General features: G+C 45.3%; 11 protein-coding genes, 1 non-coding gene and 4 pseudogenes across 22 annotated transcripts in view; 3 read left to right on the forward strand and 13 right to left on the reverse strand.

Annotated features, from left to right (window-relative positions):
* Window positions 1-623: 623 nt before the first annotated feature.
* On the forward strand, window positions 624-20451 carry PAIP2 (poly(A) binding protein interacting protein 2). The gene is made up of 4 exons (XM_053566448.1): window positions 624-770; window positions 11104-11267; window positions 14035-14214; window positions 19424-20451. The coding sequence occupies exons 2-4, from the start codon at window positions 11130-11132 to the stop codon at window positions 19478-19480; spliced, it is 375 nt and encodes a 124-aa protein (XP_053422423.1). The 5' UTR covers window positions 624-770; window positions 11104-11129; the 3' UTR covers window positions 19481-20451.
* SLC23A1 (solute carrier family 23 member 1) lies at window positions 17481-38341 on the reverse strand. The gene is made up of 16 exons (XM_053566422.1): window positions 38094-38341; window positions 35755-35816; window positions 35078-35191; window positions 34509-34666; window positions 33265-33353; window positions 33044-33111; window positions 32721-32902; window positions 32469-32589; window positions 32022-32178; window positions 31584-31731; window positions 30946-31051; window positions 30582-30711; window positions 30328-30471; window positions 28643-28738; window positions 24706-24972; window positions 17481-17925 (listed from the first exon to the last, which is right to left on the reverse strand). The coding sequence occupies exons 1-15, from the start codon at window positions 38173-38175 to the stop codon at window positions 24725-24727; spliced, it is 1905 nt and encodes a 634-aa protein (XP_053422397.1). The 5' UTR covers window positions 38176-38341; the 3' UTR covers window positions 17481-17925; window positions 24706-24724.
* A 3199-nt stretch (window positions 38342-41540) lies between these two features.
* On the reverse strand, window positions 41541-43515 carry MZB1 (marginal zone B and B1 cell specific protein). The gene is made up of 4 exons (XM_053566445.1): window positions 43270-43515; window positions 42387-42511; window positions 41965-42075; window positions 41541-41871 (listed from the first exon to the last, which is right to left on the reverse strand). The coding sequence occupies exons 1-4, from the start codon at window positions 43444-43446 to the stop codon at window positions 41715-41717; spliced, it is 570 nt and encodes a 189-aa protein (XP_053422420.1). The 5' UTR covers window positions 43447-43515; the 3' UTR covers window positions 41541-41714.
* A 966-nt stretch (window positions 43516-44481) lies between these two features.
* PROB1 (proline rich basic protein 1) lies at window positions 44482-49479 on the reverse strand. The gene has a single exon (XM_053566408.1). It carries the CDS (start codon window positions 48964-48966, stop codon window positions 45934-45936), a length of 3033 nt encoding a protein of 1010 aa, XP_053422383.1. The 5' UTR covers window positions 48967-49479; the 3' UTR covers window positions 44482-45933.
* Window positions 49480-50401: 922 nt separating this feature from the next.
* SPATA24 (spermatogenesis associated 24) lies at window positions 50402-59074 on the reverse strand. The gene is made up of 6 exons (XM_053566442.1): window positions 58929-59074; window positions 56166-56231; window positions 55809-55939; window positions 55656-55726; window positions 50722-50824; window positions 50402-50614 (listed from the first exon to the last, which is right to left on the reverse strand). The coding sequence occupies exons 1-6, from the start codon at window positions 59043-59045 to the stop codon at window positions 50485-50487; spliced, it is 618 nt and encodes a 205-aa protein (XP_053422417.1). The 5' UTR covers window positions 59046-59074; the 3' UTR covers window positions 50402-50484.
* Window positions 59075-62495: 3421 nt separating this feature from the next.
* On the reverse strand, window positions 62496-109484 carry DNAJC18 (DnaJ heat shock protein family (Hsp40) member C18). Of its 5 annotated transcripts, XR_008375190.1 has the most exons (10): window positions 109365-109481; window positions 106337-106523; window positions 93060-93205; window positions 84850-85035; window positions 82436-82545; window positions 80103-80212; window positions 76560-76732; window positions 66184-66330; window positions 65377-65459; window positions 62496-64589 (listed from the first exon to the last, which is right to left on the reverse strand). XR_008375190.1 is itself a non-coding variant. In XM_053566435.1 (9 exons), the coding sequence occupies exons 1-8, from the start codon at window positions 109402-109404 to the stop codon at window positions 66206-66208; spliced, it is 1077 nt and encodes a 358-aa protein (XP_053422410.1). In that variant the 5' UTR covers window positions 109405-109481; the 3' UTR covers window positions 62496-65459; window positions 66184-66205. The 5 variants fall into 5 exon arrangements, 3 of the variants coding, with proteins under 3 accessions (XP_053422410.1, XP_053422411.1, XP_053422409.1); XR_008375191.1 differs by lacking the exon at window positions 66184-66330; XM_053566435.1 differs by having other exon boundaries at window positions 62496-65459.
* Window positions 87867-90571, reverse strand: LOC128568673 (UV excision repair protein RAD23 homolog B-like; annotated as a pseudogene). The gene has a single exon (XR_008375188.1). The product of XR_008375188.1 is annotated as a UV excision repair protein RAD23 homolog B-like (transcript).
* Window positions 105314-105448, reverse strand: LOC128569463 (U4 spliceosomal RNA). Its single transcript, XR_008375399.1, has one exon. It is a non-coding gene; the product is annotated as a U4 spliceosomal RNA (small nuclear RNA).
* Window positions 109485-118826: 9342 nt separating the features above from the next.
* On the reverse strand, window positions 118827-128883 carry ECSCR (endothelial cell surface expressed chemotaxis and apoptosis regulator). 2 transcript variants are annotated; one of them, XM_053566440.1, is made up of 10 exons: window positions 128752-128883; window positions 124284-124325; window positions 123940-123990; window positions 123738-123797; window positions 122867-123004; window positions 121640-121753; window positions 121157-121255; window positions 120905-120941; window positions 119344-119440; window positions 118827-119161 (listed from the first exon to the last, which is right to left on the reverse strand). In XM_053566440.1, exons 1-10 carry the CDS (start codon window positions 128810-128812, stop codon window positions 119153-119155), a joined length of 708 nt encoding a protein of 235 aa, XP_053422415.1. In that variant the 5' UTR covers window positions 128813-128883; the 3' UTR covers window positions 118827-119152. The 2 variants fall into 2 exon arrangements, with proteins under 2 accessions (XP_053422415.1, XP_053422416.1); XM_053566441.1 differs by lacking the exon at window positions 123738-123797 and having other exon boundaries at window positions 128752-128868.
* A 10507-nt stretch (window positions 128884-139390) lies between these two features.
* On the forward strand, window positions 139391-142668 carry SMIM33 (small integral membrane protein 33). The gene is made up of 2 exons (XM_053566447.1): window positions 139391-139419; window positions 142241-142668. The coding sequence occupies exons 1-2, from the start codon at window positions 139411-139413 to the stop codon at window positions 142628-142630; spliced, it is 399 nt and encodes a 132-aa protein (XP_053422422.1). The 5' UTR covers window positions 139391-139410; the 3' UTR covers window positions 142631-142668.
* Window positions 142669-149304: 6636 nt separating this feature from the next.
* Window positions 149305-156397, reverse strand: STING1 (stimulator of interferon response cGAMP interactor 1). 4 transcript variants are annotated; one of them, XM_053566433.1, is made up of 8 exons: window positions 156250-156397; window positions 155876-155975; window positions 155170-155231; window positions 154866-155049; window positions 154506-154614; window positions 151769-152007; window positions 150829-151015; window positions 149305-150278 (listed from the first exon to the last, which is right to left on the reverse strand). In XM_053566433.1, the coding sequence occupies exons 1-8, from the start codon at window positions 156288-156290 to the stop codon at window positions 150094-150096; spliced, it is 1107 nt and encodes a 368-aa protein (XP_053422408.1). In that variant the 5' UTR covers window positions 156291-156397; the 3' UTR covers window positions 149305-150093. The 4 variants fall into 4 exon arrangements, with proteins under 4 accessions (XP_053422408.1, XP_053422405.1, XP_053422406.1 ...); XM_053566430.1 differs by having other exon boundaries at window positions 155170-155396; XM_053566431.1 differs by having other exon boundaries at window positions 155170-155396; window positions 156257-156357.
* Window positions 156398-163728: 7331 nt separating this feature from the next.
* On the reverse strand, window positions 163729-164544 carry LOC128568683 (zinc finger CCHC domain-containing protein 10-like). The gene has a single exon (XM_053566446.1). The coding sequence runs from the start codon at window positions 164542-164544 to the stop codon at window positions 164032-164034; it is 513 nt and encodes a 170-aa protein (XP_053422421.1). The 3' UTR covers window positions 163729-164031.
* Window positions 164545-213669: 49125 nt separating this feature from the next.
* Window positions 213670-217766, reverse strand: LOC128568519 (group XIIA secretory phospholipase A2-like; annotated as a pseudogene).
* UBE2D2 (ubiquitin conjugating enzyme E2 D2) overlaps window positions 217378-282427 on the forward strand; it is a 67798-nt gene continuing 2748 nt past the window's right edge. Inside the window, exons 1-6 of one of the 2 annotated variants that reach the window (XM_053566444.1) lie at window positions 217378-218001; window positions 256411-256474; window positions 268959-268990; window positions 269070-269147; window positions 269233-269338; window positions 278790-278883. In XM_053566444.1, the coding sequence (XP_053422419.1) occupies window positions 217978-218001; window positions 256411-256474; window positions 268959-268990; window positions 269070-269147; window positions 269233-269338; window positions 278790-278883 (398 nt within the window). In that variant the 5' untranslated portion in view covers window positions 217378-217977. The other variant, XM_053566443.1, reaches the window with a different exon arrangement.
* Window positions 243315-243467, reverse strand: LOC128569430 (uncharacterized; annotated as a pseudogene).
* Window positions 246979-248277, reverse strand: LOC128568680 (phospholipase DDHD2-like; annotated as a pseudogene).

The following is a 282427-nucleotide window of genomic DNA, read 5'->3' on the forward strand; positions in this document are numbered from 1 at the left end:
ACTCTCACCCAGACTCTAATCTAAACCTCTCAAGAACCACGTATTTGTATTTTTCCTTTGTACGCCAAGATCTATCTTCAAGAAGTGTTCTTTTGCTGCATGTTTCAGAATGCAGGGACTTGGGGATCAGTTAGTATGCCTCCGTGAATGTCTGTTTATTATGATTATGTGTCAGGATCTTGATATGACTTTGTCTCTGTTAGTATGACATCGTGTATCGCTTTTACCGTGTATGTCTGTCTGGGTCTGGGCGTGCGAGTGGTTATGCCCTTAAAATGTTCCTGTTTGATGTCTGTGTGCGTTTGAAGTCTGTAGGAGTCCGTGTCTGTTCACCGTATCAGGGTATTATTCAGTTTCCACCTCCCCCACTCACTGCGTCCAATCATTTTTGACATTTGGGCATGTGCGGGAACAGTGGCGGGTCCTCACTCTTGCCTCTGCGAGAAAACATGACAGAGGTCTCCCCTTACAATCCGCGGCCTGCGGCGCGCAAGTAAGGCCTCTGCGCACGCACACGTGTGCAGCCTAGGGGACGAAGTCTTCAGGGTCTCGCGCGCTCTCTAGTGGCCTCGATGGGAAGCGCTGATAGAACGAGAGGGCGGGGCTGGAGGCGGCGGAAGTGAAGTCACTTCCGGGCTGGGGTGTTTATTTGGACTGGAGAAGGGAGGCGGCGGGCGAAGCGCACGTCGAGCGGGGAAGCGGCGCTGCCTGTGGAGATCCGCGGAGGCAGATAGGATTCGTTAGCTGCCGTCCCCGCTGCCGTGCACTGGGTGAGGGAGCCCCTCGGGCAGAGCGGCGACAGGGGTGCGCCGGCCCCGATGGTCGAGAAAGAGCACCTCGGCCATAGCTGAGGGGCCTCATGGGTTCCTCGGGTTGTTGTCCACCGAGCCTTTTATGGCTTCCCTTATTCGTTGCTTTTTTTCACCAAGTCTGAGGGATGAGTTTGGGCCGACTTCCTCTCTTTCTTCTCTGAGAAATGGCCGTCGCTTTTTTTCTCATTGTCATTATTATTTATGACTTGGATCTCGCAGCCATCTATCCGGGTACTGGTGGCGCGCGCGGGTTGCCGGGATAGCGCTTTCTCACGTTCCCAATTCCCCAAGTCCTTTCTCCCTCCGCCCGTACCCTTTCCCCTGCCCCCAGCTACCGCCTCGGCAACAAAGCTCATTGTTTCTATCCGCTTCACGCCTGCGCGTCGCCACGCGCAGCCCCTGCTTGCTGCGCGTGCGCGCTGCTGCCGAGTCGGGGTTGGGGTTGAGAAAGGGCGGAGGGACTGGCCAGTTGGGGAACCCTCTGTAATCGTCATCGGGCCTGTACCTTTCTGATCTTTTTTCTCCCATTTATTCTTCTTTACTCCGTATTTTTGGATACGTTGTAGGCTATGCTCCGGATAGGAGAGGGTCCTGGGAATCCTCCAGGTTGGCTTTGAATTAGATGAACTTTAAGATCACATCCAATTTTTATGTTCTTTGACTCTGGTTATCTTACCTCTAATAATGTTCTGTGCTTACTCCCCTCTATCTCCATTATATCCCCCCAAACAGTATTAGTAAATAAAACTTGTGGTGAGGTTATGCCCTCGAAATATTTGTTGCAGCAGCCAGCAGTGATATTTTCTAGTGTTTCTTAAAAAGGGCTTTATCTGCTTCCTTTTGTCCTCTTGCTTTCCCTGATTTAGTAGCCCCATCACCTCATTAAAAACCTCAAACTCTAGAAAGGATTTATATGGCTTCCAGTTTGTCTTGGCAGAAGGTCTGACATAGCTGACAGCCTTTGACATTTATTTCAACAGAAAGCAAATTCCCATTTTGCATATGCTGGCTAATCCTGTCTTGTAATGCGATGACATTGTTTTGCACAAATTTCATTAGAGCAGTTGATCAGATGTTGGTTTGCATTTTCATTAAGTAATCCTTGATATTTCATCCATTGTAGGTTATGTTTGCAAATAGGAAAATGTTCTCTGTAAGGATTTTTTTTTTTTTTTTTTTTTTTGTAGAGACGGAGTCTCACTTTACGGCCCTCGGTAGAGTTCCGTGGCCTCACACAGCTCACAGCAACCTCCAACTCCTGGGCTTAAGCGATTCTCTTGCCTCAGCCTCCCGAGTAGCTGGGACTACAGGCGCCCGCCACAACGCCCGGCTATTTTTTGGTTGCAGTTTGGCCGGGGCCTGGTTTGAACCCTCCACCCTCGGTATATGGGGCCGGCCCCTTACCGACTGAGCCACCGGCCCGCCCCTCTGTAAGGATTTTAATGAGACTCCAGTATTTACTATTTTGTGATTCTGTTTCCAGTTTGTGAAAAACAGAATGTTTGGGGCAAATTAGTCTGTTTATACAGCTTGTTAATTGTGAACTTGAACAAAACTACTTCTCACTGGCCGGGCGCGGTGGCTCACGCCTGTAATCATAGTACTCGAGGAGGTGGATGCAGGTGGATTGCCTGAGCTTGCTGGTTGGAGACCAGACCTAGCAAGAGCGAGACTCCCATCTCTAGAAAATAGCCAGGTGTTGTGGTGGGTACCTGTAGTCCCAGCTACTCGGGAGGCAGAGGCAAGAAGATGGCTTAAGCCCAGGAGTTTGAGGTTGCTGTGAGCTGTGTTGCTTCAGCACTCTACTCAGTGTGACAGCTTGAGGCTCTGCCTCAAAAAAGAAAAAAAAAAAAAAGAAATGGAGATCTGCTGTAAAGGTTAAATGGTAAATGATGCATATTATTCCTTACGGGCTTAAATTGAGGTAGGTAATTTCCAGCTCTTTTCGGACAGAGCAAGTTTATAGCAGGCTTTTCTTTGAATGTGCACTCTGTACCTTATTCAGGTATTTTCCTTCATGACGAGAGTGTGTTGCTTCAGTTCTAATGAAAATTTAAAAATTTATTTAATGTCAGCAGCACCTGTAGCTCAGTGGATAGGGCGCCAGCCACATATACTGACGCTGGTGGATTCAAGCCTGGCCTGGGCCTGCTAAACAACAAGGACAACTGCAACCACAAAATAGCCCAGCATTGTGGCGGATGCCTGTAGTCCCAGCTACTTGAGAGGCTGAGGCAAGAGAATTGCTTAACCATGAGAGTTTGAGGTTATTGTGAGCTGTGACGCCACTAACCTCTACCAAGGGCGGCGTAGTGAGACTGTCTCAAAAAAAAAAAAAAAAAAAAAATTATTAAATGTCCACTATTAGCACCACAATTTAGTGGATTTGTGGGAGATTGAAGTGGGTGGAAAACAAGGCCCTTTCCCCCTTGTAATCTAATCTTTTGTGCTTTTACATCTTCTTGTAATTTATAGACTGTGTACTCATTATTATGACAACCTCTGAAACAGGCAGAAGTTTTTATCTTGCCCATCTTGAAATTAAGGAAATAAAAGCTAAGGAGATTGTTTATATTTTATTTAGCAGATATTTATGTTTTTTTTTTTTTTAAGACAGAGTCTCAAGCTGTCGCCCCTGGGTAGAGTGCTGTGACATCACAGCTCACAGCAACCTCCAACTCCTGGGCTTAAGCGGTTCTCTTGCCTCAGCCTCCCAAGTAGCTGGGACCACAGGTGCTCGCCACAACGCCTGGCTATTTTTTGGTTGTAGTTGTCTTTGTTTGGCAGGCCAGGGCTGGATTCGAGCCCTGCCAGCTCTGGTGTATATGGCTGGCACCTTAGCTGTTTGAGCTACAGGCACCGAGCCTATTTAGCAGATATTTATATAGCACTTAGTAATTGCAGGCATTGTTTTAAGTGCTTTTACAAATACTGACAAATTTAATCCTCAGTATCACTAGGTTGTAGGCACTACTATAAAATGAAGGTAACAAATGAGAGACGTGAAATAACTTGCCTGATGTCACGCTAGTAAGAGATGGAATTCAAATCCTAGTACTCTGGAGATTGTGTACTCTTAACCATTATACTGGCTCCAGAGCCATACAACCAAGGTACTTTATTTTTAGGTTATGGCATACTTGGGATGTGAACCTAGTTCTTCTGACTCTGGTCCAAAGTTAAAGTTATCCAAATCGTCGCTTTTGTGATCTGAGCCACCTGTTGCACAACATTAATAATTTGCATTTGATACAGTCTAAGGGTCAGTTCTAATAACTCAATTTTACTTTCTTTTTTTTTTCGAGACAGAGACTCGCTTTGTAGCCTTCAGTAGAGTGCTGTAAAGTCACAGCTCACAGAAACCTCAAACTCTTCAGCTTAAGCGATTCTCTTGCCTCAGCCTCCCAAGTAGCTGGGACTACAGGCACCCACCACAATGTCCGACTATTTTTTTTTTTTTTTTTTATTGTAGTTGTCACTGTTGTTCAGCAGGCCTGGGCTGGATTCAAACCTGCCAGCTCTGGTGTATGTGGCTGGCACCCTAGCCTCTTGAGCTACAGGTGCTGAGCCTCAACATAATTTTTGTTGAAAATTATATTTTTGGCTGGGTGTGGTGGCTCATGCCTATAATCCTAGCACTCTGGGAGGCTGAGGCGGGTGGATTGCTTGAGCTCATGAGTTCTAGACAGTCTGAGCAAGAGACCTCCTCTGTACTAAAAATAGAAAAACTGAAGCAGGAGGATAGCTTGAGGACAGGAGTTCAAGGTTGCTGTGAGCTATGATGACCCCATGCACTCTTCCAGGGTGACAGAGTGAGACTCAGTCTCCCAAAAAAAAAGAAAAAAAGTGGTATTTTCGTTTTAGAGGGAATTATCTAACAAGAAGATGGCATTTTGAACATTATGTAGTGAAAACTCAGGAAATTTGATTTTCCTATCTCCCCAGGATTATTGCTACTTCTCATAATTGTTTATCTTTTTAGTGACTTTTCTGAAATAGTTTTGTGAAGTTTGTATTTTTGTGTGGCCATTGAAGTCTGTCTTCCATTAGCTTGTCTTGCCTCAGCTTGGTGATTAGTGATTTGACAGAGATTTCCTTAAATGCCTTTTTTTTTAATTTCCTTGCTTATTTTTTATTTTTATTTCTTTGCTTTGTTGTTGTTGTTGTTGAGACAGAGTCCCACCCTATGCCCCTGAGCAGAGGGCAGTGGTGTCATAGATCACTGCAACCTCAGACTCAGGCTGTGGGCATCCCACTATCTTGGCCTCCGAAGCCGCTGGGATTACAGGCCCTCGCCGCTGTGTCTGGCTGGGTTTTTCCATTTTTTTTAGGAGTCGGAGCCTCACTCTCACTCAGGCAAGTCTCGAACTTCTGAGCTTAAGCCATTCTCCCTCCTCAGCCTCCCACAGTGCTGGGATTACAGGCATGAGTCACCATGCCCAGCCCTTAAATGCCTTTAAAAAACAAAACTCTCCAGGCTTTGCAGCTATATGTTCAGGCACATATAGTGTTGAATTTCAATACTCTAGCAGCATATAGCTCTGCCTTAATCTTACTTCCTGCATGTGCAGAGCCTGAAAATTGGCCAGAAGTGAAAACTTAGGGCCTTCTCACATCTTTTCTGAACAGGTGTCCAGCCCTGACATGCCCATGGCTTTCTATGACCCTCCATGATATGTGGGAGCTTTTCAAAGCCCTGACTCCCAGGCTTTTTGTTTTATAGCTTGTTTGCCCCAACTGTTACTGCTACTACATTTACCTTTTTTTTTAATTGAGACAAGTCTCACTTTGTAGCATCACAGCCCACAGCAACCTCAAACTCTTGGGCTTAAGCGATTACTTGCCTCAGCCTCCCCGGTAGCTGGGTGTATGTGGCTGGTGCCCTACTCACAGAGCTACAGGGTGCCAAGCCTAGATGTATCTTTTAACTGTTTGTGACAAATGTATACGTGCTGCTGCTCCACCTCCTTGTAGCAAACCATTGAGGTAGTCCAGGGAGCCACCAGACAGGTCCAAACAACCACAGTCTCTTGAGACTGTTTATATTGCTCCCTCCAACCCATATCAGGAATGTAAGCTGTTGCCTTCAAGACTTTCACCAACTTGGAAAGTGAGGTATGGCTCCATAGTAGTTTAAAATACTTGAACGATCTCTTACAGGAATTCAACTTTTTTTTTTTTTTTTTTTTTTTTAAAAAGTCTTAAGCTGTCACCTGGGTAGAGTGCTGTGGCATCTCAGCTCACAGCAACCTCAAACTCTTGGGCTTAAGTGATTCTCTTACCTCAGCCTCCCAAGTAGCTGGGACTACAGGCGCCCGCCACAATGCCCAGCTATATTTATTTAATTATTTATTTATTTTTTAGAGACAGAATCTCACTTTGTCACCCTCAGTAGAGTGCCGTTGCATCACAGCTCACAGCAACCTCCAGCTCTTGGGCTTAGGTGATTCTCTTGCCTTCGTCTCCCAAGTAGCTGGGACTTCAGGCAACCGCCACAATGCCCAGCTATTTTTTGTTGCACTTCGGCAGGGGCTGGGTTTGAACCTGTCACCCTCAGTATATGGGGCCTATGCCCTACTCACTGAGCCATAGGTGCCACCCAATGCCCCCCTATTTTTTAGTTCCAATTGTCATTGTTTTAGCTGGCCCCAGCCAGGTTCGAACCCACAAGCCTCATTGTGGCCAGCACCCTACCAACAGAGCTACAGGTGTCACCTGTTTGTTTTTGAGACAGTCTCACACTTGGTTGCCCTTGGTACAGTGCCATGGCCTCACAGCTCATAGCAACCTCAAATTCTTGGGCTCAAGTGATTTTCTTGCCTCAGCCTCCCATGTAGCTGAGACTACATGTAGGCATTGGCCACAATGCCTGGCTACTTTTAGAGAGGAGGTCTCACACTGGCTCAGGCTGATCTTCAACCTGTGAGCTCAGGCATGAGCTACCATGCCTGGTACACATGTAGTTATTAACCATTCAATTCTATTGAATATCCAGTACTCTGTGCTAAAACTTAATTTGTTGTTATTATTATTATTATTATTATATTTTTTTGAGACAGAGTCTCACTTTTTCGCCCTGTAGAGTGCTGTGGCATCACAGCTCACAGCAATCTCAAACTCTTAGGCTTAAGCAGTTCTCCTGCCTCAGCCTCCCAAGTAGCTGGGACTACAGGCACCTGCCACAACGCCTGGCTATTTTTTGTTGCAGTTGTCACTGTTGTTTAGCAGGCCCGGCCAGGTTCAAACCCATTGGCCTCACTGCATGTGTTCAGCGCTATAACCACTATGCTACAGGTGCTGAGCCTAAAACTTAATTTTTTTTTTTTTTTTTAATGACAAAGCCTCAGTTGCCCAAGCTAGAATGCTGCTGTGGCATCAGCCAAGTTCACAGCAACTTCAAACTCCTGAATTCAAGCGATCCTTCTACCCCAGCCTCCCAGTTACCTGGGATTTTGAGTGCCTGCAACAATGGCCAGCTGATTGTTCTAATTTTTTAGTAGAGATGGGGGGGGTCTCTATCTTTTTCAGGTGGGTCTTGAACTCCTGAGCTCAAAGGATCCTCCTACCTTGGCCTTCCAGAGTGCTAAGATTAGAGGCCTGAGCCAACTCACCTGGCTTTAATTTTTTTTTTTTTTTTTTTTTTGGTATTTTTAACTAACAATATGCGTGGTATGCCTTGTTATTTGTTAATGCTCTGATCGTCTAAATTTGATGGGTACAGTTTGGGATAATAATGAAAGCTATTTTATATTGAGAAGTTTTGAACAAAACTTAACAGATTAAATAAAGTTCCATTCCTTTGTGAGGCAGGATTCATCCTTGCTATTCATAGTGTTTGAGCAAAATCTAAAATGTAACTCATTTAAAGATCAGCACATAAATCTTTGGTAACCAGCATGTAAGAATGAATAATTTGTTTGAGGAACTGATCGGTATTTACCTGAAGCTTGTTATCAAAGTAGTTTTGTTTCATTCAAGTTTAAATAATAAAATATCAAAGATATCCATTGTCTGTTTTTCTGTCTTTTCTACTTTTCTAGTGCCTCAATTTCCTAACCCAAATCTTCTCCACCCCTTCCCCCCTGCTCTTTTGCTTGTGCTGGAGTGCAGTGGCATCATCATAGTTCCCTGCAACCTCAACTCCTGGGCTCAAGCAACACTCCTGTGTCAGCCTCCTGAGTAACTGGGACTATTGGCGTGTACTACCAAGCCTAGCTAATTTTTCTGTTTTTAGTAGAGATGGGGTCTTCCTCTTGCTCAGGCTGGTCTCAGACTCCTAGCCTGGAGCAGTCCTCCCTCTTTTCACCTCCCATAATGCAAACATTTCAGGAGTAATCCACTGCACATGCTTTCTTTTTTTTTTTTGTAGAGACAAGAGTCTCACTTTATGGCCCTCGGTAGAGTGCCATGGCATCATACAGCTCACAGCAACCTCCAACTCCTGGGCTTAAGCGATTCTCTTGCCTCAGCCTCCCAAGTAGCTGGGATTACAGGCGTCCGCCACAATGCCCAGCTATTTTTTGGTTGCAGTTTGGCCCGGGCCGGGTTTGAACCCGCCACCCTTGGTATATGGGGCCGGCGCCCTACCGACTGAGCCACAGGCGCCGCCCTGCACATGCTTTCTTTCTGTTGACTGATGCCCTAACACAGAGGTCCTCAAACTTTTTTTTTTTTTTTTTTTTTTTTTGTGGCTTTTGGCTGGGGCTGGCTTTGATCCCGCCACCTCCGGCATATGGGACCGGTGCCCTACTCCTTGAGCCACAGGCGCCGCCCTCAAACTTTTTAAACAGGGGGCCAGTTCACTGTCCCTCAGACCGTTGGAGGGCCGGACTATAGTTAAAAAAAAACAAAAACTGAACAAATTTGTGCACACTGTACATACCTTATTTTGAAGTAAAAAGGCAAAATGGGAACAAATACAATCACACCGCCTCATGTGGCCTGTGAGCCGTAGTTTGAGGACCCCTGCCCTAACACGTAACTCTTATCTCTGCCTCTCTTTTATCCACATACATACAGGCAACAACTACAGCAAAATTCCCCATTATTCTTTAGGTGAAGTCCTCTTAATTAAAATTTTTATCACCATGGTGATATTATCATTAGTATTCAGGGATGAATCCATAAAACTCATTTAAAGGGCCAGGTAACACATATACAGAGCTGGTCTCTTCCCTAAACTTATCCCAAGTGGAAAAAAATATTTCTAGTAGGAGATTTTTGTTACAGTGTTTCTCTTGATTATGATAACTTTGAAGTAAGCAGACTCTCAACAGGCTGTTCTTTGGCACAAGTCAGTACTGCTTAGGTTTATGTACAGGTAATTTGTTTTATATAACCTATTTTTAGCAATTTCAGATTTTGTGAATTGGTAGGAATATTGTAGAATGTCTGAAATCTAATTGTTCAAATTTATAGCCTACAATATATGTTAGGTTAGATCATGTTGTCAGCTGTTGAGCAATGTAAGAAACCAGATCTACTATATTTGATAATGCTTTTACTCAAAAAGAGATAAAGTGCCTGAAACTCATTGTACAATGTAGGGAAAAATCTAAGCATGAAGAAACTTGACATGAACCCAGAAAAAAAACAAATAGTGGACTCAGAAAGAGAGACCTATACCTTTATACCTTCAGACAGGAACTAAGAAGTTACTATAAGTTTATTGGCACTTTTTTTTTTTTTTTTTTGGTAGAGACAGAGTCTCACTTTATGGCCCTTGTTAGAGTGCCATGGCATCACACAGCTCACAGCAATCTCCAACTCCTGGGCTTAAGTGATTCTCTTGCCTCAGCCTCCCGAGTAGCCGGGACTACAGGTGCCTGCCACAACGCCCAGCCATTTTTTGGTTGCAGTTCAGCCCGGGTCGGGTTTGAATCCGCCACCCTCGGTATATGGGGCCCGCGCCTTACTGACTGAGCCACAGGTGCCGCCCAAGTTTATTGGCACTTTTAACCTCTGGACTTTTTGAAATCAGTTCTTAAAAGTGAAATTTGCTTTTCATCATTTTATTTAATGACTTGAGTCTTCCAGACCAGGCTTGTTTTTGTTTGTTTGTTTTTTTTTTTACATTTTAATTTTTTTCTTTGAGCCAGAGCCTCAAACTTTCGCCCTGGGTAGAGTGCGTGGCATCACAGCTCACAGCAACCTCCAACTCCTGGGCTGAAGCGATTCTCCTGCCTCCGCCTGCCAAGTAGCTGGGACTACAGGCGCCGGCCGCAATGCCCGGCTATTTTTTTTTTTTTTTTTTTTTTTGGTTGTAGCCATCATTGTTGTTTGGCAGGCCCTGGCTGGATTCAAACCCGCCAGCTCAGGTGTATGTGGCTGGTGCCCTAGCCGCTTAAGCCACAGGTGCCAAGCCGAGACTTTGTCTTAACAAAAAAGAAAAAAACCTTGGATGAAGGCTGTCCTCAGCTGTTTCTTTTTTTTAAAATTTCACAAGAATGTGGGAGTATAGACTGTTAGGTCACAGTGTTCACATTTGTTAAGTGGGGTCCGTGTTATAGTAGTGCTCCTCACACAGGAGGTATGCCATATACCCTTAAGTTGTGTCCATTAGGTAAAAATCAGCTATTTCTTTTCTTTTTTTTTTTTTGAGACAGTGTCTCAGTGTATTACCCTTTGTAGAATGCTGTGATGTCACAGCTCACAGCAACTGCAAACTTTTGGATTTAAGTGATTCTCTTGCCTCAGCCTCCCAAGTAGCTGGGACTACTGGCGCCTGCCACAACGCACAGCTTTTTTTTGTTGTTGTTTTTGCAGTTGTCATTGTTTAGCTGGTCCAGGCTGGATTTGCACCCACCAGCCTCAGTGTTATGTGGCCAGCACCCTAACCACTGTGCTGCAGGTGCTGAGCTGAGTCAGCTATTTTTTAAAATCATTTGGGAAAGAAAGTAAACTGGGTGGTGCCTGTGGCTCAGTGAGTAGGGTACTGGCCCCATATACCAAGGGTGGTGGGTTCAAACCCAGCCCTGGCCAGACTGCAACAAAAAAATAGCCGGGCATTATGGCAGGCGCCTGTAGTCCCAGCTACTCGAGAGCCTGAGGCAAGAGAATTGCCTAAACCCAGGAGTTGGAGGTTGCTGTGAGCTGTGATGCCACGGTACTCTACCGAGGGTGATAAAGTGAAACTCTGTCTCTACAAAAAAAAGGTAAACTTTTCCACTTGTTCAATTTCTCATGTATGCTTAAAATGTCATGTGCCTCTAACACCTAACCGTGATGATAAGTAATAAAAGATGCTTACTAAGAACTTAAAGAATGGGTAAATTAATTGTATTCTTTTAAGGTTAAAAACGACAACTGACGCCAACCATGAAAGATCCAAGTCGCAGCAGTACTAGCCCAAGCATCATCAATGAAGATGTGATTATTAACGGTCATTCTCATGAAGATGACAATCCATTTGCAGAGTACATGTGGATGGAAAATGAAGAAGAATTCAACAGACAAGTTAGTTTTGTGTACATTTTCTTTTTTAGTCCATTACAGCCCTCAGATAATGATTGTACTTGTCCCTGAAAATGTGTTTTTATCTGGCCCTCTATATATGACACAAAATTTATGTGCCACCCGTCCTATTTTACTTGGCTGTGAATTACCACCAGGCTTAGCTGCTTACTGAAATAACTTGGGGTTTCAGGGTCTCACCCTGGACACTCTGATTCAGGAAAACTAGGGTGGAACTTGGGAAACTTTTTTATTTTATTTTTTATTATATTTTTTTCTTTTGTAGAGACAGAGTCTCACTGTACCACCCTCGGGTAGGGTGCCATGACGTCACACAGCTCATAGCAACCTCAAACTGTTGGGCTTATGCGATTCTCTTGTCTCAGCCTCCCAAGCAGCTGGGACTACAGGTGCCTGCCACAACGCCCAGCTATTTTTTTGTTAGAGTTTAGCCAGGGCTGGGTTTGAACCCGCCACCCTTGGCATATGGGGCCGGCGCCCTTCTCACTGAGCCACAGGTGCCGCCCCTTTTTTTTTATTTTTTGAGGCAGAGTCTCACTACGTCACCCTGGGTAGAGTGCTGTGGCCTCACAGCTCACAGCAACCTCAGACTCTTGGGCTGAAGCAATTCTCTTGCCTCAGCCTCCCAAGTAGCTGGGCCAATATAGGCCTGCTGCAATGCCCGGCCATTTCTTTTTTTTTTTTTGTTCTAGTTGTCATTGTTGTTTGGCAGGCCCAGGCTGGATTTGAACCCTCCAGCTCCAGTTATATGTGGCTGGCGCTCTAGCCACTGAACTACAGGCGCCAATCCTTGGGAAACTTTTTAAAAATCTCATAGATAATTCCTATGAGCAATCAGGTTTGGAAACCATTGCCTTACACTAATCAGATTGCTGTGTTACAGCGAAAATCAAGAGAATTCAGGAATCAGGAGCAGGTGGACCCAGAGGCAGGGGCATGGAATTTTATTGTTTTCCACCTGAGGTCTTCAGTCTGATCAGCTTGAAAAATCTGATACCAGTCTTCAGAAGACTATGCACTGATAAATGTTGTCTTTTATTCCCCTTTCTGGCAGTTGTTGCCATCTTTTTTCTAGTTTCTCCCTAGTCATGGCTTTGGTAATTAGGTAGCTAGTTTGATTTCTCCATATGCAGTGATGGGTGTTCATGAGTAAAAACAACTTAGTCTTATTTCGGTGAGCTTTAGTTGGGTGTTGGGGGGATGTTGTTTGTTCATTTTTAATTATCCAGTACCCCCCTTGAGGTTTTGTTTTAGTCATTTTGGGTTAGATTAAAGTACTACAGATAATTTTGATATATGATTCCTTGAAGAGAACACTTATTTATTTGTTGCTACTTCCCTGCTATCCTCAGTGGTGAAAATACACTGCTAACACAAGACTAAAGACATGAGAAAACCCTGGACAGATCTTCCTAGATCTTTATGGGAAGCGGTTTTCTCCTTAGCACAGAAACAGAGGGGAGACAGTATGATAGTGTGTTGTTGTTTTTGTTTTGTTTTGTTTTGTTTTTTTTTTTTTTGAGACAGAGTCTTACTTTCTTGCCCCCGGTGGAGTCCTATAGCATCATAGCTCACAGCAACCTCAAACTTCTGGGCTCAAGCGATCCCCTTGCCTTAGCTTCCTGAGTAGCTGGGACTATAGGTACCTGCCTCAATGCCCAGCTATTTTTTGGCGGGGGTGGGGGGGAGACAGAATCTCACTATGTTGCCCTTGGTAGAGTGTCGTGGTGTCACAGCTCATAGCAACCTCAAACTCTTGGGCTTAAGCTGTTCTCTTGCCTCAGCCTCCCAAGTAGCTGGGACTACAGGTGCCCGCCACAATGCCCGGCTATTTTTCTGGTTGTAGTTGTTGTCGTTCAGCAGGCCCAGGCCAGGCTCAAACCTGCAAGCCTCGGTGTGTGGCCAGCGCCCTACCCACTGAGCTATGGGTGCTACCAATGCCTAGGGTTTTTTTTTTTTTTTAATAAGAGATAGGGTCTTGTTCAGGCTGGTCTTGAACTTGTGAGCTGAAGGCATCCATCCGTCTCAGCCAATTACAGGCATGAGCTACTGCACCTACCTGACATTGTGGGGGTTTTTTGTTATTTATTTTTCAGACAGTCTCACTTTGTCGCCCTTGGTAGAGTGCTATGGCGTCACAGCTCACAGCAACCTCCAACTCTTGGGCTCAAGCAATTCTCATGCCTCAGACTCCCAAGTAGCTGGGACTATAGGTCCCCACCGCAATGCCTAGCTATTTTTAGAGACAAGGTTTCACTCCGGCTCAGGCTGGTCTTGAACCTTGAGCTCAGGCAATTTACCTGCCTTGGCCTCACAGAGTGCTAGGATTGCAGGCATGAGCCAGCATGCCCAGCCCGAAGCATTGTGTTTTTAAATGGCTTAGTTCGGGCGTTGCCTGTGGCTCAGTCGGTAAGGCACCGGCCCCATATACCGAGGGTGGCGGGTTCAAACCCGGCCCCGGCCAAACTGCAACCAAAAAATAGCCGAGCGTTGTGGTGGGCGCCTGTAGTCCCAGCTACTCGGGAGGCTGAGGCAAAAGAATCACTTAAGCCCAGGAGTTGGAGGTTGCTGTGAGCTGTGTGAGGTCACGGCACTCTACAGAGGGCCATAAAGTGAGACTCTTTCTCTACAAAAAAAAAAATAAATAAAAAATAAATAAATGGCTTAGTTCAGGATATTTTAAGTTATTACTAGTGATATCTTACCAAGTGTGGTATAAATTATTATCCTTTATTTTTTATAAATCTAGATAGAAGAGGAGTTATGGGAAGAAGAATTTATTGAACGCTGTTTCCAAGAAATGCTGGAAGAGGAAGAAGAGCATGAGTGGTTTATTCCAGCTCGAGATCTCCCACAAACTATGGACCAAATCCAAGACCAGTTTAATGACCTTGTTATCAGTGATGGCTCTTCTCTGGAAGATCTTGTGGTAAAAAGTTATTTTTCATCTTTTTAAAACCTAAAATCTTTCCCATAAGTGAAAGAGTCAGCTATTATCTCTTTAAGAAAAGTTCTGTATCTCTTTCCCCTTCGGAAATTGTGTTCCTATCTACAGTGGAAGCAGGGATCTTCCTAGTCTCATTTAAGACATGGAATAACTTCTGGCAGTATCCTAGAACTAGCCTTAAGACCGCTATCATACTTCTCACAATTGGTTTTTGTGATGCTGCCCTAGGATACTTAAATGTCTTAAGGAATTCCAAAAAACAACCCCCCTCCCTCCCCGCCCAATAGTACTATGTCCTAAGTTGGACTCTTTTTTTTTTTTTTTTTAATATTAAGGGGGTACAAATGTTTTTGTTACATGGATAGTTTTATGCTTAGGATTATTAATGTACACCTCACACAAATAATGTTCATTGTATCTGTTAGGTAGGTTTTCACCCCTCACCTCCACCACCTCAGGCTTATTGAGGGTACTGGATTTGTTTGAAACTATGCTTTAGAATTTTATAGGCTCTTGGGAGAAAAGGGACATGATCTTGAATTTGCATTTTTAGTTATCTCAGTGTCTCATCACTGATGATATGTCTATAGTAAAGTTTTTTTTCAGGAATTGTGATAACGAAACACTAGAGTCTTTAACTACAATTAAGATAAAATAATTTTTTCTTTTTTTTTGGCCAGGGCTGGGTTTGAACCCACCACCTCCGGTATATGGGGCCGGCACCCTACTCCTTTGAGCCACAGGTGCCGCCCAAAATTTTCTCAAGTCACACAATTTTCTTTTAAGTCTGAATGTTAACTTTTCTGTCCATATTTACGATTTCTAGTTGTATTTATAAGGTAGTTCTCTGAGGCCAGGTGCAATGGCTTATGTATGTAATCCTAGCACTCTGGGAGGCTGAGGCAGGAGGATTGCTTGAAGTCACAAATTTGAGACTAGCCTGAACAAGAGTGAGACCCCTGTCTCTACTAAAAAATAAAAAAATTAGCTGGTCTTGGTGATGTGCACCTGTTGGTCTAGATACTCAGGAGACTGAAGCAGGAGGATGGCTTTCACCCAGGAATTTGAGGTTGCAGTGAGTTATGACCATTACACTCCAGCCTGGACAACAGAGTGAGACCCTGCCTTGACAAGAAAATACCTGGGGGTGGCGCCTGTGGCCTGTGGAGTAGGGCGCCGGCCCCATATACCGAGGGTGGCGGGTTCAAACCCAGCCCTGGCTGAACTACAACTAAAAAATGGCCGGGCGTTGTGGCAGGTGCCTGTAGTCCCAGCTGCTTGGGAGGCTGAGGCAGGAGAATCGCGGAAGCCCAAGAGCTAGAGGTTGCTGTGAGTCATGTGACATCATGGCACTCTACTGAAGGCGGTAAAGTGAGACTCTGTCTCTACAAAAAAAAAATACCCGGAATTTACCATGTGGACTCAGAAGTATTTTTTGTATTTTGGTGACTACAGTGGTTTCCCTTGCGCTCCTCCCCACCCATCCCCATTTTTTTTTTTTTTTTGGTCCGGGGCTGGGTTTGATTCTGCCACCTCCCTTATATGGGGCTGGCACCCACTCCTTTGAGCCACAGATGCGGCCCCCCCCCCTTTTTTTTTTAAGACAGAGGCCTACTTTATTTCCTTCAGTAGAGTGCCGTAGCATCACAGCTCACAGAAACCTCCAATGCTTGGGCTTAAGTGATTCTCTTGCCTCAGCCTCCCAAGTAGCTGTGACTATAGGCACTGGCCACAATGCCTGGCTATTTTTTGTTGCAATTGCCATTGCTGTTTTAGCTGACCGGGGCTGGGCTCAAACCCGCCACCCTCAGTATATGGGGCTGGTGCCCTACCCACTGAGCCACAGGCATCGCCCGTTTTTTTCTTTTTGATACTATTTCACTCTGTGCCCTGGGTAGAGTGCTGTGGCATCCATCATCATAGCTCACTGCCACCTCAAACTCTTGGGCTCAAACAATCTCCTTGCCTCAGCCTAGCTGTAACTACACATGCCCACCACAACACCAGAGTAGTTTTTGTTTGTGTGTGTGTGTGTTTTTTTTTTTTTTTTTTTTTATTGTTGGGGATTCATTGAGGGTACAATAAGCCAGTGTGTTTTTTTTGTTTTTTTTTTTAGAGAGAGAGTCTCACTTTGTTGCCCTCGGTAGAGTGCTGTGGTGACACAGCTCACAGCAACCTCCAGTTCTTGGGCTTAGGCAATTCTCTTGCCTCAGCTTCCTAAATAGCTGTGGTGCCCACCACAATGCCTGGCTATTTTTATTTTATTTTTCTATTTTTTATTTTTTTATTTTTGTAGAGACAGAGTCTTACTTTATTGCCCTCGGTAGTGTACAGTGGCGTCACAACAGCTCACAGCAACCTCCAACTCCTGGCCGTAGGCGATTCTCTTGCCTCAGCCTCCTGAGTCACTATAGGCACCCACCACACCACCTAGCTATCTCTTTGATGCAGTTTGGCCAGGGCCGAGTTTGAACCCGCCACCCTTGGTATATGGGGCCAGTGCCCTATCCACTGAGCCACAGGTGCCACTCCGGGCTATTTTTGTGTGTAGTTTGGCCAGGGCTGGGTTGGAACCTACTACCTTCGGTATATGGGGCTGGTGCCCTACTCACTGAGCCACAGGCGCTGCCCCAAATACCCCATATTTTTAGTAGAGATGGAGTCTAACTCTTCCTCAGGCTGCTCTCAAATTCCTGAGCTTAAGCAATCCACCTGCCTCAGCCTCATGGAGTGCTAGGATTACAGGGCGTGAGCCACCACGCCTGGCTTCTTTTTTATTTTTCTAAACTTTAACACTTTTTTTTTTTTTTTGAGACAGAGTCTCACTTTCTTTGTCACCCTGGGCAGAGTGCCAGGGCTTCACAGCTCACAGCAACCTCAAACTCTTGGGCTCAAGAGATTCTCTTGCTTCAGCCTCTCAAGTGGCAGGGATTATAGGTGCCCGCCATGATGCCTGGCTATTTTTAGAGACTAGGTCTCTGGCTCAGGCTGGTCTCAAACATGTGAGCTCAGGCAATCCACCCACCTCAGCCTCAAAGTTTTTTTTTGTTGTTGCAGTTTTTTTGGCCGGGACTGGATTTGAACCTGCCACCTCTGGCATATGGGGCCGGCGCCCTACTCCTATGAGCCACAGGCGCCACCCTCTCGGCCTCAAACTTTAAATTTTTAAAGGGTACATATTTCACTTGGGGGAAGGGAGACTATATCCTGTCCAGGGAAATTGCTGTGTATAAATTATGAAACTAAAATTATTGCTTTAACATGTTTAATATTATGCATTGCTCTTGAAGTAAGTAATGTAGAAGTCAAATTTAGTGTAAATGCTTGCCAACATGCTTACATTTCAGACCCTGTAATCTGTCCTGGTTTCTTTTCATCTTTATCAAATAGCAATCTAAAACATGGTAAAGGAAGATTCCCAGCTATTCTTCCTGTTGGCTGACAAACGCACTTAAGAAAGTAAAGATTTAAAGGCATAGAATAATATTGGTACAAGTCTCTGGCTATTAAAATAGACTTTGGCCCATTCCTCTCCCCACCTTTTTTTTAATCTGATGCAACATTAGAACCCCAGAGAGGGTAAGAGGATGGCTTATCCAAGTTTACATAGGAAGTTAGGGGCAGAGCTGGTATTTCACACTTAGATCTTCTGGCACCTATGTAGTTTTCTTTTCCTGTTGTAAATCATGCTTCCTGTGGGAATTAGAAGACAGCAAGGTAGAGAAAAATTAACTCCATATTTTCAGTGAGCATCATAAAGTAAAATTAACCTATCAATAACTCCCAGCTACTATAATCATAATTTTATTTTATTTATTTATTTTGAGACAATCTCACATTGTTGCCCTCAGCAGAGTTCTGTGACATCATAGCTCATAGCAACCTCAAACTCTTAGGCGTAAGCGATTCCCTTGCCTCAGCCTCCCAAGTAGCTGGGACTATAGGTGCACGCCACAACGCCCGGCTATTTTTAGAGATAAGGTCTCACTCTGGCTCAGGCTGGTCTCGTACTCATGAGCCCAGGCAATTCACCTGCCTTAGCCTTCCAGAGTGCTAGGATTATAAGCATTAGCCACCATACCCTACCTATAATCATAATTTTAATACTTGTTTAACATGTTTGCATGATATAACAGTGTTTAAAGAAAGTCAAGTATCGTAGAGTAACAGAATTCCATGGTCAGTGCTGTTCCTTTAATTATGCAAACTGGGTTTCTAGTTAAATTTAATTTCAAGGAGTAGGGTGCCAGCCCCATATATCAGAGGTGGCGGGTTCAAACCCGGCTCAGGCCAAAACCTGCAACAACAACAACAACAACAAACGTAAAATTTAATTTCTTTTCTCTTTTTTTTTTTTTTTTTTTTGAGACAGAGCCTCAAGCTGTTGCCCTGGGTAGAGTGCCTGTGGCATCACAGCTCACAGCAACCTCCAACTCCTGGGCTCAAGCAATTCTCTTTCCTCTGTCTCCCAAGTAGCTGGGACTACAGGCGCCTGCCACAACACGCAGCTATTTTTTGTTGCAGCTGTCGTTGTTTGGCCAGCTCGGGCTAGATTTGAACCCACCAGCCCAGGTGTATGTGGCTGGCGCCTTAGCCACTTGAGCCACAGGTGCCGAGCCAGTAAATTTAATTTCAATTTCTATTTTCACTAGAAAGTTGTTACATGTACATATATATATACGCACATATATATATACTTTTTTTTATTTTTTGAGACAGCCTCAAGCCATTGCTCTGGGTATAGTGCCATGGTGTCACAGCTAACAGCAACTTCAAACTCTTAAGCTTAAGCGATCCTCTTGCCTCAGCCTCCCAAGTAGCTAAGACTACAGGCGCCCGCCACCGCACCCAGCTATTTTTTGGTTATAGTTGTCGTTGTTGTTTGGCAGACCCGCCTTGGATTCCAACCCGCCAGCTCCGGTATATGTGGCTGGCACCCTAGCCACTTGAGCTACAGTCGCCGAGCCAGTTGATACAATTTGATAATGATCTATGTATATAATAGCTTATATCTGGGCCTTCCTTTCCCTGTCCAGATTTTTGTGTTGTTAAGGATAATCTTAATCTGAGTTCATGCTTTTGTTGTGTATTTTTGTGTTAGATGGTTTTTGCTTGAGGGTCTAGGTGGAATGTTTCTGAGTATCTGAAGCCATCTGTTAATGAACTTGCTTTTTATGTACTTATTTTACAGGTCAAGAGCAATCTGAATCCAAATGCAAAGGAGTTTGTTCCTGGGGTGAAGTACTAAAATATTTGAGTAGTCGGGGGGCCCTCTTTTGGTGGATGTAGCACAATTCCCACACTGTGAAGGCAGTATTAGAAGACTTAATTGTAAAAGCTCTCTCTTGTCACTGTGTTACACTTATGCATTGCCAAAGTTTTTGTTAGTCTTGCATGCTTAATAAAAGTGCTGAGACTGTTATTAAGTAAAAAGCTGTCAAACATTTACTGAAACTAGAATTGGTCCCATGGCTTGATGTGAAGACAGCAAGGAAAGAAGCACCAGTCAGATTGTGAAAAAGCACCAAATTAAAAGACCTCTAAATCTTATTAAATTGTTGTCTTTGAGTCTAAACTGGTCCCTTAGTATTAAATAAAAGATGTTCATGTGTAAACTTTTTTCAAATAAGTAAATTTAAAGTAAGTTCTAATTGTTAAGCAGATTTCTCAATTCAGACTCAAATTTACATTTATACTCATCAAAAAGAATCTTTTTCTGAAGGTCTGTAAGTTAATTTGAGGTAATTTGTTATAGACAAGCATGTGATAACTAAGGTTACAAGATAGTGATCAGATGAGCACTAGTCGTGGTTTTTCTGGTATGTTATCATGTTAGGAATACTGAATTCTGCTAATGTTACATCTGAGGAAGTATGTGATTTGAGGATTGCATGTTCTTCTGAGGATTCACTGTATCATAGTTACACCTATGGAGTCCACAGGCCTATGACCAACACCAGTCCATAATCCAATTGAACAAAGATATTGTAACATGATTTGAGTGGTGCTTTTCCTTGCTTTGTTAATTATCACGACAATAGTCTGCAGCACAACTTTTCTTTTAACAAAGCTAGAAGAGTTTTTGGCTTCTTAAACTTCATATTTGGATAGGTTAAGCTGCCATACGTGTTCAGTGTGAATAGTGTTTAAGTTGAAAATATTGTAAAAAAATTATATTTTTTCAAAAATATTTAAAAAAATAAATAATAGTAGAACTGAGTTGATGGTTGTGTTTATTGGTGCTGGAGTGCAGATTCTCCAGTGGTGATACTCACTTCAGCATGGGCCCAGTATCTCAAGTCAACCTTGCTGGCAAAATGTGCTGAGATTAGGCTTTGTTAAATTCTGTAGTAGCAAGTGTGTTTCTGTGCAAATTTCTGTCCAAAGTACTGTAGTAGGCCTGGTGAGGTGGCTCACATCTGTAATCCTAGCACTCTGAGAGGCCAAGGCGGGTTGATTGCCTAAGCTCACAGGTTCGAGACCAGCCTGAGCCAGAGCGAGACCTCGTCTCTTAAAATAGCCAGGCTTTGTGGAAGGCTCCTGTAGTCCCAGCTACTTGAGAAGCTGAGGCAAGAGAATTGCTTGAGTCCAAGAGCTGGAGGTTGCTGTGAGCTTTGATGCCACAGTATTCCACCAAGGGGGACAAGTGAGACTGTCTCAAAAAAAAAAAAAAAAAAAAAAAGTACAGTAGTAAAATAAAGTTCACTCCTCATCCTTGCTTTTTAGCACCTCAGGCTGCATTATTAGCTCAATCATAGATAGCCGTGTAAGAAACATTGTGGCTAACCACTGTGATGATGACCTTATTCTAGTAGAAACTCCCATTTGTGCCTGGGTGCAATGGCTCATGCCTGTAATCCTAGCACTCTGGGAGGCCAAGGTGGGTGGATGGCCTGAGCTCATGGATTCAAGACTAGCCTGAGCAAAAAGCGAGACCCTGTCTCTACTAAAAATAGAAAAACTGAGGCAAGAGGATCACTTGAGCCCAAGTTAGAGGTTGCTGTGAGCTATGATGCTAGTGCACTCTACCCAGGGCAACAGCTTGAGACTCTGTCTCCAGAAAAAAAGAAACTCCCATTTGTTTCTGCCCTTCACAAGGGCTTTTCTTTTGAGTATGTTGGATTGAAGAAGACTGGTGGCCATACAGTCATTTCTGGGTCACATTCTTTTAAAGGTGTGGGGGGTGTCCTTTGGTGTGAATACTGATGCCTTAGTGCAGGGGTCCTCAAACTATGGCCTGCGGGCCACATGAGGCGGTGTGATTGTATTTGTTCCCGTTTTGTTTTTTTACTTCAAAATAAGGTATGTGCAGTGTGCACAGGAATTTGTTCATAGTTTGTTTTGTTTTTTTTTAACTATAGTCAGGCCCTCCAAACGGCTCCCTGTTTAAAAAGTTTGAGGACCCCTGCCTTAGTGTTTAATACCACCTTTAAAAAACTAATAAATAGATGGTTTTTAAAAGAAGCTTTGAGACAGAGGCATGCTTGACTCTTGTTCTTTTTGGAGCCATGAGACAACCAGTTCCCTCTATTCTTTTAACAGCTCAGTACTGCATGTGGCATAACAAGCTGCCATCTGTATGAGGCTTATACAGTCTTTCTCAGTGAGCTCAGATAGGGGCAAATGAGTTCACTTCTACCTGCTGCCAATTTATAGTATATTTAATTAGAGATTGTAAACTTGAATTCAAGCAAGAGGCACTGTATGTAACCTAATGATAACAAGGAAAGACTCTAGCCGGAGTTCCTGGATATAAATCCTGTAATCACTGCAAGTCACTTAACCTTTCTGTGCCTTTAAAATAGCGGTATTATGGGCGGCGCCTGTGGCTCAGTCAGTAAGGCGCCGGCCCCATATACCGAGGGTGGCGTGTTCAAACCCAGCCCCGGCCAAACTGCAACCAAAAAATAGCCGGGCGTTGTGGCGGGCGCCTGTAGTCCCAGCTACTCTGGAGGCTGAGGCAAGAGAATTGCTTAAGCCCAGGAGTTGGAGGTTGCTGTGAGCTGTGTGAGGCCATGGCACTCTACCGAGGGCCATAAAGTGAGACTCTGTCTCTACCAAAAAAAAAAAAAAAAAAATAGCGGTATTATGTATCTGGATTGTATGATGAGTTAATATTGAGGGTGTCCCTAAAGTCCCATAAGTGGGGAAAATAGGAAATTGTAGCTAAATGTACCTTTATTTACAAAATATTCATGACAAAATTTTACGAAGAGGTGGCCAACACAGAGAATATTTGTAAAATTGTATAATGGGCCAGGTGCAGTGGCTCACACCTGTAATGCTAGCACTCTGAGAGGCTGAGGTAGGTGGATTGCTTGAGCACAGAAGTTTGAGACCATCCTGAGGTACAGTGAGACCCTGTCTCTACTAAAAATAGAAAAACTAGCCAGATGTAGTGGTGCATGCCTGTAATCTCAACTACTGGGAGGCTAAGGCAAGAGGATTGCTCAATCCCAAGACTTTGAGGTCTCTGTGAGGTATGACACCATGGCATTTTACCAGGGGAACAGAGTGAGACTTGTGTCTCAAAAAAAAGTGTCAACAAGTGTCTCAAAAAAAAAAAAATTATAAATGAATATTTGGCAAATGTACATTTAGCTACAATTTCTTATTTCCCCCACATAATGGTGACTTTAGGGGTGCCTTTTTTTTTTTTTTTGAGACAGAGTCTCACTGTGTCACCCTTGGTAGAGTGCTGTGTCACCCTTGGTAGAGGAGCTCACAGCAACCTCAGACTCTTGGGCTTAAGCAATTCTCTTGCCTTGGCCTCTCAAGTACCTGGGAGCGCCTCTCAGGCGCCCACCACAACACCCAGCTAGTTTTTGGTTGTAGTTGGCCTGGGCTGGATTCAAACCTTCCAGTTCCAGTATATGTGGCTGGCACCCTAGCCACTGAGCTACAAGCACCGAACCTTAAGGGGTGACTTTTGGGATACCCTGTATGTACATAAAGAACTTGTAGGCCGGGCACAATTGCTTACACCTGTTAACCCAGCACTTGGGAGGCTGAGGCAAGTGGATTGCCTGAGCTCACGAGTTCAAGACCAGTCTGAGCCAAAGCAAGACTCCGTCTCTAAAAAATAGCCGGGTATTGTGATGGGTGTCTGTAGTCCCAGCTGTTTGGGAGGCTGAGGCAAAAGAATTGCTTAAGCCCAAGAGTTTGAGGTTGCTGTGAGCTATGACACCATGGCACTCTACCAAGTGTGAGCAAATGAAATTATCTCAAAAAAAGAACTTAAGATAGTTCCTAGTGGCTGGGCACGGTGGCTCACACCTAGCACTCTGGGAGGCTGAGGTGTGTGGATTGCTTGAGCTCATGAGTTGGAGACCAGCCTGAGTAAAACTGAGACCCCATCTCTACTAAAAATAGAAAAACTGAGGCACGGGGATAGCTTCAGCCTGAGTTGGAGATTGCTGTGAGCCATTAAACCATGGCACAGTACTCAGGATGACAACTTGAGGCTCTGTCTCAAAAAAATAAATAAAATAAAGATAGTCCCTGGTGCTTAGAAAGCCCTATTTAAGTATTTTGCCATTATTTTTTATTTTTATTTTTTTCTGAGACAGTCTCACTTTGTCACCCTTAGTAGAGTGCCATGGTGTCATAACTCACAGCAACCTGAAACTCCTGGGCTTAAGCGATTCTCTTGCCTCAGCCTGCCAAGTGCTGGGATTACTGGCGTGAGCCATTGTGTCCCATCTATTTTGCTATTATTTTAACTATTAAGGAGTCATCTAAGCAAATCTCCCTTTTTTGGAACTTCTTTCAAGTGTCTTAAAGAATGTTCACTTAGAAACCACTTGAGTGTTTTAACTAGGGAGCCAGGCATATCAGGATTACAGATAGACGTGGAAGGTTTCAGACCCTTAACAGGGCACACATTAAGAAGACCTAGGGACAAATGATTACCTTATCAGGTTCCATACAGGCATAGTTTTTTTTTTTTTTTTTTCATATAGGCATAATTTTAGGGTAATTAAAGTTAACTGTTTTAGGAGGTTTGGCTATTCTGACCACTATTGAAACAAGGCAGTGGGAGGTTTTTTTCCTCTTGTGTGAGAGGCTTTTTTCCTCTTGTGCTGTGTCATTATTTCTCAGCCTTTTCCATGTCAAAGTGATAATTTGTTTAGCATCTAGGAGTGGAAGAATGAGGTTGCCCATGGATGGAGTTACTAGCTTGTGAACTCCAGTTGGTCCAGATTCTGCTCAGGTATCTGGAATGCTGAAGGGATTGATAATTTCAGCATACTTGTAACTTCTCAGTGGCCCACATCATTTGGGAATGTCTGGTCTTAGTATAAACTACCTAAGGAATTCCACCCAAAATCCATATATTGACTTTTTATCCAGTCCATCTTCCCCTTGAAGACTCTAAAATAGTTCACAAAAATGGAAACTGAGTAGTTTGGTTAAAGCATAAAAATGTTTTGATTATTCAGCGTTCCTACAAAAGCCATAGACAGATCCTACCTTTTCTGGAAGTAATTTTTCAGACCTTTGTGTTCACAGACCCAGTTTCTATATTTTCTGGAGTATCTTCTGGAACTGGAAACTGATCTTTGGACCTTGAAGAAAATCCTTTGAAGACTGGGCAGATAGGAATGTATTTCAGAAAACCGATTCTTTTTACTATGCCCATCCCAATGGGGAAGTCATAGCTCCTAAGGCTGGTAGACATCTCACTGTTGGCATGGGCCCCAGCTTTCCACTGTATCAGACCTCGTTCTTCTGAGCTCCCTAGAAGAGGAGAGTAGGGTCATTTTTCATAGTCTGCAATCCCCTGCTACCTCCCCTTGCCATAACATTATAAGACAACTTCAGGAATCAAGTATCTTTCTTTTTTTTTTTTTTTTTTTTGTAGAGACAGAGTCTCACTTTACCGCCCTCGGGTAGAGTGCCGTGGCGTCACATGGCTCACAGCAACCTCTTAACTCTTTGGGCTTACGCGATTCTCTTGCCTCAGCCTCCCGAGCAGCTGGGACTACAGGCGCCCACCACAACGCCCGGCTATTTTTTGGTTGCAGTTTGGCCAGGGCTGGGTTTGAACCCGCCACCCTCGGCATATGGGGCTGGCGCCCTACTCACTGAGCCACAGGCACCGCCCTCAAGTATCTTTCTTAAATATTGTCTGGTCCTAAAAGTTGTTGAACCCATGGTTTCTGAGCTCCTAACTTGACTAGAGTGCTAGGGAACTCAAAAGGATATTAGTTATAATTAGTATTTATTTTGTAACTATAATGTACCAGACTCTGTGCTAAGTGCTTTAATTTCATCTTGTTTCTTCAAAATACACCCCTGGTACCACAAAATTTTAAGATGAAGAAATAGGCAAAAGGATTACATATTTAACAACTTAGATCTATAAGGATGGGGCTGATGTGTGCTGGGCCTATGAGGATCAAATCATGCCCAAATTGTGTTATGGGGATAGGGAGGTAGATTTTGAAACCTATAATAGTGTTAATATTCAATATTATGATTTCATATTTAGAAAATAAACTCTTGTTTTTATAAGACAATCTCACAATGAAAAACTAAGTATAATACTTAACGGGGGTAAGGGTATACCAGTGACTTTTTACACCTAGGGGAATTGTTAAAACTATGGGGGAGGGGCATGGGAGATATCCAGTTTTCTGGGGTTGAGGTTGACAAAGACTCAAATATAAATTATAAATCTAGCAGGAGTGAGAGAGTTCCACTTGATGGCAACCTAGGCTGAGAACAACCCCATGAGTAGTACAAACCAGATGCATCTCAGAATCTCAAGGAGTGGACAAGCAAAGGATAGGGTCTTCAGGAAAGACTTCCCAGAGGAGGTGCAGTTTTGACTAGGCCTGGCTACACAAGAGCGCAGGTAGGTACAGTGGAGAGGGAAGAATCGTAGGTGTGGCACAGACTATGGTTCTGGTGTCTGATCACACTACCTCTACCTCCCTACTTGCAGTTCCTTCTCCAATTCCCTTCCTTTCTCCTAGGCCCTACCTAGTCCCCTTTATCCAGGAAACCCTCTGGGTGAGTCCAGCCCAGCCTCATTGACTTCATTGCTTATTTAGACCCAGTTTTACTTTCCATCTATCTTGTATAAGGAGCTCCTCAAAACAAACTGTGACTTACACGTTTTTGCACCTCCTCCTCAGTGTCTTAATTCAGGACCAAGCTGGTAAACTCTACCAGCATTTGGAGCTCTAAATTGACTACCTTCTAAGTTTGGGCTGTGGGTAGGTAAAGAGAAAGCAAATGCAAAGTGGGCTGTCCGCTGGGTAAGGGCTGGAAAACGTTTTTGTACTTCCATGGTTAAGAACTGCATTCTGACCCAGCCAGATTTGGATTTGCATCCAGCTTATGTGACCCCAGGCAAGCAATTTAACCACTGTGAGCTTCAAGTTCCTCATCAGTGCACATAGAAGGACTCTGACATAACACATAATGATGGATGACAAGGATGGTTGCCGATCAGTTGGGTTGAAAATGAGGGTGTGTGGGGCGGTGCCTGTGGCTCAAAGGGGTGGGGCACTGGCCCCATATGCCAGAGGTGGTGGGTTCAAACCCAGCCCCAGCCAAAAACTGCCAAACAAAAGAAAAGAAAATGAGGGTATGATAGGCTCAACTAGTCAGTTCTGAGTCTGTGAGGCCTTTCACAAGGCTCTTGATGTGCAGATGCCCACCCAGATGCTCTCCATCTCCCCATCTCTTACCTAGGCGTTAAGGCTGCCACTTTACTGTCATAGGAACAGCCCCCAGCCCAGCTTCCTCTAAATGAAGAGTGAGTACTATGGTCAGATACCTACCCATCAATTCAAGCAACAGTTGGCCACCAAGTGCTCCCTCATCTGATCCAGCCTAAAATCCCCTTAGGAAACCCTAGCCCCTCCCTTCCTCCTCAAACTCACTAGCTATACACAGCCTCCAACTCCTATGCTCTATGCATATGAACACTTGGAACTTCAGAGAGAGGCTGACAGAACCTGGAGCTATGTTGAGACTGGTAAGTGACTTGGGGTGGAGAACCATCATCTTGTTACTTTTCTTTTATGTGCTTATAATGATGCAGGTATTAACTCCTGTCTCCATGGAGCCTTTCCCAGGCCTCCAACCCAGGTCCCCTGACAGAGACAGTGTGGTGCAATAACTGGGACACCATTGACTGCGTAAGATGGACATTATTATTTTTTTCTAAGACAAAAAAAAAAAAAAGTGTTGCCCTGGGTAGAGTGCTGTGGCATCATAGCTTACAGCAACCTCCAACTCTTGGGCTCAAGCGATCCTCTTGCCTCAGTTTTTTCTATTTTTAGTAGAGACAAGATCTCACTTTTGCTCAGGCTGGTCTCCAACTCATGAGATCAAGCAATCCACCCACCTCAGCCTCCCAGAGTGCTAAGATTGCAGGTATGAGCCACCACACTGGGTCCTCAGGTGGGCATTATTAAAAATCTCAGATTTGGGGCAGCACCTGTGGCTCAAAAGGGTAGGGCACCGGCCCCATATACTGGAGGTGACGGGTTCAAACTCAGCCCTGGCCAAAAACTGCAAAAAAAAAAAAACCAAAAACTCAGATTTGGCTCAGCACCCTACTCACTGAGTGACTGGCACCAGCCACATACACTGAGGCTGGTGGCTTTGAGCCCAGCCCAGGCCTGCTGAACAACAATGACAACTGCAGCAAAAATATAGACATTGTGGTGGGCACCTGTAGTCCCAGCTACTTGGGAGGCTGAGGCAAGAGAATTGCTTAAGCCTAAGACTTGAGGTTGCTGTGAGCTGTGACATCATAGCACTCTACTGAGGATGATATAGTGAGACTCTGTCTCAAAGAAAAAAAAATCTCAAATTTGTGGTGTTAATTTTGTGACTTTACAGCCATAATATTTGAAGATGAAGTGAGACACAGCTTTGCTTCACCCATAGTAGATGTTAACTATGTTATTAGAGCACCTGGTGACATTTTTTAATAAATTTACTGGGCACACTATATGTTTTTATACTGGGCCAGGAGGAGTCTCAGGGTCCCCACAAGGTATCCTACACAATCCTTGCAAAAAGCTTCTAGTAGCCATTGTGGCAAGCTACTGACATTTGGAATGTATGTTGCCAAGACACTGCCTTTTTGTCCTACTCAAAGTCACCTTTGGCCCAGTGACTCTCAAGAAACAGAGGGGAAAGGACTCAAAAGATCCAGAAATGACTTTTCTAGCTCCACCCTCTTGAAGACCTACAAGGCATACCTGTGCCTAGTGCTAGGTCTTTCCTTCCAGCCAGGAAGCACTCCACCAGCCCACCTGATTCTGATGCCCCGCAGGACCTGCATGGCATTGGACCTGGCTGCAGTTCTGGCTCAGGGACCATCTGTTGGAGTGCATATGGGTCCAGCCTAGTTCTGTGCTCCCCTCCCAAGGCTGAACCATACCTGGCACTGTGTTGTCCAGTATAAAAGCAAGACATCCACCCACAAACATCTCCGTGGTCAGCAGCACAGTCAGAATCTGATCCACTTCAGGAATACCTGTGGAAGAGCAATGAGGGTCATGGCCCTATCTGGAGAGCAGAGGTCAGGGACTTCCCACTTGTTCAGCCTACTCATTTCCTTGAACAAATGGTAAAGGACAGATACAACGCTCTGACTTTTAAACCTAGTTGTACCTCTTGTTTTTCCTTATTTATTTTTAAGAAAGTCTCATTGGGGCGGCGCCTGTGGCTCAGTGAGTAGGGCGCCGGCCCCATATGCCGAGGGTGGCGGGTTCAAACCCAGCCCCGGCCAAACTGCAACAAAAAAATAGCCGGGCGTTGTGGTGGGCGCCTGTAGTCCCAGCTACTCGGGAGGCTGAGGCAAGAGAATTGCGTAAGCCCAAGAGTTAGAGGTTGCTGTGAGCCGTGTGACGCCACGGCACTCTACCCAAGGGCGGTACAGTGAGACTCTGTCTCTACAAAAAAAAAAAAAGAAAGTCTCATTGAGTCAACCTGGGGTTGAGTGTCATGCCACATAGTGTTATAGCTCACAGCAACCTCAAAGTGTAGGGCTCAACGAGTGATCCTCTTGTCTCGGCCTCCCAAGTAGCTGGGACTAATGTGCCTGCCACAATGCTCTTCTACTTTTTCTATTTGTAGAGACTGGATCTTGCATTGCTCAGGCTTGTCTCCAACTCCCGAGCTGAGGCAATCCACTCACCATGGCCTGCCAGAATGCTAGGATTACAGGCATGAGCCACCGCATGAGACATCTTATCTTAAAGTTGACTTGGGACAAATCTCTCTCTCTTTTTTTTTTTTTTGAGACAGAGTCTCACTTATTAACCCTTGGTAGAGTGCCATGGTGTCACAGCTCATAGCAACCTCCAAATCCTTGGGCTTAGGTGATTCTCTTGGCTCAGCCTCCAGAGTAGCTGGGACTATAGGCATCCACCACAATACCTGGCTATTTTTTTTTTTTTTTTTTTTTTTTTGCAGTTTGGCCAGGGCTGGGTTTGAACCCACCACCCTCAGTATATGGGGCCAGCGCCCTACCTACTGAGCCACAGATGCCGCCCAGGACAAATCTCTTAATCTCTCAGTGACTCTGTTCCTTAGCTGTAAAATGGAGGTGATAATAGTATCTGTCTCATGGAATTGTTTTGAAAAATAAAATGAACACATGGGCTTGGCACCCATAGCATAGTGATTGTGGCACCAGCCACAAACACTGAGGCTGGTGGGTTCGAACCCAGCTTGGGCCAATTAAACAACAATAACAACTGCAACCAAAAATAGCTGAGCCTGTAGTCCCAGTTACTTGGGAGGCTGAGGCAAGAGAATTGCTTAAGTCCAGGAGTTTGAGGTTGCTGTGAGCTGTGACGCCATGGCACTCTACCGAGGATGACACAGTGAAACTGTCTCAAAACATAAAATAAATAAAATGAACACACGAAGCCCAGTATCTGTCCCCAGAAGGTGTCTTAGTTGAGCACAAATGCTAATTAGCCTCTCAGAAGCTGATTAATAGAGTTGAGTAGGATTTGTGGCTCTAGCTGTGTGGATCCTTTGAGGGAGGAGGCTGTGCTCAGTTTTGGGTCTGCCCCACCTCTCCCACCTGTGGAGACAGTAGATAGCCTGAGGCACCTGTGTTGATGGCACCAGGATTGGACTCCAGGTAATTGGGCAGTGTGAGCCCAAAGAACATGGAAAATCCCAGCACAAAGAGGTTGCGAGAGGAGTTCATGTCCACAAACTGCAGGTTGGACAGCCCCACAGCTGTAATCATGCCTAAAGGAGCAAGAGAACCGCTGGAGGCATCAAGCAGCCTATGGGTCCCTCTAATTGGTGACCCAAGCCTTGCCTTGGTCCCTATGCCCAGGCCCACACAAAGCACTCACCGAAGAGGGTGCAGAACATGCCGCCCAGGATGGGGTCAGGGAGTGAGGCAAAGAGGGCCGTGAACTTGCCAATGGTTCCCAGGATCAGCATGATACCCGCACCGTACTGCACCACACGTCGGCTGCCCACCTGCCAGGAATCCAGAAGTGGAGCTAGACCTAGGGGTGAGGCTGGGAGCAGGGTTAGTTCCAGGGCAGGGGCCTGTAATAAGAGCCAGGCATGAACCAGCTTGGGCTTGACAAAGCTGGGAGGCCTGTCAAAGACAAGGTGAGGCTGCTAGACCAAAGTGGGGACCAGGTTGGGGCAGGTTTGCAACACTCGGAATGAGGGCTGGACTTTGTGCTACTCTGGCTTGTCAGACACCTTGGTAATCCCCAGGACTCCAATGTTGGGACTAGACGAGGTGGACCCATTGCCTGTGCCCAATAGCCCAGCGATAATGCAGCAAATGCCTTCAGTGAAGATGCCCCTGTAAGGAAAAGGGCGAGTTGGTGGGGCTTGGTCCAGCTTCTGCTCCAATCTGAGTCCTCCCACCTCCCCGGCCAGCTGCCTGCCATCTGGGGGCTGTGCGGGCTGCAACTATTGGTCTCTAGTACTCCCCACTCCAGGCTAAAAGGAGGTCTGGGAGCCAAGAACCCAGGTTTGAGCATTAGTCCCAATGCCCTGGCACTTACTGCTTTGGGCAATTCTGGACTTCAACTTCCTTATCTGTAAAACAGGGATAAATAATGGTACCTGTCTCACAGAGTGGTTAGCAGATTGTGTAAGAAAGTGCACACTGAGAGCCGGGCACATGGAACGTTGTCTACAACCGCTCCCTCTTGACTCCATTATCTCCTCAGCTACTCCCAACAATCATACAACATGATAAGAGCATCCCATCACATAAGCAAGAAAAATGAGGTCTGCAGAGCATTAGTGACTTCTCTAAGTCCTTCATATACTTACTTTCTGAGTGGCCCCTGAGGGGATCATATATTGAGGAGGGCAGGTGGGCATACCTGTTGATAGCATGTACTGGAGGGGGTGGTGCACCAGCCAGGCGGGCACATGCATAATAATCTCCAATGGACTCAATAATGCCTGCCAATGTGGCGCTGAACATTCCAAGGACAGCAGCGGCAGTCACTGTGGGAAGGCCCCACTGACCTAGTTGGGATGGGATGGAGATTGTAATGGACTGGACTGGCCAGTGATTGTGAGAGGAGCAAGTAAGGAGATCTGGAGCTGGTATTGGGAGCCATGCAATTGTGGGAGCTTATCGTGGCCACTCAGAGTCATAAAGCTGGAGAGAAGTTTTCTCTGAATAGAATATCACTCTGCTTGGCACACTGAAAATGTACAGCTAATGGTAGTTGCCATTAACTGGAAAGGGGTCACCAGGAACCTGTCTCATAGGTGGTCTCAGTTGGAGCCTGAGGGGCCCAAGTGTCACTCACAGGGGTAGGGAATGCGGATCCAGGGTGAAGTAGCCATGATGTCCCCACGGGCATCTGTTCTTGCCTGGAAGCCATAGGCTGTCGGGTCTGTGGGCAGCACATCTGTCAGGGTCAGGATATAGCAGAGCAACCACACAGTCATGATGGCCAGCACAATCTGAAGCACAGTGGGGTGAGGGGTACACTGAAGACAATGGAGGTCTTGATCCTGGCTAACCTGCTCCAATTTCAGTCCTAGCCACCACCCCAGCCCTGGCTTTTCCCCTAACAGTGGCTCAAACTCCTATCCCAGCAACTGCTCCAGCCTGTGGCTGGGACCTCCCTCTGTTCTGGCTCTAGCTCCTGTGTTATTCCTGTGCTTGTCCTCACTTTGGCCTTTGGCACAAATACAGCCCCTACTCTAGCCCTACTCCTAGTCCCAGCCCCTGCCACCTGCCAGCTCCTCACAGGAAACATCTTGAAGATCTGGATGCGGAAGAGAGTGAAGCCTTTGCCCCAGCGGTAGACAGGCAGCAGGAAAGTGAAGTCTCGCAGGTACTGGGAGAAGAGGATGATCAGGAGAATGGAGCTGGGGGCAGAGGCACAAGGAGGAGGTGGATGGTAGGTCAGACTGGGCCCAGGAGCAAGGACTAAGGGGACAGGACATGAAGAGTGTGGGGGGCTGGGGCAAGGCATGGATCAGGCCTGATGCCTGCTCACCAAGCTGAGATGCCCCAGTGGGAGCCAGCTCGGTCTCCAGCAGCTTGGAAGACAGAGAGACCAATGAGGGAGACGGTGGGGGTGACCGTGAGAGGCCCAATGTAGCTGAGCAGGGCCCCAGGCAACCCCATCAGTCCAATTACCACTTCTACCATGCTGGACACCATGATCGCACCCTGAACCTGGAAACACAAATATCAGGTATAAGTTAGCAAGAGAAAAGCTCATGGGTCCCGTCCTTGAATCCCCTAACTCAGCAGAGACCCTCACTCCCATCCTCCCTCTTCCTTGGGACCAACTTCTACCTTCACATGTAAACCTACCTCCCGTATCCGTGGATGCCAGATATGAGAGGTGTTCAGGGGCAGACTCCAGTTACCATAGATCTCCTCTGGGGACAGTCAGAAACACACAAATAGGGAACAGAGGCAGGGAGAGAAGATGCTGCTATGACTGTACCCTGGTGTCGACTAGGAACAGTTGCCCAGACCTCCAGGCCTGGACCTCCCCTTTTCTCCAGGGCAGACCCCAGAAATGTGCCAACCTTCTGGGGGGCATTTCCATCTGTCCAGGGCCAAAATGGCTTTGGCTGGAACCAGAAACGCAAAGGCGCTGGCCTGGAACAGCGGCAGCCTGGGAAAGAAGCATAGAGCAGCAGGGGTGAAGTGGGGTAGGATGGGGAAGAGTGGGGAGCAGGGTTGTAGACACAGGGAGATCAGGGAAAGGGGGCACAGAGAAAGGGACAAGAGTGGGGACAGGACCGAGTGAAATCATTGAGGGTCCAGGCAGGATTGTAAAGGAAGAAAACAAATCTCAAAACACCTCCCTTTCAGGCCTGGTGCTGTAGCTCAGTTGTTAGGGAGCTGGCCACATACACGGGGGCTGGGGGGTTTGAACCCACCCCAGGCCTGCTAAACAAGAATGACAATTATAACAAAAAAAATAGCCATGCATTGTGGCAGGTGCCTGTAGTCCCAGCTACTTGGGAGGCTGAGGCAAGAGAATCACTTAAGCCCAAGAGTTTGAGGTTGCTGTGAGCTGCGACACCATATTACTCTACCGAGGGCGACGTAATGAGACTCTGTCTCAAACAAACAAACAAAAAAACCCTTTCCATCTTGACACCAACTCTCCTACTGTGAGGAGGGCCCACATGCATGGCAGTGGGAAGCTCAGATCTTGCATTTGAGCTCCACTTCCCTACTCCCTCACTGCTCAATCCTTTTGCTCCCCAGGCCTACAGCTACACACATGGAGGCATGGGGTCCCTGGGAGGGTGGGCCATTAAAGAGGCTTGCGTAGGCCCGAGAAGCCAGCTTAAGAATGGCAGTTTGGGCAGGGAAGGAGTGGTTCTGAGTATTCAGAGTAGGCCTTAAGTGGAAGACAGACCAGTTAGAAAGCATCCCTTTAAACCTATAGACCCAGGCGGCACCTGTGGCTCAAAGGAGTAGGGTGCTGGCCCTATATGCCGGAGGTGGCAGGTTCAAACCCAGCCCAGGCCAAAACTGCAAAATAAATAAATATCAAATTTTAAAAATAAATAAATAAATAAATAAATAAATAAACCTATTGACCCCTTGTCCTTGAGGAGCACAACAGCACGGAACACCAAAATCAAGGTGCCCAGGGTGCCAGTCATGCTGTCTATCTCTTAAGTCTGGCCAGAGGGTAGGAGCAGCAGGTGGAAATGGATAGCAGCTTTTTTGTGCCATCAGAGTCCTCTGAGAGACTACTTGCTCCTGCTGTGGCCTCTCAGAGTTCACAGTTGGGGGAAGCTAGGTTGCTCACCGGATCCCCAGCGTGGTCTGGATGAGAGTGGTGATGCCCACACATGCGAAGATGGTGCCGATGAGCTGACTGACCATGTGCTGATCATGGCCCACGCACAGCGCCTCAGCCAGGAGGAAGGGCACAGCGATGGTGCCACTGAAGCATGTCAGGTAATGCTGGGGGTGTGGAGGGGAGAGAGCAGAGTGCATGAGGCAGGGCCCGTGTAGCTCACAGGGAATCTGGGGCCCCCTAGAGTCCTCATGCTCACTTCTGTGGGCCTGGTGACACACCCTTGGCAATGTGCCCACCCAGGACTGACTCTCCACAAAGGATTTCCAGAGAGCTGCTATTCACCAACCTAGGGGTCACTAATCTCCCCCCATGTTATTCCTGCAGCCTCTGTGGAGGGGGCCCTTCTCTCTGTTACCAGAAGTCCACCTGGTAGAGTGTTAATCCTCTTTTAGGCCCCATTGAGCCTCTTTCCCACCCTTGCTTGGTGACAGTCACTGTACTGACTTTAGGTTTCACTTCCTGTTACCCAAGATAATCTTGGCAGAGTGGGGGTGGGAGACCCTGGGGGAACCCACCTGGAAGCCCAGCAGGATGCACAGGTACCAGGGTGGCACATCCTCGATCTTGTATAACATGTCAAACTTGGGTTCTGTGGGCAGCGACACTGGGGGGTCCCTGTTGCACTCATGCTAGGGGCATCAGAGAGAAGCAGCTCAGGGTGGAGTGACAGGGACATGCAAAATCCATTCTGGCCCAAATCAATAACTCAGAGTTGGGTCACCACCCTCCCCCAGAGTCCATCCACCTGCTTGTCACCTGGATTAGACACATCTGCCTCCCACCTCACATTGCTTCCACTGTGTTGGTTTCTAGAGCCCTCAGAATCTGGGCATTTTAGCCAGGGAAATGGGCCTCTAAGTCAGAAGACCTAAGAGCACCAGGAGGGAACGAGACTGTGGAAAAGCTCAGTCTAGTCTCACATCTGCCCCTGGAGATCCTTGAGGAGTCACTAGCAGAGAGTTTGGGCCCTTACTGGCTCCCAAGCAGGAGTCAGCTTGTGCCAAGGCTTAAGGCTCCTTCACCCCCACCTCCACTCCAGGCCCCAATTGCCACATTCAACTTGGGACAGCCACTCTCTATCAAGGTCATCAGAATGTTTGTCTCTGGCCTCCCAAGGGAGAAGGCCTTCACAGGCCCTCCAGCCCCCACCCGCCTGCCCCCCCAACCCCTGGTCCCACCCATCCCTCAGCACCTGTGTCTGGCCCTCGGAGTCCTCTTGGGCCCTCATCTTTGGGGCACAAGTTTGAGCAGTTCCTGAGGAGAGGAAGAGATGACTTTATAAAAGCCAAAGAGGACTTTACTCCACATATCAGACATTGTTCAAAGTAAATCTATAACCAGATCCCCTGCTCTGGATTGCGAAAGGGGGATCTGGATAGAGGTAATGTATTAACTTGGGCCACAGTGGTAAAGGCCACCCAGCCTCTGCCACATTTGCCTCCTGAGTACTCCCTTCCCTGCCCACACCCGAACCTGGACATGGGACCTGTTCTTGTTTTCCAAGAGAGGGCCAGAGTTGAGGAGGTGAGGAGGGGACAGCTTTGGAAATTTACCAAGCACTGGGCAAGGTGGGAGGAAAGGAAGTGGAAGTTAGCACTCATCGTGTAATGCCCTGTATGAGGTCCCTCCCTATTATTTATTTATTTATTTATTTATTTTTAAGACCTAGTCTCATTTTGTCAACCTGGGTTGAGTGCCATGGTGTCATAGCTCACTGCAACCTCAAACTCTTCGGCTCAAACAATTCTCTTGCGTTGGCCTCCCATGTAGCTGGGACTACAGGTGCCCAGCTATTTTTAGAGACAGAGTCTCTCTCTAGCTCAGGCTGGTCTCGAACACATGAGCTCAGGTGATCTGCCCACCTCGGCCTCCCAGAGTGCTGGGATTACAGGCATGAGCCACTGTGCCCGGGCCCCCCTTTTATTAATAACAAATTATATTAATAACAAATTAATCATCATCATCATCATCATAACCATCTGGTTATAAGGATTGTTATGAGGATTTACCTTGTGCCAAGCAACATATAAGCAATGTCATATGTAACCGCTGGTGCTGAATGGTATGGTATGAACACAGCTGAGGGAACAGATTTAATAGGTGTGCTTTAAGCAAATCCACACAGGCAGCAAGGTTTTAGAAAAATCCTAAAATTTAGATTGGTCTGGCTTGGCACCTGTAGCTCAAGCGGCTAGGACACCAGCCACATACACTGGAGCTGATGGGTTCAAATCCAGCCCCAGCCTACCAAACAACAAGGACAACTACAATCAAAAAATAGCCGGGTGTTGTGGTGGGCACTTGTAGTCCCAGCTACTTGGGAGGCTGAGGCAAGAGAATTGCTGGAGCTCAAGAGTTTGAGGTTGCTGTGAACTGTGACACCATGGCACTCTACCCAGGGTGACAGCTTGAGACTCTGTCTCAAAAAAAAAAAACTTAGATTGGTCTGAACTGCCCTGGATCCCTGAGGCAGGCAACAGATGGGCTGCAGACAGAGCTGCCTATGCTGGCCTGGGCCTGGATAGTACCCTGTGTCCGGACACGGATTCCCTTCCCCCTCTCAGCCAAGACCATCTACATAATTTGTGGGACCCAGTGAAAAAGGAGAATGTGAGACCCTTGTTCCAAAAATATTAAGAATTTTTTTTTCTTTTTTTGAGACAGAGTTCCCCTTTGTCCCCCTGGGTAGAATGCTGTGGTGTCACAGCTCGAAGCAACCTCAAACTCTTGGGCTCAGGTGATCCTCTTGCCTCAGCCTCCTGAGTAGCTGGGACTGTAGGTGCCTGCCACAACATCTGGCTAGTTTTTTCTATTTTTAGAATAGAAACTTGCTCAGGCTGGTCTTAAACTTCTAAGCTCAGGCAATCCACCAGCCTTGGCCTCCCAGAGTGCTACGATTACAGGCCCAAGCCACTAGCCTAAAAATATTAGGAATTTTAAGGTACTAGCATTTTGGGAGGCTAAGGTGGGTGGATTACTTGAGTTTAGGAGTTTAAAATAGGCCTGAGCAAGAGCGAGATCCCCATTACTACTAAAATTGAAAAACTAGCTGGATGCTGTGGCAGGTGCCTGTAGTCTTAGCCACTCAGAAGACTGAGGCAGGAGGATTTCTTGAGCCCAAGAGACTGAGGTTGCTGTGAGGTATGACGATGCTTTGGCACTCTACCCAGGGCATAGAGTGAGACTGGCTCAAAAAAACAAAAACAAAAATACAGAATTTTTTTTTTTTTTTTTTTTTTTTAAAAATACAGAATTTTAAGGTAGCAACAGCAGAGTTAGACTGAGCATGGGTCCTTTCTGAGCACTGGGCCCTGTGTGACTTCTCATCATACAGCCCAAGAAGCTAATCCTGTGCCCAGCCTGTTTCCCCTCCTGACAAACCCAGCCTAGGCTGGCTGTAGTGCCTGAGGGATGGCAGAGGGGGAGATGGGTGAGGAATTCAGCCTCCTTAGATGGTGGAGGCTGGGCCTGCGGTCCCTGTTCTGCTCCCCTCTGAGCTGCCCTAGCCCCCGTACCTTAGGGTCCACCTACTTCTGAATTGCTGTGCCCATGGCCAGGCCCTCCTCCAAGAGCCAACAGGCAGCACGGTTCTCCAGCTGGGCAACAGCTTCATGCCACTGCTTTGAATCCGTCCGACTATCCAGCCTCCAGCCTGTTATTTCCACCTGTTCGCTCTTCTTCTTGGCTCCTGCTCTCAGGTTCCTGAAGTTGTCTGACCAGTTTGAAGCCTCTGCAACTCCTCAGCACTTTCATCTCCACCCTCTTCTCCCAGTACTCCCCAGGGTGCTGTTGAAACAGAGCCTCACCCCTTGTGGCTCCAAGAATACTCAACTGGACCTAAACCACACAGCACACATATTGACAAAGTGGAGAAATTGTCCATGGTCCCAGATACACAGTAGCATAAATGAACACCCCCCCCACCCCCCAACCCCCCCCCCACACACACACAGAGAATCTGTTGTAAACTTTCTAATTCATTCCACATAAATATCTGGTCACACAGGTCCACGTGACCGTGACGGGGGTAGGGGGGTTGGGGGGACAGGGGGTCCAGCTCCACACCTGATCTTACTGACTGCTCTGCCAGTTCCTTGGCCTTGGCTCCCCTCCTGGTCCCTGGGAGTTGTCTCTTGAGTGAGGGCCAGGGAAGGAGGGGCCTAAGACAGGTCCTGCAACAAGCGGTGAATGGAAGGGCCAGTGCTCCAGTGCAGCTCCCAGAAAGCCAGAGTGGACAGGGCCTGCCTGAGGCACTTCCATTCCTCCAGCAGCCAACCTCCCGTATCTAAATCTCCTCCAAGCCCTGCCACTGCTCAGTCTGGGATTTGACTGTTGTCTTAGCCTCGGTTTCTGTGTCTGTTCTGTCGCCCTCTTAGGGCGTCAGCAGATCAGAGACACAAAAGAAACTGAAAGTCATAGTGCTACCAACCTCAGGTTCCCAGACCTAAGTTGGGCCCAGGGGAAAGGAAAGGGCCTCCAGCCAGAAGAATTTCTGGTGCAAACAGGACTGAGAGCCAAGATGCTGAATCTGGCTGGTCAGGAACCCTGCCCTGCTCCGTGCCAGGCAGGCACCCAGGGTGCAACCATACTAGCTAGAGACAAGAGTGTAGAAAGTGAGCAGCCATGGATGTAGACCATGCAGTGAGATTATTCTGCAAGGAAAACAGAATCAAGTTGTCGGAGTAGGCATGCTGCAAGGTGCCTGCAGAGTTTTCCTTGTGTTTTTTTTTCCCTCTCATGGTGGCTCTGAGCACCTGGGGAGTCACCATGCACACATAACTGGTTCTATATGCCTTTGACAGCTTGCTCACATTTCTAACCATGACAGATTTCTGTTATCCTAGGAAATTATAGGGCTGTGTTTTAGGTCCTCCTAGGAGGGATGTGATGTACTGAAATTACATATTTGGTCTTTAGCTGGACCTGTTTCCTGGTATACATTTCATAAAATCCTTGGACTCTCCCAAATGGCTCGTGACTGTCATCCTAGCACTCTAGGAGAGCGAGGCAGGAGGACTGCTTGAGATTAAGAGTTCAAGACCAAAAGCCGGGTACGGTGTCTCATGCCTATAATCCCAGCACTCTGGGAGATCGAGGTGGGGGGATCACCTGAGCTCACAAGTTTAAGACCAGCCTGAGCAAAAGCGAGACCCTGTCTTTAAAATAGCCAGACATTGTGGCGGAAGCCTGTAGTCCTAGCTACTCCAGAAGCTGAGGCAAGATGATTGCTTAAGCCCAAGAGTTTGAGGTTGCTGTGAGCAATAATGCCATGGCACTCAATGCCAGGGCAACTGAGTGAGACTCTGTCTCTCAAAAAAACAAAAACAAAAATAGAGGGCGGTGCCTGTGGCTCAAAGGAGTAGGGCGCTGGCCCCATATGCTGGAGGTGGCGGGTTCAAACCCAGTCCTGCCCCCACCCCCAAAATAGAGTTCAAGACCAGCCTGAGCAAGAGTGAGACCCCTGTCTGTATAAAAAATAGAAAAATTGGGGTGGTGCCTGTGGCTCAAAGGAGTAGGGCGCCGGCCCCATATGCTGGAGGTGGCAGGTTCAAACCCAGCCCTAGCCAAAAACTGCAAAAGAAAAAAAAAAATAGAAAAATTAGCCAGGCATGGTGGCATGCCTACGTGTAGTTCTAGTTACTTGGCAGGCTGAGGCAGGAGGATTGCTTGAGCCCAGGAGTTTGAAGTTGCTGTGAGCTATGATAATGTAGCAGGGTCTACAGAGTGACAGTGCTAGACTCTGTCTAAAAGAAAGAAAGAAAGAGAGAAAGAGAGGAAAGAAAGAAATCCTCCAAGTGATTTTTTTGTTTGTTTGTTTGTTTTGAGATAGAGTCTCACTTTGTTACCCTCGGTAGAGTGCTGTGGTGTCACAGCTCACAGCACCCTCAAAAGCTTGGGCTCAAGTGATTCTCTTGCCTCAGCCTCCCAAGTAGCTGGGACTACAGGCACCCGCTGCAATGCCTGGCTATTTTTTTTTTTTTGGTTTTTGGCCAGGGCTAGGTTTGAACACACCACCGCCCGCATATGGGACCGGTGCCCTACTCCTTGAGCCACAGGCACCGCCTGATGCCTGGCTATTTTTACCAGCCTGGCTTGAACCTGTGAGCTCAGGCAATCCACCCGCCTTGGTGGCCTCCCAGACATTACACTTCCCACCCGGCCTTGATGGGGATATTTTGTATGCTAATAATTGACTGATGCCTGACAGCCCCTAGGTACTTCTGGATGGGGGCTAGTCACCAGAACTACCAGGGCGGGATTAGAGGGTTGAGACTTTTAGCCCAATCTCACCCTCTGAGAAGGAGAAAGGAGCTGGAAGGTTAAATTGATCACCAGTGGCCAATGGCTTAATCAATAAGCCTCCATAAAACCCCCAAAGGGCAAGATTCAGAGGACTTCCAGAGAGCTGAACATGTGGAGGTTACTGGAGGGCGATGTACCCAAGAAGACGCAGAAGCCTCTTCCCCCATGCCCCACCCTCCTCATGCCTTCATTTGTATCCTTCGTAATGTCCTTTATAATAAGCTGGTAAATCTGTTTCCCAGAGTTTTGTGAGTGGGTTTAGCAAATTAATGGAGCCCAAAGAGGAGGCATGAAGGGGGGCATGGGAATCCCATTGTGAAGCTGGTCAGTCAGAAGTTCTGGAGGCCCAGATGTCCTAATGACATTTAAATGGGGTGCAGTTTGGGGAAACTGAGCCCTCAGCCTGTGGGATCTGATGCAATCTCCATGTAGATGGGGTCAGAATTGAATTGGAGGAAATCCAGCAGATGTCCACTGTAGAATTGATTGCTTTCTTGGTTTGTGGAAAACAGGCTCCACACATTGGGTCACAAAAATCATCTGTGTTGATTATTGGGAGTGAGAGAACAGGAAAAGCACTGTAAGTGGTTTTGTTTTTCCCTCAGAAAGGACACGATCAAAAACACCAATGTCTGTCCTCCCAGCCCCCCAAGCAACTTTTGCAGAGAGAAGGAGTCGAGTTCACTGGGTTTTATTTGGATCCAGAGGGAACAGCCTACCCCAGTGCCTGATGCTGGAGGAGAAAAAGAGTGGCAGCCCTGAGCAGGGCCTCCCTGGAAGCATGCAGATAGGAATGAAAAAGATCCAGGGGAAGCCCCAGCTTCTTCCCGAGGAAGATGGAGTCTAGGATTAGAGCTCTTCTCTTGTGACTGGTACCTTCTCCAAGCAGGCCCCCTGGGGACCCCCACACAGCAATGTCTCCAGAACCTCTCGGCCTTGTTGGTGGGCTGCATAGATCTGGTCTTCTCCAAATTCCCCTAAGTAGTGCGAACATGTCCTGGAAAGCCTATGGGAGCCCAGCAGAAGCCTCAGACTCTGCCCAGCACACAGAGGGGCAAACCAAGGCTCCATCCCAACCCTTACTCCACCCCATCATCACCTGATGGGCCAGGGGCCCCCTGTGATCATCACGCTGATGCTTGGCTCTGGCCCCTTGCTAAGCCCGGGGCCCACAAGACGTTTCACCTTGTTCACTTCTTGGACACCATAGCTGGTAGCAGTGGGGAGAAGAGGGTTTGTCATTGGTGGGAGCCCAGCCAGGAAGGACCTGTCTCTTCAAGCTGGGCACACTGAGCATTTGCTGAGTTTGAGAGGGAAATCCCCTAGCCTAAGATCACCCCTTGTCTTCTGGCCCTCTGTTCTACTTGCTCCCAGCTCCAGAGCCCAGACTTCATCCCAGCCAGACCCCTCTCTTGACTAGAGCCCTAGTGGAATATGTGTGTGGTGTGAGTGGAGAGTGGGCTCTCCACCCATCAGTCCTGCCCAGGAAGGAGGGAGGTAGGGGTGGGATTGGCAACTCACTCCTGCCACTTCTGGGAGCAGCTCAAGTCCAAGATGTCTGTGTATACCGACTCACTCAGCTTCCGCCGTCCCTTAGAGTCTGGGGTATGAAGTCTGGCCTCTGCCTTTGCCAGATTTTGCCACATCTGGAACAAACAGGGGCTGGAACCCAGCGTCTCAGGACTGTTGCTCAGAGGGAGGAGGGTAGGGATCTCTGGGGAGAATGAGGTAGCAGGGAGCAGTTTGAGCAGGAAGCACCTGTGAGGAAGGCTGCCTGGGCTGTCCCTAGACCCAAGGGCTAGAAAGTGGCAGCATTCACTTCCCTAGGGTGGGAGCTGGGGGTAGAAATGCTGAGGTGGAATGTTAGGCCTGAGCACTGGGACCCCTATTCAGGGGACACCTGCCGAGAGCAAATGCTATTTTATTATTCTCTTTCTATTTTTTTTTTTTTTCTTGAGACAGAGTCTGAAGCTGTCGCCCTGGGTAGGCACACAGGCGTGTTCACCAGTGTGTGAACATACATGCTCACACATGCAGGCACTCAACACACATGCACATGGGCATCATGTACACATAAATGAAGGAACCTGAGTCGGATTTTGGGAGGGAGTCTGGACTTGAGGATGGGCCTGGAAAGGGAAGAGTCTGAAAGGATAAGCCAGTGATTCCCTGGGATGAGGCACTATGAGGCTGTCCCAGATTGTCTGCTTTCTGTTGGGCAGGCAGTTGGGTAAACTGAGGCATGGAGGTTCAGATGAGGCGATGATGACAATATTATGGGAGGCTGAATCTGCGGTTTGGAGATCAAAGGCCAGTGGTGGAATCTGAGGTAGGTGGAGGGGTCTGGCTTGTGACCCCTGGGTACAGAGGAAGGGTAGGGGGCCAGATTGGGAGAAAGACTCACCTGGTAAGCCACGGCCCTGCAGGCGTCACAGAGCAGGTGAGCAGGCATGTGAGCTGAGTACTTCTCCTCATCGTCCAGTTGTGGGGCAGTAGCCGTGAACTGGTCCTTGTCCCCATGGCTGCCTGGGATGGTCTGGGCTCCCAGAAGCAGCAGCAACAATGGCAGTGACAGCCTCATGGCCTCTGGAGCTAGCTCAGCGAGCCTGGGCTATGGCTGGGGTGGAGGTGTACATGTGCATGCGTGCAATGGGGACTGCCACAGGACACCCAGCCTAGACCAATGGGGAACTCACACCTCACTCCTCCCATTCTCTCCCCTCCCCCAGAGCTCCAGAGATGCCACATGTGCACTTCCTCTAGCAGAACCCAGCTCCAGCCAACTCAGTCCCATTTCACAGATAGAGAACGGTGAGGCAAGGAGAGCAGCCAGGCCTGAGCAAGGACACATGTGGGCTGATACCGTCCATGTCCTATGATCTACCATGTGGTAAGCACTGTGCTGAGTACCTCATAGGAGAAAGTGTTTGGTTTCTGTTATTTTTATTCTGTTCCTGAAGACACAAAGGCTCAGAGGGAAGTGATAAACCCAAGGCTACATGAGATTAAAACCCAAGCCTGACTGGGCCAGCTGGCTCATGCCTGTAATCCTAGCATCCTGGGAGCTCAAGGTGGGTGGATTGCTTGAGCTCAGGACTTCCAGATTAGCCTGAGAAAGAGTGAGACTCTGTCTCTACTAAAAATCGAAAAATTAGCTAGGCATTGTGGGCACCTATAGTCCCAGTTACTCAGGAGGCTGAGGTGGGAGGATCGCTTGAGCCCAGGAATTTGAGGTTGCTGTAAACTATGACTCAATGATACTCTAGCCTGGGCAACAGAGTGGGCAGGAGTTTGAGCCCAGGAGTTTGTGTTTGCTGTAAACTACGACACCATGATACTCCAGCCCGGGCAACTCTAGCTTGGGTAACAACAACAAAAAATATATAAATACATAAATAAACCCAAGCCTGACTAAAGCCCCCTGGCCACTAAACTACCTAAAGGAATAAGGCCACAAGTGTGCTTGCTAGCCTAGGGCTCCCTTCTGGGGGACAAGCTCACTGAGGTAGGTACCCCACAGTGTGTGAAAAACACATATGGGCTCCCTTTCTGTTCCTAAGGTCTCTTCCCCCCAGGTATGAAAAGGCAGAAATCAGGCACCTTACACCAATGATTTTGCCCATTATGGCTTCATGGGTCAGCGATTTATTTATTTCACACCAGGATGAGGTGAAAGACTTGAGGTGGCCCCAGGGACTTCCATGCCATTCAGAACCAGCATCTTAAGCCAAGAGATTTCTGGGTTATTCTGTCTCACAGTTCTAGTCAGCTTGCAGTCCAGGCAGGAGGACAGAGGCTCTGAAGGCACCTGGCCTCCCACAGCTCTGGAACAAGGACAGCATTGATCCCCATCCCAGACAGTGCTTCTAATAGTAATTGTCCTCCTCAAACTCATCATGCCACATACCGGTCCAACAAGGCTCAGCCATTTCAGGCTCAGAACTATACACAGACCATTTCCCATCTCATGCAGATCCCTCCTCAACTCCTTCAGACCTCCTCAGAGATTTGGGAATCTCGGGGCAACCAAAGCACAGGCTCTGGGTCCTGTCCCTTCCTGTGCTATGATTGTTTACAGGGGAGTGAGACCAGCTGGGAGCTTCAGGTCCCTCTGACCTGCCTCAGACAAGGATATCCCTTTTACTGCCAGCTCTAAACCATTAGCCATCCCCCCAGGGGTCAAAGCTCCCCTGGGACAACAGTCCAACCATCCTTCCTCTTCTAAGTCCTTCCTAATGACTCATTTCACTTGCAATCTATCCTGGGTGGGAATGGCTGAAACCTTGCCCCTTTCCCAGGATGAGCCAGTTCAGCTCTGGGGCCCAGAGCAAAAGCCAAGTCAGAGACTGGGGATGATGGGAGGCTTCAGGAGTCAGGCTCCCAGTTGGAGACCACAGCCACCTGGGCCCACCTTACACCTGACTTTCCCACCCCAAATGCCAGGCTGAGTCTCCACAGCCCCTCCCTGTATTACTTCCTCCCTCCACCTCTACTTGCTGTCCCCCCAGCTCCCTCTCTCAGCCCCACCCTGGCCTGTGGCTGTACTAGTCTCTTTCCCCCACAGCCTCCCAGGCCAAAATTCAGCTCCTCTCCCAAAAAGCAGATTGAATAGCCAGAGTCCTTCCCTTCCATTTCACCAGTGGCAGGTGGTCTGCTCCACTTCCCTTCAGGGAGGGACAGCCCTTGTTCCCTGCTGCTCCCATTCCTGTTGCTTCCTGGGGAACCCCAACACCTCCTTGGATTGATTCCTGGGGACAAGCCCAGGGACTCCTCACTTTTACATATTTGCTTGCCTGCACATACACAAACATACACATCACATCCTGGGAATGCTTGGGAAAGGGATATACAATTTTGTTGAGGGAGGAAGTAGGCAGCCACTTCCTGAGCCCCAGCTCCATTAGCTCTGGGTCTCAGACATTTTCTTTGAAGGTCACTTCTGGTCTGACAACTGGCTGGAATAAACGAAGGAAGGGATGATGGAAGGAAAGGAGGGCAAGGGACGGGATGCCAGAACCTCCAAGGCCATCCATGTGCCCCAATTCCATGGAGATAAGGCCCTGGTGCCTCACAATGGGAACAAGGAGCCCTTGCCCTGCTGGGTGGTACCTGAGCTGTGGGGCTGGGCACAGAGGAGCAGAGGAGGTGTGGGGCTGGGGGTCCCGCTCACTGGAAGATAGTACATTCCGTCCAGGGGTCCTGCCTCAGAGACCCATGGTAGCTGGGGGCTGCTGAGGGCTGGGGGACCCGGGGACGGCGGCAGTGAGAGGCCATAGGCGGGAGGGTAGAGGCCAGGCCCCAGGGCCACTGGGGTGTAGACGCGACGGGGTGGCCCGGGAGATGTGGATGGCAGCAGCACCTCCACATACTGCCCACTCTCAGGGTCGAAGAGCAGACGCAGCCGAGGCTGCCGCGGAGCCTCCACAAAGTAGTAGCGGCCGCTCTCTGGGTCCACCAGGACCTTCCCCGGATGAGCGGCCCCAGGCGGCCTGCGCAACCACTGGGAGGGGCCTTGAGGGGACCGGTCTGTAGGAGGCGCCGAGGCAGCTCGAGGCTGGGCAGGGACCCTTCTGCCGGTTGACGCCTGGGGCTCCTGCGACAGGGGCTCCTGGATAGCAGCTGTGGGCGCGGGGGCCTCCGGAGGTGTCTCCAGTTTGGGTGCTATGTCAGGGCTCGAGTTGGGGTGTGCCTGTGGGGAGTTGGGGCGAGGTGGTCGGGCCCCTGCTGGTCCTACGGGGGACCGCTGGGATGGGTTGCGAGCGCCGCCTAGAGGGCTCGTTCGACCCTCGCCGTCAGGGACAAGGCGCTGGGTCTCTGCATCCGAGTTCTCTCCGCCGGGACCCCGCACTCGCACTCCAGGGGTTACCTCGGGCCGGCGGCCCAAGGCCAAGGCACCAGGCAGGCGGATCTCTGTGCGCGCAAAGGGTTTTGCTGTGGTGTTCTCAGCCCTCCGTCGCACGACCCTGTTGGGCTCCGAGGTGTCCCGGGGGACTGTGTCAAGGGGCGGCTCTGGAGGCTCGTAGGGGTGCGGTACGACCGGCATGAAATCCTTAAGGAAAATGGAAGTGTAGTGAGCCGGGGCTGGGGGCCCTAGCGGCTGAAGCTCTTGTGTCTTGGATGCGCCACCCTCCTCCCCGCAGGGGTCAGCAGGAGGCGCAGGCAGCCCAGAGCCCGGGGTTCCAGCCAGGAAGCTTGGCGCGTATGTGGTCTTCACCATTTTGCGCACATCTCGGGGCCGCGGAATGGCCACGCGCTGACGTACTGAGGCCACTTTTCCGTGGGCCACGGCTTCTGGGCGCGCATCAGAGTCCAGGATGGTCACAAGGTGACTGCAGGGCGGCTCAGCTGCAGCGGTCTCTGGCAATGACTGACTGCCTCGAAAGGGAAGATCTGGAATCTCCTGTGTGGATGGACTCTGTGCCTCTGTTGGTTCTGGAGTCCCGGGTGCGAATGGTGTAGATGGTACCAACTCCTCCTGAGCTACGTCATTCTGAGCTTCCCGTGTAAATACTACCGATGAGCCGTGCACCATGGGATCCCACTGCTCCTGGGGCGATGGGCTCCAAGTCCCAATAGGACGATCTGGAGCTTCCCAGGGGACCAATGCCGGCGGGGACCGGTTTCTATCTGGCTCTTCTGCACACTCACCTGCGGGATGTACAATCTCCCATTGCGAGGGAGCTTCGCGGGACGGGCTCCTTGCCCTAGCCACACCCTGATTCCACTGGGAAGGGGTCAGAGGTGTAGGGCTTCTCCTCCTGACAGGTTCTTCGACTGGGGGATTCTGATTTTCCCACGCGGAGGATACTTCTGGGAACAACGGGCTACTTACCCTCCGTACGGTCCGATCCCACGGGGACAGGTTCTGGGGGGATGGGCAGCGAGGACCTCGCACAGCCCCATTTGCAGCCGGCCACTGCGGTGACGGACTTGTTGGCCTCACAGTCCTACTGGGAACCTCCCAGGGGACTCCAGACTCGATAGGCGGACACCGTACCCTCCGGACCGTTCGAGCCGAAGTATCTTGAGGGAACCGAGTCTTGCGCTTTTCCTGGATCTTCTCTTCTGACTGCAGGAAGATGCTGGAACTAACAGGACCCAGCGGTTCCGTGCCGGGAGCGGGCTTGTCGCGTCGAATCGCTCGCTCTCGGAGGCTGGGCCATGGTCGGGGGGCTTTGACCAGGGCCGAACCATCTGGTATGCCGAGCGGCTGAGATTTAATCTTCTCTGGGACTACGCGGGTGTCGGGGGACGTTTCCTGGGTCTCAGGTTCCGACCGTCCTGTGGGCCTGCAGGCGGCGTTACTAGGCACTGGGGCCTCGGGACTCAGTTTTCTGGCCAGAGCCGTGTGCACGAAGCCCGCCGCGGCTTGCAGGCGACTCAGTGACTCGTCAAGGGAGCCGGTACGCAGGAGTAGTCGCGGGCGCGGCGCGCTGGCCACCCGCGGGGGACTCTGGGGCCGGGGGCGCAGCTCGATTTGACGCTTGGGCACTGTCCGGGGCCTGGCGGGCACGGTGTGTTCCTCCAGCGCCACCTCCACACACTCAAACTGCGTTGGGGCGGCGGGACTCGGACCCCGGGGACGCAGCTCCAGGTATGTGGCCCAGCGAGAGCCACCGTCGAGGGCCTGGGGCTGCGGTGGGAGAGGGGTGGGAGACACTGGCCCTGGCGGCAAGGGGCTGCCAAAGGCCGGCTCCATGAGCTGCTGCACCTCCAGATCCTCCGTGGCGGAGCAGGTGAGCAGGGGCCCGACGCCGAATATGACTTCCATCTCCCCAGACGGCAGCGTGCGCAGCTGGGGCTGCGGTGGCCGCGGGCTGGAGCCCGAGCCTCGAGGGAAATCCGAGCCGGGCCAGTGCTGCTGGCGGCTATTCTGGGCGCTGACGGACAGGCGAGGCTGCGCGCCCGCCCCCCGCCCCGGGGCCACCCAGGGCCAATTCGCTCGGCCTTCTGCGTCCGGCCTAACGTCCGGGGGCTCTGGAGAACCTGGAGCCGTATGGTAGGAGCCTGACGAACCGGAGGAGTCCTGACGCCGCGCGTGGGCCGTGGGCAGCTGCCTCGGGATCCCAGGCACCGCTGGCGGGGCGGGCGCAGTCAGCATGGTGGGGCCGGACACAGCGCACTACCACCCTCGCATTCGTCTCCGCTGGTGGCGCTTGTACTGTCCCCGCCCCGCCTGAGGATGCCGTGGGGTCACCGCGCCTTAAAGCGGCCGCATCCACTCCGGAGTTAGCGTCGTGGCAGCAAGAGAGACCTGGGCCCTTTGCCTTACCCACTCAACCCCGCAAGCCGAGCCAACCACTGCGGGAATAGGCCAGAGCACCCGGGATGGGACTCCAAGCTTTAGCTCACTGGCAGGTGAAGGGAAGGCAGGCTTGAGGACTCCCCTGACTCCAGAAGTTGTGCTGGGGCCTCAGGAAGGTGCTATCCCTGGCTGGGCTCATTGTCTTTAGTGGGATCTATTGGAAGGGGCTGGAGTAGACAGCTCTAGCTTTGATAAGCTGCCCAGAACAAGCCCCAGAACCTTTGAGGTAGATTGTAGTCCTTCCCCCAGGCACTCACAAGGGCCTCATTCCAGCCCCCAGAACCTTAAGATCTGCCCTGGGGACAGGTGCTGGTGGACAAGCAGCCACCAACTGTCACTGTCTGAGGACAATGGGTACCAACCGCTTGCCCTTAAACTTCTGGCTTCTAGGTCCTACTGTGCCTCAGGCTCCAGCTGGCCCAAGAGCAAGAGCATTGGCCCCTCCTGTGCACTCATCCTCAAAACCACCCAGGAGAGGCCAGATCTGGCAAATCTGACTCTTCCCTCCCTGAAGCAGTTCCCTGCCTGGATGTGTCCCACAATGACTTAGGGCACACTCAGTGATGGCTTCTTAAAAGAATCCAGCCTGTCCATCACATCCAGCCCTGCTTGTGCAACTCAAGCAAGTGGTGGTCCCTTCCCAGATCCTTTCCCCACCTTAAAAAAAGACACAGCATTTTCTTTTTCCTTTTCTCCCATCTGTGAAGACAAATGACCTTCTGTTTAGGGGAGGTGAAAGATTCATGGCTATGACATTCTTATGTTATGAAAGCTGATTTCCCATGTTCATTGGGGTCTTGGAACCCACCAGTCTTTGGATTTTCTGGACAGGGTTCTTTTTCTCACACATACAACCCTTCCTGCCTTGGAGCCAACTTGAGAGTTAAATTTACAAGGGCACTGGAAGTGGGATGGGATGTTAATGGGATAACCAGGGTTGTTAATATAGGAAGGGGATTAAATACCAAAAGAAAGAAGCAGTGCCTATTAGACAAATCCCCACTCCCATGGATCTCTATCACTACCCAAGGGAGGCTGGGAAGTGACAGGGGCTGGAGGCTTGAGCAGCATCCCCTTCTAAGCCCAGAAGTGGCCTAACAGGTGGTGGTGCAAGGCTTGTCCTCCACCCAGTCCCAGGAGATTTGCTTCTCAGGTCTCTGGGGCCCAGACAGAAGTGCCTGCTACCTCTTTCCCTGGAGGTCAGGTCTGTGGCCAAGGGACCACAGAGATAGGAAGAGAAGGGATGGAACTTCCCCAAGCAAACAGGGCAGAGGTTGGGCATTATATTCAGAAAATAGGAAGATAATGACCATTTTATTTTTCCCTGAGACGCTGGTGGCTGCAAGCCTGACGAGACCCTGAGGCTTTCTTATGCTTCTGCTCCAGCACCTGGGCCATGTAGTTCTCCTGCTGCTTTTGGATCCGGCAGTCAGACATGTGATTCCTGCAATGGAGCCTGCTGGTTGTGGGCTATGGATAGCACAGGGTAGGGGCCAGAGATCTGGCTCCCCACTTTCATCAACAACCCCCAGCCTGGCCCACACCCCTCACCTGAAGATCTGTTTTTGCTGGCTGATAACTTGCTGCAACTCCTTAATCTCATTCTCTTTGCCATTAAGTATATCTTCTTGCTTTATAATATGAGACTCAATTTCTGTGGGGGAGAGAGGCAGGGAGGAGGGGTGGTTCCCATCCCATAAGCTCCTTCCTCAGATAAGGCATTCTCTCAAGGGACTTTTTAGAACTTCGCTCTCCTCACCCAGGGGTTCTCCATGAATAGTTGCTAATGACTTAGTATGAATGAGTTTATTATGAAGTCTTGGGGTGGGGGGCAATGTTTGATTTGTTGTGTCAATGACTTCATCACTCTATTCTGACTCAGCAGACCCACTGTGAGGTCAGGTGAAAGTCCTTGGAGAGAGGTGAGCAGTCCTGCCCAAAGGCAGGAGGATGGATGGCTCAACTCCTGTAGGTCTTTACAGATGTCACCTTCCTGGTGAGCTCCTCCCTAGTCTAAAAATTACAACATCTCCCAATATTACCTCTCATTTCTCCTTGCCTTATTTTTCTTCTTAGCATTTGTATCTAACATACCCCTACTAGAATATAAGGTCCAGAAGGATAAGAATTTTTGTTTTAGTTGTTGTTTTATCCCTAAGGCCTAAAATAGTACCTGGCACATAGTTAAGTACACAATAAATGTATTTGTGAAATGAATGAATGGGCTGTACCCTGGGGGTTTAGGACTTAGAAACATCACCTAGTTTACCTCTCAGTCCAACGAGATCTTCAGAGAGCAGACTGGATACTCAGCCCCATGCTAGGGCTTTTAGGAGTGGTGGGGGAAGATGAGGTCCCTGCCTTTAAAGAGGTAGCTTCTGAAAGGAGAGCTAAGACTAAGACTCGGGAATTAGCCTGGCATGGTCACACTTAAGCCCATAATCTCAGCTACATGAGAGGCTGAGGTAGAAGGATCTCTTGAGCCCAGGAGTTTGAGACTATCCTGGGTGATATAGTAAGACCCCCATGTCAAAAACAAAACCAACCAACCAAACAAACAAAAAAACCCCTCAGGAAACAGAGAACAGAAAGGGCTACATTTCTGGTAGTGCCTGTGGCTCAGTGAGTAGGGCGTCAGCCACATAGATCCAGGCTGGCGGGTTCAAACCCGGCCCGGGCCAGCTAAACAGCAATGACAATTGCAACAACAAAAAAATAGCCGGGGCATTGTGGCGGGCACCTGTAGTCTCAGCTACTTGGGAGGCTGAGGCAAGAGAATCACTTAAACCCACGAGTTGGAGGTTGCTGTGAGCTGTGATGCCATGGCACTCTACCAAGGGCAACATAGACTCTGTCTCAAAAAAAAAAAAAAAGGGCTACATTTCAAAAAAGCTAATATTGGCTGAGTGTGGTGGCTCATGCCCAGCACTGTAATCCTAGCACTCTGGGAGGCTGAGACAAGTAGGTTGCTTGAGCTCACAGGTTCAAGACCAGCCTGAACAAGAGCGAGACCTCATGTCTACACTTGATCTTAGCCAAAAGGCCGAGAAGCGATAGAGACCCCTTGTCTAGAAAAAATAGCTGGGGGTTGTGGCAGGTGCCTGTAGTCCCAGACACTTGGGAGGCTGAGGCAGAGAATCTCTTGAGCCCAAAAGTTTGAGGTTGCTGTGAGCTATGATGCCATAGCACTCTACCGAGGGTGACAAACTGAGATTCTGTCTCAAAAAAAAAAAAAAGTTAATATTGATGACACAGTATTTGTACTTAGGGAGTTGCTTCCCTTTTCAGATACATTCCTTATCTAGAAGATGAGGACAGGGACTCCTCACTTTTATGGTCCCTATCCCACAGTGGGGTAAGGAAGACCTATGGTAGGAAAGACCACCCCCAAATTAAGTGCAAAGATGATTTTTGTGTCTTGGATCAAAATCCAAGGAGGCTGTAGGGATCTAGGGTGTTTCATTTACATAACTGTCCTTCACGGAGACCTAGAAGTTTGTGACTGACACAGAAATCCTACTGCCCTTAAAGACCAGACAAGGATTAACTAGAACACAAGCTCTGAGAATACAGAAATGCTGAAGCATTTAAAATTAAAGAAGAGAAGATTTGGTAAAAAGTTAAAGTACATCATGGAAAAGAGGAAGGAGACATAGGTGAATGGGAGAGAATAAAAACATGAGTTCACTGGGGCCAGGATGTGGCCTTTCCAGGTTGTCCAACTAATCCTAATCCAGATTAATTGGTTGTAAAGTTCTTTCTTCTTTTTTTTTTTTGAGACAAAGTCTCAGTATGTTGCCCTCAGTAGAATGCCATAGTGTTGCAGCTTACAGCAACCTCAAACTCTTGGACTGAAGTGATTAAGTGATTCTCTAGCCTCAGCCTCCCAAGTAGCTGGGAGTACAGGCGCCCGCCACAACGCCTATTTTTTGTTGCAGTTGTCATTGTTGAGCAGACCTGGGCTGGGTTCGAACCCAGCCAGTGGTTGGTGCTGTAACCACTGTACTGTGGGTGCCAAAACGGTGGTGAAGTTCTTTCAGGAAAATGAATTACAAATTTGTGCAACTCTTAAAATAAAAGCCTGTACCCAAAGAGAGAATGGCTAAAAAATATCCCTTTCAAAGTGGCTCATACCTGTAATTCAAGAATTGCTTGAGGCATAGTGAGATCGATCTCTATAAAAAAATTAAAAATTATCTGGGAATGGTGGTGTGTAGCTATAGTCCAGCTGCACTGGGAACTGAGGCAGGAGGATTGCTTGAGCCTAGGAGTTTTAGGTTGTAGTGAGCATAATGATGATACTGTACTCCAGCCTGAGCAAAAGAACAAGACCCTATCGCAAAGAAAACCACCCAACCAAAAAAAAAACAAACTAATCAAAAATTTAAAATTAAAAAGGAAAATCCCTTTGAGAAGAATAAAGAACTATGTAAGTGTAAAAACCAAACCAAAGTTGGTACAGTGGCTTATACCTGTAATCCTAGCACTCTAAGAGGCCAATGCAGGAGGATCACTTGAGGTCAGGAGTTCAAGACAGCCTGAGCAAGAGTGAGATCCAATCTCTACAAAATATAAAAAAATTAGCTGGTGTGGTGACACACACCTGTAGTCCCAGCTACTTGGGAGGCTGAAGGAAGACGATTGCTTGAGCCTGGGAGTTCAGATTGCAGTGAGCTATGGTGACACCACTGCACCCTAGCTGGGTGACCCTCAAGACTCTGTCTCCAAAAAACCCCACAAAACACAGGGGATGTTGTGGGGGTGGTGTACAGATCAGATCCCTGAGACTGGCTTAATTGAGGGCCTATGCCCCACTAGCAGGGTTTAGGGCATTCTGCGAAGAGGCAGCCAGGCCCTGTTCCCATGACACACACACCTTCTACAAGCAGATACCAAGCTCCTCTGCCTTGGCTGATCTCTGTAGGAAGGATACCTCTGGCTCCACCAGGAAAAGAACCCAGGTTCATTTAAGGGAATTGAGGGAAGGTCCAGGGAGAGGGAAAGGACAGGCTCATTTAAGGGAATTGAGGGAAGGTCCAGGGAGAGGGAAAGGACTAGGGGAGCAGCAGCCCAGAGTACTGGGGCAGTGACTACCTGCTGGCATCTTCCCATTGAGAGCACTCACTAGGGGAGAGAGAAGGCTGATTGGTGGGTGGGAGGTGCCCAAGACTCCAGGTGAGAGCCTCACAAGGAGCAACCTTGAACCTCTTTTGGGCTCAGTCACTGGCTTATTCAAGATTTGCTGCAATGAATGAAGCAGATGCTGCACATGGAATTCATATGTACTTCTTAAACCAGGTGAGGGAAATTTAGCATTCCAGGAGAATGAAAAGCATTTCCTAGGTAGCTGATTCTGAACACGCCCCACAATTCACAGCACAACTGAACCAACATGTGGGCCACAGGCATTCCTGAGGCCCACATGTTGGGCATAGAGCAGAGCTGAAAACTGGTGGCCCACAGACATATTTCACTTGTCCCAAATACTTTTAAAATTTCTAAATCAGTTGTCAGCACTAAAAAGTCAGAAAAGCCTCCATTAAAATTTGGCTTCAAAAAACAAACAGAAAAACCCACTTGTGGGCCGGGCACAGTAGCTCATGCCTCTAATCCTAGCACCCTGGGAGGCTGAGATGAGTGGATTGTCTGAGCTCACAGGTTCTAGACCAGCCTGAGCCCCAGAGCGAGACCCCATCTCTAAAAATAGCCAGGCATGTGGTGGGCACCTGTAGTCCCAGCTACTTGGGAGGCTGAAGCAAGAGAATTGCTTGAGCCCAAGAATTGGAGGTTGCTGTGAGCTAAGATGCCACGGCATTCTACCAAAGATGACAAAGTGAAACTCCGTTTCAAGGAAAAAAACCAAAAACCCACTTGAGCCCAAGAGTTTGAGGTTGCTATTATGATGACTCCATGGCAATCTACCCAGGTGACAGAGTGGGACTCTGTCTCCAAAAAAATAAATAAAAATAAAAACCTTGGTTTCCAGTTTCTTTTTTTTTAGGATCTGATGATCCTGGACCCCCATTTCCACAGAGGAAGGGCTACAACTCTGAGAGGGCCATGGCTCTCCATGTCACCATAGTCCCCACTCTTCCCCAACCTTGAGACTAAGTTCAGCTCAAATAGGATTGTGCTTGCCCTGTTGTTCCTCTTATAACAGAGTTATAAGTAAGGTGCATTATTGCTAACACCCATCAAAAGTGGGAAAACAAAAGGTGGACTAAGAAGGTTGTTATGTTTCAAGAAAAATGGGAGCGAGCCCGTTCTTTTATGGCCGTGAAGAATATTGTACACCGACTTTTCTCATTTCCGTGGCCTGCCTGGTCCCTGAAGGCCTTTTCGAAGGGGTAGCCCACCTGGGACTGCCTGTATCCTCATCCGGGGACAGCAGTTGGGGTAAAACCCTGTCCTTGACACAGGCACTGGGCTGTTAGGAAAGAGCCCATGTATGTAAGCGTGGTGGGGAGCGTGGACATCCCGCCTACCATTGCATTTGGTGATGAGCTGGTCCTTTTTACTAGATTCCTGCAGGACTCTGCTCCTGACACTGGAGAGCCTGGGTGAGGAAGATAAAGTGAGAGGGTAGGCAGGCTGGTAGGGACCCCTGCCCTCCACACCCTTGACTGAGGCCCACTCACGCTTTTTCAAAGGCCAGCTTCTCTTTCTCCAGCTGCTTGGACAGCACCTCTACCTCTCCAAGGGCAAACTGTAACTTCTCCTCTTCCTTGGCCAGGAGGACTTTGGTCTTGGCATGGGCAGCCTTCTCTTCCTACAAGGGCAGCAGCAGTCACTTCATTACCTCAAGCTACCATAGGTCTCCTATACTCCCTTAACCAACCCCCTTTCTCAGAGGGGCACATAGAAGCCAGAATATAGGAAGATTCTGGCCTCACTACTAGTGCTGGAGAGGTTTTCAGATACCAATACTCAATGACTAAACCACAGGGATCTTGGAAAATGAGGGAAAATTCATAGCCTACAGAGGCATTACTTACCACTAGCTTCCTCTCTACTGCCTGGAACTCTTCTTTACTGACAAAATTTTCGTCTTGGAGAACCATCTGCAACAGAGCCTGGCTCAGGGAGGGCCTGAGGCTGGGGTTGAAGGGGTGCCTGCTAGGGACCAGGACCAAGAACGGATAACAGGATGATGCCCAGGGAACCTAGGATGATACTAAGGCACTGGGAAGGGAAAATTCAGTTCTATAGATAAACTGAGACTTAGTTCTAAGTGCTACCCTCAAGGAGAAACCAGTGTCGTGGAGGAGATAGTCCACTACCAGCACTTCTAATATGGTGTGTACTGTGATGGGGAAACACAAGAACATTCCAACCCAGCCTAGGGAAGGGTCAGAATTGCTTCTAGAGAAGGAGATGTTAAGTCTGAGATCTGACTAGTAAATAGGATAGGCCAGAAGAAGAGGGGTAGAGAGAAAAGCATTCCAAAAGCCAAGGCCAGCTGCCAAGAGAAGGATCTGGATACCTTCAGGGAATCAAAGGTAATTCAGTCCCTAGCACTACATACATTTTGTTGAACAACAGCAGTAGAGCAGCAAAAAGAACACGCCTCTCTCTCGCTCCTTTCATCCAACTTCCCAGAAGGGAAGAATTTGTCTAAGAACCATTAGAGTGAAAAATAGATGTGAAGCTAGTTTTATTTCTGAGGTGGAGATACATACTTATCTTCCCTATCAAGATAGAAAAGCAAAAAAAAAAAAAAAAAAAAATATATATATATATATATATAATCAACAAAAAGAGCAAACAATCCCATTTATTACTGGGCAAGAGATATGAACAGGACCTTCTCTGAAGAAAACAGATGACCAAGAAACACATGAAAAATGCTCATCGTTCCTAGTTATCAGAGAAATGCAAATCAAAATCACCTTAAGACCTGACCTAGCACCAGTAAGAATAGCCTACATCACAAAGTCCCAAAGCTGTACATGCTGGAGAGGGTGTAGAGAAAAGGAAACACTTTTACACTGTTGGTGGGATTACAAACCAATAAAGCCCCTTTGTAAAGAAGTGAGAATCCTCAAAGAACTAAAAGTAGACCTTCCATTTGATCCCACAATCCCATTATTTGGTATTTACCCAGAAGAAAAGAACTCATTTTACCATAAGGACATATGCACTAGAATGTTTATCACAGATTAATTTATAATCTCCAAGATGTGGAATCAACCCAAATGTTCATTAGCACAGGAATGGATTAATAATCTGTGGTATATGTATACCATGGAATACTATTCAGCCACATAAAAAGATGGAGACTTTACATCTTTTGTATTAACCTGCACAGACTTGGAGAACATTTTACTAAGTAAGGTATCCTAAGAATGGAAAAGCAAGTATCCAATGTACTCAATACTAATATGGAACCAGAACACAAATACATGCCTACACAAGAAAAAACCACAAACTCAAGAGGGGGATGAGGAGAGAAAGGAATGGGGAGGGGGAAAAGGGAGGAGATTGGTGTGCTCTCACCTAACAGGCAGGCTGGCAGCAAAGGTCCTCAAACTGTGGCCTGAGGGCCACATGCGGCAGTGTGATTGTATTTGTTCCCATTTTGTTTTTTTACTTCAAAATAAGATATGTGCAGTGTGCATAGGCATTTGTTCATAGTTTTTTTTTTTAAACTATAGTCCGGCCCACCAACAGTCTGAGGGACAGTGAACTGGCCCCCTGTTTAAAAAGTTTGAGGATCCCTGCTAAGGATTTATGGCACACTTCCTGGGTGAGGGGCACAACTACAACTTGGACTTTACCTAACAAATGCAAACAATGTAACCTAATTGTCTGTACCCTCATATTAATCTGAAATAAAAGAAAAAAGATTGAAAAGAAAAATCAGGGTGGCACCTGTGGCTCAGTGAGTCCATATACCGAGGGTGACGAGATCGAACCCGCCCCCAGCCAAACTGCAAAAAAAAAAAAAAGAAAATCACGTTCAGCGCCTATAGCTCAGCAGCTAGGGCACCAGCCACATACACGGGGGCTGATGGGTTCGAAACTCAGCCCGGACCTGCTAAACAATGGCAACTACAACCAAAAAATAGCCGGGCGTTGTGGTGGGCGCCTGTAGTCCCAGCTACTTGGGAGGCTGAGATAAGAGAATCGCCTAAACCCAAGAGTTTGAGGTTGCTGTGAGGTGCGATGCCACAACACTCTACCCAGGTGACACAGTGAGCCTCTGTCTACAAAAACAAACAAACAAACAAACAGAAAAACCATGAACTCCAGCTGGCCAGGATTCTATCATCGCATCCGTGACTCAAATGCTTTGCACCCATTAGTTAAGGCAAAAGCAAAAGTGATATAAAGAGGTGGGAAGCCCGAAAGGTAACGTGGCCAAGGCCCAAATCTGCACGTCCTGCCCTAATAGTGGCACTGCTTAAGGGTGTTTCATGTTAGAAAGGATAACACAGTTTTGCTGCACATGAGGGCCTTGGGTTTCAGCGAAGTCATCTCCACTAAAAATGAGGAAACTGAGGCTCAGTAAAATCTACCAGGTCCTGCAGCAACCAGGCAAACGAAGTAGAGAATGTTACTTGAGTTTGGTTAAAATTCTTTGGTAAACCTTCTGGAAGGCCTCTCCTCCTTTTGGCTCCATCCCTACCGGCCAGGACTCAGCTGAGCCCTGCCTCTTCCAGATGACGCCACGGGCAGAGCGTTCTAGCCACGCCCCCTGCCTCGGAACATAGTCTGGCCCCGCCCCTGACTGTGAGGCATCCAGTCCCGCAGCATACCACATTCCTCAGCTGGTGGATCAGTTCCTCCTGCGACTCAATCACGTCCCGCAGTTGATCGAAGGCGAGACAGACAGATCCTGACCCCCCCTGCGACCACCCAAGGGGCGTCGCCATCTTTCGCCCCCGCCAGCTCGTTGGAAATGGCCGCCTCTGGGTGCCTCCCCACCGTCGCCCACCAATGAGAATGCGACGCCACAGAGCGCCCTGGCAACCGAGGGCGGAGACTTCCTCTGTCAGCCGGATTGTGGCCCCCCCTCTTAAAGGAGCCGCCCGGGGCCGGGGAACATCTAATAACCCTTAGGAATTTAAGTTTATAGGAAATTTGCACGTTTATTTTCTCTTCTGTTTCTCTGTTGTTGTTGTTGTTGTTTGTTTGTTTACTTTTGTCCTCTGTCCTGAGGTGCAGACAAGGCCCGGCTTATACTTAATTGTAAGTAGGTGACACTCGGACACCAGCCCTCGGCTTTGTCCAGGCCCTGTTGAACCCCAAGGCCATAAAGCAGGAGCCTTGTAGACAACTCCAGCATCTTTAACTTTTCATGTCTATTTCTCCAACCCAAACTCCAGCTCATTTAGTACTTAGCCTGAGCCCAAGCAATGAAGACAGAAAAAGATAGAACACGAGAATGGCTTCACCCAAGATAAAAGTCCTCATCCTCTGAAGCAAGATTGTTCCCCAAATAAATAAAGGCCATCCTGACCTTTGGACAGCTACAGTAGGGCCATGTGTGACCACATCAAAGAGGTCCTTAAAGAGCCTGAAGAGATTAGGAGGGCTGAAGAGAAGCTGGGAGGAAAGTTCTAAAATGGAGGGAGTGAAGGATAAGATGTTCCCACACATTCACCAAATCCCCATCGAAACCTTTTTCTTGAAACCCAAATGAGATTAAGTTTGACAAAAAATATATATACTGAGAGTTCATAATTTTGTAGCACCATTATGCTTTATATTTCATGTGATGCTTATAAAAACCTTATGAAGTTGGTTGTATTATACCCATTTTAGGCAGGCTTCATGAGAATGAGGAACTTGCTCACGGTCCCTCAAGCTAGTAAATTATGGAACAGGTTTCTGACATGGGCAATTTGATTCCAGAGCCTACATTTGTTTGTTTTGGGTTTTTTGTTTTGTTTTTTTGCAGTTTTTGGCCGGGACTGGGTTTGAACCCGCCGCTTCCGGCATATGGGGCTGGTGCCCTACCCCTTTGAGCCACAGGCACCGCCCTTTTTGCAGTTTTTTGGCCCGGGGCTGGGTTTGAATTGCTACCTCCGGCATATGGGAGCCCTCTACCCCTTTGAGCCACAGGCGCCACCGTTTTGTTTTGTTTTGTTTTGTTTTTGAGACAGTCTCACTCTTGTTGCCCTGGGTAGGGTGCTGTAGCATCATACCTCACAGCAACCTCAAACTCTTGGGCTCAAGTGATCCTTCTTGCTTCAGCATCCCGAGTAGCTGGAACTACAGGCGCCCACCACAAAACGCTCGCTAGTTTTTGTCTATTTTTACTAGAGATGGGGGTCTTGCTGTTGCTCAGGCTGGTCTCAAACTCCTGAGCTCAAGTAATCCACCTGCCTCAGCCTCCCAGAGTGCTAGGATTACAGGCATGAGCCACTGCGTCCGGCCTCATAGCCCATGTTCTTAACCGTCATGCTGGGCTGCCTTTTTTTTTTTTTTTTCCTCAGACAGAGCCTCAAGCTGTTGCCCTGGGTAGAGTGCTGTAGCATCACAATTCACAGCAACCTCCACTCCTGGGCTCAAGTGATTCTCCTGCCTCCACCTCCCAAATAGCTGGGACTACAGGTGCCTGCCACAACGCCCAGCTATTTTTGGTTGCAGTCTTCATTTTTGTTTGGCTTGTGGGGCTGGATTCGAACCAGCCAGCTCAGGTGTATGAGGCTGGTGCCTTAAGCCACTTGAGCCACAGGCCCCGAGCCTGGGCTGCATTTTTGTTGAACAAAACAGATGGTAAGGCCAGGCAGGTGGCTCATGCCTGTAATCCTGACACTTTGGGAGGCCTAGAAGGGTGGATTGCCTGAGCTCACAGGTTCGAGATCAGCCTGAGCTAGAGTGAGACCTCCTCTCCAAAAAGATAGCCAGGCGTTGTGATGGGCACTTGTAGTCTCAGCTACTTGGGAGGCTGAGGCAAGAAAATTGCTGAAGCCTAAGAGTTTGAAGTTGCTGTGAGCTATGACATCACCGCACTCCACGGAGGGTGACAAAGTGAGACTCTGTCTCAAAAAAAAAAAAAATAATAAGTTTATGGAATTTGACACCCCTAAGCAGGAAATGACTATATTAACAAGGAAAAGATGTTATCCATGACTAGAAAGGAAGCTGAAAGTTCAGATAAGCCACTCAGGCTGCTCCCAAAGTTCCCTAGGGTCTACTTCTGGGGTTAAATGTTGTGGCCTCACAAACGTGGCCATCCCTGTAGATCTGTAAGTGGTAGCTCTTGTTTCTTGGATTTGTTCTTAGGTTCTTTTCTTTGTTTTAATAATTTTCAGTGGTAGGTAAGGCCATCTCTGTTGACCTCTCCAGTACAATTAAATAGAACTTGTAATGATGGAAATGTTCTACAACTGCACTGTTTTCAAGGCAGTACTTGCAATATAGCTTATGTGACTGAGGACTTGCTTTTTTTTTGAGACAAGAGTCTTATCATGTCACCCTCGGTAGAGTACCGTAGAATCACAGCTCACAGCAACCTCAAACTCTTGGGCTTAAGCGATTCTCTTGCCTCAGCCTCCCAAGTAGCTGAGACTAAAGGTGCCTGCCACAACGCCTGGCTATTTTTTGTTGCAGTTGTCATTGTTGGTTAGCTGGCCTGGGGCTGAGTTTGAACCTGTCAACTTCAGCATATGTGGCTGGCGCCAAAACCGAAACAACTGTGCTACGGTGCTGAGCCTGGTTTTTTGTTTTGTTTTGTTTTTGAGACAGAGTCTCATTTTGTCACCCTTGGTAGAGTGCCATGGCCTTGGCCTTTAAGAGTGCTAGGATTACAGGCGTGAGCCACTGCTTTGAAGTTTTTAAAAATTTTTCGTTAAGGCTGAGCATGGTGATATGCTGCAACTGCTGTTATCTGATAGAAAAAGTATGGAATTGGCTCGGCACCTGTGGCTCAAGGCCACATACACCTGAGCTGGCGGGTTCGAATCCAGCCCAGGCCCACCAAACAACAATGACAGCTGCAACCAAAAAATAGGTGGGCGTTGTGGTGGGTGCCTGTTGTCCCAGCTACTTGGGAGGCTGAGGCAAGAGAATCGCTTAAGCCCAGAAGTTGGAGGTTGCTGTGAGCTGTGATGCCATAGCACTCTACCCAGGGCAACAGCTTGAGGCTCTGTCTCAAAAAAAAAAAAAAAAGAAAAGAAAAAGTATGGAACTGACAATGCCACCAAAGCTGTTCTAAACATAAATAATTTCCACTGATGGGTGAGGGAAAATTGGAGTAGAGATCAATAGTTTCTCTAGTCCAAAGTGGTTCCAAGGGAGTCAAGCAATATTCAGTGCTCACGGATACCCTGGGCAAAGGTAAAAGAACAAAGAAAACATATAAAGCCACTCTTTTTATATAAAACCATTTAATGTTTGTCTTTTTAAAATACACTCATTCCAGATGCAGTGGATTAGGTGAACAGATTTTTGAGGACTCTTACTCCACCAGGAGCTGATCCCATCTGTGTCATTCCCGGCTCTGGACACAGAATATTCACATCTTTAGTTTTAAATACTGAGTGTGATGCACATGATATTAATCAATATTTAACACACGGTTCTTTACTTGGTGGTCATTGCACGAGGTATTAACAAAGCAGGCTCCAAAAATAAGGTGTTTCATAACTTGGCCCTTTCCAAAAATAAATGTTAGGACACTAAGCTTACATCTTAAATAAGTCCAAAATAAACATAAATTAAGTGCTAGCTCCTGTGAGGAGCAGTGCATGCAGAAACAATGAACTTGCATGTGTAGCCAGTTGTAACAGAAAGCTGCTGGAATCCCAGCAGTGGTTCCTCACAAAGCCAGTCCTGAGTATGAGGATGAAAATGAGAATAACACATAGCTTGATCAGACTGCTGGATCCCATGTTTCTGTGGTGTCTGGAACTCACTCTAATTTCTAACAGTTTCCAAAAGAAAGCACAGCAACAATCTCTCTTTTTTTTTTGAGACAAAGTCTCACTATGTTGCCCTTGGTAGAGTGCCATGGCATCACAGCTCATAGAAACCTCAAACTCTTGGGCTTAAGCAATTCTCTTGCCTCAGCTGGGACTACAGGCACCCACCACAATGCTCAGCTATTTTTTTTTTTGTTGTTGTTGTTGTTGCAGTTGTTTAGCTGGCCTGGGCTGGGTTTGAACCTGCCACCCTTGGTGCATGTGGCTGGCCCCGCAACTACTGTGCTACAGGTGCTGAGCTAGCAATGACATCTTTTTAATGGACACTTCTCCCAAGCCATGAGGCCTGGAGCTTATCAAGGAAGCTTAGAAGTTTTCTGGCTTGAATAGACGAGCCCTACTCGTCTGCTAATCTGGCGGATGCAGATTCCTTCAAGCTGCAGTGTTTTTGTGTTGAGAAAGATTTTCTTCCTCTCTGCCTCACTGCAGATAGCATCTTTATTTGAATGAGAGCTTCAGTTTCTGCTAGAGCCTCAGCCTTATTTCTGAGCCCCACTCCTATCACAGATGTCTCCAAACTGCAGTAATAGCCCCCTAAAACAGTCTAGAGCTGTATTAGTCTTGGCTTGTCTAGAGCCAAGTTCTGATAGCATGAATAAGCTTTACCTAAAGAATTTTTATATGATCAGGAAATCTTCCAAAGGATGTGGGCAAGAGGAAAAAGCTATTTTACCACCATGCAGATAACTCATCTAAAATATAACCCAGGCAGGAAATCATAGTTTAACAATATTTTGAACAGTACCACATAGATTAAACTATTCTTCAACCAAAAGAATGTTGGTTCACTTGAAAGAAACCAATGTGAGTGTTGTGGTCTGTTGGTAATAAGACAGTACCATCAGCGATACAAAAACTAGACAATTGACATGACATTTAATGGAGTTAGTTACTATTGTCTCTGGTTAGTATTATCACAAGTAACTCATCACTGTGTGACTAGAGCAGGGTCTTTTAGCCTGCCAACTCAGTTTCATTATGGCCCATTTTCTAGCAGAGGCTGGGGTTGGAGAGAGGAAAGCTTTGATTTTTGTATGTATAGGAAAACAACTTTCCATAAGCCTGTTTGGCTCATGGGTACATCCTTTAGTCTCTTAGAGGGGGTCAAGAAGGTCCCTCAAAACCAGAATAGGCCAAGCTGGGCAGCAAAACTTGGCTTTTTCTAGAAAAGCTCCCCCACCAAACTCAGCAATTGTCTGCTACTAGCCACCAAAGCCCTAATTCCTTACCTATAAACCCATCTACTGTGGAATGTTTAATGATGAACTATGCTAGATAGTGCTGTCTAAATTATGAGCATTCATCTGAATGGTGAAACTTTACTTTGGAAATCAGTTTTAATATAGACTCTCTTTCCAATAGAAACTTTTCTTCCAACCTGAAGAGAACATGGAATATAGACCATACTCACCTAGCAAAATTTTCAAGTTCAAAGATTCAAGATAATCTGGGCAGCTCAATCTTAGCAGCTCACTTCCACAGGAAGGCCTGAAAAAACCACACAGCCCAGGAATGACTTAGTTTTTCCTGTCAGCAGTGGGAAGGGATGCCTGCATCTGAGGGGCCTCTTATTTTCTTTGCAGAATCTGTGTAGAAAGGGTCCAGTTTCCTAAAGACCAACAGAGAAGTTTTCCTGGATGGATGCAGGAGTAGATGGATCCAGAACATAGAAAGGATTATTCAAGGACAGGGGACAGAGGCATCCTTGAAAGAGATTTTGCTTTGCCAAACTGGCAAGAATCATCTGAGAAATGAGGATGATCTCTCCCACTTTCTACTTGATAATCAGCCTACCATCTAGTTCTGCTACTATCTGCTGTATGACCCAGGTCAACCATTTATCCTCCTTAAGCTAATGTTTGCTCTCATTCATAAAAACAGAGATAATGCATCTACTTCACAGAGTTGTGAGGAAGAAAATAAATGAGAGCCCATTCCTTATTGTAGGCACTCAATAAGTGTTAAATGAATGAAAAAGCATCTCAGATCACAAACTATAGGGCACTTGTTAAACAAAATGACCGCAAATACTAGACCACTGTAGCCACAGAGAGGGTATCTGTCCCCTCTACCTCTAGGCCTGAGCAAAATCTGGATGGTTGGCAATGCCTTGTGTGGGTCTGACTCTGTATCTGTGTGAGGTGTAGGAACTCTGCTCAAGTGTGAGATACCAAATGATGATTCCAAGAGGAAATGATAAAAAAAACATTTTCTGGGTTCAATGATGGCCTGAGGAATCTGCACTGAGGAGCAGAGACTAGGTCTTGCATTTTACCTTCACCCCTGGGCCTTGCTTCCTGCTCTTGAGTTGTCCACCAAACTGTTTCACAGCTCAATAGTTTTTAATTTCTGGACACTCTAAAAGAAAGAGGATTAAGGACATAAAAAATCTCAAATCAGGTGGTTTGCTAATGCTACTTACTGAACAGAGATTGGGGTAATAGAAAACCATTGACTACAAAAGCTTGAGTTTCTCCATATTCCTTATAGAAAATGGAAAGTTGAGTAGGAACATGTTCCAGAGGCTGAATCCTGGGGGAGATGATGACACTAATGAAGGGAGAGGTATAATTCTTGGCAGACATTGTAAATAACTAAAATTAAGCTCCTTTGTCTAAGCCTAGGAATGCCTGGGGTAGTAAGACTTCACTGAAGAAGAGGAAGACTACAGCTACACAGGGGTGACCCCTGTGGCTCAAAGGAGTAGGGCGCCGGCCCCATATGGCGGAGGTGGTGGGTTCAAACCCAGCCCTGGCCAAAAACTGCAAAAAAAAAAAAAAAAAAAAAAAAAGAAAAGAAGAGGACTCGGGGGTTCCCTGAACTACATTCATAGAAGCAGGGTTGGCATGGAGCAGAAAGACTTAATCTAATGCTTTGCCATTAATTTAACTTAGATGAACTGTTTCTGGCTCCTAGAGCCAATCCCCAGGAAAAATTCTGTGATGACAAGTCTGGCTCCATGCTCACATTCCTTCAAATCTGCCCAACAAACAAAGCTAATAATAGTAGAATGTCAGTTCCTAATTTTGTATTATAAAATGGAATTAGGAACATAAATAGTAAGAAATAGCAAAATCCCAACCCTGTGTAGGATCATTATCCTCTCAGCCACCTCTGCGTAGGCCAGTAAGTTTGTTAAGTTTTTCACAGTTTTCAAGTTTCAGCGACTCTGCTTTCTGTTTCAATCGTTCATCTCTGTATAATCCTGCCAAATTGGTCAACTCCGACTCTGAAAGATAAAAGAGGGAACCAATTCATCGAGAGAGTTGGAGCTTTTTTTTTTTTGTTAGAGACAGAGTCTTACTTCATTGTTCTCAGCAGAGTGCCGTGGCGTCACAGCACACAGCAACCTCCAGCTCTTGGGCTTAGGTGATTCTCTTGCCTCAGCCCCCGGAGCAGCTGGGACTACAGGAGCCCACCACAATGCCCGGCTATTTTTTGTTGCAGTTTGGCCAGGACCAGATTTGAACCCGCCACCCTCGGTATATGGGGCGGGCACCCTACTCATTGAGCCATAGGCACTGTCCCAGAGTTGGAGCTTTTTGATTTCATTTCAATATTTCTGGAAACAAAGTTCCTTTTTTTTTTTTTTTTTTTGAGACAAAGTCTCTGTTGTCCTGGGTAGAGTGTCATGGTGTCAGCATAGTTCAAGCAACCTGAAACTCGGGCTTAAGAGCTCTTCTTTTTTTTTTTGAGACAGAGTTTCAAGCTGTTGTCCTGGGTAGAGTGCCATAGGGTCACAGTTCACAGCAACCTCCAACTCCTGGGCTTAAGAGATTCTCTTGCCTCAACCTCCCAAGTAGCTGGGATTACAGGTGCCCACACAATGCCCAGCTATTTTTGGTGGTAGTTGTCGTTGTTTGGCAGGCGCAGGCTGGATTCGTACCCGCCAGCTCCGGTGTATGTGGCTGGCGCTTGAGCTACAGGTGCTGAGCCTCAAGAGCTCTTCTTGCCTCAGCCTCCCATGTAGCTGGGACTACAGACATGTGCCACCACGCCTGGCTAGTTTTTCTGTTTTTAGTAGGGCAGGGTCTTGCCCTTGCTCAGGCTGGTCTAGAACTTCTGGGCTCAAACAATCCACTCGCCTCAGTCTCCCAGAGTGCTAGGATTACAGGCATGAGCCACTGAGTCTTGCTAGAATCAAAGCCTCTTTTATGTTATTTAATGTTTTATCTGTCAATTCAATTTAAGAAACATTTACTCATTTACTCCAGAAACACGTTTTAGGCACTGGACCAGGTGCTGAGGATTAAAGGATATCTGTGATCCTGCAGTTCTACAGTATCTGTGCTCTGTTACAAAAGCACAGGTCTTAGCCCTTATCTCTAAAACATTTGACACCAGACTTAGGAAATGTGCACGTGTGCGGTAAGAGGAGACTTCTTTATGGCCTTCCTATCAATGGTATTCCAGTGGCAGTTGGGAGAGAATGCTGTCCAATCACCTATTTCTGTCATCTGGAACAAAGACAGCTGCTTCATTCTTCCCCCTGTGTCACTGCATCATAACTCACATGTGCTGACACAGAGCCTACCTCTGGTGAGTATGCTTCTACAGAAGGCCAGGTTACTGCCCATTTTCTTCATTCCCTCCCCATGTGTTGGGTTCCCAACTCACAGACCAAAGGCAGCTGGACTCTTTTTTTTTTTTTTGAGACAGAGCCTCCCTATGTCACCCTCAGTAGAGTGCCACTCACCCTCACAGCAACCTCAAACTCTTGGGCTCAAATGATTCTCTTGCCTCAGCCTCCCAAGTAGCTGGGACTACAGGCGCCTGCGACAATGCCTGGGTATTTTTTTGTTGTAGCTTATCATTGTTGTTTAGCAGGCCTGGGCAGGGTTCAAACCCGCCAGCCCTGGTGTATGTGGCTGGTGCCCTAACCACTTAGCTACAGGCACTGAGCCCAGCTGGGCTCTTTTAAAAGTGAAATCTTCTGGATCTGATGACCTTTGTCTCCTTGACTAAATGAATTTCTTTTTCTCTTCAGAGTGGAGAAGGTCATTCTATTTTTAACCAGAATATAATCTCTGCTGTCTTTCCTGACTCAACAGTGGTTTGGCTGCCTCTATTTTTAATCTTTTGTGAGGTTTCAAAGACATTATTAGGGAGGAAAGCCTGAAAAGCACCTTTAGAGACATGTTGCATATTAATAGGATGGCATACTTGGACAGGGTGTGTGTTTGAAGTGTGTGCTATTTTAATCATTTTAAAATATGCCTATCCATTCTTAATCAGCTTACTAACAGATTTTGTTTTTGGTGGTGGAACAAGAGGCACCTGTCTGATTAATCAGCACATTGCTTAGAAACAGGAATTAATATTTAGTTAGGGAAACAATAGCATTGCTTTCGGAATAGATTTCTATCAACACAAAACACTGTCTGGCATTTCTGTTCACAATGATTCTATTTACACCAAGTAAGGCCCAGAGTGCAGATTAAGTGCGGTACTCCAGGGCGAGGGATGGATATGCATGAAAACTCTCTCTACAATGGGGCTGCAGAGCCTGGGCTTTAGCCCAGCAGTTGCTTGGCAAGCAGTAGGTTTCCCAGGCTCCAGAACAATGTGCTCTACCCACCTTGGCAAAGTTGCCTACCGTGCTGACTAGCCAGGGCTTGTGTTAGCACAGACATCCTCACATGTAATGGGGCTTCATAGAGGGTCATATGCACACCTAAATGAAAGCTCTCTGCTCTCACATCTGCCCAGAGCCTGTCACTAACTTTACATCTTGGGCTTCTTTGGCATGTGGGAAACCTCTTCAAGAGGACTTCTTGAAATCAGTCTATAGTCTATGCCTTTAGTCCTTTGGAGCCACAGTTAGACCAGTATATGGTACAGTTTCTGTTGTCCTGTTTTTCCTTGAAATGATTTCCTTTTCTTTCATTTCTTTTTCTTTCTTTCTTTTTTTTTTGGGTGGGGGGAGAGAGTCTCACTCTGTCTCTCTCATGGCATTATAGCTTACATTAACCTCAAACTCTTGGGCTCAAACGATCCTCTTGCCTCAGCCTTCTGAGTAGCTGAGACTATAAGCACTTGCCACCATGTCAAGCTAGTTTTTCTTTGTATGTATGTATGTATGTATCTATCTATCTTTCTCATCTAGACAGAGTCTTACTCTGTCTCCCTGGGGTTGAGTGCCATGGTGTCATGCTTAGAGCAATTTCAAACTCTTGGGCTCAAGTGATCCCCTTATCTCAGCCTCCTGAGTAGCTGGGACCACAGGCACCTGCCACAATGCCTGGCTAGTTTTTCTATTTTTAGTAGAGATGGGGTCTTGTGCTTGCTCAGGCTGGTCTCAAACTCCTGAGTTCGAGTGATGCACCCACCTCAGCCTCCCAGAGTGCCCAGCCTTGAAATTATTTCTTTATATTTTTTGTTTACTGAACCTTTTCAAATACCTCATTCCCTGAAATCCCATTCCAGAAACATTAAGGGCTACTGATTCTTAACATTTTCTACATTAAAGATCACTATAACAAGCTGATGAAAGATAACTGTTTTTCTCAAAACATTACATTGCTTTTCTTTCTTTTTTTTTTTTTGTGATTTTTTGGCCGGGGCTGGGTTTGAACCCGCCACCTCCAGCATGTGGGACCGGCGCCCTACTCCTTGAGCCACAGGCGCCGCCCATATGTTGCTTTTCATAAAGCTCACTGAAACCAGGTCAGAGACCTCTGCTCCAGAGCAAGGACCTTGCACAAGGTCAGGGTTTCAAGGAACCATGTCCCATACCCCTACTACCATGCTTAGAGAAACCTCTCTCCAAACTCCCAGTGAATCCTTTCATCCTTCAATGAACAAAGGATAAACTCTAAGAATGTGTTACTTTTAACAAGTTCTGTTAATATTCCATAACTTCCAAGGAACTAAAAAAATAAAAATAGCCTCAGGAGAGGCAGGATTGAGAGAACTCATTTTCTTCTTAGCAACATGCTCCCCTTGTCCTGAGTGACAGTATAACAGATGGACAGAGCAATGAGGTAAACAGACTCAGGCAAACTACCAAGAGAAGCAAGTCAGGGCCTCTCCCAAAAACACTCTGTGAGAGCCTAGTTTGGAGTTTGGGCAGCTATAAGGCTCCAACAGACCACAACTATCCTCACGATCCAGCCCCAAGAGACAGTGCTGCATCCAGTCTCGGTGCCAAGCCAAGCCAAGCCAAGCTTGGCCTCCACCAGGAATCAGGCACTTACTATGCGCCAGACACCGTACAAGGATTATAATCATACCATCTTCAATAATCCAAACAAACTCTCTAAGAGGAAGTTGATTCTATCCTCATTTCAAAGCCTAAACCATCTACCCACCCTGTCACTCTGCCTCAGGGCATGGAAAGAAGTACTCCTCTGCCAGCCAGGGCCAGGATCTCAGTTCAGCTTGGCTAGGCCAGGAGACAGTTCCTGCCTACACTTTTGTCTAGCCTCAGCTGAATGGCATGGCTACTTCCCCTGGCATCAGGTTTATTATCTAGATTCAGCTATGAAGGAGTAAACAGAGCAATTTGTGTTCATAGTAAGGGATTACTCATAAAAGTTCACACAGACAAAGCATTCTAAGAAAGAGCAGTGCAAATAAGTGAACCAAAGATTTAAAAAGTCAATGGTTAACTTTGCTAAAAAGAGTTTTCATTTGATATTTTGCCACGAGTGAACTTTGTTCTCAAGTGGGTTTATTTTTACAACCTCCAAGTGCTATATTTAACGTTGTTGGCTGCACTTGCTGCTGGATTGGGAGGGCAGATGCTGCTTGTTCTCAAATGGCACTTGGGTTGTGTGGAGGCCGCACAAAGCCTCTGTACTTAAATGCTAGAAATAGATTTTTAAGGGGTGTGTGCTGATAACTCTCATTTGGAACTTGTGGATACACATATCATGCTTAATCACTGGGTTTTTATTTATACCTAGAGAGTGCCAAAGCTCTGAGTGAGGCCTCATGGGGATGAGAACAAAAGCTTAGAATCCACTTTCACTACATTCCTTGCCTTGAGCTCTTTGCAAAGTTCCAACATCTTACTGCCACAGAGGATGTGTATTTGCATTTGAAAAATGTGAAGAATGTGAAATGTAGATTTTCTTCCATTTCTTGTAGAAAGCAACAAATTAAAAACCCTCCCAAGGCCAAGAACAATGAGAAGTTTTAGGATATACACTGTGGCTTTCACCTAATTTAGATCCATATATATAATGCCTTTTAGTCTAAAGCAGTGGTTCTTAACCTTCCTAACGCCGTGGCCCTTTAATATAGTCCTTGTGGGTCATGACCCACAGGTTGAGAACTGCTGGTCTAAGGTCTTTATTCTGTTCCAAAATTCTTTTCTTTTTTTTTTTTGAGACAGAGTCTCATTATGTTGCCCTCGGTAGAGTGCTATGGCAGCACAGTTCACAGCAACCTCAAACTCTTGGGCCCAAGCAATTCTCTTGTCTCAGCTTCCCAAGCAGCTGGGACCACAGGCACCTGCCACGATGCCCGGCTATTTTTTTGTTGTTGTTGTTGCAGTTGTCATTGTTGTTTACCTGGCCCAGGCAGGGTTCGAACCCACTACCCACAGTGTATGTGGCTGGTGCCATAACCACTGTGCTATGGGCACCAAGCCTCCTGGTTTTGTTGTTGTTGTTGTTTTGTTTGTTTATTTGTTTTTGAGACAGTGTCTCAAGCTGTTTCCCTGGGTAGAGTGCCATGGCATCACAGCTCACATCAACCTCCAACTCAGGCTCAAGCAATCCTCTTGCCTCAGTTTTCCTATTTTTAATAGAGATGGGGGGGGGGTGTCCTCGCTTTTCCTCAGGCTGGTCTAGAACTTGTGAGCTCAAGAGATCCACCAGCCTCAGCCTCCCAGAGTATTAGGATTAGAGGCATGAGTCACCATGTCCAGCCTCTTTCCTGGTTTTTATAACTTATAAAATCTAGCTTAACGGGCGGCACCTGTGGCTCAGTCGGTGGGGCGCCGGCCCCATATACCGAGGGTGACGGGTTCAAACCCGGCCGCGGCCAAACTGCAACCAAAAAATAGCTGGGCGTTGTGGCGGGCGCCTGTAGTCCCAGCTACTAGGGAGACTGAGGCAAGAGAATCGCTTAAGCCCAGGAGTTGGAGGTTGCTGTGAGCTGTGTGAAGCCACGGCACTCTACTGAGGGCCATAAAGTGAGACTCTGTCTCTACAAAAAAAAAAAAGAAAATCTAGCTTAACAATGGAATAGGGTACTTCCTGACCCCTCAGTTTTTTTTTTTTTTTAATAAAAATGGAATTTCCTCCTCATGTTTAAATCTCTCTTATATTACAGCGTCATTGCTCACTAAGATCCTCATGCACCTTTAGAGTACAGTAGAGCTTTGCCATATAAGGGGGAGAAGGCCAGGTGTGCTAGCTCATACTTGTAATCCCAGCACTCAGGGAGGCTGAGGCGAGTGGAGTGCCTGAACTCAGGAGTTCAAGACCAGTTCGAACAAGAGTGAGACCCCATCCTGAAAACAGCTAGGTATTGTGGTGGGCACCTGTAGTCCCAGCTACTCTGGGAGCTGAGGCAAGAGGATTACTTGAGCCCAAGAGTTTGAGGTTGCTATGAGCCATGATGCCATGGCACTCTACCAAGGGTGATAAAGTAAGACTCTTGTCTCAATAATAAAAAAAAAAAAGTAGAAATACAGGGAAGAAACCAGGTCCCTAAAGGTTTAACCCTGCCCTAGTATCCATAGTCCTCAATATTTTCATGGTTTTCCAATCCTGAGTATCCTCTCTTCAAAAGACATTTGCTAAGTATCTATTCTAAGGCAAGGACTATGCCAGGAACCTGGGGCACAAAATTAATAAAACATGGTTCTTGTCCTCAGAGAGCTCTCAGTCCCATACAGAACACTAACATGTGCCTATGGAACTCTTACACTGTGTGATCAGTACCATATGAGTAGGATGAACAAAGTGCTTTAAAAAAAGAGGATGGGCAGTACCTGTGGCTCAGTAGGTAGGGCACTGGCCCCATATACTGAGGGTGGCAGGTTGGCACTGGCCCCGGCCAACTGCAACAAAAAATAGCCAGGCGTTATGGTGGGTGTCTGTAGTCCCAGCTGCACGGGAGGCTGAGGCAAGAGAATCGCCTAAGCCCAAGAGCTGGAGGTTGCTGTGACCTGTGACGCCACAGCACTTTACCAAGGGTAAAAAAGTAAGACTCTGTCTCTAAAACAAACAAACAAACAACAACAACAACAAAAAAACCCACAGAGGAAAGACCAGGCACAGTGGCTCAGACCTGTAATCCTGTAATAGCACTCTGGGAGGTCAAGGCGGGAGGATTGCTTGTGCTCACCAGTTTGAGACTGAGCCAGAGTGAGACCCTATCTCTAAAAAAAAAAAAATAGCTGGGCGTTGTGGCTGGTGCCTGTAGTCCGAGCTACTCTGGAGGCTCAGGCAAGAGAATCACTCGAGCCCAAGAGTTTGAGGTTGCTGTGAGCTATGACACCACAGCACTCTACCCAGGGTGACAAAGTGAGACTCTGTCTCAAAAAACAAAATAAAAAAACACATTAGAAGAAAAGACTAACTTGGCATGGGGATGGGAATGCATGATGGGTCAGCAAGGGCTTAGCAACACTGTGATAAAGCAGCTAATTTTAGGCCGGGTGAGGTGGCTCATGCCTATAATCCTAGCACTCTGGAAGGTGGAAGTGGATGGATTGCTTGAGCTCACAAGTTAGAGACCAGCCTGAGCAAAAGCAAGACCCCCATCTCTACTAAAAATAGAAAAAACTGAGGCAAGAGGATCACTTGAGCCCAAGAGTCTGAGGTTGCTGTGAGCTATGATGCCATAGCACTCTACCCAGGGCAACAGCTTGAGACTCTGTCTCAAACCCCCCCCCCCAAAAAAAAAAAAAAAACAGGCTGGGTGCTCATAACTCAGTGGTTAAGGTGTTGGCCGTATGCTCTGGGGCTGGTGAGTTTGAACCTGGCCTGGGTCTGTTAAACAAACAACAACAACAAAAAAGGTAGGCATTGTAGCAGGCGCCTGTAGTGCCAGCTACTAGGGAGGCTGAGGTAAGAGAATCGCTTGAGCCCAAGAGTTTGAGATTGCCATGAGCTGTGATGCCACGGCATTCTACCAAGGATAACAAAGTGAGATTCTGTCTTAATTAAAAAAAAAGACCCAGCTGCTTGGGAGGCTGAGGCAAGAGAATTGCATAAGCCCAAGAGTTAGAGGTTGCTGTGAGCCGTGTGACACCACGGCACTCTACCCGAGGGCGGTACAGTGAGACTCTGTCTCTACAAAAAAAAAAAAGAGCTAATTTTACCAGACATTGTTAGATGTTTAATGATACTCACTAATTAAATTTTTACGATGAGTTAGAATTTACTTTTTAAAAATTAGTCAGGGCGGCGCCTGTGGCTTAAAGGAGTAGGGCACTGGCCCCATATGCCAGAGATGGCGGGTTCAAACCCAGCCCCGGCCAAAACCTGCAAAAAAAAAAAAAAAATTAGTCAAAGCTGGGCACCTGTAGTCCCAGCTACTTGGGAGGCTGAGGCAAGAGAATTGCTTAAGCCCAAGAGTTGGAGGTTGCTAAGAGCTATGACGCCACAGCATTCTACTGAGGGCGACATAGTGAGACTTTGCCTCAAAAAAAAAAAAAAAAAAATTAGTCAAAGCCATTTCAGAAGATGCAGTTACTAATGTGTATGTGTAGAATTCAAGTGGGCTGGCTCGATGCCTGTGGCTCAAGTGGCTAAGGCGCCAGCCACATACACCTGAGCTGGCGGGTACGAATCCAGCCTGGGCCAGCCAAACAACAATGACAGCTGCAACAAAAAATAGCTGGGCATTGCGGCGGGCACCTGTAGTCCCAGCTACTTGGGAGGTGGAGGCAGGAGACTCACTTGAGCCCAGGAGTTAGAGGTTGCTATGAGCTGTGATGCCACAGCACTCTACCCAGGGTGACAGCTTAAGGCTCTATCTCAAAAAAAAAAAAGAATTCAAGTGGGCTCAAAAGTGAAACTGGAGCCAGATGCTGTGCCTCACACTTGTAATTCTAACACTTAGGGAGGCTGAGGAGGGAGGATTTGTGTGAGGCCAGTAGTTTGTGAGACCAGCCAGAGCAAGAGCAAGATCCCATGCCTACAAAAAGTAGGAAAGCTAGCCAGTAGCTTGTCATCCCAGCTACTTGGGAGGCTGAGGCAGGAGGATCACTTGAGCTCAGAAGTTTGAGGTTGCAATGAACTATTATGATGCCATTGTACTCTAGCCCAGACAACAGAGTGAGACCCAACCCTGTCTCAAAAAAAAAAAGGTGAAACTTGGCTTTGTGCAATGGCTCATGCCTATAATCCTAGTACTGAGGGAGCCTGAGACAGGAGGGGAGTTTGAGTCCAGGAGTTTGAGGTTGTAGTAAATTGTGATAAAACCACTGTTTTCTAGCCTAGGCAACAGAAAGAGATTCTGTCTCAAAAACTGTTGGCTGAGAGATAGGGCTACCCCCATTGCTGGAACTCCCTGGTAATACTCGCTAAAGCTTTAGACCAGGGCAGATGTTGTCACCCCCATTATATCCAGAGAAGGAAATAGGGTGGAAGGCCTATACCTACCCCTACTGAAAGGAGACCCAGGGGAAGGTAGGGACATCTGACTCAATATCAGCAACCTTGATCTAAACCTTTGGTCTGGCTCAAAAAGTTGGTGGCTCAATCAGATTTCCCTCTAGGGAATGTGAAATTAGGAAACTTGGACCAAACCAGCTATCACCAAGATCTTAAAGGAAAAGGCTTATGACATAGAAAGGAGCCAATGACTGGTGGGGTTAGGGAATTTGAGAGAATGACAAGGAGGGTAACAACCACAGTAAACTATGTCAAACAAGGTTAAGAAGAAAGGCAGCTGGCAGGGAAAGGAGAGTGGGGCAGATGGGCAGAGAGAGGTAAAGTCTCAAAGAGTGTTAGGTAGGTGCCTCAATGTTGCTTAAGTTCTCAAGATTTCTAAGTCCTGGCTACGTGTATCCTGTCGATAAACTCCCTATGCTCCTTTTACTTGTAGTATCCCAAATGGGCCTCAGTCCTCCGACTGTTCACAAAAACAAGTTATCCCAGGGCAGGGTACAATGTGGCTTGTGCCCGTAATCCTAGTATTTTGGGAGGCCAAGGTGGGGTGATCACTTGAGGCCAGGAGTTTGAGACCAGCCTGAGCAATACAACAAGATCCTGTTTCTACAAAAATAGAAAAAGTTAGCTAGGCATGGTAGTGCATGCCTGTAGTCCCCACCATTTGGGAGGCTGAGGTTGGCAGATCACTTAAGTCCAGGAATTTAAAGCTTCAGTGAGCTATGCTCCTGCTAATACAATCTAGCCCAGGCAACAGAGCAAGACTGTCTTGAAAAACAAAACAATTTAGCCCAAATAAACAGACAGGAGGTGTCAGAAACAGAAGATATCCCTCATGCTGGGAATCAGGGCCACTTGCTAAAACTCTTTCATAGCATCTTACTTTGTTGTTTCTCTTTCCAACAACTTGTCTGGATATAATCAATGTAATCCTTCTCTATTGTCTTCTCCAGTTCACGCAAAGAAGCTCCTCTGTAAGCCTTGTCAAAATTTTTGTCCACAAAGTAAGGCACCTGCAGGTTCTGAGTTTCTCTAGAAATGGTGTAGCCCAAGGTCCTGAAACAAGACAGAGACTCAGGTGAACCTGTAATATTTGGCAATATCACTCTTAGCATTGGCCTCACAGATATCATTATCACAATTATCTTTTCATAGGGCAGATACAGATATCATTTTTCATTTTTTTTTTTTTTTTTTTTTTTGAGACAGAGCCTCAAGCTGTCACCCTGGGTAGAGTGCCGTGGCATCACAGCACACAGCAACCTCCAACTCCTGGGCTCAAGCGATTCTCCTGCCTCCACCTCCCAAGTAGCTGGGATTACAGGCGCCCACCACAATGCCCGGCTATTTTTTTGGTTGCAGCTGTCATTGTTTGGCGGGCCCAGGCTGGATTTGAACCCGCCAGCTCAGGTGTATGTGGCTGGCGCCTTAGCTGCTTGAGCCATAGGCGCCGAGCCCAGATATCATTTTTTAATATACTGAACACTCATTAACACTTATTAGCAAAGTTGTAAGTGTAATATTATCATAATCAGTATTATGGGAGTATGTTCATACTGTGAATTTAGCTTCAGCATAAATAGTTTATTTTCTTAAAGGATTCACCTTTCTTATACTACTTTGTAGCTAAAAGTAGAAGGCTGAATGTTTAAGAAAAGCAATTTGTAAGTTGTATGAGACCAAGCATGATATCTGACCGAGTAGGCTACTATAAATGCTGGCTGAATGAACCGATTAATGTTACAGCAAACTATTTATGAAAAACCAGATAGCTTGCACCAACCAACAAACAATTTTTAGAACATAATAAAAAATACTTCATACATAGCTGCTAAGTGAGAATTGCAAAATACTCAGACAGATGATTTCAGTGATTCTTCAGGCTAACTCTCTGTGGGTCCAAGGCATCCAATGATGCCTGGTGCTCAGAAACATTAAGAGGTCTGTGTGTGGCTAGGGCACTGGTCACATACACCAGGGCTGGCGGGTTTGAACCTGGCCCAGGCCTGCCAAACAACAACAACTACAACAAAAAAATAGCTGGACACTGTGGCGGAGGCCTGTAGTCCCAGCTACTTGGGAGGCTAAGGCAAGAGAATCACTTAAACCCAAGAGTTTGAGGCCACTGTGAGCTGTGACAGCACAGCACTCTACTGAGGGCGACATAGTGAGACTTTCTCAAAAAAAAAAAAAGGTCTGTGTGGAATAAATTCTAACCATAAGGAAGTACAGAAGGGAGCTCAAATTCAGCGTAAAACAATGGGACAGCAATGTGCAAAATCCAAGCAGATTTTATTCCAATTGGACAACTTCCATATTAAAGGAACTATATTTGGCCTTTCCCCAGTCCTCTTCTTTGATCTCTGCACTTAGGGATCTTGCCACATGTCTAAGAGGTAAGGCCATGACTTATTCCCACCTCATGGGAAGAGATTAGCAGAGTAGGTCCCTGATTGCCCCACTGGCTGAACATGGAAAAACACGGGAAGCTAGGAAATAGAGGGAACCAGGTAGGTGTGACCTGATAACAATTCCTTTCTCTAAGTCTCAGTATTATTCTCTGTAAAAGGAAGATACTGATGTAGAATGATAGTCTTCGGTCTATACTGTAGTAATTACCCATAAAGATTCTCCTTAGTATGTACTACCCCATAGATTCTACTTTTTTAAAGGTTTTCGTCCACAAAACCATAATAATGCATAATAACTTACTGCTTATTATTATAAGTAATTATTATAAGTATTATTATAAGCAGTAATTTTAAAAAAAATCTAGTGCTTCTCAAATGTTAATGTGGGCCAGAATTATCTGGAGGGCTTCCCAGAGTTTCTGATTTGATATGGGGGAAGCAGACAAAAATTTGCATTTCCTTTCTTTTTCTTCTTTTTTAATTTTTTGAGATAGTCTCACTTGGTTGCTCTGGGCTAGAGTGCCCTGGCATCAGCTTGCCTTAGCCTCCCAAGGAGCTGGGACTAAAGGCTCTTGTCACAATGCCTGGCTAATTTTTTCTATTTTTAGTAGAGATAGAGTCTTGCTGTTGTTCAGGCTGGTCTCAAACTCCTGAGCTTTAGCAATCTACCTGCCTCAGCCTCCCAGGGTCCAAAAATTTTTATTTATAACATGTTGTCAGTTGATGCTGAGGATGGCTAGTTTGGGAACCAGACTTTGAGAATTGAATCAATTGATATAATTTTAAAAAATTAAAAAATTCCTGTCAAAGTTTCTAAGCTATCTGCAATAACAAGCATCACAATGAATTTCTATATTTTCAGAAAAGAAATGTGATAATATAGTTTGACTATATAGCCTTATTGTGAATAAATGTCCCCTTCTTGCAACTTTTAAATGGAAAATAATTACTCAATTCCAGTTACTATGCCCCCAGGCTAAGTGGAGTCCAGTAATCTCATCACAAGCTCAATAGGATCCTTTATAATTCTACTGCAGTGTGATAACAATTTAATCTAAACCTCAAGTTATTCCAGTTATTGCTTTTCTACAGCTGACTAGATGATGTCATTGTAGAACAAAATAATCCATCTCCTGAGCAGCATGTGAGACTGTATACTCTCTACCCAGCTGTTCCATTAAATATAAAATCACTGTTTTCTCCCCTCCCTTTCCTTCCTTCCCTTCCCCTCCCCTCCCCTTCCTTTTTTTTCTGAGACAGAGTCTTACTATGGTGCCCTGGGTAGAGTGCTATGGCATCACAGCTCAGAGCAAACCTCAAACTCTTGGGATTAAGCAATTCTCTTGCCTCAGCCTCCCAGGTAGCTAGGCCTACAGGCGCCACCATAACGCCCGGCTATTTTTTTGTTTTTTTGGTTGTAGTTCTCATTGTTGTTTGGCAGGACTGGGCTGGGTTTGAACCCGCCAGCTCCAGTATATGTAGCTGGCGCCCTAGCCACTGAGTTATAGGCACTGACCCCAGTGTTTTCCTTTTTTTTTTTTTTGCAGTTTTTGGCCAGGGCTGGGTTTGAACCCGCCACTTCTAGCATATGGAGTTGGCAGCGCCCTACTTCTGTTGAGCCACAGGCGCCACCCTCCATTTTTTTTTTTGTAGAGACAGAGTTTCACTTTATTGCCCTCGGCAGAGTGCCGTGGCGTCACACTGCTCACAGCAACCTCCAATTCCTGGGCTTAGGTGATTCTCTTGCCTTAGTCTCCTGAGTAGCTGGGACTACAGGCGCTCGCCACAATGCCCAGCTATTTTTTTTTGTTGCAGTTTGGCCAGGCCTAGATTTGAACCTGCTACCCTCGGTATATGGGGCTGGCGCCCTACCCACTGAGCCACAGGCGCCACCCCCAAAATCATTGTTTTCTATAGCAAAAGATGAAATGAAATGTTAGCGATATACAGCAAAATCTTGAAGTCTCTCACCCTCGAGATTGTTATTGAGAAAGATTTATAAATATCTGACTTACGATTTATAGAATAGACTATATGGAGGATTAGCAGCCAGCAGCTGAGTAATAACAGACACAATCACAATCACAAGAACTGGAAGTAGCTGAATAAATGCAGAATATGTCATCTGAAAAAGAAAAAAATATTTGTCGTAAGTGTTCTTCATTAATATAAAGCTTGGGCCCGCAGCAGTAGTTTATGCCTGTAATTCCAGAGCTTTGGTTGGTTGAGGTGGGAAGATTACTTACACCAGGAATTGAAGACAAGCCTGAGCAACATAGTGAGAACCCTTTCTATAAAAAATTAAAAAATTAGTTAGGCCTGGTGGTTTGTGCCTGTAGTCCCAGCTACTTAGGAGGCTGAGCCCAGGAATTCAAGATTATAGTGAGCTATAAGCTAAGATTGTGCCACTTACTCTAGCCTGGGTAACAGACAAGAGACCGTTTCTTAAAACAAAAAAAAGACAAAACCAAAAAGCTTATTTAAATAAAGACAGTTTCCCAAAGAAAATACAAATTACTAATGAGTTACACAGGTGTATGGGGCAGTAGGGGGTGGAGAACCATAAAGCTCAAGACATTTCTGGGAAGGCTATATTTTCAGCTGAGAAGGTTAAACATCCCTCATCCCAAAATCCCAAATCTGAAACATTCCAAAATCTGTAACTTTTGAAGTGCTGACATGAAGCTCAAAGGGAATGCTTATTGGAGCATTTCAGGTTTTGGATTTTCAGATCATGGATGTTCAACTAGTAAATGTAATACAAATATTCTAAAATCTGAAAAAATCCTAAATACATTTGGTCCCAAGCATTTCATATAAGGGATACTCAACCTGTACCAAACAACCCTTACTGTCTCTGCCAAGCAGGAAGGAGGCCTACCCACAACCTGGACTGACACCCAGTAATCCCCCTCTATGGCCAATGAAGCAGACACTTCTAGGTAAGTCTGCCCAGACTGTGCCTCTCCCAAGGGTGGGTGGGGCTCTAGGTGCCATGTTAGGGTTATGCAACTCTGTGGCCTTGGCCACAGTTGACTTGACTGGGGGAACATCTGACTCTTACAGCGACAGTCGCATCCTCTGTCCTAGAAATTTGGGGCTGAGATTTATCACCATTCACTGCTAGGTTGTCACTTTGAGAAAGAACACGTACTCCCAGGCACTGTGGACTAACCATCCATAAGGAGAAGCAGAATAGGTCAGACTGCTTAGAGAAAACCAATCATGGGCAAAGAATAGTGGAAAAACTGGAAATAGCCAGGCATGGTGGCTCACGCCTATAATCCTAGCACTCTGGGAAGCCGGGGTGTGTGGATTGCTTAAGCTCAAGAGTTCAAGACCAGCCTGAGCACAAGCAACACCGTCTCTACTAAAAATGAAAAATTGAGGCAAGAGCATCACTTGAGCCCAAAAGTTTGAGGTTGTATGAGCTATGATGCAATACCACTCTACCCAGGGTGATAGAGTGAGACTCTATCTCAAAAATAAACGAATAAATAAATAAATAAATAAATAAATAAAAACTGAAAACAATCCAGCCCCAAATATTCATGGAGAACACAGCTGCATGGGAGCCTAATGTCATCCCAGGTCCTGGTCCTAGTTTCTATCCATCTGAGGTCCAGCTATGCTTCTTGCCCTTGAGCTTCATAAGAATCCCTTGATCCCTTACCACAAACACCTTTTAGTTCTGAGTGTTTTGTAGGGAGGGTTTTATTTTCTACAGTCAAGAAAACCTTGATCAAGACAGCCCAATGGGGAAACTGTGATCCTGGGATAGCCTCAGGACATACAGGGGAAGGGAAGTAGCCAATTATCCAGCTCATCTTACTGTTGCCTCTGCTTTCCTAAAGCACATTTTTTTTTTTAGTTTTTGGCCAGGGCTGGGTTTGAACCCGCCACCTCCGGCATATGGGACCGGCGCCCTACTCCTTGAGCCACAGGCACTGCCCCATTTTTTTTTTTTTTTGAGACAGAGCCTCACTGAGTCACCTTCAGCAGAGTGCTGTCGCATCACAGCTCACAGCAACCTCGAACTCTTGGGCCTAAGCGATTCTCTTGCCTCAGCCTCCCAAGTAGCTGGGACTACAGGTGTCCACCAAAACGCCTGACTATTTTTTTGTTGTAGTTGCCATTGTAGTTTGGCAAACTCTGGCCCGGTTTGAACCTGCCAGCCTCTGGTTTATGTGGCTGGCACCCTAGTCACTAAGCTACAGATGCCGAGCCTCCTAAAGCACATTTTAACAACATTATTTCCAGATTAACTTCTACAACTTGATCATACACCATAAAGATAGGCTCACTACAACTGTTAATGAGCAGCAGCTCTCCTTTCCTCCTTAGACACCTGAGGTTTATCTTCTTCCTCTTCCTTCTGTGTCTGTGTCCTCTCATGTCGGTGCCGCCGGCGGTAATAGTGAGTATCATCTGTCACATTTGAAAACATATGAATATTTCCTGGGAAGAAAAGAAAAACAAATACTTAGTGTGAAATATAGCAAACATTCCTTCCTTGCCTTTTCAAGGCCCTTGCTTCCAACTAAGTTTGTTAAGGACAGAGTATTGGCCTATTTCATCTAGTAGAAAAACAAGACAGTAGGGGGCTGGACGTGGTGTCTCACACAGAGGTGGGTGGATTGCCTGAGCTCATGGGTTCCAGATGAGCCTGAGCAAGAGTGAGACCCCATGTCTAAAAATAGCCAGGTGTAGTGAGCGCCTGTAGTTCCAGCTACTTGAGAGGCTGAGACAAGAGTTTGAGGTTGCTGTGAGCTGTGACAGCACAGCACTCTAGCAAAGTGAGACTCTGTCTCAAAAAAAAAAGAAAAAAAGAAAAGAAAAGAAAAGAAAAATAAGACAGTAGGTACCCAAATGAACCAGCTGGAGAGATTGAATATGCTTAGCTCTCCTGACTTCATTTAAATCAGTGGTTCTCAACCTGTGGGTTGAGACCCACAGGAACTATATTAAAGGGTTGCGGCATTAGGAAGGTTGAGAACCACTGATTTAAATAGTCCTTTGCAACTAGTAAGCAAGAGAACTATAAAAGGCTAGGAGAGAGAGTATTTGGGCCCTATCTAGCATGCTCATGTCTGCTTCTACACCCAATATCAGATTGTGTCACTGGTATCTTTTTATTTTCTGAGATAGAATCTCAAGTTGTTACCCTGGGTAGAGTGCTGTAGCATGACAGCTCACAGCAACCTTCAACTCCTGGGCTCAAGCGATCCTCTTGCCTTAGTTTTTCTGTTTTTAGTAGAGATGGGGGTCTTGATTTTGCTCAGTCTGGTCTCGAACTCATGAACTCAAGGAATCTACCACCTCTGCCTCCCAGAGTGCTAGGATTACAGGTGTGACCCACCTCGCCCGGCCATCATAGTATCTTTTAATAGCTACTCATAGAATTTCATTTACTTCTTTGGCATTGAATTATCTCAACTTCCAACTTGCTGGGAGACACTTTTCTTTTCTTTTTTTTTTTTAAGAGACAGAGTCTCACTTTATCACCTTTGGTAGAGTGCTATGACATCACAGTTCACAGTAACCTCCAACTCCTCGGTTTAGGCGATTCTCTTGCCTCAGCCTCCCGAGTAGCTGGGACTACAGGCGCCTGCCACAACACCTGGCTATTTTTTTTGTTGTTGTTGCAGTTTGGCTGGGGCTGGGTTTGAACTCACCACCATCGGTACATGGGGCCAGTGCCCTGCTCACTGAGCCACAGGCGCCACCCAATTTTATTTATGTATTTATTTATTTATTTATTTGCAGTTTTTGGCCGGAGCGGGGTTTGAACCTGTTACCTCCGCCATACGGGGCCGGCGCCCTACTCCTTTGAGCTACGAGTGCCGCCCTGAGAGACATTTTTCTAACTCTTATCTTTCTAACTGCTACTTTGTAATAATCAAAATAGGAATTTTATTAGTTGTTTATATATAGCACTTAAAAGTATCTAATCCTCACAGTAACCCTGTGAAGAAGATATTATTATCAGCCCATTCAAAGAAATTAAATGATTTGGTCAAAATTAGGCCCAGCTGGACACTGGAGACTTGCCTCAAATTCCTATTCAACCGATTCCAAATTCTTGCTGTTTCCACCATACTACAGTCCCTTTATTTATATCTTCATACAAGAACTTGCTGAGAGCCATAAATAAATATTTTAAGAATGATAATTTTTGGGTTGGGCGTGGTGGCTCATTCCTGTAATCCTAACACTCTGGGAGGTTGAGGTGGGTGGATTGCTTGAGCTCGGGAGTTTGAGACCAGCCTGACCAAAAGTGAGACCCCTTCTCTACTAAAAATAGAAAAACTAGCCAGCTATGGCGGCACATGCCTGTAGTCCCAGCTACTTGGAAGGATGAGACAAAAGGACCACTTGAGCCCAGGAGTTTGAGGTGGCTGTGAGCTATGATGCCACAGCACTCTATCGAGGGTGATCAAGTGAGACTCTGTCTCAAAAAATAAAAAAAGGCTCAGAGCCCGTAGCTCAGTGAGTAGGGTGCCGGCCAGATACACTGAGGCTCCCAGTTCAAGCCCAGCCCGGGCCTGCTAAACAATGACAACTGCAACCAAAAAACAGCCAGGCGTTGTGGCAGGCGCCTGTAGTCTCAGCTTCTTGGGAGGCTGAGGCAAGAGAATTGCTTAAGCCCAAGAGTTTGAGGTTGCTGTGAGCTGTGATGCTACAGTATTCTATGTAGTGAGGGTGACATAGTGAGACTCTGTCTCAAAAAAAAAAAAAGAATGATAATTTTGGGATTCTGACCTGTAGGAAAATGCCCTCCAAAGAAGACGTTGAATAGCTCTTCTGGAGTAATGTCAGCTTCAAAGTCCCTATAATAATTATAAGGTCTGGCTCGAGGGGCTGTGACAGTGGCTTGTTCATCTCCATATTCATCATAGCGGAGTCTCTTGTCAGGATTGCTCAGGACTGCGAAGGCATTTCCTATTGCTGCAACCAACAAAAAGAAGCACATTAGCACAGTCTTTGCTGTAGCTAAGGATTGCAGCAGCAGCAATGAAAAGCCTAGAGTTGATTGGTGCTGGACAATTTCACAGGTGCCCAAGGAGAGGTTGGGAAGTTTCCCAAAGTGCTTGTCCTTAAGATTTTCCACGATCTAGTTTGGTAAGCCAAAAACAACAACACTGGTATCAGAGGAACTAAGAATTACTGCTGAAGTGAGAGTTAACTCCTAATCAACAGTCTTTGAGTCATCCTAGCTATCCTAGAAGCAAGGATCCCCCTACCCCCTTAATTCAGGTTGCTGAAGACTGCAAGTCCCACACGTGTTTTTTTTTTTTTTTTATAGAGACAGAGTCTCACTTTATGGCCCTCGGTAGAGTGCTGTGGCCTCACACAGCTCACAGCAACCTCCAACTCCTGGGTTTAAGCGATTCTCTTGCCTCAGCCTCCCAAGCAGCTGGGACTACAGGTGCCCGCCACAATGCCCGGCTATTTTTTGGTTTTTGCAGTTTGGCCGGGGCCGGGTTCAAACCCGCCACCCTCGGTATATGGGGCCGGCGCCCTACCGACTGAGCCACAGGCGCCGCCCAAGTCCCACACATGTTGAGGAAAAGGTCTCCAACTAGCCAGCACTATCATTTATCAAAAATGTGTTTTTATTTCACTTGAGAGCAATAGTTTATGGTTGGAAACAGTTCACACATAAGTAGTGGTACTCTAATTTGAAATCAGAAACAATTTCTTTTTTTTTCTTTTCTTTTTTTTTTTTTTTTTGTAGAGACAAGAGTCTCACTTTATGGCCCTCGGTAGAGTGCTGTGGCCTCACACAGCTCACAGCAACCTCCAACTCCTGGGCTTAAGTGATTCTCTTGCCTCAGCCTCCCGAGTAGCTAGGACTACAGGCGCCCACCACAACGCCCGGCTATTTTTGGTTGCAGTTTGGCTGGGGCTGGGTTTGAACCTGCTACCCTCAGTATATGGGGCTGGCGCCTTACCAACTGAGTCACAGGCGCCGCCCTCTTTTTTTTTCTTTTTTGCAGTTTTTGGCTGGGACCAGGTTTGAACCCACCACCTCCAGCATATGGGGCCAGTGCCCTACTCCTTGAGCCACAGGCGTTGCCCCCAGAAACAATTTCTTGAATTTTCTCCTGAAACAGTTAAAACCCTCCTGCTTGGCTAAAACAAAGCTTACTTTAGGAAACTGTCTTTTTTTAAGAAACAGAGTCTTGCTGCTCGGGAGGCTGAGGCAAGAGAATCATGTAAGCCCAAGAGTTAGAGGTTGCTGTGAGCCGTGATGCCACGGCACTCTACCCGAGGGCGGTACAGTGAGACTCTGTCTCTACAAAAAGAAAACATCCAAGAAACAGGGTCTTATTTTATCGCCCTCGGTAGAGTGCTGTCACATCAAAGCTCACAGCAACCTCCAACTCCTGGGCTTAGGTGATTCTCCTGCCTCAGCCTCCAGAGTAGCTGGGACTATAGGCGCCCGCTACAACACCCGACTATTTTTTTGTTGCAGTTTGGCCGGGGCTGGGCTCGAACCCACCACCCTCAGTATACGGGGCCAGCGCCCTACCCACTGAGCCACAGGCGCCACCCAGGAAATTATCTTTTGAAATTAAGAAATGTATCTCCAGTATCTCAATGAGGAATCAAAAACTAAATATATTAAATATGCTTACCATCACCTCTCTTCTCTATGCACAAATGTGCAAACATTGCCCAATTTCATTTAAACATGTAGTCAGTAGCACTGATCAATAGAGACCTCAAAAACAATCTTTTAAGACATTCCACCCCCTACTTATAATTCAGTCAACACTATCAGGTAGAGCATTTTGGGCGGCGCCTGTGGCTCAGTCGGTAAGGCACCGGCCCCATATACCGAGGGTGGCGGGTTCAAACCCGGCCCCGGCTAAACTGCAACCAAAAAATAGCTGGGCGTTGTGGCGGGCACCTGTAGTCCCAGCTACTCGGGAGGCTGAGGCAAGAGAATCGCTTAAGCCCAGGAGTTGGAGGTTGCTGTGAGCTGTGTGAGGCCATGGCACTCTACCGAGGGCCATAAAGTGAGACTCTGTCTCTACGAGAAAAAAAAAAACAAAAAGAAAGAGCATTTAATTATGATTCTTCTACCTACGGAATTGTTAAATGTTTATAGCAATAAAACAGCTAAACTAAAAAAAAAAAATCAAAGGAACGTAAGCAAATTTGCTTAAACACTCATATTCCTTCAAATCTAAGAGATTTCCCAAAGAAATGACGTTAGTCTGTGAGAACCCTTTTGGGTTATCTACTTATTTTTTTGGAGAAATTATGGAGAGAACTAGATTCACAATGGCAAATCAACAAAGGTATATTATCTTCAGAGATAAATGCTGACTTTTAAAAATTTCTCAGATCCATTATTTTTTAACTTTTTCTTTTGAAAAATATCAAACCTAGGCTTGGCGCCCATAGCACAGTGGTTACAGCGCCAGCCACATACACTGAAGCTGGCAGGTTTGAACCCCACCTGGGCCAGCTAAACAACAATGACAACTGCAACAAACAAATAGCTGGGCGTTGTGGCAGGCGCCTGTAGTCCCAATTACTTGGAAGACTAAAGCAAGAGAATCACTTAAGCCCAAGAGTTTGAAGTTGCTGTGACCTGTGACACCACCGCACTCTACTGATGGCGACAGCCTAAGACTCTGTCTCAAAAAAAAAAAAAAAGAAAAGGGCGGTGCCTGTGACTCAGTGAGTAGGGCACCGGCCCCATATGCCAAGGGTGGCGAGTTCAACCCAGCCCCGGCCAAACTGCAACAAAAAAATAGCCGGGCGTTGTGGCGGGCGCCTGTAGTCCCAGCTGCTCGGGAGGCTGAGGCAAGAGAATCGCGTAAGCCCAAGAGTTAGAGGTTGCTGTGAGCCTGTGACGCCACGGCACTCTACCCAAGGGCGGTACAGTGAGACTCTGTCTCTACAAAAAAAAAAAAAAAGAAAGAAAAATGTCAAACCTATAGAAAAGTTGAAAAATACTACAGTAGACACATGTACACTCTCACCTTGCCACACTGTTATCCCAACTCTCTTTACATATGTATAGGTACCTATGTATGCTGTAATAAGTATAAATTTCTTTTGCCAAACCATTTGTTATTACAGCTAAGAAAATTAACACCATCAATTCATTATCATCCAATGTATCCATGCAAGATCCATGTATTGCATTTGTTTTTTTTTTTAACTTTTTACTGCAATATAAAAATGATGTGAACAGTAATTAGACACACCTACAAATTTTGTCCCCCCAACCCCAACAAAAAAAATGTAAACAGGAAAATAGCTCTGCCTATTCCGGTACAGCTTTTCAAATCATGTTAGAAGGGCCCTCCTCAGTGATCAAGAAAATTTAAAATAGCAGTAATTATTTTCATCTTAAGAAAAGGTTCCCTTTCTCCCCTCCCACCCCAAGTATTTAACATGAAAGAATGGGCTTCCTTAACATTAATTTTATAATTATTTGTGAAGCAGCAACAAGTAACCATTGATAATCTGGCATTTCTGTTTACAGGTGCTATAAAATTTTTTAAAATTTCACAAAGCCATTATCCAGTGTTGCCTTGAAACAGACTGTAAATTCTAGGTAGCAAAGATTGTTTCTGAAACCAATGTTAAGTCCAAGAAATATAAAGCAGGGCATCACACTAAGTTTCTGGATCTAGTACACTAAAAAGAATGAACCCTAAAAAAAGTTAAAGTTACCTACTGTTTTATAGAAGAAATAAAGACCTACAAAAGCTGCTTTTTGGTTGTATAGTATTTTACACACTGTGTGGAGTTGCGGCATCTGCTAATTGCAGCAGACATGCGCTGTAGTTATCCCTGCCCTATGTCCTAGATCCCTCCCTCCCCACCCTTGACATTCTACTACCTTATACCAAGTATTGTGGATATGAGCCCAAGTCATCCCAGACAATCCAGTGAATTAGTGTAATGCACTAGTGTGGTATGTGAGATAGAAAAGTTCCTTTCAATCTTCATCAAAGTTCTGCTGTAGAAGAAAATTGGCAGCTAAATTCTCATTCTTCTCACAAGCAAAATATGCTTGTATCATAAGTCCTTCAGGAAATCCTAATGCCTTTAACCTTTCTATAGCTTCTTTCTCCTGAGGCATAACTTGAATGTAGTTCATATGACCACTTCCAACTTCTGCAATTCCTCCGCTGCCACCTTCTCCTCCACCTCCTCCCTGACCACCAGCTTCTTGAACTGGTTCAGTTAACATCTGAATAAATGCTCCTGCTGTTGGCTAATTTGCTGCAGTAACTGAGGATTCTCTGCCTATCTGTTGTAGCAATGCTGGAAGCAGGGAAGGATTTTGTTGAATAATTTGTCTCATCTGTTGAAATTGAGGCTGATGCTGCAAAAATTCAAGGGGATTTCCTCCAGAACTTGTAGTTGTTGCTGTTGCCCCGCCACTGCTGAACACTGAGGAGTCCCAATGCTAGCCGCCTGAGGGGGGTTAACCACAGCCTGACTTTCTCTATCTCCAGGGATTCCCATTAAAAGATATTCCACTGCTCTGTCAGGGTTGTTGAAACTGGCTCTCGGGGCTGCAATTACTTGCACATTCTCCTAAGACTGACGTGTCACAAGTGCACTTGTTGCATCTTCAAAAAGGTTTGACCCAGAGGAATCCCCTGAAGTACTATCAGTTGTTGTTGGGCTGGTATCTACTGGTCTCTCTGCTGGCTTTTCTGCAGGTTTCTCTTGTTTAGTTGTACTAGCAGGTGCAGGTTCGGCAGATGTCTTTGACGCTGGAGTAATGGATGCAGGAGTAGACGCAGGAGCCGGGGCAGGGGTTGGGGCCTGAGCCACAGTTGTTGCTGTGGAGGAAGTAACTGGTGTGGTAGTGACAGGATTTGATTGCTGAGTTGCAGCTGGTGCTGGTGTTGATACTGCTTTGGGTTTTGTCATCATAACCACCACAAAGTTTTTCTCATCAATTTTATATTCTTTTAGAGCAGTATCATCATTGAGGATTTTGCCTGCATAAATTAATTTTTGACCTGCTACCGGAAAGCCATCTTTCCCCCTTTCAGATTCAATCTTCTCTTTCAGTACTTTCACCGTCTCCTCTGGCTCGATGTCTCTCTTGAAGGTCTGCTGCTGGAGGGTCTTCAGCGTGACCTGCATGGTGGTGCCGGCAGCTCTGCTGCTGGGCCTGCGCCGGCTGGTGGCCGCTGGGCGGGATCTGTGGCCTGGCGGGGCCCGGGGTCGCCTGCGCTCCTCGCGCTCTGGGGAGGAAGGCGGTGGGGGTGGGGGCTTGTCACATTCGCCCAGCGGTGTGGCCTGTCCGCCAGCCTGGGCCCCGAGCTGCGCCGCTTTCTCCGCGACTGCGGCCTTTTGGGGCCACGGTGTTTCTTCTCACGCCCGGCACCGGCCACGGAATCTGCAGGAGGCGCGAGGGACGTTGCGAGGCAAGCAGAGAATCCCCTAGCTCACCACAGGATGGTAGCCGCCATCATCGTGACTCGCCGAGACGTGCCCGTTCCCCACCTGAAAAACGTGGGGGAAGGGGCCGAGCTGGCAAAACGCACCTGCATTTGGTTGTTGTTTTTTTTTTTTTGTAGAGACAGAGTCTTACTTTATGGCCCTCGGTAGAGTGCGGTGGCCTCACCCAGCTCACAGCAACCTCCAACTCCTGGGCTTAAGGCGATTCTCTTGCCTCAGCCTCCCGAGCAGCTGGGACTACAGGCACCCGCCACAACACCCGGCTATTTTTTGGTTGCAGTTTGGCCAGGGCCAGGTTTGAACCCTCCACCCTCGGTATATGGGGCCGGCGCCGCCCACCTTACTTTCTTTTAATCTAGAATAATCCCTACCTTTATTTTTTTTTGTAGAGACAGAGTCTCACTTTATCACCATTGGTAGAGTGCTGCAGCGTCACAGCTCAGAGCAACCTTCAACTCCTGGGCTTAAGCGATTCTCTTGCCTCAGCCTCCCAAGTAGCTGGGACTACAGGCGCCTGCCACAACACCCGGCTATTTTTTGGTTGCAGTTTGGCCAAGGGCAGGGTTTGTACACCACCCTCGGTATATGGGGCTGGCGCCCTACCCACTGAGCCACAGGTGTCATCCCAATCCCTACCTTTTTTGTCATTATGTTGAATTTTTTGAAGAACAGGTTAGTATTTTTTTTTTTTCTTTTGGAGACAGAATCTCACTCTGTTGCTCCAGGATAGAGTACCGTGGCACCAACCTAGATAACGCAACTGCAAACTTCTGGGCTCAGGTGATCCTCCTTGCCTCAGCCACCCAAGCTGGGACTATAGGCGACTTGCCACAATGCCTGCTTAGTTTTTTCTATTTTTAGTAGAGACAGGGTCTTACTCTTGCGCAGGCTGATCTTGAACTCCTGAGCTCAAGCAATCCTTCTACCTCAGCCTCCCAAGAATGCTAGAATTGCAGGAATTAGTCACCACACAAGGCTCAGGTCAGTATTCTTGAATGTTTCATATGCTGATTATTTCTTCATTATTAGATTTAGGTCAAACATTTTGGCAAAAACACCACATAAGCACTGTACCACATATTATTAGGTTGTCCAAGTATTGATGATGCTAAGTTGGATCACTTGGTTAAAGTAGTGACAGCTAGACAGCTCCATTATAAAGGAATTTTTCCCCTTTGTAAATCAGTAACTATTCTATAGAGTGATAATTTGAGATCATGTGACAATAACCTACCACTCGATGGTCTTACCATCCACTGATGATCCCTGCGTAAAAGACTTCACTGTGGTTGAAGTTCTTAAAATTTATATTCACGTGTTAAGTTCAGAATATTTGTTAAGAATACATTCCTGAGGCCAGGTACAGTGGCTCACGCCTGTAATCCTAGCACTTTGGGAGACTGAGGAAGGTAGATTGCTGGACCTCAGCAGTTCAAGACCAGCCTGAGCAAGAGCGAGATCCAGTGTCTACTGAAAATAGAAAAACTAGCTAGACATGGTGGTGGGTGCCTCTAGTCCCAGCTACTCAGGAGGCTGAGATAAGAGGATCACATGAGCCCAGGAGTTTGAGGTTGCTATGAGCTATGACAACATGGCACTCAACCCCAGGACAACTGAGTGAGACTGTCTTGAAAGAAAGAAAAAAAAAAAAAAGACCTTCAAAAAGGTCTTCAGAAAGTACAGTATTTGCTGAGTCAATGAATGAATAGTTCCAAAAGGGATTACAAAGAAACCAAAAAAAAAAATTTTTTTTTTGAGACAGAGTCTCAAGCTGTCACCCTGGGTAGAATGCTATGGTATCATAACTCACAGCACCTCCAACTATTGGGCTCAAGCAAGCAATTCTCTTGCCTCAGCTTCCCAAGTAGCTGGGACTACAGGCACCCACCACAATACCCGGCTATTTTTTTGTTGCAGTTGTCATTGTTGTTTGGCAGGCCTGGACCAAGTTCGAACCTGCCAGCTTTGGTGTATGTGGCCGGCACCCTACTCACTGAGCTACAGGTGCCACCCAGAAATTTTTTTTTTGAGACAGAGTCTCACTTTGTCACCCCCAGTAGAATACCCTGGTATCATAACTCACAACAGGAGTGTGACTCGCTTGGGCTCAAGCGATTCTTTTGCCTCAGCCTCCCGAGTGCTGAGACTACACTACAATGCCTGGCTATTTTTAGAGATGGGGTCTTGCTCTAGTTCAGGCTGGTCTCAAACTCATGAGCTCAGGCTATCGGCCCACCTCAGCCTCCCAGAGTGCTAGGATTACAGGTGTGAGCCACCATGCCCGGTTGTAAAACCAAATGTTTTTTCTAAATGAAAAAATGAAGGTAATTGGATAAAAGACAGTAAGCTATTTTACTACTAAAAAGTAGTAAGCTGATATTTTTACTACTTATGAGGTTTGGCAGGGACAAAGAAAATGTTGCTTAAGGCCTTATAAAACAACTACTGGGAAGGCTAAAAACAACTCGCTATGACCAACTATCACATAGGCAGCATTAAGTATTAGTTCAGGATCAGACCTTTGAAAGCATCTGTTGCTCCAGGAGCACAGTTCTTGTCTGGGTGAAATTTCAGAGCAAGTTTTCTATAAGCTTTCTTAAGCTCTTCATCACTGGCGTTTTGAGAAACTCCCAGAATTTCATAGTAATTTCTGCATTTCTTGATCCTAAAAAAAGAAATTAGAAACATGTATGTCTACAAAGCCCCTTTTGTATAAGTACAAGGTATTTTGTAACAATGTGGAGGACAAAATAATATATCAATCCTCATGCTAATCTATGAAACTCAAAACAAACCAACAAGAAAATCAGTGAACATATTAATGAAATATTCAAATTCATTAACAATGTCATCTAGAGCTAACGCCTTTCAAAGTACTTTTACATCTACTATTTTAGTCTAATAAGTAGAACAATGCTAATTCTTACCTCAAGGTTCAGGTAAGATTCTGAGAAATGAACCACAGGACAGTAAAGCCAAATAGTTAACTACTCTGTTTGTTTATATTTTTCTCTCTCTCAGTATGGCTATATTTTTAAACTATGTTTTTATTTTATTATTATTATTATTTGAGACAGAGTCTCATTATGTCGCCCTCGGTAGAGTACAGTGGCGTCACAGCTCACAGCAACCTCAAACTCTCAGGCTAAAGCAATTCTCTTACCACAGCCTCCCAAGTAGCTGGGACTACAGGCACCTTCTATTTTTTTGTTGCAATTGTCATTGTTATTTAGCTGGCTAGGGCCGGTGCCGTAACCACTGTGCTATAGGTGCCAAGCCTTAAACTGTGTTTTTAGAAAGTTAATATATATACATGGTAGAAGAAAAAAAATCAACAGTACTAAAGTATATACAGTAAAAAATTTTCCTGCTTCATAATTTCCCATACCCATCCCACGGACAACCACTATTAGAAATTTCCTATGAATCTTATGTAGAGAGAGAGTATATGTATAGGACTTCACATTTTTTTCTTACTTAAATGAAAACATATTACAATCACCTTTCTTTTTGGCCAGGGCTGGGTTTGAACCCGCCACCTTCAGCATACAGGACTGGCGCTCTACCCCTTTGAGCCACAGGCGCCACCCACAATCACCTTTCTATTCTTTTTTTTTTTTTTTTTTTTAGAGACAGAGTCTTACTCCATTGCCTGGGCTAATGTGCAGTGGCCTCATCATAGCTCACTATAACCTCAAACTTATGGGCTTGAATAATCCTCATGCCTCAGCCTCCCAAGTAGTTGGGACTACAGGTGCCTGCTGCCATACCTGGCTAATTTGTCTATTTTTTGTAGAGATGGGTCTTGTTCTTGTTCAGTTTGGTCTCCAATATTGCTTTGTTCAATACCATTTTATTTTGGAGACTGGTCCCTGATATATAGAATTAAGAACCATAGGATAATAGTTTAGATTAGAGGCTCGGTGCCCAGTTGTTAGGGTGCCAGACACATACACCAAGGTTGGTGGGTTCAAACCCAGCCCAGGCCTGCTAAACAACAATGACAACGGCAACAACAAAAAATAGCTGGGCATAGTGGCAGGCGCCTGTAATTCCAGCTACTAGGGACGATGAGGCAAGAGAATCGCTTAAGGCGAAGATTTTGAGGTTGCTGTGAGCTGTAACACTCTACTGAGGGTGACAGTGACACTCTGTCTCAAAAAAACAAAAATAGTTTAGATTAGAAAAAGAAAAAGAATAGTTTAGAGTGGAATTTTTGAACTTGTTCTCAGCAATCTTTTATATTCTTTTTTTTTTTTGAGACAGAGTCTCAAACTATCACCTTTAGTAGAGTGCTGTGACATCACAGCTCACAGCAACCTCCAACTCTTGGGCTTAAGTGATTCTCTTGCCTCAGCCTCCCAAGTAGCTGGGACCACAGGCGCCCACCACAACAACCGGCTATTTTTTTGTTGTAGTTGTCATTGTTGTTTGGTAGGCCGGGGCTGGGTTCAAAACTGCCAATTCCAGTGTATGTGGCTAGCGCCCTAGCAACTGAGCCCTTTTATACTCTTAATAATTGGCCAGGCTCAGTGGCCTGAAATCCCGGCACTTTGAGAGACCGAACTGTAGATCCACTCTGTATTATAGAATAATATTTTATTGAGGGCGGCACCTGTGGCTCAGTGAGTAGGGCACTGGCCCCATATACCAAGGGTGGTGGGTTTGAACCAGACTGCAACAAAAAATAGCCAGGCATTGTGGCGGACGCCTATAATCCCAGCTACTAGAGCTGGAGGTTGCTGTGAGCTGTTGATGCCACAGTACTCTACCGAGGGCGACAAAGTGAGACTCTGTCTCTAAAATAAATAAAAATAAAATAAATAATAACAATATTTCATTGTATGGTTATACCCCATCTTGTTTATGCATTCATCAGTTAATTGATATTTGGGTTGTTTCTACTTTGGGACTATTATGAATAATGTTGGACATTCATATTTTTATGTGGAAATATGTTTTTGTTTCTCTTGGTATATACCTAGGAGTAGATTGCGGGGTCAATAACCTTAACCTTCCTCTAAACCTTAAGAGAAATTACCATACTGTTTTCCAAACTGGCTGCCCCATTGACGTTTCTACCAGCAATGTGCAATGGTTCTAATTTCTCTGCACCCTCATCAACACTTACTGTCATCTTTTTGATTATAGCCATTCTAGTGAGTGCGAAGTGGTATATATAGCGTCTCGTTGTGATTTGCATTTCCCTAATGACTGATTTTGATTTGCACATGCTTATTAACCATTTATATATCTTCTCTGAAGGAATGCCTATGCAGACCCTTTGACCATTTTTCAATTGGGTTTTTTTTCTTGTTGTGATTTAAGAGTAATTTAGGCTGGGTGAAGTGGCTCACGCCTGTAATCCTAGCACTCTGGGAGGCTGAGGCGGGTGGATTGCTTGAGCTCATGAATTCTACACAAGCCTGAGCAAAAGCGAGACCCTGTCTCTACTAAAAATAGAAAAACTGAGGCAAGAGGATTGCTTGAGCCCAAGAGTTGGAGGTTGCTGTGAGCTATCATGCCAAGGCACTTTATCCAAGGTAGACAGCTTGAGACTCTGTCTCAAAAATAAAAAAGAAAAAAGAGTAATTTATATATGTAATATATAAGTAGTTTATATTGTTCTATGTATAATATAATTTTAAAATTATAGATAGAATATATAATTTATTTATTTATTTATTTAATTTTTTGCAGTTTTTGGCCAGGGCTGGGTTTGAACCCACCACCTCCTGCATATGGGGCCAGCGCCCTATTCCTTTGAGCCCCAGGTGCCGCCCCAAGATATATAATTTAAAAATATTTTCTCTTGGCTCTGCGCCTGTAGCTCAGCAGCTAGGTGCCAGCCACATATATGGGAGCTGGCAGGTTCGAATACAGCCCGGGCCTGCCAAACAACAATAACATCTACAACCAAAAAATAGCCAGGCATTGTGGCAGGCGCCTGTAGTCCCAGCTACTCGGGAGGCTGAGGCAAGAGAATCACTTAAGCCCAAGAGTTTGAGGTTGCTGTGAGTTATGATGCCATGGCATTCTACCCAGGGCAATAGCTTGAGAGTCTGTCTCAAAAAAAAAAAAAAATGTTTTCTCCTATTCTATGGGTTGACTTTTTGCCTTTCTGATGGTATCCTTTCAAATACAAAAGTTTTAATTTTTGATAAAATCTAATTTACCTATTTTTTCTTTTGTTGCTTATGCTTTGAATGTCATATCTAAGAAATTGTTGCCTAATCCAGTGTCTCGAGATTACATTTATATATTCTTCTAAGAGTTGTATAGTTTTAGCTCTTATATTATGGTCTTATTTTTTTTTTTGAGACAGAGTCTCAAGCTGTAGCCCTCGGTAGAGTGCCATGGTGTCACAGCTCACAGAAACCTCCAACTTTTGGGCTTAAGCGATTCTCTTGCCTCAGCCTCCCAAGTAGCTGGGATTACAGGCACCCGCCACATCGCCCGACTATTTTTTGGTTGTAATTGTCATTGTTGTTTGGCAGGCCCAGGCTGGATTTGAACCCGCCAGCTCTGATGTATGTGGCCAGCGCCCTAGGCACTTGAGCTATAGGCACAGAGCCTATATTTTGGTTTTATATGTGGTCTTTGAGTTAATTTTTGCATGTGGTGTGAGGAAGGGGTGCAAGTTCCTTCTTTTACATGTACGTGCCTAGTTGTCCCAGAAACATTTATTAGATTCTATTCTTTCCTCCATTAAAATAATTGACTGAAAGGCCAGGCATAGTGGCTCATGCCTGTAATCCTAGTAGCCTAGAAGGCCGAGGTGGGTGGATTGTCTGAGCTTATAGGTTTGAGACCAGCCTGAACAAGAGCTAGACCCCGTGTCTAAAAAAAATAGCTGGGTATTGTGGTGGGTGCCTATAGTCCCAGCTACTTGGGACTGAGGCTGAGGCAAGAGAATCGCTTGAGCCCAACAGTTTGAGGTTGCTATGAGCTATGATGCCATGACACTCTATCAAGGGCCTCAAAGTAAGATTCTAACTTAAAAAAAGAAAAAAAATCAATTGACCAGCCAGCCATGGTGGCTCACATCAGTAATCTTAACACTCTGGGAGGCCGAGGCACAAGGAACACTTGAGCTCAGGAGTTCCAGACCAGCCTGACCAAGAATGAGACCCCATCTCTACTAAAAATAGAAAAATTAGCTGGTTGTCATGGTAGATGCCTGTACCTACACCTACTCTGGAGTCTGAGGCTGGAATATCACTTGAATGCAGGAGTCAGAAGTTCCTGTGAGCTAGGCTGACGCCATGGCACTCTAGCCTAGGTAACAGCCCCTATCTCAAAAAAGAAAAAGAAAATCATGGCCTGGCATAGCAGTTCAAGCCTGTCGCTCTGGATAGAGTGCCATGGCATTACAGCTCACAGCAACCTCCAACTCCTGGGCTTAAGCGATTCTCTTGCCTCAGCCTCCCAAGTAGCTTGGACTACAGGCACCCGCCACACAGCTTGGCTGGCTATTTTTTGGTTGTAATTGTCATTATTGTTTGGTAGGCCCGTGTTGGATTTGAACTCACCAGCTCTGGTGTATGTGGCTGGCGCCTTAGCTGCTTGAGCTACAGGCGCCGAGCCTCAATTATTTTCTTTCTTTTTTCTTTTGGCAGTTTTTGGCTGGGGCTGGGTTTGAACCCACCGCCTCTGGTATATGGGGCTGGCGCCCTACTCCTTTGAGCCACAGGTGCCGCCCCTCATTGATTTTCTTAATGGTATCTGAGAACTTGTCTGCTGCCTATTAGTTAGTAGAAGCTGCTTTTCCCGTTATTTTGACATTTTTTAATTCAAACCTCTTCCTAAAATTATCAAGCCATCCTTTGCTGGCATTCAATTCTCTAGCTTTAGATCCTTCACCTTCCTTTTGCTTTAAGTTGTTGCATAATGACTTTGCTTTTTATCCAAATCATATTAGAATCTATAGGTATACCTTTCTTATAAAATTTGCATTTTCTATATGAGATAAAAAGGTATTATGCAAAAGGTTTTGCACCTGCTGACACAGATGCAGTGACAGCTTCACAAATTTTTCTTTTATAAAAATGCCCCTTATCCTGGATTCATTTATCTTGAAATGGTAGGCAACTGTAGCTGCAGAGCTCAATGCACAGTACATAACAAGCAATTCAACTTTTTCTTGTAGTGGCATAACTTTTCTCTGCTTATTAAGAGCACTTCCAGTATCACTAGTGGCACTCTGTATAGGTCCCATGATGTTATTCAAGGTTTATGGTATTACACTAAACATAATACAAAATCCCTGAGAACAGCAAGAGATCACTTTTTACTCTGATAGGCCATTTACAGCAGAGAAACTGCTCACACAGAGATGATTAGTATCACAGAGTATCCTGAATGGATACTCACAATACTTGAACTCAGCACAATAACAACAGGAAGTGGCTATGAAATTATTACAGTAATATAGAATGTGCTACACTTAATTTTACAGTTATGATTTAATACTTCATCTATACATTTGTTTATATTTCTCTAGACTGCAAATGTGCCATGTACAGTCTGTGATGGTGTAAGTAAGTTTGGATAAACTTTTCTTCAGACAATTCATTTTATTGCTATGTTTCATAATAAATGAGCTCAATCCAAACCCAACAGCATATCAGCCTTACAACATAATTCACTAGATTTAATCATCCACAGTTTATGATTACATTAAAAAAAAAAAAAAGAATTGACATTGAAGGACCTCCATCCTTTTATTTTTGAGAACAGTATGGGAGGCATTTCCTTCTGTCTTAAGTCAAGCTGGGATTTTAGAGCTGGCTTAGCATTTGGGCAAAAATTATCACTTAAGATGGTAGGAAGAACAAGCATCTCTTTTTAAAAATGGACAAGACAGGGTGGCATCTATGGCTCAGAGAGTAGGGCACCAGCCCCATATACCGAGGGTGGCAGGTTCAAACCTGGCCCTGGCCAAACTGCAACAAAAAAATAACCAGGCAATGTGGCAGGCGCCTGTAGTCCCAGCTACTCGAGAGGCCAAGGCAAGAGAATCACCTAAGCCCAAGAGCTGGAGGTTGCTGTGAGCTGTGACGCCATAGCATTCTACCAAGGGCAACAAAATGAGACTACGTCTCTTTAAAAAAAAAAAAAAAATGGACAAGACATATATTGGTGATGTTTCAGCACAGAAAATCCTTTGTGTTTTTTTATATTCCTAACTTGTATTATACTCTTGCTCCAAGAGGAACCCCCCCTCCTAAAAATCTGTCTCCTAGAAGGTTTGGTTACTACTGGCTGTAGAGTCCCAGGCAACATCAGTCCTGCTTTGGATGTCCCAGCTTCCCCCAACTCCAATCAGCTTCTATCATTGCAAACAGTTGGCTAAGCCTTTTCTTTTCTTTTCTTTCTTTATTTCTTTTTTTTTTTTTTTGAGACAGAGCCTCAAGCTATCGCCCTGGGTAGAGTGCTGTGACATCACAGCTCACAGCAACCTCTTAACTCCTGGGCTCAAGTCATTCTCCTGCCTCTGTCCCTGGGGGGCACCCTGTTGTGGCTGCATATCAGCTCACCTGCTGAATTTCTTCCAGGCCCTGTGTGGCCTTCAAGTGGTTCCTCTGGTGATTTACTAAGTGGTTCTTCTTCCAAATCTTTCCCCACAGACAAGCTTTTCCTGAAGGGCTCTGCCCCCTAGAGATGAGCATCTCACAATTGGTTCTCATGACATGCTTGTAAAGTTCCTTCAGAATTCAGGGGTCCTCTAACTGCGGCCCGCGGGCCACATGAGGCCATGTGATTGTATTTGTTCCCGTTTTGTTTTTTTACTTCAAAGTAAGATATGTGCAGTGTGCATAGGAATTTGTTCATAGTTTTTTGTTTTTTTTAACTATAGTCTGGCCCTCCAACAGTCTGAGGGACAGTGAACTGGCCCCCTGTTTAAAAAGTTTGAGGACCTCTGCTAGATTCTGCTATTCTTGCTCCGAGAAATAAATGGCAACATCCTCAAAAGTCTGAGGTAACAGAACTGACTCAGCCACTGCCTCCCGCGGCTCCACCTGGCCCTGACAATACCAGCTGTGCCTAGTGACTCTGCACGAACCAGCCCTGCAGAGCACAGACCTCAGCTATGCCCAAGCCCCCAGCTTGATCTGGGGTTGCCCTTGGCGCAGCACTGGCCAAGGCTCAGTGCACGCGAACTATTTTTTTTTATAAGAGACAAGGTCTGGCGGGGAGGACATATGGCAGAGGGAAGGAGGGAGGGCATGAGGTGGGATCTCACCTAATGTGCACATTGTGAGGGTGTATAATGTGCCCCCTGAGGGCTCTTCTACAAATGGAACTTTGTCCTGAAAAGTGAGAACAATGTAACCTAAATATTGTACCCTCATATTAATTTAACAAAGTTAAAAAAGAATCAAAGACAGTTCTTAAAATATTAAACAACAACAACAAAGACAAGGTCTGTTGTCCTGGCTGGTGTGCAGTGGTACGACCATAGGTCACTGCAGTCTCAAAATCCTGGGGTAAAAGAATCCTCTTGCCTTGGCCTCCCAAGTAGCTAGGACTACGGGCACACACCACAATGCCCACCTAATTTGTAATTGATCTTTATCCTGCAACTTGCTGAACTTGTCTATTAGTTCTAATAGTATTTTTGTCTATGTGTGCATTCCTTAGGATTTTCTATACATACCATTGTCATCTATGGATACAGTTATATTCTTCTTTCTACTCTGGATGGTATTTATTTTTCTTGCTTAAATGCCTAGATTTGAACCTTTAGAACAATGTTGAACAGAAGTGGCAAGAATAGATATATTTGTCTTGTTCCTGATCTTAGTGGGAAAGCATCCAGTTGCTCACCATTAAGTATGATATTAGCTGTGGAAATTTTGAGGATGAATTTTTATCAGATTGAGGAAGTTCTCTTCTATTCCTAGTTTTTTGAGTGTTTTTATCATGAAAGAGTGTTGGATTTTGTCAAATACTTTTTCTGTACCTACTGAAATGATCATGTGTTTTTTTGTCCTTTATTCTATTATCATGGGGGCATTACATTGATTAATTTGTATGTGGTTTTTTTTTTTTTGAGACAGAGTCTCAAGCTGTCGCCCTCAGTAGAGTGCCGTGGCATCATAGCTCACAGCAACCTCAAACTCTTGGGCTTAAGCGATTCTCTTGCCTTAGCCTCCCAAGTAGTTGGGACTACAGGCGCTCACCACAACACCCAGCTATTTTTTGTTGTGGTTGTCATTGTTGTTTAGCTGGCCCAGGCCAGGCTCGAACCTGCCAGCCTCGGTGCATGTGGGGCTGGCACCAGAACCATTGTGCTACGGGCACCGAGCCTAATTTACATGTGTTAAACCAGCAGTCCCCAACCTTTTGGGCATGAGGAACCAGTTTCAAGGAAAACAATTTTTCCACAAACCAGAGAGGAGGGGATGGTTTTTGTTTGTTTTTGAGACAGAGTCTCACTATGTCACCCTGGGTAGAGTGCCATAGTGTCATAGTTCACAGAAACTTCAAACTCTTGGGCTTAAGTGATTCTCTTGCCTCCCAAGTAGCTGGGACTACAGGTGCCTGCCACAACGCCCAGCTACTTCTCTGTTGCAGTTATCCTTGTTGCTTAGCTGGCCCAGGCTGGGTTCGAACCCTCCAGCCTTGGTGTATGTGGCTGGCATTATAACCACTGTGCTACAGGCACCGGGCCCTTGGTTTTTTTTTTTTTTTTTTTTGAGAAGAGCCTCACTATGTTGCTCCTGGTAGAGTGCTGTAGCATCACAGCTCACAGCAACCTCAAACTCTTGGCCTTAAGAGATTCTCTTGCCTCAGCCTCCCAAGTAGCTGGGACTACAGGCGCCTACCATTATACCCGGCTAATTTTTGTTGTAGTTGTCATTGTTGTTTTTAGCAGGCCTAGGCTGGGTTCAAACTTGCCAGCCCTGGTGTATGTGGCTGGTGCCCTAACTGCTGAGCTACGGGCACCAAGCCAAGGGGATGGTTTTGATATAAGTCTGCAAGCAATTCATTTATTATGGTCTCTGTACAGTCAAACCTCTCTGCTAACGATAGTATGTATTTGCAAGCACTCCCCAGGGCTAGCATCACTGCCTCAGTTCTACCTCAGATCAACAAGTATTAGATTCTTATAAGGAAAGTGCAACCTAGATCTCTCACATGTGCAGTTTACGGTTGGGTTCACATTCTTTTTCTTTTTTGCAGCTTTGGCTGGGGCTGGGCTTGAATTCGCCACCCCCGATATATGGGGCTGGCACCCTATTCCTTGAGTCACAGGCATCATCCAGTTCACATTCTTTCTTTCTTTTTTTTTTGTAGAGATAGTCTCACTTTATCACCCTTGTTAGAGTGCCGTGGAGTCACATAGCTCACAGCAACCTCCAATTCCTGGGCTTAGGCGATTCTCTTGCCTCAGCCTCCTGAGTAGCTGGGACTATAGGCGCCCACTACAATGCCAGGCTATTTTTTTGTTGCAGTTTGGCTGGGGCAGGGTTAGAACCCACCACCCTCGGTATATGGGGCCAGTGCCCTACTCACTGAGCCACAGGTGCCACCCTCTTTTTTTTTTTTTTTTTAGACAGAGTCTCAGTATGCCATCCAGGGTAGAGTGCTGTGGCATCACAGCTCACAGCAACCTCAAACTCTTGGGCTTAAGCAATTCTTTTGCCTCTGCCTCCCAAATACCTGGGACTACAGGCACCCACCACAACGCCAGGCTATTTTTTGGTTGTATTTGTTGTTGTTTGGCAGGCCTGGGCTGGATTTGAATCTGCCAGCCCCAGTGTATGTAGCTGGTGCCGTAGCCACTGAGCTACAGGCACCAAGCCCACATTCTTTCAAGAATCTAAAGATACCACTGATATGACCAAAGGTGGAACTCAGTGATGGGGAGTAGCTGTAAATACAGATGAAGCTTCACTAGCCCCACTGCTCCCCTTCTGCTGTGTGGCCTGGTTCCTAACAAGCCACAGACTATGGGTTGGGGACCACAATGTTAAACAAGCTTGCAAAAATGGGATAAATCCCACTTGGTTAAGATGTATAATTCTTTCTTTTTTTTTTTTTTTATTGTTGGGGATTCATTGAGGGTACAATAAGCCAGGTTACACTGATTGCAATTGTTAGGTAAAGTCCCTCTTACAATCATGTCTTGCCCCCATAAAGTGTGACACACACCAAGGCCCCACCCCCTCCCTCCATCCCTCTTTCTGCTTTTCCTCCCCCCCTATAACCTTAATTGTCATTAATTGTCCTCATATCAAAATTGAGTACATAGGATTCATGCTTCTCCATTCTTGTGATGCTTTACTAAGAATAATGTCTTCCACTTCCATCCAGGTTAATACGAAGGATGTAAAGTCTCCATTTTTTTTAATAGCTGAATAGTATTCCATAGTATACATATACCACAGCTTGTTAATCCATTCCTGGGTTGGTGGGCATTTAGGCTGTTTCCACATTTTGGCGATTGTAAATTGAGCTGAATTCTTTTTTTTTTTTTAATTCCTAGTCTCAAGGAATCCTTCTGTCTCAGTGTCCTGAGTGGGACCACAGGAATGTACCACCATAGAAAAAAAATAGGTTCTCATTCTTGTTCAGACTGGTTTCGAACTCCTGGCCTCAAGTGATCCTCTTGCCTTGGCCTGGCAAAATGCTAGGATTACAGGCATGAGCCATGGCACCTGGCCAAGATGTATAATACTTTTTATATGTTGCTGGATTTAATTTGCTTGTATTTGGTTGAAGATTTTAGAATCTATATCCATATGGGATATTGGTTGATGGTTTAGTTTTCTTAGATATCTTTGTTTGGTTTTGGTTATAGGGTAATACTGCCTTTATAAAATGAGTTGAGAAGTGTTCCTTTCGCTTGTATTTTTTGTAAAAAGTTTACAAAAGATTAGTGGTAATTATTCTTCCCATTTGGTGGAATTTACCAGTGAAACCATCTAGGCCTGGGCTTTTGCAGCTTTTTGATTATTAATTCAACCTTCTTATTTGTTGTAGGTCTATTTTGATTTTCCATCATTTTTAAAGTAAATTTTAGTATTTTGTATCTTTTTAGGAATTTGTCCATTTTATTTGAATGACCATCATAAATTGCCAGTGCTGACTATTGTAACTCATCATGATAGAAAAGATTTCAATTAGCAATAGGTTATCTAATTTGTTGACATACATAATAATTTCTTATAATCATTATTTTTGTTAATCCTTATTATATTTTGTTCCTTATTGTTTATATTCTTACAATCCTTATTATTTTGGTAGTAATATTCTCTCTTTCATTCCTGAATTAAGTTATTTGAGTCTTTTCTCTCTTTTATCAGTCTAGCAGTTAAAGGTCTGTCAATTTTGTTGACATATTCAAAGAACCAACTTACGGTTTTGTTGGCTTTCTCTTTTGTTGTTTTTCTATCCTCTAGTTCATTTATTTCCACTCTCTGTCATTTCCTTTATCCTGCTTGTTTGGGTTTAATTTACTTTTTTTTTTCTTTTTGAGACAGAGTCTCACTATGTCGCCCTTGGTAGAGTGCCGCAATGTCACAGCTCACAGCAACCTCAAACTCTTGGGCTTAAGCAATTCTCTTGCCTCAGCCTCCCAAGTAGCTGGGACTACAGGCACCTGCCACCCTCAGTGTATGTGGCTGGCACCGTAACCACTGTGCTACGGACGCCAAGCCTAATTTACTCTTCTTTATCTAGTTTCTTAAGGTAGATTAGGTTACTGATTTTGAGCCTTTTTTTATTTTACTTTGTTTCATTTTATTATTATTTTTAAATTCAGTCTCCATAGATTGCCAATAATTGCCAGTGCCGACTATGTTGTAAGTCATCACTGGAGTATTGGGAAAAGTTTTCAATTAGCAATAACTGCCTCAGATAAACTTCAGTGGCTATGATACTGCCACCACAAAAAGCTTGTTTTTTAAAAACAAGCATTTATAGATATAAATTTCCTTGTAAGCACTGCTTTAGCTGCATTTCACCTGTTTTGGTATGTTATATTTTCATTTTCATTCATTTCAAAGCATTTTCTACTTCTCCTTGTGATTTCATCTGTGACTTATTTTCTTTTTAGAAGTTTGGCATTTAATTTCCACATATTCCCAAATTTCCTTCTGTTATTATTTCAGAGAACATACACTAAATGATCTCAATGTTTTTAAATTTATTTAGGCTTGTTTTATGACCTACAGTATGGTCTATGCTACAGAATATTATATGTATCCTTGAAAAGAATGTGTATTCTGTTATTGCTGATAGAATGCTTTATTTTTTATTTTATTTATTTAGTTTTTGAGAGAGAGTCTCAAGCTGTCACCCTGGGTACAGTGCCGTGGTGTCACAGCTCATAGCAACCTCCAACTCTTGGGCTCAAGCAATTCTCTTGCCTCTGACTCCCAAGTAGTGGGATTGCAGGCGCCTGCCACAACATCTGGCCATTTTTCTGTTGCAGTTGTCATTGTTGCTTTAGCTGGCCTGGGCTGGATTCAAACCTGCCAGCCTCAGTCAATGTGCCTGGTGCCCTACCCACTGAGCTAGGGGCACCGCCCTGATAGAAGGTTTTATAGATGTATAGATTCCCTGCCTCTCTTAAAGCAGAAGCAAGGAAGTCAGCTCACATTATACCCTAATTTTCCCCTTCTAGCTAGTCTTCTCACTGAGGTCAAGAAGCTACTGTTTCAAGAATAATAACAATAATAATAATATTAATAGTGGCCAATACTTATATAGCACATCCTCTGTAGACACTCTAGTTCTAAACACTTTACATAAAATCATTCATTTAATACCATCACATGCTCACCTTTGTACGCCAAGCAGCTGTTCCTCACTGTAAGTAGAGCTTCCCTCCCCCTGCCAGGTCTGATTCCACTCATTTTCAGACTTCTTTTCCTTTTGTGCCTTCATGCAGTTACAGCAACCACAGGGGTCAGGACTCTCATGAGGTCTGTCTTCCGGGTATTTGTTTCTTCTAACTGCATCAATGTAAGCTGCAAAGCAATAGCCACTCCATTAGGCCTCTATCTGATCCTACAAATCAACTTTGTTATCTGCTTTAACTCTCTGGAAGGCTACTTGTAAGCATGAGAAGGTGCACGGGAGGGTCAGGCTAAGGATGTCATGTTGACTTTTAAGCATCTACACAGGCCAATTTGCATCTGTAATCCTAACACTCTGGGAGAGTAAGGCAATAGGATCACCTAAGGTCAGGAGTTTGAGACCAGCCTAGGCAACACAGCAAGACCCCATCTCTACCAAAAATAGAAAAATTAGCTGGGCATGATGGTACACACCTGCATTCCCAGCTACTCAGGAAGCTAAGGCAGAAGGATCACTTGAGCCCTGGAGCTTGAGGTTGCAGTAAGCTATGATCACACTACTACACACTAGCCTGGGCTACAATGTTTCAAAAACTAAAAATAAAAAATTAGTCAAGCATGGTGGCACATGCTTGTAGTCCTAGTTACTTAGGAGGTTAAGGCAAGGAGGGGGGAGGCAGGAAGATCTCTTGAGCTCAGGAGTTTGAAGTTACAATGAACTGTGACCATACCACTATACTCTAGACCAGGCTACAGAGCAAGATTCTATCTTAAAAAAAAGAGAGAGAGGGGGCGGTGCCTGTGGCTCAGTCGGTAAGGCGCCAGCCCCATATACCGAGGGTGGCGGGTTCAAACCCAGCCCCGGCCAAACCGCAACCAAAAAATAGCCAGGCGTTGTGGCGGGCGCCTGTAGTCCCAGCTACTCGGGAGGCTGAGGCAAGAGAATCGCTTAAGCCCAGGAGTTGGAGGTTGCTGTGAGCTGTGTGAGGCCACGGCACTCTACTGAGGGCCATAAAGTGAGACTCTGTCTCTACAAAAAAAAAAAAAAAGAGAGAGAGAGAGAGAGAATCCAAACAAAGCTGAACGAACATCTTTCCTGAGAAAACAATACAGAAAAAAAAAGAAACAAACAAGAAAAACTTAAAAATGTCAGATGCCAGGCAGCACCTGTGGCTCAGTGGGTAGGGCGCTGGCCCCATATACTGAGGTTGGTGGGTTTGAACTCAGCCCCGGCCAAACTGCAACAAAAAATAGCCAGGCATTGTGGCAGGTACCTGTAGTCCCAGCTACTTGGGAGGCTGAGGCAAGAGAATCGCCTAAACCCAGGAGTTGGAGGTTGCTATGAGCTGTGACGCCATGGCACTCTACCTAGGGTGAGTGAGACTCCGTCTCAAAAAAAAAAGAAAAGAAAAGAAAGAAAAGAGAAAGAAAATGCCAGATACAAGAAACATGAAGCATGATAACGTCCACCATATCTACAGCAGTCAGCAAAAAATCTTGACTCAGAGCCAGAAAAGGGGCTTAAGAAGCATCTGCCCAATACCTTGCCTTTAGTAAAGCGCACATGGAAGTCTATTTCTCTGTGGTCCACAGTCAAAGTAATATTGCTCATAAAATAATATTCTTTGTTGCAATGTTTCATACCCCAAATATTTAAAGTAGAGAGGAATTCAATGCTTTTAAACTAAGAGTTATAGAATTAATATGTTACAAGATGCTTGGCTAGATAGATTAGGGAGATATATGGGTAAGGCCTACTCCTGACCACAAAGAGCTTACAGTTTAAAGGAAGAGGATTCAGCAAATCCTGATCCCCTGCAGAATGTAAAGACCATAAGCAATCCAATTAAAAAGGGTAGAGCATTCATGTCTTGTCTGGTGGATCTGGCAAAGGCTTTAAAAATATTTTTGTTCTGCTTAACATCCCTCAGTGATTACCTACTGCTCCTTGATACTATTCCTCTAAGTCTGCCTGGCTAACTCTAGCACATCCTTCATGTCACCATGCATAACACTTTTTCCAAGTAACCTCCCTTGACAGATACCAAGGCTGTGTTGGGTGTCTTGTCTGTGTGCTCCCCAAATCTCCAAATTTGTTGTGTAGTCCAGGACTTATTAGCCAATGCTCTGTAATTGGCTGTTTACCCATCAATCTTTCTCAGTGGACTTAGAGTTCTGTGAGCTCCGGGTTGTGTCAGTCAAATCCCCACTGTGGGATCAGCATAAAGCAGGCTACATAATAGGCACTTGATGAATACTTTTGCCCTGACTGCAGGATAGAAAAGGCTGGCCTATTGGTCCTTTTTTTTTTTTTTCTTTTTAGAGACAGAGTCTTACTTTGTCGCCCTCAGTAGAGTGCCGTTATGTCACAGCTCACAGCAACCTCCAGCTCTTGGGCTTAGGTGATTCACTTGCCTCAGCCTCCCGAGTAGCTGGGACTATAGGCACCCACCACAACGCTTGGCTGTTTTGTTGTTGTTGTTGCAATTTGGCCGGGGCTAGGTTCAAACCTGCCACCCTCGGTATATGGGGTCAGCGCCCTACTCACTGAGCCACAGGCGCTGCCCGGGCCTATTGGTCCTGATGCAGACTGGAGGGGCAAGATCAAGTTAGGACTGAAGGTCAGGTGACCCGATAAGGCAGAGGACAAGGGCCAGATAAGGAAGCAACGAGAGACCGAGAGAGAGACCGCAGCAGCCTGTGGGCCCTCCAGTCACTCCGGCACAGGAAAGGATCAAATGCCCAGGGCCCTGGGCGGGAGGCCAGAGGCAAAAGTCGTCACCTGTAATTCTTGGCTCCTGGCCAGATCCTCAGTTCCAGTTTCCGGATTCCGGCCCCTGCCCTAGGCGGTTCCCCAGCCCATCCGGAATCCTACTCAGGCTTAGCATCCTCTCATAGGCCTCCATCCTTCATCTCAGGCCCAAGATCGCAGCAATTATGCTCCTTCAGGAGACCAATCCCCACTCTCTCCCGAACGCCGCCCAGTCCCACCCTCCGGCCAGGACCTTGTACCTTCGGTCCAGCGCTCCCCGCTGCCCAGAGTCGCTGCCATATCGCTTCCCAGTCAGCAGGTCCACCGAGCCTCCCAAGAGCCCGAGGCTGAAAGAGAAGGGGGCGCGGACCGCGGGGCACGCTGGTCATTGTAGTCGAGTCCGTGTGTGCTGCCAGCGCACTGGACTACAACTCCCAGCAGGCTCTGCGCAAGAGGCCTTCGGAGAAGTAGAGATGTGAAGGGGGTCGACCTTTTGCAGGGAGGCCTGTGGTGGTTTACTGCTGCTAGACGACAGCTGCGTGACTACTGGCTTTTCGTCATCTGTAAAATAGGGATAGTAGTGGCTTCGGTCCCGCACGACCCTGCAGAAGTCCAAGGAGGAGCGACTCAAGTCCTGCCTGGGAAAGACTTCACAAAGTATAGGCTAGAGAGTGACAGTGTGACCATTTTTCTCCTTAGGGTGTCCTTTGTAAATAGGCTGTACAGCCTATTCTGTGCAAAGTCTAGGTTAGGCCCTGGAGATTCAGAGATGGGTTTGGGGGATGCCAGCCCAGGCCCTGAGAAGCTTAAAAGCCAAGATATGTTTGGTTAGGGTGATCTGGGTTTGCCTCCCCTCCCCCAGTTCCTCTGCACTGAGTCATCAGAGGGACCGCTAAGAGTCAGATATAATAGACAAGGAAGAAAAGGTCAGGTACTGGGGCCGGCATAAGAGCCCCCCTGTTTTTTCTGCTCTTGTCCTTTCTCCAATCCATTCAACTCCTGCACTCCTGACACTCTTACAGCCTAGTTTCCTTAGTCTGTTCTTTTCTGAAGGACCAAGCTCTAACAGTAGAAAGGAAATGAGGAAATATTCTTGTGTCCCCCACCATGGTTTGTATGAAATCTACCAAAAAATAAAAGCAATTCTTGGCCAGGTGTGGTGGCTCAGGCCACTGATCCTAACACTCTTGGAGGCCAAGGTGGGAAGATTGCTTGAGTTCAGGAGTTAGAGACCAGCCTGAGCTAAAGCAAAATCCCAAGTCTACTAAAAATAGAAAAATAAGCTATTCATGGCAGTGTGCACCTGTAGTTCCCAGCTACTTGGGAGGCTGAGGCAAGAAGATTGCTTGACCCCAGAAGTTTGAGGTTGCAGTGAGCTACAATGATGCCACTGCACATTCTACCAGGTGGCAGAATGAGACTCTGTCACAAAAAAGAAAAGAAAGATGGACGGCGCCTGTGGCTCAGTGAGTAGGGGGCCAGCCCCATATACCAAGGGTGGCAGGTTCAAACCTGGCCCCAGCCAAACTGCAACAACAACAAAAAGAAAGGAAGGAAGGAAAGAAAGAAGAAAACTCTTTCTTCATAGGTGGATGGCTACAGTGTCTTCCCTCACTGACTCATGCCTGTAGGCAGGTGGATTGAAATGGCCAAAGATTGTGTCTACAAAAGGGAAAATGATCATGTTCATCCCCTAGTTACCTAGAATTCACTGACATTTTATCCGAGAAGACCAAACAAATTATAATATTAACCAGCAGCTACTTAGGCAGTTTAAAGTGGACCATTGTGGAGGTACATAGATATAGACAAAAACTGGAAGGGTCAGAGCCCCAGATGGCATGCACTTCCAGCCTTTCCCTGCAGTCATGGCCCTAGCGTCACTGACATCATATGTGCTTAAGAACCCTTACAGAACAAGGTATTTCTGTAGAAAAAGCATTGGTTTAGGCTGGGTGCAGTGGCTCACGCCTGTAATCCTAGAACTCTGGAAGGCCAAGGCAGGTGGATTGTCTGAGCTCAAGGGTTCCAAACCAGCCTGAGCCAGAGCAAGACCCCATCTATAAAAATAGCCAGGTGTTGTGGCAGGCACCTGTAGTCCCAGCTACTCGGGAGGCTGAGGCAAGAGAATCACTTTAGCCCAAGAGTTAGAGAATGCTGCGAGCTATGACGTCACAGCACTCTACTGGAGGCAACAAGATGAGACTATCCCAAAAAATAAAATAATACAATATTAAAAAAAAATGAGGTTAGGGAGCCAGGCATGATGGCTCAAGCCTGTAATCTTAGTACATTAGGAGACTGAGGTGGGAGGATGACTTGAGGCCAGAAGTTTGAGACCAGCCTGAGCAATGTAACAAGATCCTGTTTCTATAAAAAAAATTGAAAAATTAGGGCTGCGCCTGTGGCTCAGTGGGTAGGGTGCTGGCCCCAAATACTGAGGGTGGCGGGTTCAAACCCAGCCCTGGCCAAACTGCAATAAAAAAATGGCCAGGCTGGCTCAGCGCCTATAGCTCAAGCGGCTAAGGTGCCAGCCACATACACCTGAGCTGGTGGGTTCGAATCCAGCCCGGGCTCACCAAACAACAACAGCTGCAACCAAAAAATAGCCGGGCATTGTGGTGGGTCTCTGTAGTCCCAGCAACTTGGGAGGTGGAGGCAAGAAAATCGCCTAGGCCCAAGAGTTGGAGGTTGCTGTGAGCTGTGATGCTATAGCACTCTACCGAGGGTGATAGAGTGAGACTCTGTCTCTAAAAAAAAGAAAAGAAAAAGAAAAATTAGCTGGGAGTGGTGGCACATGCCTATAGTTCTGGCTACTTGGGAGGCTGAGACAAGAGGATCACTTGAATCCAGGAGGTTGATGTTACAGTGAGCTACGATGATGGCACTGCTCTCTAGCCCCAGTGACAGAACAAGGCCCTGTCTCAAGGTGGTGCCTGTGGCTCTGTAGGTAGGGCATCAGCCCCATATACTGAAGGCAGCAGGTTCAAATCCAGCCCCAGCCAAACTGCAACAAAAAATAGCCAGGCGTTGTGGCAGACGCCTGTAGTCCCAGCTACTCAGGAGGCTGAGGCAAGAGAATCACGTAAGTCCAGGAGTTGGAGGTTGCTGTGAGCTGTGATGCCACAGCACTCTACCAAGGGGGATGAAGTCAGACTCTGACTCTAAAAAAAAAAAAAAAGACCCTGTCTCAAAAATAAAAATAAATAAAATGATTGTATTAGATCGGTGGTTTTTAAATTGAGGAATCCTTAAGGCTCAATGTGCAGATGTCGCTGGGATCTTATACTGGAGAGTAGGAAGGGGAAGGAAAGCACAGCAAGGAAAGCTATTGGCAGCTTATCCTTCTTGAATCAAAGTACCTCTGCTTTTTCCTGTTTTGTATTTCGTGCTCTACTAAAGGAGAAGAATACACGTGTTTGGAAACTACCAAACTAGTTGACCATTACATGCTTATGTTATTTGTTTTTTGGGGTTTTTTGCAGTTTTTTTTTTCTTTTTTTTTTAGCCGGGGTCCAGTTTGAACCGTCCACCTCCGTCATATGGGGCCAGCGCCCTACTCCTTTGAGCGACAGCTGCCATCCTGTTTTTTGTTTTTTTGTTTTTTTGCAGTTTTGGCCGGGCAGGGTTTGAACCCACCACCCCCAGTATATAAAAGGGAGATAGATTATGTATGCCCTTAAACTTGAGAGGCAAGAGAGGCACTAAAACCATAGGATAAGTCAAATGCCAGACTTGGGATACTGGACTTCTGACCAGCTCATTTATCTAGTTCAGGCAGCAGTGTGCTCACAGAAGACTGGATCCTGAAGGAGCCACTTGTGCTCTGCAGCCAAGGCACTTGATCGGGGACATCCATCAGGTGGGTGAATATTAAAAAGGAAGTTTTTCTCATTTGAGGAAGCTAGAAAGCCTGCTCTAGAAGATGGATAGCTAAGGGCAGAGTCCACCTTGGTGTACAGGGTCACAGAGCTAAGGTCTAGAGGTACTACTTGGAGGTACCATGAAGTCAGAGGTATCTATCTTAGAGTAGGTGTGCTAGAGCACCTCAGGGAATAACTTCATTGAGAAGGGAAATTTTAGGAGCAAAATCTAATCTCAAGTACTGGATAAAATTTGGAAGCTATTGCTTCTCGGCCTTTTGGCTAAGATCAAGTGATGATTTGGGAAGCTGAGGTCTCTTACAGATGTCTGGCACTTCAGTGTCCTCTCCCATCATCCTCTGAGACGTCACCTCCTCTTCTTTTCTAGACTTGACTAACTTAATTCTAGAACCATAAAAAAAAAAAAAGTACAACATTGTAACCTTCTGCCTGGCAATCTTTCTTTGAGAGCCACACCATTCTCTCACTCCTTTTCTTTCTCCCCCATCTTCCCTTCTCTCACTCCCTGCTCTCTGGTCTCTTCTTTCTCTTTCTCATCTCTTCCTCCCACTCTTTCCTTTCTCTAATATAAAATACTCATACTTTGGGTGGTGCCTGAGGCTCAGTAAGCAGGGCGCTGGCCCCATATACCGAGGGTGGCATGTTCAGGCCCAGCCCCGGCCAAACTGCAACAAAAAAATAGCTGGGCGTTGTGGCGGGCGCCTGTAGTCCCAGCTACTCGGGAGGCTGAGGCAGGAGAATCTCCTAAGCCCAGGAGTTGGAGGTTGCTGTGAGCTGTGTGACGCCACGGCACTCTACCAAGGTCAATAAAGTGAAACTCTGTTTCTACAAAAAAAAAAAAAAAAATACTCATACTTTTATATTCTAAAAACAAACAAAACCAAACCATTGTAACTTTCTCAGCTATTGCCATGCAAATGTGCCCTTCAGCTCATTTATATCTCAGTCACCACTTCGGGATGAATTTTTCTATGACTATATCACTTGGACTAGCTTAGAACTCTGAGAGTTTGACATTGGAGAACATGTCTGTGCCAGATTTTGGGGTTTTTTTATTTGTTTGTTTTTGAGACAGAGTCTCACTTTGTTGCCCTCGGTAGAGCCGTGGCATCACAGCTCACACCAACTCCCAACTCTTGGGCTTATGCGATTCTCTTGCCTCAGCCTCCCAAGTAACTGGGACTACAGGCGCTCGCCACAATGCCCGGCTATTTTTTGGTTGTAGTTGTTGTTTGGCAGGCCCAGGCTGGATTTGAACCCACCAGCTCTGGTGTATGTGGCTGGTGCCCTAGTTGCTGAGCTATAGGCACTGAGCCTCTGTGCCAGTTTTTACTTAAGCTTGCCAACCATTCAGCAAAAACAGTTCCCACCAGCAAATCCAATTTCTGTGTTTTGTAAAAGAGGAAGCTATGGGCTCAAAGGGCACAGGATGGAGGTGCTTGGGAAAGTGACCAGCAGAAAGAGTGAGAGAATAACTGAGAATGAAATAAGGGAAGAGAAATTGGAATCTCCAAGGCAATTCTCAAAGCGAAGGAGATAGGGGTAGAAAGAAGTTCTAAGAGGAGAGAAAGGAGGACATCCACAAATCAGGAGGAAACTGGTGAACAGAATCAAATAATGTTTTCCAGCAGATTCAAATAGAATATCTAGCCTAGCTTGGGGAAATGTGTGCCAGAACTAGGCCAAGGGGCCTACAGTGATTCCTCATCTGTCAAACCATTTTACTTTAGGACTAGCTTTAGGTTTCTGTTTTCTCCACTTACTTTTTAAGATATTTGTTTAACTGTAGTGAAGTCTTGCCAGTGATATTGAGGTTTATTGTGTGCGCTGTATGATTGAGAAGCTGATTCATCCAGCCCTGCAGGAAAAATGCTGAGTAACTGATCCCCCTGACCAACTATGTGCCTGAGCTGGTTTGCTGGTTGCCCTCTCATAAGATGGCGGAAGAAATGAGAGAAGGATACTCTGCAGTAATCCCCTCACCCCAGGCACCTATTCCTGCTTTAGGACCATGTGTGGGAAAAGGAAGGAAGTTATCTTGTAAACAGCCACCATCTTGTCTAGACATCAAGGAAGAGATGTCTCAGGGAAGCTGCAAGGGCTGCGGAAGGCTGTGCTAGATTTCCTGTCAGAGGTGGGGTCTTATATTTGCATGAATAGTAGGATCCTCTAATAGAACCCCTCTAATATATTTTGCTCCAGAGTAAAATTCGACACTGAGTTTCATCCTCAACCCCATCCCAGAGGATAGTGTTACTTAGCAACAGGAAAATCCACATGGCTATTGTGGTACTGTGGTGTGTCAGGATAAAATCCTTTCAATCTCAAATCACTAGTGCTAGCTAATCCCCCTACCCCCACATAAAAATATCCTATGACTAATAGCTCATATTTGTAGGACATTGTCCAGAATCAGAGGAAAATTTGTGGCCTTATAATCAAGGCGTTAACTGAATTACCTAGAGTGAAAAGCATGTCCTTGACCTGATTAGTCCAATATGATAAGCAGCTGACCCACGTGCCCATGGCAGTTAGAATAACGATAACAATTCAAACAGAATCCAGTACTTCTAAACATTGTTATGTCACCTGGAGGGTTCCATCCCAGTGGTAGATTTTTGTAGGAGAATTGGCTAGTAAGTCATGTGCTTTTTGCAGTATGTTTTATTTTTATTTTATTTATTTATTTTTTTTTGAGACAGAGTCTCACTATATTGCCCTCGGTAGAGTGCTGAGGCTTCACAGCTCACAGCAACCTCAAACTCTTAGGCTTAAGAGATTCTCCTGCTTTAGCCTCACAAGTAGCTGGGACTACAGGAACCCGCCACAATGCCTGGCTATTTTATTTTTGTTGTTGTTGTAGTTGTCATTGTTGTTTGGCAGGCCTGGGCCAGGTGTGAACCCACCAGCCCTGGTGTATGTGGCCGGTGCCCTAACCTCTGATCTACAGGTCCCAAGCCAAGAATGTAACTTTTAGTTCTAAGCTTTCTGTTTTATATCACCTTGCAAAGTCTAAACCAGAAGAAAATAGCACATTGTTGGTTCAGAATATATAAACCATGTGCTCTCTGTGCTCCAAACTGCTGATTAGTAGGTGCCTATAAGGTTAAACACTCCCTGAAAACATGCACTGATCACTCTTCCCTTGAGTCTCTTTAACCAAGATTTATTTCCAAACCATTGTCATGTAGACATGGCTATACTAAGAAAGAAAATTCTTCTTTCTTTTCCTCCTTCTTGTAAATGACTTTACAGTATTTCTGCAATCCTTTATTTTTTTTTTTTTATTTTTGGCCGGGGCTGGGCTTGAACCCACCACCTCCAGCATATGGGACCAGCGCCCTACCCGTTGAGCCACAGGCACCACCCTGCAATCCTTTATTAAACTTCTAGGACATAGGCTGGACGTAGTGGCTAACACCAGTAATCCTAGCACTCTGGGAGGCCAAGGCATGTGGATTGCTTGAGCTCAGGAGTTCGAGACTAGCCTGAGCAAGAGTGAGCCCTGTCTCTAAAAATAGCCAGGTGTTGTGGCCCATACCTGTAGTCCCAGCTACTTGGGAGGCTGAGACAAGAGGATTGCTTGAGCCCAAGAGTTTGAGGTTTCTGTGAGCTATGACCCCACAGCACTTTACTGGGGCAATAAAGTGAGCTCTGTCTCAAAAAACAAAACAAATTTCAGGACATAAAGATAACAGCTGTATGGGGTAAAGTTGGTAGGCTTTTGGAGTCACAAATCTACCCTCACAGCAAATCTTCCCAGTGTTTGTCCCAGACCTAGGACCAAAGAAATGTATGTCTGCCCTGTGGCAGGCAGAGAATATTTGCCTTCGTGTCTTTAAGCTCTTCTCACTGGAGTTTCATAGTCAAATGTATTGCACTTCTCATGTTCTTGCTCTCTGGATTTAAAACTTTTTTTTTCTGAGATAAGAGTCTTATTCTGTCACCCTGAGTAGAGTGCTGTGGTGTCATCATAGCTCATAGCAACCTCAAAGTCCTGGGCTAGAGCGATTCTCTTTGCCTCAGCCTCCTGAGTAGCTGGGACTATAGGTAGGCATCCACCGTAATGTACAGCTAGTTTTGTTTTTTTTTTCAATTTTTATATAGATGGGGGTCTTGCTCTTGCTCAGGCTGGTCTTGAACTCTTGATCTCAAGCAGTCCACCTGCCTTAGCCTCTCATAGTGCCAGGATTACAGGCAGGAGCCATTGCACCCAGCCTAAAGCTTCTTCTTCTTTTTATTTTATTTTATTTTCTCTATACATGTACGTGTGTTTATTTGGTTTCCACTTTTTGCCTTCAAAAAATTAAAGAGGCTTAAAATTTAATAACAATAACAATGTTTAAGATAAGGACTAGAAACAAAAACCTCTTAAAAAATGAATGAAGATAAATACATTCGGAAAAGAAATCAGATGATGGCTGCAACGAAATATTAAGCAATAATAATAAGCCTAAAGGTTCTTTACTGATGATAATTGGTGACTGTTACAGCACCGTGTTTCTCTCTTCTATTGGGGTGGTTAGTTACCTCTACCCTACTTAATAAACTCACTGAACCAAGGCAGATGTAACAAAAGGTACCCTCTACCTCCTAGGTTTCTCAGAAAGCTGCCCACAGGGGAAGACACTTGTATGTATACCTGACACAAGAAAGAAGGCCACAAAGTTACTATAGCATTTTGTTAAGAAATGTACATGTAGGGTGGCACCTGTGGCTCAAAGGACTAGGGTGCCAGCCCCATATACCGGAGGTGACGGGTTCAAACCCGGTCCCAGCCCAAAACTGCAAAAACTGCAAAAAAAAGAAATGTACACGTAAGCACAGACCTTAAAAGAAATTAGAAAGGCCGGGCACCGTGGTTCACGCCTGTAATCAGAGCACTCTGGGAGTCCGAGGCAGGTCCGATGGCCCAAGCTACAGGTTCAAAACCAGCCTGAGCAAATGTGAGACCTTATTTCTAAAAAAAATAGCCGGGGGCGGCGCCTGTGGCTCAGTGAGTAGGGCGCCGGTCCCATATGCCGGAGGTGATGGGTTCAAACCCAGCCCCAGCCAAAGACCACAAAAAAAAAAAAAAAAAAAAAAAATAGCCGGGCTGGATGGTGCCTGTGGCTCAGTGAGTAGGGCGCTGGCCCCATATACCAAGGGTGGCAGCTTCAAACTCAGCCCTGGCCAAACTGCAACAACAACAGAAAAAAAAAAAATAGCCAGAGGTGTGGTAGTCCCAGCTACTTGGGAGGCTGAGGCAAGAGAATCACCTAAGCCCAAGAGCTGGAGGTTGCTGTGAGCTGTGACGCCACAGTACTCTACTGAGGACAACAAAGTGAGACCATGTCTCTTAAAAAAGAAAAAAGAAAAATAGCTGGGCATTGTGTGGAGTGGGGCGCCTGTAGACCCAGTTACTTGGGAGGCTGAGACCAGAGAATTGCTTGAGCCCAAGAATTTGAGGTTACTGTGAGCTGTGATGCCACTGCACTCTACTGAGGGTGATAAAGTGAGACTCTGTCTCCAAAAAAAAAAAAAATTAGAGCCACGTATGGTGGGTCATGACTGTAATCCTAGCACTTTAGAAAGCTGAGGAAGAGGATCATTTGAGGGCTAGAGTTTAAGACAAGCCTTGGCAACATAGCCTATTTCTACAAAAACATTTTAAAAATTAGTAATTCATGGTGGCTTGTGCCTGTATTTTCAGCTACTCAGAGGTTGAGGCAGGGGGATTATTTGAGCCCAGGAATTCAAGGCTGCAGTGAGCTATGACCATGCCATTGCACTCCAGCCCAGGTGACAAGTAAGACCCCATCTCTTTAAAAAAAATACAAAAAAGAAATTAGACTTTAGGCCAGAAAATAATTTTAATGTGAAGTAGAAAGGATCAATCCATCTGGTCATTTTTCTTGCTCTATTGACTCCTCTTTCCTGGGACCATGAGAAGGTAGGAGAGCAGGCTGTATGCCTAGAGTGGCTGTCTGTGTGGGACAGAGTCTCTTATATTGATAGCTTGCTCCCAGACTTAGAGAAATGTTCGTGTCCTTTAGATCTGGGAGCAGACACAAGTGATACAATAATTTACATGTGATTCATTGCCTCTGCCAATCCCGTCTTTTCCTCCTTACAGTCAAGAGGCAGCTGCATCATTCTTGGACTCATGGGGCCCAAAGTCACTTTTAAAGAACCTGCAAAATAAATGCATAATGAGGAAGGGTGAACTTAAGGGTGTTGGGGTAAGGAAGAGGGAAAAAGAGCCTGGATCTTTGAAAGTATCTCCTTTCTGGCTAAGAAACCAGGGACTGAAAGAGGAGGAGGAGGAAGGAGAAGGTGAATCTGGGTAAGGAAGGAAGGAAACAGAAGAATGCACCTTCTCTGCTGAGAGGCATCCTTTGCTGGAATTCATGTTGATATTCTTCATGGAGATGAGCGTAATGCTGTCTTTCTCTCGACTGGCTGTGGAACAGCTTGGGGAGATAGGGAGTCCAGGTTAGAGAGGAGGGGAGGCCAATGGGAGCCAGGGAACTATAGGATTCTTGAACTTTGGACTTTTGTTTGAAAAATCTGTATTTTGGTTGTGGACCATAATGATGCAATAGTATACTTTGAAGCCCAAAAGACTTGTATTTAAATTTACTTGCTTATACTGCCTACTACTTGTTTGATCCTGACCAAGTTACAACCTTTCTACATTCTCACTTTTTATAATATATAAAATGAAATAATATATATCTTGAAGAACTGCTGTAAAAATCTGAGATAATATTAGAAAGTATAAACCATTATGCTAGGCACATAGCAGAAATTCAATAACCAGTTCCTAAGCTTTGAGGGAATGCCTGCTTTTTTTTTTAAGAGACAAGAGTCTCACTCTGTGGCCCTCAGTAGAGTGCCGTGGCATCACAGCTCACAGCAACTTCCAACTCCTGGGCTTAGGTGATTCTCTTGCCTCAGCCTCCCGAGTAGCTGGGACTACAGGTGCCCACCACAATGCCCGGCTATTTTTTGTTGCAGTTTGGCTGGGGCTGGGTTCAAACCTGCCACCCTTGGTATATGGGGCTGGCGCCCTACTCACTGAGCCACAGGCGCCACCCAGGAATGCCTTCTTATATTAGAATCTGAATTCTTGTACTTTCTATGAAGGGGTTATAGAGGCTTAGTCTTGGGGCTGAAGAGTTTCAGTCCATCTCTTGTCACCTGAATGTTTCCTTTCAGGTCTGCTCCTATCTGCTTACTTTTAACCTCAGCCTTAGCAACGGGCTGTCAGAATTGTGTGTGTGTGTTATGTGTGGTATATGGTGTGGATGTGGTATGGGTGGGGCGTACACGGGGAATGGGGTGTGTGTATGTGGTATGTGTGTGTAGCGTGGTATATGTTGGGATGTGTGCACGGTGTGATGTGTGATGATCTGTGTGGTGTGTGGGGTGTGGGGAGAGTGCATGGTGTGTGTGTGTGTGTGGTGTGTGGGGTGTTTATGTTATGTTTATGTAGTATATGTTGGGGGGTGTGGTATATGTGCGTGGTGTGGATGGTGTGTGTGGTGTGTGTGTGTGTGGTGTGGTTGTGGCATGTATGTGTGTGTGTTGTAGGTGTGGTGTGGTGTGGGTATTGTGTGCATGATGTGTGGTGTGGGGTGTATATTGTGTGATGCGTGTGGTGTATAGTGTATGGTGTGGTGCTTGTGGTGTGGTGTGTGTGGTGTATATCGTGTGTATAGTATGTGGTGTGGGGTATGTGTGTGTGATATGTGGTATGAGGTATGTGTGTGTGATGGTGGGGTGTGGGATATGTGTATGTGGGATGAGGGGTGCATTAGGATGTGTGTGTGCTGTGGGGTATATGTGTGTAGGAGGCAGGAAGTGTCAACTCCCTCTTGGAGTGGGGAGTGGTAGGTCAGAAGTTTCTTTCCTGAGGCTTCTGACAGTCTTACCTTTCAGACAGCCCAGAACTCCCTGGTTTCTGGGGATCTGCAAAAATCCAAAGACACAGATTAAGGGTCACACACTGTAACTCAGAGGCCCAGGCTTCCCCTCAAAGCCCACCTAAGGCAACCCTCCCATCTCATGGAGTGGTGCTTGTGCTGTTCCTTCCCTCAGCTCCAGGCTGGGTGTCACCTTGGGCTTTGGCCCTCAGTCTTCAGCAAAGAGGGGCAAAGGGGAGCCCTTAGGGTCACAGCAGGTACCTTCAGACTCCTTGTTCTTCCGACACTTAAACCTTAGACTGACCACGCTGACTAGGATGATCACCACAACCACCAGGATGACAATGAAGCTGATAACACCTGAACAAGGAACAGAACAGGGTGAACGGAGGCAGAGGAAGGGACAAAGAGGGTAACTGGAGTCTAGAATTCCCTTCCCAGCCAAGTCCTGTATAAATAGGCTCTGGGAACAAAGTAAATTCCACTTCTCTGTGGAACAAATGAGCTCTCAGCCTGCTGCCCCCGGCCAGCGTGGGCTCCATAGCCCAGCTCCATACCCCGTGAGAACATGGAAGAGGCTCCCTCCCATTAGGGCCTTCCTCATTTGCCAGTCTCTATCAGAACAAATGGGTGAGATTTGAACTTGTGGTTCCAAACTCAGAGTCCAGCTCAAGTCCAAGGCTCGGATCCCTTCCCATGTTCCACTTTCTCCTCCCATGTGCCACCTTTTCCTCCCTTTCTCACCAAATGCAGCCACAGTGAGCACGGTCTCTGAGGTGGGGCTGGGCAGGATGCCCAAGTCATCCCTTGCACTTGAGCTTGTGGTGGTTGAATTGGGAGTAACATTTTGAGACATGTCTAAAATGGAGTAGGTTAGGTGTGTTAGGGAAGAGGACCCACACAGCCTCCCAGAGACAGCTAGCTTCCCTCCTGCTTCCCCAGGTCAAAGACCACAGAGAAAGCTCATGCCCTACAAAAAAGACTTGCTCCCTGCCACTCCAACCAGATCCTGTGAGGATAGAGGTCAGAACTGCAGTGATGTGGGGTTATGTGAACAACATTGCTGGTTGCTCATGTTACTGGTTCCAGAGGACTCCAGAATGTTCAGGATGTTTCCCTCCTTGTGATTTTCCCACCACCCTTTGAGATCAGAGGAAAGGGGTTGATGCCACAGAGATAGGGAGGCAGACTGGACAAGGTAGAGCTATCTGTGTTTTGCCAAGTGTTGAGGTGGGAGCCTCACTGGAGGCTGACACCTAGGCACCCATCCAGACTGCCAGTGAAGGCGTGCAGGTTTCTGGCCCTCTTAAAAAGTGCTATGGTCACCCATTTCTTCCCTCCTCGACTCATACTTCAGGTCTGGTTGCTGTTCTATTTTCTTATCTTTCCTCATCCCTGCCCTCCCAAGTAAGTCTAAAAGTTTAAAAACCCCCAGAGCCAAGGAATAAGATGTGAGAGAAGGTCACAGACATTTGCCCTCAGCTCCCCCTCACTGTGAGCACAGACAGAACATATCTCCACTTGTGCTGCTGCCTCCACCACTACTGCTATTTGGGGCCCCTGTGCCTGCACCATGAGACCACCTGGCCAAAATGGGGGGCATCTACCCCTCCCCAGCTCTTCTCCCACACTGCTAGTTGAAGGCCCACCTGTCCTGAGAAGAGTCTAGCCCTTTCCCAGCACTTTCTGCCTCCCTTTCCCTTCTCTTCAGAGTATTCCTCCCTAGCTATGTCTTCATCAGTCCCCAGTCCAGGCTCCTTTTACCTTCCCTCTGGCCTGGCCTGAGTTCCTGTCTCTATTCCCCACCAAACCTCTCTCATTCTTTAGCAAACCAGGGTACTGCTGATATGGATCCTGGCCCCAAGACCCCTGATTGTAGGGTAACACCTGGGCCTCCCAAAGAGAAGACATTACTCAGACGTACCCCAGAGTCCTTCACCCATCCACCCCCAGCCTGCTCCAGGTACTTACCAAGTCCCAGTGTGTGTTTCTGTGGCTGGGCCTGAGTTTGGACCTGTGAGAACAGGAAGTTACCATCCATGGTGCTCAACCTGGGCATTATAGGTTTGCTCACTCCCATGGGGGTGTGTGAGGGCTTCTTTGGAGCAGCTGGAATGAGAAAGTGGATGGGGCCTGCTCAGGGCCTCACAGCATATGCATAGGAAGGGCTCTTCAGTTCAAAATCCTCCTTTTCTTTATTGCTTTCAATTCCAGGCAGGGCCATTCTCTCATTCACTTCTGGTGCTTTACCTGTACAGTGCCCTCTGCCTGGACAGAGCCCTATCATCTTCTACCCCACAGCTTTTGCCTGTGCACCTAAGTCCCTCTCGGCTTTAGAGGTTGCACACTCTGGGAATCATCCCTGGCTGCCCAAGTCTGAAGTGTTTGGCACTGGTCTGGGATCGCATAACACCTTCTTGTGCCCATCACCTGCTCTGTAATTCTCAGTGTGAGGTTCTATTCATTCTATTCACTTATCTGTTCCCCGACTAGTTTATATTCACCTTTAGAGCAGAAAGTCTCTGGGCCCTCCCTAGATGGCTTTTTTTTTTTTTTTTTTTTGTAGAGACAGAGCCTCACTTTATGGCCCTCGGTAGAGTGCCATGGCCTCACACAGCTCACAGCAACCTCCAACTCCTGGGCTTAAGCGATTCTCTTGCCTCAGCCTCCCAAGTAGCTGGGACTACAGGCGCCCGCCAAAACGCCCAGCTATTTTTTGGGTTGCAGTTTGGCCAGGGCCGGGTTTGAAACCGCCACCCTCGGTATATGGGGCCGGCACCTTACCGACTGAGCCACAGGCGCCGCCCCCTAGATGGCTTTTGTGTTCTGAATGGCACAATACCTGCGGTACCGGTGCTGGGCAGAGGGCTTGGGCTGTTAGTCTCTGAGGAAGGGATGTCTCCTGCAAGGACAGAGGCAGATGGGAATTGGAGGTGGTGCAGGTTTGGTGATACTACACCAAGAATGCTGGGGCTCCAAGCAGGTCTGAATGACTGGGCATGGGGCAGGAGAGGGGAGATCAGCGCCTCAGCAACCACACTCACCTGTGTTGGGAAAAGTTGGCTTTGTGGTCAGCCCTAGACTGATGAAGGCTCCTGAAACAGATCATAAGAGGCTGAGGGGTCTGCTGACTCCTGTTGCTCTTTTTCTCTCTCTTCTTTGCTGTATCTGGTGGAATCTGTCTTCCCACCCCCAACCATTCATCTCTTTCAAGGCATGTTATTTTAGGCCAGCTGAAAAAAATCCCTAGATGAGCTCATTCTTAGATGAATCTGGCTCCAGCCCCAATCACCCGAGGTTAGTGCTACACTGGCATAGAGCTCCTCTCACCCTTTTTAAAAGCTCCTAGGCTTAAATATGGGAGTAGAATCTAGATGTTTAGTCTTACCCTGAGAGCTGGAGGTCTGGCTTGTAATCTGTGAGTTGTGGCCTGTAAGAGAAAGCAAAACATACAGACTAGCTTGCAAGTCTCCTGCCCAGCACAGAACCCCTAGAGGAACCATGCCCTTTGGTTTTCTAAGCCTCCCAATGCTGGAAGGTAGACACACTTGTCAGAGGGCTTACGAATGTGGGCTTTAGCCCATAGTGAGATTGTGACTCAGTAGCACCATCACTACCACCTCATATTCAGAGTCTCAGAGTCTTCTCCTGTTTCTTTGATCCTACATGGGGTTATACCAACCTGCCACAGGACCAGGGGAAGGTTATTTTAAATAGCAACAAGTTCAGGCAGTGCCCGTAGCTCAGTGGGTGGGGCTCCAGCCACATACACTGAGGCAGGCAAGTTCGAAGCTGGTCTGGGCCTGCTAAACAACAATGACAACTACAACAACAACAACAATAACAAAACAGCCTCCTGAAGGTTGGGTGGCGCCTGTAGTCCCAGCTACTTGGGAGGCTGAGGCAAGAGAATCACTTAAGCCCAAGAGTTTGAGGTTGCTGTGAGCCGTGTGAGGCCATGGCACTCTACCGAGGGCAACATAGTGAGACTCTGTCTCAAAAAAAAAAAAAAATAGCAACAAGTCCGAGGACAGAGAACCAATGACTTACTTGCCACATTCAGACCAGGACCCAGGACTCCAGATCTCTAGGCTAATGTTTACCCTAAGCTGCCAAAGGGCCATTCATTTGCCCTTGTGAAGACTATCATTTTGGACCCACCTCAAGAGAAGGGGATGGAAAGATGGAAAGGTGAAGTAGATGGGGGCAGGCATTAGGGCTTGTATCTGGGCTATATCTCTGCCCTCCCCCAAGGGGAGGTAGGAGCCTGAACAGGAAGGCAGGTCCTAGGCACATATCGGAGGCCAGGAAGCTCCAGAATGAGCAACCCTTTTACTCTTACAGGCAGAGATTACTCCGGAAACAGTTGTTATTGGCCCAACCCAGACAGGAGTCAGATACAGGAGTCCCTGGTCAGAGGCCCACCCTCTGTCAGAGGCCTCATTATCTTCTTTGTATGTATGAGTGTGTCTGTGAGCCTCTATGCCAGTGGTTCTCAACCTTCCTAATGCCGCAGCCCTTTAATACAGTTCCCGTGGGTTGCAAGCCACAGGTTGAGAACAATTGCTCTATACAGATGTGTGTGTGCGTGTGTGTCTCCATGTGTGTCCTGCTGTGTATGTGGGACCTGAAAGTTCAGGTTGTGTGTGCTCATTTTCCACAGTGAAATCATTGTTCAAACCTGTGAACAATGTGAAAGGAAAACAATGTGGGGAAGCGGAGCCGCCCAGCTGGGTTCCCGTCCTTCTGCTTGGGCTGGGCCTGCAGTCCCCAGCCTGGCCCTCCTGCTCCCTGTCCTCTCATCATCAGGGAAACACCAAGCCCAGGCCTGTGGCAGCCTGTTGCTCTGTTTATTTTCCTTAAGGCACTGCCTTCTTCCATGGGGCTATCACTTGGATTAACATAGAATTGTTTCCAAGTCCAAACTGCCCAAACCCTAGGCCATGTTTTTCGAGGTTACCATTTTTTCAGCCCCTATTCCCTTGTTGAGTGGGAGAGAGAGTCAAGAGGAGAGCTAAAACTTGTAAGAAGCTCAGGCTAAAGAGAACCCTATCTAGCTGGGGACGACCCTGGGAGGACCCTTTCAGTACAAGTGTATCCTGAAGACATCTGTTGATTATTTATTTATTTTAGAGACAAGAGTCTCACTTTATCTCGCCCTGGGTAGAGTGCCGTGGCGTGCTCCTGGGCTTAGGCGATTCTCTTGCCTCAGCCTCCCGAGTAGCTGGGACCACAGGTGCCCACCACAATGCCCGGCTATTTTTTGTTGCAGTTTGGCTGGGGCCGGGTTTGAACCCACCATCCTTGGTATATGGGGCTGGCACCCTACCCACTGGGCCACAGGCGCCACCTTTATTATTTGGAGACAGAGTCTCACCATGTCACCCTTGGTAGAGTGCTGTGACATCACAGCTCACAGCAACCTCAAACTCTTGGCCTTAAGCGATTCTCTTGCCTCAGCCTCTCAAGTAGCTGGGACTACAGGTGCCCACCACAACACCCAGCTAGGTTTTTTTAGCAGGCCCGGGCTGGGCTGGAACCCGCCAACACAAATGTATGTGGCCGGCACCCTAACCACTCAGCTACAGGCGCTGAGCCAATTGATTATTTATTGAGCATATCTAATCCATTATTTAAATGCTGTAAGGATATAACTTAGTCTTTGGTGAGAAGGCACAGTGGACCTTCTCCTGCATTTATCTAGGAAAAAAACTTCTTATTGGCTGCTTGGGAGGAGTTCCAAAATCACAAGCTTCAAATCCCAGTTCCCTGCTCTCTCTTTTTCTCTCTTCCCCCTCTCCCTACCCAAACTTGTCACTAATTAAGATTCCTCTGTGTGTAGGGGAGGGATTTAGGGAGCATCTCTGTCTGCAGGTCAGGGTGCCTTTGACCACTGAACATTGAGATACTCAAAGAACTCTAGTCACAGGAATTTCTGATTCCCCTGGTCTCCCCTCCTTAATCTCTGTCAGCTTTATTCCCTTTCAGTCTATCTCTAGTCTCTACCCTCTTTGTTCTCAAGAGCCTAGTTTATTAGTTAAAATCATGCATCTTAGGGTAGGACAGGCTTGAGTTCAAGTCATAGCTCTGTCACTGACCGTCCGACCTGGGCTTCAGTTTTCTCTACTTTAAAATGCAAGTAATGGGCTCGGTGCCTTTAGCTCAAACGGCTAGGGCGTCAGCCACATACACCGGCGGGTTTGAATCCAGCCCGGGCCACCAAACAACAATGATGATAACTACAACCAAAAAAACAAAAAAAAAAGTAATCATGGCACCCGTAGCTCAGTGGGTAGAGCTCCAGTCACATACACCGAGGCTGGCAGGTTTGAACGCAGCCCAGGCCAACTAAAACAACAATGACAACTGCAACAAAAAAAAATGGCCAGGCATTGTGACGGGTGCCGATAGTCCCAGCTGCTTGGGAGGCTGAGGCAAAAGAATAGTTTAAGTTGCTGTGAGCTGTGATGGCACAGCACTCTACCCGGGGGGACAGCTTGAGATTCTGTCTCAAAAATAAATAAATTAATAAATAAACAAACTGCAGGTAATATTAGTAACTCACAAGTCGTGAGAAAAATGCATATAAAGCACTTACGCAGTGCCTGAGAGATCATCCATGCTTACTAAATCTAGACACATTTATTTTTGCCCCGTTCTCTCACATCCTCAAGTCTGCCCTGGCTATATGTATCCACAGTTGAGTCCCTTTGTGGGCTTGAATGTGCTCAGGATTCTTCGGTTTGCCAAAATGAAGGAGGCAGCTAAGTGCTCTGCGCTCTCTCCTCAGGGGAGGTGATAGTGGCTTAGTTTATACAGGGCATTAGAGAGCCCTGGCACTTGCCTGGGAGAGGACAATGGGAGAAGTTTAGGCCTGTGAAAATGCCCCTTCACCAGCCTCACCTGGCCATTCAGAGTTTTATCCCCAGCCTGTGGGCAGTCTGACCTCCCTTCCCCAAACCTGAGTGTTCTGGTTCTCAGGTCCACTCACCTACCTCCAGGAAAGGGCCACCACCCTTCCCATCCAGGCACTCTTGCACTCTGCCGCTTTGTGCACAGAAGACTTGTGGAGGGGTGAGGTGGGGGCAGGGGAGGGATGACCAAAGGGAAGTTGCTGCCCTGTGAGTCAGAATGTCCTGGACTTTTCATGATTCCCAGCAACTTCTCCCTAATTAGAGGACCCCTTATGAGCTGCTCCACGACTCAGAGCCCTGTCTGAGCAGTGGTGTTTCTGAGTAATCTTCTCTGGAGGTCCTCTCACCTAGCCCCCTGGGTGAGAATGGTAATTCTTTTTGATAAATAGTTCTTTCTTTGTGTCTAATCTGAGTCCCTCTTGCTACGATTTGAGCTTAATGTCAACATTTGGAATTCCCGGGTTGCTACTCCTCATATGAAAGAAGAAAAATGATCACCTATAAAGCCCAAGGTGCAGACAATTTGGTGTTAGAACAGTTGATAGAGTGGCCATGGTTAGCCCTGCCCTAGACCCCAAGATGAGGCTCAACGGGTAGTCTCTGGTTTCTTAGGCCTGCATACACCTAAAAGGAGCTTTCCAGCCTCAGTCTCACACCAAGATAGCCGCTTCCCACAATTCAGGAGGCCAGCCTCCATGGGGGCCCCAGTTCCCACTAGACAATTTCCCACAAAAGAATTTAACCAATCACTATTCTACCCCTGCCAGGTAATACGCACCCTCAACCCAACTGGTCCCCTTCGAAGAAGGGCTCTGGAATTTCCCTCAGCACAGCCCCAGATGGAAAGCATGTGTATTCTGAAGGACTGAAGGAGGGACCAAGCACCCAGGACTGCCAGCCATGGAAAGGAACTGCTGAAGGAAAGTGGCAGGTGTCCCTTACCTCGGAGCAGGAGGAAGCCCAGGATGGCCCAACACAGCTGCATGGCTCCTACAGTCCCCATATCAGCTGGGTATGTGGCGGGCAGGCAGCAGCTCAGTGGAGGCTCTGTCCATACTGGAGAAGAGAGAGGGAGTGCTGGGGCAGGGTAGAGGGTGGGGGCTGGCTCTCCAGGAGCTTCCTGTCAAAGAATAGAAGGAAACAGATTGGGACTAGCTCCAGGGGCCTGCTAAACCGGGCAGCCCAGATAAGGATGTGAAGCTGCAGCAGCAGAGACTATGTGCCAGGGTCCTGTGTGGCCCCTAAGGCCTATACATGATGGTCAGTGATGGTGACTTGGCCCCATCCTCATTCTTTTCTTCTCAGAAGGGTCCATCAGTTTCCACTGAACACCACCAGGGGGATTTCCTGGAATCCAATCCCAATCTAACCCCCTGCTGTTTCAGACTGGGTTCTCCTCCATAATTAAGGCTGAATCTCAGCCCATCAGCCATCTATGCTCTGTAGATTGAATTTGCCACATTCCTCTCCCTCCTCAGGACTCCCTGTGTAGATAAGACTCCCAACATTTCTCCAGGAGGCCCTACATCCATTATTGTTATTCTTGTTTTTTTATTTTTTGAAACAGAGTCTCACCCTTTTGCCCTGGGTAATGTGCTATGGCATCCTAGCTCACAGCTACCTCAAACTCTTGGGCTCAAGTGATCCTCTTACCTCAGCCTCCCAAGTAACTGAGACTACAGACGCCTGTCACAATACCAAGTTAGCTTTCTATTTTTAGTAGAGACAGGGTCTTCCCCTTGCTCAGGTTGGTCTCGAACACCTGAGCTCAGGCAATCTGCCCACCTCAGCCTCCCAGAGTGCTGGGATTACAGGCGGGAGCCACTGCATCTGGCCCCCTAAACTCAAAACATTTAAAAGCAGAGAAAGGGGCTTGGCACCTGTAGCTCAAGCAGCTAAAGTATCAGCCACATACACCAGATCTGGAGGGTTTGAATACAGCCCAGGCCGCCAAACAACAATGACAACTATAACCAAAAGTAGCCAGGCGTTGTGGCAGGAGCCTGTAGTCCCAGTTACTTGGGAGGCTGAGGCAAGAGAATCACGTAAGCCCAAGAGTTTGAGGTTGCTGTGAGCAGTGATGCCACAGCACTCTACCCAGGGTGACAGCTTGAGACTCTGTCTCAAAAACAAGAAAAAAAAAAAAAAAGGCAGAGAAAGGTTACACACAATCCTCCCTCCTTAATATTAATTACATCATTGTTGTGGATTTCCTTCCTGTCTATATGCCTTCCAGTCTGTGAAAATATGCATATACATATACAATCACTTACATGATTGATATTCTCTTCTCTTTATTGTTAATAAATATTTTATTTTGAATCAGTCACAAATTTACAGAAAACTTGAAAGCACATTACACAGAACTATTTTCTTTTTTTTAATGTGTCATCACTTACCACTTTATTCTAAGAACACACACAATAAACTTTTAGAAGCTTCACAGATCATTAACAATCAACACAAATTCAGGGAATCAGAATTCTCTCTTCAAAAGTATGTGTCAATTCTTGGGCGGTGCCTGTGGCTCAGCGGGTAGGGCGCCGGTCCCATATGCCGGAGGTGGCGGGTTCAAACCCAGCCCCGGCCAAATTAAAAAAAAAAAAAAAAAAAAAAAAAAAAAAAAAAACAAAAGTATGTGTCAATTCTAGATGCAATTGGTTCCCAAATGCAGCTGAATCAGAATTGTGACACAATGATATAGACCTCACAATCAGGGGTACAAAATAATCAAACAGCAGTACTTCTGGGCTCTTCATGGGCAAACGGAGGGCAGTGTTACAATAAAAATACTGTGTTATTGGGCGACGCCTGTGGCTCAAGGAGTAGGGCACTGGTCCCATATGCCGGAGGTGGCGGGTTCAAACCCAGCCCCGGCCAAAAACCACAAAAAAAAAAAAAAATACTGTGTTATCTGTATTTCTGTTTAATAAGGGGAACATCTATTAATGTACAGCCCCCCAATCAGAAAGTTGCCCTTCCCACCAAAAGGACTAGAAAGAAAAAGGTAAAACAGACCATGTAAGGACGAGAAAACTCAAAAGCTCAAGAGGAAAACGTTCAGGCTGGGACAGAAGGCTGAGAAGCAGGGGAAAAAGTTGCCAACATATAACGGTTCTCTGCCACTTCAGGAATACTGTGAATCAAGTTCTGAAATGAATGGGCTCTAGCCGACCACCAAATCACAATACTAATTATCAGGGTGGGCAAAGCAGAGAAGTAAGAGCATCCCTAGTTATTCAACCAGCTCTTTGCTTACGTGCAGCGGCCCCTCCTCGGAAAGTCAGGAAGTATCTTTCACAGACTGGGCACATGCTGCTGGCCCTGGGCCTTCCCCTGCTGTCCCTCTGTTCAGGCTCACGCCTGTCTTCCCCAACTAACTCTTGACCTACAGGTGTCTGGTTAGACAGTTAGGTCTCTGTGTTGGAGAGATGTGCCCTTATCCCTCTGGGTTCCCACAGCCCTGACCATCGTGTCAAATATTCCTCAAAATATGTTCTCTGGGACCCCACACAGAATCTATGGTCAGAAAGTTTGGAATGGAGGGTGAGATGGTTGCCCTACGTTGTATATGCACTTCATGCCACTGAATTTAGTGCTGAGTTTTATGTTCTAAAAAAAAAAAATTACGAACTCTAGGAGTTTGTCTTCCTCCTTCCAGTTATATGTCCTGAGTGCTTCCTGTGTGGGGGTCTTCTACGCCAAGTGCTGGTAATATAATGGCAAAGGGACTATACAGAACTATTTTCTATAAACCAGTTGAGAATAAATTGTCAACAGGATGATGCCCCATCACCCTGAATAGTTTAGTGTGTATTTCCTACAAACAAAGACCGTATCCTGCATAATCACATTTAATATATTAATAACCATCTAATCTTTAGATCCTATCCCAATTCTTTTGGGCACAGAGTCTTGCTCCGTTGCCCCAGCTAGAGTGCAGTGGCATCATCATAGCTCACTGGAACCTGAAACTCCTGGGCTCAAGGAATCATAGTGCCTCAGCCTCCACAGTAGCTGGGACTACAGACTTTCCTGCACCACCATGCCTGGCTAATTTTTTTCTATTTTTTTTAGTGACGAGGATAAGCTCAAGTCTCAAACTCCTGGCCTCAAGACATCATCACGCTTTGGCCTCCCAAAGTGCTAGGATTGCATTCATGTCCTCAGCTTTCCTATATATTCTAACTTTGACAGTTGTCTCAGTAATGTCCTTTGTAGCAAAAGGATCTTGTTCAGAATTATTCATTGCACGTCTGCTTAGTCTTCTTCAATATGGAGTAGTTCAGTCTTTCCTTGATTTTCATGACCTTAACACTTTGAAAGTGTTTCAATTATTTTATAGAATGTCCTTTAATTTGGGTTCGTTTAATGTTTCCTCATGATTAAATTTAGGTTAATTGCCTTTGGCAGGAATGTCACAGAAAACATATTGTGTCCTTTTCTTTGGATTCTATCAAATAATGCATGATTTTTTTTGACATGGTGCCTGCTATGTTGCCCAGGCTGGTTTCAAACTCCTGGGCTCAAGTGAGCCTCTGGCCTCAGCCTGGGACTACCAACATGTGCCACCATGCACAGTGCACGTGATTTTGATTTCTTCCATTGCTGATGACGTTCACTTTGATCACTTGCTTAAGATGGTGTCCACCAGTATTTTTAGTTTCCTGGGGCTACTATCACAAATTACCACGAGCCAAGCGTGGTGATTCATGTCTGTGATCCTGGCACTCTGAGAGGAGAGGGAAGTGGATAGATCGCCTGAGCTCATGAGTTTGAAACCAGCCTGAGCAAGAGTGAGACCCTGTCTGTACTAAAATAGAAAAACTATTTAGATGTTGTGGTAAGCACCTATAGTTCCAGCTACTTGGGAGACTGAGACAAGAGGAGCTCTGGATCCCAAGAGTTTGAGGTTGCTGTGAGCTATGAGGCCATGGCATTTTACACAGAGTAACAGAGTGATACTCTGTCTCAAAAAAAAAATATATATAAAAATATATATATATATATATATTTTTTTTTTTTACTTTTTTTTACCACAAAATTGTTGGTTTGAAACAACAGAAATGTATTATCTCGCACTTCTGGAGGCCCAAAGTTGAAATCAAGGTGTCAGCAGTGCCATACTCCCTCCAAAGATTCTCAGAAAATTCCATTCTTTGCCTCCTCCTTGGCTTGTAACTGCAATATTTTAATCTGTGCCTTTATCTTCACATCATCTTCTCTGTATGTCTCTTCTCTTCTGGGTCTCTCTTGGAAGGATACTTTTCATCGAATTTAGGGCTCATCTGAAAACTCTGAGATAGCTCTTCATCACAAGATTCTTAGCTACATGGCTCGGCGGCCATAGCACAGTGGTTACGGAGCCAGCCACATACACCAAGGCTGGCAGGTTTGAACCCAGCCCAGGCCAGCTAAACAACAATGACAACTGCAATAACAACAACAACAAAAATAGCTGGGCACTGTGGTGGGTGCCTGCAGTCCCAGCTACTTGGGAGATGAAGGCAAGAGAATCGCTTAAGCCCAGGAGTTTGAGGTTGCTGTGAGTTGTGACACCCCAGCTGGCAAAGACTTTTTCCAAATAGGGTAATGTTCACAGACTCTAGAGATTAAGATAGGGACATATTTTGGGGAAGGTCACCAGCAGGCCCAAGAGAGCCAGCTTTCTTACTGTAAAGTTACACTTTTCTCCTTTGTAATTAATAGTGATTGTGTGGGGAGTACCTTTTATATCTGTATGGACTCATATTCCTTGTTTATTCAGAGTTACAATACAATCATTTATTATTTTGTGTTCAAATTGTCCTCATTTTAGCCACTGCGAACCCCTTCATGTTGGCTTCTGTGTACTTTTGACATGTCTCCATCATTTTTTGAGCCCTTCCTTACTTTCTGGCATAATGAGATGCTTCAGGATCATTGTATCTTTGCTAACCACAGCCCTGGAATCAGCTATTTCTCTAAGAAGCCTTATTCCTTTTAGTAGCAAATGGTATTTACAAACTGAGATCTGAATGGTAGGTGTGCTCATTGGTACTAGAGGGTAAATTCTCCAAGGCCCCTCTCTTGAGTTCTGGCTCCCACAATCTTTAAATATTTACTTATGTTCATTCCCCTTGTAGTGACCAAACTCCCATCCCTGCCACCATCCCCAGCCTTTCATACTCTACACAGGCTCTGACACTCCTCACTGGGTTCCTCCCCCACTATATGGATGCCTTCCTCACCCTTGCTCATTTAAAGTGCACAATTCAGTGGCTTTTTGTATATTCAGAGAGTTGTTCAACCATCCCATCTAAAATCAATTATAGAACATTTTCCTTACCCCAAAAAGAAACTCCACACCTGTTACAGACCTACAGCTTTTTATAAGGTGGTTAGAAGTCAGGTGTGGTTGAGATGGGCAGCCCTTCTTCCTGGATACTCCCTGCCACGGCCTAGAATGTCAGCAGGTTCTCAGACTTCACCTGAATCTATCATGGCAACCTCGTCTGGCCTGCCCAGGAGTTCCCATCAGCCCTGATCCTTCAGCTCCCTCTGTGAACTTCTAACCCTGCCTTCCTTTGGAGGAGACAAAGTGAGGGAAGAAGGGCTGCTTCTTGCCTTTCATCATCCAACAAGGTAACTTCCACCCTTGGAATTGGAAAAGAGAGGTGACCCTGGTGTATACACGTGAGTCAGGGGCCTCCTGCTCAGAGGGGTGATGGTGTGGAAGGACCCCAGAGTCTTTTCATCCTTGGTTCCAGGGCTTGAGGCTCAAAAGCCAGGGCTTTCATTCTTTGTGAAATAAGAGTAGATTCTTTTTGTCACTGTTGAGACAGAGTCTCACTCTGTCACCTTTGGTAGAGTACCAATGGCATCTTAGCTCACAGCAACCTCAAACTCTTAGGCTAAAGAGATCTCTTGCCTTAGCCTCCTGAGTAGCCGAGACTACAGGTGCCTGCCACAATGCCTGGCTAACTTTTCTATTTTTTTTTTTAGTAGAGACGGGGTCTCATTCTTGTTCAGGCTGGTCTTGACCTCCTTAAGCTCTGGTGATCCACCATCCTTGGCCTCCCAGGGTGCTAGAATTACAGGTGTGAACATGGAACCTGGCCCATAAGAGTAGATTCTTGATTATTTTAGCCCCTTGAATCCACCAAAAAGAGGCTTCATGACAACAAAATGCAGAAGGAGACAGAGGTGTGAGTTGGTGAGCATTCCATGGTATCTCAGAAGTGCCCTCCCTGTAGGTGAAGGATACTCTGCTTGCTGTGAGCCTCCTTCCATTCTGCTTAGTAGCAAATGGTTTTTAGAAACTGAGATCTGGCTAGTAGGTACTAAGAAGTTGCCTTAAGCAGAAGATTAAGGATAGGATATATGTTGGGGTGGGGTGCTTTCTTCCAGGTTCCAAGTCTATCAGCAAACTTTTGTACAGCACCTGCTGTGTGGTACCAGGCACCATAATAGACTTTGGGACACAGCAATGTTCCTAGAAAAATGAGCCCACATATCTCTATAACATAGGACAAAGTATTAGGAGCAGGTAAGAAACTTACTTCTATAGGGTTTAAGGAAAAGAAAGAAAGCTATTCAAGTATAGTGGACCAAAGAACACATTCCCAAAGGAGAAACACTTGAACACAAAACTAAGGTTTAGATGGTGGGAATGGATGGGCAGCTCACAACAGTTCCTGGAAATGTGTGTGGAGAAAAGTGACAGAGAAGTCTGAGACCATAGTCTGGTCCCAGAAGTTTCAGCCCTTTATCCTTTTTGAATCTCTTTGGAGATAGATCCAGGATTGACAAGGCAGGGGAAGGGAAGAAGTAACCCATCAGAAGAGCTAGAAATTGGGCTTTTGGTCCAGGGATAGGCCCCAGTGGAGGTACTTGCAAGAGAGAGCCACAGTACATCTGTCTTAAGGACACAGGTGGCAAAAGACAGTGGCTGAATGCCTGGGTGCGGGAACTCACGCCTGTAATCCTAGCACTCTGGGAGGCTGAGGCAGGTGGATTGCTTAAGCTCACAGGTTTAAGACCAGCCTGAGCAAACAGTGACATCCTGCCTCTTCTAAAAATTAGAAAAACTGAGGCAAGAGGATCACTTGAGCCCAAGTTGGAGGTTGCTGTGAGCTATGACACCATGGCACTCTACCCAGGGTCACAGCTTGAAATTTTGTCTCAAAAAAAAAAACAAAACAAAACAGTGGCTGAAGATCTAAACACTTCCAGAGTCCCCCTGGCTGAAGTCTATATGGACCATGGTGGGAGCAGAGGATGATCAGAGCTTTGAGCTCATTGGGAGGAGGTCAATCAGAGGCTTCAAGATCAGCCAGAAACAAGTCCCCACTCACTTTACAAGTCAGGTCAGTATCCCAGAGTCCTGGGCTCAAGTGAGCTTGAAGGTCTGAGTGGAGCACCTAAATGACAAAGTGTGGGGCAGCTTGCCTGAGAGGTGGGGAACCAGGAGGCTACATTCTGCTTCATCCTGAATCAAGACACTGGATGAGGGGAATTCCCAGAGTCTCCTGGTCTCCAGCCTGGAACGGAAGATGTTGAGTGTGTAGCAAAAGACAGAATGAGGGATGGCTGAAACTAAAAAAGTTATCTTGTAAAAACTGTTTCTAGAGAAAAGAGAAATTGAGCACTTTTTGAGACTTGAGTACACTAAAACACACACATAGACAGGGTACACTGGGTCACACCTGTAATTCCAGCACTTTGAGAAGCTTGAGGCTAGGAGATGCAGACTAGTCTGGACAACATAGTGAGACCCCGGTATCTACAAAACTTTTTTTTTTTTGAGACAGTCTCACTATGTCACCCTCAGTAGAGTGCTATGGCCTCACAGCTCACAGCAACCTCCAACTCTCGGCTTAAGTGATTCTCTTGCCTCAGCCTCCCAAGTAGCTGGTACTACAGGCGCCCGCCACAACACCCAGCTATTTTGTTGTTGTTGTTGTAGTTGTCATTGTTGTTTGGCAGGTCTGTGCCAGGTTTGAACCTGCCAGCCCCAGTGTATGTGGCCAGTGCCCTAGCTGCTGAGCTACAGGCACCAAGCCTACAAAAAGCTTTTTTAAAAATGAGCTGGGTGGGGCTTGGAACCCGTAGCACAGTGGTTACTGCACCAGCCACATACACTGAGGCTGGCGGGTTCAAACCCAGCCCGGGCCAGCTACACAACAATGACAACCACAACAAAAAATAGCCAGTAGTTGTGGCAGTTGCCTGTAGTACTGGCTACTTGGGAGACTGAGGCAATAGACTCACTTAAGCACAAGAGTTTGAGATTGCTGTGAGCTGTGATGCTGCGGCACTCTACTGATGGCAACATAGTGAGACTCTGTTTCAAAAAAAAAAAAAATTAGCTGGGTGGGTTGGCAGTGCCAGGAATCCCAGCTGCTCAAGAAGCTGAGAAAGGAGGATCACTTGAGCCCAGGAGTTTGAGGTTGCAGTGAGCTGTAATCATACTGCTGACTCCAACCTGTCCCATAAATAAATAAATATCACACATATATTCTTAGATGAAGTTACACTTAGACAAATGCAAAGAGATATAGAATTCTTATTTATAAAAACCAAAGGGAGCTACTCGGGAGGCTGAAGCAAGAGAATTGCTAAGCCCAGGAGTTGGAGGTTTTTGTGAGCTGTGATGCCACGGCACTCTCTATCGAGGGCGATAAAGTGAGACTCTGTCTCTAAAAAAAAAAAAACAAACCTAAGGGAGGCTCGGTGCCCGTAGCACAGTGGTTACAGCACCAGCCACATACACTGAGCCTGGTGAGTTTGAACCTGGCCCCAGCCAGCTAAACAACAATGACAACTGCAACAAAAAATAGCCAGACGTTGTGGTGGACACCTGTGGTCCTGGCTACTTGGGAGACTGAGGCAAGAGAATCACTTAAGCCCAAGAGTTTGAGGTTGCTGTGAGCTGTGACACCAAAGCACTCTACCCAGGATGACATAGTGAGATTCTGTTTCCAAAAAAAAAAAAAAAAAACCTAAGGGAGAAAGATCCTGAAAGGGAAAAGAATGTCTTGTGTGGGAGTGACAAACATTAAATTCTATGAATTGGTTGCCCCTAGAGTGAGGGGGAAGGGAGCAGTCAGGGAGTGGAGGCTTATATTTTATTTGTGAAATATTTTAGTTCCTAACATTTTGAAAATAAAATGTGGCAAACTATTTTTTTTTTTGAGACAGAGGCTCACTTTGTCATCCTTGGTAGAGTGCCATGGTGTCACAGCTCACAGCAACCTCAAACTCTTGGGCTTAAGCAATTCTCTTGCCTCAACCTCCCAAGTAACCAGGTCCAGTCCAAGTAACCAGCACTAGAGGCGCCCAACACAATGGCTGGCTAAAAACAAAAAACAAAACAGTGGCTAAAGACCTAAACATGTCCAGAGTCCCCCTTGCTGAAGTCTACATGGACCATGGTGGGAGCAGAGGATGATCAGAGCTTTGAGCTCATTTGGAGGAGGTCAATCAGAGGCTTCAAGATCAGCCAGAAACAAGTCCTCACTCACTTTGCACGTCAGGTCAGTATCCCAGAGTCCTGGGCTCAAGTGAGCTTGAAGGTCTGAGTGGAGCACCTAAATGGTTGTAGTTGTCATTGTTGTTTGGGGGCCTGGACTGGATTCGAACCTGCCAACTCCAGTGTATGCGGCTGGTGTCCTAGCTGCTGGGCTAAAGGCGCTGAGCCAAAATGTTGCAAAGTATTAAGAAAAGACAGGGCGACACCTGTGGCTCAGTCAGTAAGGCGCCGGCCCCATATACCGAGGGTGGCGGCTTCAAACCCGGCCCCAGGAGAACTGCAACAAAAAAATAGCCAGGCGTTGTGTCGGGCGCCTGTAGTCCCAGCTGCTTGGGAGGCTGAGGCAAGAAAATTGCTTAAGCCCAGGAGTTGGAGGTTGCTGTGAGCTGTGTGATTAGCCAGGGCCATAAAGTGAAACTCTGTCTCTACAAAAAAAAAAAAAAAAAGAAAAGAAAAGACAGAGCTGATGGAGATTTAGAGACTTATTTTATTTATGTGTGTGTGTGTGTGTGTGTGTGTATGGTGGTCATAAAATTCATGTGCAATTTAAAATAGTGTGTGATTTAAATTCCCTATAAACTTATGGACAGCCTGTATACATAAATATATGTATATATCTTTGAAAGAGTAGATTATAATCTACAGTTTCCAGTGTGTTTGAGATATTGCATTTAAAAAGAAAAGATCAAAGCACAGCAACTCCAGGAAATTGGCTGGGGTGGGGAGTCAGCATGTCCTGGTAGGGGCAGGGTAGGTGGGGCACTAGCCTGGTTTCTGGGATCTGGTGAAGGTGGGGTGGGGTGGGGAGGCAGACCCAGGCTCCTTAAGCTGCCAGGAGGCATGAAAAGAAGTGCCAAGGAGGAAGCTTAAGGTACTACCAGAGTTAAAAGCTGAGCCCAGGGTAGCCCAGACGTTTCTAGAAGGAAGTAGTACAATGAGGGAGAGAGCAGTGAGGGTGTGTGCACAGGGTGTGTGTCCTGGGAACCCCACAGACGTGGCAGCTCCGGGTAGGGGCCAAGCTAGGGCAGCCAGTCCTCCTTTACCTGGCTGGCCACCAGTCCCAAGAGAGCACTGCGCTGTCCCGGACAATGCACCAGGTAGACTCTTTGCTCACCCCTTCCTGCCAGACTAACTTGACTCCCTGCAGGGGCCCCAGGCCTTTCACCAGCCCAAGCTTCCTTTTTTCCTCTGTACATCCGGAGCTGCTACCTCACCCCCTGTCTTTGGAGTTCTAAGGGTTAGGTCCCTAAGAGTCTCATAACTTGCAAGAAGGAGTAGATATTGGGCTTTCCACAGCAAAGAAACAATGTGGGACAGAGGATGGTGGGCAGTGCGGCTGAGGGACTGGAAGAAATAGGTTTGTCCTGTGTAGTCTTTCCTGGACTCCACCCTTTCCTTGCCTACCCACGGGGAAGGCTAGGCTGAGGGCACAAGGTTAAAGACAGGATCTTTACCTACCCCTGGGATCTGCTCCAGGACAGTCCTAGGAAGGGGGCATGCTAGGGAGAAAAAGTTTCTTGAGCCTGTGATGACCTCATCAACCCTGGGGTTTACAGTTTTGAGGTTTGCTACTTTACAGTGATGCCCCCTCCAACCTTTACTGAACACCAGCTGGCTAGAGACTGACAGAGGTAGGGATCATGCACCCTACTTTTTCATAGAAGAATCCATGGGCCCTCACAGAGGTATATTGGCACAGGGTCCCCTTAATCCATCCTGGGCAGAGCTAGTAATTTATACTGAGCACCTCCTTTCTTCCAATCTCCCTGAGCCTGATCCTGACACCTGGGAGGGCATACTTACGGGATAAGGTATCCCCCCTACCTGGGGGGTCAAGTCTCCTTTTCCTCCCTCGACCCAGGGTACCACCTTTCTACCTTCTACGTGAGTCAGAAGTAAGGGGAGCCTAAGATGTTAGACAATGACTCCCTTTTTCTAGGACTTTAAGAAGCAGCAGCCCACTGACCACTGCCTACCACCTAGGATGTGGGACAGCAGCCATAGCATGCTAAGATTCCTGACCCAGGACATAGGATCTTTTTAGGAATTTTGCTAAAGAGTGAAAAAGAAAGGGCATTGGGAGGGGACTTGGGAGGCCAAACTCTATAGGCCAGACTGTAATGAAGCTTCTTCTTTTATTCTTTTCCAAATGACTTTGTCTCCTTTTCTCTGTTTCTTTTTTCTCCTTATCTTTTCTTTCTTTCTTTTTTTTTTTTTGAGATTGAGTCTTATTTTGTCACCCTTGGTAGAGTGCCATAGTGTCATATCTCACAGCAACCTCAAACTCATGGGCTTAAGTGATCCTCTTGCCTCAGCCTCCCAAGTAGCTGGGACTACAGGCACCCGTGACAATGCCCAGCTGTTTTTAGAAATATGGTCTTGCTCTGGCTCAGGCTGGTCTCCAACCTGTGAGCTCAGGCCATCCACCTGCCTTGGCCTCCCTGAGTGCTAGGATTACAGACATGAGCCACCATGCCTGGCCCGTTTTTTTTTTTTTTTTTTTTTGAGACAGAGTCTTACTCTGTCACCCTGAATTCAGTGCCATAGTGTCATAGGTCACAGAAACCTGTAACTCCTGGGTTTGAGCAATCCTTGTGCCTCAGCCTCCTGAGTAGCTGAGACCACAGGTGCCTACCACAATGCCTGACTAGTTTTTCCATTTTTGTTTATTTTAAAGTTTTATTGACTTATTTTTTTTCTGAGGCAGAATCTCACTTTGTCACCCCTGGTAGAGCGCGCGTGGCATCGTAACTCACAGCAACCTCAAACTCATGGACTCAAGCAATCCTCTTCATTCAGCCTCCCAAGTAGCTGGGATTACAGGCACCTGCCGCAACACCTGTTTTTTTTTGTTCTTTTTTTCCAGAATCGGGTTCTTGCTCAGGGGGGTCTCAAATTCCTGAGCTCAGCTCAGGCAATCTACCAGCCTTGGCCTCCCAGTGTGCTAGGATTACAGGCAGTGAGGCACTGTGCCAGCCCCTTTTCCTCTTTCTCTCTGTATCCTGTATCCCCTTCCATCTTTTTTCTTTTTTGAAACAGTCTTATTTTGCCACCCTCGGTAGAGTGCTCTGGAGTCATAGCTCACAGCAACTTCAGACTCTTGGGCTCAAGCTATCCTCTTGCCTCAGCCTCCCAAGTAGCTGGGACTACAGGTGCCTGCCACAATGCCTGGCTATTTTTTATTGTACTTTTTTATTTTTTTGTTTAGCAGGCCCCAGCCAGGTTCAAACCACCAGCCCCGGTGCACGGAGCTAGCACTCTAACCATTGAGCTACGACACCCAGCCACCTGCCTATTTTTTAGAGACATGGTATCGCTCTTGCTCAGGTATCTAACTCAAGGAATCCACCTGCCTCAGCCTCCCAAAGTGCTAGGATTCTAAGTGTGAGCCACCACTCCCAGCCTCATCTTTTTTTTTTATTCTCTCTGTTGCTATGTGTGCTTTATCTATGTGTGTTTCTCTGCCTTTCTGCTCTCTCTCTGTTCATGTCTTTTTTTTTTTGAGACAGAGTCTCGCTTTGTCACCTTTGGTAGAGTGCTGTGGTGTCACAGCTCACAGCAACCTCAAACCCTTGTGCTTAAGCGATTCTCTTGCCTCAGCCTCCCAAGTAGCTGGGACTATAAGCGCCTGCTACAATGCCCGGCTAATTTTTTGTTACAGTCGTCCTTGTTGTTTAGCAGGCCCAGGCCGGGCTCAAACCCCCAGCCTCAGTGTGTGTGGCCGGCACCCTATGCACTGAGCTACGGGCACCGCCTCTGTTCATGTCTTTATTCTGTCTCTTGTCTCTCTTTCTCGGTCTTTGTCTCTGCTCCTCTCTGTCTCTCCCTCAGTTTCCTTTGAGGGGTCAGTCTCTATTTTCATCGTTTTCTTTGTGCACACATCCAAGTCACTTTCTCTCTCTGCCACTTCCCTCCCAGGCTGGCCACTACGCCTGGCCTTCTCCAGCTTTGAACAGCTCATCTGGACAGGAACCCCAGAAGCAGCTCCCGGAGGTGCCAGGTGGGGCCTGGGAATCTCCTGGAGGGGATGGGCTTCCCCTGCTCACTATCATCGTCGCTGCCTTTGTCCTGCTGGCAGTCTGCATCGTGGTGGCAGTCCACTTGGGGCCAAGGCTGCACCAGGGCCATGCCATTCTCCCTACGGAGCCACCAGCCCCAAAGCCAGAGGGTGGCATCTACCTCATCCACTGGCGGGTGCTGGGCCCCCAAGGCAATCATGAAGAAACCCAGCAGGGACCTCTTCTCTCTGGCTCCTGCCCTGAGCCATATGGGCCCAGGCCCAGCATTGATGAAGTCACATACCTGTAGGAGGGAGAATTTGGAAAGTTTGCCTGACCTGGCTCAACACAAGAAACTGGACAGAGAATTAGAGCAAAAGCAAATTGCAGCCTGGACCAGCAGCACTTCAGAGGGCACATCAGACACAGCTGGAGCTGCCCTCTCAGAATATTTACAGAGAAAGCCCCCTTTTTCACAGGGGAAATAAAACAAGCTTGGGACCTTGCCAAGAAACACGCTGCTGGGCGGCGCCTGTGGCTCAGTCGGTAGGGCGCCGGCCCCATATGCCGAGGGTGGCGGGTTCAAACCCAGCCCCGGCCAAACTGCAACAAAAAAATAGCTGGGTGCTGTGGCGGGCACCTGTAGTCCCAGCTACTCGGGAGGCTGAGGCAGAAGAATCGCCTAAGCCCAGGAGCTGGAGGTTGCTGTGAGCCGTGTGACGCCACGGCACTCTACCCAGGGCAGTAAAGTGAGACTCTGTCTCTACAAAAAAAAAAAAAAAAAAAAAAAAAGAAACACGCTGCTGTGGACATTCCCAGTGCCCAATGCCACCCTTACAAATTTACTCCTTCCTCTTCAGGAGCCACTGGACCCCCAGACCTCCTCCAAGTCTCTGTTCCCTCTTTGCACTTCTTTCCTTTTGGTGTAAGGTGAATCCAGCTTGGGAGATACCACCACCTACTTTACCTGCCAGCAGGGATGTCAGAGGCGCCATGGAGAGGCCCTGCCTTCCTGGCCCCTACCCGGGGAGACTCAAAGCAAAGAACCCAGGGTCTATCTTCTCTGAGACTCAGTAGGACTTGGGGAAGGAAGGAATATCTATTACCTTTCACCTATTGGAAGGCAACCCTTTGGCTGTCAGGATCCAGACCTTGTCAATCTTCAAAGTCCTTGTAAGCCCCAAGTACAATTTATAGTTCAAAAATTGCCTCTGAATGGTACCCCCAGACTCTGTATTACCTTCCCAGACGTGATGGTAATAGTTTGGGAGCCTCTCATTAATTTCCATTTTGTGTGTGCCTGAGCCTGTTGGGACAAGTCTAAAATTTACCACAAAACTTTTTCCACATCCAGAACTCTCCAGCTGTGGAAAAACAGGAAAGGAAAAGGAGCTCTATGGAACTTGTTTGGGGAAGGAAGGAGTGAGGTGAGCACCACTCCTCCCACAGGGAGGGGAGGGGGGCTAGTCAGTATGTGTGTGTCAGGAACATGATCTCAGGTACTAGGAAGACAAAGCTGGGCCTCCTGGTGGCTCTCTGGAAAGGTACTTATTTCCCTGGCAACTCTGAACCTCACCCATGTGCAGTTAAGAATATGCAGACATACAAATACAATGGATTTTTAAATTTTTCTTATTTATTTATTTACTTAGAGACAGAGTCTCACTCTGTCGCCTGGGTAGAATGCCGTGGCATCATCATAGCTTGCAGCAACCTCAAAATCTTGGGCTCAAGCAATCCCCTTGCCTCAGCCTCCCAAGTATCTGGGACTACAGGCACCTGCCACAACACCTGGATACTTCTATTTTTAGGAGAGACAGGGTCTCACTCTGCTGCCCAAGCTAAAATGCAGTGTTGTCATCACAGCTTACTGCAACATCAAACTCCTGGGCTCAAGTGATGCTCCCACTTCCATCTCCTAAAGTGCTAGGATTACAAGCATGAACCACCACACCAGCCTACTTTCGTGTTGCTGTAATTAAGAGGTATAGTCACTGATGCTAGAGTTCAGTGGCACAATCATAGCTCACTGCAGCCTCCAACTCCTAGATTCAAGCGATCCTCCTGCTTTAGCCTTCTAAGTATCCTCTTGCATACTACAGATATGCACTACCATGCCCAGGTAATTAAAAAAAACTTTTTAGAAACAGGCTAGTCTCAAACTTCTGGCCTCAAGCAATACTTCTGCCTTAGCCTCCCAAGGTGCTCTGATTACAGACATCAGCCACCATGTCCAATTCTGGCAGACATTAATGGAAGAATTTCTGGTGCTTCATCCCAGGAAACTCCCAAAGACAAGTGAACCATGAGTCCTGGCCTCAGTGAGACCCAAGGATAGTCAGGGAGACTGACATAACAGAAGATGTAAAGGAAGAGAGGTGGGGATTACGTGTACAGAGGTCAGGCTTGCCTCCCCTGGGACTAATGAGAGGCAATCCCAGGGGAGGCAAGCCTGACCTCTGGGGTCAGGGGGATTACATGTACAGAGGTCAGGCTTGCCTCCCCTGGGGCTGATGAGAGGCAGCTATAACGTTAACAGCTGTTCCTTCTTGTGGGTCAACTGCGTGCTGGGCACTGGCCTTATCTATAGACCTGCATACTATTCACTCCTCATAACAACCTTGAAAGGAAGGGCCACTGTTTTTATTTTATTTTACACTTAGGGAAACTGAGGCTTATGAGGATAACCAGGTAGGCAAAGGCACTAAGTAGTAGAGTCAGGATTTGAATCTAGGGCCCTCAGACTCCACAACCTGAGGACCATCCTGAGGGCTGGATGGGTGGTTGAAAGTCATGTTGGAAAGGCCCTTGATTCTGGACTGGTTTATAGTGTCAGAGTCACTGGTGTGATGTTGGAGGACCTCAGACCCTGGGGGCAGAATAGCTAGGGCAGCTGGGGAGAGAGGACACTGTCTTCCCCCTGATTCCTTTGACTCTGTCATCCTTAGGGGTAGCCATTCCTTCTGGCAAATATGTGTCTGTGTGTGTGAAGCATTCCTAGAGACGCTGTGCTCTGAAATGTGTATTGAGCATTTGTGATTTAAAAAAACCCAACAGAGGCTGGGTCAGTGGCTCATGCCTGTCATCCTAGCACTCTGGGAGGCTGAGGTGGATGGATTGCTTGAGCTCATGAGTTTGAGACCAGCCTGAGAAAAAGCGAGATCCCATCTCTACTAAAAATAGAAAAACTGAGGCAAGAGGATCATTTGAGCCCAAGTTGGAGGTTGCTGTGAACTATGACGCCAGGGCACTCTACCCAGGGTAACAATTTGAGACTCTGTCTCAAAAAAATTAAATAAATAAACAAACCCAATGAAAGTGGGAGTGAGGGAACAAGCCTAGCCTGGTGGAAGGAGCTAGCAGGAACGGGCTGCCTTCCCTCCTGGGTGGGGGTTAGTTATATCTCCACAGTGCTGTTGCAGCAGCTCCCTTCTAACAGTGATGGCGTGGTGGCAAGCCCCCTTCACCACCCCCCATGTCTTATCTCCTCATACAGCCTCTCTCCCCCTTAACCCTTTGCAGGCTCTCTCATCTGGGGACATTTATTCAGTCGTCCCTGATCCTTTGAGTGACCCCTTGCTGAGGACACAGCTGTGTAGCACTGTGTGCTGGCTCAGGCCAACCAATGGACCCTGCTCCCCATGCCTCCCACTGGGACAAGAGCACTAAAAGGGCAGCTGGGGGTGCTGCCCAACTCTATGCCCTCAGCCTGGCTGGTGGACTCTGTCCAGACTGAAATGACACCCACCACCCCAGGGCCCTGTTTTAGGATGAGGATAGTGATAGGTTTGGAAAATGCTTAGTTGCTCAGTAGGTGCTGCTTGTGGGACGAGAAAAGAATTTCTTGAGGCCAAGATTAGGATATAAAAGTCTAAGTTTATTTTATATTAGAGAAAAGAAAGGAAGTAGGGAAAGTAGGGGGAAGAGATGGGAAAGAATGAGCAGAGTGCAGGGAATGAGAGAGGGGAAGATGGGCGGAGAGAGGGGAAAGGAGCGGAAAGGTCACAGCATCCCAAAGAAAGAAAAGAATGGCAGCCCTGAGGTCCAGTGGGTAGCTGAATTTAAGGCCAGAAAACAAAGGAACTGGGGAAATGTAAAGAGAATTTACATTTCCTTTTGGTTTGTTGGGTTTTTCAAGGGACAGAGATGCACAAGAGTGGGGCGAGGGGGCTGGCAAGAGAATGAAGGTAGGTAGAGAGGCTTTTTGTTTTTTTGAGACAGAGTCTCACTATGTCGCCCTCAGTAGGGTGTTGTGGCATCACAGCTCACAGCAACCTCCGACTGTTGGGCTTAAGTGAGTCTCTTGCCTAAGTCTCCCAAGTAGCTGGGACTACAAGCGCCCACCATAACACCCAGCTATTTTTTTGTTGTAGTTGTCATTGTTGTTTAGCAGGCCCGGGCGGGGTTCAAACCCACTAGCCCTGGTGTACGTGGCCAGCACCCTAACCACTGAGCTACAGGTGCCAAGCCAGGTAGAGAGATTTTATGCCTTAGTGAAAACTATGAGTTAATAATTTTTCTATTATTTCGCTATAAAGACCAACCATCTTTACAGAGATGGACAAGGAAACATACATGCAAGCAGATTTGGACACTGGAGATAATAAATCAATCCCCTGTATCAATTAGAGACTGGCAGGAAAAAGAAATGACACACTCAAATTGGGTAATCTGAGGAGTGTTTTAAAAATGCACACTTGAGAAAGGGCACAGTAGGCAAATTTTTCCTAGCGGGCTCTGGTGGTGGAGGTGGTGGGTTTGGTGGCTCCGGCAAGTTGTGGCGCTTGCGATGTTTTTCTCCGAGGCCAGGCCCAGGCCATGGACTTGGGAAGCCAGCCCTTCGGAACACAGGAAATGGGTGGAAGTATTTAAAGCATGTGATGAAGATAACAAAGGCTATCTAAGCAGAGAGGACTTCAAAGTTGCTGTTGTAATGCTGTTCGGGTACAAACCCTCCAAGATAGAAGTGGATTCTGTGATGTCGTCAATAAATCCAGGCACTTCTGAGTTCTCCTGGCAACAGAATCCACTTTCTTTGGAATAATTTCACTATGCACCAGCAAGGAGTTACTGCGTTACTGTAAATGAATTGTGCTCGGCAGACCAAGCTGACCTGAGAGGAGTGAAGAGTTAGAAAGAAGGATTAAGGGCTAGTTTGCCTGGAAGGATGAAGTTTTAGATTCCAGAAGAAGGTATTAGGATTTTGCACTATTAACACCAAGGAGCCTTTGAAGCTTTATGAGCAGGGGAGGTTTATTGCAGTTTCTAATTTGAGCTCACCATGATAGCCAGACTCTAGACTACTTCATTTTCAAGAGGATTTCTCTGTGGGTACTGACCCTGAAGCTTCGAACTGTGAACCACAAAAAACTATCATAATGGAACTTTCAAGGAAAAAAATTACAGAGTTTTGTTGGACTTCTTGAATATACCCACTCCTGTGGTGAAAGATGATTACCCTCTTAGGAAACTGCTTAAAACAAAAAAAGTAGAAAAGATGACATTTCTGGTCTCTCTATATATAGGTTGTATCTATAATCACATGGATTAAGTAGTTTAGAAAGTAAACATACATATACTTTATAGAACATGAAGAGTTCATTTTGCTGATGGTTTTTTATAAAACGCAAGATGTTTTCCAACGTACAAAAAATGCACAGACTTCCAGAGTCAGGAAGGATTTGTAAAGATCATTGGTTCTAGTGATCTTTAAGCCATGATCCTTAGTCTTGGGTCCTGTGGGGACAATTCGGAGTTACTGCTGGACAGAGAAGGTGGGAAGCCCACCTTGTTTGAAACCAAATCATCTCCTCTATACTTCAGGCTTTCCTGCTTTATAGAGAAGAACCTTTCCTACAACTTAAAAAGAAAAATTCTGCAAACTACTGATAAGAGTCCAACTACACAGGCAGTTTCTGAACACCTTCTGTAGACGTGTTAACAATAAACACAAATCTCTGTGGGTCCCAATGTTGTGATCCTAATTTGTAACAATAGTGAAGTTGTGTTTAGGTAACTATTTTTAGTGGAACAGTGTACATAGAGGACTCAATATGGTATTTGAAATTAGAATTTTCTGCACGTATTCTTTCACTAGTGGCTGGCAGGGAGACAAAGGTAATGCATTTCAATAGATTTATTGAAAGCCTTTGTGAAATGGTAATTTTAGGTGTGGATGTTTTGACAGCAGGTGGAGCTAGTAGTCGGAAGTCTATTTCTAGGCCATTTAACAAGCGGCAAGATGTGTACAACTTACATTAATGTGTTTGCATTGCAGCGACTTAGGAATAGCAAACTGTTACACATTGGCTTTGGAAAGTGATCTTATGACTACAGACAGCATAAGAGTCAAGCTGAATGAAACTTCTCTATCCTGGGGCGGCGCCTGTGGCTCAGTGAGTAGGGCGCCGGCCCCATACACCAAGGGTGGTGGGTTCAAACCCAGCACCGGCCAAACTGCAACAAAAAAATAGCTGGGCGTTGTGGCGGGCGCCTGTAGTCCCAGCTACTCGGGAGGCTGAGGCAGGAGAATCATGTAAGCCCAAGAGCTGGAGGTTGCTGTGAGTTGTGTGACGCCATGGCACTCTACCGAGGGCGGTAAAGTGAGACTCTGTCTCTACAAAAAAAAAAAAAAAGAAACTTCTCTATCCTTTTTTGAAAAGGGTCTTGTGTTTGGGTATGTGTTGCCTTAGAAGTCTAAGACAAGTTAAGGGCATGGGGGTAAGGGATAAGTTCACACAGTTTAATAAATACTCGATGAGTTTGACTTGCACAGTATTGACTTTAAAAGATAAGGTATATGATTCTGAGGGAAAACTGTGTGAAAGAACTTGTTTACACATACAGAGTTATTTGTATGTTATTAGATTATTTCTCTTTTTTTTTTTTTTTTTTTTAATTTGGCCGGGGCTGGGTTTGAACCCGCCACCTCCGGCATATGGGACCGGCGCCCTACCCACTGAGCCACAGGCGCCGCCCTAGATTATTTCTCTTTTTAAGTGGTAGTAAGCATACAGTTAAAATCCACATACATTTTCTGCTAGTGAAAACTAAAGAGCATTTGCTTTCTGTTCCACAAGATTATGAAATAAAGGCCTGAATACTTTATAAAAAATAAAATAGGGCACAGTAGAAGGAAACCACAAGTGATAGTGAGTAGCCCAGTGGGGAACCAATATAGGCTAGACTTAAAAGGGCACAGGAAAGGAGCAATTCCATAAACCTAAAGATAGACAGGGGTACTGAAAGGGTTGCCCACCAAGAGAGCCCACAACATCCTTGATTCTGCAGGGAGGGACCCCAGGGAATGGCTACCTCAACCTCACTCCTCCTTCTCATTCTCCTGCTAGGGATCCCCATTCATCTGATGAGAACAGAAGCCAGAGGGAGAGGAAGACTTTTGGTACCATCCAAACAGGTCAGCCCCCAGGGGGAGAGGAGGTGGAGAAGGGTGAAAAGCAGGTCAACATCTGGTACTTAGAATAGCAGGAACTTATGCACTCTATATGCTCACAGTCCTCACCACAGCCCTTTGAGGTAAGTAGGGCAAGAATTATAATCTAATCTCATATACTGAGGACACAGAGCCTCACAGAGGTGAAAAGACTTGCCCAAGGATATAGGACTGATCTTGAGATGTCAAGTCTAGGCCTTCTCTGCAAGGACCCCAGTGGGAGAAAATGACTCTGTCTTGGAGAAAGCTCCAGTCCAGAGTCTTGGAGATGACTGGAGGTTCATCAGGCAAGGTTCTTCAGGCAAAGTGACCCCGTATCTTCAGAAGATATCCGTACGAAGAGGAAGAGGCTGTTCCATACCACTGATGAGAAGCCTGGGTTCTTGGGACAGTGTGGAGGAACTGGGCACCACGGGGATGCCCATGCTGCCCAGCGGAACCTCCTCCCTCTCCTCCTGCCGCAGGTGCTGGAGAATCTCCTGTGACAGTGAGAAGTTGCTTCCCTCTGCAGGTTAAGAATAGGGGGGTGAAGACCTTAAATATTCCCACTTGAATACACCCAGAGGATTCTCTACCCCTTTCCTATCTACCCCCAAACCTTTGGGGCTAGAGTTTCATGGGATCCTAAACCTAGAAGTGGTTTTACAGATAATGGAATCCCATTCTCTTGTTTTTAAAGATGATGCTGTGAGAGAGGCAGACACCTGCCCAAGGTCACATAGTGAAGGAATGGCAGAGCTGAGGCTGCAGCCTTGGTCTCTTGTGCCTGGACTGGCCTTAGACTCTTCTGCTTCATCTGGCATCCCTAAAATGAAGTGAGGGGCCTCTAAGGCCCACTTCTTCAGGCTCCACCCAGAGCCTACAGCCAAGGACCATAGAAAGGAATCTAGTGTCTCGGGATAGGAAGGAACCTTTCCTAGGGAATGAAGAGGCAGAGCTTAAATGCTCTGACCTCTGGGAATGCCCAAGGCATGGTACTGCCATATCTCCTTCTAACCCTCTGGGAAACTCTGGGACCTCTGACTTCTCCTGTCTTCTGCTTATCAACTCCTTACCCTGGTAGACAATGAGGCGACAGTTGTTCCGACACTCAGGAGCCTCTGCTAGGATATCCTCAAGTGTCCGGCAGAAGAGTTTGGCCTGCTCAAGCCGATCTTCCCGGCTAAAGCCAGCTCTGCCATCCTGTGACATGGCAAATAAGGTCTGCAAGGGTGTGGCGAACTCCAAGACACATGTGCCTACCTGTAGGAGATGAGAGGAAGACCTAAGTCACAGGCCAAACAGATAGACCCTGGATCCCAGTGCCCTTGGCTGAGGCAAAGATGGAACCCTGGGAGGTGGCTCCCAATGGCAACACTTGCCATCTGGTCTGCCTTTGCCTCTGATACCTCACTCTGAAATCAGGGCCAGGGCTGGGGCTAAATTTATCCTTCAGGTAGTCTCTTCCTTTTTTTTTTTTCTTCCAACTTTCCTTGTGTTCCCTATCACCTGACGCAGATCCTCTTCCTAAGATCCCAGGGCAAGGCCCACAGACCTAGGCTGTCAACTACTCTAGCTGGGAATCAAGTCCAGGGGCTGACTTCTGGCCCGGGTTCCTCTGCACCCACATGAAATCCCTTGGATAATCTCACAGCCTTCATCTGGGACACCTTTATGGACAGGAGTATAGCACATTTAAGTTGAAAACATCCATTTTCCCTCATGTTTCTGAGCTTGTTTCCTCCTCTGTAAAGTAGGAATCATAATAGACCCTACCCCACAGGGTGGTGGTGAGGATTCAATACAGTAGTCAGATGATGCACCCAGAATAGCATCTGGCATGGGATAAGCACTCAATAAATGCTACTTATCATTATCATTCAGAGGTGAATCTCGCCCAGCCCTGGGACCAACTGGGAAACAGGCTTAGAGAAGGGTAATGAATTTTCACCCAGGACCCAGGGTTATGGAGGGGCCTGATTCCTCCCAGGGGTCCCCAGCTCCCTGCATACTCACTGGCTGCCCATTCTCCAGAATCTCATAGACACTGTTGTTGTAAATCCGACCCTTGATGCCAGCACGGTCAGTACTATGCTGGGGCAGCATATGAAGGAAGCGAATATTGGGGTCAGCCACACTCAGATCATCAGGCACCCCACAATCCAATGGAAAGAGAATGTACAGCCGCCGGCTCCGAGTGCCTTGCAGCATGTTGTTGTGGAGCTGATTGTAAGTTCGGATCCGCAACTGGAGCCCTGGGGTAGGGAAGAAGTCATCATCTTATTTATTTATTTTTTGAGACAGAGTTTTACTATGTCGCCCTTGGCAGAGTGTCGTGGCATCATGGCTCACAGCAACCTCCAACTCTTGGGCTTAAGCGATTCTCTTGCCTCAGCCTCCCAAGCAGCTGGTACTACAAGCGCCTGCCACAATGCCCAGCTATTTTTTGGTTGTAGTTGTCATTGTTGTTTGGCAGGCCTGGGCTGGGTTAGAATCCCCCAGCTCAAGTGTATGGGGCTGGCACCCTAGCCTCTGAGCTACAGGCACTGAGCCAGAAGTCATTACCTTTAACCTGCCTCCTACCCAATTCAGGACTGAGGCCCAGTCATTGGTCCCCTCTGTGTGAGTGCAAGAGAACAGAGGGTCCAGTCCACTCTCATTATATGAGGCCAGGAGGGGTGGAGGATCCAAGAACCCTCCCCACCCCTCCTACTCTAGCACCCTTCCTCCACTTCTCCTTTTTCCAGATTTCTGTGTCAATCCCACTCCTTCTCACCACAGCTTTCAGAGCTCTGAGGAGCAGGCAGAGCTCTGGGAGGTGACATTCCCAGTATTCCCACGTGTACAGAACTAGGCCTGTAGCTCCAGAATAGTCTCATCTCCTAGCAGAAGCCCTTGTATCAAGGGAAGATAGCAATGAGATATGGGAGAGGATTTGCAACTTTAGCCTGCAGGTCAGAGGAATGAGACACACAGGCTCCACAATACACTAGTCAGGGATTCAGGGTCTGGACAGACCAGGGCTCAAATACTTTCCCCTCCTCCTTTCCCTAAGCCATGGGACATTGACAAGTTAACTTGATCTCTCAGAACTATACTTTTCTTTAACCTATAAATTAGAGATGATGGCTGGGAGATTTGGAAGGCTGAGGCAAGAGGACCACTTAAGGCCAGGAGTTTTGAGACCACCCTGAGCAAAATAACAAGACCCAATCTCTACAAAAAATGTAAAAATTAGCCGGATGTGGTAGCGTATGCCTGTAGTCCCAGCTACTTAGGAGGCTGAGGTAGGAGGATCACTTGTGCCCAGGAATTCAAGGCCGCAGTGAGCTATGATTGTACCACTGTACTCCAGCCTGGGTGGCAGAGCACGATCCTGTCTCTAAATAATTAATAAGATAAAATGGGGGCAGGCACACTAGCACACACTTGTAACCCTAGCACTTTAGAAGGCCAAAGTGGAAGGATTGCCTGAGGTCTGGAATTCAAGACCAGCCTGAGCAAGAGCAAGACCCCATCTCTACAAAAATTCGCCAGCAGTGGTGGCAAGTGCCTGTAGTCCCAGCTACTTGGGAGGTTGAGGCAGGAGGATCACTTGAGCCCAGGAGTTTGTGGTTGCTATGAACTATGATGACACCACTGCACTCTAGCAGAAACAACAAAGCCAGACCCTATCTCTCAAAAATAAAAATAATAATAAAATAGGGATGATGATTATTACTTCCTCACAGGATATGAATCAAAAGGGAAAATGCAAGGCAGGGCATGGTGGCTCATGCCTGTAATCCCAGCACTCTGGTGGGTGGATTGCCTGACCTCACGAGTTCGAGACCAGCCTGAGCCTGAGCCAGACCAGCCTCATCTCCAAAAATAGTTGGGCGTTGTGGCAGGTAACTGTAGTCCCAGCTATTTGGGAGGCTGAGGCAAGAGTATTGCTTAAGCCCAAGAGTTTGAGGTTGCTGTGAGCTGAGCTGTGACACCACAGCACTCTACCAAAGGTGACAAAGTGAAACTCTGTCTCCAAAAAAAAAAAAAAGAGAGAGAAAAAAAAATGCATATGAAGGGTGAACAACATGTGGAAAAATTTTATTGAAAGAATTGGCTGGATGAAGTGGCTGATACCTATAATCCCAGCACTTTGGGAGGCCAAGACAGGAGGATCACTTGAGCCCGGGAGTTCAATACCAACCTGGGCAACATAGTGAGATCCTTGTTTCTACAAAAAAAATTTTTTTTTTAATTAGCGAGGCATGTCAGCTTGTGCCTATAGTCCCATCTACTCAGGAGGCCAAGGTGAGAGAATTGCTTGAATGCAGGAGTTCAAGACTGCAGTGAGATCTGATTGTACCACTGCCACTCCAGTTGAGAATCGGAGCAAGACCCTATCCCACACCTCCCAAGTGAACAGAAAGAAAGAGAAAGAATTTACAGGTGACCTTGGGTAGTCACTCAATGACTCTAAATCCCATATTTCTTTTTTTTTTTTTTTTGTGATTTTTAGCCAGGGCTGGGTTTGAACCCACCACCTCCGGCATATGGGTCTGGCGCCCTACTCCTTCAGCCACAGGTGCCGCCCAATCCCATATTTCTTACTGTAAACCAGCTATAATAATAACACCCTTCATGCCTACAAATGATTTGGTAAGCTATAAAAATGCTTTGAAAAGGGTAGCGAGTTCTGGAAGCAAAAGAGGCTGTGTGTCTTATTGTCTGTCTTGTAGGTCTGGAAATGGGAATACAGAGGATGGCCCACCTGGCAGGATCAGCCTCAGGTACCCGATGTAATATGACCATGCCAGCCCATGGGCCACGTTAAAATTTCTTTCTTCACAGACTGCAGATACCTCGGCTGGGGACAGGCCCTGTGGGGAGCAGGATGAGGCTGGAGGTCTCTATGAAGGACACCCAGAGCCCTCCTCCTCCAAGGTTTTCCAATCTGCAGCCGATTTCCTCCCTTCTCTACCATTGTTGAACCTACTGTTCCAGGACATTATAGGCTCTACTCTAAGAATGCCAAACTTTTAAACTAGTCTCACTCCCAATACTGAGCTCAGAGCAGGCCACACTGGCCACAGCCATTTGGCCAGACCCTCCATCTTCTTTTATATCTTACCTGGAGGCCCAGGAGCACGATCAGGGCCTCGGAGGCACCCAGCAAAGCAAGCATCCAAGGGAAGGTCAGGCCAACCTCATCTGGGAGGAAGAAGCAGGAAAAACAAAACAGCACCAGCAAGAACCCACAGTGGATGGGGCAGCCTAGGCAGGCCTGCACAGCCTTCCAGTAGCGTCCTTGGTACCTGCAGAAGACAGCCAAGCCCCACCCCCAGCCCAGCTCAGCCAGAGAAGTTCAGGGAGGGGCAGGGCTGGGTGTCAAGGGAGTAACACATGTTGGGTGCCCTGTTACCACAGGGAGTCACCTGGAGTGGACGTGGCGCAGCTCCTCTGCCAGACTGCAGACCCTCTTCAACAGCAGTCTCAGCTGCAGAGAGGCCAGGTGGAACAGCAGGTATTGGAGAATTTGGGTTGTTGGTCCCACTAGGGGGACCAGGGCTAGCAGGCAGGCAATCAGCAGGACAAGGGCTGCCATCCGGGCCCCATGACCCCTGGGACGCGGAATGGATGGATGCAGGCTGGAGTGGGGCATCTGTAGGCACAAGAAATCCGTAGCCATGCTCTCCTCATTCTCCTGCCCTTCTGAAACTGAGACCCTGGCTGGGCAGCTCCCACCAGGTCTCCCTTTCCCTGGTGCCCACCCATTTGCAGAGGCTGCTCTCAAAGACACATGTGGCAGGACCGGCATCATTTCAATAAAAGCAGAGCAGGGCCTGCATATGTGTGCCCCACCAAGCCCCAGTGAGGTCACAAGTGGGGTGAAGAAAGAAGGAAGTGACTACCCCAGACCCAGACTTGAGAGGTTCCTTTGCAGCCCTCCCTTGCAGGGATCCTTGGGAACCCGGGCTCCCAACTCCTAGAATCTGTCTTCAGGGGCAGAGGGAGGGGACATTAGTCGGCAAAACAGAAAATTAGGGAATGGGGGCAGGGCAACCAGAAGGTGCTCCCTCACCTCCAGGTCCCCAGGGGTCCTAGACTTAGGAGTTCCAGCCCAGCTGCTCCTGATCCTACCTTCTGCTTCCTGGACACAGGCTGTTCCTTTAAGGTGACAGGAAGAGAAGGTGCTGCACAACCGCGAGCAGCAACCAAAGGCAGCTGCTCTGAGTGAAGCCTGAAAATGAAAAGTTAAAAAACAACTTTTTTCTCCACAGCACTCCAGGCTTGGCATCTCTCCAAACTGCAACTCTGGAGAGGAGAGTGTTTCCTGCTCTTCCTCTAAAAGCCCCGAAGAGCCAGGCCCATCTTGGGGTGGGAGGGGTAAAATTAAGAAAGCCCCCATCCTATTACCCCTTGCTACCCCCAAACTGAGGCTGTCTACAAACATTCACACTCACCGCAGTCATAGGTTTACCGCAACCCCCCATGATCAAATGAATGCACTCTACCTAATACCTGGGCAGGACTCCACACACTCAGTTTGGCACATACACCAGGCGATGCTTCACCGTCTAATCATTTTTATTCTGATTTCCAGATGCAGACCTCTGAAGACTGTGACATCAGGCAGGAGGCGGGGAAAATGAGCAAAGTTATTTCCTGTAACAACAGCCTTTATAATAAAAGGCTTGGTGGGAGCAGAAGGCCTGCAGAAGAGCTGGTTTTTGGCTCTTTACAGGAAATGGCCACGCCCATGGCTTCTCAGAGCAAGCTCACGGGTTCCTGTCAAAAAGGCAGTTATAGCTAGGCATAGTGGCTCGCTGCTAAAATCGTAGCACTCTGGGTAGCCGAGGCAGTGGATCCCTTGAGCTCAGCTGAGGTGGGTGGACCCTTGGAGTTTGAGACCAGCCTGAGCAAGAGTGAGACCCTGTCTCTACTAAAAATAGAAAAATTAGCCTGGCATTGTGTCAGGTGCCTGTAGTCCCAGCTACTTGGGAGGCTAAGGCAGGAGGATGGCTTGATCCCAAGAGTTTGAGGTTGCTGTGACCTGGCGTAAAGCCAACAACACTCTAGCCTGGGTAACAGAGTAAGACTCTGTCTCAAAAAAATAAATTAATTAAAAGGCAGTTGTGCTGGACATGGTGGCTTGATTTCATAGGAGGTGGTAGAAGGTACAAGGACCAAGCTTCATGCTTATAGTTTCCCTTGGAGTGGGAAGTGTCTCCAGCTGCTCCCTGATGGGGCTCACAGGAGCAAGGAGGCTTCCCAGAAACCCTTTGATTTTTGAAAATAATTTCCTAAGAATGGAGGGAATTCCCTATACTTTCTCTCCCCTACGACTGGCTCACATAAAAATCTGGAAGGATATATGACAAAATGCTAACAATGGTTACTCTGCACAGTAGGAATGTGGGTGATTTTTCTTCTATTTTTCCCTTTTTGCTCATTATGTTTTCTAAGATTTCTTTTCCCTATGTCAAGCTTATATGCATATCATTTATTTCATGTTTAAAGTATGCTATAAAGAGAGAAAATCTCGACATTGCTTGAGTTTTAGAATCTCCTTCCACTCCCGTTTTTCCTCTCTACCTCTCTTCTGCCCAACTGGCTGCTCTGGGCTCATTTCCCCAGGTTTGAACCTGCTCCAAGGCAGGCCTGCCAGATATAGAGGGCACTGGAGCTAGGTCATTCAGGAAGACGGAGATGCGGCTTGGCTGAGAGGAGTGGGAATGATAGGGGCCAGGGAGGCCAGCCCTGGTGGGTCAGAGGCCAGTTCTTGACTTTGCCTGGCCTGACAAGGAGAGAAAGGTTCTACAGAGTGGGCAGGGGAGCACAGGCTGCTAAGGGAGCAGTTGCTCCACTGTCTGGGCCTCCCATCACCAGGCCAGGCATTTCTGCACACCGTTATCCACGCATTCCGTCCTCATGTGTACTGGCTTCCTGCTGTGGGGCAGAAACTGCTTGGTGGGAGATAGGACTGCTAGTACTTGTGCCAGACCAAGAGTGTTGTTGTCCTGGCACCTAGAGTAGGGCATCCAAGGTGGGCAGAACATAACTGTACAGTAAGGAATTAGCTACAAATACGGGGAGGGCCACAAAAAATGCACTCAGCTTGCTGTCTGAGAGGAAACTGGAACATGCAAACCCAGATTTCCCTGAAGGTGACATTTAAGCTGAGTTTGGAAGGAGTATGGGAGGCCTAGGGGTGGGGTAGGCAGGTGTAGGACGTTCTCTAAGAAGGAGCACACACGAAAGCCCTGGACTGTGGAGGAGCTTTGCTTGTGGAAGAACAGAGAAATGGCTGGTATGGCTGGGGCTTATGAGTGTGTTGGGAGGTCTATGTTGGTTTCTGAGGACTGCTGTAACAAAATAATACAAGTATGGCGGCTTAAAAACAACAGAAAACGATTCTCTAATAGTTCTGGAGGAACCAAATCTCTCCCTCTATCAATGCACAGTGTTCTCCTTTCTGTGTATCTGAACCCACGTGACATTTCCTCTTTTTTTAAGAGATAAGGTCTTCTCAGGCTCAGTGGCTCGCCTCTGTAATCCTAGCACTTTGGGAGGCCAAGGACTTTGTTGAAATCTGAAAATCTGGGAAATCTGGGTTTGGATATTCCAGTTTCCTCTCAGACAGCAAGCTGAGTGCATATTTTGTGGCCCTCCCCATATTTGTAGCTAATTCCTTACTGTACAGTTATGTTTTGCCCATTTTGCATGCCCTACTTGAGGCCAGGAATTTGAGAACAGTCTGAGCAAGAGTGAGACCCCATCTCTCTACAAACAATAGAAAAATTAACTGAGTATGGTGGCAGGTGCCTATAGCCGCAGCTACTCAGTTTCCTCATACTACACTCTAGCCTGGACAACAGAGTGAGATCCTGTCTCCAAAAAAAACAAAAGAGAGAGAGAGACAGGGACAGCAGCCTTTATGGGATTAGGGCCCACCTTAATCATCTCATCTTAACCTAATTATACCTGCAAAGATTGTATCTCCAGATAAAATCACAGGTACCTGGAGGTTAAATCTTCAACATACCTTTTTTGGGACACAATTTAATCTGTAACAGGATCAGAGATGTAAGAAGGGGACTGAAGAGTGAATAGGACAACTTCCTCAGGGGCTGGGAAGCGTTACACCACTGCATACATGGGGTTGTCCAACATTCAGATAGACCAGCTGTGGTGACCGGCAGGAGCCTCACAGCTCTTCCAGACAGACCCTCTGGTCATCTGAGGAGGAAGCTGAGGGCCCTGCAGGGAAGTTAGGCTCCAGTTCAAGTTCTCAGGCCAGTGTCAACAAGTGCCAACACCCTGCTGCACAGTCTGTTCCTGGGGCCTCTTTCTCACTTCCTGAGAGTTGCTTCTTCCCTCCAGACAGCCGGAAGTGTTGGTCTTGGTTGACTCTGGTTTCTATTTCCAACTCATATACAGCTCCCACAAGTTTTCCCTTAAGCTCATCATCAAAGAGAGAAATAAGGGCTCGGTGCCCGTAGTACAGTGGTTACAGCACCTGCCATATACACCAAGGCCAGCAGGTTCGAATCTGCCCCAGGCCAGTTAAACAACAATGACAACTGCGGGTGGCGCCTGTGGTTCAGTGGGTAGGGCGCCAGCCCCATATACCGAGGGTGGCAGGTTCAAACCCAGCCCTGGCCAAACTGCAACAACAAAAAACATAGCCAGGTGTTGTGGCAGGTGCCTGTAGTCCCAACTACTTGGGAGGCTGAGGCAAGAGAATCGCCTAAACCCAGGAGTTGGAAGTTGCTGTGAGCTGTGTGATGCCACAGCACTCTACCGAGAGCAATAAAGTAAGACTCTGTCTCTACAAAATAAAAATAAAAATAAAAATAAAAAAAACAATGACAACTGCAAGAAAAAATAGCCAGGTGTTGTAACAGGCGCCTATAGTCCCACCTACTAGGGAGTCTGAGGCAATAGAATTGCTTGAGCCCAAGAGTTTGAGGTGTGACACCATGGCACTCAACCAAGGATGACAAAGTGAGATTCTGTCTCAAAAAAAAGAGAGAGAGAGAGAGAGAGAGAGAAATAAGCCCCAACATTCAGGGGATGCTGGGCCTTGAACCAGGTGTGAATGGGGTAGGGGGAGACCTCTGGCCTCTACCAAGCCACCCTTTTGCTCATACAACCCCAGTGCTCTTTAATCCTGAAAGAAGAGGGATGTTGGAGGGATTTTAATAGCAATTAATGATGGTAGACCTGGGATTCAATCTGGCCTCTGTCTCTCCTAAGCCATGTAACTTTGGCCCACTGATTCAACCTTCCTGAGACTTAGTTTCCTCATACCTAAAATAGGAATGGTAATACCTTTTTTTTTTTTTGGCATATGAGGTTTTTATTGGTTAAAAAAAGTTATAAGACATAGAAATTTGGTATTTGGAAAAATAATTTTGCCTCATACAATGGCTTTTAAAAGTTTTCCCTCTTATAATTGTGTCCTGTCCCAAGAGGTGTGACATACCCTGTGACACCCATCCCCCTCTCGCATCACCCTCTCTATTCCCTCCTTCCCCTACCCCCTACCATGTATTAGGTCATCTACTGCCTTCATAGTAGAATTGAGTACATTGGATTCTTGCTTCTCCATTGTTTTTTGGCAGCTTTTTTTTTTGGGGTGGGGGGCCGGGGCTGGGTTTAAACTCGCCACCTCCAATATATGGGGCCGGCACCCTACTCCTTAAGCCACAGGCACCGCCCATTGCTTCTCCATCTTGTGTTGCTTTACTAAGAAGAATATGTTCCACCTCCATCCAGGTTAATACAAAAGATGTAAAGTCTCCATCTGTTTTAATAGCCGAATAGTATTTCATTGTACACGTATATCGCAGCTTGTTAATTCATTCCTGGGTTGGTGGGCATTTAGGTTGTTTCCACATTTTGGCAATTGTAGATTGAGCTGTAATAAACAGTCTAGTGCAAATGTTCTTATGATAAAATGTTTTTTTTTCTTTTTTCTGGGTAGAAGTCTAGTAATGGGATTGCAGGATCAAATGGGAGGTCTAGTTTGAGTTCTTTGAGGATTCTCCATACTTCCTTCTAAAAAGTTTGTATTAGTTTGCAGTCCCACCAGCAGTGTAAAAGTGTTCCCTTCTCTCCACATCCACACCAGCATCTGCAGCTTTGAGACTTTGTGATGTGGGCCACACACATCACAGGTATATTTTCTCACTGGGGTTGGGTGATATCTCAGGGATGTTTTGATTTGCATTTCTCTCATGCTTAAGGATGATGAGTATTTTTTCATATGTTTGTTAGCCATTCACCTGTCTTCTTTAAAGAAAGTTCAATTCATGTCTCTTGCCCAGTGGCATGAATCTTTTTTGTTAATTAATTTGAGTTCTCTGCAGATCCTAGTTATCAAGCTTTTGCCTGATTCATAACATGCAAATAACTTTTCCCATTCTGAAGGTTGTCTATTCTTTGATAAACCAAACAAGAACATACACTGGAGAAAAGAATCCCTATTCAATAAATGGTGTTCAGAGAACTGGATAACTACATGTAAAAGACTGAAACTGAACCCGCACCTTTCACAACTTACAAAAATTGATTCAAGATGGATAAAAGATTTAAATCTAAGGCAGGAAACAACAAAAATGCTCAAAGAAACTGTGGGGAAAACACTTGAAGATATCAGTCTTGGGAAAGATTTCATGAAAAAGACTTCAGCGGCAATTGCAACAACAAAAATAAACAAATGGGACTTAAACGGAGTAGCTTCTGTACAGCCAAGGAGACAACAACCAGAGCAAATAGACAACCTTCAAAATGGGAAAAGGTTTTTTTTTCTTTTTGAGACAGACACTCTGTTGCCCTGGGTAGAGTGCTGTAGTGTCATAGCTCACAGCAACCTCAAACTCTTGGGCTAAAGCAATCCTCTTGCCTCAATCTCCCAAGTAGCTAGGACTACAGGTACCCACCACAATGCCTGGCTATTTTTTTAGAGATGAGGTCTTGCTTGGTCAGGCTGGTCTTGAACGTGTGAGTTCAGGTCAACCCACCCGCCTCTGCCTCCTAGAGTTCTAGGATTACAGGCGTAAGCCACGGCACCCAGCCTCAGTAATACTTTTTATCTCATAGGAGTGTCATGAGAATGAAAAGAAATAATGGGCTAGGCGCCCGTAGCTCAGTGAGTAGGACACCAGCCACATACACTGAGGCTGGCGGGTTTGAGCCCAGCCCAGGCCTGCTAAACAACAATGACAATTGAAATAAAAAAAAAAAAAATAGCCGGGCATTGTGGCAGGCACCTGTAGCCCCAGCTACTTGGGAGGCTGAGGCAAGACAATCACTTAAGCCCAAGAGTTTGAGGTTGCTGTGAGCTGTGACACCACAGCACTCCACTGAGAGTAACATAGTGAGACTCTGTCTCAAAGAGAAGAGAAGAGAAAGAGAAAGAGAGAGAAAGAGAAAAAAAAAGAAAAGAAAGGCTCAGCACCTATAAGCTCAGCGGCTAGGGCACCAGCCACATACACTGGAGCTGGCAAGTTTGAACCCAGACCAGGCCTGCCAAACAACAATGACAACTACAACCGAAAAACAGCCGGTCTTTGTGGCAGGCACCTGTAGTTCCAGCTACTTGGGAGGCTGAGGCAAGAGAATCGCTTGTGCTCAAGAGTTGGAGGTTTCTGGGCGGCACCTGTGGCTCAAGGAGTAGGATGCCGGTCCCATATGCCGGAGGTGGCAGGTTCAAACCTAGCCCCGGCCAAAAACCAAAAAAAAAAAAAAAAAGAGTTGGAGGTTTCTTTCTTTCTTTTTTTTTTTCTCTATACATATACATGTGTTTATTTGGTTTCCACTTTTTGCCTTCACAAAATTAAAAAGACTTATAATTTAATAACAATAACAATATTCAAGATAAGGACTAGAAACAAAAGCCTCGTAAAGAACGAACGAAGATAAATACATTCAGGAAAGAAATCAATTGCTGCTATGAAATATTGAGCAATAATAATAATAATAATAATGATGCAAAAAAGTAACATTTACATTGTCAGATAAGAGTATGCCTAGCAGGGCGGCGCCTGTGGCTCAGTGAGCAGGATGCTGGCCCCATATGCCGAGGGTGGCGGGTTCAAACCCAGCCCCGGCCAAACTGCAACAAAAAAATAGCCAGGTGTTGTGGCGGGCGCCTGTAGTCCCAGCTACTCAGGAGGCTGAGGCAGGAGAATCGCCTAAGCCCAGGAGTTGGAGGTTGCTGTGAGCTGTGTGACACCACAGCACTCTACCGAGGGCCATAAAGTAAAACTCTGTCTGTACAAAAAAAAAGAGTATGCCTAGCATAGAATGCTTTGACTCTGAGGTTCAGTATGGATTCATCAGTTGTTTAGCAGGCCTGGGCTGGGCTCAAACCATAGCACTCCACCCAGGGTGACAGCTTGAGGCTCTGTCTCAAAAAAAATAAATGAATAAATAAAAGGTAAGTAAATATTGCCCTCATTTTCTGTAAAAATTACCTCTCTTGCTCCTCTCCCCTGCCTTGAATGGGTACCTTTTATAGCATATTAATATATATAGCATTTTTACTTAGGGTTAGCCTTTTACCTGGCTACTTTATTTTCTAATACACTGAATTTATCAGAAGGCACTGAGATTAGACTCCTAAGTACTTTCAGATTTTTTGTCCTTTTTCAGATTCCTCTAGAATGATTTTCCTCAGAAAAGGATAACTCTAAGACCATAAGGAAGCAGAAGAAAATGAATGATACAACACAGCAACTTGATACTTGTAGCATTCAAAATGTAATAGGTTCCTTGAACTTATCATTTAGGACAAAAAATCAGAATAATTTTCTGAACATAAACATACAATTAGAGCACATTAGCTAACAGAAAGAATACTCTGAAGCTTATAGTAAACAACATGTTTAATCTTACATAATCCCACACAGCCAAAAGCATTAGAAATTCACTGCCATACATTCTGATGCAAACATATCTGATACGTATTAGCCTATAACAAAGTATGGCATTTATTTCACAGGGAGAAAAGTTTCATCACAAAAAAAGATTTACAGATTTCAGCTTTGATTAAATTCTAGAGATACATTTTAAAGATAAAAAAGAACAAAATTCGCCCTTAAAATAAAAGTATATGTAATTCATTATTATTAATACTCTTTATGCTCTTACAATGAAAAACATTTAGAAACTCTTGAATTCTAGAAATTTTGACCAGTTAACCTATTTGGCCTTAACATATTCTAAATTCCCTTTTGAGAATCACATTAATGTTTTCAGTCCGTCAGTCCAATATGGATGGAGCAATTCTATTTCTTTTTCTTCTTCTTTGGTGGTTCATCATCAGAGCTGCTATCTGTGCTGGTGCTGCTGCTACTAGAAGAGCTGGAATCTGAGTCTGAATCAGAGGAGGAGGAATAGCTTGTGGAGGAGGCTGAAGATGATGAACTAGAGGAGCTTTCTTCTGTGTCACTGTCTTCTGAGGAGGATGAGGTAGACGTTTCTTCACTGTCCGATGAAGAATCACTGGCTGAACTGCCACTGCTACTGCTACTGGAACTGGTTATGCTTTTAGACCTTTTTTTCTTGGTCTTTCTTTCTACATTAGTTTCTCCAAAGCTTTGCTGTAACAGCAACCTGTTTTCTTTTTCTTTCAAAGCTTTCTTTAGTTCTGCTGTTCCTGAAGGCCTATGCAGATATTTTCTTTTTCCTGTGCATTCATAAGTCCAATGTCCAAATTCCAAGCATTTTTGGCATCTTACATGTTGCTTATTTGCTTCAGCTTGTCTCCGGGCTGTGAGCCGATGCATGAGAGTCGCCATCTTAGTGCGGCCGAGGCCAGCTGAGCACTAATCTTTAATTCAACTTGTTATTATGTTGTTTAGGATATTGCATCTTCATTTATAAGTGAAATATGTTTGTAATTTCCTTTCATAATAATATATTTTTTCCTGTTTTAATATCAGGTGTATCCAGATGAAGTAGAATAATTTTGAAGTATTTCTTCTTTTTCTATTGTTTATAAGATTTGGCATGATCTGTTTCTTGAAATTATCTTTTATTTTTATTTATAAATATTAGTTGTCTATTATTTGAGACTTTGAAAAAAAATAATAAGAAGTTAACTGATGACTCCATACAGTTCCAGTGGCTCTGATGATGAACCACCAAAGAAGAAGAAAAAGAAATAGAATTGCTCCATCCATATTGGACTGACGGACTGAAAACATTAATGTGATTCTCAAAAGGAAATTTAGAATATGTTAAGGCCAAATATTGGTCAAAATTTCTAGAATTCAAGAGTTTCTAAATGTTTTTCATTATAACAGCATAAAGGGTATTAATAATAATGAATTACATATACTTTTATTTTAAGGGCGAATTTTGTTCTTTTTATCTTTAAAATGTATCTCTAGAATTTAATCAAAACTGAAATCTGTAAATCTGTTTTGTGATGAAACTTTTCTCCCTGTGAAATAAATGCCATACTTTGTTACAGGCTAATAGTATGTATCAGATATGTTTTCAGGATAGTGCATCAGAATGTATGGCAGTGAATTTCTAATGCTTTTGGCTGTGTGTGATTATGTAAGATTAAACATGTTGTTTACTATAAGCTTCAGAGTATTCTTTCTGTTAGCTAATGTGCTCTAAATGTATGTTTATGTTCAGAAAATTATTCTGATTTTTTTGTCCTAAATGATAAGTTCAAGGAACCTATTACATTTTGAATGCTACAAGTATCAAGTTGCTGTGTTGTATCATTCATTTTCTTCTGCTTCCTTATGGTCTTAGAGTTATCCTTTTCTGAGGAAAATCATTCTAGAGGAATCTGAAAAAGGACAAAAAATCTGAAAGTACTTAGGAGTCTAATCTCAGTGCCTTCTGATAAATTCAGTATATCAGAAAATAAAGTAGCCAGGTAAAAGGCTAACCCTAAGTAAAAATGCTATATATATTAATATGCTATAAAAGGTACCCATTCAAGGCAGGGGAGAGGAGGAAGAGAGGTAATTTTTACAGAAAATGAGGGCAATATTTACTTACCTTTTATTTATTCATTTATTTTTTTTTGAGACAGAGCCTCAAGCTTTCACCCTGGGTAGAATGCTGTGGCATCATAGCTCACAGCAACCTCCAACTCCTGGGCTCAAGTGATTCTCCTGCCTCCGCCTCCCAAGTAGCTGGGACTACAGGCACCCACCACAATGCCCAGCTATTTTTTGGTTGCAGCCATCATTGTTGTTTGGCTGGCCCGGGCTGGATTCGAAGCCGCCAGCTCAGGTGTATGTGGCTGACGCCTTAGCTGCTTGAGCCACAGGCCCCGAGCCTGGTCACCTTTTATTAAAAGTTTATTTTAAGCTTTCATAAAGATTGCCTTTTGCCAACTTTGGCTTTCTCTCGGCCTTAGCACCATCTTTCTAGAAACCTCCGCGCCATGAGAGCCAAGTGGAGGAAGAAGCGAATGCTCAGGCTGAAGCACAAAAGGAGAAAGAAGAGGCAGAGGTCCAAGTAAACAGCCTGGTTGTGCACTCATGAAGGCCACAAGAGAAGGAACATGGAATGCCGAGAGGCTAAGGAGGCTAGTACAAGCTGCTGGACTGCATGCTACTGTCTAGAACTTGCTCTCAGTGGATCTAAGACCTCATCGCCATCCGATCACCAAGACCACCCCTAAGAGACCCACCTTGTTCACACCAAAACAGTCCTATTGGTCCCTTGCCCTGGACCTGAGATCCTGGACTCATTCTGTTCTCGCTTGTGGCTGAGTGTAACCAGTATACAATAAATCATACCTTCTGCTGTTTCGGCTGATGAAGCAAAAAAAAAAAAAAGATTGCCTTTTGCCATTTTTGGAATTATGATATCATGATACCATAATTTATATAGTAACTGGTCATATTTGATAATCTGCATAAATATGAATGGATTAATCTGGTGTGTTTACGTAGCATGCACAGTTGATATGTAGAATGAAAAGTTAAAATACTGCACAATTTTTTTTTTTTTTTGAAACAGAACCTCAAGCTGTCACCCTGGGTAGAGTGCTGTGGCATCACAGCTCATAGCAACCTCCAACTCCTGGGCTTAAGTGAGTCTCTTGTCTCAGCCTCTCAAGTAGCTGGGAGTACAGGCGCCCACCACAACACCTGGCTATTTTTTAGTTGTAGTTGTCGTTGTTTGGCAGGCCCAAGCTGTATTGGAACCTGCCAGCTCTGGTGTAGGTGGCCTTAGCCACTTGAGCTACAGATGCCAAGCCTGCACAATATTTCTTAAAAGTTACATACTCTTATTGTGGTGAGATCGTTTGGTTTAACATCGCATTATCCTATAATGTCTTAAACTTTTTGGAAAGAAATATCATTTGTAGAAAATTTTCGATTTGGGTTAAATATAAGTTTTAAAAACTATAAATGTTTTCTTTTTATATTTTTATAAGAAAGCTATAGAAAATTATTTTTTTGAAGAAAATGAGCTTCTATTTAAGTGTTAAGATATATGTATATTGTGAGTTTAAGGAGCCTGTAATTACTTGCAGGTTTTATAGAACCATCTGCTTTCAATGATTAGAAATAAATTCTGAAAACATCATTTCAAGGATCCATACAAAATGGATCACTTGACAGGTAGATTTAATAAATTACTAATTAAACACACTTTACAATGTTTGTCATCTCTGTAAGGGTAATTTAAGCAACTAAAGAACTTGGAAGAGAAACAAAGTGTGTTATATAAGTTGCAATTAAATAAAACTCACAATTTGTGTTCACTAAAAAAAAAATAAAAAAAGATTAATGCGGGCGGCGCCTGTGGCTCAGTCGGTAAGGCACCAGCCCCATATACCGAGGGTGGCGGGTTCAAACTCGACCCCGGCTGAACTGCAACAAAAAATAGCTGGGCGTTGTGGTGGGCGCCTGTAGTCCCAGCTACTCGGGAGGCTGAGGCAAGAGAATCGCTTAAGCCCAGGAGTTGGAGGTTGCTGTGAGCTGTGTGATGCCAGGGCACTCTACCAAGGGCCATAAAGTGAGACTCTGTCTCTACAAAAAAAAAAAAAAAAAAAAAGATTAATGCTCAAGTAATGTACTTTGGTCAAAATTAAATCTAATTTATGTGAGAATTAGTTACTATTTTCTTTTCTTTTTTTTCTTTTCCTTTCCCTCACCCCTCCCTCCTTCTCTTTCTCTGTCTGTTCTCCTCTTCCCCCATGCCCCACTGTGTCATTAATTGTCCTCATATCAAAGTTGAAGACATAGGATTCATGCTTCTGCATTCCTATGATGCTTCACTAAGAATGTTTTCTACCTCCAACCAGGTTAATACAAATGCTGCAAAATCTCCATTTTTTAATGGCTGAATAGTATTCCATGGTATACACATACTGCAGCTTGCCAATCATTCCTGGGTTGAGGGGCATTTAGGCTGCTTCCACATTTTAGTGATTGTAAATTGAGCTGCAATAAACAGTCTAGTACAAGCGTCTTTATAATAAAATGTTTTTTTTCCTTCTGGATAGATGCCCAGTAATGGGATTGCAGGATCAAACGGGAGGTCTAGCTTGAGTTCTTTGAGGTTTCTCCATACTTCCTTCCAAAAAGGGTGTATTAGTTTGCAGTCCCACTAGCAGTGTAAAAGTGTTTCCTTCTCTCCACATCCACACCAGCATCTGCAGTTTTGAGATTTTGTGGTATGGGCCATTCTTGCTGGGGTTAGATGATATCTTAGGATGGTTTTAATTTGCATTTCTCTAATAATTAGGGATGATGAGCATTTTTCCATGTGTTTGCTAGCCATTTGTCTGTCTTCGTTAGAGAAGGTTCTGTTCATCTCTCTTCCCTATTGATGTGTGGGATTATTGGTTTTTTCTTGTGGATTAATTTAAGTTCTGTATAGATCCTAGTTATTAAGCTTTTGTCTGATTCAAAATATGCAAATATCCTTTCCCATTGTGTAGGTTGTCTGTTTGCTTTGGCTGTTGTCTCCTTAGCTGTACAGAAGCTTTTCAGTTTAATTAAATCCCATTTGTTCATTATTGCTGTTGTTGCTATTGCCATGGCAGTCTTCCTCATAAAGTCTTTCCCCAGGCATATATCTTCCAGTGTTTTTCCTATTCTTTCTTTGAGGATTTTTATCATTTCATGCCTTGAATTTAAGTTCTTTATCCATCTTGGATCAATTTTTGTGAGTGGAGAAAAGTGTGGGTCCAGTTTCAGTCTTTTACATGTGGATATCCATTTCTCCTAGCACCATTTATTGAATAGGGAGTCTTTTCCCCAGTGGACGTTCTTGTTTGGTTTATCGAAGATTAGGTGGTTGTAAGTTGTTGGTTTCATTTCTTGGTTTTCTTTTTTTTTTTTTTTTTTTCTGTAGAGACAGAGTCTCACTTTATGGCCCTCGGTAGAGTGCCGTGGCCTCACATAGCTCACAGCAACCTCCAACTCCTGGGCTTAAGCGATTCTCTTGCCTCAGCCTCCCGAGTAGCTGGGACCACAGGCGCCCGCCGCAACGCCCGGCTATTTTTTTGGTTGCAGTTTTGCTGGGGCCGGGTTTGAACCCGCCACCCTCGGTATATGGGGCCGGCGCCTTACCAACTGAGCCACAGGCGCCGCCCCCATTTCTTGGTTTTCTATTCCAATCCAAGCGTCTATGTCTCTATTTTTGTGCCAGTACCATGCTGTCTTGACCACTATGGCCTTATACCCTGTTTTGCAGAAAATAAGATACCCTCCGAAAATAAGACTCACTTACAGGAAAGATAAGACGTCCCCTGAAAATAAGACCTAGCACATCTTTGGGAGCACACCTTAAAATAAGACACTGTCTTATTTTCGGGGAAATAGGGTAGTACAGCCTAAAATCTGGCTTTGTTTTTATTACTAAGAACTGCCTTGGCTATATGGTTTTTTTTCTGGTTCCATACAAAATGCAGTATCATTTTTTCCAAGTCTTGAAAATAGGATGTTGGTATTTTAATAGGGATGGCATTGAATTGGTAGATTGCTCTGGGAAGTATAGACGTTTAACAATGTTGGTTCTTCCCAGCCATGAGCATGGTATGTTCTTCCATTTGTTAAATTCTTTTGCTATTTCCTTTCTTAGGGTTTCATAATTTTCTTTATAGAGGTCCTTCACCTCTTTTGTTAGGTAAATTCTTAAGTATTTTATTTTCTTTGGTGCTATGGTGAAGGGAGTTGTGTCCTTAATTAACCTCTCACCTTGGCTGTTGTTGGCATATACAAAGACAAATGACTTGTGGACATTGATTTTATATCCTGAGACATTACTGCATTTTTTGATGACTTCTAAGAGTCTTATGGTTAAGTCTTTGGGTTCTCTAAGTATAAGATCATATCTTCAGCAAAGAGGGAGAGTTTGACCTCCTCTGCTCCCATTTGGATGCCCTTTATTTTCTTGTCTTGCCTAATTGTATTGGCTAGAACTTCCAGCACTATGTTGAATAGTAATGGTGACAGAGGACAACCTTGTCTGGTTCCAGTTCTAAGTGGAAATGCTTTCAGTTTAACTCCATTCCGTAAAATATTAGCTGTGGGTTTGTTATAGATAGCTTCCATCAGTTTAAGAAATGTGCCACCTATGCCTATACTCTTCAGTGTTCTAATTAGAAAAGGATGCTGGATTTTATTAAATGCTTTTTCTGCATCTATTGAGAGGATCATATAGGCTTTGTTTTTGCTTCTGTTTATATGCTGAATAATGTTTATGGATTTATGTATATTAAACCAGCCTTGCTGGTTTGAATGAAACCTACTTGATCATGATGTATGACTTTTTTGGTTAGGATTTTGTTGAGAATGTTTGCATCTATGTTGATTAGTGTAATTGGTCTAAAGTTCTCCCTTTTTAGTTGGGTCTTTTCCTGGTTTTGGTATCAGGGTGATGTTTGCTTCATAGACTGTGTTGGGGAAGATTGCTACAATCGCTAAAATGTGGAAACAACCTAAATGCCCCTCAACCCAGGAATGGATTGACAAGCTGTGGTATATGTATACCATGGAATATTATTCAGCCATTTAAAAAAATGGAGATTTTGGGGCGGCGCCTGTGGCTCAATGAGTAGGGCGCCGGCCCCATATGCCGAGGGTGGAGGGTTCAAACCCAGCCCCGGCCAAACGGCAACAAAAAAATAGCCAGGCGCCTGTTGTCCCAGCTACTCGGGAGGCTGAGGCAGGAGAATCGTCTAAGTCCAGGAGTTGGAGGTTGCTGTGAGCCGTGTGACGCCACAGCACTCTACCGAGGGCAATAAAGTGAAACTCTGTCTCTACAAAAAAAAAAAAATGGAGATTTTGTAGCACTTTGCTGAGCATAGCTGGGGGAAGTTCACTCCATCCAGAGTTGGAGGTTTCTGTGAGCTATGATGCCATGGCACTCTACCGAGGGTGACAAAATGGGACTCTGTCTCAAAAAGATAAAATAAAATAAAAATAAATAAACTGCTTTGAAGTTGCTGTCCTGTTTTATTTTATTTTATTTTTTTGCAGTTTTTGGCCGAGGCCAGGTTTGAACCTGCCACCTCTGGTATATGGGGCCAGCACCTTACTCCTTTGAGCCACAGGTGCCACCACGTCACTGTCTTCTTGCTTGATCACCTCAGGAAGTTTTCCCAGCCCCCAGGCTGGATGGGGCCTTGCCTCCTGCTTCAGGCCAGCCCACATTCTATCTGGCCTTGTGCATGCTTTACTATTATTGCTAATTGGTTGTTGCCTTCTCGGACAGACTATACACCATGGGGGGACAAGTCTTAACCTTATTTGCTCTCTACTGTGGCCCCAAGGCTTAACACACAGCAAATGCTATGGTCATGAATGAGTGAACAAACAAATAAATGAACAAACAAACTCAGGTGACTCAAGCAATTTCCTCAAATGTCTGAAAGGCTGTGTGGGGCAGAAGAGCCTTCCTCTTTCTGACCACAGATGGCAAAAGTAGGACAAGTCAAAGTCATCTAATTTTGGTTCTAAATCAGGAAGAACCTTCTAATAACCTAGGCTGTCTTGTGAGATAGTGAGCCGTGGTTGTCAAAGGTGTTTACAAGAAGATTGGTGGGCTCTCTGAAAGAATTCCAGAATGGACACAGGTTGTGAATTTCCAAGGTCCTAGGTCAGTTAGGTTGCTGAAGAAGTCCTAAGACTGTCTTTATGGTGGAGGAGGGGCAAGGAGGTAGACGTTTTTCCACTGGAGGAACTTGTTTCTGATTCAGCTGAGCAGAGCTGGGGACGTTCACTCATCCACAGTTTCCCATCCCAGCCCATCTTTTCTCAGGACTGCAAGAGGAGCAGAGCCTGCCTAATGTCCCACACCTGTGACTGACATGGGTGACACCTAGTGGCCAGTTGGACTGGGACAAAGATAGCTGTCCATCTAGTTCGTGGCTGTATCCCAGGGTCTAGAATAGTAGTTCTCAACCTGTGGGTCGTGACCCCTTTGGGGGTCGAATGACTCTTTCACAGGGGTCGTCTAAAGACATCCTGCATATCAGATATTTACATTACGATTCATAACAGTAACAAAATTACCGTTATGAAGTAGCAACGAAAATAATTTTATGGTTGGTGGTTATCACAACATGAGGAACTGTATTAAAGGGTCGCAGTATTGGGAAGATTGGCACAGAGAAGGCTCTCAACTTTGAGGGATGAGTAAATGAATATAGACTAGAAAAAGGAAGAAGAGGAAAAGATACTATAAATCTGGGCCTCGAAACCCACCATGGGGACCAACCAAAACTGCAGGAGGAGGCCAGAAATTAATCCACTCAGGGTTGCCTCCTTCCTCTGTGCCTGTCCTGTGTTCCAAGAGCACCCATGAGGCAGGGGAAGGGGCTGTTCTGGGAAAAGTCTGAAATTGATTAAAACTGCTTCTACATCAGAGATTAATCATGCCCTTGAGCCATGGACTGGGTTGGAAGTGCCTGAACTACACTTCTTTCAGAGAGAACCCTGAGGCCCAGAGAGGGCAGGAGCCTGCTGAATTTCCCACAGCCAGACCATAGGAGTGTCAGGACTCATAGCTCCAGTTCCTTAGGCCATAGTGTTGGACCACCTAAGATAGAAATACAGAGAAAGGAGCAGTTGGTGTAGAGCCTAGAGGAGGGAGCACAGGTACCTGAGCCTGGCAGGCAGAACTTGTTATCATCACTACTGACTGTAAATAGCAGTCACCTTTCCTTCCAGTTGAAGAGCTGCAGCTCCCAACTAATCTGAACCTCTCTTCTCAAACATTCTACTTATACTCATCCCTTCAAATATGTGGGCTGGTTTAACCTCTCTGAGTCTGCTTCCTAATCTGTAAAGGGATTGTTAGGAGGAGGAGAGAGACTGCATGTTAAGCACTTAGAACAGTATTTGACACTTGGTAAGTATCCAAAAAGAATCAGCTGCCTGTAATCCTAGCACTCTAGGAGACTGAAGCCGGTGGATTGCTTGAGTTCAGAAGTTCACAACCAGCCTGAGCAAGAGCAAGACTCCATCTCTAAAACTAGCTGGGCATTATAAAGGGCATCTGTAGTCCCAGCTACTCTGGAGGCTGAGGCAAGAGGATCACTTGAGCCCAGGACTTTGAGGTTCCTGTAAGCTATGATGCCATAGCACTCTACTCTGAAGCAATAAAATGAGACTGTCTGAAAAAAAAAAAAGAATCAGAGATGCTATTACCATAGTTATTCTAATTAAGGCCCAATTCATATACTCCCCACAAGTCCCAACTAAATGAACAAAGACTTCCTTGAGGGAAGTGGTCAGGTTTCTTTGTATCCAGGGAAAGCCCAGGACACAAGGGTGGTTTGTGTTGGTTCTAGAGGACATCTGCTGGCTGGATTCCCTGTGGCCTGAGCAGAGGCTAGCCCTGTTGTCTGAGCCTGGTTTTCTGGCTTTCATTCCTTGAGGATGAAATGTGTTATTTGCCTGGACTTGGGATTTCACTACTGGCTTGAAAACCAAAGAGACACAAAGTCCCACTGGAGTAAAAAGACCTCATCCCCAGCGGCCCTGGAGGGTACAATTGGTATTCAAACCCATGAAGAGGAGCAAGGCTGGGCCACAGAGAAGAAAACTGATGTATGAATACAGGCTGTCCTTGGCATCCATGGGAGGAGGTATGTACCTAAACCAAACCCTTGTGGGGAGCAGCTTGAGGGGGGGCTGGAAAGGCCCTCTACTTGTTACCAGATGAAGAGGGTCCAGTGGCCTGTCACTGTTAGCCAATATGTAGAGACAGGGATGGTTTACCAAACTTAATTCTCAGAAGGCCAGCGATTCTGGGGAACAGTGAAAGTAGTCTTTCTAAGTCTGTTCTGATCTTCTATTTTTTTTTTTTTTTTTTACAGTTTTGTTTTGTTTTTTGGCTGGGGCTGGGTTCGAACCCGCCACCTCCAATATATGGGGCTGGTGCCCTACTCCTTTGAGCCACAGTCACTGCCCATGATCTTCTATTTTTTAAATCACAGTTTTATACAGAAGTTTAAAGTAAAAATCATATTAAACTTTATTTTATTATTTATTTATTTGCAGTTTTGGGCCAGGACTGGGTTTGAACCTGCCACCCTCAGTATATGGGGCCAGCACCCTACTCACTGAGCCACAGGCACTGCCTCAGCAACCTCAAATTCTTAGGCTCAAGAGATTCTCTTGCTTTAGCCTCCCGAGTAGCTGGGACTACAGGCACCTGCCACGGTACCTGGCTATTTTTACAGTCGTGATCTTACTATGGCTCAGGCTGGTCCCAAACCTGTGAGTTCAAGCAATCCACCCACCTCAGCCGCCCAGAGTGCTAGGATTACAGGCGTGAGCCACCACTCCCAGCCTAACTTTAATTTCTGAACGCACTCTGGACACTTCTAAAAATATGTCATTCCAGTCAAATCCTTGGTAAAATAATCAGTGTCATTTATTGTGTCTTATAGAAGAAAACAGATTTTTATTGAACGATATTGTCAGAAGCTAAGAATACTTAGAAATGGTTTTCAGATTCCAGAGAAATCAAGGAGACAGAAACAAATTTCAAAATTTGTTTACAGACTCAGCGCCCATAGCACAGTGGTTACGGCGCCAGCCATATGTACCAAGGCTAGTGGGTTTGAACCCAGCCTGGGCCAGCTAAACAACTGCAACAAAAAATAGTGGGCGGCGCCTGTGGCTCAAGGAGTATGGCGCCAGTCCCATATGCCACAGGTGGCGGGTTCAAACCCAGCCCTGGCCAAAAACCAAAAAAAAAAAAAAAAAAAATAGCCAGGCGTTGTGGTGGGCACCTGCAGTCCAAGCTACTCAGGAGGCTGAGACAAGAGAATCACTTAAGCTCAAGAGTTTGAGGTTGCTGTGAGCTGTGATGGGTGACATAGAAACAGTATCAAAAAAAATTTTTTTTCATTACAAATATATACATTGTTGCAGGCTATAAATAGCTCAAGAGACAAAGGGTTTTCTTGACTTTTGGAAAAAAGAACACAAAATCAGCAATGTTTTGAACAAAAAGTAATGCCAGGTGTGTTGACTCAAGCCTGTAATTCTAGCATTCTGGGAGGCCAAGGTGGGTAGATTTCCTGAGCTCACAAGTTCGAGACTAGACTGAGCCAGATCCAGACCTGCCTCTAAAAATAGCTGGGTGTTGTGGTAGGCACCTGTAATCCCAACTACTTGGGAAGATGAGGCAAGAGAATTGCTTAAGCCCAAGAGTTTGAGGTTGTTGTGAGCCATGGCACTCCACCGAGGGCAACAAAGTGAAACTCTGTCTCAAAAAAAAAGTCATAAAAATCAGTTCAGTCTCATATAATTAATTTTTGTCCTGTTTGAGGTTAGGTTAGCAATATTCATGGACAGGTTAGCTTTCTTTTCTTTTCTTTTACTTTTTTTGTTTGTTTGTTTGTTTTAACAAATCCTGCCTCAGGTTTATTTGTACAAATAGCACAGGAGGACTCCAGCCCCATATAGACAGAAGCCTAGAGGTCACACCAGTCCTATTGTCCTCATGGCAGACAGATGCCTGTACTCTGGAGCCTTCGTGGGGGCCTGGGCACCTTTGGGAGCTTGAGCTGGAACTGAAGCTGGAGCTGCAGATGAAGCAACAGATTGGGCCTTCGTTTGATCCTTGGCCTTGGCCTTTGGCCGGCAGAGCCTGAGACCCTTGACAATGTGTGCACGAGCACGTTTCCCAAGGGGTGGGCAGTGTAGGCAAGTTGACCGAGTTTACAGCTGGCACCCTTTGGAATTTTGGTCGCTTTACAAGAGCCTTGATACCCTGTTTCCCCGAAAATAAGACATCCTCTGAAAATAAGACCTACTTACAGGAAAGATAAGACGTCCCCTGAAAATAAGACCTAGCGCATCCTTGGGAGCACACCTTAAAATAAGACACTGTCTTATTTTCGAGGAAACAGGGTAGCTTCAGCACGTGTACTCACGGCCTTGGCATTGTTGGCCTGCATCTTCTTCAGGCCCTTCTTGTTGTGCTTCTTGGCAAAGTACATATTCCTCAGGAACTTGGGATCTATGGGATCTACCCCCTTAAGAGATTCATATCTTTGTGATCAGGGTTGGTTTTTTTTTCTTTTTTGAGACAGAGCCTCAACCTGTCACCCTGGGTAGAGTGCCATGGCATCACAGCTCACAGCAACCTCCAACTCCTGGGCTGAAGCGATTCTCCTGCCTCCTCCTCCCAAGTAGCTGGGCTATTTTTTGGCTGCAGCCGTCATTGTTGTTTGGCGGGCCCAGGCTGGATTCGAACCGCTGGTGTAGGTGTATGTGGTTGGCGCCTTAGCTGCTTGAGCCACAGGCGCCAAGCCAGTGATCAGGGTTTCTTTTTTTTTTTTTTTTTTTGTAGAGACAGAGTCTCAGTTTATGGCCCTCGGTAGAGGGCCGTGGCCTCACACAGCTCACAGCAACCTCCAACTCCTAGGCCCAAGCGATTCTCTTGCCCCAGCCTCCCAAGTAGTTGGGACTACAGGCGCCCGCCACAACGCCCGGCTATTTTTGGTTACAGTTTGGCCGGGGCCGGTCTTGAACCCACCACCCTCAGTATATGGGGCTGGCGCCTTACCGACTGAGCCACAGGCACCGCCCGATCAGGGTTTCTTGATGCCATTTCTGTGCCACTTTCAGGATTGGTTGTGTGTGGTGTGGTTTTAGGACTTGGATATGTCTGCACCACTACCCGCAACTCAACATGTTAGCTTTCTAATGAAGTCCTGGATGTTTGTTTTTAGTCTGATGGCATGTAATCTCCATAGTTATCAGAAATTTGTATTGGTCTGAACCTGTCAGCCTTTCCATTACTTTCTTTCTTTTTTTTTTTTTTTTTTTTTCTTTTAGAGACAGAGTCTCACTTTGTCACCCTCAGTAGAGTACCATGGCATCACAGCTCACAGCAACCTCCAACTCTTGAGCTTAGGTGATTCTCTTGCCTCAGCCTCCCAAGTAGCTGGGACTACAGGCGCCCACCACAATGCCCAGCTATTTTTTTGTTGTAGTTTGGATGGGCCTGGCACCCTACCCACTGAGCCACAGGTACCACCCACCATTACTTTCCTTGAAGGACAAACTTTGGACTTAGCCAGTTTAATAAAAACACTTTCTGAGATGAATCAAAAATTTTTGGTGAAAATGTAACTAAAACATATCAATATTTTACAATATTAGCATATTTATGTATATATACAAACATAACCCACAGAAAATTAAACACTATTTCCTATTTGACAATTTTTTGTTGTTGTTGCAGTTGTCATTGTTCTTTAACGGGCCCAGGCCGGGTTCGAACCTGCCAGTTTCTATGTATGTGGCCGGCACGCTGCTCACTGGTCTATGGGTGTTGCCTTGATAACGTTTTTTATATAATTTATTACAAAGTTACTCCCTCACTTAGCCAAACTGATACTTAGAAGATTTTAAAAGGCAAAAACAAGGGCCAGGTGTGGTTGCTCACACCTGTAATCCTAGCACTCTGAGAGGCCAAGGCTGGTGGATTGAGCTCAGGAGTTCAAGACCAGCCTAAGCAAGAGCAAGACCCCATCTCTAAAAATAGTCGGGTGTTGTGGCAGGTGCTTGTAGTCCCAGCTATTCGGACAGCTAAGGCAAGAGAATAGCTTCAGCCCAAGAGTTTGAGGTTGCTGTGAGCTGTGATGTGATGCACTCTACTGAGGGTGAGAAAATGGGACTCAGTCTCAAAAAAAAAAAAAAAGGCAAAAACAATCTTATTCTCTGACAGAGAAAAGACTAAGTTTCCCAAACAATCTAAGGAGTTGAAGTATTACATCTTACAAATGACCCAGACATTTTATAGCATATAATGTAACTTTAAGATTTTAAGTTATTAAAAATGTTTCTGAAGGGCCGCGCCTGTGGCTCAGTCGGAAGGGTGCCGGCCCCATATACCGAGGGTGGTGGGTTCAAACCCAGCCCCGGCCAAACTGCAACCAAAAAATAGCCGGGCGTTGTGGTGGGCGCCTGTAGTCCCAGCTACTCGGGAGGCTGAGGCAAGAGAATCGCTTAAGCCCAGGAGTTGGAGGTTGCTCTGAGCTGTGTGAGGCCACGGCACTCTACCGAGGGCCATAAAGTGAGACTCTGTCTCTACAAAACAAACAAACAAACAAAAAAAAACACACATTCAAAAATGTTTCTGAAACCACAACATAGGCATCATCCACTGGTGTCTTTCTTGTTCCTCCAAAGTCTCCCATGGTTATGTGGTGTCAAAGATGGCTGCAAAGGACAGAACCTATCTACATCCTTAATTCATTTACCAGATGCAAAGTTCAAGACACAAAGCAGGAAGACTTGGAGGATTTAATTTCTCCCAGAATAGCAAGGGACCAAAGCTGGAGTAGGGAAGAAGGGGCCATACGGGTTAGACTGTGCTCCTTAGCTGCTGGCCTAAGTACTAAAAATATGCCCATAGGCTCACCGCAGTTGCCTATCTAGACCTCAGAATTCAGAGGCTCAAAATTAAGAGCATAAGCCCACAGTCAAATCCAGCAAAATTTAGAAATTTTTTTTTTGGTAGAGACAGATTTTCACTTTATTGCCCACAATAGAGTTCCATAGCGTCACACAGCTCACAGCAACCTCCAACTCCTGGGCTTAGGCAATTCCCTTGCCTCAGCCTCCCGAGTAGCTGGGACTACAGGCATCTGCCACAATGCCTGGCTATTTTTTGTTGCAGTTTGGCCAGGGCTGGGTTTGAACCCAACACCCTCAGAATATGGGGCTGGCATCCTGCCCACTGAGCCACAGGTGCTGCCCCAAATTTAGAAATATCATAGAGGTGGCAATTCTATAATCTTTGCACATATGGACATTAATAACAGTTTTATTTTTATTTTGTTTTTTATTTTTGAGACAGTCTCACCACGTCCCCCTCACAGCAGTCTCAAAGTCTTGAGCTTAAGCAATTCTCTTGGCTCCACCTCCCAAGTAGCTGGGACTACAGGCTCCAGCCACAACGCCAGGCTATTTTTTGGTTGCAGTTGTCATTGTTGTTTAGGTGGCCCAGGCTGGGCTCGAATCCACCAGCCTCGGTGTATGTGGCCAGCGCCCTACCCACTGAGCTACGAGCACTGCCTATTTTTTCTTTCTTTTTTAAAGCAAATTAGTTAGAGCTATTTTCTATATTTTGGTAGTGAAATACTACCACAGGCACGTGACATATACAGACAGACATATAGACAGAGCAGAATTTATATTGTCAGCTTTTAAACATAAATTTTTATTCAGACTATTAATCTTTTAATTACCTAATTTATCTTAGCAGTTTACCTAGGTTTTAGTTATCATTTTAAGTTATTTTCCTGTTAACCATTTTTATACCCCATAAATTAGACCTCACCAGGAAAAAACAAACCTAAGTATTTTAACTGGACTTGTTGTTTTATTTATTAGAGACAGAGTCTCACTTTGTCGCCCTCGGTAGAGTGCTATGGCATCACAGCTCACGGCAACCTCCAGCTCTTGGGCTTAGGTGATTCTCTTGCCACAGCCTCCCAAGTAGCTGGGACTACAGGCACCCACCACAACACTGGACTATTTTTTGGTTGCAGTTTGGCCAGGGCCTGGTTTGAACCTGCCATCCTCAGTATATGAGGCCGGCCCTCCAGACTTGTTATTTTACTTTTTTTTTTTTTTTTTTTTTTTTTTTGGGCCAGGGCTGGGTTTGAACCCACCACCTCCAGCATATGGGACCGGCGCCCTACTCCTTGAGCCACAGGCACTGCCCCAGACTTGTTATTTTAAACAATGTATTATCATTTTAGTAATTCAAGGATCCATTTAAAGGTAATTTTTCTCCAGAGACAAGATTATCACCAGGCCATGTTACAGAAGTGGGTCTCAATATGGAAAACTTGTTAAAATACACTCCACTCCCAGAAATTCTGACTTAATGTGTGTGGCATGGGGACCTAGAATCTGCATATTTAACAAGCTCTATGAGTGACTTTGATGTGGGTGTGACTGTGGATCACCACTTGAGGAAGACATAGTGTGCAGGGTCCAGGCCTAACAGGCTAGTATGCCAGATGAAGGACTCTCATCTTTACAGCACAAGAAGGCCACGCCACTTAAGAGCTCTAATGCTGGGATCAACAGGATCTTTACAAAGATTCCTCCTCCTCCAGCTGCAGGGCAGAAATCAGGTTGAAGAGGGTGGGACTGCTGGCTGGTGTGGCCTTCCAGCCTGGACTGATGTTGACATGAATTAGGGAAAGTGGCAGTTGGGGCAGAAAGATATTCTTGGATTTGGGGAGCAGCAGGGGGAGATTCACAGGACCCACTACTGCCGATGGCCCTGAGATGTAAAGGATAAGAGGGAGCACAAGGGGTGGTGAAGAGCCAAACCTGGAAAAAGAAGGCGTAATAGCATTAAGGGGAAAGGAAAGGACCCCTTGCATAATCTGAGGGGTCTGAGAGGACAGACCACAGTGGCTGCGACAGTTGCAAGAACACAGGCTGGAGGATGGGGAAGGCACTGCAGAGCTGTTGGTGACGCCGAACGTCTGGGACCCCCAGGTCAGGAGGCCCTACGCTCGGGTGTGCGTTGAGTCCGCAGTCTGAACAAAGGCCGGATCTCCCTCCATCTTTCGGTGACCCAACCCAGCGGCTCGGGTTACCGGCATGGCTGCGGGCGGAGACCTTGTGGGGCTCGAGCGCTGCGGCCCGGCCCCCGCTAGATGGTGCTGCTGTCGACAGCCGGCTCGGCGCGTTCGGCTGGCGCTCCCGCTGCGGCTCCAGCGCCGATCGAGCTGCAGGTCCTGACTTGCCCAAGGGCTCCCCGCCTCGCAGCTGTGACTACTGGCTGGCTCTGGCTCACGACTCCGCGACTTCGCTTGCTTCTCCTAGGCGCCCAAGTCAGAATTCTGGGCTCCATCCTTGAGAGCACCGTCATCCTCACATCCAAACGCGCGTCGCGTCAGGTTGTCCATTCTGTCTCCAGTCTTCTCGGCACTCCTGCTTTATCTCAGACCAGCACAGCGTAAAGATTAAAGGAATAAGCTCCAGGATAAACTCCTAGCTGTGAAGTAATCTTCCCATACCCCAGTTTCCCTTAAAACAAGATGGAGGCTCGGCACCTGTAGCTCAAGCGGCTAAGGCGCCAGCCCATATACCAGAGCTAGGGGGTTCGAATCCACCCCGGCCGCCACACAACAAGGACAACTACAACCAAAAAATAGCCGGGCGTTGTAGTGGGCGCCTGTAAGCCCAGCTACTTGAGAGGCTGAGGCAAGACAATCACTTAAGCCCAAGAGTTTGAGGTTGCTGTGAGCTGTGATGCTACAGCACTCTACCGAGGGCGACAGCTTGAGGCTGTCTCAAAAAAAAAAAAAAGATGGAAATAATACTACCTACCTTATAAGATGGTTGAATGGCTAAATAAAAGAATATTTTCATTACAAAGCAAATGCTCAATAAATATCAACTATTTTTTCACACAAAAACACTTTAATCGACAGTATACAATTTCCCAAAATATGGTTTTGTAAGAAAATGTAATAATTAACCATAGTCTTTACAAACAAGTTTCTCAGTAAATTCCAGTGTACTTCAGACCCCTGTCCTCTAAAACACATGCTCCCCGTTTCCTGGGCAGTGTTTGACATAATAACAAAAAGACCCACATCCAACAATAATTTCCTCCTTTCACTCAGTGTTGGGTTTTCAGCAGACCCCAAGGAATCAGCTAGTGATAAAGACAAAAGCGAGGCTATTGTTTCACTCGTGCCCTCTCTGCCTCCCCGTCTGTTCCCTTAGACCTTTAGTCCTGCTCATCATGGAAGTCATGTATATGAAAGTTCATTCAAAACTGTTCCTTGGTAGAAAGAACTAAATATCAACTATTTTAACACTTCCATCTGTGTTGCTGAAATATACGCACTGGCCCCAAACTCTTCAGTGGCTTCTGACTGCCCTCAGGGTCCAGTTCAAACCTTTGACTTGGTCTACCAGGTCCTTTCAGTCTCCTTTCCTATCATGCCCATCTCTTCCTCTCCCACATGCTTTGTTGGCTTTGCCACAAACCCCTCTGTGCTTTGGCATAAACCCTTTCTCTCTCTTCTTTACTGCCTAAACCCTCCTCACATTTTGAGACCCAAAGCAAAAGCCTTCCTCAGGCACACCACCCTCACTACCTACAATGATCCTGCAGTTTTGAGATGCTCAGAACAGGCATCATAAGAAAAAAGAAAGGAGGGGCGGCACCTGTGGCTCAAGGAGTAGGGCACCGGTCCCATATGCCAGAGGTGGCGGGTTCAAACCCAGCCCTGGCCAAAAAAAAAATAGAAAAAAGAAAAAAAGGAAAGACTAAGGGATAATATGTCATGATTATAAACATCCTTGACAGCCTGAGCAACATAAAAAATAGATAGACATGGTGCCATGGGCCTGTAGTCCCAGTTGCCCAGGAGGCTAGGACAGGAAGATCCCCTGAGCCCAGGAGTTTGAGGTTGCTGTGAGCTATGATGATGCTACTTCACTCTAGCCTGGGCAACAGAGTGAGATATTGTCTTAAAAAAAAAAGAGGCTGGGCATGGTGGCTCAGTACTGTAATACTAGCACTCCACGAGGCTGAAGAGGACACATTGCCTAAGCTCAGGAATTCCAGACCAGCCTGGACAAGAGCAAGACCTTGTCTCTAAAAATAGCCAGGCATTATGGTTAGTGTCTGTAATCCTAGCTACTTGGGAGGCTGAGGTAAGAGGATCACTTGACCCCAATAGTTTGAGGTTGCTGTGAGCTATGACACTGAGGGTGACAAAATGAGACTGTGTCTTAAAAAATAATAATAATAAAATGAAAAAAAGAAAAGACATTCCTTAAGCACTCCAGAGTTTAAAAATAGTCCTACATTCTGGATAGGGTAGGTTAGTGGTAGATGGGATGGCTGGAGAGGTGAATGAGCTGGTATATTAGAAAAGATGATGAAGATGAGGAAAGAGAAAAGGAAGGGAACATCCTCCTGCCCCTCACCTCTCTTAAGTGTCTAGGCTACTATGAGGCCACCTCCCTAGGATCCAGGTCAAATCTCCAGATGGAACTGATGTATAGGTTCTTGGAAGCAGGCACTGCACACTTATTTGGGCAGCATTTCCAGCTGTGGGAATAGGTACCACTGAGTCACCTGCCCATGGGCATCTGGTACCCCATAAGCCAGCGGCAGGCACATGTGAGGAGGCTAGTCAGATCTGAAGCAATGCAGGCTATTGGAAGATCTGAGCTGGCAGCCTCTGTGAAGACTAAGTCTAGATCCCTGTAAGTGACCTGACATACTCATGCCTACTCCCAGCGTCCTTTACACTCCAAGCCAGGTCCTCCAAAGCCTCCACTTAGCTGCATCAACCTCAGAGAGGCAAGGGCACAGGATGTAACACCCCATCCCAACCATCTCAATTCTTCCCCTGTCTTAGCGACATGTGAGCCAGACCTTAAGCTGGGCAATGCCAGATAGATAGGGCACATAGGACAATGTCATCCTTTCCCTCTCTTGGGACTCACAGAGTGGAGGAGATAAATAAACCATGAAAAGAAGACATGACATGTATTGTGAGAGGGTTAAGTGAACTAGGGGCAGGCAATCTAGTGCAGTGATTAGAGGCCTGGACTAGCATGAGATGATGCTGTTAGAGTGCTTAGTGCCATCCATATTACATAGGGAGTGATCAGTAGATATTCACGGATGCTATTATCCAAGATGCTATTGAAGATATAAACCTTATCCTTTAAGCCTTCTGCAGGCTCCCCAACAAATGTGAATTACCCCTAAAAAATCTCTGTAGTTATCTTTCGTAGTCCCACTGAACTTAGATGAGCACCCTGTCCCCACAGATAGCTAGGGTTTAACACCAAGTAGAGGGCAATGGAGGGGAGAAGGCAGGGAAAATGGCTGGGAGGACAATAGGAGAAAAATCAGAGAGAAGCTGGCACCTCTAAAGGAGGTAGATAGCTCAGGCCCCTGGGTGCCAAGGAGCACCAAGGTGACCCATCTGGGGGAATTTTTACCTTGGAAGTGCATTTGCATGATAATCAAAAAGCATTGGGTGGCGCCTGTGGCTCAGTGAGTAGGGTGCTGGCCCCATATACCGAGGGTGGCAGGTTCAAACCCAGCCCCCACTAAACTGCAACAAAAAAACAGCCGGGCGTTGTGGCGGGTGCCTGTAGTCCCAGCTGCTTGGGAGGCTGAGGCAGGAGAATCACAGAAGCCCAAGAGCTGGAGGTTGCTGTGAGTCCTGTGACATCACGGCACTCTACCGAGGGCGGTAAAGTGAGACTCTGTCTCTACAAAAAAACAACAAAACATCAATTATCCATATGAAGAAAAGAGAAGGGGATTCCCAGCCCCCTTTGGTGCTGCCCCAACTCTCCAGATCATCAAAGACACAACTGAGGATGCCAGAAGTATCAAAAAGGGGATCACAGACGTGTTTATCTCTTCTTTCTTGCTACTGCTTTTCTTTTGACCCAAACTTCTAGATATATTGGAGGCTTCCAACTCTGGAGTTCACTGGGCTACCAGAAGACAGGAATCCATCCAAGGGCTAAATGCAAAGCCAGTTGAAGGCTATCAACCCCCGGCTGTACCAATTTTTGCCAAATAAACAATAAGAAGAAATATTTTATATAAGTTTGTATCATTTTCCGCAAAAATGTGACAAGTTAAACAAAGTATACAGAGGATACCAACACAATATGTACACATTTTAAGAGATGTTATCTATGTATTACTTTGTGTTTTGTTTTTTGTTTTTTTTTTTTTGAGACAGAGCCTCACTATGTTGCCCTCCGTAGAGTGCTATGGCATCATGGATCACTCACTAGCTCCAACTCTTGGGCTTAAGTGATTCTCTTGCCTTACCCTCCTGAGTAGCTGGGACTGCAGGCGCCTGCCACAACGCCCAGCTACTTTTTGTTGTGGTTGTCATTGTTGTTTAGCTGGCCCAGGCTAGGCTCAAACCCACCAGCCTCAGTGTATGTGGCCAGTGCCCTATCCACTGAGCTATGGGCGCCAACATTTTCTTTCTTTCTTTTTTTTTTTTTTTTGAGACAGAGTCTCAAGCTGTCGCCCTGGGTAGAGGGCTGTGGCGTCACAGCTCACAGCAACCTCCAACTCTTGGGCTTAAGCGATTCTCTTGCCTCAGCCTCCCAAGTAGCTGGGACTACAGGAGCTCACCACAACGCCCAGCTATTATTTTGGGTATAGTTGTTGTTTGGCGGGTCTGGGCTGAATTCGAACCCACCAGCTCCAGTATTTGTGGCTAGCACCCTAACTGCTTGAGTTACAGGCCCTGAGCCTTTTTTTTTTTTTTTTTTTTTGAGACAGAATCTCACTCTGTCCCCCTCAGTAGACTGCTGAGGTGTCATATCACAGCAACCTCAAATTCTTGGGCTCAAGGTATGCTCTTGCCTCAGCCTCCCAAGTAGCTGGGACTATAGGTGCCCACCACAACTCCTGGCTAGTTTTTCTATTTTTAGTAGAGACCCAATCACTCTTGCCCAGGCTGCTCTCCAACTACTGAGCTCAAGAAATCTGCCTGCCTCAGTTTCCTAGAGTGCTGGGGTTACAAGCATGGGCCACTGTACCAGCCACCAACAAGATCTCTTAAAATGTATACATTGTTTTGGCACCCCCAGTATTATCAAAACTTGCTACTCTCATTAAAACGTTTTTTTACCAGGTGCGCCTACCGGGCGCAGTGGCTCATGCCTGTAATCCTAGCACACTGGGAGGCTGAGGTGGTAGATTGCCTGAGTGGACAGGTTCAAGAGGAGCCTGAGCCAGAGAGAGACCCCATTTCTAAAAATAGCCGGGCATTGTGGCAGGCACCTGTAGTCTCAGCTACTTGGGAGGCTGAGGCAAGAGACTCGCTTGAGCCCAAGAGTTTGAGGTTGCTGTCAGCTGTGACACCATCGTACTCTTCTGAGGGCGACAAAATGAGACTCTGTCTCAAAAAAACCCCAAAAAACATGTTTCTGCTGAACAAATTGTAATGGCTGTAGACTATTGTGTTGAAGATAGCTATCTCTCCAATTTCCTATCACTATATATGGAGGTTGTTTCTGTTTATAAATAACACTGATAGGACTATCCTTATAATAAAATCCATGCTAGGCTCTGCAGTTATTTCAGGATACATTTTTGGATGTTGACTTGTTGGGTCAAAGGGAACAAACTTTTGAGTACATTGCCTAAATACAAAAGGTGATATTTAGAATCAGATTTTAGGAATCAGGTTAAGAGATAAACCTGAAGGGAGGCTGGTTACAGTGGCTCACACTTGTAATCCTAGCACTGTGGGAGGCCAAGAGGGGTACGTAGCTTGAGCTCAAGAGTTCCAGAGGAGGCAGCACCCTAGCTCAGCAGATAGGACGCTGGCCACATGCACCAGTGCTACAGGGTTTGAACCCGGCCCAGGCCAGCTAAAACAATGACAACTGCAACAAAATAAAATAGCCAGGCATTGCGGCAGGTGCCTGTAGTTCCAGCTACTTGGGAGGCTGAAGCAAGAGGATCACTTAAGCCCAAGAGTTTGAGGTTGCTGTGAGCTGTGACACCATGGTACTCTACCCAGGGCAACAGCTTGAGACTCTGTCTCAAAAAAAAAAAAGAAAGAAGAATTCCAGAGGAGCCTGAGCAAGAATGAGACCCCCATCCCTACTAAAAATAGCAAAATTAGCCAGGAGTTGTGGCAGGCGCCTGTAGTCTCAGCTACTCAGGAGGCTGAGGTAGGAGGATCGCTTAAACCCATGAGTCTGAGGTTGCTGTGAGCTATGATGATAACAGGGCACTCTAGCTTGGGTGACAGAATGAGACTCTGTCTCAAAAAAAAATTAAAAATTAAAAAATAAATAATAAAGCTAAAGGGAGGTGGAGAGGAAGGAGGAAAAGAAGCCAGGTTAGGTTTGTAGCTATTTCAAGGAGCTCTGGGAGGTCAAACTAGGAAATTATTATGGGATCAGTGGGACATTATACTCTGGTTTCACTGCATACTATCCAGTTATCCACCAGCTAGCGCTTCCCAAGGCATGCTTTAGCAAGGGAGGGAAACTTTTATTCCTGGGGAGTAAGAAATAAGATTGGCTTTATTTGGTACAAATGGTGTTAAAGAAATGACCATCTTAAACCATTCTGCTCTTCTCCAGTTTTTAATTTTAGGCATTGTGCTAAAGGATTATCTAATTTAATTGTGCTAATTTGATTGTGCTAAATGATTATCTAATTTAATTCTCACCAGAACCTGATGAAGTAGGTGTTATCTTTACTCCCAATTTATAGACAAGGAAACTGAGCCACAAAGCAGCTAAGTGGCTTGGCCAAGGCCATATAGCAAGTGGTAGAGCAAGAGCTCTGAAGATATCCTTTGTCCCCTCCCTCAGCCCTGCTTGTTGGGTTGCCTGGATCATCCAGACTTGGTCACCTGGGAAGGGAGAAATTGACAAAAGAGGACTTGAAGCTTTGGCTTAGGCCATTTCCCAATCTGACCCTAGGATGAGGGAGACACAGACAGAGCTCCTTCCCAGCACTGGTAACCTTTCAGCTTCAGGCAGGTTGGCTAGCAGAGGTACCCAGAAGGATGGAGAGGTGGCTGGACTGGGAGGCATTGAGGAGCTAATTTCTTTGTGATCTCAGGGGCATCTTGAATAATTGGAGGGACAATGATTACTGGTGGGAGTATTGAAAATCTTAGTGGCTAGGCCAGAGATGAGGCAGAGAGGGGCCTGGAAAAAACTCCTGATAAGGGAGTCCAGAGAAAGCTGAAAGCAGGAGGAAGAGAATGGGCATGTGAAAATTTATTGCCAGCGGCACTTGTGGCTCAATGGGCAGGGCGCTGGCCCCATATACCAAAGGTGGTGGGTTCGAACCCAGCCCTGGCCAAACTGCAACAAAAAAATAGCCAGGCATTATGGCCGACCTGTAGTCCCAGCTACTCGGGAGGCTGAGGCAAAAGAATCGCCTAAGAGTTGGAGGTTGCTGTGAGCTGTGACACCACAGCACTCTACCGAGGGCAATAAAGTGAGACTCCGTCTCTAAAAAAAAAAAAAAAGAAGAAGAGAGAAAATTTTATTGCCTTGTCACTTTCAGCAGTTAGAAGCAGTCAGCCTTCTTTTCCTTGCCTGTAACAGCGTCTTCCTCCCAGAATAGTTGTGAAGGGTTTGGTACCTAATAAGCTCTCAATAAACGCTGGCTTTTATTGTTACAAAGTACTTAGTATATGGGCTAAAGAGTGCTAAGTGCCAGTAACAGGGGCATTGTTATGCATTACTTGACCCCACTGCAGGCCCAGCCTACACTGCGTCCCAGGGTGGAGGGAGGGATCAAAGGAGGCCTGGAGATCCTGAATGTGAAAGCCCCTCAGCAGGCTCCAAGGAGCCTGAGATTCTAGCCAGGAAGGCCTTTTTCATGATTATTGGGCCCTAGACAGGAGCCCACTCTCCAGCCAGGCCCAATTACCCCCACCCCACTTCTCTAGAAAGGGTCAATAGTATCACTGGAGCCTTGGCTAGATAAGTGTGAAAAAATCCTTGGTGAAAATAGGGAAACCCTCACCAAGCTGGTCCAGGTGAGTGTGTTCCCTCCCCCTCACCCCCTTCCCCACCACCTGCTGATAATATCTGGGTCTCCCAAGATAGGTTCAGGACAAAGAAAGAATGGAAGGCGCCCCCAAGAGTACCCTCCCTGTGTCAGCTTCCCTACCCCCACAGGATTTGACAGACTGTGCCTGGAACCAAGAAAACAGAAAAAACTACAGGGGTCCTTAAAAATGACTTCTTCTCACTACAGAACTCAAGTGAATAATGCGAAATGGCTATAGGAGGGATTCAGATTCCACTGCAAGAGGGATTTATTTACTTACTGACAGCAATGTTAAGTGAGCTACTTACAGAAAGGTTATGAAACCTTTTGTTGGAGAGCTATAAGAATCATAACAGCTACCTAGTTATGTCTCTGGCACACTCTTCATACAAAAACTCATCAATCCCTACAATAATTCCATTGAGTAAGTGCTACCATTGTTTCCATTTTACAGGTACAAACACTGGGCTCAGAGCTGGGTAGGCCAGTTGCCCAATATTATTCAGCAAAAAAAGTAGCAGTCCCAGTATCCCCTGGGCAACCCTGTCCCTTGGACACTCACCTTAAGGGAGTGGCTAGCTAGGCGCTGAAACCTCTCAATGTTCCTTGTGTTTTGTTTGCAGGATCTCTTGCCCCTCCTATAAAGCTTTGACCTAGGATTATAGGTAGAAGCAGATTCTGTTTGTCACTGCTACCATAGGCTGGGGACTTCCGGAGATTTTTCAGAAGTGTGCCCCGCTCCAGGGCCAGAGGCCATCAAAGAAGGAGCCAAAATGCATGGGATTATCACCTACAGGATAAGGGAGAAGGCAGGAATTGCATAAACATTGATGTTCATTCTTTTTCTTTCTTTAAGACAGAATCTCACTATGTCACCCTGCGTAGAGTGCTGCAACATCACAGCTCACAGCAACCTCAAACTCTTGGGCTTAAGCGATTCTCTTGCCTCAGCCTCCTGAGTAGCTGGGATTACAGGCACCCACCACAACACCCAGCTATTGTTTGGTTGCAGTTGTCATTGTCATTTAGTGGGCCAGGCTCAAACCCACCAGCTTTGGTGTATGTGGCCGGTATCCTACTCACTGCGCTACGGGCACCGAGCCAAATTCTTGATCTTATAATTCTTATCCCCAGGGTTCTCAGGAGTTTACACTCCTATTTTTACAAATGACAAAACCAAGCTTCAGAAAAATTTAGGCATGCTAGTCTCTGAGCAAGAAATATTGAATGGTAAATAAGCATATGAAAAAGTATGCCTGCCTGACCTCATTTGTGATGAGGGACGTTTTTGGGTGTGGGGAAACAGTCGGTCTTATTTACTATTGGTAAGGGGTATAGATCAGTAGTACATCTTCCTTAGGAAGCAATCTCACAATATCTATCAAAAAATTTAAGTTTGCCCTCAATGAATCCCCAACAATAAAAAAAAAAAAAAAGAATTTTACCACTGGGGGAAAAAAAAAATTTAAGTTTGTATATCCTTCAACCCATCAATCTTACATCTAAGAATTTATTCTACAAATGTGCTAAAGAATTAGCCTCAACTTAAATGTCTTTCAATAGGGGATTAGTTAAATACAACCATAACTGTACAATACTTTCCAGTCTTTTAAAAAGAAAAACGGTTGGCTGGGTGCAGTGGCTCACGCCTGTAATCCTAGCACTCTGGGAGGCTGAGGCAGGTGGATCACTTGAGCTCACAAGTTCGAGACCAGCCTGAGCAAGAGTGAGACCCTGTCTTTACCAAAAATAGAAAACAGAAGCGACACCCATAGCTCAGTTTGCAGGGCGCTGGCCACGTACACCTAGGGTGGCAGGTTCAAACCCAGGCCCAGGCCAGCTAAAACAACAATGACAACTGCAACAACAACAAAAAAATAGCCAGGCATTGTGGTGGGTGCCTGTTGTCCCAGCTACTTGGGAGACTGAGGCAAGAGAATTGCTTAAGCCCAAGAGTTTGAGGTTGCTGTGAGCTGTGATGCCACAGCACTCTACTGAGGACGACATAGTGAGACTCTGTCTCAATTAAAAATATATATATAGAAAATAGAAAAACTGAGGCAAGAGGATCACTTGAGATGTTATTACGGTGCCAAGGCCCCTTATAGAATCTTGTCCTCTGACACTGTTCTGTCTTACCATCTCTCAAGTTCATCATTCCTTTATATTAGTTATTCCAGCCAGTAGCCCTAGTTACAGACTCAGCCTACAATTAGCACCAACTACCACGCATGTAAGCAAGCAAGCCTTCAGATGATTCCAGGCCCTGGACTTAGAGTCTTCCAGATGAGGCCCTAGACATCATAGAGCAGAGATGAGCCAATCTCCACAGTGCCTTAACCCATAGAATCCATGTGCATAATACATTATTGTTTTACACCACTCAATTTTGTAGTAGTTACACAACCATAAGAACTGGAATGCTCCTCCGTTAGAATATGAGCTCTTTGATCAAAGAGTTGCGACTTTATCTAGTTTACACTCTGCAGCCCAGGGCTTAATGTAGGGCAGTGGTTCTCAACCTCCCTAATGCTGCAGCCCTTTAATACAGTTCCTGTGGGTTGCAACCCACAGGTTGAGAACCGCTGATATAGGGGCTAACTCAATTTGTTGAGTTGCTGCTCAACAAATATTCATTTAATGAGATAATACATCTTTCTCCCTCCTCATTCTCTATCAAATAGGTGATACAACCGGTCCTAACATGTTAAGGGTTGTACATGTCCCTTTGCAGGAGCCATGTGCATTGTATTTATTTATTTATGTTGGAAAGATAGGGTCTCGCTCTTACTTAGGCTGGTTTTTAACTCCTGAATTCAAGCAATCCTCCTGCATCAGCATCCCAGAGTGCTAGGATTACAAACCATCTGCATTTTATTTTTTATTTTTCTAGAAACAGAGTCTCATTTTATCACCCTCGGTAGAGTGCCATGGAATCAGAGCTCACAGCAACCTCCAACTCCTGGGTTTCGGCGATTCCCTTGCCTCAGCCTCCCGAGTAGCTGGGACTACAGGCGCCTGCCATAACGCCCGGCTATTTTTTTCTTGCAGTTTGGCCAGGGCTGGGTTTGAACCCACCACCCTCGGTATATGGGGCCGCCGCCCTACTCACTGAGCCACAGGCACTGCCTACAACCATCTGCATTTTAGATGGGCAAATTTGATATAGGGATAGAGGAGAATGTGGCGTACCAAGGGAACCACCCCTTCTCCCCAACACTCTTGCCTAACTTCCTGTCTGGCTTTAGTGTCAGCAGCTGACTACACTGGTCTTGCCCTGGCCATACTGTGTGATTGGCCTCAGCTCAGCCGCCCATTCCCAGGCCCTTGGCAGTATTTGAGGTGACCTGGTATTCCCAAAGGGCAATTTGGATGTAGGCTCTGGTCTACAAGATGACAAAAAGGTCTTTGTGGAAAAACAGGAAGAACTGGTACAGAGCAGATGCTTGCCCTGGGATTTTTGAATTGTGGATTCCAGTGCAGAGGAAAGAGTCCACAACTCCTTTCCCAACTCATAGGACCCACAGGCCCTTATTCTTGCTTTCCCTTCTGCCTAGAAAGGTAGCCTCTCCTTCATCTAGGCCTGATTATCTCTGACCCATAACTCAGGTTTCAAATGAGATGTCGTCCCTTCTGAGACTCCTTCTCTGAGCTCCACAATCTGGATTAGGACCCTTCCTGTGTGCTACACAACCCTCTGTGGCTATCCCCACCAAAGCTTCAGTTTCCTTATCTGTAAATTGTTTATTTATCTGTAAAATAAAAATAGTATCTACCTCATAGGATGATTGGGAGGATTGGAATGAGGCAAAAGCTTAGAGTTGGGGTTCAGTAAAATGATTTGTTGTTTTTGCTATTGCTACTGATTTTATTTTACAGAATTATAATTTCCTATGTATTTGTCCTGCTTGACTATGAGCACTTTTAAATCAGTGTTATTCATTGTATCCTTGTGATACAATGCTTGGAACCCAGTAGATGCCCATTCATTTGTTTACTCAATCATTTATCTATTCAGTGAACAAACAATTATTGATTGATCATCTGATATATACCAGACATTGTGAGATGTTGCTAAAATTCAGGAACTAGTTGCTGAAAGAATGATAGGGCTGGGCCCAGTGGCTCATGCCTATATTCCCAGCACTCTGGGAGGCTAAGACGGTTGGATCTCTTGAGCTGAGAAGTTCTAGACCAGCCTGAGCAAAAAGGAGACCCCATCTCTAAAAGTAGCCAGGTGTTGTGGCAGGCACCTGTATTCCCAGCTATCCTACCTGGGAGGCTGACGCAGGAGGATTCCTTGAGCCCAAGAGTTTGAGGTTGCTGTAAGCTATGACACTACCACATTCTACCAGAGCAAGAAAGTAAGACGCTGTCTCAAAAAAATAATAATAATAATAATAATGACAGAAAAAATGAAAAACCCTTCATAAAATCACCCTCCATTTCAATGACATGGTAGGATTCAGAATCTCCACTCTATCTCTCAATGTTAAGTACTCATTAGGTGGATGTTTATACTTTGGATCTATTTCCCAAGTACTCCTGAAACCAAGAGAAAGCTTTAGCTACAGAAGTGGGACAGTGTAGGTCAAGCCATACCACTTCCTAGCTCTATAGCCTTGGCCATGTTTCTAAACCTCCCTCAGCCTCATTTTTCTTTTCTTTTTTTTTTGCAATTTTTGGCTGGGGGCTGGGTTTGAACCCAATACCTCCAGTATATGGGTGGGGCCGGTGTCCTACTCCTTGAGCCACAGGTGCCGCTCAACCTCATTTTTCTTTTTTTTTTTTTTTGTGGTTTTTGGCTGGGGCTGGGTTTGAACCCGCCACCTCCGGCATATGGGACCGGCACCCTACTCACTGAGCCACAGGCGCCGCCCATCAACCTCATTTTTCATGTCTGTGATATGAGACACATCAGAGTCACTGTATATGGGCACAAAATTTCTTCTTCTTCATAGATCGATGGAAATATTCTAAAATTAGTTATAGTAATGATCACACAATCTGTAAATGTACAAAAAATTATGGACATGTATACTTAAAATGAGTAAATTTGATGATGTTTAAGTTATACCTCCAAAAGCTGTCGAAAAAAAGAGTGACAAGGACAAGTATATTATTAGGTATGTCAGGAAACAGGTAATCTCAGGATTTTTCTAGAGGACAATCTCTATATTAAAAAAAAAAAAAAATTTTTTTTTTTTTTGAGACATGGTCTCACTTTGTCCACCTCAGTAGAGTGGCATCATAGCTCACAGCAACCTCAAACTCTTGGGCCTAAGTGATTCTTTTGCCTCAGCCTCTTGGAGTAGATGGGACTACAAGCACCCACCACAGTCCCCAGTTATTTTTTTAGAGATGAGGTCTTGCTCTTGCTTAGGCTGGTCTCAAACCCATGAGCAATCCAGCTGCCTCAGTCTCCCAGAGTGCTGGGATTACAGGCTAAAAGAATTTTTAAACCTGTACATCCTATGATCCTATGACCTAGCACCTTAACTTCTAGGAATTTATTCTAAGAAAATAGTTAATTGGGCACAGATGTTTATACAATAATACTCCTTGCAGTATTGTTTAGAATATTGAATACTTGAAAATAATCCAAAGGTCCTCTAATGGAGAATTAGTTAAATAAATATGAAAGGGTGTGTAACTATTAAATAACGTTAGGCAGACTTCCTTGGATTGACATGGGAAGGTGTTTATGGTATATGTTTTAGTTACTATTGAAAAATTTCAACATATATAAAGGTAGACAGACTAGGTTATAATGAGCTCTCATGTATCCATTATCAAGCTTCAAAAATTACTAATTCAAGAGCAGTTTTTTTTCATTTACACTTCTATTTAATGTTACTTCTTAACATTATTTTGAAGCAAATTCCAGATATGTTATGTTTTTCTCTATAAGCATAACCACAATTTTTTCTTTTCTTTTTTTTTTTTTTTTTTTTGTGGAGACCGTCTCACTTTTTCACCGTCAGTAAGGTGCTGTGGTGTCACATAGCTCACAGAAACCTCCAACTTCTGGGCTTAGGTGATTCTCTTGCCTCAGCCTCCCAAGTAGCTGGGACTACAGGTGCCCGCCACAATGCCCAGCTATTTTTTTGTTGTTGCAGTTTGGCCGGGGCAGGGTTTGAACCCGCCACCCTCGGTATATGGGGTTGGCACCCTACGCACTGAGCCACAGGCGCTGCCCAATTTTTTTTTTTTTTAAGAGATAGAGTCTCACTTTATTGCCTTCAGTAGAGTGCCGTGGTGTCACAGTTCATAGCAACCTCCAGCTCTTGGGCTTAGACAACTCTCTTGCCTCAGCCTCCCAAGTAGTTGGGACTACAAACCCCGGCCACAACACCTGGCTATTTTTTGGCTGGAGTTGTCGTTTTTTGGCAGGCCTGGGCTGGATTCGAATGTGCCAGCTCTGGGTGTGTGGCTGGCACCTTAGCCACTTGAGCTACAGGCACTGAGCCACATAACCACAATCTTATTATTATTCTTTTTTTATTTTTAATTTCAGTTTGCTTGTTCATTCTTCTTTGTTTGAAGTACTCCTTTTTTGTTCATTTTCTTCTTCCTCTGGCGGTGCTGGCTGTTTTTGATGTTGTTAGTAGAGATGGGGTCTTACTCTGGCTCACTGCTGCTCATACTGGTCTTGAACCTCTGAGCTCAGACAATCCACCCGCCTCGGCCTCCCACAGCACTGGGACTACAGCACGTGGGACTACAACACGCCCAGCCCACAATCTTATTATTTTTATTTATTTATTTATTTTTGGTAGAGACAGAGTCTCACTTTATGGCCCTCTGTAGAGTGCCGTGGCATCACACAGCTCAGAGCAACCTCCAACTCCTGGGCTTAAGCGATTCTCTTGCCTCAGCCTCCCGAGTAGCCAGGACTACAGGCGCCCGCTACAACGCCCAGCTATTTTTTTTGGTTGCAGTTCAGCCGGGGCCGGGTTTGAACCCGCCACCCTCGGTATATAGGGCCGGCACCCTACCGACTGAGCCACAGGCGCCGCCCCCACAATCTTATTATTATACTTTGAAAAATAACTGGGAAGCAGAAGCAGGTGGTTTGCTTCAGCTCATGAGTTCGAGGCCAGCCTGAGCAAAAGCAAGACCCCGTCTCTACTAAAAATAAAAAATCAGCTGGGCGCCTGCAGCACAATGGTTACGGCACCAGCCACATACACCAAGGCCAGCAGGTTCAAACCTGGCCCAGACCTGCCAAACAACAATGGCAACTACAACAACAACAAAAATAGTGGGGCATTGTGGCAGGTGCCTGTAGACCCAGCTACTTGGGAGGCTGAAGCGAGAGAATTGCTTAAGCTTAAGAGTTTGAGATTGCTGTGAGCCATGACGCCACAGCACTCTACCGAGGGTGATATACTGAGACTCTGTCTCAAAAAGAAAAAGAAAATCTGAGGCAAGAGTATGGCTTGAGTCCAATAGTTTGAGGTTGCTTTTAGGTATGATGCCATGGCACTCTACCTAGGGCGACAGCTTGAGACTCTGTCACAAAAAAAAAAAAAAAAAAATAAGAAAGACTTTTTTGCTTTTTTTTGCAGTTTCTGTCTGGGGCTGGGTTTGAACCTGCCACCTCCGGCATATGGGGCCAGCGCCCTACTCCTTTGAGCCACAGGCGCCACCCAAAAAAAATAAGAAAGAAAAGAAAAATAAGAAGAAATCATAATATGTTCAAATATCTACTCAATGTTCGAAACTCTAATTGCCTCATAAATTTCTTTTCTTTCTTTTTTTTTTGAAGACAGAGCCTCAAGCTGTCTTCAGGGAAGAGGTGAAAGTACTCTAAAATTCATTGACTTAAGCCTCCAACTCCTGGCTTAAGTGATTCTCTTGCCTCAGCCTCCCAAGTAGTTGGAACCACAGGTGCCTGCCACAACACCTGGCTATTTTTTGGTTGTAGTTGTCATTGTTTGGCAAGCCAAGGCTGGATTTGAACCCACCAGCTCTGGTGTATGTAGCTGGCGCCTTAGCTACTTGAGCTACAGGCACTGAGCCCATAAATTTAAATTTAAATAGTTTGTTTGAATCCAAATACAAAAGTGTCCATATATCATGCTTGATTAATATGATTCTTAAATATCCTTTTTAACAGCTTTTTTGAAATATAATCCACTCATTTAAAGAGTACAATTCAGACTCACACCTATAATCCTAGCACTCTGGAAGGCCAAGGCAGGTGGATTGCTTGAGCTCATGAGTTCTGGACCAGCCTGAGCAAGAGTAGGACCCCCATCTCTACTAAAAATAAAAAAAAAACTAAGGAAAGAGGATCTCTTGAGCCCAAGAGTTGGAGGTTGCTGTGAGCTACGATGACACCATGGCACTCTACTCAGGGCAACAGCTTGAGACTCTGTCTCAAAAAAACAACAAAAAAAGAGTACAATTAGGTATATTTTAGTATATTCACAGAGTTGTGCATCCATTACCACAGTCAATGAATTTTAGAGTACTTTCACCTCTTCCCCCCCAAAATCCCTCTGCCCGTAGCCATTGCCCCTCAATTTCCCATCCCTCTCAACTACTTTCTATGAATTTCCCCATTATGAACATTTTGAATAAATGGAGTCACACAATATGTGGTCCTTTGTGACTGGCTCTTTTCTTTTTTTTTTTGAGACAGTCTCATTATGTCGCTTTCGGTAGAGTGCCATGGCGTCACAGGTCACAGCAACCTCAAACTCTTGGGCTTCAGAGATTCTCTTACCTCAGCCTCCCAAGTAGCTGGGACTACAGGTGCCCACCACAATGCCCAGCTATGTTTTTGTTGCAGTTGTCATTGCTGTTTAGCAGGCCCAGTCTGGTTTGAACCTGCCAGCCTGGGTGTATGTGGTCAGCATTCTACCCACTGAACTACAGGCGCTGCCCATGACTGGCTCTTTTCAGTTGACATGTTTTCAAGGTTCATTCATGCCATGTTGTAGCATGTATCAGTACTTTATTATTTTATGGCTGAATAATATTTCATTGTATAAATATAACATACTGTTTACCCATTAATCAAGTGTTGCTTCTACTTTTTGGCCATTATGATTAATGCTGCTATGAACATTTGTGTAAGAGTATTTATATGGGTTCTTAGAGACAGAGTCTCACTTTGTCACCTTCAGTAGAGTGCCATGGCATCACAGTTCACAACAACCTCCACCTCTCGGGCTTAGGCAATTCTCTTGCCTCAGCCTCCCAGGTAGCTGGGACTACAGGCGTCTACCACAATGCCCAGCTATTTTATTTTTGTTGTTGTTGTTGCAGTTTGGCCGGGGGCTGGGTTTCAACCTGCCACCCTTGGTATATAGGGTTAGCGCCCTACTCACTGAGCCACAGGTGCCACCCCTGTATGGGTTCTTAAATATCTTTTGATTTATAGGTTTGCTTCATTTGTGTGTGTGTGCATACTTGGCGATTGTTTTGCTGAAGAAACTATGTTGTTTGTCACATATTTCCTCATAATCCAGATTTTTCTGGTTGCATTTCCAAGGTGAAGGTGTTTGTTTGTTTCTTTTTGGAGATAAGGGATCGTGGTGTCATTATAGTTCACTACAACCTCAAACTCCTGGGCTCAAGTGATACTCCTGCCTTAGCCTCCCAGGTAGCTGGGAGTATAGGTATCTAGCCCCACAGCCACAAGGGGCAGACTTTTTTCTTTTTTTTGTTTGTTTTGTGAGACAGTCTCACTCTATTCCCTTGGGTTGAGTGCTCTGGCATCATAGCTCACAGCAACTTCAAACTCCTCAGATCAAGAGATCCTCTAGCCTCAGCCCTCTGAGCAGCTGGGACTACAGGCATCTGCAACAACACCCAGTTAGTTTTATCTATTTTTATTTTTATTTATTTATTTATTTATTTATTTATTTATTTATTATTTTGTGTGATTATTTTGTATTATTACTTTGTCACTCTTGGTAGAGTGCAGTGGCGTCACAGCTCAGAGCAACCTCGAACTCTTGGGCTCAAGAAATTCTCTTGCCTCAGCCTCCCAAGCAGTTGGGACCACAGGTGCCTGCCACAACGCTCAGCTATTTTCTTGTTGCAGATGTCACTGTTGTCTTAGCTGGCTCAGGCCAGATTCAAACCCGTCAGCCTCAGCGTATGTGGCCTGGGCCCTACCCACTGAGCTACAGGCGCCGCCTAACAAAGATCTTTAAAAAGACTAAATGCTGGCTCGGCGCCTGTAGCTCAGCAGCTAGGGCACCAGCCCCATACACTGGAGCTGGCAGGTTCGAACCCAGCCGGAGCCTGCCAAACAACTACAATGACAACTACAACCAAAAAGTAGCCAGGCGTTGTGGCCGGCATCTGTAGTCCCAGCTAACTGGGAGGCTGAGGCAAGAGAACTACTGAAGGGGACAGCACCTATGGCTCAGTGGGTAGGGTGCCGGCCCCATATACCGAGGGTGGCAGGTTCGAACCTGGCCCTGGCCAAACTGCAACAAAAAATAGCCAGGCGTTGTGGCGGGCGCCTCTAGTCCCAGCTACTTGGTAGGCTGAGGCAAGAGAATAGCCTAAGCCCAAGAGTTGGAGGTTACTGTGACCTGTGATGCCACAGGCATGCTATCAAAGGTGATAAAGGGAGACTGTCTCTAAAAAAAAAAAAAAAAAGAAAAAAGAGAATCGCTTAAGCCCAAAAGTTCGAGGTTGCTGTGAACTGTGATGTGACAGCACTCTACCGAGGGCAACATAGACTCTGTCTCAAAAATAAAAAAAGGTTGGGTAAGGGCAGTGCCTGTGTCTCAAAGGGGTAGGGCACTGACCCTATATGCCAGAGGTGGCGGGTTCAAACCCAGCCCTGGCCAAAAACTGCAAAAAAAAAGAAAAAAGAAAAAAGGTTGGGTAGTGCCTGTGGCTCAAGGAGTAGGGTGGTGGCCCCATATACTGGGGGTGGTGGGTTCAAGCCCAGCCCTGGCCAAAAAAAAAGGCTAAATGCTGGTGAGATATATTGAAATGAGCATTTACAGTGGAAGTATAGATTTGTAGATCCCACTCTGCCTGTGCATATTAAGAGACTTATTCAAATCCTTTTACTCCTTAATCCTAGTTTCATTCATTGTTTTAAGAAAACAATCACAGGGCAGCGCCCATTGCTCTGTGGGTAGGGCGCCAGCCACATACACTTAGGTTGGTGAGTTAAAACCCGGCCCAGCTAGCTAAAACGATAATGACAACGGGAACAACAACAACAACAACAACAAGATAGCTGGGCCTTGTGGCACCTGTAGTCCCAGCTACTTGGGAGGCTGAAGCAAGAGAATCGCTTAAGCCCAAGAGTTTGGGATTGTTGTGAGCTGTGACACCACAGCACTCTACGCAACAGCTTGAGACTCTGTCTTAAAAAAAAAAATCACAAATGCTGAAAAAGCTTTATATGAAAGGCAGGTACATTTGTGACAGCATTATTTCTGAAAATTAGAAATTATTTCTAGATCCAATAGCAGAGGAAGAAATAAATTGATTCTTGCATGTGCATTTAAAAGAGCATTAATCCTTACAAATACTGTGAAAAATGGGGAAATAATTATGTTTGAAAAAGTGGAAAAGAAGGAATAAGTATCTATATTGTAACATGAGTTAAAGAAAAGCATATTAGGGTGGCGCCTGTGGCTCAAGGAGTAGGGCGCCGGTCCCATATGCCAGAGGTGGCGGGTTCAAACCCAGCCCTGGCCAAAAACCACAAAAAAAAAAAAAAAAAAAAGAAAAGCATATTAAATCATCAGAAATAGACAACGTTACTTTTAGTATTGGGTGGTAAAATGTATATGAAGAGTATTTTTCTTTTTTTTTTTTTTTTTTTTTTTAATTTGGCCGGGGCTGGGTTTGAACCCGCCACCTCCGGCATATGGGACCGGCACCCCACCCGCTGAGCCACAGGCACTGCCCAAGTATTTTTCTGTCTGCTTATAATTTACTATTTCTTTAATGTATATAGATGGGAGGCAACATAGTTTCATGGTAAAGAACCTAAATTCTGTATTCAGTTGCCTATGTTCAGATCTCAGATCACCTCTTATTAAATGAAACTTGAGACAAATTACCCTCCCAAGTAGCTGGGACTATAGGTGCCTGCCCCAGTACCTGACTATTTTTAGAGAGGAGATCTCCCTCTGACTCAGGCTCATCTCTAATCTGTGAGCTCAGGCAATTCACATGCCTTGGCCTCCCAGAGTGCTAGGATTTGCAGGTGTGAGTCACTTCACACACACACCCCCTATTTATTTTTTTAAGACACTTTGTTGGCCTAGGAAGAGTGCTGTGGCATCATATCTCACAGCAACTTCAAACCCTTGGGTTCAAGAGGCTATCTCCCTTCAGTCTCCTAAGAAGCTGAGACTACAGGCACCGCCATAATGCTTTTATAGGCAGGGTCTTGTTCTTGCTCAGGCTGGTCTCGACTCCTGAGTTTTGACATGCTCCTCTGTCCTTTATATTTCATACTAATTGCTAGTTAGATGTAGAGATATGGTGGCAAGACTACCTCATAGTTAACACATACAATGCTAGATTGTCTCTTTCTAAAAAGTTAGCAGCCTAGATCCATTAATTCATTAAAGGTTGCAAGATGCTGATATTATATTGTTCCTTCTTAAAATGTTAGCTGTAATACTTCTATAAAGAAAAACTTCCCTAACCTACTAGTTTATTAACCCATGCATGGCATATTATAGTTTTGAAAAATGCATGTTCACAGCAGCCAAAAGGTGGAAGCAATGCAAAGTCCATCAACAGATGCATGGATAAACAAAATGTAGTCTATGCATACAATAGAATATTATTTATCCTTAAAAAGTAAGGAAACTCTTGGCAGCGCCTGTGGCTCAGTGAGTAAGGCACCGGCCCCATATAGTGAGAGTGACAGGTTTAAACCCGCCCCGGCCAAACTGCAACAAAAAAATAGCCCGGTGTTGTGGCGGGCTCCTGTGGTCCCAGCTTCTTTTTTTTTTTTTTTTTTGTAGAGACAGAGTGTCACTGTACCGCCCTCATGTAGAATGCCATGATGTCACACGGCTCACAGCAACCTCTAGGTCTTGGGCTTACGCTTTTCTCTTGCCTCAGCCTCCAGAGCAGCTAAGACTACAGGTGTCCGCCATAATGCCCAGCTATTTTTTTTGTTGCAGTTTGGCGGGGACTGGGTTTGAACTCACTGAGCCACAGGCCGCCCAGGTCCCAGCTTCTTGGGAGGCTGAGGCAAGAGAATCACCTAAGCCCAAGAGCTGGAGGTTGCTGTGAGCTGTGACATCATAGCACTCTACCGAGGGTGACAAAATGAGACTGTCTCTAAAAAAAAAGAAAAGAAAAGTAAGGAAATTCTGCATATGTTATACATAGTTGAACCTTGAAGACATAGTGCTAAATTAGTCAGTCATAAAAGGAAAAATACTATGAGGTACTTAAGTGTAGTCAAATTCCTAGAGACAAACAGTAGAATGGTAATTACCAGGGGCTGCAGGGAAAGGGGAAAGAGAGTTATTTAATAGAAAGAGTTTCTATTAAATAGAAAGAGTTTCAGTATTTATTTATTTATTTGTTTTGAGACAGAGTCTCACTTTGTCACCCTCGGTAGAGTGCCATGGTGTTGTTAGAGCTCACAGCAATCTAGGACTCTTGGGCTTAAGTGATCCTCTTGCCTCAACCTCCCAAGTAGCTGAGACTATAGGCACCTGCCACAATGCCCAGTTGGTTTTTAGAGATGAGGTCTCGCTCTGGTTCAGGCTGGTTAGAGACCAGTCTGAGTTAAGGCAATCCACCTGCCTCTGCCTCTCAGAGGGCTAGGATTACAGGCGTGAGCCATAGTGCCTGGCCTCATTATTTTTTTTTAATTTGAAACTTTTTTTTTTTTAGATAGAGTCTCACTATGTCGCCCTCAGTAGAGTGCTCATAGCAACCTCAAACTCTTGGGCTTAAGCGATTCTCTTGCCTCAGCCTCCCAAGTAGCTGGGTCTACATTAGGCTGCCCCGTTATTATTATTATTTTTGTAGTTGTCATTATTGTTTACTAGGCCCAGGCTGGGTTCGAACCCTCCAGCCCACGTATATGTAGCCAGCACCCTAACCACTGAGCTTCAGGCACCAAGTCATTATTTGAAATTTTTATTTTCTCTGTACTTGATCTCTCCAGAATTTTTGTTTTGTTTTGTTTTGCTTTGTTTTGAGACAGAGTCTCACTTTGTCACCCTGGGTAGAGTATCGTGGCATCATAGCTCACAAAATCCTCAAATTCTTGGGCTCAAGAGATTCTCTTGCCTCAGCCTCCTGAGTAGCTGGGAGTATAGGTTTCTCACCACACACCTTGCTAGTTGCTCTATTTTTGGTAGGAACAAGGTTTCGCTCTTACTCAAGCTGGTCTCACCTGAGTTGAAGCAATCCATCTGCCTTTGCTTCCCAGAGTGATAGGATTATAGGTATGAGTACCTGGCCAGATTTTCAGTTCTGAAAGATGAGGTACTGCTGATGGATGGTAGTGATGATTGTGCAACAATGGGAAATGTACTTAATGTCACTAGGCTATTCACTTAAAAAAATTAAAATGCTACATTTTTTTGTTATATATGTAAAATCTCAATTAAAAAAATGTTTAAGCCAGGTACAATAGCTCACACCTGTAATCCCGGCACTCTGAACACTGAGGTGGGTGGACTTCCTGAACTCAGGAGTTCAAGAGCTGCTTAAGTAAGAAGGAGATCCCATCTCAACTAAAAATAGAACAACTAGCAGAACATCATGGGGGCCACCTATAGTCCTGTAATTCAGGAGGCTGAGGCAAGAAGATCACTTGAGCCCAAGAGTTTGAAGTTGCTGGGAGCTATGATACCACAGCATTCTACCCAGGGTGACAGAGTAAGACTCTGTCTCAAAAACAAACAAACAAAAAAAAGGACTAGGTGCCTGTGGCTCAAGCAGTTAAGGCGCCACCCACATACACCTGAGCTGGCAGGTTCGAATCCAGCCCCGGCCTGCCAAACAACAGCGGCTGCAACCAAAAATACCTGGGCGTTGTGGCGGGCAACTGTAGTCCCAGCTACTTGGGAGGTGGAGGCAGGAGAATCGCTTGAGCCCAGGAGTTGGAGGTTGCTGTGAGCTGTGATGCCATGGCACTCTACCCAGGGTGACAGCTTGAGGCTCTGTCAAAAAAAAAAAAAAAGAAGAAGAAGTTCAAATACATTGCAGAATGGAATACTACTTGGCAATGAAAAGTGACAAATCCTGGCGCATACAACTTAGGTGGCTCTTGGGCAGCGTCTGTGGCTCAGTAGGTAGGGCGCTGGCCCCATATACTGAGGGTGGCGGGTTCAAACCTGGCCCCATTCAAACTGCAACAAAAAAATAGTGGAGCATTGTGGCGAGGGCCTGTAGTCCCAGCTACTCGGGAGGCTGAAGCAAGAAAATCACCTAAGCCCAGGAGTTGGAGGTTGCTGTGAGCCGTGACATCACAGCACTCTACCGAGGGTGACAAAGTGAGACTCTGTCTCTAAAAAAAAAAAAAAAAAATTTAGGTGGATCTTATAGGCATTATCCTGAGTAAGAAAAGCCAATCTGAAAAGGTAACAAACTGTATGATGCTATTTATATAACATTCTCAAAATGACAAAATTATAGAGACGGAAAATAGATTAGGAATTGCCAGTGGTTAGGGGTGGGTGGTGTACATGAGAGAGAGATTATAAAGAGGCAACATGAGGGAGACATTTATGATGATGTAATAGTTCTGCATGTTGATTATAATTGTAGTTACAGAAATCTACACATGATAAAATAATATAAAACTATATACACGCATTCTACTAACCTCAATTTCTCGGTTTTGATATTGTACTATAATTATGTAAGATGTAACTATGGAGGGGAAATGGATGAAGGAAACACCGGAACTCTCTGTACTACTTTTGCAACTTTCTGTGAATCTATAAATATTTCAAGAATAAAGTTTAATGAAGCAGTACCCTGAAACCATAAATGCATCTATGTACAAAGTTATGATTTAATAAAAAATAATTAAAAAAGAATAAAGTTTAAAAAGTACATCTACAGACCTTATATATGACATAAACCCATTTGTGTTTAAAACAAAAATAGTAGTTATCAGCTATTATTATCCCATTTTATATTTGAGAAACCAATGTCCAGGTTAAGGTTTGAAAGCCTGTATCTTTAACTATTATGATATACAGTATGTATATGTGTATATACAATGTTTGCATTAAACAGTTTGGACAGCCAGGCAAGGTGGCACCTGTAGTCCCAGGTGATGGGGAGGCTGAGTCAAGAGGATTGTGTGAGCTCAGAATTTGGAATCCAGTCTAGGCAAAATAACTCTGCCACATCTCAAAAATAAAAGGAAAAGAAAAGGAAAGGAGAAAGAAGAAAAGAAAAGAAAAGGCAGAGAGGGGCCAGGCTCAGTGGCTCATGCCTATAATTCTAGCACTCCGGGAGTTCGAGGTGGGTTGACTTCTTGAGCTCAGGAACCTGAGCAAGAGGGAGACCCCATCTCTAAAAATAGCTGGGTATTGTGGTAGTGCGCCTGTAGTCCCAGCTACTTGGAAGGATGAGGCAAGGGAATTGCTTAAGCTCAAGAGTTTGAGGTTGCTGTGAGCTATGACGCCACTGCACTCTACCAAGGGTGAACAAAGTGAAACTCTGTCTCCAAAAAAAAAAAAAAGAGAGAGAAAGAATCTCAATCAGTTGCTCTGGGATAGAGTGCATGGCGTCACAGCTCACAGCAACCTCCAGCTCTTGGCTTAGGTGATTCTCTTGCCTCAGCCTCCCAAGTAGCTGGGACTACAGGTACCCGCCACAATGCCCGGCTATTTTTTTGTTGCAGTATGGCCGGGGCTGGGTTCGAACCTGCCACCCTCAGTATATGGGGCCGGCACCCTACTCACTGAACCACAGGTGCTGCCCCAGTTTTTCATTTTTAGTACAGACAAGTCTCACTTTTGCTCAGGCTGGTCTCAAGTGCGTGAGCTTAAGCAATGTACCCGCCTTGGCCTCCCAAAGTGCTAGGATGATAAGCATGAACTACCATGCCCGGCCAACTCAACCATATTGTGATAGTTCTTCCATAATGGGGCATATATATCTATTTGTTCTTTCCCTGGTGGCATAGTATTCCATAGTATGAAGTACAGAAATCTAATTACCTTTCCCAATTCATGTATATAGTTACAGTCTCTTCAGTGGTTTACTATAGAGTAACACATGCTTACTGTAAAACATTCAACATTTCAGAAATGTATGGCTTAGAAAGCAAAGTTTTTTGGGGCGGTGCCTGTGGCTCAAAGGGGTAGGACGCTGGCCCCATATGCCAGAGGTGGCGGTTCAAACCCAGCCCTGGCCAAAAACTGCAAAAAAAAAGCAAAGTTTTTCATAATCTCCTCTCAGATAACCACCACATATATCATCTATATTGTGCAGTCTCTGTACACTATTGGAAACACGTATGGGTTGTACTAAACATCCTGGTTGTTGCTGAAGCCTTTAGGTTTGAAATTCTGTGTCCATGAAGAGGTTGGGTTTTAGGCTACAAACTGTGAGAACCATCAAGTCCTCAGAAATGGGGAATTTACAGGTCTGTCTATACTACCCTGCCACCTGTTCTGCTTCCCTATCCTTAGACTCTCCTCCCTTCCAGGGCAACCCTTCCATCCTCCACCTCTCCAAGGGTCCTAAATTCCTCTGAAAGTCCAAGTCCTTTTCTGTTCTTATCTTCACAAATTACCTTCTGACACATGATAAATACATGAGTTGTCCACATCCTTTGCTATGTAAGCCACTTTTACAGTTAGCTAAATCCTTTATTTAAAAGGCAGTCCTTTTTTTGTGTGTGTGTGCAGCTTTTGGCTGGGGCCAGGTTTGAACCCACCACTTCTAGTATATGGGGCTGGCGCCCTACACCTTGAGCCACAGGCACTGCCCTAAAGGGCAGTCTTAACAATTAACAAAGTCCCGGGGCAGCACCTGTGGCTCAGAGGAGTAGGCGCCAGCCCCATATGCCGGAGGTGGTGGGTTCAAACCCAGCCCCAGCCAAAAACTACAAAAAAAAAAAAATTAACAAAGTCCCAAAAGGAAAAAAAAAAGAATAAAAAATAAATAAAAATAAACAATTCATAAAGTCTCATTTTAAAATTGGTTAACCTTTTTCTTCAAATAATGCCAAACAATAATGACAGACTTAGTGGACAACTTGTATATGTACGGCCTTCCATTGAAGAGTTCTTCCTCTTTCTACTTCCTCACCAAGATATGAAGGTTGGGGGACTGTGTATAGGTTGAACAGTGAGGCTGTTTGATTTTCAGGCTGACAGCCCCCAAGATTGCTGCCACATGGAGTGAAGATTCAGTCTACAGGAAGCCGTCCACTTTCTGTGGATACATTGTCATCCCAGCCACAAGATCTGTAGGACAGAGGAGTGGTTGAGGTTTTTAGGAACCCCAAACTTCAGCCTCACAGGGACTGAGCTTGTAGATTTCCCTCAAGGGCAAAAATTGGCTAGGATGGGTCTTTCATAACCCCTCTTTTCTAAAAAAAAAAAAAAATCATGTGATTATCATTGTCATCATAGATATCTGTTGAGTACTTCCTTCAGGCCAAGGACTTTATATATATATTTTGCTATTTAACCTCATAATCCTATGAAGATGCTAGCATTATCCATGTTTTACTGATGAGAAAAACCCATCAAGAAATTTTTCCAAACTTCACAAATGAATAAATAGCAGAGTAGGGCATAAGCCCCCTGACTTCAAAGTCCTGATTCTAAACCACTCCATCAAAGTACCACACTGTTCTTAGTATGGGAGGAAACACAAGTATACACAAACTTCTCCTTCTTGTTTTGGACTATTTCACCAAGGGAACTCCATATTTGTAAGATGTTATCTTCTCTAAGGACAAAGGGACAGTATTTCTCCTTTCTACTGAATTTTTATTTTATTTTATTTGTTTGAGACAAGGTGTTGCTCTGCTGCCTGGGCTAGATAGAGTGCAGTGCCATCATCACGCTCATTGCAGCCTCCAACGCTTGGCCTCAAATCATCCTCCCACCCTAACCCCCTAAAGTGCTAGGATTACACATACGAGCCACTTTGACCCCTACTGTTTTTTGAAAGCTTCTGCACTGAGTTTAAACCATTATTCTGTAACATAAAGTCTTAGATAACATGGAGTGTGTGAGAATGTGTGACAATGTGTGTGTGTTGTGTGTTTTGAGGGCTGCTGTCTTGCCCAACAACCTATGAGTATAAAGGGCTTTTTCCTGGGCTGCTCATTATTCAGCTGGTCATTCATGAATTTGTTCAAGAAGTATCTTTGAGCCAGGCACAGTGGCTTATGCCTATAATCCTAGCACTCTGGGAGGCCAAGGCGGGTAGATTGCCTGAGATCACAAGGTTCGAGACTCGCCTAAGTAAGTGTGAGACCCTGTCCCTAAAAAATAGCCAGGCATTGTGGCGGGCACCTGTAGTCCCAGCTACTTGGGAGGCTGAGGCAAGAGGAACACTTGAACCCAAGAGGATGACAAAGTGAGACTCTGTCTCAAAAAAAAAAAAGTATCTTTGAAATGCCAGGCACTGAGGATTAATAGAAAAATTATAGAGATAAGTCTACCATTCAGAAACTGACAGTTCATTGAACGAGATAGTTGTCCAACAATTACAATCAAGTACGATCAATCTCTGGTGACAGGACTCTAATCTAGGGGCACCTAACCTTAGTCTAGGATAATTGCGTGGCGCCTGTGGCTCAGTGAGTAGGGCGCCGGTCCCATATGCTGGAGGTGGCGGGTTCAAACCCAGCCCCGGCCAAAAACCACAAAAAAAAAAAAAAAAAAAAGTCTAGGGTAATTGCTCTTCCTGAAAGAGGTGACTTTAGGCTAAAACCAGACCTCTAACAAACAAGAGAACGTGTCATAGGAGTCAGGTGACAAAGCTAGTGTCATTTCCTTAGCAATTTCTATGAAGTGGGGCATGAATATGATGCTAGATCTCAACAATAGAATAAATGCTGGTAAGCAGGGTGAATCCCAAATCAAAGTACATAACAAAAGAGAGGAGCAGTACAAAAGGACTGTAAAATCAAGTGTAATTTCTTTGATAAACCACTGTTCTGGGGCAGCACCTGTGGCTCAGTGAGTAGGGCGCCAACCCCATATACCGAGGGTGGCAGGTTCAAACCCAGCCCCAGCCAAACTGCAACAAAAAAATAGCCGGGCATTGTGGCAGGCACCTGTGGTCCCAGCTATTCGGGAGGCTGAGGCAAAAGAATTGCCTAAGTCCAAGAGCTGGAGGTAGCTGTGAGCTATGACGCCATAGTACTCTACCGAGGGCGACAAAGTAAGACTCTGTCTCAAAAACAAAACAAAAAACACCACTGTTCTGATTTTTTATCACAAAAAAAAAAAAAATGAGCTACTTGGGGAGGCACCTGTGGCTCAATAAGTAGGATGGCCCGGGCCAAAACTGCAAAAAAAAAAAAAAAAGAGCTACTTCAAACTGACAAAGCTTAGCTTTCCAAAGAAATAGATTAGCCTCACAGGCGTCCTCAAACTTTTTAAACAGGGGGCCAATTCACTATCCTTCAGACTGTTGGAGGGCTGGACTATAGTTTAAAAAAAAAACTATGAACAAATTCCTATGCACACTGCACATATCTTATTTTGAAGTAAAAAAACAAAACGGGAACAAATACAATCAGACCGTCTCATGTAGCCCACAGGCTGCAGTTTGAGGACCCCTGCATAACCTCTAATAGTTAGCCGCTAATAGTGGTATCATCTTAAAGGGTCAGGAATGTTTGGGATATCCTTATATTTTAAAAACCACACCTTAAGGGCCACGCCTGTGGCTCAGTGGATAGAGTGCCGGCCGCATATAGTGAGGGTGGTGGGTTCGAGCCTGGCCCCAGCCAAACCACAACACAAAATAGCCAGGCATTTTGGCAGGCACCTGTAATCCCAGCTACTAGTCCCAGCTACTCAGGAGGCTAAGGCAAGAGAATCGCCTAAGCCCAGGAGTTGGAGGTTGCTGTGAGCTGTGACACTACCGCACTCTACACAGTGTGATAAAGTGAGACTCTGTCTCTAAAAAAAAAAAAAAAAAAACTTTAGGGCGGCCTCTGTGGCTGAGTGGGGCACCAGCCCCATATACCGAGGGTGGCAGGTTCAAGCCTGGCCCTGGCCAAACTGCAACAAAAAAATAGCCAGGCGTTGTGTCGGGCACCTGTGGTCCCAGCTGCTCTGGAGGCTGAGGCAAGAGAATCGCCTGAGCCCAGGAGTTGGAGGTTGCTGTGAGCTGTGTGACGCCACGGCACGCTACCGAGGGCAACAAAGTGAAACTCTGTCTCTACAAAAAAAAAAAAAAAAAAAACCAAAAAACTACACCTTAAAAAAGATTATACTGATGCAACTAGAAAATCAATACCTGGTTACTTAATATTCCTTAGTCATCCATTCCCAAAAGACACAATAAGCTCTCCTATAGGGTTGCTGGGATCCAAAAACAGGGACTTTGCAAATTGTTTGAGCTGTACTCTTAGCCCACAGTAGTCATCTGCCTATATTCATTATATTATATTAATGAGTGTCCTTCTTATCATTTTATCATTTAATCTACAGCTATGTCACAGCTGTTAGTTCTGAGAACACCTTTTTGTTTCTTTGTGAAGACAGAGTCTCATTCTGTTGCTCTGGGTAGAGCGCCCTAGCGTCTTAGCTCACAGCTACCTCAAACTCTTGGGCTCAAGTGATCCTCTTGCTTTAGCCTCCTGAGCAGCTGGGACTATAGGTGATTGGCACACACCTCGGTAGTTTCTCTACTTTTAGTAGAGATAGGGTCTTTGTTCAGGCTGATCTTGAACTCCTAAATACAGGTGATCCACTCACCTTGGCCTTCCAGAGTGCTAGGATTATAGGCATGAGCTACCTTGCCCCACCTGGGGTCTCACTCTTACTCAGGCTGGTCTGAAACTCCTGAGCTCAAGAGATCGTCCTGCCTTGCCTTCCTAGATTGCTAGCATGACAGATGTGAGCCACAGCATCTGGCCTATCTTCTTTTGCTTCACGTAATCTCATTTGACATTCATCCATATTGGTGAGTGTGTCAATTGTTTGTCCTTCTATTGTTGTTGAGTAGTATTCCATTGTATGAATATAGCACAATGAGTTATTCCATTCTCCTGTTGATTGATATTTGGGCTGTCTCCAGAAAAGGCTGCTAAGAATATTTGTGTACAAGTCTTTTGGTGGACATATATTTTCATTTTCCTTGAGTAAATACCTAAGAGTAGAATTGCATCCTGTGGAAGATGCATATTTAACTTTTAAGAATTTACCAAATAGGCCAGGCAAGATGGCTCACACCTGTAATCCTAGCACTCTGGGAGGCCAACGTGGGTGGATTGCCTGAGCTCAAGGGTTCCAGACCAGCCTGAGCAAGAGCAAGACCCTGCCTCTAAAAATAGCCAACTGTTGGGCAGGTATCTATGGTCCCAGCTACTCAGAAGACTGAGGCAAGAGAATCACTTGGGCCCAAGGGTTTGAGGTTGCTGTGAGCTATGACACCATAGCACTCTACCTAGGATAACAAAGTGAGACTCTGTCTCAAAAAAAAAAAAAAAAAAAGACCACAATTAGTAAAAGGTTACAGTCTTTTAAAAATATCCTCATATCTACCATAAGGAACAAGTGCTAGGAAATAAACATTAAAGCATAACAGTAAATAGCGCCCTAATGTGTTTGTTAAATAACTTCTCATTTGTTTCATTGAATCCATCTTTACTCTAATTTAGGCAAAGGTGGAATAGCAAAAGATGACGTCTTTTGAGTGGTTCATAAAATGGAAGTAGCTATGCTTCTGAATCTTGTTCACATCACCTTCTAGGCATATTACATAATACCTAGATACCCTGGGTTTGTTGAGAGGTAATCAGCTGATGGTTTCAATTTTACAAGAGAAATAGAAATAGACATAGCAACCTTGTCCTTGTAACTAGTCCTAATAGAAGTGTGACTTATTTATATGCTCAATGGGCTACAGAGAAACAACCAATTATGTATAATTGAAATAAAGAATTCAGTTTCCTTCAGGCATAAATGTGTATTTAAAATTTCCTAGTATGAAAATCAAAACTACTTTGAGATATCACCTAACCCCAGTAAGAGTAGCCCACATAACAAAATCCCAAAACCAGAGATGTTGGCATGGATGTGGAGAAAAGGGCACACTTCTACACTGCTGGTAGGAATGCACACTAATACGTTCCTTCTGGAAGGATGTTTGGAGAATACTTAGAGACCTAAAAATAGACCTGCCATTCGATCCTATAATTCCTTTACTAGGTTTATACCCAGAAGACCAAAAATCACAATATAACAAAGACATCTGAGGGCAGTGCCTGTGGCTCAAAGGAGTAGGGTGCCAGCCCCATATGCCAGAGGTGGCGAGTTCAAACCCAGCTCCCGCCAAAAACTGTGAAAAAAAAAAAAAAGGAATTTAACAAAGACATCTGTACCAGAATGTTTATTGCAGCCCAATTCATAATTGCTAAGTCATGGAAGAAACCCAAGTGCCCATCAACCCATGAATGGACTAGCAAATTGTGGTACATGTATACCATGGAATATTATGCAGCCTTAAAGAAAGATGGAGACTTTTCCTCTTTCATGTTTACATGGATGGAGCTGGAACATAGTCTTCTTAGCAAAGTATCTCAGGAATGGAAGAAAAAGTATCCAATGTACTCAGCCCTACTATGAAGCTAAATTATAGCTTTCACATGAAGGCTATAACCCAAGTATAGCACAAGACTATGGAGAAAGGGCCAAGGAAGGGGAAGGGAGGGGGGAGGTCCTGGTGGAGGGAGGATAATGGGTGGGGCCACACCTATGGTGCATCTTAGAATGGGTACAGGCGAAAATTACTAAATGCAGAATACAAATGCCTACATACAGTAACTAAGAAAATGCCATGAAGGCTACATTGAACAGTTTGATGAGAATATTTCAGATTGTATATGAAACCAGCACATTGTACCCCTTGATTGCACTAATGTACATAGCTATGATTTAACAATAAAAATAAATTTAAAAATAAATAAATAAAAATAAAAATAAATAAAATTTCCTAGTAAACAAATACTTCCAAGTGAAGAATTTTCCCATAATTACAAATAAAATAATGTTGAATAGACCTTATAATGAATTATGTATGTTTTTTTTCTTTTTTTTTTTTTTGAGACAGAGTGGAGCCTACTTTGAAGTGTGTGTGGGTTTTTTTTTTTTTTTTTTTGGTTGCAGTTTTTGCCTGGGCTGGGACTGGGTTTGAAGCCGCCACCTCCGGTACATGGGGCCGGTGCCCTACTCCTTGAGCCACAGGTGCTGCCCCCTATTTTGAAGTTTTATGTCAAAATATAAACTCTTGTAAGGTCTTAAAATAATCTTTTCACAAAATGTTTTATGAAAACATTAGTTTTTCTTCAACAGTCTCACTATGTCACGTTTGGTATAGTGCTGTGGCATCACAGCTCACAGCAACCTCCAACTCCTGGGCTTAGGCAATTCTCTTGCCTCAGCCTCCAGAGTGGCTGGGGACTACAGGCGCTCGCCACAACTCCTGGCTATTTTTTGTTGCAGTTTGGCTTGGTATATGGGGCCAGTGCCTTACCCACTGAGCCACAGGCGTCGCCCTACCCCCAGCTATTTTCTTGTTGAAGTTGTCATTGTTGTTTAGCATGCCCGGCTGGGCTGGAACCCACCAGCCTTGGTGCCTGTGGCTGGCGGCAGTAAGCACTGTGCTATGGGCCCTGAGCCAAAACATTAGTTCTTGATCAAAGGTTATGTTCTTCCATTCTCACCTGTCACCAGCTGTCAGTATCTCCTTTAAAGATCAGTTTTTTCTTCATAAGGATACCTACATGCAGCTTGTTGGCTGTCCAGATACAGTTTACAGCCTAAATGTATGACACTGTCAAACAACCGCTCCATTGTTGTTTCACATGCCTGAACATGCTGAGCTAGTTCTAGTGCTTTCTGCACTTTTGGGCAGATCTTGGAGAAGCAATACTGTAACTCCTCGTCAGAGTCATTTTTGCTATTGCCCCAGGTTTCATAGCACCTGTCATGTTGGTTGCAGCACTTTGTCAGGGAAGGGATACCAATGTTAAGATGAACATCAAACAGTGGAGAGCCACATCCATTTGGCAGGGAGGTAACCATAATGTGGGAAAGGTTAGATTGTCACTGCACTTAATACTGGCAGGGCCTAGCCTCACCTTCCAGAAGGTACAAGGCAGCGTTCGGGTACGTGTCTATCTTGTGAACCCCGTTCTGGATGGTCTCTTCAGGATGGCCCACGAGTTGGTAGTCTGGGCCTCCTACTGTCACCTGACACCAATGGCCACCAGGGCCAGCAGGGCCAACAGGACCAGGACCAGCAAGAGACTGGGCTCGTGCTGTGGGAGCAGGGCTATACACGCAGTGCTGGGCTCCTCAGATCTCCGAAACCAGGCGTTCCCTCAAGAAGCCCCTAGAACGCCCTAAGAGGCAGCGCAGATTCCGGGCTCCCAGCATTTTTTTTTTTTTTTTTGAGACAGAGCCTTACTCTGTCACGCTTAGTAGGGTGCCATAGCCTCATAGCACATAGCAACCTTAAGCTCTTGGGCTCAAGTGATCCTCTGGCCTCAGCCTCCCAGTAGCAGGGACTATAGGCGCCTGCCGCAACACTCAGCTATTTTTAGAGATGGGGTCTTGCCCTTGCTCAGGCAGGTCTGGAACTCATGAGCTCAGGTGTTCCACCCTCCCTGGGCCTCCCAGAGTGCTAGGATTACAGGTGTGAGCCATCCCGCCGGGCCCAATTAATGATCTTTAAAAATTCCCATGGCACACCAGTTGAAAATCACTGGCATAGGGTCTATTGCAGTACTTGGCTGTTATAGACACTTTTTTGATATAAGAAGTTAAAACAGAGTGCTAGGATTACAGGTTATTTGCTTGTTTATTTATTTATTTTGAGACAGAGTCTCACTTTGTTGCTCTTCCTAGAGTTCTGTGGCATCACAGCTAACAGCAACCTTTAACTCCTGGGCTCAAGCAATTCTCTTGCCTCAGCCTCCCTAGTAGTTGGGACTACCAGGCATCGACCACAACGCCCAAATATTTTTAGAGACAAGGTTTTGCTCTTGCTCTGGCTGGTCTGGAATGGGTGAGCTCAGGTAATCTACCAGACTCGGCTTTACAGGTCTTTTTTTTTTTTTTTGAGACAGAGCCTCACACTGTCGCCCTGAGTAGAGTGTTGTGTGGCATCATAGCTCACAACAACCTCCAACTCCTGGGCTCAAGCAATTCTCCTGCCTGAGCCTCCCAAGTAGATGGGACTACAGGCACCCACCACAACGCCCGGCTATTTTTTTGGTTGCAGCCCTCATTGTTGTTTGGCGGGACCTGGCTGGATTTGAACCCGCCAGCTCAGGTGTATGGGGCCGATCCCTACTCACTGAGGCACAGGCCCCTAGCCTACAAGTATTTTTTTTTTTTTTTGTAGAGACAGAGATTCACTTTATTGCCCTGGGTAGAGTGCTGTGGTGTCACACAGCTCACAGCAACCTCCAACTCCTGGGCTTAGGCGATTCTCCTGCCTCAGCCTCCAGAGTAGCTGGGACTATAGGCGCCTGCCACAACGCCCGGCTATTTTTTGTTGCAGTTTGGCTGGGGCCGGGTTTGAACCCGCCACCCTCGGTATATGGGGCTGCCCGCCTACAAGTATTTTTAATAATAAAAACTGGAAACTGGCTGGGGGCGGTGGCTCATGCTTGTAATCCCAGCACTCCAGGAGGCCTAGCATTATGGTGGATGCCTGTAGTCCCAGCTACTAGGGAGGCCCAGGCAAGAGAATTACTTGAGGCCAAGAGTTTGATGTTGCTGTGAGCTTATGGCAGGACCGCACTCTACCCAGGGTGACAAAGTGAGACTCCCACTCAAGGAAAAAAAAAGAACAAAACTGGAAACAACTTAAATCCCCAGAATGTGACCAGTTAAATAAGTATGGTACATTCATATGATAGAATATATAATGGTTAAAATAAGATAGAAATGTTTGACACAGGAAAATTCAAAATATATTATTTTTTTGAAAAGTAGATTCCCTAATAGTATCAGAAAATAATTCCACAGTTTTAAAAGAAAAATATGCATTTAGGGCGGCGCCTGTGGCTCAGTGGGTAGGGCACCAGCCCCATATACGGAGGGTGGCGAGTTCAAACTCGGCCCTGGTCAAACTGCAACAAAAAAATAGCCAGGGGTTGTGGCAGACACCTGTAGTCCCAGCTACTCGGGAGACTGAGGCAAGAAAACCGCCTAAGCCCAGGAGTTGGAGGTTGCTGTGAGCTGTGACGCTGCAGCACTCTACCGAGGGCGATAAAATGAGACTGTCTCTGCAAAAAAAAAAAAAGAGAGAGAGAGAAAGAAAAATATGCATTTATATGTAAGGAAAAAAGATGGGAAGGACATTAACCAAATATCAAAGGTGATTAATAATCGGAAGATGTGACTTTTATTTCCTTCCTTTTGCTTATTTGTATTTATTGCAAATATATGTTTTTCTCATACGAAAATGTTTTTTTGGCTCGGCGCCTGTAGCTCAGCGGCTAGGGCGCCAGCCGCATATACCAGAGCTGGTGGGTTCGAACCGGTCCGGGCCTGCCAAACAACAATGACAACTACAACCAAAAACATAGCCGGGCGTTGTGGCGAGCGCCTCTAGCCCCAGCTACTTGGGAGGCCGAGGCAAGAGAATCACTTAAGCCTAAGAGTTTGAGGTTGCTATGAGCTGTGACGCCACAGCACTCTACCCAGAGCGACATAGTGAGACTCTGTCTCAATAAATAAATAAATTAATTAATTAATTCAGGAGTTAGAATCAATGATCTGCAAAGTCTTTTCCAGAGACAGAAGAATGAAAACATATTTAAAATCAGAAAACTCCGGGGATAGATTTGAGAATGCGGGCATTACCTCCCAAGAAAATATTCCTTCCTATTCTCCTATGCAAGTGTGTCCAGCCAGATAATAATCACTTCCCAGCCCTGGCCTGGCCTCAAATCACATTCTGGTGAAGGGGCAGGACTCTGGACAGAGTAAGTGTTCAGTGAATACCTTTTTGTCTTCACCTACTAAAAACAACTCTACATGTTGTAGGGCTTAGTCTGAAGGTCAATCCCAGGGCTGTCCACCGCAAGCTTGAGAAATCTCACTCCCGGCAGTTGCCCAGGCTGTTACCACAGGACTCCCAGAAAGGGATCTGATAAGATCCGCGACTTCAGGAAAGTATTAGTTCTACCACTAGAGAGCTGTGTGACCTTAGACAAGTCCCTTCCTCCGTCAGGAACTTTGTAATGGGTCTAAGGGCCTCCTCCCATGACTGATACGGCGACTGTCATGCGATTTATAAAACATTTGCCTTTCAAAGTTTTTTGACCTCTGACAACACACACTGCGATTCTACCGGCCGAGGAGTCTAGGGTAGCGGCGCGAGAACATCCAGAATCCGCGCCCCAAATCTCGCGATATCTCCTCCCAGCGCTTGGTGGCTGCGTCATCGCCTCCGCGGCCGGGCCGGCGAAGGCGACTGTGCTTAGAATACTCACAAGGGCGGCCCATATCCCTCCGCCGCCGCTGCAGCCCGGCCCTCCTTACCCCTGGCCCGCCAATCCCCGCGCCTCCCGACCTGCACTTCGGCCTGGGCCCACCCAGCGCTCTGACGGCCCCACCCCGGCGGTGCCGCCCGCTTGCGCGTCCCTCTGTCCACCTGCAGCAAGCAGGAAGGCTAGCAGTCCCTTCGGCAGTCCCACCGACCCCAGCCCGAGGTTTGGGCTCCTGCTCCTCGGCGGAGGGATCCGCGGCGGCTGAGGAGGCGGCGCAAAGCCTAGGAGGAAGAGGCTGCTACGACGGCGGCGGCAGCGGCGCCTGGGGCGGCAGCGCATAAAGGGGCCACTGCCGGGTGATGCGGTGACCGCTGCGGTAGGCCCAGGAGCGGTGTGGGCCCCGGCCCTCAGCCTATCCCGCCAGATCCCGCCTCCCCATCTTCTCCGACCGACCGCGCTTGCCTAGGCAGCCTCAGGCTTCCTCGCCCCTTCCCCGTCCCTCCCCCGCCCCCGTCCCCGCCCCGGGGGCCGCCGCCACCCGCCTCCCACCATGGCTCTGAAGAGAATCCACAAGGTAAGGGACCAGAGGTCAGCTGAGGGGATGGGCCTCAGGGCGGGCCAGCTGAGCAGGCTTCGGCCTGCACTTCCGTCGTCGCCTGGGTCTCTTTGGATGCCGCTGCCGGCGCTGGCCCCGCCGGGCGGCCCTCATTACCCCACTCCCAGTGATGGCGCCCGTGGAGGCTCCGGCGCTCAGCCCGCGCTTAGGCCGGAGGTACTCTTCGCCGTCTCTGCGTTCCTCCTGCTCCCTTTCTAGGCCCGCGTGGTGTGGAATCCCAGGGCTTCTTTCCAGCCTGGGACGGCTGTACTTAAGGGCCATTGTCCGACTGGGCTGACTGGGTGAGGCGTGGCGCTGGGGCGTTGGGCAGCTCCATCGACCGAGGTCGAAAGGGCTCCTTGCCCCATTTCTGCATTCTCCCGTCCCCCGCCCTAGCTGTCTGCACAAAACCGCCTGAAATCGGGGCTCGTTCCTCCGGCAGACGGAGAAAGCCGTTTTGCCCGATTCGCAAGTATTTCTTTAGTTCACTTAACCTTTTGGGCGGGCGCACACTCCGGTCCACCCTACTCGTCCAGAAACTGTTAGAGTAAGAAGTACAGAAGTGGAGAAAATACGACTTCTGAGGAAGAAGGGAAGTAAAGGGAGAAGCATCTTATTCCTTGAGATTACCATATGTAGTCAGAAACTAACACTTCACTTTAGCAGAATTGGATCTGATAGGAAAGCTGTTAAATTGTCAAAGGTAGGGGTAGAAACGTGAACATTGAAAACCACCCGAGAAATTACACAAAAGTTCTTTCACAGCCTCTTCACAAAATGGACTTTAGCACTGAAACTAGGTGATACGTTCAGGGAGACCCTTTTAACTTAGAATAGGTTTACTAGATTTTCTACTAGGAAGGATTTTTTTGCTCTTTAAAATGAAATGTTATTCATGTAGTTATTGGTAAAGTTTTCCTAATACTACATCTGAAGTATGGGCTTGGTTTAATGTTTAGGTTTTTATTCCCCTTCAATATTGAAACTTGTTAGTCCCGCATACTGTCGTTTTTTCTTATAAGTGGGGAGGCACCACTATTCATTTTTATTTGGCGTTTCACTTGGGTTCTGAGATTGGCTATATATATTTTTTGTGTGCGTGGGTTTTGGCCGGGGCTGGGTTTGAACCTGCCACCTTCGGCATATGGGACCGGCGCCCTACCACTTTGAGCCACAGGCGCCGCCCGAGATTGGCTATATTAAACCTGTAGCTACTTAGTGAGAGAAGTAGATCCTGCCTGGGATTACCCATTCTAAACTATGGGATGGAAATGTAAGAGGAAGAGAAACAGTTTTCACCTTGCCTTAAACTTAAGTCAAAATGTAGATTGATGTTTTAAACACCTCAGCTTAGCAATTGGTCCTCATTTCATTCTTTATCAAGGGCTTTAAATGTGGAATTCTGTTGTTACTGTAAATTAGATTAGCTCCTTACTAATGCCTTTTGACTTCTCCCTTTTCTTTTTTTTTGTGATTTTTGGCGGGGCTGGGTTTGAACCCACCACCTCCAGCATATGGGACTGGTGCCCTACTCCTTGAGCCACAGGAGCCGCCCGACTTCTCCCTTTTCTTTTCTTTTTTTTTTTGTAGAGACAGAGTCTCACTTTACTGCCCTCGGTAGAGTGCCATGGCGTCATACGGCTCACAGCAACCTCCAGCTCTTGGACTTATGTGATTCTCTTGCCTCAGCCTCCCCAGCAGCTGGGACTACTGGCACCCGGCTATTTTTTTGTTGTTGCAGTTTGGCCGGGGCTGGGTTTGAACCCACCACCCTTGGCATATGGAGCCGGCGCCCTACTTACTGAGCCACAGGCGCCACCCCTTCTCCCTTTTCTTTTTCTTTTTTTTTTTTTTTCTGGTTTTTGGCCGGGGCTGGGTTTGAACTTGCCACCTCCCGGCATATGGGACTGGTGCCCTACTCCTTGAGCCACAGGCGCCACCCCCCTTCTCCCTTTTCCAACGAATTAAAAAGGGCAGACTTTATACAGTAAATCTTGTGTTAAGATGAAAACAGAATATTTGTTAAAAGAAGCCTGAACCTTAAGCAGAGATCTCTTAGAGAACTATTTAAGGGATAGGAGCATACTGAGGAATAGTCATCCAAGTAAAGAACATACATAGGTATCTTTAAGGCATTTTAGGTTACTAGGTCCTTATAGAGTCTAATTGGGAACTTTACCAACTTGAGATGCCACTTGATTTATACTTCTTGGAGATGGTGCTCTTATTATAAAACCTGAAAAAGACCAAGTGAGTATTATTGTGATAATTTGGAAGCCTTTAATCTCTACGTTGATTGATATGTCAGGGCATCGGCCCCATATGCCAGAGGTGGCAGGTTCAAACCCAGCCCCAGCCAAAAAAAAAAAAAAAAAAAAAAATTTATTAATATATCTGTTAGGGACCTCTTCATAGAGCAAAATAACACTTTGACTCAAAAACATAAGTTTTAGGCTTGGCACCCATAGCTCAGTCATTAGGGCACCAGCCACATACACCGGGGCTGGTGGGTTCAAACCCAGCCCGGGCCTGCTAAACTACAATAACAACAACAAAATAGCTGGGCATTGTGGGGAGTGCCTGTAGTCCCAGCTACTTGGGAGGCTGAGGCAAGAGAATTTTAGCCCAGGAGTTGGAGGTTGCTGTGAGCTGTGATGCCACGGGACTCTACCCAGGGCGAAACAGTGAAGCTCTGTCTCAAAAAAAAAACCCAAAACATACATTTTAAACTTATAATAATACTTGCCTTATGAGTTACTACGTATTTTCTAGAATGGATTTTTTCTAAATTGTACCCTATGTTAAATTTCGTTAATAAATTTTAAAATAGGCGGCGCCTGTGGCTCAGTCGGTAGGGCGCCGACCCCATATACCGAGGGTGACGGGTTCAAGCCCAGCCCCGGCCAAACTGCAACCAAAAAATGGCCGGGCGTTGTGGCGGGCGCCTGTAGTCCCAGCTACTCGGGAGGCTGAGGCAGGAGAATCGCTTAAGCCCAGGAGTTGGAGGTTGCTGTGAGCTGTGTGAAGCCACGGCACTCTACCGAGGGCCATAAAGTGAGACTCTGTCTCTACAAAAAAAAAAAAAAATAAATAAATTTTAAAATAATTTGAACTTTTAAAATTCAATGTTAACCTTTTTTCTCCCTGATTTATAGGAGGAGGCAGCAGCTTCCCTTCCTAAAAGTACGGCTTGAATTTGGTGAGCCTGCCAGTGATTAAAAAAATGAAATTTAGGCTCGGTGGCTGTGGCTCAAGCAGCTAAGGCACCAGCCACGTACCCCTGAGCTGGTGGGTTTGAATCCAGCCCAGGCCCACCAAACAACAGTGACGGCTGCAACCAAAAAATAGCCGGGTGTTGTGGCAGGCACCTATAGTCCCAGCTACTTGGGAGGCGGAGGCAGAAGAATCGCTTGAGCCCAGGAGTTGGAGGTTGCTGTGAGTTGTGATGCCACTGCACTCTACCCAGGGCGACAGCTTGAGGCTCTGTCTCAAAAAAAAAAAAAAAAAAAATTATTTTTGATAAACTAGTCAAAAAGACTGTAAATAAAATTTAGATCAAAAAAAAATTTTTTTTTTTGGAGACAGAGTTTCACTTTCTTGCCCGGTTAGAGTGCTGTGATGTTACAGCTTGCAGCAACCTCAAACTCTTGGGCTCAAGCGATCCACTTGGCTCAGTATCCTCTTGGGTACTCAGTCCAAGTATCTAGGACTATAGGTCCCCACCCCAGTGCTGCGCCATTTTTAGAGACAGGTCTCTCTCTTGCTCAGGCTGATCTCAAACTCAGTGAGCTCAAGCAATCCACTTGCCTCGGCCTCCTAAAGTGCTAGGATTATAGGCATGAACCACTGTGCCTAGTCTTGGCAGTCTTTTAAATACCATGTCTATTTTTTGGAGAAAGCTTTTGATGGACTTTATTTTATTTATTTTTTATTTTGGAACAGAGTCTACCTCTGTCACCCTAGGTAGAGTGTCGTGGTGTCCTTATAGCTCATAGCAACCTCAAACTCTTGAGCTCAATCTTTACTCTTTCCTCAGCTTGCCAAGTAGCTGTGACTTACAGGCAAGCACCACCATGCCTGCTTAATTTTCATAATTTTCTTTTTTTTTCTTTCTTTCTTTTTTTTTTAGAGACAGAGTCTCACTTTGTCGCCCTCAGTAGAGTGCTGTGGCATTACAGCTCACAGCAACCTCCATCTCTTGGGCTTAGGCAATTCTCTTGCCTCAGCCTCACAAGTAGCTGGGACTACAGGCACCCACAACAAGGTTTTTGTTGCAGTTTGGCCGGGGCTGGGTTCAAACCTACCCCCACTCAGTATATAGGGCTGGCACCCTACTCACTGAGCCACAAGCGCCACCCGAATTTTAATAATTCTAGTAGAGACAGGGTCTCACTCTTGCTCAGGCTAGTCTTGATCTCCTGAACTCAAACAATTCTCCCACCTTGGCCTCCCAGAGTGCTAGGATTACAGGCATGAGCCTCCTCACCCAGCCTTGATGGATTTCATTTTGATATACATCTTAAGATCTCCTGACTTGACTGGGCACCCGTAGCACAGTGGTTACGGTGCCAGACACATACACCAAGACTGGAGGGCTCAAACCCAGCCCGGGCCAGCTAAACAACAATGATAACTGTAACAAAAAAATAGCCAGACTTTGTGGCGGGCCCCTGTAAGCCCAACTTACTTGGGAGGCTGAGGCAAGAGATTCGCTTAAGCCCAAGAGTTTGAGGTTGCTGTGAGCTGTGACGCCACGGCATTCTACTGAGGGTGACGTAGTGAGACTGTTTAAAAAAAAAAAGATCTCCTAATCTATGCTAGAAGCAGTGTACCAAAGGGTGTCAAGAACATCCAGTATACTTTGGGTAGGGATTGGGATTCTTTGGGATTGTTTGTATGTGCGTTACATGGCCTCACTCTTTTAGGATTTGAGATTTTCAGCTGACATTATAGGACTCTAGCTTTAATTTTGATGCTTTGAGTGCCTGCCTCTAGCAGCACCACCCCCAGCCCTTTTCCAGTTGGCTGCATCTCATCTGTTGTGGGCTAAGAAACCAGATCACGGAGCTTATTGAAATTGTGTCTAAAATAAGATCCTGTAGGCTCTGAGTGAAGAGGGCTTCATATGTTTTGTGAATGTTTAGTCTCTAGCTCATCTGAGACCTTTTTGACTTGCTTCCTGTTTTTCTTTTTTACTTTTGTTATACAGATGTAGGAGGCTGTTTGGTGCTCTTAGAGTGCCCTAATATTGAAAGATAAGGTTAATTTCTCTATTATTGGAAAGATAAAAAGCTGAATACTGAGGAGTTAAAGACAGACCAAAGTTAGGATACTACAAGCTTCTTAAGAGTAATACTGTACTCTTCATTTTAATGGTGTCCCACTAGTTGTAGTTAACGTTTGTTAAAACAAAGGAATACCAGGATCATTACTTGATTAGTTCTATTTCTGTGATCAAGATTTTTATGGTTAGCTTCTTCCTCAAGAGCCAGAAAATAAAGTTCAGTGAAATAAAGGTTTCAAACTCCATGGCTATAAAGGCCAGGCAGGTAACCAAAGTGAGCAAAGAAAGAGAATGAAGGAAGCTAGCAAATGCATGTGTTATCAGATGAGGGCAGCTGCTAAGCTGCTATCCAACTCCTTCCAAATGTTACCATTGCCAAAATCTTTAGGTCCAGTGTTGCCAGATTTTCTTTAAAAAAAAAAAGAGAGAGAAGCTGCAAATCCAGATTTTTGGCAACTGATTCACATTAAAACAAAACAGGACACTTTTTTGGTAGGCACCGTATTAATATGTGAATTAAAAGTAACTAAAGATTGAGGTTCATTAAATAATCAGTGTAAGAAGATCACATCATTTAAACCATTACTTTATTTTTAAAAGTTTAAAAATATTGGATAGCAGGAAGGCCTGTGGCTCAAAGGAGTAGGGCGTTGGCCCCATATACCAAGGGTGGCGGGTTCAAACCCAGCCCCAGCCAAAAACTGCAAATAATATAATAAAATATTGGATTGGGCATGGTGGCTCAGGCCTGTAATCCCAGCACTCTGGGGAGCCAAGGCAGGTGGATTGCTTGAACTCAAGAGTTCAAGACCAGCCTGAGCAAGAGAAAAACTAGCTGGGCATTGTGTGGGGTTCTTGTGGTCCCAGCTACTTGGGAGGCTGAGGCCAGAGGATCTTGTGAGCCCAAGAGTTTGAGGTTGCTGTGAGCCATGATGAGGCCACAGAACTCTACCAAGGGTGAAAGAGTGAGACCCTTTATCAAAAAACAGTAAATAAATAAAAGTTTAAAATACATTATTTTATGCAGATGAGCAAGATTAGTCTTATTTTATTTTATTTATTTTATTATTATTATTATTTTTTTGAGACAGAGTTTCACTGTGTCACCCTCAGTAGAGAGCCGTGGCATCACAGCTCACAGCCACCTCAAACCTTTGGGCTTAAGCAATTCTCTTGCCTCAACCTCCTGAGTAGCTGGGACTACAGGTGCCCGCCACAAGGCCCAGCTATTTTTTGGTTGCAGTTGTCATTGCTGTTTAGCAGGCCTGGGCCAGGCTCCAACCCGCCAGCTTCACTGTACAGGCACAGTGGCTGATGTTCTACTCACTGAGCTACGGGTACCCTTTTTTTTTTTTAACAGGTTTAGCTGAAGCAACTTTATTGTAATCTCTTAAAGTTAGCATTACAGTTTAAATATTTATGTGCCAAGCCTATTTTTTTTTTGAGACAGAGTCTCACTTTGTTGCCCTTGGTAGAGTGCTGTGGTATCATAGCTTACAGCAACCTCTAACTTTTGGGCACAATCAATTCCTTGTCTCAGCCTCCCAAGTAGCTGGGACTACAGGTGCCCGCCACAGTGTCTGGCTATTTTTAAAGGTAGGGTCTCGTTCTGGCTCAGCCTGGTCTCGAACCTGTGAGCTCAGGCAGTCTACCCACCTCAGCCTTAGACTAGACTTTTTTAAAAAAATTGTAATTAGGGCAGTGCCTGTGGCTCAGTGGGTAGGGCGCTGGCCCCATATACCAAGGGTGACGGGTTTGAACTTGGCCCTGGCCAAAGTGCAACAAAAAAATAGCAGGGCATTGTGGCGGGTACCTGCAGTCCCAGCTACTCGGAGGCTGAGACAAGAGAATCGCCTAAGCCCAGGAGTTGGAGGTTGCTATGAGCTGTGATGCCATGGCACTCTACTGAGGGCAATGAAGTAAGACTTTGTCTCTACAAAAAAAAAAAAAAAAAATTACCATTTTTGTATGAAGTCGTGGGGAAAGCCAGTTTAGTAGATACATTGATCTCCTAGTAGAAACTTACATCTTTTTTGTTGTTTTTCAACAGAGTCTCACTTTGTCACCCTCAGTGGAATGCAGTGACATCATCTTAGCTCCTTTCAACCTCAAACTCCTGGGCTCAAGTGATTCCTTCTACCTCAGCCTTCTGAGTACCTGGGACTATAGATGCCTACCACAACACCTGGCTAATTTTTCTATTTTGAGTGGAGAACAGGATGTTACTCTTGCTTAGGCTGGTCTAGAACTTCTGAGTTCAAGGAATCTTCCTACCTTGGCCTCCCAGAGTGCTAGGATTACAGGGTTAGCCATCATGCCCAGACAGAAATTTACATCTTACTCTTTTTTTTTTTTTTTTTTTTTGAGGCGGAGTCTCTCTTGCCCAGACTAGAGTGCCATAGTGTCAGCTTAGCTCACTGCAACCTCAGACTCCTATGTTCAGGCTCGGCGTCTATAGCTCAGCAGATAGGACGCCAGCCACATACACTGGGGTTGGCAGGTTCCAACCCAGCCCGAGCCAGCTAAAGAACAATGACAACTACAACAACAACAACAAAAATAGCTGGGTGTTGTGGCAGGTGCTTGTAGTCCCAGCTACTTGGGAGGCTGAGGCAAGAGAATTGCTTAAGCCCAAGAATTTGAGGTTGCTGTGAACTGTGACGCCACTGCACTCTACTGAGGGCAACATAGAGAGACTCTGTCTCAAAAAAAAAAAAAAAAAACCAAAAGCTCCTGTGTTCAAGAGATCCTTCTGCCGCAGCCAGATGTCTACCACAATGCCCGCCTAATTGTTTTATTTTTAGTAGAGATGTGGGTTTTGCCCTTGCTTAGGCTGCTTTGGAATTCCTGAGCTCAGGGATCCCTCCCAGCATGCCCAGCCCAGAGATACGCCTTTTTTTTTTTTTTTTTTTTTAAAGAGAGAGAGTCTCACTTTGTTGTCCTCAGTAGAGTGCTATGGCATTACAGCTCACAGAACCCTCTCCAGCGTTTGGGCTTAGGCAATTCTCTTGCCTCAGCCTCCCGAGTAGCTGGGACTACAGGCACCTGTCTTGAGGGTCCAGCTATTTTTTTTGTTACATTTTGGCCAAGGCTGGGTTCAAACCTGCCACCCTTAGTATATGGGGCCGGTGCCCTATTCACTGAGCCACAGGCGCCGCCCCCAGACACACCTTCTTAACTCCAAAAAATAGGCTCCTTGACAGAAGTATTTTTAGGAAGGTTTATTTTCAGGAGGCTGAGGCAAGAGAATCACCTAAGCCCAAGAGCTGGAGGTTGCTGTGAGCCGTGACGTCATAGCGCTCTACCGAGGGCGACAAAGTGAAACTCTGTCTCTTAAAAAAAAAAAGGAAAAAGGAAATTTTTTTTTTTTATTAGAAAAGGCTTCTTCAACAGTCATGGTGGCTCACGCCTGTAATCCTAACACTCTGGGAGGCTGAGGCGGGTGAATTGCCTGAGCTCACAAACTTTGAGACCAGCCTGAGCCAGAGTGAGACCCTGTATCTAAAAAATAGTTGGGTGTTATGGCAGGCGCCTGTATTCCCAGCTATTTGGGAGGCTGAGGCAAGAGAATAGCCTAAACCCAAGAATTTGAGGTTGCTGTGAGCTGTGACACCTTGGCACTCTACTGAGGGCGACAAAGTGAGACGCTGTCTCAAAAAAAGAAAAAAAAGTTTGAGATTGCTGTAAGCTAAGATGCCAGTGCATTCTACCCAGGGTGACAAAGGTAGACTCTTTCTCAAAAACAAAAAGGATTCTTCACTTTGTAAAAGATCATTGAATTGAGAAATTTTCTTGTCTTTACCAGGTTGCTATTAAAATGTAATTTAAGGGCGGCACCTGTGGCTCAGTTGGTAGGGCGCTGGCCCCATATACCGAGGGTGGCGGGTTCAAAACCCGGCCCCGGCCAAACTGCAACCAAAAAATAGCCAGGCGTTGTGGCGGGTGCCTGTAGTCCCAGCTACTCAGGAGGCTGAGGCAGGAGAATCACTGAAGCCCAGGAGTTGGAGGTTGCTGTGAGCTGTGTGAGGCCACGGCACTTTACCAAGGGCCATAAAGTGAGACTCTGTCTCTACAAAAAAAAAAAAAAAAAGTAATTTAAACAGCCATTATTGAGGATAACTTAATAAATCTAGGTTTTCTTTAAAGTATCCTAGTGTGGATTATTGTACTGGTGACAAAGAGTAGATTTTGACAAGGTCCAATTCTGTATATTTTATTTTTTATTTATTTCTTTAAGACAGAGTCTTACTATGTCTCTCTTGGTAGAGTGCCATGGGCCACAGCTCACAGCAACCTCAAACTCTTGGGGTTAAGTGATTTTCTTGCCTCCGCCTCCCAAGTATCCAGGACTATAGGTGCCCATCAAAACACCCAGCTGTTTTGTGGTTGCAGTTTTCCGTGTTGTTTAGCAGGCCCTGGCCAGGCTTGAACCTGCCAGCTTTGGTGTATGTGGCTAGTGCCCTACTGAGCTACGGGCGCCAAGCCCAATTCTGTATATTTTAGTCCAAAGAGAGATGGCTACTAAAATATTCTAGCCAGTTAGTTTTCAGACAGGGAATACCTGACTCATTCATGTGTGATGCACCAGTAACCTTTGCAACCTCATCCCAGAGATGTAGGAGCATACTCTTTTCTCTGTAGAAATAAAGTTTTGATCATTAGGTTCCCAGGTTAACCTTCAAAATCATATTAAACTATAACATACAGGGTGGGCACAGTGCCTCATGCCTATAATCTTAAGCACTTTGGGAGACCAAGGTAGGAGAATCTTTTGAGGCCAGCCTAGGCAATAGCAAGACTTTGTCTTTACAAAAATTAAAAAAGGAAACCAAATAGCCAGCCAAGTGATGCATGTCCATAGTCCCAGCTACTCAAGAAGCTGAGGCAGGAGGATTGAGCCTGAGGTTCAGATAACTAAACAGAACTACCATTTGTTTTTCTGTCTACTGAATCAAGTGAGATTGCAAATAATAGAATCACAAAACATTAGCACTGCAACACATCCAAAGGTTGCTGTGGCTCAGTGCCTGTAGCTCAAGTAGCTAAGGCACCAGCCACATACACCGGAGCTGATGGGTTCGAATTGAGCCCAGGCCTGCCAAACAACAGTGACAACTATAACCAAAAAAAATAACTGCGCGTTGTGGTGGGCGTCTGTAGTCCCAGCTACTTGGGAAACTGAGGCAAGAGGATCGCTTAAGCCCAAGAGTTTCAGGTTGCTGTGAGCTGAGGCACTCTACCCAGGGCAACATAGTGAGACTCTGTCCCAAAAAAAAAAGGCTGCTGTCTGAAAAGTATGACTTGCTTGTTACACTAGAGCTAGTTTAAGAATATGGATTTTTTGACTGTGTCCAGTGTATTTTCTAGCAGACCATCGTTACCCTTACAGAGCCATTACGTAGTAAAACCATAGGATGCAATCTTTTTTTCTTTCATTCACACAATTTGGTTATTAAACTATGTCATGGAACCTGAAGATCTTCCTCGCCTTCCCTTTATATTGTTGGTGAGCTATTAGTGAACACTCTGGGTGCTAATTTGGTCTGGGTGTAGTGGCTTGTGCCAGTAAACCCAGCATTTTGGGAGGCCAAGGTGGGTGGATCACTTGAGCTCACGAGTTTGAGACCAGCCTGAGCAAGAGTGAGGCATCATTCCCCGCCACCACCACTCCCAAAAAAATAGCTTGGCTTTGTATTGGGTGCCTGTAGTCCCAGCTAGTTGGGAGCCTGAGGCAAGAGAATCACTTGAGGCCAAGGGTTTGAGGTTGCTGTGACACCAGGGCACTCTACCAAGGGTGACAAGGTGAGACTCTGTCTCCAAAAAAAACAAAAAATATGCAAATTTGGACGTTCTGTTCTCTGTATATCTTTCATCAGAGTTGAATGGCTTTTTAATCCCAGCAGATGACCAAAGTACTATTCTGTAAAGAAAATAAAAATCTTTTTTTTTTTTTTAGAGATAAGAGTCTCACTTTGTCACCCTAGGTAGCATACTGTGGCATCATAGCTCACAGCAACCTCCATCCAGCTCTTGGGCTTAGGCAATTCTCTTGCCTGAGCCTCCCAAGTAGCTGGGACCACAGGCACTCGCCACAACGCTCAGCTATTTTTTTGTTGTAGTTTGGCCAGGGCTGGGTTTGAACCTGCCACCCTCAGTATATGGGGCCAGCACCCTACTCAGTGAGCCACAGGCACTGCCCGAAAATAGAAATCATTTTATTTTTTTTTGTAGAGACAGTCTCACTTCACTACCTTGGGTAGAGTGCCATGATGTCACAGGACTCACAGCAACCTCTAGCTCTTGGGCTTACGCTATTCTCTTGCCTCAGCCTCCCGAGCAGCTGGGACTACAGGCGCCCGCCACAACGCCCGGCTATACTTAATATTTTTAACAATCCTTTGAGAATTCTATTCTCTCTAGGTTAGATGAGAAAACAGACTTCGAGAAATAAACTTGGCTAAGATCATATGGTTATGTAGGAAAAGCCAGTTTCAGATGCAGGCAGTCTTGATTGGAGAACCATTGTCTTTCCAGATTTACCTGTTTTAGTCATAACTCTTCTCCCTTTTTGTCTCTGGAGAAACTTGACCTTTTTGCCAAGCTAACTTGCTTTTCATTCTATTCTTTCTTTTTTCTAGATCCTTGCCTCTTTAGTAATTGTGCCTGCTTTCATAGTTCCAGTCTTTCTCTAACTTTCCTCAGCATCCAAACTTATCCAAGATTTCCTCTCATTCTAAAACAGCAAAATAACTTTTTTTTTTTCTTTTTTGTAGAGACAGTTTTGCTTTATCACCCACGGTAGAGTGCCATGGCGTCGTCACACAGCTCACAGCAACCTCCAACTCCTGGGCTTAGGCTATTCCCTTGCCTCTGCCTCCTGAGTAGCTGGGACTACAGGCACCCACCACAACGCCTAGCTATTTTTTTTGTTGTTGTTGCAGTTTGTCTGGGGCCAGGACTGGGTTTGAACCCGCCACCCTTGGTATATGGGACTGGCACCCTGCTCAATGAGCCACAGGCGCCACCCAGCAAAATAACTTTTTAAACCTCCCCTCCCCCAACTAGAACTTCTTCCTTCCTCATCTTTATCATTACCATCTCTGTGACAGTTCAGTGCCAAAATTCCTGGAAGAATAGTCTATTCACTGTTCTGGAACTATTTAATAAGGTTACTGTGATTACTTAATTGACAAATTCAATGGATACCTCAGTTTTTATTTATTTATTTTTTATTTTTTGAGACAGAGCCTCAACCTGTTGCCCTGAGTGGAGTGCCGTGGCATCACAGCTCACAACAACCTCAAACTCCTGGGCTTAAGTGATTCTCTTGCCTCAGCCTCCCAAGTAGCTGGGACTACAGGTGCCGCCACAATGCCCAGTTATTTTTTTTGGTTATAGTTGTCATTGTTGTTTGGCTGGCCCAAGCCAAATTCGAACCTGCCAGCTCTGGTGTATGTGACTGGCTCTTTTAGCTGCTTGAGCTACAGGTGCCAAGCCAGAGAATAGTATTTTCTTACATGATAAAAGCAACCTACTTAAGTGCTGCATTAAATGTGTTACTATATATTTTTATTATAGTATAATACAAGAATTTGTTTCAAACAGATACATTATAGCAAAAGAAAGAACAGAGACTGCATATTTTGCTGTATTCAGGCATTTAGGCTACTGCTGACGTTATTAATTGCCCATCCTGGGCAGGTCACCTATTTTTTTGGAAAAATAGGTGTCTGTGCTTTGCTTATATTTATTTTTAAAAATCTGACTTCTTGGGCTTAAGTATCAAGGACTCTGCTTCCCATTTAAAACTTCTTTATTCTAGGTACAAGTCTATAGGGAATAGGTTAGTACACTAAAAACATTTACTATACAATAGACTTTGGTTAAATAATTTCTCAAATATGCATTGAATTATGACAAAATAGATCAGTGACTGTCAAACAGACTAAGGTACTGGAGGTTAAATGCTGCTTATACACGAGAGAACACAGATGGAAAATCACATGTGGGTGTCATTTGCTTTGTGGTGTGCAGGTTTCTTCAGGCAAATTATTGCTTCAAAACTGCAAAAATATGTTGTATTTTTTAAGAAAATGTACTAAAAGTGATAAAATTTAGAAACAAAAAATATTGATACTTTTATTACCATAGTACATATTAGTAAGTGGGCAAAGGAATGCTCACAAAGGAAAGTACTGTTGTAATTTAAAGTTATAGTTGAGGCTTTTCAAAATCATTCTCTTTTGGTCTTTTTAAGTCCCTTTTTTTTTTTTTTTTGTAAAGACAGAGTCTCACTTTATCGCCCTTGGTAGAGTACGGTGGCATCACACAGCTCACAGCAACCTCCAACTCCTGGGCTTAGGCGATTCTCTTGCCTCAGCCTCCCGAGCAGCTGGGACTACAGGTGCCCGCCACAATGCCCAGCTATTTTTTTGTTACAGTTTGACCAGGCCAGGTTTGAATCTGCCACCCTTGGTATATGGGGCCGGTGCCCTACTCACTGAGCCACAGGCGCCGCCCTAAGTGCCTTTTCTTATGCAGGAAGTATCGTCTTAACCCCACTCTCACTTCTTTCTAAATTCTTTATTCTCTTTGGAGACCTAGTAGAAATGGATTCTCTAAGAAGCATGCCCCCCACAGGCAGTCAGAGTTACAATGTAGAATTGTTTCTTAGTTCATACACATAATTGGTTATTACACTAACTAGACCAAACTCTCCTGGGCAAAATTCCTGTCTTATTCTTCCATATTCCTACTACCTGATACATTGTAGGGATTCAGTGTTTACCAACAACATTTAGTGAATGCTAACTAACATCAATCAGGTGGTGTAGCAGAAAAATATAGTAGGATTTTGGAACATTGGCTTTAGTTAATTAATTTGGCTTTAATTAATTTTCTTGGGTCTCAGCTTCTTTTTTTTTTTTTTTTTTTTTTTGAGACAGAGCCTCAAGTTGTCCCCCTAGGTAGAGTGCGATAGCATCACAGCTCACAGCAACCTCCAACTCCTGGGTTCAAGCGATTCTCCTGCCTCTGCCTCCCAAGTAGCTGGGACTACAGGCGCCTGCCACCATGCCCCACTATTTTTTGGTTGCAGCCATCATTGTTGTTTGGCGGTCCGGGCTGGATTTGAACCTGCCAGCTCATGTGTATGTGGCTGTCGCCTTAGCTGCTTGAGCCACAGGCGCCGAGCCAGAGGCTTCAGCTTCTTTATCTATCGAATGGGGACTATGTCACATTCCCTGCAAGTCTATGAGGAAGATTAGAAAGAGAGCTTGGTACTTGGGGATTATATAAAAGGTAGTTTTTTGTTGTTGTTTTGTTTTTGTTTTTTACAACTATGCCTGGTATATATCATAGTACCCTAAGTCTGGAAATAACTCAAATATCCATTAATAAGTGAATTTATAAACAAAATGTATAATATACATACAGTGGAGCATGATCCAACAATGAAAAAGAATAAGTCAATCATACACATCTGGCTAGTAGCAGAGGCTCATGCCTATAATCCTAGCACTTTGGGATGCCCAGGCTGGAAGATGACTTCAGCTCTAGAGTTCAAGACAGCCTGAACAGGATAGGTTTTAAAATATTATCACTGTCAATAATGTTTACCCATGGAATTTAATCTTAAAATCTTAGGTGTCGTTGTTAAATGTATGTTTAGCATTTCACTTCATTGCCACCCCAATCAAAAAGGGGAGGGGAAAAATGACCTGATGAGAAAATAACTAATCAACTATAGATGCATGGGTTGTTTCCAGACTTTGAATTCTATTCCATTGATCTCTGTGTTTGTTCTTATTCAAGAACAGAAGACAGTACCATACTGTCTTGAATGCTATAGCTTTGTACTAAGTTTGAAATTGGGAAAGGTGAGTCCTCTGCCTTTATTCTTTTTCAACATGATTTTGGCTCTTCAGGGACCATTGCATTTCCATATGAATTTTAGGATCAACTTGTCTACTTCTGTAAAAAAGGCAGTTAGCATTTTGATAGAGATCATGTGATATGTAGATCAATTTGGGGAGCATCTGGATGAGTCCTTTCATATTTTCTATTTTCCATCTTTTTGTCTTTTATCTACTTTCTGCTTTCTCAACTTTATCTTTCAGTCTTTCAGTTGAGCATTTCTTTTTTTCTTTTTTTTTTTTTTTGAGACAGAGCCTCAGGATGTCACCCTGAATAGAGTGCTGTGGCATCACAGCTCACAGCAACCTCCGACTTCCATGCTCAAAAAATTCTCTTGCCTCAGCCTCCCAAGTAGCTGGGACTACAGGTGCTCACCACAACACCCGGCTATTTTTTTATTGTAGTTGCCATTGTTGTTCGGCAGGCCCAGGCTAGATTCTAACCTACCAGCTCTGGTGTATGTGGCTAGTGCCTTAACCACTCAGCTACAGGTGCTGAGCTGAGCATTTATTTTCAGAATATTCCATTTGTTTTTAAGCATTTTCTTTTTTTTTTTTTTTTTATGGTTTTTGACCAGGGCTGGGTTTGAACCTGCCGCCTCTGGCATATGGGACCAGCGCCCTACTCCTTGAGCCACAGGCGCCGCCCTTTTAAGCATTTTCTTTTCTTTTTTTTTTTTTTATTAAATCATAGCTGTGTACATTGATATGATCATGGGGCATCATTCACTAGCTTTACAGACCGTTTACCAAGTTAAGCATTTTCTTATTCATGGAAAAATAACTCCTTTTTAAATGATATTTATAATAGTGTTTCTTTTGTTTTGACTTTTTCTTTCCCCTGCATGGCCTTTTGTTTTCTTTCCTCCTTTTTTCTCCCTATTGCTTTGGTCTTTATTTCTTATATTAAAGATGAATTATCAAGTGATTGATTCCCTCGTAATTAGGGTGAGGTTTAGCAGCTATGGAATTCAGGTGTTTTTGTTTTTTGTTTAGCAGACCCAGGCTGGGTTCGAACCTGTCAGCCTCGGTACATGGGGCCAGCACTCTAACCATTGAACTATGAGCACCCAGCTGGAATTCAGTTTATGCTTTGTTGACTAGGCTTTTTCTGTGGATGAAGCTCTAATGGCAATGGTATAGCTCTCTTTATCTTATGTTGGTGAGATTTTCCTGGAAACGATCTTCTAATCTCCTGCTTGGAAGGTGTACAGGTTAGGCAGTTGGTATTATCCAGAACCACTGGGGAAAAGATGGGTATGTAAATATTGACTTAACCTTACTATTTTCCACATATCACCCATGCCCTTGACTGTACCTAGTTCTTTAAGTCTAGAAATCTTTTTTTTAATCCTCCAGCCTGTTGCTTAGGTGGGGAGGGCATTTACCAGAGGAGTCCAGAGTCAGGGAAGTCTTCTAGAGATCAAGCTGTGTCTATTAGTTTCAAGATTTTTATCCATAAACAACATATAATATGGTTGTATATTTAAAAAGTTTTGTATGTTATCAAAATTTATATAGATGTTATGAAACTATAACATGCATTTTCACTCAATACAAATATGCCAACAACTTAAAAAGTGTATTCCCCTTTGATGGAATTTATTTCTAGTTTTTTACTAGTACAGACGGTGAAGCATCAACTCCTACATATATGTCTCTTGTACGTAGGTGAGAGGTTCTTTTTTTTTTTTTTTTTTTGAGACAGAGCTTCAAGCTGTCCCCCTGGGTAGAGTACTGTAGCAATCAGAGCTCATAGCAACCTCCAACTCCTAGGCTCAAGCGATTTTCCTGCCTTCGCCTCCCAAGTAGTTGGGACTACAGGCATCCATTGCAATGCCAAGCTATATTTTGGTTGCAGCTGTCATTGTTTGGTGGGCCCAGGCTGGATTCGAACTCACCAGCTCAGGTGTATGTGGCTGGGGCTTAGCCGCTTGAGCCACTGGCACTGAGCCGAGATGTTCTCTTTATAAAAATCAATCATTAGGGGGCGGCGCCTGTGGCTCAGTCGGTAGGGTGCCGGCCCCATATACCGAGGGTGGCGGGTTCAAACCCGGCCCCGGCTGAACTGCAAACCAAAAAATAGCTGGGCGTTGTGGCGGGCGCCTGTAGTCCCAGCTACTCGGGAGGCTGAGGCAGGAGAATCACTTAAGCCCAGGAGTTGGAGGTTGCTGTGAGCTGTGTGATGCCATGGCACTCTACCAAGGGTGATAAAGTGAGACTCTGTCTCTACAAAAAAAAAAAAAAAAAAAAAAAAATCAATCATTAGAATTGTATGGTAATATAAACTGTATGGCTTTACAAAATATTTACAAAACATTCTCTAATATACATCTCTTTGTAGAATTTTGTTATGATTCTTTTTTTTTTTTTTTTTTTTTTTTTTGAAGACGGTCTCACTATGTCGGCCTGGGTAGAGTGCAGTGGCATCACAGCTCAAAGCAACCTCAAACTCCTGGGCTCAAGCAATTCTCTTGCCTCAGCCTCCCAGACAGCTGGGACTACAGGCGCCTGCCACAACACCGGCTATTTTTTATTGCAGTTGTCGTCATTTTTGTTTAGCAGGCCCAGGCCAGGTTCAAACCCACCAGCCCCAGTATATGTGGCTGGTGCCCTAACCACTAAATTACAGGCACCAAGCCTTGTTATGAATATTTTGTAAACAGAGTTTTTAAAATTCCCAACTATAGAATATGAGTTTCTATTTAACTTTTTTCTTTTAAAAGTTCCCTTATTGGCTCGGCGCCTGTAGCTCAAGCGGCTAAGGTGCCAGCCACATGCACCAGAGCTAGCGGGTTCGAATCCAGCCCAGACCTACCAAAGGATGACAACTACAACCAAAAAATAGCTGGGTGTTGTGGCAGGCTCCTGTAGTCCCAGCTACTTGGGAGGCTGAGGCAAGAGAATTGCTTAAGCCCAGTAGTTCAAGGTTGCTGTGAGCTGTGATGTCACAGCACTTTACCCAGGGCGACATCTTGAGGCTCTGTCTCAAAAAAAAAAATAGTTCCCTTATTAATATAATACACTACAGAAAGATAAAGGTATAATTACCTTTAGTTAAGTTTTTAAATACGAAAATTGGGAGTTTTAAAACATTTCCATGTACCACCACCACCTATCATCTTGTAATTTTGGATTACCTTTCCACCCTCACCGGATGATTTTGAAGCCAATCCCAAGTGTTTTATCATTTTACCTGAAAGTAACTTAGAAAGTACTTCAACAAGGAAAAGCAGTGGTTTGCAACTAGGGTCAATTTTGTTTGCCAGGTAACATTTGTCATTGTCTGGAGACATTTTTGGTCATTGCAACTGGGAAGGATGGGTGCTGCTGACATGTAGTAGACAGAGGCCTAGGATGCTGCTAAACATTCTACAATGCAAAGGACAGCTCCCCAACAGCAAAGAATTATCTAGCCCCAAAATACCAATACAGGTGAAAGTAAAAAAAAAAAAAAAAACTCTGAGATAAGGAATTTTTTTTTTTTTTTGAGACAGTTTCATTATGTCATCCTTGGTAGAGTGCAATGGCATCACAGCTCACAGCAAGCTCAGACTCTTGGGCTTAAGCAATTCTGTTGCCTCAGCCTCCCAAGTAGCTGGGACTATAGGCGCTCACCATAACGCCTGGCTATTTTTGTTATTGTTGTTATTGCAGTTGTTATTGTTGTTTAGCAGGCCTGGGCTGGATTCAAACCCACCATGTGGGTATGTGGCTGCGCCCTAGCTGCTGAACTACAGGTGTAGAGCTGAGATAATGATTTATTTATTTATTTATTTATTTATTTAGGGACAGAGGTCTCAGTTTGTTGCCCTCTGTAGAGTGCTGTAGTGTCACAGCTCACAGCAACCTCCAGCCCTTGGGCTTGGGCAGTTCTCTTGCCTGAGCCTCCTGAGTAGCTGGGACTACAGGCACCCGACCCAGTGCCCGACTATTTTTTTGTTGCAGTTTGGCCGGGGCTGGGTTCAAACCTGCCATCTTCAGTATATGGGGCCAAAGCCCTACTCACTGAGCCACAGGCGCCGCCCAAAATAAGGATTTTTTAAAAAGTCACACACCCATTGCAATGATCTAAAAATATGAACAGTCACTTCCTGGTATCAGTGTCCAGTTGGTTTAAATTTATTTTCTTGGCTTATGCCTATAATCCTATCACTTTGGGAAGCTGAGGTGGGTAGATTTGCTGGAGACCAGAAGTTTAAGACCTGCCAAATTAAAAAAAATTTTTTTTTTGTTTTTTGAGACAGAGTCTCTGTCGCCCAGGTAGAGTGCTGTGCTCACAGTAACCTCAAACAAACCCTTGTGCTCAAGAGATCCTCTTGCCTCAGTCTCCTGAGTAGCTAGGACTACAGGTGCCTACCACAATGCCCGGATATTTTTAGTTGATGGAGTCTTAGTCTTCCTTGGGCTGGTCTCAGAACTCCTGAGCTCAAGCAATCCACCTGCCTCAGCCTCCCAGTGTAGTAGGATTATAGGCATGAGCTACCTCACCCAGCCAAAACCACCCAAATTAAAAAAATTAGTTGGGCATGGCAGCACATAGTCCCAGCTACTTGGGAGGCTGAGGCAGGAAGATCTGCTTGAGCCCAGGAGTTTGAGGTTGCAGTGAGTTATGATGATGCCAGTGTACTCAAATGAGGCAACAGAGGGAGCCCTGTGTCTTCCTCCCTCCTGTCCGTCCTTGTCTTATTAAATTGCCCATGTTGGAGTGCAGTAGCTATTCACAGGCATGATCATAGTTCACTACTGTCTTATTAAAGTCCTTAGCTCAAGTGATCCTCCTACTCCAGCTTCCTTAAGTAATTGGTACAATAGGTATAAGCCACTGTGCCTGGTGGGGAGTGGCATGTTTTTATTAGGAGGGGAGAAACTATTGACAGACACTTTTTTTTAAGGATTGGGTCTCCCTCTGTTGCCTAGGCTTCAGTGCAGTGACACTGCAGCCTTGAACTCCTAGGATCAGGTGAGCCTCTCAAGTAGTGGGAGCTGTAGATATGTTCCTACCTAATTAATTTTTTTTTTTTGGTAGAAATAGTATCTTACTATGTTATTCGGGCTGCTTTCAAACTCCTCAAGCAGTCCTTGTGCCCCAGCCTCCCAAAGTGCTAGGATTACAGGCTTGAGCCACTAAACCCACCCTTTGAAGATTGTATATTACAAGAGAAATTATAATAAATGTTGTCTTAACATATTCTCTTCTTGGATAAGGTCACATCCTATAAATGTAACTTAGTTTTTGTTTTTGTTGTTTGTTTTTTGAGACAGAGTCTCTCTCCGTTGCCCTGGGTAGAGTTCCGTGGCATCATAGTTCACAGCAATCTCAAACTCCTGGGCTGGAGGGCTCCTTTTGTCTCAGCCTCCCAGGTAGCTGGGACTGCAGGCACCTGCTATGCTGCTTGGTTAGCTTTTTTTCTATTTTTAGTAGAAAAAAACTTTGCTTGGGATGATCTTGAACTCCTGAGCTCAGGCAGTCCACCGCCTCAGCCTCTCATAGTCATAGGATTACAGTCCTGAGTCACTACTCTCAACCTATAAATTTAACTTTGTAGTATAATTTTGTTCCTTTGGATTCATTAAAAACTTGTTCTAATGGTTGAGTAATATTAAACTCACATTTTTACTACATTTTTATTCAGATATTTTCCTAAAAATTTGTTTGACTAATCAAGAGGGGGAGAGAAGAAAGGAAGAGAGAGTAGAAGGGAAGGAAAAGGGTTGGTGGATATTGAAACCTAAAATTGTAATTGTTTTGAGAAGTATAGTTATTTACTTGGGTCCTGGTTTTTTATTTATTTTTTGTTTCTTTGTTTGTTTTGAAACAGTTTGTCGCCCTCAGTAAAGAGCTGTGGTGTCACAGCTCACAGCAACTTCAAACTCTTAGGCTTAAGTGATTCTGTTACCTCAGTCTCCCATGTATCTGGGACTACAGGCACCCGCCACAGTGCCCGGCTATATTTTTTTTCTTGCTGTTGTCATTGTTGTTTAACAGGCCCAAGGCGGGCTCAAACCCACCAGCTTCGGTGTATGTGGTTGGTGCCCTATTCACTGAGCTACGGTCACCGAGCCCCTGGTCTTTTTCTTTAAGAATAACTTTCTAGGGGCGGTGCCTGTGGCTCAAGGAGTAGGGCAACAGTCCCATATGCCAGAGGTGGCAGGTTCAAACCTAGCCCTGGCCAAAAAAAAAAAAAAAAAAAAAAGAAAAGAATAACTTTCTAAGGCAGTACCTGTGGCACAGTGAGTAGGCACCAGCACCATATATACCAATGGTGGCGAATTCGAACCCAGCCCCAGCCAAACTGCAACAACAACAACAACAAAAAAAAAATAGCTGGGAGGCTGAAGTAAAAGAATCGCTTGAGCCCAAGAGTTTGAGGTTGCTGTGAGCTATGACATCATGGCACTCTATGGAGGGCAACAAAATGAGACTGGCTACAAAAAAAAAAAAAAATTGAGTCACAGAAAGAAGTGTACACCACCCTTGTACCTACTGAGACTTGTCACTTAAGTCATAGTCTTAAGGCAGCCCACATATATTAATAAACTTGAGGCTGGACTTAGCTGTGCTTTTTTGAAATGTGAGAGGGAATTGATTTATGTTTTTATACTTATGTTATCATAGCAAAGAACTGCTTCTCTGTTTGCTGCCTCTGTATTAACCTCAAAAATGCTCTCAGAATGCTCAAGCAGCACCAGTGTAATGATCTTACGGGTTAAACTTTCCCTGAAGATTAATTGGTCAGATCTACCATGTTAGAGCAGAGCTATGCTTTGTATAAAAGTACAAAATATTTTTGAAACAGGTAATACTTGTTGGTACCAAACCTTTTCCCACCCTAACAATGGACTTAAATTTTCTCTATTGCCCTCTTCCAACCCTTGCTCCAGGTAACATGGGAATCCTTTTTAGATATGAATTTTATCATAGAAAACAGAAACTGTTCATTTTTCTTACTATTCCTGGTTCTGTAATATCTTCCCCCAAGACAGTGGTAAATGCTTTTATTACTGTGTTGAAGATACTTGATGAGATGCCGTGGTAAGTGCTTTCAATGTGGACAAAAGGCTTTTATCTTTAAGCTTACATAAAATGTAATTTTAAGACAGCATTTCTTCAGTTGTACCTATTCACATTTTTGTTAATACTATCTAGTGTCTAGTTTTGGAGGATGAAATGTTCCAGAAAGATACAAAAATCTCTTGTTAGTTGGTGTTTTGAATAACTTTTCTGAAATAAATTCCTAGGCTTGAAAGTTGGTTCCAGCTTTTTTTCCTTTAACTTGAATTATATTTTCTGCCCTTTGATTCATCATCTGAGATAGTTTTGAAAATAATGTAGTTAGCTTCTAGCATAGTAAAATTTAATAGCTTATTTGGCTACTGATCCCACTCATCTTATAGAAATTATTAGTCTATAGGAAGATCCATGGTCAGTTTCATCGTTTTCTTTTTTTTTTTTTTTTTGCAGTTTTTGGCCAGGGCTGGGTTTGAACCCGCAACCTCCGGCATATGGGGCCGGCACCCTACTCCTTTGAGCCACAGGTGCCGCCCAGTTTCATTGTTTTCAACTCTTTACCTTAGTGATGAAGAATTTGTTGTTGTTTTGTTCATTTTTGTTCTGTTAATCAGGCCCAGGTTCAAACTCACTGCCCCTAGTGTGTATGGTGGCTAGCTAATGATGAAGAATTTTGAAACAGGAATTCAACTGATCATGCTTTAAAAGAATGAGTAAAGTTGGGTGGCGCCTATAGCTCAAAGGAGTAGGGCACCCAGACCCATATGTTGGAGGTGGTGGGTTCAAACCCATCCCTGGCCAAAAACTGCAAAAAAAAAAAAATGAGTAAAGTTCGTGAGAAACTACTTTTAAGTTTCATGGTTTACATTTCTAGGTGAATAGTTTTTATATATCATACTACATATTTCAGAATGTTGTATTACATTAAAATATCCATATGCTACTTACTAAAAATAGTTCATGTGGATTCTTCTGAATGGTTGTTGTTTTACATAATGGGAAGCAGAATGATACTTTACATCTTTTTTTGTGTGTGTGTGTGTGTGTGTGTGTGTGTGTGTGTGTGTGTAGAGACAGAGTCTCACTTTATGGCCCTCGGTAGAGTGCCATGGCATCACACAGCTCACAGCAACCTCCAACTGCCGGGCTTAAGCGATTCTCTTGCCTCAGCCTCCCGAGTAGCTGGGACTACAGGCGCCCGCCACAACACCCAGCTATTTTTTTTGGTTGCAGTTCAGCCGGGGCCAGGTTTGAACCCGCCACCCTTGGTATATGGGGCCGGTGCCTTACCGACTGAGCCACAGGCGCCACCCCATCTTTTTTTTTTTTAAGACAGAGTCTCAAACTGTTGCCCTGGGAAGACTGCCGTGGAGTCATAGCTCACAGCAATCTCCAACTCTTGGGCTCAAGCAATCCTCTTGCCTCAGTTTTTCTATTTTAGTAGAGACAGTGTCTCGCTTTTGCTCAGGCTGGTTTCAAACTCAGGAGCTCAAGCTATCTGTGCTGGGATTACAGGCCTAAGCCACTGCGCCCGGCCACTTTACCTCTTTTTGAGGTCTCCTTTATCCTGCCACATTAGCACAGAAGCACATTGAGGTAGTGATACTAACATTTATTTTTCCCCCATTTTCTCAAGCTTGGACTATGGCATATAGAGTGATCCATGTTATAGAAGAGTGTGGTGGTAACTCTGACAAATAAGTTCTTTAGGTTCCCAGTTTGCTATGTGGTTGTTGAATAAGGTGGGATTCAGCTGGTAAAGGCGATCCTGGTCACTCAAATGCTAGGAAGGAAGCTCTTTTCCTAGCGTTTCAGTGTTTTCTCTGGAGGTTAGTGAATGGTGTGAATTCTTTTGGCATAGATACTCCACCATCTGTCTATTAGCACATGGACTTCTCATCTACCTGGCTATGCGCCACCCTCATTTTGTGAGGAGCTGAGACCACTACTTCAGCTGATAAAAATAGAGGGAATTTCAGTTCCTGACAGATCCTGTGTGGAGTCAGACCTGCCCTGATAACTTAGCCACTGCTAATCAGTTCTAGGAATTGGTAGCAGGAAATAGCTATTTGCCTGATCTGCTTTTGGTTTCACGGGTACTTCGTGATAATTTGTTCCCCTGCTTGCTACAGAAGTAGTCTTACTGGAATACTTAGGATTTTCCTATCCTATCTCTGTCATTTACTTAGTTTTTTTTTTTTTTTTTTTTTTTTGAGGCAGAGTCTTACTTTGTCACCCTCCATAGTGTGCTGTGGCATCATACCTCACAGCAACCACAAACTCTTGGGCTAAAGCGATTCTCTTATCTCAACCTCCCAAGAAACTGGGATTACAGGCGTCTGCCACAATGCCCAGCTGTTTTTAGAGATGGGGTATCACTCTTGCTGAGGCTGATCTCGAACCTGTAAACTCAGGCGGTCCACCTGCCTTGGCCTCCCAGAAAGCTAAGATTACAGGCGTGAGCCACCACTCCTGGCAACTTGGTTATCTTCCATTTTAGTCCTGATTGTCAATTCAAAATTTCTGCTTTTTTAGGAATGTGATCTCATAGCTACAGTATCAGAGAGTGAGATTATTGCTTTTTTTATACCTTATTTTAATTGATACTATCAATTGAAACACTGTTATTGTACTAAAACAAGAAAACATACTTAGTGGAAACTAAGCTGACAGGGCATTGATTATAATATGCAGTCTGATTTCAGGTTTTTATAATCAGTGGCAATTACTCTGTGTAATTCTATTTTTTTTTATTTTCTGCATAGAAAACACAGGGTTAATAACAGCCACTATTTACTTAGCACTTTTTATATGCAATGTCATGGCAAGCAGAATTCATGCCCATTTTATCCCAAGAAAAAAAACTGAAGCTCAGAGAATCAGAGCATTGCTGAAGCTGGAATTAGAATTCCAGGCTATCAACTCCAAAGTCTGTTCTGAACCAGCATACGTGGATTATACTACCCTTCAAACATATCTTTTAAAATCCTAGTTTCCCATAACAGAAAACCTAAATGGTCACATCTTTTGTAGATAAAGACCTGCTATTTACCTAATACATTTAACCACTTTCTATAAAGTTTCTTGTCTGAAGGAGACTGGCAGCATTATTACTTACAGTTATACTGCTAATTAACCTTCAACTATTTGTATAACACATAAGAAATACTCTGTAATTCTAATATCTATCAATAGATATTTACTGGACAGTTCCCCTGTATCAGGCACTGTGCAAAAAGCTGAAGGTCAGGTTCCTGTTTGTTACTGGGTAGAGAGACATTAAGTAATCACAGGATAAGTATGCTAAATTGTTAAGGCAACTTGGATTTTTCCATAGCATTTATTTATTTTTTAACCCTACTGCCTAAAGTTAGAGGAAAGTAACTTTTATTTTATTTTATTTTATGTTTTGAGACAGAGCCTCAAGCTGTCACCCTGGGTAGAGTGCCGTGGCATCACAGGTCACAGCAACCTCCAACTCCTGGGCTCAGGTGATTCTCCTGCCTCAGCCTCCCAAGTAGCTGGGACCACAGGTGCCCAGCTATTTTTTTTTTTTTTTTTTTTGGTTGCAGCTGTCATTGTTGTGCGCCCGGGCTGGATTCGAACCTGCCAGCTCAGGTGTATGTGGCTGGCACCTTAGCCACTTGAGCCACAGGCACCGAGCCTATTATCATTATTATTATTTTAGAGATAGAGTGTCACTTTGTCACCCTCTGTAGCGTACTGTGACATCACAGCTCACAGCAACCTCCAGTTCTTGGGCTTAGGAGATTCTCTTGCCTCAGCCTTCCAAGTAGCTGGCACTACACGCACCTGCCACCACGCTCAGCTGTTTTTTTGTTGCAGTTTGGCCAGGGCCAGGTTCGAACCCACCACCCTCAGTATATGGGGCCAGCACTCGTTTTCCATAGCATTTAATAAGAAACAAATGGAAGTGGGGGAGGGGATCTCTGGGAAAGTCTTTTAAGGGCAACATTTAAATGAAGTCCAACGGTGGATAGGGGATGGGGTGGGGTTAGGGAGAGTATTCAAGGCAGATTTGGGTGGTCTTAGACTAGTTAAAAGTTAAAAGCCAATGAAATAAAATACATGTTGAGTATTCCTTATCCAAAGCTCTTAGGGCCAGAAGTGTTTCAAATTTAGTATTTTATTTTATTATATTTAATGGTATTTTATTTTATTTATTTTTATTGAAACAGAGTCTCACTATGTCACTCTCTCAGACTCTTGGGCTTAAGCAATTCTCTTGCCTCAGCCTCCCAAGTAGACTACAAGCAACCGCCACAACGCCCAGCTATTTTATTGTTGCAGTTGTCATTATTGTTTAGCAGGCCTGGGCTGGGTTCAAACCTGCCAGCCTTGGTGCATGCGGCTGGCGCCATAATCACTGTGCTACGGGTGCTGAGCCTTTTATTTTATTTTATTTTATTTATTTTTTGCAGTTTTTGGCCAGAGCTGGGTTTGAACCTGCCACCTCCAGCATATGGAGCTGGTGCCCTACTCCTTTGAGCCACAGGTGCTGCCCTATTTTATTTTATTTTATTATTGGTATTATTTTTTTGAGATAAGAGTCTTACTATGTCACCCTCAGTAGAGTGCTGTGGTGTCACGACTCACAGCAAACTTAAGCTCATGGGTTTAAGCGATTCTCTTGCCTCAGCCTCCCAAGTAGCTGGGACTACAGGTGCCTGCCACAACACCCAGCTATTTTTTTGTTGTAATTGTTGTTTAGTAGGCCCAGGGCAGGTTTGAACCTGCCTGCCTTGGTATACATGGCCAGCGCCCTAACCACTGGACTATGGGCATTGAGCCTAGTATTTTTTTTAATATTTGCATACACATAATGAGATATGTTGGGGTTGGGACCCAAATCTAAACATAGAGTTAATTTATGTTTTATATACACTTCATAGAATTTTTTGAAGCCTGAAAGTAATTTTATATAATATTTTTAGTTCATGAAACAAAGTTTTGATAGCATTTTGACTGCAGCTCATCATTTGAGATCAGGTGTAGAATTTTATACTTGTGGCATCATGTTGGCACTTACAAAATTTCAACATTTGGCTGGGTGTGGTGGCTAACATCTGTAATCCTAGCACTCTGAGAAGCTGAGGCAGGTGGATCTTTGAGCTCAGGAGTTCCAAGACCACCCTGAGCAAGAGCGAGACCCCATCTCTACTAAAAATATAAAAGTTATTGGGCATTGGTTCGGCACTCAGTGTTTGTGACGCCAGCCAAATACACTGAGGCTGGCAGGTTCAAACCCAATCTGGGCCAGCTAAAACAACAATGACAACCACAACCACAGCAACAACAAAAATGACCAGGCATTGTGGCGGGTACCTGTGGTCCCAGCTACTTAGGAGGCTGAGGCAGGAGAATCCCTTGCGCCCAAGAGTTTGAGACTGCTGTGAGCTGTGACTCACAGCACTCTACTGAGGTCTACATAATAAGACTCTGTCTCCAAAAAAAAAATAACCACGATTCCATTAATGTACACAGGTATGATTTAATAAAAAAAAAAAAAAGAGAGAGAGAAAATTACCAGGCACTGTGGTAGGTGCCTATAGTCCCAGCTACCCAGGAGGCTGAGGCAGGAGGATCCCTTAAGACCAGGAATTCGAAGTTTCTGTGAGCTAGGCTGGTACCATGGCACTCTAGCCTGGGCAACAGAGTGAGACTCTTTCTCATAAATACACACACACACACACACACACACACATACATATTAGGAAATAACGAAAAATGGCGGCGCCTGTGGCTCAGTCGGTAAGGCGCCGGCCCCATATACCGAGGGTGGCGGGTTCAAACCTGGCCCCAGGTGAACTGCAACCAAAAAATAGCCGGGCATTGTGGTGGGCGCTTGTAGTTCCAGCTACTCGGGAGGCTGAGGCAAGAGAATCGCTTAAGCCCAGGAGTTGGAGGTTGCTGTGAGTTGTGTGATGCCATGGCACTCTACCAAGGGCCATAAAGTGAGACTCTGTCTCTACAAAAAATAAAATAAAAAAATAATGAAAAAATATTTTGAAATGAGTATCAATAAATGGTAGTTCAAATAGGTGAAATGGGAAAGATCCTTGATCTTTAATAATGAAGAGAATATAGTTATGCACTGCATAATGATGTTTTGGGCTCGGTGCCTGTAGCTCAGTGAGTAGGGCACTGGCCACATACCGTGAGGCTGGCAGGTTTGAGTCTGGCCTGGGCCTGCTAAAGAACAATAACAACTGCAACAAAAAAAATAGCCAGGCATTGTGGTGGGTGCCTGTGGTCCCAGCTACTTGGGAGGCTGAGCCAAGAGAATCGCTTAAGCCCAAGAGTTTGGGATTGCTGTAAGCTGTGACACCATGGCACTCTACCAAAGGTGACATAGTGAGACTCTGTCTAAAAAAATAGTAATGATGATGATGATGTTTGGTCAGCAATGGACTGGAAAAGTATATATATATGTTCTGGCAGTCCACCTGCCTCAGCCTCCCAAGTGCTGGGATTAAGGCCATGAGCCATCGTGCTCAGCCTGTTGTTTGTTTTTTAAGAGACAGGGTCTCTCTCTGTCACCAAGGCTAGAGTGCAGTAGCATAATCATAGCTCACTGCAGCCTCAAAGTCTTAGGCTCAAATGATTTTCCTGCCTCACTCACCTAAGTAGGTGGAACTACAGGCACTTGCACAGCTACTTTTTTTCCTATTTTTTTTTAATTGTGGATAGATAAACTTTATTCAAATGCCTACATAAATATAAGTTGATATCAAACAGGAATAGAGTTTTCCAAAGGCTTAAAAAAATTTTTTTTCACTATAAAAGGACCACTAAAAGATTCTACTTAGAACCTAAACAGCCCGTGAACGCTGTGTAATTTCATCAACTTTTATATCTTAAGTTATTACCAAATAACTAAGACTTCTGGAGTCTCTCAGTTAGGATCAATTCTTTTTAGACCTCGGACAGTAAGGAACATTCCAATCAGAGATCCAAAGGCAAAGAATATTTCTGGTTTATATACAAGCCTGGGGTATTTTACAGACACCTGCCCAATGCCAACATCTAAATACTCCTCACTTCTAGTTTCATTAGTACGACTGCAGAATTCAGATTCTTTGGGAATGTTTGCTTCTGAAGCTGACTGTAAAGTTGGTCTATTGATTCTAGTTGGATGTTTTCTGGTCCTGAAATAGTTTAATATCTTCCTTCTTGGTCCTAAAGGAATTCCCATCTCCTGAAGATCTCTGTCTGTACATAAAGCCAGAGCTTCTTTATCTACTTTCTCCTTCTCAAAGATACTACAGAATTCGGAGAGTTGGAGTTTCTTCAAATCTTCCTCTAGTGTCAGTGTATCTCCTTGATCCATAACAATATTTAGTGAATTCTTTTATTTGTCAATGTCCCCCAAAGAATCTTTCTGATTTGTTAGGATATCAAACAATATAAGCAAACCTAAACTATGACCAGCAATGGATACACCCCCTTTGAAATCAGGGTTCCTCTGCAGAAAAAGTGTGTATATTCGGTTCATCTCAGAAACAACCATGTCCACAATAGTCTGACAGTAGGTGGGGCTATTGTAGAAGAAGACATCCGGAATTGTGTCATTCGTGAAGTGCCTGAGGCGGTTAATGCTGGGTAGAGTTATTCGCTGCAGATCTACATCCACACCAGTAGAATGCAAAGGACTATGCCAGTTGACTGGAAGAAATTTTACCCTCCCAATTTGCTGATTTTCTTGGGCTTTCTTAAAATGTGTCTGTAGCAAGTTGAAGGAAACACTTCGAAAATCATTAACACACTGTACAATGCTTTGGAATCGGAGATCACAAGCTGGTCCAATCCCATGGACTATGAAAACCAAGTGATCTCTTTGTAAAGTTTCTCCACGATGAACGTCAGCAGAGATATTCTCAACCCCTCTCTTCACTGTTCTTGGTCCACCTTGCTCAGTAGGTGTTGACCCCCATTCATCAGACCCTGCAACTGGCTGGTACTGTGTTTCCTCGAAAATAAAACATCCTCCGAAAATAAGACCTACTTACAGGTTTCCTTCTGGGTGAAATACAAGGCATCCCCCTGAAAATAAGCACCCCCCAGGCTCTGTCTCGGAATGAAAATTAATTTACGTAAACTGGTTGCTAGGGCCGCCCCAACTGGTGTCTAGCAACCAGTGAGGTTATGCAGAATCCTGACGTCACTGCTGTGTGGAGGCAGAATGGAGGTTGGAGTGAGCGGTTAGCGCGGGGCGGGAGAGAGGAGGAGACTTTTGCAGATGCGTGTAGAAGAACGGGAGGATCAGAGCGGACAGGTCGCGGCAAACAATAAATGTGTACCGTATTCTTCTTCATGGAAAAATAAGACATCCCCTGAAAATAAGACCTAGTGCATCTTTGGGAGCAAAAATTAATATAAGACACTGTCTTATTTTCGGGGAAACAGTAATGTACCATGAGCTTTGGATTGTGTAATATGATAATTTCTCTGTTGGGAGACTCTAGTTTTTTTTTTTCATTCATCCAAAGTTACAGCAAGCGTGTAAGTCTCCTCTAAAACTTGGCTGAAGCTCTCCCAGTAGGGAACATATTTATTGTCTTTATCTCCCTTGTAAAACCACGTACATTGCCTCACTTCTGATGTTAGCTCATCCCAGTATACAGCATACTGCATTCTCTCCCCCAAATGAACATCGTATCTGCCCCCGTCATGGGGACAACGCTCCCATTGCAATCTTTCCCAGAGCCATATTATGCCTTTTCTAGCTGTTGTGAATCCTCAGAGTTGAAAGGAATCCATGTCTCTTTAGAATCTACTATCTTAGTCTATGGCCATACCACCCTGAACGCGCCCGATCTCGTCTGATCTCGGAAGCTAAGCAGGGTCGGGCCTGGTTAGTACTTGGATGGGAGAATCTACTATCTTACAATAAAACCAATGCGGAGAAACTGGCTCATACAAGCTGCTAGCATCCATGTCTATCAGCTCAAAGGAACTACATGAGTTTGGTGAGGAGGATGGATCTGACTGGGACAACCGTTCCTGGTGTGACTCCACTGATGACATTTCGCTTTCTGGCAGCCCAGCTGCCTTTCACGCTTTCCCGCCCTGGCTGAGGTGGGCACAACATGTCCCCGCAGCGGCCTTTACCCAGAGCCTGGGCGGGGCGGGGTGGAACCTGCGGCCCAAAGCACAGGGTGCCCCCGCGCTCCCAGCCGACCAGCACTGCCGGCTGTAGACAAGGCTTAAAATTTATTAAGTAGAACTTGGTTGTTTCCTCTACTCTGTCTCAACTCAGCTGACTGCCACATCATTATTAGTTTTCTGCCCTTAGTAATCATTTTTACTACACACATACCTCACATCTTTGGGTGGTAGTTCCTATTTCTTTGGAAACTCATAAATTACTTTCGTTTACAATAGAACAGGGTTTTTGTTTGCTCCTGCTTGACTCCATCAAAGGCAAAAACCACATCACTTGATTCTCTTGTTTAAATTGTGGCTATTTACAAACAATACCAATGAAGAACTTAATGGTTTTTTTGTTTTGTTTTGTTTTTTTGAGAGTCTCACTATATCACCCTTGGTAGAGTGCTCTGGGTTACAGCTCACAGCAACCTCCAACTCTTGGGCTTAAGCAATTCTCTTGCCTCAGCCTCTGGAGTAGCTGGGATACTATAGGCGCCTGCCACAATGCCGGGCTGTTTTTAGAGACAAGATCTCAAAACCTGTGAGCTCAGGTAATCCACCTGCCTCGGCTTCCCAAGTGCTGGGATTACAGGCATGAGCCACCGCATCCAGCCTCTCTTGCCCTTAAATGCAAAAACATTTGTAGGTCAGGCTCGGTGTTTCACACCTATAATCCTAGTACTCTGAGAGATTCAGGCAGGAAGGTAACTTGAGATCAGGAGTTCAAGACCACCCTCAGCAAGAGTGAGACCACATCTCTACCAAAAATAGAAAAAATTAGCCAGGTTTGGTGGCACATGTCTATAGTCCTGGCTACTTGGGAGGATAAAGTTTGGAGAATCACTTGAGCCTAGGAGTTTGAGGTTGCAGTGAGCTATGATGATGCCACTGCACTCTACCTGAGGCAACAGAGTGAGACTCTGTCTCCCAAAAAGATAGTATGGGTGTGGGGGCCAGGCAAGGTGGCTTACACCTGTAATCCTAGCACCCTAGGAGGCTGAGGCGGGTAGATTGCTCCACAGATTCGAGACCAGCCTGAGCAAGAACAAGACCCCATCTCTAAAAATAGCTGGCATTGTGATGGGCGCCTGTAATCCCAGCTACTCCAGAGGCTGAGGCAAGAGAATGTCTCTTTTTTTTAATTTTTTTTTTTGAGACAGAGTCTCAAGCTGTTGCCTTGGGTAAAGTGCCATGATGTCACAGCAACCTCAAACTCTTTGGGCTTAAGTGATTCTCTTGCCTCAGCCTCCAAGTAGCTGGGACTACAAGTGCCCACAACACTTCCCGGCTATATTTTTGTTGTTGTTGCAGTTGTCATTGTTGTTTTAGTAGGCCCAGGCTGGGTTCGAACCCACCACCTTCAGTTGTATGTGGCCAGCGCCCTACCCACTGAGCTACAGGTGCCAACTGCAAGAGAATCTCTTGAACCCAAGAGCTTGGGGTTGCTGTGAGCTATGAAGCCAAGGCATTCTACCAAGGGGCACAAAACAAGACAATGTCTCAAAAAATAATAATAATATTAATGTGGGTGCAGGACACATCTATAGGAGGGACTTGAACAAATGCAAGTATTGTAACCTAGTTATTTGTATCCTCACATAAACCTGGAATTAAAAAGAAAGATAATAAGAATATTACTTTTTTTTATAAACACACCCATTTCATCTTGTTTATTATTATTATTATTATTGTTATTGTTATTATTATTTTGGCAGTTTGGCTGGGGCCGGGTTTGAACCTGCTACCCTCAGTATATGGGGCCAGCACCCTACCCACTGAGCCATAAATGCCGTCCCTTTTTTTTGTTTGTTTTTGAGACAGAGTCTCCCTCTATCATCCCAGGTAGAGTGTGATAGTGTCGTCATGTCTCACAGCAACCTCAGATTCTTGGGCTCAAGAGATCCTCTTGCCTCAGCCTTTTGGGTAGCCCGTCACTGCTCTGGCTGTGTATTTTAGAGACTGGGTCTTGCTCATGCTCAGGCTGGTCTAAAACTCCTGAGCTCAAGCAATCCTCCCACCTTAGCCTCCCAGAGTGCTAGAATTGCAGACGTGAGCCACTGAGCCTGGCCGTAATACTTTTTCTTTTCTTAAGAGTTAGAGTCTTGCTGTATTGCCCAGGCTGGTTTTGAGCTCTTGGTCTCAAGGTAATCTTCCCACCTTGACCTCCCAAAGTGCTGGGATGACTGGTGTGAGCTTCCATGTCTGGCCTCTCTTGCTTTAAATATTCTGTTAAAACATTTTGAAGTAGTTTATAGTATAGAGCTGATATAGATATGAGAAATGACTATAGTGTAGTTTGAGCTGTTTTGTGGTGATTTCTTTATGTCATGCTTGAAAAGCTTTTATTCATAAAACTATCATGTTTTCTTTATGCAGGAGTTATATAGTACCTTAATTATTATAAAGTATGAGGATGTGGATTATAACATTTCCTGAACTTATCTGACCCTTAAAACAAACCATGCTCCTTTGTTTTACAGATATGAGAACTGATTTGGAGAAGTTGAGTGACTTGCTTAAAATTACCTGGGAGCATAATGATGAAAAAACATCAAAAACTTTTAAAATTTATAAAACCTAAATTCTGCCTCTTGCTCCTACTTATACTGGGAGGAAAGTAAGCAGGTTATGGAATAACGTTTATAATCCGAACTGATCCTTATTTTCATTTACATACTTTCACATGAGATGCTTAGTTTTCAATATTTCAGCATAAAAAATTTCCATTCAGCCAGGCGAGGTGGCTCACACCTATAATTCCAGCACTTGGGAGGCTAAGTCAGGAGGATTGCTTGAGCTCATAGGTTCGAGACCAGCCTAAGCCAGAGCGAGACCCTGTCTCTAAAAAATAGCCAGGCATTGTGGTGGATTTCTGTAATCCCAGCTACTCAGGAGACTGCTGTGAGCAGTGACACCATGGCACTTTACCGTGGGGGACAAAGTGAGACTCTGTCTCAAAGAAAAAAAAGAAAAATTGAGGCAAAAGGATCTATTTGAGCCCCAAGAGTTTATGGTTGCTGTGAGCTATGATGCCACAGCATTTCTTCAAGGGAGACAAAGTGAGACTGTGTCTCAAAAATAATAATAATAATTCCATGGCCTGTTTTAATAGAACCAGTTACTAAAATGAAGGACATCTAGAGTTTTGTTTTTGTTTGTTTGTTTTTCTTTTTCAGACAGAGCCTCAAGCTGTCACCCTGGGTAGAGTGCCATGGTGTCACAGTTCACAGCAACCTCAAACTCCTGGGCTTAAGTGATTCTCTTGCCTCAGCCTCCCGAGTAGCTGGGACTACAGGCGCCCACCAAAACACCCAGCTGTTTTTTGGTTGTTTGTCATTGTTTGGCAGGCCTGGGCTGGATTCGAACCTGTCAGCTCTGGTGCGTGTGGCTGATGCCTTAGCCACTTGTGCTACAAATGCCACCCCATCTAGAGTTTTTTGAGCTTAGAGAATAATGGTCCATTTCAAGAAAAATTCCTCTTTAATAATTGAAATAGCGGCTTGGCGCCTGTAGTTCAAGTGTCTAAGGCACCAGCCATATACACCAGAGCTAGTGCATTTGAATCCAGCCCGGGCCTGCCAAACAACAATGACAACTATAACCAAAAAAATAGCCAGGCATTGTGCCGGGTGCCTATAGTCCCGGCTACTTAGGAGGCAGAGGCAGGAGAATCGCTTGAACCCAGGAGTTGGAGGTTACTGTGAGCTGTGATGCTACAGCACTCTACCCAGGGGGACAGCTTGAGGCTATGTCTCAAAAAAAAAGAAGAAGAAAAGAAACTAGCCAGATGTTGTGATAGGTGCTTGTAGTTCCACCTACTTGGGATACTGAGTCAACAAAATCACTTGAGCCCAAGAGTTTGACATTGCTATGAGCTATGATGATGCCTTGGCACTCTACCCAGAGCAACAGAGTGAGACTCTGTGCCTCAAAAAACCTTTTTTTTTTTTGCGCAGTTTTGGCCAAGGCCAGGTTTGAACCCACCACCTCTGGTATATGGGGCCACGCCCTTCTCCTTTGAGCCACAGGCCCCACCCTCAAAAAAACTAAAAAATAAAAGTAGAAAACAAAGTGCATATACAGCATCAAAAAAAAATATTTAAACTTGTACTTTATTTCTCTAGTGCTCTTTCCACATAAAACAAGTTTTTTGTGGGCAGCGCCTGTGGCTCAGTCAGTAAGGTGCTGGCCCCATATACCGCGGGTGGCGGGTTCAAACCCAGCCCCTGCCAAACTGCAACCAAAAAATAGCCGGGCATTGTGGCAGGCGCCTGTAGTCCCAGCTACTTGGGAGGCTGAGGCAAGAGAATCGCTTAGGCCCAGGAGTTGGAGGTTGCTGTGAGCTGTGTGATGCTATGGCACTCTACTGAGGGCCATAAAATGGGACTCTGTCTCTACAAAAAAAAATAATAAAAATAAAAAAAAGAAGTTTTTCAGTAAACAGACTGATTCCTTGATTTTGGAATTTATTCTAGCCCTACTCTGAGTCCCAATAAAGATAACTGAATACATTTTCTCATAAAAAAACAAAGTTGGAGAAATTAATATATAGATTTAAAGGGGTGGCTCCTGTGGCTTAGTGGGTAAGGCCCCAGCCCCATATTCCAAGGGTGGCAGGTTCAAACCGGGCCCCAGCCAAACTGCAACAAAAAATAGCCGGGCGTTGTAGCGGGCACCTGTGGTCCCTGCTACTGGGGAGGCCGAGGCAAGAGAATCACCTAAGCCCAGGAGTTGGAGGTTGCTGTGAACAGTGTGATGGCACAGCACTCTACCGAGGGCTACAAAGTGAGACTCTGTCTCAAAAAAATAAAATAAAATAAAAAATTAGATTTAAAGCCAACTGTTAAAACACAGCCTGAGAGGCGGCACCTGTGGCTAAAGGAGTAGGGTGCCGGTCCCATATGCCAGAGGTGGCGGGTTCAAACCCAGCCCTGGCCAAAAACTGCAAAAAAAAAAAAAATACAGCCTGAGAGAGAGAGATGTATATATATATCCCCATCCCTCTTTTTTTTTTTTTTTTTGAGACAGAGCCTCAAGCTGTCACCCTGGGTAGAGTAATATGGCATCACAGCTCACAGCAATCTCTAACTCCTGGGCTCAAATGATTCTCTTGCCTCTGCCTCCCAAGTAGCTGGGACTACAGGCGCCCGCCCCAACACCCGACTGTTTTTTGATTGTAGCCGTCCATTGAAGCCGTCATTGTTGTTTGGCAGGCCCAGGCTGGATTCCAACCTGCCAGCAAACATGTATGTGGCTGGTGCCTTAGCTACTTGAGCTACAGGCGCTGAGCCCATCCATGTCTTCTTTTAGATCAGTACCTTTATTAAATTTTAAGATTTGCCTTCAGTTTTCATCTTAATGTAGGGACATGAATTTTTATAAGTCATGTGTTTATTCAGTGTAACTGGGTTTTCGCTATTTAGATTACCTTCCAGATGGTGACAACTTTTTTTTTTCCTGCCTCAGCCTCCCAAGCAGCCAGGACCACAATGCCTGGCTACTTTTTTTTGTTGCAATTGTCTTTATTGCTGTAGCTGGCCTAGGCTGGGCTGGGTTCAAACCCACCTGCCTCGGTGTATGTGGCTGGCGCCCTACTCACTGAGCTACGGGCACCGCCTAGTTTTTCTGTTTGTAGTAGAGATGGTGTGTTGCTCTTGCTCAGGCTGGTCTCCGAACTCTTGACTTGAAGTGATCTACCCGCCCCGGCCTCCCAGAATGCTAGGGTTACAGGCATGAGCCACCACTCCTGGCTCTGGGTTAAGGTTTTAAAAAATAATTACATCATACTGGCTTATGAAATGGACTGATGGATCTTATGTTCAGCTTAGATAAATGTTAGCTTTGGGGTTGGGGGGTGTTAAACCTTGATGTCATTCAGCATGAAAAAGAGTAACTTTGAAAGGAGCAGAAGATTAAGGCTAAATCAAAAGTAAAATTGCATTTAATGATCACGGTAGGACTTCAGAATAGTTTGTTAAATTCAGATCATATTTTACTAGCAACTTGTTGATTTAGCATTGTCTTAAATCAAGTAAATGTTCTTAATTGTACTGACCTGTGTTGCCAGTAACATTTGGGAATGGGAACTATATAGTAGGTTATTTTTTTTTTCCCTGAGATGGGCAGAAAATCTGTTACAAGAAGACACAAAGCCAAAAATAGAGATACTTGAGAAAGTTTATATTGTTCCTCTTTATCTCAATACCAGTGCATTCTTTCTTTCCCCCAAACTTTATTTCTGTACTTTATGCTTTGTACTCCAAAGTGTAAAATAGTATAAAACATAATCTAAAACTAGTCTTTCCCCAGAATTTGTTTTTATCTCAGAAACCAAGCTTAGGGGAAATGTAATATAGTATGATTTCCTGCCTTGTGATTTTTAGGCATCCCTACCAATAACAAGTCTCAGTTTCTGGGCTTTTATGTTAAAATAGCTAAGAAGCTGACATCTAGTTATAGAACATTATTATAGGTTGAATAGTCTCTGAACACTTTTCAGTCAGCCTTTTAAAATACATTCATTCAGAGTATTTTCTACTATATTTGGAATCCTGTTAGTGAACATCACCTGAAAACTTAACATCTTATCAGATGGTCCAATATAATTCTGGAATGTTTATGACTTTAAGAGCTTATCCCAAGTGTAACATAATAGTTGTGATGTACAAAAATTGATCTTGAATATTTTTTGAAAAGTAACAAATGAAATTTTTACTTTGAAACAGTTTTTGTGCCTCACAAAATTAGTACTTAATACTTGTTTAACTTCCTTATCATCATATTTACCTACAAAACTCTCAACAGAGCAAAAATGACACACGTTTATAAAAACATTCCTTTACACTGAAGAACCCAAAATACTTTAAAGTGTATGCCTTTCTGACTATGAAGGAATGCTCCTAAAAGAGCTTCACCAGTAAGACAGAGAATATTGGTAACATTGTAAATTTTATTAATGGATAAAAGTTACATTTATGTTGAATGAATTTCTTTTCTTCTTTCTTAAGGAGTTGAATGACTTGGCACGGGATCCCCCAGCACAGTGTTCGGCAGGTCCTGTTGGAGATGATAGTAAGTATTTCAAAGGAATAGTGAAATAAAACAGCAAAACAGCTTGTCTCTGGGGAACTCTGAAACAGATAAATATGTATCTGTTAAGATTATTTTGTGTGAATAGATAATTATAGTATAAGGAAAAAGCAGTGTTTATCCTTAGTTGCCTGTGGAAAAAAACAGCTCAGTGTCCTCATCATCTTATTGTGTTCATTACATTTTGAACAGCTTCTGCCAGGCATTGTCTGTATAGTTTATTCTGGTCCCTTCCTTTTTTTTTTTTTTTTTTTTTTGTAGAGACAGAGTCTCACTTTATGGCCCTCGGTAGACTGCCGTGGCCTCACACAGCTCACAGCAACCTCCAACTCCTGGGCCCAAGCGACTCTCCTGCCTCAGCCTCCCGAGCAGCTAGGACTACAGGCGCCCGCCACAACGCCCGGCTATTTTTTGGTTGCAGTTTGGCTGGGGCCGGGTTTGAACCCGCCACCCTCAGTATATGGGGCCGGCGCCTTACCGACTGAGCCACAGGCGCCGCCCTCTGGTCCCTTCCTCACTATCCTTCATCTCTTCTGGGTATTTTCCCAGCACTCTATTTAGCTTTTGTATACAACTGGCTGTTGTTCTTTGAGAAAGACTAAGGATGATTGGGGGTGGGGAGATGTCTTTGCCTGGCTCAAAATTGTGAAAGCACATATAATTTATTTTTAATGTCAAATTTATCTGCTTAATCCTATAATTTATAACATAAATTGGATCATAATTTTCCTTTTGTTCTACTTTATCCTGACATAGCTTTGCCCCCACTGTGTCTTTTAAACATTTTTAAAAATTAATTTATTATTATATACATTTTCATAGAGATGAGGTCTTGCCCTGTTGCCCAGGCTGGAGTACAGTGGTGCAGTCATAGCTCACTGCACTTTGAACTCTTGGGCTCATGCATCAGCCTCCCAAGTGGCTAAAGCAACAGGTGTGCACCACCACACCCACCTGGGTGTTTTTTTATTATGGACAGGGTCTGGCTATGTTACCCAGGATGGTATTGAACTCCTGGCTTCAAAGGGTCCTCCCTGGCTTGGTGCCTGTAGCTCAGCAGCTAGGGTGAGCCACATACACCGGAGCTAGCGCGTTCAAACCAAGCCTGGGCCTGCCAAACAACAATGACAGCTACAACCAAAAAAAAAAAAAAATAGCTGGGTGTTGTGGTGGGCACCTGTAGTCCCAGCTACTTGGGAGGCTGACGCAAGAGAATTGCTTAAGCCCAAGAGTTGGAGGTTGCTGTGAGCTGTAACTCCACAACACTCTACTGAGGGCGACATAGTGAGACTCTATCTCAAAAAAAAAAGGATCCTCCCACTTTGTCCTCTCAGAGTGCTGGGATTGTAGGTGTGAGCCACCACACCTGGCCCCTATAGGGTCTTTTATTAACCATTTTAAAAGAAATGATATTTGGCGGCACCTATAGCTCAGTGGGTAGGGCACCAGCCACATACATCAAGGCTGGGGGGTTCAAACCCAGCCCGGGCCAGCTAAAACAACAACTGCAACAAAAAAAATAACTGGGTGTTGTGGCAGGCACCTGTAGTCCCAGCTACTTGGGAGGCTGAGCCAAGAGAATTGCTTGAGCCCAAGAGTTTGAGGTTGCTGTGAGCTGTGACCCCACAGCACTCCACCAAGGGTGATAGCTTGAGACTCTTTGTCTCAAAAAAAAAAAAAAGAAGTGCCTGTAGTCCCAGCTACTTGGGAGGCTGAAACAAGAGAATCATCTAAACCCAAGAGCTAGAGGTTGCTGGGAGCTGTGATGCCACAGCACTCTACCGAGGGTGACAAGGTGAGACTCTGTCTCTAAAAAAAAAAAAAAAAGAACGGATGATATTTAAATGAGACTATGCTTTGTGATATAGAACTAATTTACAAAAAATTGTAATATTTAGCAAAGTTTTTAAAAACGAGCATACTTGGAAACATTTGTGTAGAAAAAGTATAATAGGTTAAGACCAAAATGAGTATGAAACTAGATTAGCTTGTGTTTAAATTATTTCTGATTTTTTCCATAATAGTATTTTATCTGTTCTGCTAAATCCTTAAGAATCACAAGGCCTTTTTATAAGGATTATTGTACAGGCAAAATAGGTAAATATTATAAATTGTGAGACTATGTACCTGTGATGAAAATATCTCTTTTGCATTAATATATTCAGCATGAGTAACTGTTATATTTGGTACCAAACATGAGAGGCTAAGTATTTAAACCATGCAAAATAATTAAGTGCTCTTACACACATTATCTCATTTAAGCCTTACCACAGCTCCTTTAGGTGAATAGATTAAAAATTTTAAACTATTATAGAAGAGTCCCATGAGAGGCTCTTAGACATTCCTGAAGTAGGTTCATTCTCAAGTTTTCTAATTCTAGGTTTGACAGTCCACTGTATAATAGGGTCTGCCTGCATTAATGTACTTTTCCAAGGTTTTATTTGATGCGAATTCCTCAAAATTGAGAATGGCTGAAAACCATTACTTAAAAGTGGTTTGAGAGGCCGGGCATGGTGGCTCACACCTATAATCCCAATACTCTGGGAGGCCAAGGCAGGCAAATCACCTGAGCCCACGAGTTCAAGACCAGCCTGAGCTAAAGTAAGACCCTGCCTCTAAAAGTAACTGGGTATTGTGGTGGGCACCTGTAATACCAGCTACTTGGGAGGCTAAGGCAAGAGAATCACTTCAGCCCAGGAGTCTGAGATTGCTGTGAGCTATGATACCACAGCACTCTACCTGGGGTGACAAAGTGAGACTATGTCACTTTGGGGTGTGGCTGTGGTGGCTCCTGCCTGTAATCCTAGCACTCTGGGAGGCTGGGGGTGGGGAGGTAGGGAGTGGTGGTACCTGAGTTCACAGGTTTGAGACCAACTTGTCTAAAAATAACCAGGTGGGCTCGGTGCCCATAGCTCAGTGGTTAGGGTGCCGGCCACATACACCGAGACTGGCAAGATTGAACCCAGCCCAGGCCTGCTAAACACCAACAACTACAAATAAAAAATAAAAATAACAGGACATGTGGCGGGCGCCTATAGTTGCAGCTACTTTGGAGGCTGAGGCAAGAGAATCACTTGAGCCCAAGAGTTTAAGGTTGCTGTGAGCTGTGACACCACAGCACTCTACTGAGGGCACCATAGTGAGACTGTCTCAAAAAATGGAAATAAGGCGGCGCCTGTGGCTCAGTGAGTGGGGCGCTAGCCCCATATACTGAGAGTGGCAGGTTCAAACCTGGCCCCAGCCAAACTGCAACAAATAAAAAAGCCGGGTGTTGTGGCGGGCGCCTGTGGTCCCAGCTACTTGGGAGGCTGAGGCAAAAGAATCGCCTAAGCCCAAGAGGTGGAGGTTGCTGTGAGCTGTGAAGCCACAGCACTCTACCAAGGGTGACAAAGTGAGACTCTGTCTCTTTTTAAAAAAGAAGAAGAAAGTGATAAAAGAGACAACTGGGCGTGGTGGCTCATGCCTATAATCCTACCACTTGGGAGGCTGAGATAGTTGGATTGCCTGAGCTGACTGGTTTGAGACCAGCCTGAGCCAGGATGAGACCTTTTCTCAAAAAATAGCTGGAGGTTGTGGCAGGCGGCACCTGTAGCCCCAGCTACTAGGGAGGCTGAGGCAAGAGAATCACTTAAGCCCAAGAGTTTGAGGTTGCTCTGAGCTATGACATTACGGCACTCTATGGAGTGCAAAAAAGTAAGACTCTGTCAAAGAAAAGAAAGTGATAAAATACATAGAATAGGAAATTTTGCAAGTCATAAGTGACATATATTGAATATATTTTTAAAAACTGTTATAACTCTAAATATAAAAAACTCATTTTAGGCTGGGCACAGTGGCTCATACCTATAATCCCAGAATTTGGGAGGCTGAGGTGGGAGGATTGCTTCAGGCCACAAATTACAGACCAGCCTAGGCAATCTTGTAAGACCCCATCTCTACAAAAAAATTAAAAAATTAGTTGGGCATAGTTTGTATATACCTGTTATCCCAGGTATTTGGGAGCCTAAGGCAGTAGAATTGCTTGAACCCATGTAGTTGCAGTGAGCTATGCTGATATCATATGGGGGGGATCCCCCCACTTTTTCTTTTCTTTTTTTTTTTGGAGACTTAGTCATCCTTGGTAGAGTGCTGTGGCATCTTAGCTCACAGCAACTTCAAATCTTTTTGGGCTCAAGTGATCCTCTGGATGGCACCCACCACAACACAGCTACTTTTAGAGATGGGTCTTGCTTTTGCTCAGACTCGTCTCAAACTCTTGAGCTCAAGCAATCCATCTGCCTCAACTTCCAGAGTAGCTAGGGCTATAGGTGCCCACCATGACAGCAGGCTAATTTTTCTGTATTTATTAGAGATAGGATCTCACTCTTGCTTGGGCTTGTCTTGAACTCCTCAGCTCAAGAGATCCTCCCACTTAGGCCTCCCAGAGCACTAAGATTACAGGCGTGAGCCACGGTACACGGCCCTAACATCATTTACTCTTATTATTAGCCAGAAAGTGAAAACAACCCAAATGCCCATCAAATAAATGATGAAGGGGTAAAGTCTAGTATACTCTACAGTAAAATATTCTTCAGCAATGAAAAAGGAATGGAGTACTGATAATGCACTACCTATGGATGAACCTTGAAAACATTATACTCCTGGCTTGGCGCCTGTAGCTCAAGCAGCTAAGGTGCCAGCCACCTACACCAGAGCTGGTGGGTTTGAATCCAGCCTGGGCCTGCCAAACAACAATGATAACCAAAAAATAGGTGGGTGTTGTGGCGGGCACCTATAGTCCCAACTACTTGGGAGGCTGAGGCAGGAGAATCGCTTGAGCCCAGGAGTTGGAGGTTGCTGTGAGCTGTGATGTCACTGCACTCTACCCAGGGCAACAGCTTAAGGCTCAGTCTCAAAAAAAAAAAAAAAAAAATTATACTCCTGTAATCCCAGCTACTTGGGAGGCTGAAGCAGGAGAATTGCTTAAGCCCAAAGAGTTTGAGGTTGCTGTGAGCTGCGACACCATTGCACGCTACAGAGGGCAACATAGTGAGATTCTGTCTCAAAAAAAAAAAGAAAACATTATACTAAGAGAAAGCTGACACAAAAGATCATTTTTGTATTATTATTATTTTTTGTAGAGACAGAGTCTCACTTTACCACTGTTGGTAGAGTGCCATGACATCACAGGACTCACAGCAACCTCCAGCTCTTGGGCTTAGGTGATTCTCTTGACTCAGCCTCCCAAGCAGCTGGGACTACAGGCGCCTGCCACAATGCCCAGCTATTTTTTTGTTATTGTTGCAGTTTGACCAGGGCTGGGTTTGAACCTGCCACCCTCCGTATATGGAGCCAGTGTCCTACTCACTGAGCCACAGGTGCCACCCTAATTTTTTTTTTTTCCTTAATAGAAATGGGGCCTCTGTTACCCAGGCTGGAATGCAGTCGCAGGATCATAGCTTACTGCAGCCTGAACTCGCGAACTCAACCAGTTCTCTTGCCTTAGCCACCGAGTAGCTGAGTATAGGCGCTACAGTACCACACCTAGCTCAGAAGACCATATATTGTGTGAATCACTTATATGAAATATCCAGAATAGGCAAATCCATAGAGACAGAAAATAAAACTAACGATTGCATAGGACTAGAATTTTAGGTGGAATAGGGAATGACCGCTAATGGGTTTGGGGCTTCTTTTTGGAGTGATGAAAAGGTTCTAAAATTAATTATGGTGATTGGTTACACAACTCTGTCAGTATAATAAAAATAATTAAATTTCAAAAATAATAATAATTAAATCTCGTATTTCAGCAAATGAATTGTTTGGTTATGTGAGCTGCTGGAGTTGGCCGGAGCTGGTGAGTTCAAATCCAGCCTGGGACTGCCAAACAACAATGGCAACTACAACCAAAAAATAGCCAGGCTTTGTGGCAGTTGCCTATAGTCCCAGCTACTTGGGAGGCTGACGCAAGAGAATCGCTTAAGCCCAGGAGTTGGAAGTTGCAGTGAGCTGTGATGCCATGGCAGTCTACCCAGGGTGACAGCTTGAGACTCTGTCTCAAAAATAATTGGTGTAACCAATCACCAGTGCCTGTAGCTCAAGTGGCTAAGGCGCCAGCCACATACACCAGTGCTGGCAGGTTCGAATCCAGCCCGGGCCCACCACACAATGATAACTACAACCAAAAAAATAGCCAGGCATTGTGGCAGGCACCTGTAGTCTCAGCTACTTGGGAGGCTGAGGTAAGAGAATCACTTAAGCCCAGGAGTTGGAGGTTGCAGTGAGCTGTGATGCCACAGCACTCTACCCTGGGCAACAGATTGAGGCTTTGTCACAAAAAAAATAATAATAATATAATAAAAATTCACACGGCTGGGCACATTGGCTCACACTTGTAATCCTAGCACTCTGGAAGACTGAAGTGGGTGCATTGCCTGAGCAAGAGCAAGACCCTTCTCTAAAAATACTGGTGGGCTCCTGTAATCCCAGCTACTTAGGAGGCTGAGGCAAGCTCGAGCCCAAGAGTTTAAGGTCACTGTGAGCTATGACGCCACGGCACTCTACCAAAGGCAACAAAGTAAAACTCTTACTTCAAGAAAAAAAAAATTCACACACATGAAAATGGAAAAGATGTCATTACTTGGTTTCTGCTCAATATTTTGCCACTTCCATATATTTTGGTATGTTTAGACTCCATAAGGAAAAGAAATAATGTTCAGAACTACCAATAATAGGAAGAAGATGTATATTTATGTTTTTTAGAGACAAGGTCTCACTCTGTCACCCAGGCTAGAGTAGAGTGGTATGGTCATAGTTCACTGCAACCTTGAATTCTTGGACTCGAGCAATCTTCCTACCTGGGCCTTCCACATAGCTGGAACTTCTGGTGCATGCCACCATGCCTGGCTAATGTATTTTAATTTTTTGTAGAGACAGGGTCTTCCCTTGTTGTCCAAAGTGGTCTTAGCCTCCCAAAGTGCTGGAATTACAACCATGAGCCATTGGACCCATCAGAGGTTTTTGTTTGTTTTTAAAAGTTGTCACATTGTCATGGAATTTTCAACATGTTCTCCATGTATTCAGTGAACTAGCTGGATGTCTTTTGGCATGCCAACTAGATAGCCATGCTCTGAAGTACATTTGTTTGGAAACTATGAGCAATTTATTGCACCAGATGCTGGAAAGGAAGAGTGCAAATCAGAAATTCTGTGGATTTCTGCTGGTTGCAGTGGCTTATTCCTTTAATCCAGCACTTGGGAGGCTGAGGAGGTGGGTGGATCACCTGAGCTCAAGACCAGCCTGTGCCAGAGTGAGACCCTGTCTCTAAAAAATACCTGTATGTGGCAGGCGCCTGCAGTCCCAGCTACTTGGGAGGCTGAGGCAAGAGAATTGCTAAAGCCCAGGAGTTTGAGGTTACTATGAACTATGATGCCATAGTACTCTATCAAGGGTGACAAAGTAAGACTCTGTCTCAGAAAAAAGAAAAAAAGAAATTCAGTGGATTTTGGACAAGGTCCAATTTCACAGAGTACCACAGTACCAGACCTATAACAATGATGTTTCTTCATCCCTCTAACAGAGAGAATACACACTTGTGAGTTTTACCATTGACTGATTTGTGGGCAGTCAACTTCGTAAGAGTCATGATGTAGCTTACCTCCATTACATATTACTTACCTCCATTCTGGGTGAGGAAGGTGGCACCGGTGTTGGAGAGTAAGGACAATGTGAGGGTGGATGAGTATATCTCAGTGCTTTCTTATCATATTTATTATCTTGTGACTTGGAGCAGGAGTGCAGGGGAAATTAATATTGTTCCATTTATAACTGCAAATTTATTTTATTTTACTACTTTTTTTTTTTTTTTTTGAGACAGAGCCTCACTATATCCCCCTCGTAGAGTGTTGTGGCATCACAGCTCACGGCAACCTCAAACTCTAGGGCTCAGGCGATTCTCTTGCCTCAGCCTCCCAAGTAGCTGGGACTACAGGCGCCCGCCACAACACCTGGCTACTTTTTGTTGCAGTTGTCATTGTTGGTTAGTTGGCCTGGGCCAGATTCGGGGCTGGGTTTGAACCCACCAACTTTTGTGTGTGTGGCTGGTGCTGTAACTGCTGTGCTATGGGTGCCAAGCCTATAACTGCAAATTTAAATAGAAAAGGAGTGAGTAGAAGAACAAGAGCTAAAGTTTTTAATTATAAGTAAGGTACTACTTAGGATTTAACATTTACATTAGGATCTGAGCAAAACTAAGGGAAGATGTCACTGGGATTATTTATTTCTTTTTTTTTTTTTTTCCCCAAGACAGCGCCTCACTTTCTTGCCCTTGGTAGAGTGCTGTGACATCACAGCTCACAGCAACCTCCAGCTCTTGGGCTTAGGCTATCTTCTTGCCTCAGCCTCCCAAGTAGCTGGGACCACAGGCACCCGCCACAACACCCGGCTATTTTTTGTTGTTGCAGTTTGGGCGGGGCTGGGCTTGAACCTGCCACCCAGGGTATATGGGGCCGGCACCCTACTCACTGAGCCACAGGCACCACCCACACTGGGATTATTTCTGAATAACACAAACCAAGTAACGCTTGTCACAAAATAGAAAGATGAAGACTAAGAAGCCATATAAAAATCCACTAGAGGTTAGCCAGGCTTTGTGGCAGGTGCCTGTAGTCCCAGCTACTTAGGACGCTGAGGCAAGAGAATCGCCTAAGCCCAAGAGCTGGAGGTTGCTGTGAGCTGTGACATTATGGCACTCTACCAAGGGCGACAAAGTGAGACTTTGTTTCTTAAAAAAAAGAAAAAATCCACTAGAGGTTGGCTTAGCGTCTATAGTTCAGTGGTTACAGTGCCAGCCACATACACCAAAGTTGGCGGGTTCGAACCCAGCCCAGGCTAGCTAAAACAGTGATAACTGCAACAAAAAATAGCTGGGCATGGTGGCAGGCACCTGTAGTCCTAGCTACGTGGGAGGCTGAGGCAAGAGAATTGTTTAAGCCTGAGGGTTTGAAGGTTGCTATGAGCTGTGACGCTACAGCACTCTACCCAGGGCAACATAGTGGAACTCTGTCTCAAAAAAAAATCCAGTAGAGGTTGGGCGCAGTGGCTCATCCTTGAGTTTGAGAACATCCTGAGCTCAGCCCAATTATTCATCCTTTTGTCTAATTATGTTTTAGCCTCATTAACAGGGTTAACTCTAGTTATCAGTGTGCTTTATTAAAATATATTTGTGATTCAAAATAGAATGAAGCTTTTTAAAACAGAATTGTTTTAGAGATGGTGTTTTACTATCTTGCCCAGGCTGGACCTAAACTCCTGGGCTAAGAATCCTCCCACCTCAGCCTTCAGAGTAGCTTGGACTGTGGGCATGTGCCACACTGCCCAGCTAATTTTTTAGTTTTTGTAGTGGTAGTAATTTTTTAGTTTTTTTGTCTTGCTGTGTTATTCAGGCTAGTCTTAAACTCCTGGCCTCAAGTAATCCTCCTACTTTGGGAGCATGAGCCAGTATGCCTGGCTATCTCTAGTTTCTTTAAACAGCACATCCTAATGTCTTGTTGCAGAACTTTTAGACTTCTGGGCCTTTTATAGCACTTTTGTTGAAGATACTGGGACCACTCTCTGGTTCAAAATTGCTTTCTCCTTAGTTACTTTACTCAAGCCATTACACAGTTGGTAGAAAGTATGAAGAATTTTCCTAGTACCAGTGAGGAGTAGTCTTAAGGAGGAGAGCCTCAGCAGTACTTATTTTTCACCTTTCATTTCTAATAAACAGGCTGCTATTTGTGTGCTCAGGTCTCGGTGAAGGAAAAAGCAAAGCAGACGGACACTTTCACATTAAGGAGGCGAGAAGGAGCTTTAGTACTTGGCTGCCATTCTGGTGGATTTTTTTTTTTTTTTTTTTTTTTAAGACAGAGTCTTACTTTGTCACCCTGGGTAGACTACCGTGTTGTCACAGCTCACAGCAATCTCAAACTTTTGAGCTTAAGTGATTCTTTTGCCTAAGCCTCCCAAGTAGATGGGACTATAGGTACCCGCCACAATGCCCAGCTATTTTTAGAGATGAGGTCTTTCTTTGGCTCAGGCTGGTCTTGACCTCGTGAGCTCAGGCAACGCACCCAGCCTCTAGTGGGTTTTTATATGGCTTCTTAGTCTTGATATTTCTATTTTATTATGACAAGGGTTGCTTGGTTTGTGTTATTTGGAAATAATCCCAGTGACATCTTCCCTTAATTTTGCTGAGATCCTAATGTGAATGTTAAATCCTAAGTAATACCTTGCTTATAATTGAAAATTTTAGCTTTTGGTCTCTATGCTGTACTAGGAACCTCCTTAGAAGTGGAGGGGAGGCAGGAGACTCCCTTGAGCCCAGGGAGTTGGAGGTTGCTGTCAGCTGTGATGCCACAGCACTCTACCCAGGACAACAGCTTGAGGCTCTGTCTCAAAAAAAAAAGAAGTGGAACAAACACCATCATTTTATACATTTGAAGATATTTTCTGGGGCGGCGCCTGTGGCTCAAAGGAGTGGGGTGTCGGCCCCATATATCGGAGGTGGCAGGTTCAAGCCCAGCCCCAGCCAAAAACTGCAAAAAAAAAAAAAAAAAGGAAGAAGAAGAAAATATTTTCTTACTTATTGAAATTATTCCTAGAGTTTGTAATAAAGCTTGGGCTTTCAGCTCATATTTTCTTTATCTAATGAGGGCTTGTAATTCTAAAGACCTGTACATGCAAGCACTTACATTTTTTTCTCCTTTTTTCTGTCTGTTTTGTTTAGTTTTTTTGAGACAGAGTCTTACGTGGTCACCCTAGGTAGAATGCCATGTCGTCATAGCTCACAGCAACCTCAAACTCTTGGGCTCAAGTGATCCTCTTAACCTCCTGAGTGGCTGGTACTACATGAGCCTGCCAGAAGGCCCAGCTAGTTTTTCTATTTTCAGTAGAGACACCATCTCACTTTTTCTCAGGATGGTCTCAAACTCCTAAGGTCAAGCAGTCCACCCACGTTGGCCTCCCAGAGGGCTAGGATTACAGGTGTGAGCCACCATGCCTGCTTTTTTTCTCATTGTTAAAACCAGACTTTCCTTATTTGAGTATTGTCTACCTTGACTTTACAGTTCTGCCCTATACCAGCATTTTTTTTTTTTTTGCAGTTTTTGGCCGAGGCTGGGTTTGAACCAGCCACTTCTGGCATATGGGGCCAGCACCTACTCCTTTGAGCCACAGACACTGCCCTATTTTTTTTTTTTTTCCCCTATACCAGCATTTTAAAAGGAATATATATGTATTTTTTTGAGACAGAGCCTCAAGTTGTCGCCCTGGGTAGAGTGCTGTGGCATCACAGCTCACATCAACCTCCAACTCCTGGGCTTAAGCAGTTCTCTTGCCTCAGCCTCCCAAGTAGCTGGGACTACAGGTGCCCTCCACAATGCCCGGCTGTTTTTTTCCTTGTAGTTTGTCATTGTTGTTTGGCAGGCCCCGGGCTGGATTCAAAGCCACCAGCTGTGGTGTATGGGGCTGGCGCCTTAGCCACTTGAACTACAGGCGCCAAACCTAAAAGGACTGTATTATATATAATTGTTTTGAGGAAATTATTTACCCTGTAGGACATTACAGCACTCTAGCCTGGGCAACAGTTAAGACTGTAGAACTGCTTAAAGGTAGAACTTGAGCATTGTCAAAAAGTTTATCTCCTTGACAAGAATTTTTAAGACTTTTTGGGCGGCGCCTCTGGCTCAGTGGGTAAGGCGCTGGCCCCATATACCGAGGGTGGTGGGTTCAAACCCAGCCCCGGCCAAACTGCAACCAAAAAATAGCCAGGAGTTATGGCGGGCGCCTGTAGTCCCAGCTACTCGGGGGGCTGAGGCAAGAGAATCTCTTAAGCCCAGGAGTTGGAGGTTGCTGTGAGCTGTGTGAGGCCAAGGCACTCTACCGAGGGCCATAAAGTGAGACTCTGTCTCTACAAAAAAAATAAAAAAATTAAAAAAAAAAAAAAGAATTTTTAAGACTTTTTAACTCAAGTGCTTTTTCTTAATGAGTCAGTACTTTTTTTTTTTTTTTTTTTTTGGAGACAAAGAGTGCTATGGCATCATAGCTTAGAGTAACATCACACTTCTGGGCTCAACCGATTCCCTGGCCTCAGCGTCCTGAGTAGCTGAGACTGCAGGCACCCACTACAACACCTGACTAGGTTTGCTATTTTTAGTGGAGACAGGGTCTCAATCTTACTCAAGCTGGTCTCAAACTCCTGAGCTCAGGCAATCTACCTTCCTCAGCCTCAAACAATGCTAGGATTACAGGCATGATCCACTACACCCCACCTAGTACTCATTTTTTTTCTCTCTTAATTCTCACACTTGATTTAGGTTCCTCATCTTTCCCATACTCATTATCATATTACTTATAAATCAACTTGGATTAGATAGGGAATGATGTGTTAACTATGGTAAAGATACAATGGATATTGCTATATGGTGATTTTTTTCTTGTTCTTTTTCAGTGTTCCATTGGCAAGCTACAATAATGGGGCCAGTAAGTATTCAGATTAATTTCAGAAAAAATAGTTGATATAATTTACTCATTTTAATCCCACTTTTCTTTTCATTAACAGAATGATAGTCCATATCAGGGTGGAGTATTTTTCTTGACAATTCATTTCCCAACAGATTACCCCTTCAAACCACCTAAGGTAATTGGGATGTGGCAATTGTTTTTAATGTGCTTTCTACAATACTAATAAACCAACTTATAAAAAGTTTTCCTTTTTTATATAGGTTGCATTTACAACAAGAATTTATCATCCAAATATTAACAGTAATGGCAGCATTTGTCTTGATATTCTACGGTCACAGTGGTCTCCAGCACTAACTATTTCAAAAGGTAACAAAATAGTATCAAGATAAAGTGACTGTGTTATCTCTGTTTTTGCAAAGATCTCTCATGTTTCTTTTAAAGAGGAGGTAGCAGTTTTCTCTCATTCTGAAATAGACCTTGAGACAACTAGAAAGAGTTGGATTTTCACATATGAGTATTCCCTGATGTGGTGACTTGTCTATATTGATTGTGCTATTCAAGCATAGGTTTAGAAGGGGGTATTTAAATGGATGAATTGTTTTTTAAAGCAAAAGTAAAACACAGTGTTCCTTCCAATCTTGAGATTCATGAATGGAAAGGAGAGATACTGTTCCAGAATGGGCAATATTAGCCATTTCAAAGAATGCTCGTGCTGTAAACATAGACATTATGTTCTTGAAGAACAAAATATAGGTAACGTCGTTTTCTTTCTTTTTTATCTGAGATAGAGTCTCTCTCTTTGTCACCCAGGCTATAGTGCCATGGCATCATCATAGTTCACAGCAACCTTAAACTGCCAGGCTCAAGTAATTCTCCTGCCTCAGCCTCCCAAGTAGCTGGGACTACAGACGCCTGCCACAATGCCCAGCTAATTTTTCTGTTTTCAGTAGAGATGGGGTCTTTTTTGTTTTTTTGTTTTTGAGACAGTCTCACTATGTCGCCGTTTGTAGATTACAGTGGCATCACAGCTCACAGCAACCTCAAACCTTGGACTTAAGTGATTCTCTTGCCTCAGCCTCCCACACAACTGGGACTACAGGCACCTGCCAACAAAAAAAACAACTGGCTGTTTTTTTTGTTTCATTTGTCATTGTTTAGCAGGCCTGGGCTGGGCTCTAACCTACCAGCCTCAGTGTATGTGGTGATGCCCTAACCACTGGGCCACAGGTGCTGAGCCGGTTTCACCAGCTTTTATCTTTAGGTTAGCGAAGGAACAGATTCATCCTGTTAAGATGATCAGTTTAACATAATCATCTTTTTTTGGTTTGCTTTTTTGACAGTCTTACTTTGTCACCCTTGATAGAGTGCTGTGGCATCATAATTCACAGCAACCTCAAACTCTTGTGCTCAAGTGATTCTTTTACCTCAGCCTCCCAAGTAGCTGGGACTACAGGTGTCCACCACAATGACTGGCTATTTTTTTTTTTTTTTTTCCGTTATGGTGTCTCACTCTTGGTCAAGATGGTCTTAAACCCCTGAGTTCAGGCAGTCCACCCACCTCAGCCTCCCAGAGGGCTAGGATTACAGGCATGAGCCACTGCTCCCGGACTCACATAAACTTCTGTGAACATCTTGTTTATTTTGGAGACAGTCTTACTCAGGCTAGAGCACTATAATATCAGCCTAGCTCACAGCAACCTCAAACTCCTGGGTTTAAATGATCTTCCTGCCTCAGCGTCCTAAGTAAGTAGGACTATAAGCACCCACCACAATGCCTGGCTATGTTTTTCTATTTTTTAGAGACTGGGTCTCACTCTTGCTAAGATTATGAACATCCTAATAGTCATTGTTGCCATGTATGCATGTGTGTCTGTGTTTGAAAATGTAAAATAAAGGCCAGACACGGTGGCTCACACCTATAGTCCTAGTACTCTAGGAGGCCAAGGTGTGTAAATTGTTTGAGCTCAGAAACTCTAGACCAACCTGAGCAAGAGCGAGACTCTATCTCTACTGAAAATAGAAAAACTAGCCTGACATTATGGCCGAGCGCCTTTAGTTCCAGCTACTTGGGAGGCTGAGGCAAGAGGATTACTTGAGGCCAAGACTTTGTGGTTGCTATGAACTGTGATAACACCATACTCTATTCAGGGTGGCACAGTGAGATTCTGTCTAAAAAAAAAAAGAAAATGTGAAAGTTAGTTGCTAAGTTTGTAATGAATGCTCCAGGGCTCAGCGCCTGTAGCACAGTGGTTACTGCGCCAGTCACATACACTGAGGGTGGCAGGTTCAAACCCAACCCAGGCCAGCTAAACAACTGCAGTAAAAATATAGTTGGGCGTTGTGGCAGGCACCTATAGTCCCAGCTACTTGGGAGGCTGAGGCAAGAGAATCACTTAAGCCCAAGAGTTGCTATGAGCTGTGACACCACAGCACTCTACCGAGAGTGACATGATGAAACTATGTTTCAAAAAAAAATCAAAAAGCGCCTGTGGTTCAGTGAATAGGGCGCCGGCCCCGTGTGCCGAGGGTGGCGGGTTCAAACCCAGCCCCAGCCAAACTGCAACAAAAAAAAAATAGCCGGGCATTGTGGCAGGCACCTGTAGTCCCAGCTGCTTGGGAGGCTGAGGCAAGAGAATCATGGTAAGGCCTAGAGTTGGAGGTTGCTGTGAGCCGTGCGACGCCACTCTACCCGAGGCGGTACAGTGAGACTCTGTCTCTACAAAAAAAAAAAAAAGTTTGTAATGAGAGATCCAGCCAGTAGTTCTTCTTAATAAGACCTAATTACTTACATGAGTAGGTTAGGGATTTTTTTATGTCGATGAATTGAGTAACATAGTTTACAAATATTGTCTTGTATTTTGATTTGAAATTGTACAACCCCTCAATATTATCTCCAGATGAAATCACAGGTGTAACAAAACACTAATCCATAATTAACAGAAGAAGATGAAAATAAGTATCAGCTCTCAATTGTCTATTTTGAAAGTGATCACTAGGGCGGCGCCTGTGGCTCGGTCAGTAAGGCGCCGGCCCCATATACCGAGGGTGGCAGGTTCAAACCCGGCCCCAGCTGAACTGCAACCAAAAAAAAAAAAAAAAAATAGCCTGGCGCTGTGGCGGACACCTGTAGTCCCAGCTACTTGGGAGGCTGAGGCAAGAGAATCGCTTAAGCCCAGGAGTTGGAGGTTGCTGTGAGCTGTGTGATGCCATGGCACTCTACCGAGGGCCATAAAGTGAGACTCTGTCTCTACAAAAAAAAAAAAAAGAAAGAAAGAAAGTGATCACTAGATTTGTAAAAAATGAAAGCAGTTGCTTAAAAGAAAAATCATTTTAAAGTACAGTGGGTTGGGGGGAAAAATAAAAGTCAAGCAGGTACAGTGACTCACACATGCAATCCTAGCAGTTTGGGGTCCTGAAATAGGTAGATTGCTTGAGCTCAAGAATTCGAGACCAGCTTGATGAAGAGTGAGACCCTGTTTGTACTAAAAATAGAAAAATTAGCCAGCAGTAGCCAGCCTTGCAGGCTGAGGCAAGAGGATCACTTCAGCCCAAAAGTTTTAGGTCGCGGGCGGCGCCTGTGGCTCAAGGAGTAGGGCGCCGGTCTCATATACCGGAGGTGGTGGGTTCAAACCCAGCCCCGGCCAAAAAAACCACAAAAAAAAAAAAAAAAAAAGTAAAGCATATTAAATCATAAGAAATAGACGTTACTTTTAGTATTGGGTGGTAAAATGTGTATGAAAAATATTTTTCTGTCTGCTTATAATTTACCATTTCTTTAATGTATATAGATGGGAGGCAACATGGTTTCATGGTAAAGAACCTAAATTCTGTATTCAGTTGCCTATGATCAGATCTCAGATCACCTCTTATTAAATGAAACTTGAGACAAATTGCCCTCTATATTCCTCAGTTTTTTCATCTCTAGAAATGGGACAATAATAAATATTTCATTGTTACTATCTAAAAAGAAAATGCACAGATAACAGGTTCTTTGTAAGCACGCCAAGTAACTAGGATAATAGTACAAATGGCAAAAGTGTTGGATATTTGTCGTGTATAACTTGGATGTTGTTAAGTCTCACTGTTATAAATTAAATTTTTCATTTTTATTTTTTTGTTCTTTGAGACAAAGCCCAGGCGGGAGTGCTATGGCATCCGCCTAACTCAACAGCATGTTCAAACTTCTAGGCTGGCTCAAGTGATCTTCCTACCTCAGCCTCCCAAGTAACTGGGACTACAGGCACCCACTTCCACCCCTAGCTCATTTTTTTAAGTTTTTTGAGTAGAGGTGGGCTCTCACGTTCAGCCTGGTTTCTAATTCCTGAGCTCAAGGGATCCTACTTCCTCAGCCTCCTATACTGCTGGAATTATAGGGGGTGAGCCACCACACCAGTCTAGAAATTAAATTTTTTTTTTTTTTTTGAGACAGAGTCTCAGTATGTCGCCCTCAGTAGAGTGCTGTGGCATCACAGTTCTCGGCAACCTCAAACTCTTGGGCTTAAGCAATTCTCTTGCCTCAGCCTCCCAGATAGCTGGGACTATAGGCACCTGCCACAATGCCCAGCTATTTTTTTTGTTGCAGTTGTCATTGTTTAGTTGGCTAGGGCCTGGGCACTATAACCACTATGCTACAGGCACCGTGCCTACAAATTAAATTTTTTTTTTTTTTTTTTTTTTTTTTGTAGAGACATAGTCTCACTTTATCACCCTCCGTAGAGTACCATGGGGTCACAGCTGCCAGCAACCTCCAATTCCTGGGCTTAGACAATTCTCTTGCCTCATCCTCCCAAATAGCTGGGATTGCAGGCGCCCACCACAACGCCCGGCTATTTTTTGTTGCAATTTAGCTGAGACCAGGTTTGAACCCCCCACCCTCAGTATCTGAGGCCAGTGCCCTACTCACTGAGCCACAGGCGCCGCCCCTACAAATTAATTTTTTTTTTTTTTAATTTTTTTTTTTTGTAGAGACAGAGTTTCACTTTATTGCCCTCAGTAGAGTGCCGTGGCGTCACACAGCTCACAGCAACCTCCAACTCCTGGGCTTAGGCGATTCTTTTGCCTCAGCCTCCCGAGCAGCTGGGACTACAGGCCCACCACAACGCCCGGCTATTTTTTTGTTGCAGTTTGGCCGGGGCTGGGTTTGAACCCCCCACTCTCGGTATATGGGGCCGACGCCCTGCTCACTGAGCCACAGGTGCCGCCCTACAAATTAATTTTTTAAAGGATACAGGCTGGGCAAGGTGGCTCATGGCTATAATCCTAGCCCTCTGGGAGGCCAAGACAGATTGCCTGAGCTCACTGGTTTGAGACCAGCCTGAGCAAGAATGAGAACCTGTCTCTAAAATTAGTCGGGTGTGGGCAGTGCCATGTGGCTCAGTGGTGGGGCGCCGACCCCATATACCAAGGGTGGTGGGTTCAAACCTGGCCCTGGCCAACCTGCAACAAAAAATAGCTGGGCGTTGTGGCGGGTGCCTGCGGTCCCAGCTACTGGGGAGGCTGAGGCAAGAGAATCGCCTAAGCCCAGGAGCTGGAGGTTGCTGTGAGCTGTGATGGCACAGCACTCTACGAAGGGCAATAAAGTGAGACTCTGTCTCTACCAAAAAAAAAAAAAAAAAAATAGTCGGGTGTGGGCGGCACCATAGATCAGTGAGTAGGGCACCAGACCCATATACCAAGGGTGGCAGGTTCGAACCCACCTCCAGCCAAACTGCAACAACAACAACAAAAAAGTAGTCGGGTGGGGCGGCGCCTGTGGCTCAGTCGGTGGGGCGCTGGCCCCATATACCGAGGGTGGCGGGTTCAGACCCGGCCCCGGCCAAACTGCAACCAAAAAATAGCCGGGCGTTGTGGCGGGTGCCTGTAGTCCCAGCTACTCGGGAGGCTGAAGCAAGAGAATCGCTTAAGCCCAGGAGTTGGAGGTTGCTGTGAGCTGTGTGATGCCATGGCACTCTACGGAGGGCCATAAGGTGAGACTCTGTCTCTACAAAAAAAAAAAAAAAATAGTAGTCGGGTGTTATGGTGAGCACCTGTAGTCCCAGCTACTTCGGAGGCTGAGGCAAGAGAATCGCTTGAGTGCAAGAGTTTGAGGTTGCTGTGAGCTATGATGCCATAGCACTCTACCAAGAGTGACAAAGTGAGACTCTGTCTTCAAAAAATAAATAGATAAATAGAATAATTACAGTGCTTTGTGTAGAATTTGATTATATCAGCTATCTAGGTTTAACATTTTTATGAATCCCTTTTGTAAATTGAATGTATGGAGAGAGAGTTCTATGAAAGGACTTAATTCTGTGTGTGATATCAGTTATCCCTTTAATATATAGTCTGTTTTCAAGGACAATAATTCAAGGACAATGTCTTCCACTTTGAAGATATATGTTGAAGATCTTAATATACAAAAACTTAAAGGAAGCAGATAAATGTGCTATAAAGCCATTTGATTATATGTTTTTAGAATGAAAGTGACTATGGGTTATACCCTTAATGAAAATGAATATATACTGATAAACAATGTATCTGGGTGAAAGCTTGTCAAGTAAGTGAAGTACCTGTACAGTTTGTAGAAGTAGGAGTTTCTCTCTTTACAGAAGAAGAAGATAAAATACAATGTAAACCAGGCGGTGCTCGCAGCTCAGTGGGTAGGGTGCCAACCACATATACCAAGGCTGGCAGGTTCGAACCCAGGCTGGGCCAGCTAAAGAACAATGACAACTACAACAACAACAAAAAAATAGCTGGGCATTGTGTAGGGCGCCTGTAATGCCAGCTATTTAGGAGGCTGCGGCAAGAGAATCACTTAAGCCCAGGAATTTGAGGGTGCTGTGAGCTGTGATGATATGGCACGCTACCAAGGGCAACATATGACATAGCGACTGTCTCAAAAAAAAAAAAAATATGATGTAAGTCAAAATCAATTTTCCATGAATTAAAGGAGCTAAGTAGTATACTAAGAATCTTTTCGTCAAGTCCAGATAACCACTAAACTGACTTTCCTTTCCTGGAAAGTCAGAAAAGCTATTTCTTTAAATTTATCAATATAAAATTTCCTTACTAGAATAATTAGAACAACAAATATCAGTACCATGTGTTAACTGATTATACCATTGGAGCTCTTAGAACAAGAAATAAATAAATGGAGGGTAGAGGGAATGTAATCAGTGGGACCACACCTACAGTGCATCTTACAAGGGTATGTGCGGAAATTTACTAAATGTAGAATATAAATGTTTTAACACAATAATTAAGAAAATGCCGTGAAGGCTATGTTAACCAGTTTGATGAAAGTATTTCAAATTAGGGCGGTGCCTATGGCTCCGTGAGTAGGGCACCGGCCCCATATGCCGAGGGTGGCGGGTTCGGACCCAGCCCCGGCCAAACTGCAACAGAAAAATAGCCGGGCGTTGTGGCCCGCGCCTGTAGTCCCAGCTGCTCGGGAGGCTGAGGCAAGAGAATCGCATAAGCCCAAGAGTTAGAGGTTGCTGTGAGCCATGTGACGCCACGGCACTCTACCCTGGGGCGGTACAGTGAGACTCTGTCTCTACAAAAAAAAAAAAAAGAAAGTATTTCAAATTGTATATAAAACCAGCACATTGTACCCCATGATTGCATTGATGTGCACAGCTATGATTTAATTAAAAAAAAAAGAAAGAAAGAAATGGAATTTGTAAGAAGTACTAATTTGGTAGTGTACTTGATGCTTGAACAACAAGGCTTGGGGAGCCAGCCTCCCACGTAGTCAAAAATCTACACCACTTTTGACTCCCCAAAAAGTTAACTGCTAATAGTATACTCTTGACCAGAGCCTTACCAATAACATAAATAGTTAAGATGTATTTTATATTTTACTTGTATTACGTATTTTATATTTAGTTGTATGCAGTAAAATAAGCTAGAGAAAAGAAAACATTAAAAAGAAAATCAGTCCTCTTTTTCCGGCTGGAACCATGGCGGCTGTTGAAGAGAAGAAAAAGAAGGTTCCTGTTGTGCCAGAAACCCTTAAGAAAAAGCGAAAGAATTTCGCAGAGCTGAAGATCAAGCATCTGAGAAAGAAGTGTGCCCAAAAGATGCTTCGAAAGGCAAGGAGGAAGCTTATCTATGAAAAAGCTAAGCATTATCATAAAGAATATAGGCAGATGTACAGAACTGAGATTCGGATGGCTAGGATGGCAAGAAAAGCTGGCAACTTCTATGTACCTGCAGAACCAAAATTGGCATTTGTCATCAGGATCAGAGGTATCAATGGTGTGAGTCCAAAGGTCCGAAAAGTGTTGCAGCTTCTTCGCCTTCACCAGATCTTCAATGGAACTTTTGTTAAGCTCAACAAGGCTTCCATTAACATGCTGAGGATTGTAGAACCGTATATTGCATGGGGGTACCCAAATCTGAAGTCAGTAAATGAGCTAATCTACAAGCGTGGTTATGGCAAAATCAATAAGAAACGAATTGCGTTGGCTGATAACAGTTTGATTGCACAATCTCTTGGTAAATATGGCATCATCTGCATGGAGGATCTGATTCATGAGATCTATACTGTTGGAAAACGCTTCAAAGAAGCAAATAACTTCTTGTGGCCCTTTAAGTTATCATCTCCACGGGGAGGGATGAAGAAAAAAACAACCCACTTTGTAGAAGGTGGAGATGCTGGTAATAGGGAAGATCAAATCAATAGGCTTATTAGAAGAATGAACTAAGGTATCTGCCCTGATTGTTTTTGTAATCTGGTCAGTTAATAAACAGTGACTGAAAAAAAATAAAAAATAAAAAACAGTGACTGCTTTCAAATTGAAAAAAAAAAAAAAAAAGAAAATCATACAGAAGAGAAAATGTTTTTGTTTTTTGAGACAGAGTCTTACACCGTTGGAGTCTCACAGCAACCTCCAACTCTTGGCCTTACGCGATCCTCTTGCCTCGGTTTTTCTAATTTTAGTAGAGACAGGGGTCTTGATTTTTGCTAAGGCTGGTCTTGAACTCGTAAGACAAGGAATTCACCTCTCTCCGCTTCCTAAAGTGCTAGGATTGCAGATGTGAGCCACCGCACCCGGCCAGAAAATATATTTGTTATTCATTAAGTAGAAGTGGATCATCATAAGGATCTTTCATCCTTGTCATCTTCATGTTGCATAGGCTGAGGAAGAAGAGGGGTCTGTCTTAGGGTGACAGGTGAAAGAAGATTCATGTATATGTGGACTCACTCAGTTCAAACTCATGTTATTCAAGGGTCAAACTATATATCTAATTTTAGGTGAAAAATCATTTGTACTATTGCCAGTTTGATAGGCCAGATAAGTTCCTTTTTTCTAAGGTCACTACTTTTTATGAGCATTCAAAAATCTGTAACTCCTCATAATTTCCAGGAAATGCACAAAATCTTTCCTAATTGCTGTTAGATTGTTATGTGCATGAAGAGGGCATGAGGTGAGACACCTGACAATGGGAAAAGAAGATATTTTGGAAATGGCATCTGCCATTGTGGGCAGTGGGAATGAAGAGTCAGAAAACATCTTTCCTGATTTTTTTTTCTCCCATATACTCTTAAGGCAAAGAAATAGCATTTTTGCTACCAAACTGAATGATAAAGGGCATGTCAGCTTTTTCTTCACCTCTGAGAAGCCCTTGATCTCTATAGAATAGATAGGAAAATGAATAAATCTTTTTTTTCCTTGTTTGGGAATAAAGTGGTCTCAAGAGTTAACTGCCTCTTGGTACAGAACATTAGAAATAAGATAGCTTCTTAGAATTTTCCTCATTTGTTGGCATTGCATATTTCTCTCAGCCCTTTACTTTTATCCTCTACTAATTTATGTTTTGTTCATTCTAGTACTCTTGTCCATCTGTTCTCTGTTGTGTGATCCCAATCCAGATGATCCTTTAGTGCCTGAGATTGCTCGGATCTACAAAACAGATAGAGAAAAGTAAGTATGGCCTCTAGATGGAAAGCTGTCTGGTAAGATGGACATGTTTGTCTCAAATCTTTCTTAAAGGCTGGATATAAGCAAGATGTTAAATGGAGTCCTAACATACTCTCCTGGGGATAGGAAAGAGCAATATTTATACTAAGTATCATTATAGCTAGATGATACCAATCTTATCTCTAATTGCTTTATGTGACTTCTATTATATATAAAAGCTTTTCAGTAGTATATTTTTCTACAGCTTTATGGCTTATGATTGGCTTTTTTTTTTTTTTTTTTTTCCTTGAGACAGAGTCTCACTTTGTGCCGTCACAGTTCACAGCCTCCAGAGTATCTGGGACTACAGGTGCCCACCACATGCCCAGCTATTTTTTTGTTGTTGTTGTTGCAGTTTGGCCAGGGTCAGGTTTGAACCTGCCACCCTCAGTATATGGAGCCAGCGCCCTACTTACTGAGCCATAGGCACCGCCTATGATTGGCTTTTTTTTTTCTTGTAGAGACAGAGTCTCACTTTATAGCCCTCGGTAGAGTGCCGTGGCATCTCACAGCTCACAGCAACCTCCAACTCCTGGGCTTAAGTGATTCTCTTGCCTCAGCCTCCCGAGTAGCTGGGACTACAGGCACCCGCCAACACCCAGCTATTTTTTGGTTGTAGTTCAGCCAGGGCCGGGTTTGAACCCGCCACCCTCGGTATATGGGGCCAGCGCCTTACCAACTGAGTCACAGGCGCCGCCCGGCTTTTTTTTTTTTTTTTTTTTAATTGGGATAGGAGCTTAGTGACTGTAGCACAGTGGTTATGGCACCAGCCACATACACTGAGTCTGGTGGGTTCAAACCTGGCCTGGGCCAGCTAAATAAGAATGACAACTGCAACAACAAAGAAAGTAGCCAGGCATTGTGGCAGGCACTTGTAGTCCTAGCTACTTGGGAGGCTGAGACAAGAGAATAGCTTAAGCCCAGGAGTTTGAGGTTTCTGTGAGCTGTCACTCCACGGCACTCTACCCAGGGCAATAGCTTGAGACTCTGTCTTAAAAATAAATAAATAATAAATAAGTAAAATTGGGATAGGGCCCTTTCTCTGATGCCTGAGCTAGAGTACAGTGTCATCATCATAGCTCACTGCAAGCTCAAACTCCTAGGCTCAAGCAGTCCTCCTGCTTTCAGCTTCCTGAGTAGCTGGATCTATAGGCATGTGCCACAACGCCTGGCTAATTTTTCTATTTTTTGTAGAGGTGGAATTCTCACTCTGTTGCCCAGACTATTCTCAAACTCCTAGACTCAAGTGATCCTCCTACCTCTCCCTCCCAAAATGCTTAAATTACAGGCACGAGTCACTGTGACCAGCCATGCTTGCCTTTTAACATATAAAGCATTTTGCATCAAGTGCCCATTTGTCTTACATAGGTAAATAAATAGGACAAGGGAATTGATTTTCTACATTTGGCATAATCTAAAGGAAAAAAAAAAAAAAAAAACAAATAGATGCCATTAGAAATTAAAGCCTAAAGGGCGGCGCCTGTGGCTCAAGGAGTAGGGCGCCGGTCCCATATGCCGGAGGTGGCGGGTTCAAACCCAGCCCCGGCCAAATAAAAAAAAAAAGAAAAGAAATTAAAGCCTAAAGGGCGGCGCCTGTGGCTCAGTGAGTAGGGCGCCAGCCCCATATGCCGAGGGTGGCGGGTTCAAACCCAGCCCCTGCCAAACTGCAACAAAAAAAAATAGCCGGGCATTGTGGCGGGCACCTGTAGTCCCAGCTGCTCGGGAGGCTGAGGCAAGAGAATCGCATAGCCCAAGAATTAGAGGTTGCTGTGAGCCATGTGACGCCATGGCACTCTACCAAGGGTGGTACAGTGAGACTCTGTCTCTACAAAAAAAAAAGGAAATTAAAGCCTAAAATTTGTTTGTTTTTTTTTTTGTAGAGACAGTCTCACTTTATGGCCCTCGGTAGAGTGCTGTGGCGTCACACAGCTCACAGCAACCTCCAACTCCTGGGCTTAAGCGAGTCTCTTGCCTCAGCCTCCCGAGTAGCTGGGACTACAGGTGCCCACCACAACGCCCGGCTATTTTTTGGTTGCAGTTTGGCCAGGGCCGGGTTTGAACCCGCCACCCTCGGTATATGGGGCCGGTACCTTACCGACTGAGCCACAGGCGCCGCCCCCTAAAATTTTTTTTTTTTTTTTTTTTGTAGAGACAGAGTCTCACTTTATGGCCCTCGGTAGAGTGCCATGGCCTCACACAGCTCACAGCAACCTCCAACTCCTGGGCTTAAGCGATTCTCTTGCCTCAGCCTCCCGAGTAGCTGGGACTACAGGCGCCCGCCACAACGCCCGGCCATTTTTTGGTTGCAGTTTGGCCGGGGCTGGGTTTGAACCCACCACCCTCAGTATATGGGGCCGGCGCCTTACCGACTGAGCCACAGGCGCCGCCCCCCTAAAATTTGTTTTAAAAGTAAAACTTGATGTAGAATTTGGATATTTTAGAATAGTGCTATGAATTATTGAAGAGTGGTCAGAATATGAAAAAAGATAATAGTATCCATGGCTGGACACAGTGGTTCATGCCTGTAATCCTAGCACTCTGGGAGGCTGAGGCATGTGGTTTGCCTGAGCTTACAAATTTGGACTAGCCTGAGCAAGACCCCATGTCTAAAAATAGCCAGGCATTGTGGTGGGTGCTTAGTCCCACCTCCCAAGAGGTGCCTCCCTCTTGGAAGGCAGAGGCAAGAGGATCACTTGAGTCCAAGAGTTAGAGGTTGCTGTGAGCTATGATGCTACAGCACTCTACTGAGGGTGACTAAATAAGACTCTTTATCAAAAAAAGAAAAAAGAAAGAATAAAAAGAGGTTGTATCTAAAAGTGTTCTAATAACAGTTTTTGTTTTATGTATACAGTGAGATTATTGAGGAATTAGGTAGGAGAGGTTGGATAATTTTGTTTTTTCTTTTTTTTTTTTTGTAGAGACAGAGTCTCACTTTGTTGCCCTCAGTAGAGTGCTGTGGCATCACACTGCTCACAGCAACCTCCAACTCCTGGGCTTAGGAGAGTCTCTTGCCTCAGTCTCCTAAGTAGTTGGGACTACAGGCGCCCACTACAATGCCCAGCTATTTTTTGTTGCAGTTCAGCCGGGGCCAATGCCCTACCCACTGAGCCACAGGTGCCACCCTGTTTATTTTATTTATTTTATTTTTTTTGGCCGGAGCTGGGTTTGAACCCACCACCTCCAGTATATGGGGCCAGCGCCATACTCCTTGAGCCACAGGAGCTGCCCCCACCCTGTTTATTTTCAAGACAGAGTCTCACTCTGCTGTCCAAACTAGAGTGCTGTAGCCTCAGCCTAGCTCATAGCAACCTCTCACTCTTGGGATCAGGCAGTCTTCCTGCCTTAGCCTGCTGGCTAGCTGGGACTACATGTTCCCACCGTGATGCCTGGCTAATTTTCCTATTTTTAGTAGAGATGGATCTTGATCTTGTTCAGGCTAGTATCAAACTTCTGAGGTCAACGGATCCTCCCCAAGTGCTAGGATTAAAGGTGTGATCTCAGCCCACAA

The sequence above is a fragment of the Nycticebus coucang genome, chromosome 17 (genome assembly GCF_027406575.1).
Source record: "Nycticebus coucang isolate mNycCou1 chromosome 17, mNycCou1.pri, whole genome shotgun sequence".
Classification (NCBI taxonomy): Eukaryota; Metazoa; Chordata; class Mammalia; order Primates; family Lorisidae; genus Nycticebus; species Nycticebus coucang.

Bases quoted from the DNA above. Each gene is read 5' to 3' on its own strand.
- PAIP2 (XM_053566448.1), top strand. From the start codon at position 11,130: ATGAAAGATCCAAGTCGCAGCAGTACTAGCCCAAGCATCATCAATGAA. The intron at 11,268-14,034 runs GTTAGTTTTGTG...TTATAAATCTAG, and splicing joins AAGAAGAATTCAACAGACAA to ATAGAAGAGGAGTTATGGGA. The intron at 14,215-19,423 runs GTAAAAAGTTAT...CTTATTTTACAG, and splicing joins CTTCTCTGGAAGATCTTGTG to GTCAAGAGCAATCTGAATCC.
- SLC23A1 (XM_053566422.1), bottom strand. From the start codon at position 38,175: ATGAAGCTGTTGCCCAGCTGGAGAACCGTGCTGCCTGTTGGCTCTTGG. The intron at 32,903-33,043 runs GTAGGTTTACAT...TTGTGTTTCCAG, and splicing joins GGCATCCACGGATACGGGAG to GTTCAGGGTGCGATCATGGT. The intron at 30,712-30,945 runs GTGTCTGACAAG...GATTCCTGGCAG, and splicing joins GAGTCCTGGGGATTACCAAG to GTGGGCAGCCGACGTGTGGT.
- MZB1 (XM_053566445.1), bottom strand. From the start codon at position 43,446: ATGAGGCTGTCACTGCCATTGTTGCTGCTGCTTCTGGGAGCCCAGACC. The intron at 42,076-42,386 runs GTGAGTTGCCAA...CACTGCTACCAG, and splicing joins TGCTCCCAGAAGTGGCAGGA to CTATGGTGTCCAAGAAGTGA. The intron at 41,872-41,964 runs GTGATGATGGGG...GGGCTCCCATAG, and splicing joins GGGGGCCCCTGGCCCATCAG to GCTTTCCAGGACATGTTCGC.
- PROB1 (XM_053566408.1), bottom strand. From the start codon at position 48,966: ATGCTGACTGCGCCCGCCCCGCCAGCGGTGCCTGGGATCCCGAGGCAG.
- SPATA24 (XM_053566442.1), bottom strand. From the start codon at position 59,045: ATGGCGACGCCCCTTGGGTGGTCGCAGGGGGGGTCAGGATCTGTCTGT. The intron at 55,940-56,165 runs GTAAGTAATGCC...CTGCCCTTGTAG, and splicing joins CAGTAGAGAGGAAGCTAGTG to GAAGAGAAGGCTGCCCATGC. The intron at 55,727-55,808 runs GTGAGTGGGCCT...TTCCTCACCCAG, and splicing joins AAGCTGGCCTTTGAAAAAGC to GCTCTCCAGTGTCAGGAGCA.
- DNAJC18 (XM_053566435.1), bottom strand. From the start codon at position 109,404: ATGGCAGCGACTCTGGGCAGCGGGGAGCGCTGGACCGAAG. The intron at 85,036-93,059 runs GTCTGATCCTGA...TGTTGGTTGCAG, and splicing joins AGCAACAGATGCTTTCAAAG to CAATAGGAAATGCCTTCGCA. The intron at 66,331-76,559 runs GTAAGATGCTAT...TTTATCTTTCAG, and splicing joins TTGGAAAGAGAAACAACAAA to AGTCGGAGTTGACCAATTTG.
- ECSCR (XM_053566440.1), bottom strand. From the start codon at position 128,812: ATGGGGACTGTAGGAGCCATGCAGCTGTGTTGGGCCATCCTGGGCTTC. The intron at 123,991-124,283 runs GTAAGACTAAAC...GATCTGTTTCAG, and splicing joins CCAGACCTCCAGCTCTCAGG to GAGCCTTCATCAGTCTAGGG. The intron at 121,754-122,866 runs GTAAGTACCTGG...ACTCCATTTTAG, and splicing joins GAAACACACACTGGGACTTG to ACATGTCTCAAAATGTTACT.
- STING1 (XM_053566430.1), bottom strand. From the start codon at position 156,290: ATGTGCCAAACTGAGTGTGTGGAGTCCTGCCCAGGTATTAG. The intron at 155,976-156,249 runs GTAGAGTGCATT...TTTCATTTTCAG, and splicing joins GAGTCCTGCCCAGGTATTAG to GCTTCACTCAGAGCAGCTGC. The intron at 150,279-150,828 runs GTAAGGAGTTGA...CTTAACCTGCAG, and splicing joins TCGCCTCATTGTCTACCAGG to AGGGAAGCAACTTCTCACTG.
- LOC128568683 (XM_053566446.1), bottom strand. From the start codon at position 164,544: ATGGCGACTCTCATGCATCGGCTCACAGCCCGGAGACAAGCTGAAGCA.